Raw genomic sequence first — 286,329 nt, 5'->3', positions numbered from 1 at the left:
TGCTGGAGGAACTCAGCAGGCCAGGCAGCATCTGTGGAGAAAAGCAGACGGTCAACGTTTCGGGTCAGGACCCTTCTTCAGGACTGAAGATCAGAAAAGGGGAAGCCCAATATATAGGTGGGAAAAGCAGAGGAGTGATAGATGGACAAAAGAGGGGAGGCGGGATGGGCACTAGGTGGTAATAGATGCAGGTAAGAGATAGTGATAGGCAGGTGCGGGGGAGGAGGGGAGAGCAGATCCACCGGGGGATGGATCAAAGGTAAGGAGAGAAAGGAAAAAAAAGTCGAAACAAAAGGCTAGGAAAGTGAAGAAGAGAAGAAACATGTTGTGGTGGGGGGGGGGGGGGGGGAGGAGGTTTGTGGGGAACGGGGTGGGGACTACTTAAAGTGGGAGAATTCAATGTTCATGCCATTAGGCTGCAAGGTTCCAAGACGGAAAATGAGGTGCTGTTCCTCCAGTTTGCGCTTGGAATTTTCCTAGCAGTGGAGGAGGTCGAGGACTGAGATGTCTGTGATAGTGTGGCTTGTGAGGGGTTGTTGTCCCAGAAAGCAGTCCGTATGGTGATTATCCATATCGCAAAGCCGCATCATGTGCACATGTGCCAAGAAATGATAGTTGAAAAAAAGTAACTTTTAGAGAAAACTATGAAGATCATACATGAAATCAAGCCTCAGGGACCTAGTTGAAATTCTGGAAGAAATTCAGTGATCACAGCTTAGTGAATATCTTTGAAAACATCTTTATTTGCATTTCCTGCCAACTGCACCAGTCTCATGCAATGTTCACTGGAACACAATCCACCCCCACACCATCTCCATCCCATCACCCCGATTGTCCAACAATGTGAAAACTTGCCCAGGATCTGTTCACATAAAGCAGGACAGATCCAATCCAGCTAACTACCAGTTAATCAGTCTATTCTCAATCATCAGCAAAGTGATAGAAGTAGTTGTTTGATCCCAGTACAGCGCACCCTGCATTACGGAAGGGTGGCATACATATTGCAATTTTCTGCAATGTGAACCCTTGACAAAAATTGAAAAAATTTATTGTTTCTTTCGCATTTTGTGTTTGTTTGTTTTTTTTCTCACAAAAAATCCTTAAGAGTGAATTTTTATTCACTATCCCAGATTTTTTGGTAGCAATTTGTGAATCCCGTAAGGGCAAGTTTCCATTACTTGAACTGCTGTAACACAGGGGTCAATTGTAATAGTACTGATGCAGTACTCAGTTGAGGAATTTGTTTAATTTTTCTATACACATGTTATAGTACATTTCTTTTATAGTCAAGCCCTTTCCCCAACCTTTTGTAAACCTAGCTAAGCACATGATGAATGATACACAATATTTTTTGGTTGACCTATTCTACTTTTGACATAGCAGCTTTTGAACTCCAAGCTGTACTTTCTTGGAAAGGCCATAATGCTTTCAGTTTAAAAGATATCAGTTCTTTGTTTGCACCCTTTGTTCCCATGATCTTTTATAAAAGAGGAAGATGCACTCACAGTTGCAATCAATTCAAAATGCAACTATTCTACAGCCCTTTTTGGCGTCAGTCCCTGGGAATGGATTTGTTGCATCACTGCCAAAAAAACTGCTGAACTCACCTAGTGCTGAGACTTTTGGTAGGATCATAAGAGGGCAATGGCTCTAAATATTCACTCACTCTAGCTTTTCTTTATAATATAACTTCAAATTATTTCCTAACTTTTAACTATGTATGCACTAAGCTGTGATCACTGAATTTCTTCCAGAATTTCAACTAGGTCCCTGAGGCTTGATTTCATGTGTGATCTTCATAGTTTTCTCTAAAAGTTACGTTTTTTCAACTATCATTTCTTGGCACATGTGCACATGATGCAGCTTTGTGATATGGATAATCACCATATGGACTGCTTTCTGGGACAACAACCCCTCTCCCCACCCCTGTAATGTGGGGGTCACTTGTATTTTAACATCATATGGTACTTTATTTAGATGAAAATATAGTATGTTCTAGAATGTTCTGATCAACAGGGAAGCAAAGAAAGCTATAACAAAGGTCTAGTGATTTCCGAAGTTTGGATTTTCCTTTCTCTGACATTATTTGCTCTCTGGCATCTATTCAAGGGATCTCTGATGTCCAGAAGCAGTAATGTCATCTGGCTTGTGAGCAGCCTATCACTCTGAAGATTTCTAATTTACAGGAAACCAGCAAATTAAAAGAATAATTTGTATTAATTACTTAGGCAATTGTTTTAAAATCCATTAAGTTTTGATATATTTATCTAAAAGATTTATAATCCACACACCTATTCTTTGCTAACAAGTAATAATAAATTTGAATGTTTTATATATTGACATAGTTATCATACAGCAAAGCTTAAAATTTCCAGTGCAATGCAGAGAACAATAGTGTATAAACACCATAGGTTCTTGTCAGTTCTGTAAAGTTCACTGAAATAAGCTGAAAATCAGTTAAGAATTACCTAAATTACAGTGCCTGAATTACTAACAGCAACTTAATTATTTCTGTAGTAAATCACACATATGGTAATCCTAAAGTTGCTGTCAGTTTCAGTCTAATGACAACAAACACTGATATTTTTGCTTAACCATGACTGCAAAACTAGGTGAATATTTAAACATGCAATCCCCAAATATCTTACAATTTATAAGGGTACCAATTTGGCTCAGGTCTCAGAGCAACTCCATTAATCCCATTCCCTATTATTTCCCTATAACATACTCCCTCTCACATGCCCATCAACACCCTGCTACACTTAATAACTAACCGACCAACCAGCACTTCTTTGGGAGTACCCAAGTGAAATCCATGCAGTCACAAGGAGAATGTGCAAACTCCACACAGTGCTCTCCGTCCATAACCGCAATTTGCATCTCCCCATTGCCAGTCACTTCAACTCCCCCTCCCACTCCATCACTGATTTGTCTTCCACTGCCAGGAGAAGTCCAAACGCAAGTTGGAGGAACAGCACCTCATTTTCTGTCTTGGGACCTTACAGCCCAATGGGATGAACGTCGAGTTCTCCCACTTTAAGTAAACCAACCCCACCCCCCCCCATCCCACCATGCCTCTTCTTTTCACTTTCCTAGCCTCTTTTTCCTCTTTGCCTATATCTTTTTTCTCTCTCCTCCCCTCCCCCAATGGGGTGCCTGCCTCCATAGCTTCCCCCTGTGGATCTGCTCTCCTTTCCTTCCCCACATCTGCCTATCACCATCTCCTACCTGCATCTACCTATCACCACCCTGTGCCCACCCCGCCTCCTTTCTTTTGTCCATCTATTACTGCTCTGTTTCACCCCCCCCCCCCATATATTGGGCTTCTCCTTTTCCTATCTTCAGTCCTGAAGAAGGGTCCTGATCCGAAACATTGACAGTCTGTTTTTCGCCACGGATGCTGCCTGGCTTGCTGAGTTCCTCCAGCATCTTTTTGTTGTTTCAAGCACAATCAAAGTTTTTTCATTTCTAACCACTAGGTGGCAGTGCCAATCAATGGAAGGAGCACAATAGAATACTTCTCTGCATTTTAAATAAATGCTTCATGGTAATATTTATTAAGAATCTTCAAGAAATTTCCAGCAACTGAATATTAAAAAGAACCCCTATATTTCAAAATAAAATTAGCTACAGGATAATTTAATGCCCAAGGCAGAGTGGACTGAGGATGGATAGGTATTTTGAAATTTTAAGATTATCAGAAACTGCTAGCCTTCATTTCTACTCTATGAATTGAATTAAAATGCTGCCAACACATCTGCATTGCAAAAAATTTAGTGAGATGAGGTTGGACATAATTTAGATAAGATACTTTCTTTTGCAGGGTGGCAGGTATAACACAGAGAGACAGTTACAATCAAAATTTACTTCACTTAACTTTAAAAACCATCAATTGGTTAAGAAAATGCATGTTTTGGGTTACCTTTTCAAGATTGGTGTGTCCTGACAAATTCACTATGGTTTTAGTGCTCAGCACAGACATTGGCTGCCAGGGAAAAATAGTGTTTGAAGATCAAAGTATCAGGCCCAATACAAAACTCATGGTCCACAGGGCGGCAATGATCCCTGCCCTCCAATGTGCTTCTTGCACTACCTACTGCAGCACCCAAAATCATCCAAACCACTGGAAAGATCAGTGAACCACCATCATTGTCCTCGCCAAGGGCAATATCCCCAGCACTGAGGCACCAGTTGGCTCCATTGGGCAGACCTGACACCAGGCTCCCAAAAAAAGACAATCTAATCCAACTTTTGTCACAGGAAGTGAGTACACAGGAAAGGATTCAAGTATATTGTCAAAGCTTCCCTGAAAAACACAACATCCCCACTGACTCCTGGGAATCCCAGGTCCTTGACCACTCAAGGGGTAGAAGGTGCATTTGGGACAGCATGGAAGGTCCAAGATTTGGGAGCACAGAGAAACCTAGTGTCAATAATGGAAGGAGCACACCATGTAACAAACTACCCCTCAATCCTGTCAGGCACATCCTGCTTCATCAGTCATCTCAGAACCCACAGAACCAGAGTGGAAGCAAAATATCCTTGATCCTGAGGGACTTCCTTGATTGGAAACACTTTTTTGCTCCCCCGGAGCACAAATCCTACCCTGTGAATTTCTTGATCTTGAATAAGCATCGTTTGGTCAGGATGACCGTTCCAGCAAAGATCCAGTGATGATCTCACGCTGATCGATAGCACAGCATTTGTCCCCCAATTTTCTGAGCCCTACCAGATACTCCTCTCCTGTGGATCTCTGACCCTTTGTGCCTTGTGCAGATCCAGTCACCAGTCCCATCCAAAATCTCCAGTGATAAAAGCAAATCAGTAACAAGAGCAGGTAATCAAAGGCAGCAACAGTCCAGTGGAGGGAGCATGCTGGAGAGACCACTTCCAATAAATAATCTCATGCTGTATCCAGGAAATCGTAATTCTAGGCTGATGTAAAATCACATTTCAAAATACCCAGGGATCTCTTGCTATATGGAAGGGAAGGGTTAGATAGATCTTAGAGCGGGATAAAATGTTGGCACAACATTGTGGGCCGAAGGGCCTGTACTGTGCTGCAGTGTTCTATGTTCTATATTCTAATTCCTGGAACCTTTATTTAATATCCTTCAAATTTTAGAAGAGTTTGTTCTGGCTAACTAGGGTGTTTGCATGGTGTGCTCTGACTGGTGGGAGGTCTATGAATTACAATATTTAGTATTTTGCAATCTAACTTACTCAATTTAAATCTTTGCTCTATTGTATCCAATAATGTATTTGAAGGAACATACATGCACAAGGACATAATATATATGTTGTCTTTATATACTCTCTTACCATAGTATGCTAAAAGCTGCTTTTTTCTGGACTGGTGCTTACTAATTGTAGCTCCTGGCAGGAATACAGAATGACCACTGGACCGATTGCTCAACAGACGAGTTTCAGTATTTGTGCTTTAAAATTGCCACTGTGACCTATGTACCTCATTTTTTAAATATTACACCCAAATGAAACAGGAGCCTTGGCAGCTTTTCTTGGGTCCAGACACATAATTACTGTGGCTAAATGACCAATGTAATCAGGGTGGTTATTGGCCTGACAATTTAATACACAATTGCCATTTTATGCTGGGAGGATTTTAATGTTTGCCCCTTAATACTTTGCTTATGACTGTCTACAGACTAACTAATCTAGGATTATCTGATTTATCCTTCTATGTCTTCATGTGTCAGGATATTATATCAGCTATCCTTTATTTCCAGAACATATGTTGTTTATTTAAGGAAAGCTGTGGTCACAACCCATGCTGTCCCCTCTATATATTACTGTGCACAGTTTTGGGCCCCATATCTTAGGAAGGATGTGCTGATGTCTGAGAGGGTTCAGAGGAGATTTACGAGGATGATTCCCCGAATGAAAGGGCTTACATATGATGAGCGTTTGTCGGCTCTTGGACTGTACTCACTGGAGTACAGAAGAATGAGAAGGGACCTCATAGAGACATTTAAAATGTTGAAAGGACTGGACAAAGTAGATGTGGCTAGGCTGTTTCCCTTGGTGGGTGAGTCCAGGACCAGAGGGCACAATCTTAGAATTAGAGGGTACATTTTTAAAACAGAGATGAGGAGAAATTTCTTTAGCCAGAGGGTGGTAAATTTGTGGAATTCCTTGCCAGGTACAGCAGTGGAGGCCAGATCACTGGAGACGTTTAAGGAAGAGATAGATAGATATCTAAATAGTCGGGGTATCAAGGGATATGGGGGTAAGGCCGGAAATTGGGATTAGAATAGTTTTTTTTTCCTCCCCCCCATTTCTCATTTCTTTTTCTTTTTTCCCTTTTCCTTGGAGCAGACTCGATGGGCCAAATGGCCTGCTTCTGCTCCCTTGTCTTGTGACCTTGTGATTTTTCTTCAGTAGCCATTGGGTTCAGTTCCATTCAGCAATAATTCCTTCCCTACGTTACCCCAAACATAGGGTCCAATTCCACTCAGCAATAACGTCTTCCTTACAATTACCCCAAACAATGTTCTATGTTGCATTCTTATCATCTGAATTAAATGTTCTTAAAAATTAGGTGTGCTTGAAAGTAAAAACTGAATGAACAGAGAAGGTAATAATGCTATAAAATGATAGTAAATGCCCTAAGATGTGATTTAAGACTTAAAATATCTTTAGTTATCTAAATCAAGTTTTTGGCACAATCAATGGTTTTCTTGATCTAATTCTCAATTCAAAAATGGTTTATCAAAAACTTTCAGCCCAAGCAGACATAAACTCTCTTTCTAGATTACTACCTAGCTATTTGGTTTTATGTTTCGGAAAGGCAGAGAACCATTAATACTAACTTTTCCAGCCTCACCTAGATGTTGATTTGCTAACTTCTCCCTTATCTTAATCTGTTTGGTGGCTCAAATTCCCACCCCTTCTATACCGTTTCATTGTTTAGTGATTGGGCAGGTTGTAATATTGTTATCGTACATGTGTGGTGTATTACTTTAAAGATTACTTTTTGCATTTAATAGACAACATCAAGCAATAATCCATTAACAAAGTGGTCCCAATCTGCATTGTATTGTTATTCAAAATGTTCACTTATACCACACCCAGGCACAACACAAAATAAATCATTACATCGTGCACAGATATGTACAGGAGCCTGGGTTGTAGTGTTAGAGGATGTGGTCTAGAAATTCAATTGTGCAGTACATGTCTATTAAGCTCCATACCACTCTTGCCCTAAATTTCCAAATCATTCCAGGTGACAGCAACTGATAGCTTCCACATATAAGAATATATATTGCATTGCATTCATGATGTCATGATGTTTCTAATTCAAGGAGAGAGAAGTTCATGTCCTCGAGTATCAACCAGCATGGGCACATGAATTTGCCCCTTCTCAAGGATTCAGGGAGTGATAAACAGTACAATTATGCTGTTCTGGTCTATTTGTCAATGCTGAGTTGTTAATCAACCTAATCGGCTATCACTCACAGAACTGGTGTGTTCACTGCCACTGTCAATCCATCTGCATGGATATACCCTCACACTATGCACGTGGGAAGCTCACAGGACTCTTTCAATTTGAGGCAGTCAACCATCATATTTTATCATATTTTGCATACTCTATAGTCATGCTATACTTAGTGCACCTTTGCCTGTTCTGCAGCAGCAACAGAAGGAGCAAGAAGATGGCAGACAGTGACAACAAGAGGCATTTTCTGAATGTGTGCTTATCTCACTGAATTTTGTAATATGGCCTCACTCACCGGATTCAGATGAAGAAGCAGCCATTTGCATGGAATGACGTGTCAAATATGTCCCAATAGGCAATGTTACAGAGGTTGCAGTCTCAAAATAAGCAGTTGGCCATTCAGGACATAGATGAGAGGAAATTTATTCACCCAGTGGGTAGCGAATCTTTGTCATTTGCTACCTAAGAGGGCTGTAGAGACTTAGTTGTTAGTGTATTCGAGAAAGAGATCTATTGATTTTCAGATATTAAAGGAATCGGGGTTATGGGGTCGCTGATTGAAAGTGACACTGAGGTGAAAGACCAGCTATGATCTTATTGTCTGTATTGGTATTGGTGTTGGAGAAGGCTCAAGGGGCTGCTCAGCCTGCACTTGCTTCTGTTTCTTATGATCTCATGGCAATGAACTCCTCCATTAACAGGAAGCCTTGCCATTTTCCCATGACCTTGAATTACCCACTATCGCTCAGCAACATCCTGGGGATCATCATTCACCAGAAACTGAGCTGGACCAGACGCTTAATACTGTGGCTGCTGGAGCACGTCAGAGTCTGTGTATGCTGCAGCAAATGACTCAACTCCTGGCATCACAAAGATTTTCCATCATCTACAAGGCATTAGATGGAATTACGAGAAAGGCTGTCTATAGATTCGAACATGCTGAAGACTGTTTTTTTAATTGCCTCTATGAGTACAGTAAAGGACACTCTAATATGAAAATGTGAAAATACTGGAAATATTCACCAGGTCAGGCAGCATCAGTCAGGAGGCAGAGTTAATGGTGTTGATTGATGACCTTTGTCGAAAATGATTGATTTTCTTGTGAAAGGTTAACAAACTGCAGCCCCCAAAGCTGTAAGGAATGCACTCTTCTTACCTCTGCAAATGCAGCTCCTGAAACACTAAATAAGTTTAATTCATTCAGCATTGCTACTTTCTTTGCCTTTGAAACATTGCCTGCAATGTGCATCAAATAGATGACAGCAACTAGTTAAAACTTCCACCCTGTCACACAGAAAAGTTTTGATCTATACCATTTGAGTGAAAAGGGCAGCTATTTCTTGGACCCTCTTATCCCTGTAAGGTTGGCTCCCAATCAGACACTAGCCTTACATAGAATCACAAGCACTGTGGCAGCTCAGGAAGGCAGTTGCCGCACTCAGTGGCAATTAGGGATGATCAATAAACACTGACTTCCAGTGAATTCCACCAGCCATGAATGGAGAGAAGTCTGCAAGTGATCGACTCAAGGTCATTTGCCATAAATTTTGAAAAGGAAGAACGGAACAAATCAAAATGCTGTAAATACATCCAGTGGTCAAATAAAGAAATATCAACCATCTAAGACTGTGTTGTAAATCATGGCAAAGTGATCTAGGTATATTCCAGAGATGTGAAGATGGCATCAGGAGATGCTGAGGACAAAGATAAGCATAAACAATATGAAAAAAAACAAAGAAACCACCAATGAAATGGCAAAACAAATGGCATCTGGTAGGTTTGCATGGTGAATTTATCCCCCAATGTAAAGCCAGAGACAGAATTGATTGTAGTAATTGAAAATAAGTAAATTAGAGGAAGATTTGAAACTAATAGAGACTAGAAGATATCAAAAAGATAAGAAGTGATAGGATTCAGTGTGAATGATGGCAGCAGATAAGGAAAACAAGGTCAGGTATAACAAGGATATGCATTTAGCAAAATGTCTTAAATTTTTAATGTTTTTGCACATAATATTTTATGATTTTTTTAGCGAAAGTATTAGTTGCTTTGAGAAACTAATATGTTTTATGAAAAATATACCATTTACTTGAGTTCTTTCTTTTAAAAAGATTTAATATTTTGTGCATGTTGTGGACTTGTAAGTAGATTTTCCAAGTTAATTATGTTAGATTACTGGATGTAAATTGAATGAAACGGAATGGAAAATAGGTATTGACTGTAACAGATTTCCATCCATTTAACACCCCATCCAATTTTCTGTTCAGCTTTTCTACCGGCATCAGAAGCAGTCAAAGTTAAGGAGATCAAAAACAATCCCAGATGATAAAATGCAACCTCCCATTGTTTACAACATAATAGCATTCAACCATCTATGTATCCATTTAAAGGACGTTAAGTGTTGCCAATCTGTTTTTGGAAGTGTAATAAAGGAGACCCTATCAAGGTCTGCAGCACCATTCTCAGGTTTGTCTACCACTTCTATCCTTGTTTATCTACAATAACTGTACTTTGGTGTCAAATTTAAAGTGTTCATCAATGACTTGAAATCCTTCTGAGGCTACATCCCATAGCCATGACCCTTACTATTTCTGTAATCTTGTGGCTGAATATCCCTCCACACTCTACCTTCCCTTAAAACGCTAACTAGATAGTTTTGTATTATTTGTTCACAGGCAATGCTAATTGCGATTGCTATAACAGGCAATGCTATTGATGGCAATGCTAACATTCATTGTCCATACCTAATTGCCCATGAACTGACAGCAGTTGAGTCTACACATAAAAGCCAGAAGGATAAAGAAGGCATACTTCATTCCCTGAAGGATATTCGTGAACCAAGTGATGTTACAGCAATCTGGTGGTTTCATGCTATCATGCTAGCATCTTATCACAGATTAATTACTTGATTTCAAATTCCCCTGCTGTTGTGGGACTCAGAATTTTTCTTTGGATTAATTATTCAGGCCTCTAGATGCTGATCCAGCAACCCTTATACTATTGGAAAGCAAAATATTGCAGATGTTGGAAACCTGAAAGTAAGAGAGACAAAGTTGTAAATACTTGGCAAGTCAGGCAATATTTGTGTATACTGTCCAGATGGCATGCAAAGCAAAGCTTTTCACTGTACCTTGGTACCTGTGACAAGAGTAAACCAATCACCTGAATGCAGTCACCCAATCTGCATTTGGTTTCTCTAGTGTAGTGGGGACAACATTTTGAACACCAAATGCAGTACATTAGACTGGAACAAGTGCAAATGAATCGCTGTTTCACCTCAAAATACTGTTTAGGTCTCTGGATGGTGGGACGGGAAGAGGTAACAGGACAAGTGCTGCATTGCCTGCTGTTGCAAGGGAAAGTACTGCAAGAAGTGGGGTGGTTCTTGGCAATGCAAGCGTGGGCCATGGAGTCATGAAAGAAGTGGTCCTTGTGAAATGCTGAAAGGGGAATAGGGTGGAACATTTCTTTGAGCTGAAACATTAGTTCTGTTTCTCTTCCCACATATACAGCCTGACCTACTGAGTATTTCCAGCATTTTCTATTATTATTTTAGATTTCATTGTCTACAGCTTTGTTTCAATTTTCATCCCCCACATTGAGGCCTTAATGACACTCAGTCAGTTATAGTGGGCAGGCCACATTGTTCACATGCCCAAAACCAGACTCCTGCAGCAGATGCTCTGTTTTGAAGCTGTCATGGTAAGAGATTACCAGGCTGACAGAAAAGAAGATTCAAGGATGTACTCAATGCTTCCTTGAAGAAATGCAACATCCCCACTGACTCCTGGGAACCTCTGGCCCAGACCTCTCAAAGTGGAGAAGGAGCATTTGGGATGATTCTGAAAATGTTGATTCCATGCATCAGAGCATACAAAGCCCTATATACGTGGTGGAAGGACCTCATAACCTATCCACCCACTTGCCCCATCAAATACCTTCTGTTCCATCTGTGGAAGAGCCTGTAGTTCCCACTTTGGCCTTATCAGCCATTTCAGAACTCACAAAATCAGAGTAGAAGCAAGTCATTCTTGATCCGAGGGACTGGCTAAGAAGAAATTGACAGTCTCCTGCCGTGAGGCCTTCTTCCTCTTCATCCTTCTGTCAGATTGCCCTGTGCTGCACAGAATGTCTTCATTCCCCCTGTCATGATAAATTCCAAGAGAAATGCCAACCAATCTGCTCTTGTCTGGAAGTCTGGAAACTGCTTATTTCAGCATCTCCTGAACAACCAAAAAGGTCTTTCGCACTCACCAGATCATCTCCATTAAGCTATTGAAATTTAAGGCAAATATAACAGAAGCTCCAAAGATTCATAGAATTTCATCAATGGTAAGAAGAAGTAAAAATAAAGAAAAAAAAACTACTGATGCTGGAAATCTGAAGCTGAAATGTTAACTGTTTTTCTTTCTACAGATGCTGTTTGACCTGCTGAGTGTTTCAAACATTTTATATAAGAATAAATAATCCAGCTATTAATCTGTAAGGAGTAAATGATTCCTTGAAGTCAGGGACATGCACAGGTGGGGGCAGACAGGGGTACTTCAATAATCATCTGAAATATATGTGATGTAATGGACGCAAGTGCATGTTTGTGTGTGCCCTTCCACAAGCTGACAAACCAAAATATGAGCCATAAAACCCTGCTTTAAATAAAGGGGAAAGGATGTCATTCATGCTGTTGGTTGCACATCAAATTGCATGAGGTTAAGGCAGAGCACTGACTAGTTTGTAGTTATGAAAAAGGAAGTGTGGCATCAGAACAGTGCTGCACATTAATAGATGCCATAATCTGGCTACTCTGTCATTTGAATGTGAATGTGGACAAATGCTGCTTGCTGGGGCTCTCCTATTGGAAGTACCTTCAGGGCCTGACTTTATGACAACGATTAATGCTGAAAAAAGGACATTATAGTGCTTCCCTTCCCCCAAGTAGGTGTGAAAATCTTCGTCAGAGATTAGAGGAAGTTTGTCAAGGCAATGTTCACTCTAATTTATTGCAATCACAAAGAAGTCACACCAGCGGCTCTACTTCATTAGGAGTTTGTGGAGATTTGGTGTGTCAGGAAAGACTCTTGCAAATTTCTATAGATGTACAGTGGTGAGTGTTCTGACTGGTTGCATCACAGCCTGCTATGGAGGCCCCAATGCACAGGATTGCAAAAGGCTGCAGAGGGTTGTAGATCACAGGCACAACACTCCCCACCATCAAGGGCATCTTCAAGAGGTGGTGCCTCAAGAAGGCAGCATCCATCACTAAGGACCCTCACCATCTGGGATATGCCCTCTTCTTGTTACTACCATTGGTGAGGAGGTACAAGAGCCTGAAGACCCACACTCATTGACTTAGGAACAGCTTCTTTCCCTCTGCCATCAGATTTCTGAACAGTCCATGAACCCATGAACACTACTTCATTATTCCTTTCTTTTTGCACTATTTATTTATTTTGTAATTTATAGTAATTTCACGTCTCTGATTCTGATTCCCTGCTGCCTCAATTGGTGAATAGATTCACAGCGTGGAACTGAGCCATAAAAATAAAGGATAACTTGATAGTTTGAACTAGCTGATTTCAGTCTGAAAAGCAGCAAGCAAGCTATAATTAGTGCATTAGTTTGCGTATGGGCTCATTTGAAGGCCCAGTTCCAAATCATTATCATCTCATTCACTGAAGCATACTAAAGAATGAGCCTCACACTTAACATCTGCAAAACAAAGGACCTTTACCAACCTGCTCCTCCCCCGCAACCCACCCTGTTGTATAACACTGCCCTCTGACAATAAAGATACATGACTAAGACATCAATAACTAAATGCATCATCACCTCAGTGCAGCAGCACAGCCTTTGGCTATCTGAGGAAAAGAATAGTTGAACATAAAGTTCCCAAAGCTGGCCTGAACTTCATGGTCTACCAGGCAACAGTGAGAGCCTCAAGTTCATCTTCACAGAAACCCATTGTGAACAGCAGAATGTGTACACCACCTCCCGAACCACCCTCCCAACCAATCTGGTGTACCCTGCCTGATCTGCGACAGACTCTATGGATCCCACATTGACTTCATCAGCCACCTCAGAACCCACAGAACTGGAGTGACAGTAAGTCATCCTCGTCCCAGATGGATTGCCTAAGAAGAAAATAATCAATATCAGCAATTCAGGCTCAGAGGGGAAAAACATTCATCCAGTGAAGGCAGAATTGTGCTAAATATTTATGGTGACTTGGGTGCTCTAAAGTAGAAGATCTCTGGTCTAAATTCTTTGATAATTTCACAGATATATTTGGATTATAGATGCCAATCTCTAACAGGGATGTTTTTGAACATCTAACATAACTTTAAAATGTTTTTGTATGTAACACTGCACTTTATACACAGGTATATACTTTATGTCAAAGAATATGCGATAGAAAACAGTCCTTTATTGAATTTACCCAAATATGTGCATCTTGCAGTAAAGTCATACAGCACGGATACAGGCCCTTTGGCCTAATGAGTCCATGCCAACCATGGTCCCAACCATCAAGTTCCAATTTCCTGCATTTGGCCCATATCCCTCTAAGACCCACCCCTGCATGTACCTATCTAAGTGCTTCTTAAATGATACTATTGTACTTGCCTCAACCACTTCCTCTGGCAGCTCTTTCCATATACTCACCACCCTCTGTGTGAAAATGTTGCCTCTCAGGTCCCTTTTAAATCTTTCCCCTCTCACCCTAAATCAATGCCCCTAGTTTGGACTCTACTAACCTGGGGAAAAGACTGTTACCGTCCACCCTATGTATGCCACTCATAATTTTAAATATTTCAATAAGGTTGCCCCTCATTCTCCTATGTTCCCAGGAATAAAGACCTAGCCTGGCCAACCTCTGCCTATAACTCAGGCCCTCTAGTCCTGGCAACATCCTCGTAAATCTTTTCTGCACTCTTTCCAGTTTAACCATGTCCTTCCTATAACAAGGTGACCAGAACTGTACACAGTACTCCAAGTGTGGCCTCACCAATGACTTGTACAACTGCAACATAATGTCCCAACTCCTATACTCAGTGCCTTGACCGATGAAGGCCAGTGTGCTAAATGCCTTTTTCACCACCCTATGTACCTGTGGCACTGCTTTCAACAAACTATGCACTTGTACTCCTAGGTCCCTCTGTTCCTTTACACTCCCTAGTGCCCTACCATTCATAGTATAAGTCCTATGCTGGTGTGACTTTGCAAAATGCATCACCTCACACTTAATTGTATTGAAATCCATTTGCCATTGTACATGGAATCCTTTCAGCAGGATTCCTGAATAAGTAAGCATTCAGATTTTATATGTTTTTGCACTATGGCTGTTCAGGCTGGTTATGTCCTCCTGTGCTGGAGGTTGTGATTGGCCCCACTGAATGAATATCATCTAAGATCAGGATCTTCTGGTAAAGAGGAATGAAATTGGACCCAAAATAATTTCAAAAGCAAATCCTTGCATATGTTGGATTCAACTTTATGTAATTATTTTCTGAAAGCAGTAACAGAAACATGTGTGGTCATATAAGAAAGGCAAGGAAAAAAACCTCAGGCAGACATCTGTGCTTAATGTCAATTTGCATTTATTATAAGAACATTTCTTCTGTGGGTTAACCTGTGCCTACAGGAACAGGAATGAAGCTTTCATAGTTTATTTTAATTAAAATCTGACAGCTAGACAGGAGGGATGGGGGGAGGTTGGTGGGGATAATTTCATCTATCAATCAACAGGCACCTTCTAACAAAAGGGGATTTGAAAGCCACATATAGATTTGAAGACCACATTTAAGAAAATAATAGTTTGCTGTATTAAATGGATTATGTTTGATTAATCTTATAATGCAATAAATTATATTTCAGTAAATGCATATCAAAATGTGTGAAGTCATATCTTAATACCAATAAAGAGCAATTGATTAGATAACCTAGTTAGGAGCCTGTAGGGTATAGTTACCAAAATCATTCATTATCTGTCAAAACTATAGGGATGAAACTTTAGTCATAGAAGGATAGAGAATGTGGAGCTCATGACTGGAGGGAGAGGTTGAACTGAATAGTACAAATACATTTAAGAAGAGGTTGGACAAGCATATCTATCCCTATGAAACAATAAGTCAGTCTTTGACTTCTTCCACTTCCCTCCTTGATTTCTATTTTCTCCATTGTGTGCTGTCTACATGTTGTCCAGTGTGAGACTGATTCCTCAGGTTTCCAATTTTGCAACAAATTTCACATTTTTAATAAGAGATAAACAAATCCACAACAAACCATCCTGAAAATATTCAGCAAGTTAAGCAGCATTTGTGGAAAGGAAAACAGCATCTACAGTATTTTGCTTTATAAATAAAGTCACTAATGCAAAAATGGGGGAAATAAAAATAGGATAAAAATAAACACAATTCTCCCACATAAAACAAACAAAAAAATTGAATGGTCTGATGGTCTGATGGCCTGGTTTCTTTGACATTGTTTTCCAAAAATAATTTCTAATTTCTAATCTTTCACATCCAATTGCATTAATGTTGACTTGTATAAATCTAAAAGGAGATCATGTGCAATGACAACCAAAGCAGCATGCATTTAATGTGGGCGGAAAAAAACAAAAAATACTTAAAGAGACATGTATTTTACATCTGCCAATGATGTAATGGTTCATGCTTTATCTTTTCACTTATCTATACAGAGTTTGGTTCAGATTGCAATCGTCTTTCATAGTGGTATTGAATAAAACTTTACAGATGTCAATGTACATAAAATTTGAAATTACCAAGATTTGATGGCTAACCCTTTATCCTATAATGTAAACCCTGGCATACCAAAGTATTGTGATAAACAATTGTATGAAGATAATTCACAATTTGAACCTTTGACTTCTCTGGCTTCAGGACTATATGGAGACACAAGAGACTTAGATGCTGGAATTTGGAGCAAAGAACAAACTGCTGGAGGAACTCAGTGGGTCGGACAGCATCTATGATCTATGCAGGGTCTCGTCCCAAAATGTCAACAATTCCTTTCTCCCCAAAGATGCTGCTTGACCCACTGAGTTCCAACTGCAGTTTTTTTTCAAGGCTCCGTGCTTTTCTATTGTTTCTGCAAATGTACCTTACTTTAGCTAATTAGTGCAATTGTGATCATAAATTAAATTTATATAAAAAGGATAGTCAAATTTTGAGAATGTTATGTATATTTCCTCTCTTGCAGCATTCTGATTAATAGGATTGCATTGCAAAATCTGTAATTATATTAATATTTTAGGAAAATTATTGCTTTTGATAACAATTCCTCAATTTAAGCCTCGTGAAACAGTATACCATTATCCAATAACCCTGGCATACCAAATGATGATTAACTGTTCTTGAATTTCTGCAGACTTAGCATACTGTGAAGCAAGGATGATAATAAGGTATCCTACAATTTTATGTTGATTTACCATAGTTTGGATAATGATTGCCAAGCACAGAAGAGCATTCCAGCATTAATTATACCAGTTCATATTTTCCAACAGAAATTTGCACAGCTGTAAAGATTTTATATTGGCAGACAAAAACATGAATTGAACTAATTACTGAGTGAGGCAAACCATCCATTTAATTTTAGCATCATTGCATTTTCTGAATAAAAACAGTAAGTGTTGGAAACATTCAGCAGGTCAGGCAGCACGTGTGGAAGTAGAAACAGAATTAATATTTCAGGCTTTATGTCTGCAGATGCTGGACCAGATCTCCTTTTATTTCTGATTTCCAGTGTCTATACTTTTTTGATTTTCTTGATCTGGACTGGCCAATCATATATGGTCTAGACAGTTTTATTGCAGAAATGGAAAGTCACTGTACTATTTTCTGCAACTCTTCTCCCCCTCTTCCCAGAACCAAGATGGGGTCCTCCTCATCCTTCTCCCTAAATAATTTACACCTTCAATGAAGTATCTGGCATTTCTAACACCTCCACTAAATGCTATCAAACATGTGTTCCTCTCCCTTCCTTTCTCAGCCCTCCTCTGGGACCATTCCCTCCACAACATGCCTGGTTCACTCCTCAGTCAACATCCACTCCTTTTCACACAGTGCCTTCCTGTGCAAGTATAGCAACTACAACACATGCCCTTTTATCTCCTTCCTTCATGCAGTCCAAGGACCCAAGCACTGTTTCCAGCTGAAGTAGCATTTATTTACTACTTTCAATTTAGTTTACAGTATTTAATGCTCACAAGGTGATCTTTTCTAAATTGAGGATATCATCTTTTTCATATTTCCTTATGACTTAGAAGGAAACAAGGTCCACTGAGTCTATGCCAACTCTCAGGGCATTCCCATCTATCCCAATCCCTCCACTTATTTCTTTATAACCTATTCTCACATGCCCATTAACACCTGGCTCTCCTGACAGCCAAATACACCAGGGAGAATTTATGGTAGCCATTTAACTTTCCAGCACATGTGGGAGGAAACCAGACTCTTAGGGGAAAACCCATGCAGTCACAAAGAGAACATGCAAACTCCATACAGACAGTACCAGATGTCAGAATCAACTTCAAATTTATTGTCATGGGCATACATACCCAGGGTATAAATGCCATGAAAATTAGCCTTTTGCAGTAGTAGCACAGTGCGTCAGCAGAGTACATTACAAACATCAACCCCTTGTCACTAGAGCTATGTGGAAGCAGCTCTATCAACTACATCACTCTGCCACCCCATCAACTGCACATTGGTTGAGTGTTTGGTGGATCGCTACTGTTAAATTTATAAGCATGACAATGACCTTCAAGTTGCCTGTAATTCTAATAAGCTATCTTAATACTACTCTGACTTGTCTGTCCTTGGATTTTATCACTGTTCTACTGAAGTGCAATGCAAGCTTGAGGAAAAACACCTTCTCTATTGGTAAGACACATTAAGCTTTCCAGACTCAACAATGAATTTCATAATTACAGACAATAATTCTGCCATTTTCAATTACATCTCCTCTAGACCTTATTTTATTTCTTTACTTATCCCAATACTATCACTTTTGCACTGCAACATCCTTTAAGCTAGAGTAATAGACAGAATCATTGCATCTTACTGTGCAAAAACAGGCCTGTCAGCCCACTGAGTCCACAATGACTATCAACCACCCATATATACTCTGCTCATCTTTTAATTTCCCCACATTTCCATCAATCCAGACTCTGATATTCACCTACACACTGGGGGCAAATTACAATGGACAATTAACCTACCATGCTGCACATCTTTGGGATGTGGGAGGAAACCAGAACACCAGGAGAAAACCCATGCAATAACGTAAGAACCACATAGACAGCAGTGGAGGTCAAGATTGAATCTGGGTGATTGGAGATGTGAAGCAGCAGCTCTACAAGCTGCACCACTCTGCTGCTCCAACTCTCCTGTCTCCCATCCTATCACCAACTTTCACGTTTGTTCTTTCCAACCCTCATAGTTCTTCCTGCAACTTAAAACCTTCTAACTTTTACCAATTCTGATGAAAAGTCATTGACTTGAGATATTAACTCTATCCCACCATCCACATTTGCGGACTGGTCTACTGGATATTTATAGCATTGTCTGTTTTATTCTAGATTTCCATAAATTAACAGTGTTTTGTTTTTGTAGTATAACTAATTTAGGTAATTTCTGAAATCTGGTAACTGATAATGTAAGAAATGCAGCAGAAAATCCCATAAATACCAATGTTTCAATAACTAGATGGTGATGTTGACTGAAGGATAAAAATTGGTCAGGATGCCAGGGATAAATCCATTGCTCATTTTCACATTACTGCCATGCCATCTTTTATATCTGTCTGAGGCCATGCTTTAATATCTTATTGAAATATTGGCTAGTAATTGTGGTGTTGTGGATTCTTTTAATATTTTAGTTAGGCAGGTATATAGGGATATTTTAAATCTCACCTCAACACTGCCATTCCATTCCTCCATCCCTATCTTCCAGCCGTGAAAGCAGTTTGGGTATGTTAGGAATTAAAGCAATGAGTTTTCTTGCCACATGCTGGGTTATAAAAGGTCTCCAAGTTAAGAATGTTCACACAGCATACTGTTGTATAATGCTGTCATAAAAAAACATCTTAACAGCTCTTTGCTGCAAGTGTGATGTGGCATCACAACTGGATACCGCACATTCCTTCAGTAGTTATTCAAATTATTTTCCAAGTGCACACGCCCAGGTTTTATGACGCAACTCAGTCTTAATGCCCTCACAAACTATTGGTCCTGTGGTCCATGAAATGGGGAAAATTATAAACACCACATACACTGCTCACACAAGGGAATTGAATACATTTCAAACACTCATGTAAGGTGTTCCATTTGAGTCTTACATATGTTTGCTAACATCATATTCCAATAATTAAGGACAGCTATGGGTGAGATTTGTTGATGGGCCAGGTGTAACAAGAAATTCCAGGAGCAATGGGCCAAACAATCTCCTATAATCTTTGGCGTTGTATGAAATTATATCAAATATTTGGACAAGGTGAAAGAAAATGCAACATAAGATTCGCCAGTTACCTATTCCTAAAAGTGGACCAATAAACTCAAAAGGCAACATTCCAGCCTATTCAGAAAATATATAAGAGGCAGTTTTTTTCTTTCAAAAAGGTAGCTGTTCACATTTTAATCTCCAAACAATTCCCATTTCCCTAAGACAGGAAGCAGGAACCCAATGGGTTTCCTCCAGGTGCTTCAGTTTCATACCACATTCCAAAAACGTACGGGTTAGGAAATTGTGGGCATGCTATGTTGGCGCCGGAATCGTGCCCCCAGAACGTTCTACACAAAGATGCATTTCGCTGAGCATTTCGATGTAAGTGTGACTGTCCACCATCAAAAACGACAATCTTTCAGTGTGTCAATTTTATCTGGTAATCCCTCAAGTTCATGTCCATGTGCCCAACAAGATTAAGGTCTGGGAGAGAGGCTGGGCGAGTGTACTCATGAAGAATCTTATGGCCCATTATGCCTATAGCAGTTCTTTAAAAGAGCTCTTTAAATAGCAATTGGTGCGAGTGAAAGACCAACCCAGACATAGACTTGCTTCTGGTGCTCAGGCCCAGGCTGTTCCCTGGTGCCCAGGCCTATCACTGGGGATGCTTCTAATTTGACGTCATGTGAGGCCTGGGCCCAATATTGGGTGCAAACGAGAATTGACAGACAATGTGGGGTGTTATATTCATGCCTCAAGTCTTTAGCCACAGCTTCCACTGCAGCACACAGCACAGAACTTCAGGGTAAATTGGTGATTGGTCACTGCTTTTAATGAGTTGTGGGTTTCCTGTGGATTTCTGCCCACATTCTCTGTTGGTTTTATGGGAAAATTGGAGTCCCATATCAATGCCATACAAAACAGACAACCTCCCTTTCAGATACAAAATTAATGTAAAAGATGTTATTAAAAACAAGAAATGTTGGAAATATTCAGTGAACCAGATAGCATCTGTGGAGACAGAATCAAAGTCAACATTTCAAATCAATGCCTTTCAGCAAAACTATATGAAATGGGATTGTTATTAACCATAGTTATACACACACACCTTCTCATATTGCTTATGCTGGCAGAGATCAGTTCACTGTCTATTTGCAGGAAAAAATAATGCAGGCTAGGGAGGGTGGAGGATGGGATGGATTGGGGATGGTAACTGGTAATTGCTTTATGACTCTAACATGTATCGAGATATAGTGACACACACAAAATGCTGGAGGAACTCAGCAGGTCAGGCAGCACCTATGGAGAGAAATATACAGTCAACGTTTCAGGTCGAGACCATTCATCAGGACTGGAAAGGAAGAGGGCAGAAGCTGGAAATAAGAAGGGAGGAGGAGGGGTAGGAGCACATGAAGGCATGTGATAGGCGAGTTCAGGTGATAGGTGAGTCCAGGTGAGAGGGGGAAGGTAGGAGGATGGGGGTGGGGGAGGGGGGAGATGTAAGAAGCTGAGAGGTGATAGGTAGAAGAGGCAAAGGGCCGAAGAAGAAGGAATCCGGTAGGAGAGGGCAGTGGACCTTGGAATAAAGGGAAGGAAGTGGGGAATAGATAGGCAGCTGATGAGGGTGGGGGAAGGGATGGGCAGGTCATGAGGGCAGGGGAGGGGGAAGGAGAAGGGGGGAAGGGGCCACAGGACTGAGGGAAGACAATGGAGGAAAAAAAGGGAGGAGAAGAGGGGAGGGGTTACTGGAAGTTAGAAAAATTGATGTTGAGGCCATCAGGTTGGAGAGTACCAGGGAGAAATATGAGGTGTTGCTCCTCCAACCTGCGTCTGGCCTCAACGTGGCAGTAGAGGAGGCCGTGGATAGACATGTCGGTATGGGAGTGGGATGTGGAATTGAAATGGGTGGCCACCGGGAGATCCTTGCTTTTGTGGCAGACAGAACGAAGGTGCTCGATGAAGCAGTCGCCCAATCTGCGTCGAGTCTCACCGATGTAGAGGAGGCCACACCGGGAGCACTGAATGCAACAAATGACATTCTCAGACTCACAGGTGAAGCGCTGCCTCACCTGGAAGGACTGTCTAGGGCCCTGAATAGTGGTGAAGGAGGAGGTGTAGGGACAGGTGTAGCACTTAGTGCGGTTGCAGGGATAAGTGCTGGGAGACCCCAGCTATGCCTGCCTTTTCGTCAGCTGCATGGAACAGTCCATGTAGTTGCAGAGAGAATGATCCCTATGGAAAGCGGAGGAAGAGGGGAAGGGGAGGATGTGCCTGGTGGTGGGATCCCGTTGGAGGTGGCGGAAGTTGCGGAAAATGATGTGTTGGATGCAAAGGCTCGTGGGGTGGTAGGTGAGGACAAGGGGAACCCTGTCCCTATCATGTCAGGGGGGTGGGGAGGATGGGATGAGGGCAGACATGCAGGAAATGGAGGAGATGTGGGTGACAGCAGCATTGATGGTGGTGGAAGGGAAACCCCGTTTACTGAAAAAGGGCATCTCAGATGTCCTGGAGTGGAAAGCCTCATCATGGGTACAGATGCAGCGGAGGTGGCAGAACTGGGAGGAGGGGATGGCATCCTTGCAAGTGACAGGGTGGGAAGAGGGAAAGGGGAAATGGGTCGGAGATGGACCATGTAAATTTGAGGGCAGGGTGGAAGTTGGAGGCAAAGTTGATGAAATAGACGAGCTCAGCATGGGTGCAGGAAGCAGCCCCAATGCAGTCGTCAATGTAGCAGAGAAAGAGTTGTGGACTGTTACTGGTGTAGGCTTGGAACATGGACTGTTCTACATAGCCAACGAAAACACAGGCATAGCTGGGGCCTCCTGGCACTTATCCCTGCAACCGCACCAAGTGCTACATCTGCCCCTAAACCTCTTCCCTCACCACCATTCAGGGCCCTAGCCAGTCCTTCCAGGTGAAGCAGCGCAGATTGGGCGACCGCTTTGTCAAGCACCTTCACTCCATCCGCCGCAAAAGCAATGATCTTCAATTCCACATCCCACTCCCATACTGACATGTCTATCCATGGCCTCCTCTACTGCCATGTTGAGGCCAGATATAGGTTGGGGGAGCAACACCTCATATTTTGCCTTGATAGTCTCCAACCTGATGGCCTCAACATCGATTTCTCTAACTTCCAGTAACCCCTCCCCTCTTGAGGATATCTCCCCTCTTCTGCTTTGTCTTCCCTCATTACTGTGGCCCCTTTCCCCCTTCTCCTTCCCCTTCCTCATGACCTGCCCATCCCTTCCCCCACCCTCATCAGCTGCCTATCTATTCCCCACTTCCTTCCCTTTATTCCATGGTCCACTGCCCTCTCCTACCAGATTTCTTCTTCTTCAGCCCTTTGCCTCTTCAACCTATCATCTCTCAGCTTCTTACATCTCCCCTCTCCCCCACCCCCACCATCCTACGTTCCCCCTTTCACTTGGACTCACCTATCACCTGAACTCACCTATTTTCACCTGAACTCACCTGCTTGCATGTACTCCTCCCCCTCCCCTGACCTTCTTATTCTGGCTTCTGCCCTCTTCCTTTCCAGTCTTGATAAAGGGTCTCGACCTGAAACGTTGACTGTTTATTTCCCTCCATAGATGATGCCTGACCTGCTGAGTTCCTCCAGCATTTTGTGTGTGTGTTGCTCCAGATTCCAGCATCTGCAGAATCTTTTGTGTTGTCAAGATATAGTGAAAAGCTTTGTTTTGCATGCCATCCAGACAGATCATTCCAAACATAAGTATATCAAGGTAGTACCAAAGGATAAACAATACCAGAATGCAGAATATATTGTTACGGTTACAGAGGATGGGACTTATGAATCATGAATAGTAACCTTTGGAGATAAACAACATTATTAACCCTAAATAGGAAATGGGGGTGGGAAGAGGAACATGAGAAATTCCCAGGTTCTGGGTAAAACCAAAATTACTTATGTAGCTTCCTTCAATACCTCAGGATATTCCTGAGGTATTGAAGGATATCTCATAGCCAAGAAAGTACTTTTAAGATGTAATCTCAGTTACAATGTAGGGAAACATAGCAGCCAATTTGTACAGCAGGTTTCCATAAATAACTATGAGATAATCTGCTTTAGTTATCTCAGTTGAGGAATAAATGTTAGCTAGGGCACATGGAGAGTTTCCTGCATTTTCAATAGTGCACACACTATTTATCTTTATGCCCACACATAAGAGCAGAGGGGGTCTTAACTTATATTTTCATTTGAAAGGTAGCTCATCCCTCAGTGGTATCCAAAGTGTCAGCTTGGTTTATACTTTCAAATCTCTGGAGCAAGGCTTGAAACAACAAATTCTGACTCAGAGACAACACTACTGCCAGAGATCCAAGACTGAAATGTGAATATTACTCTTTGCTTTTCATTCTTTATTTAGTCCAAATTTTGTTTACACATCTAAATAAATTCCGCAGATAAATCACAACAGAATATTGCCAGCTGAAGCTGTCCTGAGCACCCCAAAACGTTCCTTCTGCTCTTCTTGATATCTGCAAAATCTGAAACAAGGCATGTCACCTTCTCACAGAACCTGAAAAGATCTGGAATGGTGAGCATCAGCATAGATTGATGAGCTTTGTGGTTGAGCATCAGATATTGGCCTGTAGAAGGCAGCTGTAGAGCCCTGGGAATTAAATCTCACAAGGTTCTCCTGCAAATATATTTGAGTGCAGAACCTCTGAACCTTTTTTTTTACATTACCCTATATAAATCCTAGATATATTTTGCAACCTTAAGAGGATACTCATTGTAGGTCAAAAAAAACAAACTAAAATTACTCTGTCAAGCATCTTTGCAACTCTATTTTTAATCTTTGCAACACTAGTTGGGTTCTGATTAGTATATGCAGGCACTTGAGGATGTACTAAGTAGCCTAGCCCTTGAAAGAGGAATCTGTAACCCATACCTATAAAGGACAGTCTGAGTGCTTGAGTAGATTGCCTTGAGGAATTTGGTTACTCTAGGGTCTTCTGTGGTGGAGCTCCTCTCCTTCCACATGCCACTTCATCCCACCCCTTTGGCTTGTATCCTCTCAGGCACAGTGCCCTTTGGGAAAGCTTTAGGGATTTTGAGACCTTAAGAAGCAATTGGGAAATTTTACTGAGTCATCTATGACATTAGGCTTCAACAACTCACTGCTATCTAGTGGTATGATTTCAAACAGACCTTAAGACTGGCCAGCAAGAAGTTACTGGCAAGAAATGAAACTTTGACTCTCAATTGTGAAGCTGAATTTTCTTCCGCAATTCGATCTGAGCACTGTGGCCTTATTCCTCCTCAGAGCCTCAGAGATATAGAGTGGCAAGTCAGACTGAACATTTCAGAAGCATTCACAGCCTTATCAAAAATAGCAAATAACACCACATACACTATGCACATACAAGCTCCTCAAAGCAAAATTGGAATCTCATCGTCACCCATTGTACACAAATCACAGAGTGGAACTTCCAGTTTTCCTGTATTTACAATTTGTTCATGCAGAAGTTCATTTCCTGAAAATGTCGGGGGAGGGTGGGGGGGGGGGGGGGAGGAAATCAATAGCCCTTTCAATATTTCTGCCCTTCTTCATGTATTTAAAGAAAACTGGGCAGTTGCTTCCACTGTTTAAGTGGCCGTGGTTTAGCTGAGATTATGGATGACCTGCAAGAAATCAAGAGCCTAAAAATGTAATTTTCACCGATTTCTGATGGGTTAAAGTGTGCACAGAAAGATTCACTACAATTTGATTTAAGTCTTCTAGTGGCTATTCTTAACTTGTGAACCTACACAATGAATGTCTTGACTATGGCAGGAGACATTTTATCCTCAACCAACAATCATATTTTTTCCAGCAGAATTTGCTGTGTAATCTTTAGAAGCATGAATATTGGCTGCTTCTTTTCCACAATGTCTTAGAAATAGAAACACTGGATGATCCTTTTTGAACGTCTATTTCCCAAGAGCTCTGAGGTCGCTCTATCAATTGACATATTTCATATTTCACATCTTGCGCTATTGAATTGGGATTTTGAGTTTTATTTAGAACAGAAATGACTGCAGTGGCTGATGAAATCTAATTTGTGGACTTTATAACAGTCCCTTTCTGATTTTGCAGAAGTAGAGATTGTAATGTAATTGAGTGTGCAGTATTGATTTGGTTCTTGCTCTGCCATATTGGAACAACAGTACTGCTAATACTCTGCTCAACACAACTGTGGAGGACCTAGTTACCTAGTTTATAGCCTCTGTTCTCTCCACCTGCTCCTATTACCCCACAATGGCATTTTAATTATTTGGATACATAATCAATTATTTCACTACAGAGTGTTGGTTGGAATGGGTTATGACTTAATCTTTTATCACCCCTTATGGTCTTCAGAAGGCAAGGATAGAAAATGTTGACTTCATGTTTTAACAGAACATTGTGGCTCCCATGTCTCTGTACCTTTGTGACAATTCCAATAGGAGTGCAGTTTAAAAGGAAGAATAAGATGTCATACATCGCCAAGCAAATGGCCAGAGAAGGGATGAGGTAGACAGGGAGAAAAACCATAATCAAGATGCTTGAATTCCAATCGGTAGAGATGATTGACAGGCACATTTCCTTTTGTTCTTTTTTCAGGATGTGGGCATCAATGGCAAGGCCAGCATTTATTGTCAAGATGGAGGTATATTGTTTTCTTGATCCATTGAATGTGCTTCCATGAGTAGGGAGTTGTGTAGGAAGTTCCAGGATTTGGATTGATTAATAGTGAAGAAACAGTGATTTATTTCCAAGTTAGGATAGTGTGTGACTTGGAGGAAAACCTGCAGATGATGCTCTCATACTTGTTGCCCTTGCCTTCTTGTTGGTAGAAGACATTGGTTTGAGGTACTATTAGAGCAGCCTAGTAGTATGTCTGCAGTGCATTTTGTAGATAGTGTGCAATGCGGCTATGGTGCACTGATAGTGGAGGGAATGAATGTTTTGGATGGTCACTTGGGAGCCAATCACATGAACTTCTTCGTCCTGGATGGTCCTGAGCTTCTTGGACATTGTTGAATTTTCACTCATCCAGGCCAATGTATTCTATCTCACACCTGATATGCCTTGAGAGTGGTGGAAAGCTTTGGTAGTGTCAAGAAGTGAGTCCATTGCCTCAGTATACATAGCCTCTGACCTGCTCTTGGAACCACACTATTTAAATGACTGATCCATTTTTTGGTCAGTGATGATGGTAATGTCATTGAATGTCAAGGCTAAATGATTGGACTTTCTTCTATTGGAGATGACCATTGCTTGGCAATGTTATTTGCGACTTCTCATCCCAGCCTGAATATTATCTAGATCTTCCTGCATGCCAACCTGGAGTTCATTTGCCAAGGATTTGCAACTGGAATTGAACATTAGATTGAAAATCTGAGCACCCATTCTCTTCTGTGTTCCGTCATGGCTTGAAGCAGGCTTCTAAGACCTCTTAAATTACTTCCAACAGTGGTTTCAGCTACAAATTTAACAGGTGTAGGCTGGGTTTTGTTACCACAAGCTGTCTTGAACTGCTGTTAGCTATTCAGATAATAGGGGCTGTGATGATGGGCTAAGACAACAAACAAGTGTGATTAATGCTGATTGGTAATTGAAATTATGATAAGGAGATGCCACAAACTTCATGAAAATCCTGCACCAGGTTGAACAGGCATGGATTAATCTCACATTGTAATCCCAGCACCTGTTTTCAAATTCTATCTAATTTAGTTCCTATGAAGTCTGCATCTACTTTACAAGCACAAAGTACATGTACCAATAACTTTACACAATGGATTAAATCCCTGCAAAACAGAAATCTAGTCCATCACGTAAGGCAAAAATAAAACATTGCTTGTCTGTCTGCACCACTGTGCCTTCATGATTTGTAAGGTGTATTAGTACTATACTCGATTGACCATCATAAATCTCAAATGCTTTATCCCCACATCCTGTTGATGCATCAGAATTCCTTTCCTGAATGAAAGGACAATGAAGCTTGTTCACGTGTCTTCCTTATTTTTTTCCCCGTGGCTGCCTGCCTTCAGATTTGGAAAGAGAGGCGAGCAGATGCTTCCTCATCTAACAGTCCAATATCCTCTGAAGCTGGTAGCTGTTGACTTTTTATATAATGTTGTCATTGTGCTTACACTTCTGCACGTTCTTTTTGCCAGTTGTAGGTGCTTGTTCTGTGGTGGACTTTGTGCTTCCACCTACAACCTTGGTTTGGTTCTATGCAAATTGTGTCCTTTGAAACCATTCCAACCTCATCTAAAGAGAGAACATTTAAACTAAACCAAAAATATAACCATGAGTAATCAACATATTTATGCACATTTCTAAAATGTATGTCATGTACAACACCAATGCAAATTGTTATCAAAAATATACCAATGACCTATCATTTTAGTTAAATATTTTACTTTTAGTGGTGTGGATTGATTCATGTAATTTATAAATCACTAGATTAAAACAGTTTTCTTAAAATACATAAGCATATTTTGGATCAAACTCTCACTAAATATACTTCTGAAAAGAATATCGATGCTGGCCAAGAATTTCCATAGCAAAACTCCCCAAATCTGAATGGTACAGAGGCAAGGAAAATGTGATGGTGCAGTCTTGCACTGATATCCCATTTTAAAAGCCAATCAAAATTATTTTCCTGTGATAACCTTGCTGTAATCTGCATCTTTCCAATCTTAGTCTGATTAATTGCTTATAGTACACATGGCCAATCTTGTCTGATTACACTTACTTGAAGTACTTTGGGATCTTTTTAATGTTAAAAGCACTTCATTAATGTACATTATAATAGTATTAGTAGCAGCAAACACTAATACTTCCCCCTCTATTCACCTGGCTCCCTCTCCTCAAGGGTATTGTGAAGATCCGAAGTCTCTGGATGCAACGTTCACGCAGAACTATGAATACTGGAGCAAATTTCAACACTGTCAGGATTTAAATATTGTTGCTAGAATTTGAACTCAGAATAGTATTGTAAATAAATAAATAGATTGAATTGTAATGTTTTGATGTATTAAGGAAAGTCTGGTAATCATAAAAAATAGCAGATCAAGTTTGAAGGACCCTACAGCTGGCACCTGCTTCTGTTTCGTATGTTCTGACACTTCCAGGAATTAAAGCGTAATCTCCTGGATACCACTGTGAGCAATCGAAAGAAAGAAAACAAGGAAATTAAACATCTTCTCACATTTTTTATTAAATTTTCAGTTGGAAAAATAATTTTTTTCAGAAAATTGAGGAAGAGTCAACATGGCAAAATAGAGATACTCCACCAAATCCAAGACCTACAAATATTGCAAGGGGGATGCCATGTAACACTTTATTAAAGTTTATTTGTTCACAGAGTATGGGTGTTGCTGGCAATTCCAGCATTTGTTATCCATCTCTAATTGCCTCTGAACTGAAGAGGCTGTTAAGAGTCAATCAATTTGATGAGCCTGGAGTTACATAAAGGCCAGACGGGGTAAGAACAGTAGGTTTCTTTCTCTGAAGGATACTAGTGAATAACTGGTCAACAACCTAATAAATTCATTGTTATCATTACTAAGATTAGCTTTTTCTTTTAAAGACCAGATTTAATAAAGTATTTGCCAAGCTAATCTCATCTCATTTCTTTGTATTTAGCAAGTTTTAGTTTTACCAAATTATAGGTGACAGAGGTAGTGGTGCTATCTTCTGAAAGCAGTGCCCCACAGTAGATCTGTAGCAAGCTTGATTATTACTTATGGCATCATTTATGCAAAAATAGTTAGCATATCAATAGGATTATGACTCATTTCCATGTAGGCATTGTAAGATCTCTTACATTTGTTTTGAAAATCCTTCAATCTATTTAAAGTAACAGCAACAAAACATGTTACTTCCAATAGAATTGAGAGCTGTCCAGGTGGAAAACAAAGTAGTAGTTTGACTTTATAAGTGGGGGGTGGTGGAAAATGTAGCAGCAATGCTGCATACAACAATAAGCTGGTTAATGCATTAAACCATTCCTGGCTAACAAATAAGTTATATTATAATGACTTCTACCAAGAGTTTGCGTTGGTCACTGAATATAATTATCTCATGAGAAACAGTGTTGTAATCCAATGACTTAGAGCTATAATATGCTGAGTGATAACCAAGGAGAGCGCTTACAGGTGTTACAAATACACTGGGAGCAAAAAGAAAACAAATCACTGCATTACGGCTGCTAAATTTTACTCAGTATGAAATCAGACAAAGGGGTATTGAGCACTGAATTTTTTTCAAGGCCATGTTGTGTGAACTATTGACAGCAATCAAATATTAATACTTGTTTCCTGCCCAATCCACTCAATCATTTGGCTAACCATCCCCATCATCTGCCTCGTGTCCTCGTTCATTTTACAGATCAGCATCTACATCATCTGCCTAAACCCCTCAATTACTTGTCCATTTTCCACCCCATCATCAATCTGATGCCCTTCAACTTCTCCCTGATTCTTCAATCATTAGCTCTTCAAACTTTCACTGCAGGATTCGGCCTCCAACCCTCACTCCACACACTCTATGTCGAACTGCACCACTTCCTATTATCCTTTCCCCCCCTCACTTCTTCCCAGATCTCCACCACGACAGGAGATAGCAGAGGAAAGGCCTATTCTACTGCCTATCGATCCTTCTGCCTTGTGCACAATAGAGTCCCATTAGCAAGTTAATCCAAATACTACTGTGGACCAGATTTAATATACAAGCCATTCCCGTAATAGATCAGAGACAGAGCTAAGCAATCCCATAAGCAATAGATCATAATAACACTTTGTAACCTTGCCAAATCTACTTGAAAATGATAGAGGACAATCAAGCAACTAATTGGAGACAACAATTCCATAAACATCCCCATTCTTAACCATGACAGAGCAAAGTATATGCATACAAAATCAAAGGAAAAATCATCGACTGAACAGCCTCCTCCAAAAGTCACATGTGTCGTAGATTCAACTTGATTTCCTTTTCATAAAGGCATACAGAACAAACAACAATGATGGACAACGTGGGTTTTGCAGGGAGAATAGGAACACAGTAAAAAGTTTTCAGATTCATGTATGTGTCTGGTGTGGCTCCCCAGGGATCTGGATCATCTAGACACCATATATAAGAAAGATATGGGGGAAGAATAGAGATTTGCAGGAGGCACAAAAGATTGTGCAAATGGAGATGCATGTTATAAAGGAGTATATGTTGCCTGGGCAAAACAGTGGCAAATGGCTTCATATTAACAAGGTGTAAGGCCATCTACTTTGGATCGCAGAAAGATAAATAAAAGAATCTGCTGAATGATTAGAAAGTATGAACAGTTGAGGGAAAGAAAGATGTGGGTTTCTGTGTATGCACATCACTAAAATCAAATGGCCATGTACAAGAAGTGATGAAAAAGACACTGAAATGTCTTCTTCATCTCAAGGATGCTTGAATGCAAAAGGGCACTTCTGTTGTGTAGAACTTTGGTTAGATGCCATCTGGGGTTAAAGTTAAGTTCTCACCACAGTCAAAGGAACCACTGGCCTTGGAAATGGCACAACACAGAATTTACCAGAATTATATTGGGGCTTAAAAGGCTTAGATTATGAGGACAGGTTGCATAAATTTGTCTTATATTTTGTTGGATATTATCAGGTAGATTACAGAAATTACTTCTTGTTATGATGAAATTCAGAGCAGTGGGCACGGGCACAGTGTTAAAACTGGAGCAGGGCCTTTAAGGAGCAAAATCAAGAAAAAAAACATTAATAGAAATCTCAAACACTGTGCTCTGAATATTGTGGATTCAAAGACAGATTTTGATCACATTGGCAATCATATCTGAGTGTGATTGTTCCTTTTGGGAAATGTGCCTGGATACCTCCATGCGTAATTCACTTCAGTGCAACTGACGGCCTCCTGGCTTCAGTACCGCACCTAATGATGCCCAAGCTGCACATCCCAAATTTTCCCCACTTGCCAGTATAAACCGCAATCTACAGCCTTCAATAACAGTTACAGGGCAACTAGGAATATATTGTGCTACTTTGTTGGAATTGTGCCTATCTAGAGGGGTATTCTGCAGACATCAGGAATCCTGACTGGCAGCTTCATGACTCACTGAAAGCTGTTCAAGCACCTTCCTAAAATCACAGAATGTGCTCAAACTAACAGTGAATGCTTCTTTCAGCATTTAGCTGCTGACATTGCATGGATGCCTCAGTGGTTACTGCACTGTCAGCACTCCATTACCAAGCTTACTAGCTGAGGTGTGGCAGGGTCTGCAGCAATATCTTGTCCCATCAGCAGGATAAACCCAGAAGGTATTTTGGCAAAGTGGTATACAGAGAGGAACAAGTAGCCCCGTGTGTACGCAACATTGACTCCCGATCCTATGATGTTACATTATGTCAGATCAAACATGGGCAAGGAATCCTCCTCCCAAATACCACCTCCCACCCTCCCCCAGCTGATGAATCAGTGTTCCTCCTTGTTGAACAACACTTGGAAGAAGCACTGAAAGTAGAAAGGGCACAGAATGTACTCTGAGTGGGGAGACTTCAAAGCTCATCGTTAAGGGTGGTTTGGTAGCATCACCACTGCCTGGTTGATTGAGATCCGAAAGATAGAGCTGCCAGACTGGGTCTGGAGCAGGCAATGAGTGAGAATAAACTTCAAAAAGCAAAAAAAAACAGCAGATGCTGGGAACCTGAGTTAAAAAGGAGAAAATATTGGAAATACTCTTCAGGTCAGTCAGCATCTGTGGCGAGAGATACAGAGTTAACATTTCAGGTAAATGAAATGTTAGAAATCAAAGACATTTTATGTGCACAGAAGAGAGGCCTGGAGAGATCAAAGGAAATATGATGACTGGGCAGGAGGAGAGCAGGAGAACAGAAATGTGGGAAATGGATCAGATGTCAACTACGGCAGAGGGGAAACAGCTGTTAAGGAAAAAAAGAAGAAATTTCAGAAGCATTGCTTTCCTTGACCAAATCCTCACCAACTTACTTGTTGTAGGTCCATGATGGCATTAGTAGAAGTGACACACTCCTGGCATCGACAGAGTCTGGTCTTCACAACTTGAACATCCTCCACCTACAACAACAGACAATCTGCTGGAGGAATTCAGTGGGTTGAGTAGCATTTTTGGGGGGAAAGAAATTGTCAGGACCTGATGCAGGGCTTCAACCTGAAACCTCGACAATTCCTTTCTCTCACGGATGCTGCTTGACAGGCAGAATTCCTCCATCAGATTGGTTCCGGCATCTGCAGTCTCTTGTATTTAGATAGGATAGACTCAGAATAGATCTGGCAGCTCAAAAGAGGGTGTCCATGATACATTGTGGAGCATCAGCAGAAGCAGAGACGTACTCCGTCACAATCTGCAATTTCATAGTTCAGCATATCCCTTGCTCGATCCTTACAATCAAGCCAGAGGATCAATTCTGGTTTAATCAAGAGTGTGAGGGGCATGTGGGAGCAGCACTGGGTGTACTTAGAAATGAAGTGCAGAATGGATGAAGCTGGAACACACAGAACTACTTGTGAGCTAGACAGCAAAATCAACTTCCAATAAGTGAAGCACTGCCACATCCAGCTGTGAATGGTGGTAAATAATTAATAAGTTTATGGGAAGAGGATGCTTCAAGAATATCCCAATCCTCAACCAAAGCAGGACTCAGCACTTGAATGCTAGAGACAAGGGTGAAGTATTTACAAACATGTTTTGGCCAGAAGTGCTGAGTGCTGTCTCAGGGCAAGCACAGTAGTGTAGCAGTTAGCGTAACGCTATTACAGTGCCAGCGACTCGGGTTCAATTCCGTCCACTGTCTGTAAGGAGTTTGTACGTTCTCCCCGTGTCTGCGTGGGTTTCCTCCGGGTGCTCCGGTTTCCTCCCACATTCCAAAGACGTACGGGTTAGGAAGTTGTGTGTATGTTATGTTGGCGCCAGAAGTGTGGCAACACTTGCGGGCTGCCCCCAGAACACCCTACATGAAAAAGATGCATTTCACTGTGTGTTTTGATGTACATGTGACTAATAATGATCTTATTTTATTTTCCTGACACTCCCATTATCACAGACATTGGTTTTCAGCCAATTTGATTCGCAAGAACCATACAACACAGAAATAGGCCCTTCAGTCCGTTGAGTCAGCACCATTTGTCAAGCACTCATTTACAGAAATCCTACACAAATCCCATTTTATTCTCCCCACATTCTCAACAATTCCCCTCAGAGTCTACCACTCACGTACAAACTAGGAGCAATTTACAGTGACCAATTAATTTACCAATCTGCATGTTTTTAGGATGTGGGAGGAAACTGGAAACCCATGAGGTCAGAGGGACAAGGTGCAAAGTTCACACAGGCAGTATCAGATGTCAGTGTTGAACTCGGTTGCTGGAGCTCTGAGGCAGCAGCTCTACCAGCTGTTTCACTGTCTTGCTGATTCACTGCAGACAGCAAAGGCTGGATACAGCAAAGGCTATGGGACCAGACAACTTCCCAACTTTAGCACTGAAAACATGAGCTCCAGAACTACCCAAGGCTCAAGCCAAGCTGTCCCAGTGCAGTTATAACACCGACATCGACTCAATAATGTGGAAAATTGCCCAGACATGTCCTGTTCACGAAAGAAACATGATAAATCCAATCTGACTAAACACCATTCTGCGTCACCCCTCTCCCAACCACAGACAAAATAATAGGATGTATCAACAAAAGTTCTGTCAAATGAAGTTGTTTGCTGATGATTGCACAATGTTCAGTTTCATTCACAACTCCTCAGCAAATGAAGCAGCCCATCCCCAAATTGAGCAAGACCAAGACAACATTCAGGCATGGCTTGATATGTGTCAAGAAACATTTGCACCACAAATTGTTGGAATGTAAGAAAAACAGTAGTAGGCCAGTATTATGTACATTACATATTAACCAAGAGAGGAGGGACTACCATTCTGATCTTTTCCAAGGCACATAGTTCTGCTATAACACGTGTTTCCATAACACGAATTAAATATAACACGATTGATGAGTTAGGAACACTATTTGTATTACACGGGCCGAATTGGTTGTAACGCAATTTTGATCAGGAACTAGAAAACCACTTAAGAGTTACTTTGGAAATTAATAAGCAGAAATGTAAAATAAAAGCAGTCTTAGAAAACAACTGTTTTTAGGTAACCTCCTGCCAGCATCAGACACCATTGTCTCTTAAGAACAAAGGCTGCCAGTTTCACTGCCGGAGGCCGTTTAAGAGAGTTACTTTGGAAATTGACAAGGAATCACTTCTATTGATATCATATTAAACAATGTAACATACAGCCTTTAGTATTTTTAGTTTGCAGTAACAAAATAAACATATAGTTATTAAAAAAACCTTTATTTTTGTAATTCCTGCATGAAAAATCTTTGTTATTGTGAGTCTGAAACTCTCTAGCCCCTAATCCCCCTTTTCCCATTGACACAATTGTTTTTATAATGCAATTTTCTATAATGTGAGGTTTCTTAGGAATGCTTCTTGACTGAACATCTCTTTCAAAATCAGTTACTTCAGAAACTGCTCTGGCTGAGACTGCAAGAAACTGCAGAGTGTTATGGACACAGCTCAGCACTTCACAGAAACCAGCCTCCCTTTCATGGAGTTTGTCTACACTTCTCGCTGCCTCGGTAGAGCAGCCAGCACAATCAAAGACCCGTCCCGCCCCGGACATTCTCTCTTTCCCCCCTCCCATCAGGCAGAAGATACAAAAGCCTAATGGCACCAGGTTCAAGGACCGCTTCTATCCTGCTGTTATATTGAACCAACTCTTGTATTTTAAGATGGACTCTTGACCTCACCATCTACCTCATCAGGGCATTGCACTTTATTGTCTACCTGCACTGCACTTTCTCTGTAACTGTAACACTTTATCCTGCATTCTGTTATTGCTTGTCCCTTGTACTACCTCGATGTACTGATGTGATGAAATGATCTGTATGGATGGTCTGCTAAACAAAGTATTTTCACTGTACCTCAGTACATGTGACAATTATAATACAATTTACCACTTTACCAGCACTTTCCCAGTACTGCAACGTGAGCTAGATTTGTGTTAAAGTTCTGGAATGGGACTTGAACTCATAACCTTCTTGCATTTTACAGGAATCTACTGAGCCACAGGTAACACAGTAGTTATAATCCTGAGCCTGGACTAACAATCAAAACCCATCATTGACAGTTCTAAGACAGTTTTGAAATGGAGTATTAGTTTCTGAATGGTATGCTGTTGGGCAAGAAAAGTGGCAAGTCTAGTTTCGACTACAGAAATTCAGCTGCTGCAGAGAAAGGGTTGATGGGATCATTGTGACTATAAAGCGTTGTTCTTTTCTGTGACTGAATGAGTCATGGTACTGGAAGATAGTTTTTAGGGAGAGTAATAAATGTAGAATAAAAATTGGCAAGAAAAGGAAAAGAAGTTATATGTAACATTTTACATTCTTTCATGCTTATCCCTATGATTGTGTGGGTTTCTCCCAGGTGCTCCTCACTTATTACCACATGCCAAAGACCTGCTGATTGATAGGTTAAATGGCTACTGTCAATTCCACCTGGTATAGGTGGGTGACAGGGCAACTGTGGATGGGGGGAGGGAGGAGATGATGAGGATGCCAGAGGAAGAATGGGATTAATGTAGATAGGTACCTGATGATCAGCAAGGATGTGGTGGGCTGAAGGGGCTGTTCCATTCTGTCCGACACAATGATTCCGTACATGGATACTGTTACAGTTTTCAGCTACGAGGTGGTGCAACGCATTATTGCTCCACTGAATTATGATGATTATAGCGATAAAGCCCATTCTTCACATTGAAGTTTGAGAGAACTAACAAATTAAAAACCAGTTTTTACTTTGTTATAGAAATGAGACCATAATTTGTCACTACTGCTGAGCAATTGATCTGATGAGATTCACCTATTCCTGAAGTGTGCCTCTGGCAGTATGACATAAGGAAAGGGTGGAGCATGATCTCTCTGATACTTTGGCTAACCCGAGAGCTGTCACACTTGCCAAGTTAGACAGTAACCCATTGTGAAGCATTGCAACATATTGTCAGGGTGAGGTTGAAACTAAACAATAGTCAGAAGGAAGACGTGTAGAGTTCTAAATGAATACAGAAGTAGGAGATGATACAGATACTGACATTAAGGAGCAAGAATATAAAGGATAGGCAAAAAAATAAAAATAGAGAATAACACAATATTAAGGGATCCAGCATTTTTATGTGGATAAGTCACCAGATCCAGATAACATATAAACCAGGCTCTTAAATGAGCCACCTGAGAAAATGGTGTAGGCTCTGACTCTAACTTTCTATTTTGCTTTAGCTTTTAACATGGTATTAAAAGTTTTCTAACGTGTCACCATTGTCACCATTAATGAATTTACTAATGTAATCAAATAAACAGATGTGATTAAAAATTAATATTTTTTACTTGGTTTTGGTTATTAAAAAGACAATTTATGATTCACTGAAGGAAACTGGGTATTATTTTCTCCTCAGTGGATTGTAAGTTGGAGTAGGTGGAATGAAAATGTGTGTTGAATGGGTTACAGGGAAAATTAGTGGGGGAATGGTATTGCTCTGTGAGCTGGCACACACATGATGGGCCAAATAGAGTCATAAAGTCATAGAGTTATACAGCACAGAAACAGGCCTTCCAGCCCAACTTGTCCATGCCGACCAAGTTGCCTAACTAAGGTAGTCCCACTTGCTTGCATTTGGCCCACATCCCTCTAAACCTTTCCTATCCACGTAACTTCTCAAATGCCTTTTAAATGTCATAATTGTATCTGGCTCAGCCACTTCTTCTGGCAGCTTGTTCCGTATACTCACCACCCTCTGTGTGAAAAAGTTGCCCCTCAGGTCCCTTTTAAAACTTTCCCCTCTCACTTTAAACATATGCCCTTTAGTTTTGGACTTCCCTACCCTGGGGAAAAGCTTTGGCTATTCACCTTATCTATGCCCCTCATAAACTTCTATAAGGTCACCCCTCAGCCTCCTGTGCTCAAGGGAAAAATTGCAAGCCTATTCAGCCTCTCCTTATAACCAGGCCTCCCTTCCCAGTAACTTGTAAATCTTTTTTGCAATCTTTCCAGTTTAATGACATCTTTCCTTAAGCAGGATGAACAGAACCGTATGCAGTACTCCAAATGTGGCCTTATCAACTTCTTGTACAGCTGTAACATGACTCTTTATACATCTTTACAGTTGTAAATGGCCTCCTTCTATGCTGCAAGGATAAATGGATAAAAGGAAATGTATAAACTTTGGCACTGCCTTTTTATTCCTCGCATCTTGAATTCAGTTCTTTTGCCCATACTTGAACCAAGACTGTACTGAGGTCTAATGAGGTTTCATGGCTCTGAGGTTATTGGTAAATGTCAACTCTTAGCACTGTTGACAATGTCTTCTTTCACTTACTGATACTTGAGAATGAGCTGACTTGTAGTGATTGGAAGGATCGGATTTTAATGGTTGTGACACGAAGATGGGTGGAGCTGTGGATAGTGTGGAGAGTAGCCTTAGACTACAAAATGATATCGATGCGATGGTGAAATGGGCTGATAAATGCCACATTGAGTTCTATCCAGATAAATGTGAGGTGATGCATTTTGGGAGCACTAACGAGACTAGGGCATATACCATCAATGGTAGGGTCTTAGGGAACACTGATGAGCAGAGGCAGTACAGGTCCAGTGACCCTTGAAGGTGGCAGCGCAAGTGGATAACGTGGTTAGGAAGGCATATGGGATACTGGCCTTCATTAGTTGCTGCATTAAGTACAAAAGCAAGGAGATTATACTCCAGCTTTATAAAATTTTGGTTAGGCCTCAACTGGAGTTCTGCATGCAGTTCTGAGCTCCACACTGTGGCTAGAATTAACTCCTGCCTGAATAAGGATCTGGGCCCGCTGCAATGTGCCTACCGCCACAACAGGTCTACAGCGGATGCAATTTCTTTGGCTCTCCACTCAGCCATGGAGCATCTAGACAACAGCAAAACACACGTCAGGCTGCAGTCTGTCGATTACAGCTCGGCATTCAATACCATCATCCCCCAGTACTAATCAACAAGCTTCAAAACCTGGGCCTCTGTACCTCCCTCTGCAACTGGATCCTCGACTTCCTTATAGAAAGACCACAGTCAGTTTGAATCGCTAGTAACATCCCCTCCTCACTGACAGTCAACACAGACGCACCTCGAGAATGCATGCTTAGCCTACTGCTCTACTCTCTCTACACTCATAACTGTGTGGCTAGGCACAGCTCAAATGCCATCTATAAATTCGCCGATGACACCACTGTTGTTGGTAGAATTTTAGATGGCGATGAGGAGGTATACAGGAGTGATAGATCGGATGGTTGAGTGGTGTTGCAACAACATCCTCGCACTCAACATCAGCAAGACCAAGGAGTTGATTGTGGACTTCAGGAAGGGGACGTCGGGAAAACACACACTAGTCTTCATTGAAGGGTCAGCGGTGGAAAGGATGAGCAGCTTCAAGTTCCTGGGCATCAACATCTCAGAGAATCTATCTTGGGCACAGTGATGCAATCATGAAGAAGGCACAACAGTGGCTCTACTTCATTAGGAGATTGAGGTGATTTAGTATGTCACCAAAGACGCTAGCAAATTTCTACAGATGTACTGTGGAGAGCATTCTGACTGGTTGCATCACCGCCTGAAATGGAGGCTCCAATGTACAGGATCGAAAGAGGCTGCAGAGGGCTGTAGACTCAGTCAGGTCCATCATGGGCACAACCCTCCCCATCATTGAGGACATCTTCAAGAGGTGGTGCCTCAAGAAGGCGGCATCCCACCATTAAGGACCCTCACCATCTGGGATATGGCCTCTTCATGTTAGTACCATCGAGGAAGAGGTACAGGAGCCTGAAGACCCACACTCAATGATTTAGAAACAGCTTCTTCCCCTCCACCATCAGATTTCTGAATGGTCCGTGAACCCATGAAGACTACCTCGTTATTCCTCTTTTGCACTATTTATGTTTGTAACTTATAGTAATTTTTATATCTTGCACTGTACTGCTGCTGCAAAGCAACAAATTTCACAACATATGTCAGTGATAATAAGCCTGATTCTGATTCACTATAGGAAGCATGTGATTACACTAGAGAGGATGCAGAAGAGATTCACCAGGATGTTGCCTGGGATGGAGCATTTCGGTTACATGGAGAGACTGGAGGAGCTAGATCTGTGCTCCCTGGAGCAGAGGAGGTTAAGAGGGGACATGATTAAAATTATGAGGGTAAAGTAGATAAAACCAGAGGACATAGATTTACAATAAGCAGGAAGAGTTTCAGAGGGGATCTGAAGAGGACTGTGGTGAGTACCTGGAAATCACGGTCCAAGAGAGTTGGGGGAAACAGGGTCACAGACAGCATTTAAGAAGTCTCCAGGTCAACACTTGAATCACCTAGGCATAGCAGGGTATGGGCCAAGTGCAGAAGATGGGTTTAGTGCAGATGGGTGCTCACTGGTTGACATGAATGTGGTGGGCTAAATGGCCTGTTTCCATGCTATGTGTCTCTATGACTATATACCTGGGCAATTTTCCAATTTGTGGGTATGTTCCAATTGTCCAACTGTACTGGGACAGTCTGGCCAGAGATACTGGTTCAGGAGCACTTCTGCACCACAGTCTGAATGTTTCCAAGACCCATAACATTTGCCATATTTTGGACACTTGCACCTTCATGATATTAGGTGGAGTGAATTGAATTGGCTGAAGATGGTGGGTATCCGAGAAAAAGGCTGAAAAGCTTCAACCATTCAGCCTTCTCGTTGACAATAATTGCAAGCACTGTCTTGTTGAGGGAGTTATTATTATTAACACAGGAATGGGGATGTTTATGGAGCTTCCTTTTACTGTTAGTAATTAAATATCTATCATCATTCATGACTGGATGTAACAAGACAGCAGAGCTTTGAACTGGTCTGTTGGTTATGGAATGTTTTACATCCACCCAGAGCATGCTGCTTCCATTGTTTCATGTGCACATAGCCCTATGTTGTAACTTTACTATCGTGGGAGCTCATTTTTAGGAGGGCCTAATGTTTGAGATGTTGACGCCCAGGAACTTGAAGCTGCTCACCCTTTCCACACTGACCCCTCAATGAAAACTGGTGTGTGTTTTTCTGACTTGCCTTTCCTGAAGTCCACAATCAATTTCTTGGTCTTGCTGACATTGAGTGACTGCTGAGAACCAAGTCACACCTCAGGATATGTTATTTAGCACCAAGATCAGGAAAAATTTCTTCACTCCGAATGTGATGAACTTTCTCTACCACAGAAGGCAGAGGAGTTCAAGTCATTAAATACAATCAAGAAGAATAGATTTTTTTATATGCTAAAGGGATATGGGGAGAGTGCAGGAGCAGGATACTGTAATGGATGATCTGTCATTGACCCGGATCTTCCACTTAAAGGCACTTGATTTGTTTGGATCGGTTAACTTTTCAGCACTTAACTGAGCTGACTGCTAGGCTGAAGTGTTGCCTCTGTACATCTTCATTACACCAGTGGACTCTCACTGGAATCCAATGTTGTATGGACAACAGCCACACTAAATAAAAAACAGACATTCACCAAACAGTAGGTAGGTCTTTTTATTTGAGTTAATTCAGTTAGGTAAAATATATTCAATTGTTTATTGGTGTACTAGATGATAAGTATTGGTGTACAAGATACAAAAGGTGTACGGGATGATGGGAGGCACGGGTCGGGTGGATGGTTGGGGACTTTTTTCCAGGGCGACGATGGCTAACACGAGGGGACCTAATTGTAAGCTGTTTGGAGGAAAGTATAAGGGGGATGTCAGGGGTAAGTTTTTTTTTTACACAGAGAGTGGTGGGTGTGTGGAATGCACTGCCTGCAGAGGTTGTGGGGGCAGATACATTAGGGACATTTAAGAGACTCTTAGATAGACAGATGAATGATAGAGAAGTGGGGGCTATGTGGGAGGGAAGGGTTAGATAGATCTTAGAGCAGGATAAAATGTCGGCACAACATTGTGGGCCTAAGGGCCTGTACTGTGCTGTAATGATCTATGTTCTACACCTGGCAATTTGAACAACAAGCCTCACTGAGCCAGAGTCTGTGCCTAAGCTTGCTGTTGATGGAGTGAGGAATATTTTGGGCTATGAAGATATGGATAGTGGTGGAATACAATCCTACAATATGATGGTACAAAACACCTCATGGTTCTCATTTTTGAGCCACTGGTTCACAAACAAATTTATTCCATTTAAAATCCACAGACACATTGGAAGAAGCCTTTGGTATGAAACGCAATTTTGACTCCATAAGAACTGTGCAGTGTTCACTCCTTTCAATAGTGTCATAAACAGATGATTCTTTGATAAGTAGATTGACGAGCACAAGTTCAGGTTTGACTTTTCCTCTTTGTAGTTTACTAGCCTCTGGCCCAGTTTGGCAGCAATAGCTTTAGGATAGCCATCTTGGCCTGCGCTGGAGCTGTCAAATGATCAGAGCTTCTCAAGAATGGAGTAATTTTTTAACCCATTTTTTAATTGAACTGTAAACTACAAGAAAAAATATTCAACATCATAAGCAAAATGTGAAGGCATTTCAACAGTGCATCACCAGACTCACCATGTTTTTAAAGAAATGAGAAAACCAATGAGACTGAGTTGGTGTGTAGCATCTTCATTATTCTGCCTTGCAACCCAGGATTCCAGGAGCAGTGGTTGGAAAGATACATCCAGTTTATATTTGCTTTGTAGAGACTTTGCTTGCAAAGAGATGTAAGTTATTTTTGATAGTAACTTTTACAGTAATTTTACAGTAACTTGTTGGATCATGATGGGTTAGGCACTTCAGTCTGCACAGCTTTCTACTTATAAGCATGAAATCCAATAATCTGAAAGTTATAAAACCAACCAAACTGAAACACATTGATACTATCAAATTATTATCTTCTCTTACGCATGGGATTGAGGATAAGTCTCTCTGGTTTTGTGGATTCAGAAGTGGCTAACGAATACCGTGTGGGATCCTCAGACTGTTCCACAGATGGGGAGGGAGGAGGCCCTGGTAGAGGTGCAAGGACAGTTGTTGAAGTGATGCACTCCTTTCACCACCTATCTCTGTTCTCCTGATACAAGGCCCTGAGGTTCATAACAGCACCCCAAATGCTCCTTACAGTACACAATTTTGTACCCCTCACCTAAAAAGGATATAGTAGTATTGGAGGCAGTTGAGAAAAGATTTGCAAGGCTAATTTCTGGAATGAGAGGATTGTCCTGATCAAGAGAAACTAGACAGGTCTGTATTCTTTGGAATTTGGAAGAATGAGAGTGACCTTATTGAGATGTAGGAGATCCTGAGGGGGCATGACAGAGTAGGTGCTGAGATGTTTTCACTGGAGGGAGAGTCTCAAAGGGGGGTGGGGGCATAGTTACAAGATAAGGGACCGGTCATTTAAAACAGAGATGCATGGAAGTTTTTATTGCAGAGGGCGGTGAATCTCTAGAATTCTCTACCCCAGAATGTTCTGGAGGCTGGATCATCAGAATTATTTAAGGTGGAGGTACATCATTTTTTAAAAGCTCTAGGAGTTGATGGGTATGTGGAACTGGCACAAAAGAGGAGCTGAAGCCAGCAAAGATCAGCCATGATCATCTTGAATGGTGGGACAGGCTTGAGGGGCCGAGTGGCCAACTCCTGCTCCTATTTTCTTGTGTTCCTGTGTTCTCCCATTTAAGTAGTCATGGGCTAGAGATTCACAAGAAAGCAATTCTTCAAGAAAGCTTTGAGCACATCCTTGAACCTATTTCTCTGTCTGCTTGGTAATGTCCTCCCACCTCAGAGCTCGGGGACAGAGTGTTGGGTATGTGAATGACATGCCCAAAGTAACTGATTGAAGTCCATTCTACAGCACAGCCTTAGAAAAACAAACATTTGCAAATTCATCAGGAATACAGCCACATAAGACCAGCTCTCATATGTCTGGCACTGTCTGCAACTTTTGCAGCCAGACTGTGTATGCATAATTCAACAACTTGACTTCAAAACTTGATTAATCATAAGATACAACAACGTGCAAATTTGTTAATAGGCCAAATAACCGACAAAATTACTATTACTAATTTGTGTAGTTTGTGTTAATTTCACAATTAACCATGTACTAGTTTGCACAAGAGTGAGTCTCTTTCTAAATAGAATTAGATTTTTAGAGTTACACCGGTAAATTCAGACCGATTGAAACTAAGTCCACGTTATATTAAAGGACAAGATTGAAAGTGAGTGTCTTTCTAAATGGAATAAGATTTTTAGAGTTATACCAGTAGGTTCAGACCAGGTGAAATTAATTCCAAGTTTTTTTATAGGCACAAGACTGGGGCTTCACTTATTCATGTGTTTGTATCACCAGTGTGTAAGATGGGACTAGCTTAACATCCTATGTAGACTGATTTTGTTTATTTGAAAGGCTATTTTTGCATGGAAAGTAAGTGCGGGGTCAGATCTGGAGATTGTTTCACTACAAATCAGAAGCAGTCAACCTTAAACTTCAAGACAAAACCAGAGAATGTAGTAAATATTTGGCAGGAATGCAGCATTTGTGGAGAGAGATAAAGTCAACTTTAGAAGTTGGAGACGTTTTAGTGAAACTTTTAAATATTTTGCTCATCCTTAAGACTGGAGGAAATGCTGGAAGAGGCTGAAGGTGTGGATGGAGGAAACATTTTGGATGCTTCTCAACTGGGCCAGTTGGCACTGACCCAGTTCTCCCACAAAGAAGTGCCACGCCTCTTCTTGAGGGCTGGATGCAAAGGGCCTATCTCACTGGCTCTCTTCACCATGGAAACCAGCAATAAGCAGGGACCCCTTCTCCAGACACCCTTAACAGATGGAGTTGCAGTTTTATCCATTATGCAAGCTACATTGATTTAAAATGTCTCTGATAGCAAAATACATTTAAGAACCATTAGAAATGAAGTAAATAATTAAAAGTAAAATATATTAACAGTTCATATAAAAATGTAAATAAGTTAATTTAAAACAAATAAGAACACATGAAAGTAACTGAAAGCATTAGATGATAACAAAATAATAAAAAAATTATAACTTTCCTTCCCCCTTGCCTTCTAATTTGGTAACTGACACTCCTTGTCAAATTCAGAGCAGTAAAGTCAGTCAATTTTATTGTCATCTGCACAAGGACATGCATGCACAGTTGCAATGAAAAATTTACCTGCAGCAGCATCACAGGCACATAGCATCATATAAGCAGCATTCACAAGAAAAAAAATAAACTAAACATGAATTATACACAATTTTTACAAGAAATAACACAATTAGAACAAAAAAAGTCTGCTTTTGTGCAAAGTGCAAAGTAATCAAAGTGGTCATAGTCTTCCTAAACTGTAGTGATTAGGGTTGTGCCGATTTGTTCAAGACCAAACAGTTGAATGGAAGTAGCTGTTCTTGAACCTGGTGGTGTGGAACTTCAGACTTCTGTACCTGCTGCCTGATGGTAGGGATCTTTGATGATGGATGTTGCCTTCTTGAGGCAGTGCCTCCTGTAGATACTACTGATGGTAGGGAGGGATGTGCCCGTGATGTATTGGGCAGAGTCCACTACTCTCTGCAGCTTCTTATGTTCCTGAGCATTTGAATTGCCATACCAGACCACGATACAACCAGTCAGGATACTTTCAACGGTACATCTGTATAATTTTTTTAGAGCGTTCGGTGACAAGCCATAATCTCCTTAACCTCCCAAGAAAATAAAGACGCTGGTGTGCCCTCCTTGTTATTGCGTCTATGTTCTGGGCCCAGGACAGGTCATCCAATATGTTAACGCCCAGTTATTTAAAGCTGCTGACTCTCTGAAAGATTTAATGCTGGGGAATCTCAGAAAAACTGGATCCTCTTGCAATATTCCATGGGGAGTGCAATGGCATACTGAACTGTTGGATTTGGCCCTCCCTGTATTGGACTTCAGCACTTCACCACGTCAAAAACTTCCTTCCATTTAAATGGCTGAACCCTAGTGATTCCTTGTGGAACTTCTAACCATAGGTTGGTAGATTAATTGGCCACTGCAAATTGCCCCTAGTGTGTAGATGAGTGGTAATAGGGAGGTGAATTTAGGGAGGTGATGGGAATGTGGGGAGAATAGCATTAGTGGAGAATTAGTATTGACAACCTACATGGACTTGATGTGCTAAACAGCACATAGCAAGCATGATGTGGCCCAATGGTTTTGATTGAACAGACTCACATGAATGAGAAAGACAATAGAACTAATCTAAAGTTGATCCATCCAGAAAGATTATTATGCTGCAATGCAGTATTCATTTTTTCTTAAATGATCTTCCCCTCAATTACTCTATCAGAAAGTCTTCTCATATATTAATCATTCTTTGTGTGAAGAATTTCCTAATATTAGTCACTAATGACTCTACAAATTTGTCCTTCATGTAGTGTATTATTCCGGAATTATTTTTCCACTTCCTCAACTATTCTAAACACTTCTTTAAGATTGCCTCTCAAACATGCTCGCCTGTGGTGAAGCATCTGGATTTCTACAGTCTAAGGAACAGCCTTGTGAATTTTCTCTGGACTGCCTCCAGTGTTGGTACATCTTCCTTGCACTGCAGTGATCAGGACTGGATGTAATTCCCAGAATGCAGAGTGAATAAAACACTTAACAGTTTGACAATAACTTCCAAGAAATCCTTTCGGAAAAGAAAAGCATCTTAAGAAAGTGTGATTGAAATTGAGATGGAGGTTATTGTGGTAGAGATTTTGTCTACTATATTGTGCTTTGAAGGTTAGGACTGGATGCAGAATAGAGATTAGAAATTAAGGGGGTGAAATACTCGGCCTTGGAACCAATGGATTGCTTAACCTCTTCAACATTAAATCCACCAGACCTAAAAACATTATTGCGAGGTCCATTTATTTCCATGGGGTGGACAACCATCCACACCTTTATTGATACATCTTTGTTCCATGTGGATGAAAATTTCATTCCAAGACAATGCCCTCTACCACCACCAACTGCCATCCCTTCTACCACTGGAAGTTATGGTGAGGCTAATTTTAACTACCAAAATTATGTGAGTATGGATTGCATGGAAATTTGAATTATTTTTAGAAATATCAAACATGCCCTGTTCATATTTTAATGGAGATGGGACAGGACCTACTCATTTAAATAGGCAGGACTTTAGGGAAATCAAGTTTCCCAAAGGCTAAATTGCATTCTCTTTTATTCCTGCTCTATGTAAATAACAGAGCCATAAAGACACCCATCAGCCTCTTTGCAAGGGGGCTGAACCAGTTTTCTCCAACGTAAGCAAACTAATCTGTTTCTGCAACAGTTTCCATCGTCCGGACCACCAATTAAACCTACGTCCACCCAACAGGATTCTGGTATGCCTCATTTCTCTTGGTACACAAGGTTCTGATAATCCATTCTAGACTCATTTGAATAAGGAAAGCAAAAAAACATGACGTGCTCTTGACTGATCCAGTGAGGGGCAGGCAGAGGAGCATACAACAATGTTTATTACAAGGCTGACCATAACTCCTGGAATCTACAACGACCAAAGGTACCTGAAGAGTCATGAAGCTGTGTTGCCTCTTCTAAGAATATTTGCATTTCACCAAGTGATAAAGATAACTATTCTGTCAAAGTTCTGTGCTAGCAGCTTCTTGCAGATAAACTAATACTGAAGCCTCACTGTAGCCAACAGATCACAGACTGATAGATTCAAAGGACAAACAGATTTATCTCAAGCAGAAAGGGTTCATTATTTTGATAAGGTGGCATGAATCTAATAGTATCAAGGCTCCATAAGTGGTACTCACACAGTCAAGAGGGCTTCTTAGACTCTCAAGAATCCTTGGAATCAGGAAAAGCTTTTAACTGATAAATACACAAACTGTTCTTCCAACTCTGCCCTGCATTTTTGATAGATGATGCCAGATGTCACAAAAACAGCCATTCAATGATGTTTTCAGAGAAAGCAGGTAGAATTTTGGCACATTATCCAATTAAACATCCAAAACACAAAAATGCCACAGAAGGAAGACTCAGAAAGGGACTTCTTGCCAGTATAGGGCCTCCCCAGGTTATGTAAGGGTTCCATTCCTGAGAACTGTCCATAAACTGAATTTTCTGTAAGTCAGAAATGAACAATTTCCCCCAAAATAGTAACGTGAAATCTTTAGCCTCGACAGCCCTTGGGGACTGATTTGCAAAGAGCAGACTGGGAAAGTCAGTGTAGGTGATAGGAGTTGTTACCAGCAAGTGAATGGTGACAAATGTTTGTCTGAATGCAGCCTGGGTGGAGTGACGGTAGGAGCTGATCTGCTAATCAGTGAGAAAACTACTGGCAGTTTAGTTAAAGAAATTGCTAATGAGAGATGGCTCGGAGTTCACAATGTTGGACTCTACCTGATGGAGAGTTTGGAAAAGGTATTGGCTTTCTCTGTAGGTGATCTCTGCATTGTTTCCTGGTGAAGAGATTCAAGTACAATACCTGAGAGCAGAATCTGGGAGAACTTTCATAAAGTTGGATTTCCGTAAATCAGGTCGTCCATGATGCAGGGACCCCCTGTATAAGCAAATCAATGTACAGCTGAATCAAAGCCTGGATTTGTTGGAGAAAATAATAAGGTTATCAAATTGATCATACTCTTTGCAATTGGACCGTGCAGGGAGGCATCACTTGCTAGGAAATGGCTTTAGTTAAACCAGGCTAGGAGGTACAGCTTGCACATTCCGACCCACCACCTGTAACTCCTAAAAGGGTCAGCAGAGTGACTTCCCACTGGATCCAAACTGAGTTCAAGACATTTGAATGGATCTCTCTCTTCAATCGTAAATCAGTTGTGCATAACAGGTTACTCCCATAACACTGTTTTGACATGGGAAGAATAAGAAGCTGTCCTTTGACTAATATCCCTTTTTCCTGCAGACCCACCGTGGCAATAAGAGGCCAAAGAGAAATGGACTTTGTTCCTCATTGTACAGGTGAGTAATGAATGGAAGGAGGATAATGAAAGAAACTATTATCGAGCCCAGCCATGAGTCCTTGGATTAATATATTATGATCCTGGCAACTACTGTAATTTATATATTTTTTTTCTTTTAACCTGCATATGATTCAATGCAGCAGTAATATTAGGAAATTCAGGGTGAAGAACTTGTGCAAACCTCTTCCACCCAAATTTCCAATTAATAAAATTCTTTTTACTGATTTTGTACTGAAAATGCAGAAATTACTGCAGAATTTTGTATCCACTATTTGGAATTATTTTCCAAGTTCCTCTTTTGAGAAATGAAAATGCTGAATCTTGATGTACATCCTTTCAGCCAGGCAGTGGATAATGCATGATTGTATGTCAGTAATAGTAAACTACTGTCTGTTTAAGTTATAATGGAGCCAGGTCTGCTGCTAGAAAACATTAGCTAGAGTCATATTCTGCTAAGCACAGCATTAGTATCACTCCATTTACTTACTGGTTTAGCAATGAGTTTGTAGTTGTCGTTGTGGTAAAATGGTAAATTACACACACAATTTGTGTTTAATACAATAGTTAGTTGTTAATAAACTTACTTACTAGGAAATCATTAGTGCAATCATTTTTGTTTGTGGTGAATCTATGTTAGGTTGACAAGTCTAGGCATGCAATCAAAAACAATGTTAAAAAGAAAATATAATCTCTATAAATAACACTAGCTATTATTTTAATTAGGTAGTAGTACACATCTATTTTCTCTGAGAATTCAATGGAAAAACAAGAAAAAAAAATCAAGACTAAAGCCAATCTAACTGATTTTAAAAACTTCTATATCCTGTTTAAGGTCAGGAAAATTGTACTGAATACTCCAGTGTGAAGATCTCTTTTTAGGGGTGTATTCATACTGTCTAGTATTTCATTTTACACATGGAGTGACTTGCCCATAGTACACTAGAGTGCTAGGGATAACTTAAGACCAGTTTTACTGAGGCATAGCAGTCATTAGGATCAGACATTAAATGTAGGATATCCTGAATTCGAAAAGGCTCTTAAAATGTTAGTGACGAGTTATTAAGGGAGACAATGCTTTTATTTATTTGTTTATCCTTGAAATTCTCCTGCAGGCACCCTGCACTTGCTTCTAAATATTTCTTACTCTGTAAGACCGTTAAGTAATTTTCAGAATGCAAGCTAAAATCAGGAGTACTGAAAAAGATGTTAAACATTCTCTATGAGTACTTCTCATAATGTTTCTTCAAGGTACCTCTTGAGTACCTGGAATATGAAAATGCTTGTCCCATCATGGAGCATATGGGCCATGAAAATGAGGTAGCCCTTTGGTCTTGACCTGGAGCTCCTTATAACTGATTCTCTGGAATGTGGTTCAGGATAGCTTTGTCTCAATTTCCATATCTCATTTGCTTCATATTATGAGAAGGATGTTTGGAGGATGGACACATGCCAGTGTCCTGAAAAGAAGGTACAAGAAGGGAGGGTCGAAAGGAAGAGTGAGTGAGCACTACCCCATGGGATGAAGGAGAAAGAGAAATGAGTGGAATTTCAATGGTGATATACATGAATGTCAGGAATGACAGGTCAAGTGTTGAGTCAGTGACACCATGTTGCCAAATGCCAATGATTTCAACACCTCCCAGAGATGATAATTCCTATAAATTGCCTGACCACGCGCTCAAGATAAAGAAACTGCCTCAGCTGATCTGTCTCTCATGGGCATTATGCAGGAATAACTCAGGCAAAAATATAAGTAAGTGACGACACAACCAGGAGATATTGACTGTGTGACAAGTGCCTTCAGAGAGATGAGAAATAGTGGTGAGACTGTGAGAATGTTAAAATGGAGGAAGGGATTTTCAGGTGGTGCAACGGGGTATGTGTGTTGGGGAGCAAAGTCACGGGTTACCTACTCTGCACTCCACTTGAAGTATCTCAACCAAAACACAATTACTGCATAATTTTAGAAGTGACAACACTGCTTTGACAGTTTTGCAAAGCAATAAAGTCTGCAACCAGTGACGGCCTCAGGCAGCAGATCTAGATGTCCTGCCCCAGATCTGCCCCTATTGCCTTTTCACAGCCTGTTGCTGTCAAAGGCCTTTGTGCTGCTAGTAAGTATCTTTGATGAACAGGGACATTAAAACACAGTTCAAAAGGAATAAGATAATTAAATGAAATAACAATTATTGAAAGTAAAAAAAAATAGATTTACATAAGAACTGCTTTACATGCTAGAAAGAAACCAAAAACATTAAGGTTGCAAAACAATGAAAGCTGGTGACCTCATTCATTTAAGTTCCGTTTTCCATTGCACTGGCATCTAACCTTCATCTCTTTCCTGAACTCCATGTCGCAATATTCAGACATGGAACTTAAGGAATGAGCTGCTCTGCCCACTGCAACAAGCCAATGAATCTCTATGGAACCAATAGATGGCAAACAGCACAATCTTGCCCATAATTAACATATTATAATGAGGCCATCAATGCCACAACCTGGAGTTTCCTTGTGTCCTTGTCGAGATCAGCTGAGACTAGTGGAAGTAAGGAATTTTTGAGCTTGAAGATTGTTGAAAGATTGAACAATGATTGTTGCAGCTGGGAATGACTTTGATGAGTACTTAGTTTTTGCATTCATCTGCATAGCCTTGGGCTTGTTTCTGGTTGTCTGTGAGAAAAATAATGCACCGAGGGTTTAGGGCCTCACTTTGTGTGCTAAGGCCTCCTCAAGAGCAGACACAACTCTTTCTACGGGCAAACCATCTGCTGTTATGTCACTTAGTAACTTAAGAACAGGAAAATTTCAATCAGCCCCTTGAACCTGTTCTGATCTTCAATTAGATAGTGGTTGATGTATTTGTTGACTGCATTCACCTGCATTAGCTCCAAATCTTTATGTAGCCCTGTGTAGAAAAAAAATCTATTTCAGATTTAACAAGAAATAATTATTCTTATATCTTCTGATTTTGTTACGTGGGTTTAATGCTTTTACCACTTTTTGCATGTTTCCTCGCTGGTGACTCCACTAATAGTGACAAAGTTCTTGTTCTCAATCCAGCAATTCCTTTCAAAATCTTAAAAATCTCAATCAAATTGCCCCTTTTTTTCTTGTGGAATGCAAATCTAATTTATGAACTCTCTTCACAATCCAACCTATAGAGCCCTGGTACATTTTGAAGAATCTGTGCTACACTCGACAAGGGCATTTTTTTCCTAAAATTTAGTGCTTGTAACTATCTTGGGTGTTGTACCAATGTAAAAAAAAACTTTAAAAATATATTCACTGTATAATTATAAAGGCTATCATCTGATTAGGCTTTTTGATTTGTTTGTTCTTATACTTAACCATAGTATTTATGCATAATATACACATATGGTGCTCAAAGTCCCTTTGGAACTTCACTGTTTCTAGCATTTCACCACGTAAATAGTATGCAGATCTACCCATTTAAGGTCCATAGTGGATGAACTGGAATTATGATGCGTGATTAACTTATGCCCATTTAACAAAATGTAGCTTAAACATTAAATTCATACTCCCTCCTTATTACCACACTGAAATCCATTTTTAAGTAATAACAATAATTTCTTCCCCTTTATGTTTTTGTACCTGTAATTACATAAGGCATAAGTAAATCTCAGCTCAGTGACCCTCTCTTCATTTGTCCTGTTGATAAAAACTTAAAAATAAAAAGAACTGTCCATATGAACCAGTAGTATTTTTTAAAACCATGTGACAGGTGCAAATCTAGTTTATTTTCGGACTCAGTGGTCTTCACCTTATGTTTGGTCCCTTAACCTGAAATAGTCTTTGTTTAACATTGAATATTATTTATTTTATATTGCTCAGCTGAATCTGTGGTAGCTATGTTAACATTTCAACTTCCACATATCTTCTGTGTATTTTCCTTTCATATATCCAATTATCATTTATATATCTAACAGTTTATCAGGAGTATCTCCAGATTATTCTTTTACATGTTGGCCTGATTTTCTATTCAAACCTTCCCAGTTTAGAATATATTTCTAATTTCAGTATATCATTACATCCATTTAAAGTTTCATCACATTTTTATTGTTTACATTCTCTGTTATTGTCTAACAGTTATAATTTACTGTCAGTATCCCTTACTTAAAATGAAAAAAAATGGATTAGATATACGGCCATTAAAAGAGAATACACAATTCTGCTGATATGATGCCCCATGAGCTGCATTCAAATCACTATAAATTGAATGGCAAACTTAACTACTGATTTAAATTCACTGTTAAATTTGTTATTCAATATATAATCTCTAACTTACTTAAAATATATGTATATTTTTAAATTTCATGCAGTTCTGCAGTGTGTGCATTATGAAGAGTTGTGATTATGTAAATGATAGGATAATAACAGTAATACGAGTCCTACATGCATAGCTTGTCAGATAAATGACAGTGGAAACAATTGCAGCACTTTCTTCATCTTCTTTCTTTCTTATAATGGATTGAGGGTAAGTGATATGATATATAAAAAATTTTATTGTTAATGGTGAATATATTCTGTTATATATGTAAATGTTGTTGGAAGTGGTAACTTAAAAGACAAAATTGGATGAAAGATAGACAGAAATTGGAGGGGGAGATGCAACGCCTGTCTGTTCACCTCTTTCCTTCCCACCATCTGGAGCCCCAAACAATCATTCCAGGTGAAGCAGCAATTCACTTGCACTTCGTCCAACCTAGTCTACTGCATTTGGTATTCACAATGTGGCATCCTCTGCATTAGAGAAACCAAATGCAGGTTGGGTGATCGCTCTGCAGAGTTCTTGCACTCAGTCTGCAGAGTGACCCTGAGCTTACTGTTGAATGCCACTTTAATTCTTAATCCCACTCCCATTCCGACCTGTCTGTCTGCAGCCTCCCCCCATTGCGACAGTGAGGTTCAGCGTAAACTGGAAGAACAACATGGAGACAAAAGAGACTGCGGTTGCTGGAATCTGGTGCAAAATACAAACTGCTGGAGGAACTCAGTGGGTTGAGCTGCATGTGTGGAGGCAAAGGCATAGACAACATTTCGGGTTGTGACCCTACATCAGGACTTATCTCAACAACACCTTATCTTCTGTCTAGGCAATTTGCAACCCACTAGAATGGACACTGAATTCTCCAACTTCTGGTAAACTGCTCTCTCATTGTTTCCCATTATCATTGGTATTGGTATTGGTTTATTATTGTCACTTGTGCCGAGGTACAGTGGAAAACTTGTCTTGCAAACTGATCATACAGGTCAATTTATTACACAGTGCAGTTGCATTGAGTTAGTACAGAGTGCATTGAGGTAGTACACGTAAAAACAATAATATTACAGGGTAAAGTGTCACAGCTACAAAATGCAGTGCAATAACGTGCAAGGTCACAACAAGGTAGATCGTGAGGTCAGAGTCCATCTCATTGTATAAGGGAACCGTTCAATAGTCTTATCACAGTGGGGTAGAAGCTGTCCTTAAGTCTGGTGGTATGTGCCCTCAGACTCCTGTATCTTCTACCTGATGGAAGAGGAGAGAAGAGAGAATGTCCCGGGTGGGTGGTGTCTTTGATTATGCTGGCTGCTTCACCAAGACAACGAGAGGTAAAGACAGAGTCCAAGGAGGGGAGGCTGGTGTCTGTGATGCACTGGGCTGTGTCCACAACTCTCTGCAGTTTCTTGCAGTCCTGGGCATAGCAGTTACCGTACCAAGCCGTGATCCACCCAGGTAGGATGCTTTCTATGGTGCATCAGTAGAAGTTGGTGAGAGTCAAAGGGGACAAACCAAATTTCTTTAGCCTCCTGAGGAAGTAGAAGCTTATGTCCTGATGAAAGGTCTCGACCCGAAACACTGACTGTTTATTTCCCTCCATAGACGCTGCCTGTCCTGCTGAGTTCCTCCAGCATTTTGTGTGTGTATGTCCCTTTCTCACCCTTTTCTCTAACATGCTTCCTTGATGATCATCACTCATGCTCCTCATCACCTGATCTGTCTTAACCAATCTCCATACCGTCTTTTGTCTTGCATGTCATTCTTTCACTGAGCTCTGCTTTGAAAACTGTAAACCCTCCACTCTCCCCCTAGTTCTGAGGAAGGTTCACTGATATGAAACCTTACCTGGTTTCTCTTCCTATAGATGCAGCTTGACTTGCTAAGTTCTTCCAGAATTTCTGTTTTTGTTTCACATCCCAGCATCTGCAGATTTATTTGCTTTCCAAGTAGAAATTGAACTTGTATTTTATGTTTTTGTTTATTTTGTAGAGGTTTAGAAATAAATAGGTAACTATATTATAGTTATATATCAATGAATGTCAAGGCATTATTCTCAAAAGATTGTCATAATTTTCAGGCTTTTGTCTTAAATATTCTCATATTGCAGGCTGGAACATATATTTGAACTGCTCCATGGCATGATCTGTATTATACAGCTACAGAAATGTAACTAATACAGTACTTGCATTTCCATAACAATTTTCATGTCATCAGGACATACTAGCAGCCAAAACTGTGCTCTCTATGGTGCAGCAAATAGAAATGAAATAAATGACTATGTAATCTACTTTCTGATATTAGTTCAAGGAATAATGTTAGACTGTACATTCAAAGAATTCTGATGCTCTTCATATATTGCCATAGAATGATTTACATTGAACAGAGAGCAGACAAAGCCCCAGTTTAACATTTTACTCCATAGTCGGAACCTCTGACATTGCACAGTACTGAAGCTTCACTCTCAATTGTGCACTCAAGTCTCTGGAGAGTCTGAACTCACAGCATTTCTTTCTGATTTTGAGGGAAGAGTGCTGTCATTGAGTCGAGGCTGACACGTAATATGCCACAATGTGCATTTTCTTCTCCTGAAGGAAGGTAGATTGAAATCCACTCTATTGAACATGCACAGCTTCAAATTAACCACTGGTTCATTTTACATAAGAACATGAATAAAGTGTATACAGCTTTCAAAGGGATTTAGAATCTGCTCCTCCACCTCACTCCTGACCATTCTCTCTTTGTCATTTCCCTCTTTCTTCAACTTTTCTCCTCATCTCTCCCTCTTTCAATTCTTTATTCTCCCCTCTCATTATATTTCTTTCTCTCTTCTGCTCCCTTGAAAAGTGAGTAAATTAGAACAAAAGTAAACTCCTACATGGTAATCCAGAATTATTGTTATGACAGGTGTTTGAACAAGAGATTTGTGTTTTTGTTAGACTTTTTTTGTGGGTGGAAGATGTATGTTTGTGACTATAGAAATACTTTGGGATGAAGTTTTAGGGTGGATGCCTTAACAGTCACCTTTTTGCATGAATAGGAAGCCACTTAAGCAACTCGATGCAGAAGGGAAAATGATTATAAGTAGCAAAGCTTGCATTCTTAAAATCTATGGTTGCTCTTTTGACTTTCCCAATCAGGTAAGATGATTTAACATTCTTGCAGATCCAAGTGACCACACGTCCCGAGCTGGAATTGGGCTGACTGGCCATCTTTCTCTAGTTATCTGCTTTCATTCTCCTTAGGCTTTCCCTTTTATCAGACTTGAAACAGCACCTCAATATTTAAATCCAGTAAGTGGACTTGCATCTGTCCTCTTCAGGTGCAGAAAGAGTTGAGCTGTATTTCATTTTCAAATAGGCTACGTTTTCCAGTGATGTTCATTCAAAGATTGTAAGGACAATGGAACCAAATGCCAGCCAAGCTGTGTTGTATGCACTCAGTTTTTCTCTCTGCACTGACACTGCCTGTACCTTCCCTATAACATTTATAAACCCCTTTGTTTATTTTGTTTCTCTCACTATCCTCATTAATCTATCAGTCAGATGGCTTCATCACAGCTCATTACAATGGTAATCCTGTCCACTCTATGGAAGCTATTTGCTTTGTCCTTTCACCGGGGCCGGACGGGATATATCCAAGGTTATTACGGGAAGCGAGGGAAGAGATTGCTGCGCCTTTGGCGAAGATCTTTGCATCCTTACTGGCCACAGGAGTAGTGCCAGATGATTGGAGGGTGGCAAATGTTGTTCCTTTGTTTAAGAAAAGGAGTAGGGATAACCCTGGGAATTACAGACCAGTGAATCTTACTTCAGTGGTGGGCAAATTACTGGAGAAGATTCTTAGAGACAGGATTTATGGGCATTTAGAGAAGCATAGGCTGATTAGGGACAGTCTGAATGGCTTTGTGAGGGGCAGGTCATGCCTCATGAACCTGACTGAATTCTATGAGGATGTGACAAAGCACATTGATGAAGGTAGAGCAGTGGATGTGATGTACATGGATTTTAGTAGGGTGTTTTATAAGGTTCCTCATGGAAGGCTCATTCAGAAAGTCGGGAGGCATGGGATCCAGGGGAACTTGGCTGTGTGGATTCAGAGCTGGCTCGCTCATAGAAGACAGAGGGTGGTAGTAGATGGAACGTAATCTGCCTGGAGGTCGGTGACAGTGGTTTTCCGCAGTGATCTGTTCTGGGACCTCTGCTCTTTGTGATTTTTATAAATGACTTGGATGAGGATGTGGAAGGGTGGGTTAGTAAGTTTGCTGATGATACAAAGGTTGGTGGTGTTGTGGATAGTGTCGAAGGTTGCTGTAGATTACAACAGGATATTGATAGAATGCAGACCTGGGCTGAGAAGTGGCAGATGGAGTTCAACCCAGAAAAGTATGAAATGATACACTTTGGGAGATCAAATTTAAAGGCAGAATACAAGGTTAATGGCAGAACTCTTAGCAGTGTGGAGGAACAGAGGGATCTTGGGGTCCACGTCCATAGATCCCTCAAGGTTGCCGTGCAGGTCGATAGGATTGTTAAGAAGGTGTATGGTGTGTTGGCCTTCATTAATCGGGGTAATGAGTTCAAGAGCTGCGAGGTAATGTTGCAGCTCTATAGAACTCTGTTTAGACCACACTTGGAGTAGTGTTCAGTTCTGGTCGCTTCATTATAGGAAGGATGTGGAAGCTTTAGAGGGGGTGCAGAGGAGATTTACCAGGATGCTGCCTGGATTGGAGAGCATGTCTTATGAGGATAGGTTGAGTGATCTAGGGCTTTTCTCTTTGGAGAGGAGGAGGATGAGAGGTGACTTGATAGAGGTTTACAAGATGATAAGAGGCATAGATTGAGTGGACAGTCAGAGACTTTTTCCCAGGGTGACAATGGCCAACATGAGGGGACATAATTTTAAGGTGATTGGAGGAAGATATAAGGGGGATGTCAGGGGTAAGTTTTTTACACAGAGAGTGACGGGTGCGTGGAACGTACTCCTGGCAGAGGCTGTGGGGGCAGATACATTAGGGATATTTAAGAGACTTAGATAGACACATGAATGACAGAGAAATGGGGGGCTATCTGGGAGGGAAGGGTTAGATAGATCTCAGAGCAGGACAAAATGTCAGCACAACATTGTGGACTAAAGGGCCTGTACTGTGCTGTAATGTTCTATACCTTACCCACCTCTCTGCAACTGAAAACATTTCTTCTCTTTCCCAATCTCCTGGAGGGTCTTCATCCTGAAATATTACCTCCAGCTCTCTTTCCATAGATACTGCCTGATCTGCTGAATGTTTCCAGCATCTTCCTTTATTATTTCAGATTTCCAACCTCTGTAGTTACTGTCTTGATTGAAATAGGTGTTTTGTTGTTAGATAGTTTGCTCTTTGGTTTTGGTTCTCATACTTTTTTTTGGTTTTGCCAGCTAGAAATTAAGTGTCAAAGTGACAAGTGGAGAAGTCAGCAATTATTACCAGCTTAGGCCTGTGATCAGTGGTGTGCCACAGGGATTTGTGTTGGTCCACTGTTGTTTATCATCTACATTAACGACTTGGATGACACTATTGCTATATACTTAATTTTGTGGGTCACACCAAAGCGGGCTTTGTAGTGGACAGTGAAGAAGGTTGTCTAAGATTACAACAGGATCTAGATAAACTGGGTAATTGGGCCAAGGAATAGCAGATGGAATTTAACTTGGACAAGTGCGAGGTGTTGCATTTTGGTAAGTTAAACCCAGGCAAGACTTACATAGTTAATGGTACGGCCTTGGAGGGTGTTGTAGAATGGAGAGACCTAGGCGTACAGGTACATAGTTCCCTGAAAGTGGTGACACAAGTAGGCAGGGGTAGGCATTTGCCTTCATTGGTCAGGGCATGGAGTACAGGAGTTGGACAATCACATTGCAATTGTACAAATCATTGGTGAGCCCACACTTGGAGTGTTGTGCATGGTTCTGGTCACCCAGCTGGAAAGGGTGCAGAAAAATTCATGAAGGTGTTACCAAGACTGGAGGGCTTGATTCATAAAGAGAGACTGGATAGGGTGGGACATTTTTCCGTTGAGCATAGGAGGCTGAGGGGTGACCTTATAGAGGTATATAAAATTATGAGGGGTGTAGATAAGGTGGATGGTCAGTCTTTTTCCTAGCAAAGGGGTCTAAAACTGGAGGACATAGATTTAAGGTGAGAGGAGAAAGATTTAAAAGGGACCTGAGGGGCAACTTTTTCCCCCACAGAGGGTGGTGGGTATATGGAATGAACTGCCAGAGGAAGCTGTAGTGGCAGGTACAATTACAATGTTTAAAAGACATTTGTACAGGTACATGGATAGAAAAGGTTTAGAGGGATATGGGCCAAATGCAGGCAAATGGAATTAACTCATAGATATTTTGGTTGGCATGGATGAGTTGGGCCAAAGGGCCTGTTTCTGTGCTGTATAACTCTATAACAATGGTATTCTGAGAAATTAGTTTAATAATTGTATAATCACAAGCACCCCAATACTGGCAATAGTGTAGTCTGCCAGGTCAAATCATTATGTACACACAACCTTAAATACTTAGGTATGGTTATTTTGTAGGCTTGGGCTTTTGATCCAGAGATGCAAGTTTGAATTCTCCATTGTAGCTGGACAATCTAAATTCAAGTAATTAAATAAAGTTGGAACAAAAGGTTAGCATGTCATGGTGATCATGAAACGATTGGGCTGGTTTGTTGATACCTGTGTATGTAAATCATACAGACTGTAAGGTACCAGGTTCAATTCCCATTTGATGGTGAACTAGGTGATCTCAGTTAAAAGGCAGTTGGGATGTAAAATTAAGTTAATTTGGGCAGTTCCAATCCAATTTCCAGTGACAGTGGGCCCAGAATTGTTTATTTCCAAAATGGAAACAAATTTCAAATTAATTGTTAATCTCATTCAGGGACACAGCAATATCTCCACTGCAATAAAAGGTTCCTTTCCAGAACAGGTATAAGTCACAGTTTGGATGTAGGTATTGAACTGTTGTATCTAATTTTATTTCAATTTGAAAATGCATCAGATAAATATAGCACATCATTCAATTCCAAAGAATTATAATTATTTTAAGTATCACGGAAATACATAAGACAATATAAACATACTTTCTGCTAGATGCCCCATTGCTGCATCTCACTCCCCAGCTTTACTTGAGAATGTTTCCTTGGAACTGTGACCCAAGGATGTGTCAGCACTGGAGAAGGTACAGAAGAGACTCAGGAGGATGTTACCTGGGATGGAACAGTTATGAGGAAGATGCAAAAGATAGCTCTGTTCTCTCGAGGGAAGAGGGGACATAACTGAGGTATATAAAGTTATGAGGGATAGACTGCAGGAAACTTTTCCCCATATAAGTAGATTAAAACTAGAGGACATAGATTTAGGGTAAGGGGTAAGAGATCACGGGGATAGGAGGGGACCTTCTTCACCCAGAGAGTCGCAAGTATCTGGAATGCACTGCCTGACAGAATGGTTGAAGCTGGGTCGCTGACAGCATTTAAGAAGTGTCTGGATGAGCACTTGAATCGCTTAGGCATACAAGGCTATGGACCAAGTGCTGGAGCTGGGATTAATACGGAGGGTGCCCACTAGTCGGCGTGGACGAGTTGGGCCGAATGACCTATTTCCATGCTGTACCATTCTATGACACAACGTGAAGTTTGCACACTCTGTACTTTGTATGGCGCTCCTGCACTTTTGTATAGCACTGCCCGAAGGGTTTCGCAACTTGGATAAACTTTTAAAAGTATTTCGTTGCCCTTTCACCATCTATCACGAATAGTTCGTAACTGTTAACTGGTGTTTCACTGCAAGTCCTTATAGGTTTGTCTTCGACCGTGGATCTTGTATACAGTGTTTTAAATTCTTTCACAGTAGAGATTTCACCTAACGCGAAATAGAGCTACTTGTGTCATCAATAAATTAAACATTTTTGGCAGGCATATCTTGTAACTGAAAAACACTGCGTTTTAATTATTTTCTCGACGGGCAGTGCCAGAAATGTCACCATCCTTCATGGTTTCATGGAATTATCGCATCTTCCCTTTATATGCTCCCGGTAAATTCAAAAAACCGTGGTATGAAGCAATTCGTTTGTATTATATTGTGATCAACTGCTAGAAAACAAACTTCTTGTAGATGCCCCCACGTTAACGTTTGCTGAAATGCTGGTTTTCACTAAGTATTTCCTTTTTGTCCACTTTGCACGTTGGGATGAATCATTACCACGAATGGCAATTTTATCTTACAAAAAAGCCGTATAGCTGTCGTCTTAATGTAAAAACCAAACAAACATAACACACGACGATGTACTGTAAATACTAGTTACATCTGGAAGGAGCTCTATGCTGAACTTGTGATATACAATGCCCGTATTTGTGGGATGACCAAATAATCTTATTTCAGAATTTCAAAACACCCTTCACATCCTCCTGAACGTGTGTTTGCCTAAAAACTGTTCTGCAAGTCTGATATTGACCTGCAATTTATGCATTGTAATTTCCTATTTAAATTAACAGATGTTCAGTAAAATATAGCGCATGACACTTGTCACGAAAATTGCATTGAATGTCTGCATTGTTTGTTAATGATCTCGCAGTTGCGCCTGTCCCATGATATTTCTTGCAGTTGCTTACAACGTATCAAACCACAATTGCCATTTTCCACAAGTTTTACTGAAAGCTTTACTGTTTTTCTAAAACATCTATAAGGTTTCTTTTGTGCTTCGTTAATTTCCACCCATTGTACCGACTGACTAAAAAGCGTAGTCTTCAGGTTACCACTGTCACAAAACACATTACACTTATTGATACGACCGAGATATTCTCGGAAACGTTATTGTGCGGGTACCTTTAGTCCAACTCCCGCTCTACTTAAATCTCCAAGCACAGCTTTGTGAAGCTCTTGCTAAATTCATAAATACTAATGTTAAATTCGCAATGCTAATATTAAATGTATCAGAAAGTTCGCCAAACTCTTGTTTTTCAGCCGTTTCCACACCCCTCTATGAATATGAATAACCTTTTTTGTCTGGGTTTGCGAAGAGCCTCTCCTCCTCAGCGCTGTTGCAGGGGTGGGGAACAGCTAGAATGATGTTACCCAGAAGCCAAAAGCTTGCGTGTTTTCCGCTGGTGTTTGACGCGTTGCACGAGTTTCTCGGCGCGTGGACGAGCGGCGTGCACGCGCTCGACCCCCGTCTCTTTGTTCGCACGGCAATAGTTTGCAGAAGCCGAAACCGCGTTAAAACCTGGCAGTGAACGGAACAAAATAACAACAGCATCAGCGGACTTGCGCCGAGGGTCCCGGCGGCCGCGCGCCTGCGCGCTCCCTGGCTGGCGGCGCGTCTGGTGCCCAGGTTGCGAAGAGCAGCGCAGCAGGCGGGCCGCGCTGTCGATGCCGCACCCTGACTCAGGGCGCCGGCTCGTCCCGTGCGAGCTCGCCGCTTGGTCGCAGCGCGCGCGCGCACGCGCTCGCTCGCTCCTGCGTCCGGTCGCGTGCCTCCTGGGCCGGGCCGGGGCGGTGCAGAGCGGGGACTCGCTCTCGTCCAAGTCAGTCATTCAGTCAGACACAGCTAGCGGAGCGGTTTCCTGTGTTTGTGTGGCTCAGTGAGCGAGAGCCGGGAGCAGCAGCTGTTGCCACCTGAACATGGTATAAAGAAGAGCGAACTTCCCACAGCTCGTATGCACCCCTAAATGTACGAATCCTACCCGATAGGAGAGTAAAGAAGGAAGAAAATCCACAAATTTAACGAAGATGGCGAACGACTCTCCTGCTAAAAGTCTAGTAGAGATAGATCTCTCCTCTTTGCGGGTGAGTATAGGCTTGGCTTTGAAGGAGGAATAACAGTTTCACAGAAAGACAATGTGAACTCTCTAGACGGAAACAACAAACAAATTTAATCGAGCTTTAAAACTTATTTACACATAGTAGTGAAGATGTTTTGTTAAAATTCAGCCAGTTGTCAGATTATTTTTGCAGTTTGTTGGTCTTTGATAGGAAGAGCAGGAACAGTTCAGAGCTTTCTTTGTTTGTGCATGTATTGGCATGTGCATGGAAATAGGGCGCAACAGCTGCATCTCACCATCATCCGGCTAGATCAGATTTGGGATTTATACCAATAATTACATTTCAAAAATATTTATTTTTTTAGGACCCAGCGGGCATATTTGAATTGGTTGAAGTGGTCGGAAATGGCACATACGGACAAGTCTATAAGGTTTGTTTAATTGTAATTTCAATGCCCCTTTTCATGTGCATCTGCAGATGCACATGTTCCATCTGAGCCATATTCTGTAAAATTTGAAACTTAGATTTTGTATAGTTAAATTGCATTAAGAATTGATATTTTATCTAGTTCATAATTAGTAATAATTATGACTTCAAGAGCAATGTCCAGACAATGAGACAAACATTAAAACTGGAGAAGGCTATAAATGTTGCCAATGTATAATATGTGCTATTTCCTCTTTAGTTCAGTTTGAGCTATTGTTACATGTCAGTTTGCAACAAACTCTTCAGGCTAATATGTGATCAACATATCCACAAGCAATGCACCTCTCAAGCAATGGTTGGTTGTGTATCAGACAAAGTGGTACCAGACTTGGCTGAGTTTAGTGATTTCTCACCCTCTTGCCAACTTTTCCAAAGCTACAGTGGTTCTTGTTACATCCACCCTATATATGTGTTGATCTGGATACGCTGGCTAGCTGGATTGCTAGAAATGAGCAAGTCTTTGTTGATTGTGCTTGCTTTCACCAATTACTTCATTCAATTGGACCACTGCCACTGAAGATGCAGGGAGAATTGGATGGGGGCTTTTTTTCTTAAACGTTTCCCTAACAGTTTATGTAAGTAAGCAAGACTTTAGTTGGATGGTAAGCGTGATAAATAATGTCACAAACTGTAATCTCTTCAGAAAGTGGAAAGCAAGATGAGAGGAAGTGGGGTTGTTAAAGCTTTTTTGTTTTGTGCTAATCAGATTCACCATGTACAAACTTAATGCCAAATCTAATGTGAAAAGATTTATTTGAGTGAAAAGGTGGCTTTGTTTTGAATTTTTTTAATATATTATTATGTAACAAGGTTATTTGTTCAAAACTTAAAGGGCTTTATTTTAGTTGTTTTGGCTGTCAAGGCAACTTTGTATCCAATTCTATTCAAAAGTATTTGTGAAAGATATTCACAATGAATGTTAAGTACTGGTTCTCCAAAACTTTTTTTTTGCAGCTCTAGGAGAGTTTTCAGTTGCTGGATTTGTATAGATTGTTGAAACATTTTGGGAGGACTGGAGCAAAAGGTTTTATAGTAACTCATTGTATTGTATGTTACAATTGTGGCATTTTTCCTTGCTAGATGAAAGAATTTTTGCACATATTTCATTGCTTTGGCCTACACCATGACTGTTATACGAATTTGTGGTGTGTCATGTTTTCTTTTGCAATATTTTAGTACTTAGCCCAAATTACACAGGACCTTTGGAATTTGTAGTGTTCATCATTGTCTTAAATGATGTATGTGACATGCTTCATATCTGTTATAGAAAGTAAATAAATACAGCAGCATGGTTTGGGGGATATTGTGAGTAAAGGGAACCTAATAAATCATTATTAGTTTACTTTCATCCTTTAGCATTCCTACTGTGCAATGTACAGAGGGAATTGCTCAGTAAAAAAATTAATTTGTCATTTGAAATCTTGTGACAAAGACTTCTGTGTCACATTGGATTCCTTATGCTTGTAATGTTTTAACTTGACAACAAAGAATTTTTAATATTGCATTGTTTTGTATTTGCTTACACTGGTGTGTCAAATAACTGAGGATGTTTTCTGTCAGTCTTTTTGAATTAGGTCTTCAGTATCATGGGACCAGTGAAGGTTTTAATGCCTACTTAATGAATAAACTGAGTACTACTGACTACATGGTATAATTGACAATTCTATATTTAGTAGACTAATGAAAAGCACTCAGATTCTAAGTTTTTAGGGAAAAGTACATGTTGAAGAGAAAGTTGTGGAATGAACTATTCCTATGCTGCAAGAGAACGTTTTGTGTGGTTTTTCTGAAGGACAATTTCATAGAACTTTTTTGATGTACATATTTTCTGTTTTACATTTCCTATTTTTAATTCAAATAATATTGGTATTATTTATGGTTGCAGTTATTAAGTGAGTTGCAGCTACAAAAGGGACACAAGACTTGAAAATATGGTGATCTTTGTTAAAGGGTACAGTGGATGATGATTTCACAAAATTCTTTTTGGTGGTTTGAGTCATTACATAATTAAATACTCCAGATTCCAAACTATATTCAGAAGGGTGAAATTGTATCTGTTTTGTGTGATCATTCTCGTTAGAATAGAGTAAGTGGCATACAGGCCTCAAAGCATAATGAGCTACTAGTATCATCAAAATTGTGTTCACTTGCATTTCTGTGAGGCAGTGAGGTTTGTAATGTAACTGCCAGTTGTTTAAGTAAGTTTTGAGTAGTATCAGGGTAAAAGTTATTGTAGAAGGATTAATATAAAAGTAGGACATCTTCTGATTTGGGTGAAGGATTGAGTTAGTGGATCCAAATTTGCTGGTGATACACAGAAAGGTGGGTTACTAAAGAGCCTATAGATTGTTTACGAGTGTACAGGAAGTTGATGGGAGGAGTATAATGCTACTGTTCCTGTTATGCATAGCAATAGTCAAAACCTAGTGCAGTTCTTCAGGGTTTAAAGGGGGATAATTTGATCATATTGGAGACAATGGAGCAGGAACAGATTTGATGAAAAACAAAAACCGTAGATGCTGGAAATACTTAGCAGAGTAGGCAGCAACTGTCAAGTGATAAACAGGGTTAATGTTTCAGTTTGATGACTTTTCATCAGTACAAGGAAATCAAACATGTTTTAAATTGCAGAGATGGTGGAGAGAATAAAGGTAATGCCTGTGATACCCTGGAGACCAAGAGAGTGACCCAAGCTGTGGTGAATACTGGCTGAAAAAGGGTGGTTAGGCTTGTCAATTGCAAATGACATATCTGGAAGAGGTAGATATAAAAGGAAATGATGAGGAGAGGTGACAAAGGGAAAATATGTTTATGTAATTGAGAAAAACTTCAGTAGCTAGAGATCTGAAATTAAAGAATGTTTGAAATGCTCAGCAAATCAAATGGTATCTGGAGAGAGGAAACCAGACCTGGGCAGATCCGAAGCAAATTGCAAATGTTGCTTTTCTGAAATTATTCAGTTCATTGTTGAACCCTGAACATAATGCCATCACAAGATGCATCTTCCCCTCCCAGTATTCCAAAGGGACCATTCCTTCTGCAACTCCCCGGTTCCCTCTTCATTGACATCTTCTCGTGCAGCTGCTGGTGATACAACACTTGCTGTTTTACCTCTTCCCTTCTCACCAACCAGTGCCCTAAACATGCCTACGTGAAGCAGTGATTCACTTGTTCTACTTCCAATCAGGTGTATTGTATTTGATCTTGCAATGTTCTCTCCTCTATTAAAGAAAACAAATGTGGTTTGCATGACCACTTTGCAGAACATCTCCATTTTAGTACACTATGTTGACCCTGAATTTCCAGTTATCTGTCATTTTAATTCTCTATTACACTCTCTCATTTTAACCTCTGCCTTTGCTTACTTAACCTGTTTAAGTGAAACTCAACATAAACTCGAGGAATAACATCTCATCTTCTGACTCTGAACATAGTCCTTGGGACTAGGCATTGAATTCAACCATTCTGATGAAAAGCCAAAAACCTGTTTTTACTCTCTCTACAAATGCAATCTGACCTGAGTATTTCCAACCATGTTTACTTCAGCTTTCTACCTAACTGCAGCATTTTGTATCTCCAATTTGTTTTCATTCTACTCTATGCTTGTTCATATATTTCTGTTTGCATCCCCTCCAGGCAGATTAGCTGCAGTTAACGGGTTTTCAACCTCTTGCTCAGCTGCTATCGCTTTGCATTGTCCAGTCTCTCTTCTGTCCTTGACATTGCCTGTGTTCTCTCTACCCTTTCTTTGCAATTTAAAATGTTTGATTTAAAAAAAATTTTTTTGTAGTTCTAATAAATTCTCATTTAACTCCTCTTTCTCTCTTCATCAATGCTGTCTAACCTGTTGAGTATTTAGAGCATTTTCTGATTTTATTTAGTAACAGAATAGGCTCTCAGCTATTCAGTTAGCTCGAGGTTGCTTCAGACTTTGTTTGTCAGCTTTGTTCCATTTGCCTTGTTTAATCTGTCATTGGCAGAATTATACTTCAATTCACCTATATCCAGTTCCAGATTTTAACTACTTTGTAGAAACTGGTCAGATTTAGTAAAAATCGGATTGTTTTTATGCTAAGCAGGTTGTGACTTTGGTTTTGTAGATTTATGATGTCACTTTCATTTTCACAGTTATCATTATGGAATTTTATTGGTGCATTCAGGATTGAATTTCAAAGCTTTTTTCCCTTTTTCCATTGAAAGTGTACATGTATGTGAATTTCCACTTCTAATGTTTATTGCTTACTCATTTTTATATGTGAGAATGAACAGCAGAATATTGTGTAATTTGTACTAATTTGAGATAGTAAAGAAATGTATTCAGAGATGGAGGTGAGTAGTGTATAATTGCACCTTGATGCAATATAGTGCTTTGTCATTGCTGGAGTTGGTCTCCAGGATGTGGCTGTCCTGGAACTTGATATTTCTATGATACTGCTGGAGTTTATTATTCATTTGACCTATGAGATTTGACACAACTGAGTGTTGATTGAGTTTTAGCTTGCTGGTGAACTAGACTTTCCCATCTCCTCTCCATAAGTAAGACTGTCTACAGCCACCTCTGTATTATCGCCTCCTTTTCTTTAGGACATCTGCTTAAATCCTCATCCGAACTTTTGATGTGTCCAGCCTCCTCTCTTTTGGTGGTGTTCTGCACAACCTCTCTGCATCCACATTTCCTAAACTTGGAGCTATCCAAAACTTTGCTGCCAGTGGTGTGACTTGAACCAAGTTCAAATCACTACAATACATTTCAGAATTTTTAGGTAGAATATACATCTTGGAAATTGGGCATACCATCTTTTATAAGAAACATTCAGTTGTAGGCATTTGAATGGCAGAAGTGGTCCTGGGGGTCCCATGTGCATTTTGATTAAACCTCTATTAAGAGTAGAAACTGAGATAATTGGAGCAGATTAAAGTAACAATATGTTTTGGAGTTATTGAAAGTCTGCCAGAAGTGGTGCTTGAATGTTTGCTGAATGAGTACCAACTTCTTATGAATAGCCATGACTTTACCTGAAGTTATACTGAACACTAAATGATTTTAGACAGTCCAAAATGTAAAGAATTCTTTTCAAGACCAAATAAAATTCTGCAGCAATTTCTGCCTGTCCTTGAGTTAGTTTTGCACTGTCTTTAAGACTGCATTTTTATCTCTGTAAAGCTTAACATCACACTCTTGAAAGCTTTTGTTTTTGCCTTTTTGTTTGTGGAACTGAAGGTTGGGTTGGTAATGTTAAGTGATAAGCTTCAATGGAAGATCATGGAAGTCGAATTATCATTGGTAGACAAACTTGGAGGCAATTTGCTATGAGCTGAGTTTGGAATGTTATTGTGAATTATGTTCATCCTAGAAATATTGATGTTTGAACAAAGTTTTAAATCAAACTCAAATTAATCTACAGAAGGTATGTATACTATTAAATAAGAAATCAACTGAAATCCATTGTTCAGAATTGGTTATGTCAAAACTGTCAATGAGTTTGCTGATGCAGATTGTTAGCATTGTAGTTGACTATATATTGTACAGAGGTGTTGCAGTTTAATGAAAACATAACTGAGCAGTAAGAAGTATATTGTTGTAATGAGAATTTTTCAATAGCATTTCCTCTCTTGGATGCAATATATTTATGTGACACAGATATAGGGTTTTCTTAGGATTAGGAGACTTTGAGATGTTGCACTTTACAAAATTAATCATACCAATGGATAGATGTTGTAACTTTGGAGCAACAAATTGGCCTAAGCATTAACAGAATACTTAGAAGCAAATAGTGCTGATCATAATTTCTATCCTTTGTGTGCTCTTTTAAACTTATTTGTGCACTTAGCCAATGTGATCATGATTACCATTCAGTGTCGTATACTCAGAGTTACACAGCATAGAAACAGTCCATTTGGCAAGTCCATGCCAACTATCAAGTACACATCTAAATAAATCCCATTTACCAGCACTTAATATGTAGCCTTCCATTGCCTTGGTGATTCAAGTGCTGATCCAGATACTGCTTAAATGTTGTGAGAGTACCTAACTCCTCCACCATTTCAGGCCGTGCATTCCAGACTGCAACCACACTCTGGGTGAAAAAAAAATCACCACTGTGGGGCGCTTAAATTGTTGGCAACTATATGTTGATCAAATAGGAATGACAATAAATAGCATGAGAAATGGGTTTCTAACTTTCAGAAATTACTGTGAAGCTAACTCTTTGCCTAAAGCGCCATGCATTTTTTCCCAATATTTTGTTCACTTGTTGAGTTTGCAACATCTTTTATGAAGGATGAAAACCTCAGTGAACTCTTTCTAATAATTGCCGAGTGAGTGTACTCCTGTTGAAAATAGCAATACTGAATTGATGCAAGGCAGTGCAAAGTAGACTTGAAGATTAGAGGGTGTTTATCTTCTGTTCTGGCTGCTAACATATCTGATCTCTGTTTCAGGCTACAATGGGCTTTTGCTGTTGACCTGTGGGGGAGAAAAAAATCAACCAGCCAAATGTTAATTTTGAGTTGAATTCACTTTGTTTATAGATCGATGTGTATTTTCCATTATGAAAGGGAGCTTTTACTCATGAAGTTACCATTGTCATGCTATTTCTTTCGTCATTAAATGGATGATTCCATTGATTCTACTTGATACTGCTTGATCCGAAGAGTCTAAAGCACATGAATGTTAGCAATTTCAAACTTTAATGAATGGCGTATTTGTGCAGGTTCCTAATATGTTGCATTGAGCTCTTTAGCACCATTTGAACCTCTGAGATGCTGTGTTTCTTACATTAATGTATTGGTTGACAGACACAATTTAACAGAATACTGAGTGGGCAGACTACTGTGGTTTACTGGCATTGGTATCCTTCTTGCATTTTTCCAAAAAGTGTGTATTGGAGACATTTGAGAGGATTACTAAGAGCTCTGTTGGCATTAAATCATTGGGTTTGAATACTGAAACCAGTGATGGCAGAAATCCAGTTAAAAAAAAGCTGATATTGGTAGTGTTTGCATTTTGTTCCTGCTGAGGTGGTAATCTTTCCCTTCATTTAGCCATTATGACAAAGTTAATGTTAATTTAACAACTCACCTGTGTGAAAGTGAAATTTTCTATCCAAATATTTATTAGTCTGGAAGACTTGTATTATTCAGAAATTGAAAATCATGTGGAAATGAACATATTTTTAAAACTTCTTTGACTAATTTTGTTAGAAGAGCAGCCCAATGGCTGATAAGTTAAATGGGGGAAAAATATAATGCAACAGTGCAACATTATTTGGAAGAAAAACAGATATACTTTAATGGTTAGACAGTTGAACAAGTCCCTGTTGGCTTGGGGATAATGTCTATGTCTGAGCAATTTAAGCCAGTAAGTCTCAACATTTGACTCCTGAATTATACAAGGCAATCTATTGAGTTTGGTTAAGTGTGTGTATAAATGCATGGTATAGACCCAACTGGGCTCAGCAGCAATATCAGATAACTTGTCTGCCATCCCTATCTAGTCCTGTACAAAATACTATAGCTATTAGTTGTGGAGTCATGTCCTGGTTAGGAGAGTGAAAGGAGAAAATTGGTAATAGGCCAAATGAAAATTGAAGGCATTGAAATTATGGAACAGTAATTAAGAAATGATGGTTGGTTCCTGCTGATTTGTTGGTGCTCCAGTTTTCACGTCATAATCAATTAATGGCCTTAGTCAGTTTTTCTTTCTAACATTTCAGTTTTCGTAACGAAATGCCATTATTGATATCTAGAATAAACAAGGTGATGGAATAGGACATTATCCACAAGTCCATTTGGTGACTGATTTGATGCATTTATACTCTCCCTGCTTGAGCACCAGATGCCACAGATGTTGCTGAGGTCGAATGAGCTGTGTTAGACCTTACATTCTGATCCTAAGCCTTAGTCATTGCCTGTTAAACCATTAAATGTTCCATTGATACTTTTGTAATGTGATGATTTGTTTTGTAAGGAGACTTTTAAGAACAATGAACCATTTTCAATAGTCAGGACTTGTGTAATATGTTCAGGTAATGGGTTCCCTTTCCTGAAGAATTTTGTGAGCATATTCTGATTTTTTTTTCTTCTTCTTCCGTAGCATTTTCTTGTTGCTAATTACAGTGGAATTTAAATATGGGACTCTTTAGCTTTTTGGTACATTGTCATAAGCAAAGGCTACTATACTTTTGATTCTGGATTGACAACTTAATTCTCATATTGGTACACTTTGTGAAAAATGGCTTTAGAATTGCATTATTTGGAATATCTCTAATATATCAATGAACTTGCTAGCATTGTCATTACATGTTCTGGTTTTTAATTAATAGGGATTATCACCTTGCTCAGAAGGAGTGTTGCTTAATTTCATTTTGGATCTTTTTGGCACAGGTCAATATTGTTGGAACAACCTATGGTAGAACAATATCAAGCTGTAGTTAAAGGTTGTTGAGGACATTTGTTGGCAGAGTCAAAATTTAATTCCACTTCTAGGAAGTGGAAATCTATATTTTAAACTTAATATATCTAGAAAACGGTTAAAACTCTGGAATTTTACCATGAGTCTGGAGTCCTTGTACTGTGATTTTTTTTTCCTCTTCATTTGGACATCTGGTTTTACTTAAACTCAAATGCAGTCGTTACTCTACGAGGTTGTCCCTCAGGCTATATCAGTCTTCAATCTGGAACCAGATGGGCTGTATTCTTGTCTGCCATGTGACATTGTTTCATGGGTTGATATGGGTTTAAGGATTAACAGCTGAAATAGGATCGCTGATTTATAGGAGAAGCCAATCTCTTTTTTCTGGTGCTCAAAAAAATGTTTTCTTTTCAATAGCTGCATAATGTTTTATTGACAAAAAATCTTTTGTGCAAAAAGCACATTTATCTGCAATACTATTACCTTGCTAATTTTAATGTATCGGGAGAAGGAATGGGAGATTGAAAATCTAGTCATCTGGGTGTGTTTATTTTTGATTTTACAATAACATACTGGCAGCAGAGCAAAATGGGAAGGAAGCATGTAAAGCTTATTTGTTAAAACTGTAAATGAGTAGAAATGACTCGTGGCAAACAATGATCTTTTTATTGTTTGTGATTTGGTTATCATTGGTTTACAATGCCCATTGTCATAATGAAATGTGAGATGGATCTTTGACTGGAAATCCAATTTCATCCTGAGCCCTCCCTTGTTTCAAGCGCTGTCAAATGGGCAAGTTGGAAAAGGGAAGAAAAGGCTCTTCTGCCTGCTTTGAATGGGTTCAGCATGCTTGGATGTAATATCAGAATCTGGTTTATATTCACTGACTTGTATGTCATGAAATTTGTTATTTTGTGGCAGCAGTACAGTGCAAAGACAAAAATTACTATAAATTACAAAATAAAGAGTGCAAAAGAAAAGGAATAACAAAGTAGTGTTCGTTGGTTCATGGACCATTCAGAAATCTGATGGCGGAGGGGAAGAAGCTATTCCTAAGTCATTGTGTGGGTCTTCAGGCTCCTGTACCTCCTCCCTGATGGTAGTAACAAGAAGAGAGTACGTCCCAGATGGTGAGGGTCCTTAGTGGTGGATGCTGCCTTCTTGAGGCACCACCTCTTGAAGATGACCTCTGGTGGGGAGGGTTATGCCCGTAATGGAGTTGGCTGAGTCTACAACCCCCTGCAGCCTCTTGCAATCCTATGCATTGGAACCTCCATACCAGGCTCTGGTGCAACCAGTCAGAATGCTTTCCATCACAGATGTTTAGAAATTTGCAAGCGTCTTGGTGACATACCAAATCTCCTTAAACTCCTAATGAAGTAGAGCTGCTGGCATGCCTTCTTCATGATGGCATCAATGTGTTCTCCTGACTTTCCCTTCCTGAAGACTACAATCAATTCCTTGGTCTTGTTGACATTGAGTGCAAGGTGTTTGTTGTTGTGACACCACTCAACCAGGTGAGCTACCTCACTCCTGTATGCCTCCTTGTCGCCATCTGATATTTTTGCCAACAACAGGTGTGACATCTGCAAATTTATAGATGGTGTTTGAGCTGTGCTTAGCCACTCAGTCATGAGTATAAAGAGTAGAGCAGTGGGCTAAGCACGCATCCTTGCGGTGCACCTGTGTTGATTGTCAGCAAGGAGGAGATATTATTACCGATCTGCACTGACTGTGGTCTCCTGATAAGGAAATCGAGGATGCAGTTGCAGAGGGAGGTACAGAGGCCCAGGTTTTGAAATGTGTTGATTAATACTGAGGGTGTGATGGTGTTGAACGCAGAGCTGTAATTGATAAACAGCTTGGCGTACGTTTTGCTGTTGTCTAGGTGCTCCAAAGCAGAGTGGAGAGCCAATGAGATTGCACCTGTTGTGGCGGTAGGCAAATTGCAGCAGTTCCAGATTTTTTGCTCAGACAGGAGTTAATTCTAGCCATAACCAACCTTTCAAAGCCCTTCATCACAGTAGATGTAAGTGTTACCAGGCATATTGTTGAGACAGCTCACCCTGCTCTTGGGCACTGGTATGATTTCTGCCCTTTTGAAGCAGGTGGGAACCTTGGACTGCAGCAGTGTCCTTGAACACTCCAGTCAGTTGGTCAGCACAGGTTTTCAGTACCTGACCAAGTACACCAGGGCCTGATGCTTTGCGAGAGTTCACCCTATTGAAGGATGTTCTGACATCGGCCTCGAGACAGAGATCACAGGGTTGCCGGATGCTGTGGGATTTGCACAGGTGTAATGTTGTTCTCTTATTTTTCATAATCTCAAAAGGTTGAGTCCAAGGCTTATCCCACATCTGTGGGATATATTTTACAGATCCCCTAACACTGTCCATTGTTCATTCAACCTTTCCAAAGCCAGTTACCTCAGGTTTATGCTTTTGCAGATTTGATGTTTTTGCCAGGCCTGAATTACCATTCACAAATTGAGCTGAAAGAATTCTATGTTGGCACAGTAGGGTATTGATACCTATCTGGCTATTATTCGGCTATAGGTCAAGAAATTTCAAAAAAAATGCTAAAGAAGGCCAATACTTTGGTAAATAGTCCAAATTTAGTTGTTGCTAGATGCTATATATAATGTAATCTTTGATCATTATTTAAATTTATCACACATACTGGTAAATGCAAAGTACCTGTTTGCCTAAACACTCTGGTTAAATTGTAGACCAGCTAAAGTAAGTTTATGAACTCAACTTTGACTCTTACTTATTTCTGTATTGTTAGAAATGTTTCTTCTCTAACTCCTCCTTCAACCTTGTTGAATGTTTTAATGCATTATTTTTAGCACTTTACAAAGCGATGAAAATACTTGACAAAAATCGTACCTTAGAAAACTTGGGTAAATTCACGGAAAATCAAAACTCAACAAACAACCATTAGAGGTTTAATAACCTTAGAATACGTGACAGCAACAGTTACTTGCACAGTTGACAGACATTAATTTTATGTGGCTCGCCATCATATTCTCTCTTAATCCCAAGATAACATTTTTCAAATTAAAGTTAAAATGGAAGAACCTGTTTTTATTGTTATGCTCTATCTGCTCACCTGCTACCATTGTGGTGTGATATTAAAAACTGTTGGAGATTGTGCACAAGGGAACAGTTGTGATCTTATGATCAATAAACAATGCAATGGTGTGGGATTTGAATCACTTTTGATAATGATCTCTGCCTTCAGGGGACTATCACTGTATTAATGCTATTCTGCTGCCCTTGCTGCATACGTAATTAGGATTGAAAGACTGACACTTGTTGCATTATTTAAGATTAAAGAAGATCCTAGTTCTCACCTCCATTTTAAGATGCACACTTCCTTTTCCCACTGAAAATTGTGTGCCAAGATAGATGTGCATCGGTGTCTACGTACTATGCAGAGTGTGTGAAATGTGCAAGTTTGTGTGCGCATTGCATTTGGCAACTGTGTTGCTGGAAATTGGTTTTTGAAAATAGATGGGAAATCTATGGTTATTTATTAGATTCAAATCACTACCAAAATTTAAAATGGGACAAATTACTCATGGAATTCAATACATTTTTGAATGTTTCTAAATGTATTGTAAGCCTTGATCTTGTGAGGGAAATTTTCTTTCGCCAAAGTATAGTTCAGTTTGAGCGATGAAAAAGCAGGCTGCCATTTTGAAAGTAGTCCCTCAATTTGCCTCTCGGCTGTTTAAAGCCTAGCCATGATATTTGTTAGAATGAGTTGGAAAACATTTTTCTCTACACAATCTTGAATTTAGTTATTGGCTTGTGTTTCAGAAATACATTGGTGGATTCATCATGAAGGTTGCAGAAGTAATCAGTTTACTGCTTGTACTTGTATGAAGATAAATATTTGCAGAGTAGCATATTGAATTTTCAGATGTCAAATCTATAATAGTGTTAGAGTAAATTGTTTGGGAATTTCATATCCTCATCCCAGTTCTAACCTATAATTTTGCTGTGTCAACTTTGAGGCAAAAAATAAACTAGAGGAAAGAACTGTACAGTCATGTAGGGACTTATAGAAAGTCCTGAATTTGTTTATGGCAAGTAAGCAAAACCCTTTATTGATGTCCTGTTGTAGAAATATTAGGTTTGAAAATGATGATAAAGTACATCAGCATTATTTTGGGAACAGATGATTGTTCTTTTAAAACATTGTGGGTAAGATTGGTTGGGTTATTTCTCATTCCGTAGATTTTTTATTAACTTTGTACAAAATATTGTACTTTGAATCATATAAACCTCCTTATTTAAACTGAGTAGCTTGTAGTCTGCTGAGAACATTCATGTTTTAACTTTTTTGATAAATACAGTGTTGATAATATGATTATTCTGCTCATGAATAAAAATTGTGCAATCACACTCTACTGATTTGTAGCCTGGAGTGCGGGAGGGTAGTGGTGGGGTGAGCAGGGAGGGGCTGATGTAGCAGAAGGAGAGAGGCAAAGAGTGGGGAGAAAGAGAAGCTGTAGAGGAAAGAAAAGTTTTACATTTTAGAAACTGCCTTCCTTTAATAAAACCAAAAGGTAGTGGATAGCCAACGTGGTTAATCCTTTGATGCAGTATTGCTTTAAAGGCCTTTAATGACTGAGCTGAATTTCAATTCTCAGATATTCACAAGATGGGTGAAAGTTCTGCACCTGCTCCTAATAATTTTCTGTTCTTCAATCATAGTGAATGGGATTGGATGTGGAATATGTAATTGCACTATGTGTGGGAGCATTATTATTTTTAAGTCCTTTATATTAATGCATCCTGATTATTGTTTTTAATTTGTAAAAATGTACTATTTTATTCTTGGTTAGAGCACATGGGCTTTTATACAGTGTTCAGTATTGAAGTCCTTGCTGTGAATACTTTAGTTTTGATTGTACATCCATTTCAGCCCTCATTTTGAACCTGTTAAGTACTGTAGTTTTCACAGTATGCTATTCTGTACATTTGTAGGATTAAGCATGGGGGTGGGGAAGAGAAAAGAAAACAAATTTCACATTAATGGTTGAAATACATACCTTTATTTACCACTTGCATTAATTCATGCTGTTCACAATCCAGCACTGGATTGTTGTGTGTAAGTGAGCTTTAAAGCATGTCTGTCAACCTTCTCACCTAAAGGGCTGTTTGCTGTTTTGTTTTGCTGTTCAATGATTTAAATTATATTTAAAACATTTTTATCTGCATTTTAATGTCAATAGTTTGACATTTATCTGTATAAGATTTACATACGACTTGTCTCTTCCTTCACTTGGAATACAAATGATTTGTTACCTTACAGGACCTACCTGGCTGGTGCAGCAGTTAGTGCTGCTTCCTCTCAGGTCCAGGGACTTGGGTTTGATCCTGACTGGATGCTGTCTGTGTGGAGTTTGCATGTTGTCCCCATGACCTCGTGTTTCTTTCCACATCCTATAGACGTGCTGGTAGGTTAATTGGCTCCTATGATTTGCCCCTCAGTGTAGATAAATGGAAAAGAATCAAAGAGGAGTTGATCAGCTTGAGAGAGAATAAGTTGCAGGACTATATGGAAATAAGGGGGAAATAGAACTGATAGGAATGCTTTGCTGGGAGAAGGCATGTCCTTGTTGGGCCCAATTGCCTGCTGTATCATAATAACTGAGGAGATCTATACTACTCTGCCAACTGTCTGATGTCATCAGGGATTAATTGGAAAGGAAGAGTATTTTTCCTTCCATTTGTTAATGAATTTCTCCTCTCCATTATCACCCCCTCCACAATGAACAGCATTATAAGCATGAAGTAATGCAGTTGCATTAAAACACACAGCATTTAGGTGCTTCACCAAAAAATTTATCAATAAAATGTCTCTAGGCCTTCTAGTCCTAGTGTGGGCAGGCACGGTAGTGTAGCGGTTAGCATAATGCTTTACAGCACCAGCGACCTGGGTTCAGTTCCGGCCACTGTCTGTAAGGAGTTTGTATGTTCTCCCTGTGTCGGTGTGGGTTTCCTCTGGGTGCTCCGGTTTCCTCCCACATTCCAAAGATGTACAGGTTAGGAAGTTGTGGGTATGCTATGTTGGCGCTGGAAACGTGGCGACACTTGTGGGCTGCCCCCAAAACAGCCTACTCGAAAAAGATGCATTTCACTGTGTGTTTTGATGTACATGTGACTACTAAAGATAATTTATTTAGTCTACCTTAATTCATCAATGAAGATTCTACCTTAATTCATCAATGAAGATTATCTGAATTTTTGTTTCTGTGAATTTGCTAAGATATTTTCAAAATAGTGTGCAAGGAAACTGATGGAACTAGTCATCATCTTCAGGGTCAGTAGCTGGTCTAGACTCTCCTGCATGCTATTGTTTAGAACCTCTGAGATAGAGACACAAGTTCCAGGAGGCTGTGCTGTCTGTGGCCCTTCTGCTGTACAAACCAGCATAGGTTTGCAGATCCTCTGTCGGACTGTGGGAATGTTACTGAGCTGACCTCTTCCTTGAGGCTTTGATCACAGAGCTCCCTCTATATATCTTTTGAAAGAAATAACCCAAGCCAGTCTCATCTGAGTTTTGCTTGCTCTTTACTCTGAATCCCTCTCCTATATCCACCCTCATTGACTGCAGAAGAAGCAGATTCTGCATGCTTTTTTGGAGTTGACACAATTCCCTCTGTCTTGCTATCTGAATGCCTTTTTGAGGATGAAGAACCTCTTGATGTCCTCAATTGCTTCCCACCAGTGCATCACAGGCTTCACAGTTCTCCAAGCTCCATAATCCTTTTTTAGTTTCTTGATGTTTTCTGGGATAGGAGCTGCTTCATTGCTAGAGAAGATTTACCAAAAATGCTAAAACTTGTCTTCCAGTGTGAGGGGCTTTGTTGAACCTTTTATGTAAGTACAGAAGTTACCACAGTAATGTGATGCCAGTGAAATTTTCTTCTCCATTCATAATGGTAATTTTAATGCTACAGTGCATTTCTGAAAAGATTGTCTTTTTTTTCCCCCTTAAGGTCAGTTAACAAACAAAAATCCAACATCACCAGCTGGACTCCAAGTTTAATTACTTTCCAAACTGGCAAATGCTTGCATATGTTAGTGTGTTGCCCTGAGGCAAAACAGACATCAGCTATTTTATGAAACAGTGGTTTTCTATGTTCATAATTTAAAGTTGCATGCTTTTAATCAGTTCTGTGAATAGAGGTTACTGAACTTAATATGACTCACAAATAGCCCATTACTCTTGCTAAGAGTTGATATTGAGATGCAAAGTAGCCTTCATTTTGAGTGCCTGTGAAGTTTCTACTGCAGGGAAGCAAGAAACATTTAAAATTGTTGTTTCCCAACAAAACTCAAAATCAATACAAAATTGAGATCAACAGAGGGATGACAGAAATTGGTGATTTTTGCAGGCAGGAATTTAAATACTACATCTTGTGCATCAATATTGTCCTTATTGCTATAATGATCAAGATAAGGCCATAATTTAAACATGAGTTGCAGAACTTTCAAATACTACTCCAAAACAAAACACAATTATGTACTCTTTTCTAAATATTAAAAATTATTTTGGAGAGTTGCTGCTCTTCCTCAGTCACTTAAAACGTAGGTCAACATTCTAGTTCAGTTCTGTATTGCTGGAAAGACGCTGCCTTTAGAATGAGACTTTAAATCAAGACCTCATTGCATTCTCACTGAGACAAAAATTGTAATGTATATTCTTGAGATATCACAAATTATTGCTGAAGTCCTGGCCAATACTTATTTGTCAATTGACATCACTTTTAAATTGTGTTAATTGGCCATTCTCAAACTGCTCTTTGTGGAAGCATGTTGTGCAGAAATTGCTTGCATGTTTTCAACAATGCAATAGTAACTACAATTATAGTGGTTACTGTGGCTCATTTCCTAGCTCTCTTGTCTCTGAGTTGGAAAGCTTTGGGTGCAGGTCCCACTGGAGGCAAATTTGCAAATATTTAGGCTGGAACTCCAGGAGTTAACGTAGTACTGAAGTAATGTCAAATTTTAGATAGTACATGAAACTGAGAGCTTACATAGATGTAAAAAAAATCCCTTATGTCCTATCCAATGTGGTTCCTTTACTCAACACTATTCACATGAATATTTTGGCCTTTATTACATTGCTAGTTGTGGGAGCCTGTGTGCAGAGATTGGCTGTTGCATTCATTACATTATTGTCAATGATTGTATTTCATAAGTACTTAGCTGGTAGTGAAGCACTTTGGGCGATTTGTTGTTGGTGTTATATAAATGGAAGTGTTTTTCTCTTGTGGTTTGCAAAGAACATAGAACGTAGAACGATTACAGCACAATTCAGGCCCTTCAGCCCACAAAGCTGTGCCAAACATGTCCCTACCCTAGAAATTACTAGGCTTACCCATAGCCCTCTATTTCACTCAGCTCCATATACCTATCTAACAGTCTCTTGAAAGACCCTATGGTATCAGCCTCCACCACAGTTTCTGGCAGCCCATTTCACGCACTCACTACTCTCTGAGTAAAAAAAACTTACCCCTGACATCTCCTTTATATCTACTCCCCAGTACCTTAAACCTATGTCCTCTTGTGGCCACCAATTCAGCCCTGGGGAAAAGCCTCTGACTATCTACCCAATCAATACCTCTCATCATCTTATACATCTCAATCAGGTCCCCCCTCATCCTCCGTCTCTCCAAGGAGAAAAGGCCGAGTTCCCTCAGCCTGCTTTCATAAGGCATGCTCCTCATTCCAGGCAGCATCTTTGTAAATCTCCTCTGTACCCTCTCTATGGCTTCCACATCTTTCCTGTAGTGAGGCGACCAGAACTGAGCACAGTACTCCAAGTGGGGTCTGACCAGGGACCTATATAGCTGCAACAATACCTCACGGCTCCTAAATTCAATTCCCCGATTGATGAAGGACAATACACCATATGCCTTCTTAACCACAGAGTCAACCTGTGCCACCACTTTGTGTGTCCTATGGACTCAGACCCCAAGATCCCTCTGATCCTCCACACTGCCAAGAGTCCTACCATTAAGACTATATTCAGCCAACATATTTGACCTACCAAAATGAACCACTTCACACTTATCTGGGTTGAACTGCATCTGCCACTTCTCAGCCCAACTCTGCATCCTATCTATATCCCTCTGTAACCTCTGACAGCCCTCCAAACTATCCACAACACCCCCAACCTTCGTGTCATCCGCAAACTTACTAACCCACCCTTCCACTTCCTCATCCAGGTCATTTATAAAAATCACAAGTAGTAAGGGTCCCAGTACAGATCCCTGAGGTACACCACTGGTCACTGACCTCCACGCAGAATATGACCCTTTAACAACCATTCTTTGCCTTCTGTGGGCCAGCCAGTTCTGGATCAAAGCTTCAAGTTATGAATTTGGAAGGTGTTTGCAAATAAAATCTTGATCCACAGGGATCATTAGTGAGGTGGGCTTGCCAGGAGTTAACACAGTGCTCTCTGAAGAACAATTTTTCTTTGCTATTTAAATATTCTCATAGTTATGCATTCTCCCAGACCCTACCTGCAATTTAGTGAAATTACTTTATTAACATTACTCTGAAATATGAATATTCTAACATTTTTTGGTTGTTACTAAAGTATATACATTGTGCAGCAATTGCATGTTTGTGTGTGACTTGAATTTTTGGTTTATCCACTAAGTTTTGAGCTTAACTTAAGATGGAAAGAAAATCAACGCTTGTCTGGGGGAAGAATATTTTGGGTTTCCATTATGGAAGCTGAAGTGGTTTTGAAAATAAAAATCAATATTTTCATTGAAGTGCTTCACTGAAGACATTTAACTCCTTTAATAAAAGCAGAAAATGATGGAGATATTCCCCATTAGGTGACACAATATCTGTAGAGAGAGAAACAGTTGACATTTTAAGCTAATGACTTGTGCTTTACAGTAACTTTTTTTTGGGGTACCTTGATGTGTACACTTTGTCACTACTTTTCTGTGGGGAGAGATGGGATATGTGGTATGATGCATTACACACTTGGCTAATTCACCTGATACTAATATGTTAATATTCAGGAATCACTGGATTTTCTCCTCCAAGATCAGTTGCTGGACCTATGCATTTTTTTTTACACTGAGCTGGTAAGAAGCCTGAATGATTTCACAAATACAAGAACACAAGGAAATAGGAGCAGTAGTAGGCCACCAGGCTTTTCAAGCTTGTCCTGCTATGGTTATGATAATGGTTAATCTATTCTGGCCTCAAATCATTTTCGTTGTCAGTTCCTCATAACCCTCAATTCCTTGATCTTTCAAATATTTATCCATCCCCACCTTGAATATATCTAATGATCTGGCCTCCACTCTTGGGACAGAGAATTTCAGAAATTCACTACTTTCGGAGAAAAGAAATTTGTCACACCTCTGTTTTAAATGACTGGCCCCTTATTTTGTAGCTACGTTCCCAGGTTTGTCACTCTCGCACTAGTGAAAACATTCTGTATCAACCCTGGCAAGCCCCCTTAGGATCTTGTATGTTTGAAGAAGGTCACCTCTCATTCATTTACACTCCAAGAAACATGGACCCAAACTGCTTATCTTCTCTTGATAGGACAACCATCTCATCCCAGGAATTAGCATGCTGCATCTCCTTTAGATTGCTTCCACTGCAGTTACATCCTTTTTTGGGTAAGGGGACCAAAAATGTGCACAGTGTTCCAAGTGTGGCTTCACCAACACCCTGTACAACTGTAACAATCTCTCCCTATTCTTAAATTCTGACCCCTTTGCAATAAAGACCAATATGCCATTTGCCTTCATAATTTACATGTTGGATCTAACCTTTTGTGATTCATACTTCAGAACACATCAGTCCTTCTGTACTTATTTGTAATCTCTTCAGATAATTTGCCTTTCCCTCTTACTGAAATGCACGACCTCGCACTTCCCCACATTAAACTCAGTTTGCCAGGTTTTCACCCAATCATTTAATCTATCTATATCCCATTGCAGAATCAGAATCACAATCACATTATGCCTTTCTTCCTATTCTTGTATCATTGGCAAACTTGGAAATCATTACCTCTTCCAAGTCATTAATGTAAATGGTAAATAATTGAGGGTCAAGAACTGATCCCTGGGATGCTCCAGTAGTTAAATCCTTCCAGCCTGAAAAGGACCCATTTATCAAATCTTTCCAGCCTGAAAAGGACCCATTTATCCCAACCCTTTAGTTTTCTATGTGACAGTAAATTTTATATCCATGCTAACAGACTTCCTCCAATAGCTTGAGCTCTTAATTTATGCTCAATCTTTTCTGTGGCATCTTGTTAAATGCCTTTTGGAAATCTAAATACATTTAATCTACATGTTCCCTTCTATCAACTTTCCCTGTCACGTCCTCAAAGCTTTCAAGCAAATTTGTCAAGCACGATTTACCTTTCATAAAACCATGTTGACTAGGTTTGATAGTCAGTTTTCCTATATGATTAGTTGTTTACCCTTTTGATTATTGATTCTAGCATCTTGCCAACCATAGATGTTAAAATAACTGGCCTATGGTTCCCCATCTTAGCAACAGATTGTCCCTCATGGAATCTCTTTTTCTAATTGGGATAAATTTCCGCTGAGTGTTATGGACCAGCTGTTTGAATATCTGCCACAGTATATCTAATGACCTGTCTCTTAGCTTATTTTCACAATCCAAACTGGATAACTCCTTCGTACCATTATAATTTCCTTATTTAAGTTGAAGGCACGATACTGAATATTCTAATGCTTCACACATTGCATGGCAGATATACTATACATCACTCCATATGTTCAACCTTCTGAATTGCATGTCAAACATTCCTCTTTGGGAAAAGTTAGCTTTTCAGAAAATAATCTAATACCTCGTCTTGGTGTTATTTACAGGCATTGAAAATAAATATCAAAAATGATTTTTATTACACTTCAATACATTTTCTGTTTTGAATGATTTGATCTTTGGGAATACCAATAATTGCACATTTTAAATTTAATTGTATTGGTTAAGTACTCTTCAGATTTTAAATCCTGATTATGATTTTGTTGCAGGGATAAGTGGGGATTAGATTGCTTCATGCTTTAAATGCAGCAATTATTTTGATAGCTGTGAGAGTGATTCTTCAAAGATTTTGAATGGTTTTTATTTTATGGTGCATAATAGCATGTTCTGTATGTTCTACGTTGGAACTAGCTGCATTTTAGTACTGTTTTGTGGATGACTATAATTTGAGAAATGCAGTAATCATGTAAGTGTCACTATGAAGACAATGGTGTTTCCTGCAGTTGGCATTGTAGTACAAATTATTGTAGGCCAATAAATTTATTTTCAGATTTTTATATAATTTCCAGTTGTGAACATTTTGCTTACGAGTGCATGTATATTGCACTTATTTTCAATTGAAGAATAGAATCATTGGTGTAATAGTAAGATCTGCTGTATATCATGGTCCTTGTTATTGACTATGTAAATTCTACTGGAAATTCAGAAATCTGTTTAAATGGTGTACATTACTATGTATTCTGAAAATATTCTAACTATTGCAATGTTTATTATTGATAGGGCTCATTTAATATGATTCAAAATAATTCCATTGTTTTTGGAAGCTACTGCTTGTGACATCTCTTTGAAAATCTAAATACAGTTACATTCTCTGAGGCCTTGAAAATAGTTAGAAATTCACTCCCTGAGGAAATTATGATCACTACCCTGCTGTCGGAGCACAGATAAAGAACTTATTGAAGCAATTCCTGTTAAAGATTTCTTCTTTTAGCATTGGTCTGAATGATGACCTGTCATCATTCTTACCATTGATCTACTTTGACAGAGTGCCGTTTGATTTAGTTGTAGTTGATTTGCTTGATAATTATACATCAGTGTAAATAGGTTTACTGTACATTTGTAGAAATGCATTGAACTAACCAGCACACGATGACCAGGATAGAGCTTCCACTTCATGTTTAGTGATTTTTCTTCATTGCAATGATCAGCAGCTTGTCTGGGAATCTAGATGTGACTGCGGGTTGTGGTAACGAGTTGACAAAAGATTCTTTTTCATCAATACTCTTAGAACCAAATGATCATATTCTTATAATTCTTTCAATTACTGTTCCCTGATTTATTGCCATTTTGTTTGCCACCTGTATGTATTAAAAAACATATTAAATTATAATGGCCCTACAAATTTAACTTGAAAATAAATATTTTATGTTGATCTGAATCTGATTTTTAAAATTCACAATTGTATTGTAGGGTTAACAATGCTGTTGAATCGGACTGTTTACATTTAGTTAGGCGAGGTCCCTTGAGGTCATTTGTGAGAAACTGACCAGCAGGATGACTGTACAAGTTGCTTGCTAGCAGCATGAGTGTGTTAGGAGCAGCAGCTGGGCATTATCCATTAAAGTGGTAGCAATGTTGTAATGTAAAGTTGGGGGATTGAGATTGACCATTTATTGAGTTTCTGTGACTAATCTAGATCAGTAGTTAAAGACAGGAGCAGCTCTGATAGAAATGGTGTTTGTTTTAAAACTTTGATGTTGAATAGTATGAGAAATTGGCTGTATATTTGAGGGAGAAACTGGGAGTTATTTTATTTGGTTCTATATTTTCGGATGATTTTCTTGAAACTGAATATGTTCATAGCTGTCATATGAGCTGAATGACCTTTTAACCAGTAGTGAATTATATACCAGTTTGAAATCTGAGAATTCATGAAGTTCATATACCACTTGTGGTAATAGTAGAAAAAATATATGTTCAGTTTTTTATGTGAAAATTAATTCATGACCTCCAATAATATGAGTAGTTGTACTTCCATGAAATTCAGTGGTATCTATTTAGAAATGCTTTTTGTGCCCTTCTGCAGAAATTGATCTTTAACCTTGAATTTAAAAATAGACTTCTAAATAATAAAAAAATCAATATTGTACATTTATAGATTGGGTTTAGGCTGTGAATCACAATGACAAAAGAACATCCTAGGTATCAGAATCAGGCTTATTATCACTGACGTGTTACAAAACTTGTTGTTTTGCAGCAGCAGTAGAGTGCAAAGACATAAAATTACCATAAATTACAAAATAAATAGTGCAAAAGCAAAAGGAATAATGAGGTAGTGTTCATGGACCATTCAGAAATCTGATGATGGGGTGGTGGGGTGATGTGTGGAAGAAGCTGTTCCTAAATCGTTGAGTGTGGGTCTTCAGGCTCCTGTACCACCTTCCTGATGGTAGTAACGAAAAGAGGGCATGTCCCAGATGGTGAGGGTCCTTCGTGATGGATGTTGCTGCCTTAATGTGCCTTGAAGGTGTCCTTGATGGTGGGTAGAGTTATGCCCGTGATGGAGCTGACTGAGTCTATAACCCTCTGTAACTTCTTGCGATCCTGTGCCTTGGAGCCTCCACACCAGGCTCTGATGTAACCAGTTAGAATCTCTTTGTGCTGAATTAGCCGTTTTCTTTATTAGGTCAATGGTGAGAGACAACACAGAAGCAGGTCCTTTGGCCCGCTGAGTTTGCCCTGCCCATTACCACCTATATTTTACACACTTACCCATTTTATTCTCCCCATGTTCCATTCAACTCCCCATTCTACCTCTAACCTACACACTAGGGGCGATTTACAGTGGTGAATTAATGTACCAACCTGCATGTTTTTGAGATGTGGGAGGAAACTAGAGCACCTGGAGGAAATCCATGTTGGATGTTTTTCTTTATTATCTTTATTTATTATCTCCTAATCATTATTCTGTGAATCCTAGTATGCATCTGCAACTTGGGATGATTTGGGTGTGATCGTTGTTGGAAGCTGATGAAAGCATTGTTCAGGTAATGAGGTACTGGAAGACATCTAGGTCTTGTTGAAAGTGCAATGTGTTTTTTTTGTGTATATGGTAAGATTTGATAGAAATAAACAGTTTTGCTGTAATGTTAACCTAATGAACATAAAATAGATTAATTTATATCAGACTTCTTCCTTGAGCAGTGTCAGTTTGGTCTGCCATCAGTGCTTGTTGAAATACATGTGTGAAGGACATACATTGTGTGGATTACAAGGGGATGCTATTGTTCCTAATAAAAGGCATTGTAAAGCAAATAAGAATGAAGTGCTTGGAGTGGATGGTGATATCAGATCTGAAAACATATCTGCAGCATATTTGAGTTAGTAATAGGTACACTGTCAGAATTAAAGCTCTTGCTGCTAACAATTCATAAGCTTAAAAAAAATGCAATATCGCTACATGCAAATTCATATTCATGAGATGGGGCAGGAATGTGTGGGGGGGGAGAATGAATTACTGTGTTGTTTGAAAGCTATTTTTAAAGGATTGTAAATATATTTAATTGGATTTGTCGATCTGAAAATACCATTTTAATATTTAAAACACAAAACGCCTTTCCATTACGATGCAATATAGTGTACTATAGGGTGAAATTAAATAAGACCAGGGTAGTTCTATGCTGTACTATAGGGTGAAATTAAATAAGACCAGGGTAGTTTTATGCTGTGTTTCTGGCTCATTATGTGGTGAATATCACGTGCTGAGTCATTCCTAGGGCCATTAGTTTCATCATTTTCTTAAAATGGGTTCCAGTCTCTTCATTAGGTTGTTTATCTTTTGAAGTGGTGAACATAAAGAGTTCTGTTTAATTATTTTTGCCTTCCCTTCCTCCTTCCTAACACCTCTCCTGCTGTTGATCTAAACTTCCTTGATTTTTATACTGTCACATTGAACAGGAGAAGTTGTGATTGGATTGCTTTTGCATCTGAACATGGTGAACATTCACTCTGGTGGAAGTCTTAAAAAATAATAAGTACTGAAGTTAAAGTAGCCCTTTAAAATTTAAGTGTCTGTGCAAATATTAGTGTTAGTGCTAATGCTGCCTGAAATGTGAAGAGGATGCACTTTTCTATTGGAGGATAATAAAAGGATGATTTTGTAAGTCGACCATAGATATTTCTATGATGGGAGAATGGGTGATTGAAGACTTTTTTTTCAAATGTAAGGTGGCGGGGGGGGGGGGGGGGCTGATGTTTTAGGAAATTCTGAAAGTTTGGGCCTGGGCTGCTGAAGATACAACTGCCAACAATGGAGTGATTTTTAATACAAGAGTGTTGGAACTCCAGGAACTTGGTGGGTTGTAGTGCAGGAGGTGGTCATAGAGGTAGGGAGTAATGAGGCCATGGGGTTTGAAAATGTGGATCTTTCTTGAGCAGTCCTAAGAAAGAATTATTATTGATTACTTAATGGTTAGTTGATATTTATCTACTAATGCAGAGAGTGAGAGTCTTGGTGACAGAGCAAATAAGGGGCTGGTAGCTTATTAATGATATGTTGGCATCCTTAAATAGGATGCCAACATATCATTAATAGTCCATCCTGTTTAGAAAACAATTGCAGTTCCCAATGTTGTATGGTTTAATTTAAATGTACTTAATTTTGGTAACTGTAGACCACTTAAAATTATCACCTCCTCACAGATGTTTTTGAGAGTTACTGCCTTTGAGAAAGGATATACTATAGATAGCTTTGCCTCTTGTTGCTGCTTGGGAAAAGCAAATAACAGAGACTACTGACGCTACACCAAGGACTTCAGATTAGATGCCACTTTAGAAACAAACCTTTTTAACTTGTGTTGTGGAGAACTAAAGCCCAGTTTAAAAGAAGAACCATGCCAAATTATGCTACAGTGGTGATTTCCTGCAAAACAAAATATCTTGTTTGATGCTGAATCAGGATTAGAGGCTTTTCACCTCCCAACTAGACCTCAAGAAATAACATTGGTGTCTATCTCAGAAATGCATGTTATCTTTACTTTCTGTTTGCAGAGCAAATGCTAAGGTATACAGATTAACTTTGGTCTTTCATTTTTCAGAATCATGTCTATTATCACTGACTTTTGGTTATAAAAATAATGCTTGATGCATGACTTAAGTGTGTGGGATGGCAAGAGTGATTTGTATCTATATTGCATATTTCATGTGTATGGGCTGTCTCAAGATAGTTCATAGTCAATTAATTATTATTTCTGTGGTGTAATCATTATTGATTGCTTGGTGGTTAGTGGTTTTGGTACTAACCTAGTAATGCAGAGAGCAAATTCAAATTCTCCCACTGGCAGCGAGAAAATTTGTATTTGCCTTATAAAATAAGTGCTGGATATATTCTGCACATTGAGCAATATGCTTGGAGAGAGAATTGCTTAATGTTTCAAGTCAATGACCTTTAATCAGAACTAATGACAGCTTCCATTTCCAGCACTGTCTTACTAATGTCAAATTGACAATATTTTGCTCAGCATACTTCTCATTAAAGCGTTGTGCTCCAGAACTAGCTGCACCCCAGCTAAGTGTCTAGTGTACACTTAAAACATTGGCTTCAACATGGTAATGTGCACATTTAGTCAAGTATGTCCTGTCAAAAAAAAATTGGGGCAAATCCAGTCATCTTAACTCAGTCTACTCTTAACCCCTTCTGACACTTTGATCATGAATAGTTCTATCAAGTGATATGTATTTGCCAATTACCTGCTCACTTTTGCTCTTTGGATTTTGCCAGGATCACTTTAATACCCATACCTCTCTACAGCTTTAGTTCAAATATTGGCCAAAGGACTGAATTCCAAAGGTGAGAGTGAGTGCCTTTGGTACTGACAAGCTAGTATTGACAGTGTGGCTCTAGCGAGCCCTTATAAAACTGAAGTCATGGATCTAGAGGAAAGTGCTGCTGCATCTTGTCATACTTTATGCAAAGGAAGATGGTTGTGGTTGCTGGAGTCAATCAGCCCAGGCTGAAGACATTGCTGCAAGAGTTCTTCAGGATGGTGTCTTTGACCCAATTATTTTCAACTGATAATGACTTTCCATCGTCCTGAGGACGATTAGGCATGGGTATTGTACTGACTTTGCCAGTGACATGCAAATCATGTAAGTGAATAAAATAGTATCAAATGTCTACTGAACTTGCAATGAGCAGTAGATGCTGCCTGGTGATTCCTCTGATTCTATATCTACATTAAAGTAAATTGGCAAATGGGTTCAGAAAGATGCATTCAAAGTCATTCATAGACGAAGCGTATTTCATGATGTAATTATCCAAATGTACCTGAATGATAATACTGAACATGAAATTATTGAAGATTGTTTTAGATTACAAAAATTTTTTTGTCCTTTTTTTTCACAAAAAAGGTCTCTCTTGTGTTTTATTTTACTTGATTTAATTTTCAGTTCAAAGAAATAGTGCACATTAACTATAATTTTAAAAAAACAAGAGTCCATTTTAACTGCAAGGTACTTATTTTAATGAGGTGGCTGTTACACTTTGAAAAAATTATTAGCATTCAAAGAGGTTATAAGGCTTTTTTATTATTGAAACTAGACCCTCTTCTAAAAGCAGTTCAAAATGTCTTTAAAAATATGTGACTGTATCCTCTCTTTGTTCTGAATATACACTTTGAAATTTAGTAAAACTTTAGATTTTCTCAGGTTGAAATATTAACTTCCAATTTATCTTCATTAGGACAGTGGAGCTTTATACTCTCAAATGTTGTTTCTGCTCTTAACAAACTAAAACTTAAAAATGCATGTGTGAAGCTTGATGCTTTCCAGAGAAATGAATGTGAATGTTGCTCCACCTCAACCACTGGGTTCAAAGGGAGAGGTGTGTGTGTTTCAGGGAGGGGGAAGAGGAGGAAGGAAAGCGAGTGCATTGGATTCAATTGCAATCTCTCAATTTTGTCTGAATATCATATGTTGTTTTTGAATTCATTGTGAACAAAAGGCTATAAGTGTGTGATTAAACTTGATTCAAGCTACTTCAGACACAGTAGAGCATATTTTCCTCACCTCACTGATCATTAGGAAGGTCACCCAACATATTGACAGATGAAAGGAGTTGCACAAAGTTTGTCAATAGTTTTCGGTAGTAACTGCCATCCATTTATAATTTGAAGGGATTGTACTCTTGCTGCCTTTTACTATGGGCTTTCTGATGCCTCTACATAATAAATGAGCTAGCCTGGGCCTTCTCTAGGCTGTGGTTGTGGGTTGAGTTTTCAGTGGGAATGGTGAATCTCTTGACGCTGTGCTTGACCTTGTCCCTAAATTTAGAGAGACAACAGATTCTGCAGGTGCTGGAATCTGCAGCAACACACACACAAAATGCTGGAGGAACTCAGTAGGTCAGGCAGCATCTGTGGAGGGAAATTCTGGCTTCTGCCCTCTTTGCAGTCCTGATGAAGGGTCTCACCCTAAAACGTTGACTGTTTATTTCCCTCCACAGATGCTGCCTGACCCGATGAGTTCCTCCAGCATTTTCGTGTGTTGCCCCTGAATTTAGATCTGCTTTGTGGTCACTTCTTTTGAGATGACTGTAGTAACAATTTTGGCAGACCTGAGGCATGAGATTTGCTTGTCGTAGCCATTAAAACCTATGGTCATTTGAAGTGGACTGCATGGACTGTTAGGCCAGCCTTTGCAAATACTCATTGATAAACGGTTGATCTTAAGTGATTCTAAGGATTATTCTGACATAGTGAAAGTAGAAGCTGCTCAATCTCCATTCCTGCTTGGAGTACATGGGCCATTTGTCACAGCTGACAAGAAAGATACTGTGGACACAAGCCATTATTTTCAAGGTTGGCAGCTTGTTTTGGTTTTTAGCCCAAGGTCGGAGGCTTTGCCAGTTCTCACATCGTTTTTTATCATAACAGTGAATTGAGTCAAGGCACAACTTGTATTATTGATATAGTTTTGGGCAGATTGTTGGTATCCTGTGACATGACATTATTTATTTGAGACTGATTGTCATGCCAAACTTTGTATTCGGTGAGTCGGGGATAAATACAACAACATCTGCAAAGACAGGTCCTGAATCCCAAGCTTGTTAGCATGCCTTTTACTCTGGAAGTACCTGTTCTTTGAAAAAACTGCTGTTCATTTAGTATGCTAGATTGATCAGTTGAAAAGAGTGGAGGAAGCTATTAGACTGTAGGATTGCCATGCATGCAAACTGTTGGAAACACTCAGCTGGTAAGGCAACATCTGTGAAGAGTGAAACGGAATGTTTTAGACTACAGACCATCCATAAGGATTGAAAAGTTAGCTCCCTTTTTCAGAAATGTTTCTGGCATTCTGTTTTTTTTTTGGATTTCTATTATTTGTAATGGTTTGCAATAATGTTAGTGTTGTATTCATTTAAATTGTTTCTTTTCATTCTAAGGTTTAAAACTGACATTAACTTAAAATTGAAGAACTGTTATCTTGAGTAATTGATAGCTGGAGGTATTTTTGGGGGTAGGGCAGTAACATGGAAGGCAGGAATTGAGAATTTGGAGCATCAGGATTAAGGTATTGCAGTTTTTGATAATTAAGGGATTGCTATCATTAGATGTCAGCATTGAAAACATAGTTACATATTTAAATAGGAATTGCTGATAGTGGCATCATTGCCATTCTGTCCATTGTTTGTGCTGCACTGGGTGGAACTTTGGAATCTGATGTTAATGGCACAATGATCGAATAGCAACAGAATTAATACTAATCCTTGCTTATGGAGCTTGCCACATTTATAATTTGCACCCTGCAAAATGATTGTATTCTCAAAGAATACTACTTTTGTAACTTTACAAATGCTCCCATGGCTTAAAGTAGGAGTAACTAAGCCCAAGAGTGTAATGCTTTCCTTCATTTTTTTTTGAGAGGCAAGCATTCTTCAAGTCTCCTGCCATCAAAATGTATCCTTTGACATATTGGTGATTTAGAAACATCAATGTTGAATTAGGTTTTGGTGCTGTTACAAATGGTATCATCTTCTCAGGGAATCTCTTAAATTTGAGGAAGACTTGCTTGTCAACAGTTGTTTGGAGCTCTGCTTCCAAGTATCATCAACATACTAAGGTTAAGGTGACCATAGCCTGATGCCTGGCTGACAATTTTTCGACATTTAGAAGTATCCATGGCCATGGAGTGTACACTGCAGACTTGCTGTTGAGTGAACCTTGTATTGACCTTGTAAAGTGGTTTTACATTACTGCTGAGCTAAGGTCAATTCTGGAAGGCTGCACAAACCTCTGTGCTATTTGTTTTAAGTTATTTATATAACCTCTTGTAGGCTGATAATTTAGAAAGTGGAACATTTGTTGTGTGGTAGATGGGTGCTGAATAATCAAGCTTTGATGTCCTGACTTTAGGTACACTAAATTGGCTTGTCATATTTTGCAGGTGAAAAGGTAACCATGCAGTTACTGAGGGTATGAGAAAAGTTGGCAGCTGATGCCATCAGCCGAAACTAATGATGAAGACAACTTGGAGCACAAGCCTGAAATTTGGCTGCACAATGAAATCACTTATTTTAAAAAAAATACTCAATTACTACTACAGTGAAATTACTGCTTCCAGTCGAGGGCTTGCAATTGATTAATTGATAAGTATTATTTAATTACTGTCACTGTTTTGTCCTTCCCTCTGGATGATTCCAACTCAGTTGAGTATGGGCTTAAGTGCAGAAGTGAACTGAAAATTGGTTTCAGAATTGTGCCACGCAGCTCAACATTCAGTGTTGGTGCAAGCATTGTCCTGTATAGCTGCATATTGTGGTAACATCCTAAATATGGGGATTCATAGGGATTCCCTTACTAAATCTATCACTATTTTAATCCTGACTCCAAACTTTCTAAATAGTGCTAATTCTGAGCTTGTATGACAGGAGTGTGTAAGAATACTCATTTAGTTTATTGAGCCAGGAAAATTTGCTTTTTGCTTTAAAAAGCCTAGTTTGCTTGTTTGGAAGAACATAATCTTTCATATAAGAAGATTGTTGGACGTGCTCTGTAAACTCCCTTTAATTTCCCTTTCCAATTTACATGTAACATGCAAGATAATTGCAACTCTTCAAAAGTCATCAATTTATCAGAAAACATTTCTGACTGAAGTTTGTCCCCAAGTAGCAAGTTCCCAAGAATGTAATGTCTAATAGGTTGCTTCCAACAGCGTTCAATTGCATCATCTCACCAATTTGCTTGATGTAGAGACTTTTCAGTCCAAGTGGGAAAATGTTTTTCTTACAAAAGGCTAAGTCTGAAACATGAATATAAAAAGATGGTTAGCCTATATGAATAACTTCCCAATACTGATATAGTAGAAATGAGTGCAATTATTCTTTTGGAAATTTATGCACTTCATATGTATTGCACTGGGGTTTATTGTGTATATATACATTTCCTCCAAATAACCACAGTTGCATCATTCTGCATTTTTTTGAGTTGTTGCTATTCTGGGCTTAGTACTCTGTTTTTGGCAATGTTTTCATAGTCCTGATTCTACTTGCTACAGTTAACTATTTAGGGCATTGGGTTTATTTTTCTAAAGTTCTTCAATGCATAAAATTATTTGTGAAACCATGGTACAATTAGGGGTTGTATCCTGAGCTCATTGTATGGTTTTTATGCATTCTCCTGCTTATTTAACAGAGTCATTAGGCATCTTGACTGTGTGAATAAAATGCGATGATAACAGACTGGCTGCAATGGAAGGCAGCCTGTTGTACCTGGGTTTAGGATTAGTTAGGTTCTGGGACAACTTAGATCGATTTGGTTGTAGTTGTGGGTCTAAGTGGCTAGTTTGCACTGAGAGATGTACATGCTGAATGGTTTTCAGTAATGGACCCTATACAATTTTATGTATAACCAGTTACAGGTGAATGCTAAATATCAGTTAATTTAGTTTATAGATATCCAGCATATTTATTATCAGTATTTCTTTGCAGTGTGCTGCACTGCACAGAAGAGATTCGGGTTCATGCAGCTGGTAATGAGTTGTGCTTTCTTCATCATTGCAGGTGTTTTTTTTCTCTCTGACTAGGTCTGGAAAATTTTTGCTGCTTGGACAGGGCAGGAAAGCTGCTGCAAGGAAGTCACATATTGGTCTTTTTTAAGGACTATTGTTTGGTTTCAGATCCAGAACTTGTCACCTCTGTAGTCCTGTGAGGTCTACTACTATCCAGTTTGGCCTATTGCAATGCTATTTGATGTGGCCATAGGCTCGATAATAGTTCTTGGGCATCCCCAGCACAGCTAAAAGGAGCAGCCTGTTGATGTCATCAGAGAAAAGTGCATGGGGTCACCAGAGGCTGCAGCTGGAGATACAAGGTAGGACTTGATATTCTCCCCCAACCCCCAGTCACCCCTTCCCTGGAGTCAAACCAATCTGGAACCACTCCTACACTGAGAGTCAGGAGTCTGGTCTGGCCTGGAATAAGCTAACTTGAAGAGCTACTCATGGACCAGAGACTCTCACTGGGCCCATGTCTAGATCCACGTGCATATCAGACTGTGGACATGTGTACTGATGGCCACAGATCTATCGCTGTATAACTCTGGGGTACAGGACAGTTGGTAAATGAGCTCTTACCAGTGCTATCAAGAATATCAAAGAGCTCTTTTAAGAGAATTGTTATAGGTAGAGTAGGCTGTTAATCTTCTTAGTGACAGGCACTTGAACATGAGTGATTCCCAGATAAAGCTGTTGTTTAGAAGTATTGTGGTTATTGAAGGTGAATGGGAAGGAAATGTGTCCCGCTTCCTGACTTTGAGGAGTGAGAAATGTTTGCTCTCCCGAGAGGAAGGTGTGAACAGCTAGGTGCTTTTTTTAAGGGAAAAAGCACTTCGCACTCAAATTCATTCAGAAAAACATATAAAAGCTATTTTCAGAATAACAGAAATTGTAGAGCTTAACTCTGCCCCAAGGGTTCTGCTGGATCCTGGTATCTGATTGAATCATTGAAATAAAAACCTCTTCTCGTCATAAACCATGAGCAATTTTTAAAAAAAAAAGTAAAATACTATAGATGTTAGAAAACTGAATATAATAATACAAATGCTGTCAGAAGGTCAGATGGCATCTGTGGTGAAGGACAGAGTTAACATTTCATGATGCAAGTCATTGAGCTGAAATGTTAACCTTCTGTCTCTCCACAAATACTGTCTGACCTACTGAACACTTCCATAATTTTATCTCTGATGTTGAGCTTGTTGGCAAAGTGGAAGGGAGCACCAGAAATGTGGCAATTGGAACAGGGAAGAGGCAGTGAATGGAGTAGCCGAAACTATGGTATCTATGAACTTAAACATGAAAATATTATTGGCTGTTTATGAACACTTAAATTAAACATGTTTCTTTTGGATTGCTAGAATGGCCCCCTCCACAAAAAAATTATGTAGCATTAATCTACAATTACTAGAACTCTATCCAATTATTAAGTTATTAAAGTAGAGGTTACATGCATTGTTACTTGTAATCTCCAGTAAGGAGATTGTGAGCCTCTGCCCATAGCCCCCACCTGCAGATGTTTATTGTAGGGGGAAGGAATTTGTGTTGTGTGTTGGTTATGATGTTTTTACATGTATGATTCTTGATTTGGTCTTCCTACATTTTTCTTGAGATGGTTCAAGGTCTGATTGCATTCCCTTTTTCCTTAACACTCAACCCGTGTCTTGATCCTCTGTTTCCCTTGGAAATAGGAATGGCACATGTGAATGAGAAGCTGTTGAAGACGTAAGCAAAAATTTCCACTGAGTTTGTCTTGTGCATAAGTCTGCAAAGCATTGCAGCATCCTGAATTGGTGCTTTGTCTAGAAGGGTAATGTTTGGTTCACGTTGGGTGAGATGAAGTTATTTAAATGGAGTGAGGCTACAAAAGGGTTTGACAGTCTTACCACATGAAATGCAGAAAGTTAGTATGCAGATACCTCAAGACATTAGAAGACTAATGGAATGTTGTCCTTTATTCTGAGGAATATAGAACATAAATATAGGGAAGCTTTAATGTAAATTTACAGGGCACTAGACAGAACACATCTGGAGTACTGCATACAGTTTTGGTCTCCATATTTAAGGATGTGCTTGCATTGAAGGCATTGCACAGAAGGTTCACCAGGTTGATTTCTCAGATAAAGAAAGATTGAGCAGATTGAACCTATGGTTGTTGCAATTCAGAAGAATAGGAGATCAATGAAACATGTAAGATCCTGGGGGGCGTTGTCAGGGTGGATCTGAGAGAATGTTTTCTCTAATGAGGTTATCTGGAAGTGGGAAGCATTCTTTCAGAATAAGGGATCATCTATTTAAGAGTGGGATGAGGAATTTTGACTCGGAGGGTTATGAATCTTTGGCATTCTGTACCTCAGAGTTGAAGAGGCAGAATCATTGAATAGAGTGGGGAAAGTAATGTTGAGGCCAAAATTGGAGCAGTCATGAACTTGTTGAGTGGCAGAGGAATGTCAATGGGCACCTGCCTGCCTCTTGTCCAATTTATGTTCTTATGCAATGTTGAAAGACAAGAAATTTGCCTTTGTTGAGAAACCATTGCATTTCAAGCCTGTTTACTTCACCCATCCATTTCATTGCATTGATAACTGCTATTTAAGCTGTGTGCAATTTTTCTGCTATGGTCTTTATATTTACTTCTGGTATTTGAATTTTGTCTTGTTTGTGAGTCGTCATCATAGACCACACTTGGAGTATTGTGTTCAGTTCTGGTTGCCTCATTAGCGGAAGGATGTGGAAGCTTTAGAGAGGGTGCAGAGGAGATTTACCAGGATGTTGCCTGGATTGGTGAGCATGTCTGATGAGGATAGGTTGAGTAAGCTAGGGCTTCTCTCTTTGGAGAGGAAGAGGATGAAAGGTGACTTGATAGAGGTGTACAAGATGATAAGAGGCATAGATTGAGTGGACTGTCAGAGACTTTTTCCCAGGGTGAAAATGGCTCACACGAGGGGATATAATTTTAAGGTGATCGGAGGAAGGTATTGGGGGGGGGGGGGGAATGTCAGAGGTAAGTTTTTTTACACAGTGGTGGGTGTGTGGAGTGCACTGCCAGCAGAGGTGGTGGAGGCAGATGCATTAGGGACATTTAAGTGACTTAGATAGGCACATGAATGATGGAAAAATGGAGGGCAATGTGGGAGGGAAGGGTTAGATAGATATTAGAGCAGGATAAAATGGTGGCCTGTACTGTGCTGTAATGTTCTATCTTCAATATGGGCCTTGTTTTAGCTCTCTAGCTTCGTGGTTCCTTATAAACAATTTATACAAATTTTTGCCTGCACCATGACAAAACCATGAATAAGTGTGCTTATGAAATGTCACATAAAGAGGAGGGACAAAGGAAGGGCTTGTTTTTGAGTATCATGAATATTGGAAATTTTAAACTAGTCTTCAGCCCATAGTTAAGTGTAACATTATACTGTACTATGTATAATGATGAAAATCTTAAGTGAGAAATGCATTACTTGTAGATGTGGTTCAACATGCATCTTGCATTGTAATTGGGTGTGTATACTAGTCTTGCCCTATAAAATATTAACATTTATAACTGGTTACTATTGAGAATTGTGTAGTACATAATCTAAAATGTGGGGTGAACTTCAAAAAATATTGATCCTGCAACTTGGTCAATACAGACAAAATTAAGAAAAAGTAATATTTTATTAATTGTGGCAATTTGCAAAGGTCAGTAAACATCAATTTCTGAAGTGAGAAACAGTTAAATTGCATAAACATTTCTTAAAACATGTTTTTCCATGGGAATTATATTTTTAGTACACATTTCTTGGTGCACTGCAGTTCATTACTCTAAACCAGTGACTTGATTGGTTTGATTAGTAGGGTCTGTTGCAAAACTAGACAAGTCTGGGATTGGGTGGGTACGTGCCAGAGAACCTGGAAGTCCCACTGCTGTAGCAGCCACATCTTGCTGACGTCACCCTTTCCACAGTATCACAATTTAAAAATTAAAAAAAATTATCCCTATCCTTTCTCTAGTTTGTAAGTCTTAAAAAACACACAGCTTTAGCCAATAATATGATATACTTGAATAGTTAAGGGAGATATAGCAAGTACATCATAACCATGCATATATAGCACATGAAACCTGTTTTGAGATGGACTACAATATTTGTGCTGCAGCAAAGGTGCACACAAATGCAATTATTTACAAGTTTATCCATGACAAAGCCAGCATTCTGGTTTGGTAACTTGTTTGCAATGTCATTCTGCTAAAGTATAAGTGGCAATTAAGCAAGTTCTATAAATACCGTTTCTCAACATAAGATATTTTGAGATTTGACTCCATTGTGCATAATCCCTAACCCTAATTCTAAATCACTCATCCATTATACAAATGCTAGAGTTTGCTTCTGATCTGTGAGAACAAACCCAAAAGTTAATTAAACAGAATTTGTAAATATACTTGCAAAAAGTTATCAAACTTTTACAATTTCAGAGACTTCCAGCTTTGAAACAAACAATTTTAAAATGGGATAGTGCAGTTTCAATAGAATTCACATTTTTGATATTGAATGGCTGAAGTTCTAATTAGGATGTGGTGGTTATTAGTCGAACCTTGAACTGTTTAGGCCACTGGGGTACTGGACTCCCGGAATACTTGCATAAAAAACATATACAGAAGCAATCAAAGCTTTCATGGGTTAGTCAATCATGATGATCTCTGAAACCAACAAGTTGCTTACTATCTTGATGCTTCTATGAAAGAGTTGTTGAGGCTGTGGTATATCTTACCTTCACTGATAGATATGCTAGGAACAGATTGGGGAAAATAACATGATTGTGAAATTGATTCCATTTATCAGCACTCAAAATAACACTCAATAATCTTTTAATCTTTCAGAATTAGCTTTATAATTTTTTGGTTTAAATGGTTTGGGAAAGGGCCTCTCTGTGGGGAGGAAATCAATGGTGGCCGTTGTCATCTGTGGCCAAACAAAGAGAAATGCTTCTTGTTGCAAAACTATGGGTGGAGTCCTGCCGGATGTGAAATTGTCATTGATTTTTTAGTTTTCAACTGTTCCGGATGTTTTGCAATATATAAAATCTATCAAAATTGAAATCAAAAAGTGCAGAAAAAAGGAAAGGTTAACTAAAAGTGCAAAAAATTTAAATAACTTAAAAAAAAGTAAAATAAATTTGTTAATTTTGAGTAACATGCTTTTCTGTCTCAATTTTTGGCCAGTAGTTCTCATTGAAATTGCTAGGGCTTTTGATCTAAGTGGCAAATTCCAGAGTAATTTGGAGGGATCTCAGCAAGGCAGGAGGGACTCCATCTGGAATCCAGTGGCAGTTGAATGGGCCAACTTGGTCTGCTGAATCTGCCAGTAAATCCTGGATTTAAGATGTGGCAAAAGCCAGCATGGTTCTTCCCAATAACTGTAAAGAGATGATTGGATAAATTCTTGGTGGTTCAAGTGACTAATGCCTGATGTAATTCTGTGAAATGGACCATTTTGTAGCTTCTTTTGAGAACTTCATGACTCCAGTTTGTCCAAAGTGCCCTCCCACTGAAGCACTTCTGAGTATATAACATATAATGTAAGTGAGAACAAGGCTTGATTACTGAGAGTTCAGAGGGTACACTGGCACATTGCTTCATGCTCACAATGTGTTCCCAGAGTGCTAATGGAATCAGCAGTAAAATAGGTCATTGTAGCCTAATCCATATACAGCAGTGCTTTTGGTAACACAATTCTCCCTAGGGCAGTGATTTCTCTATGGCGACGAGCTCAAAGGTGTTTGCTGGCTTGTGCAGTCAGAGAGGTTGGGGGGAGGGGTGGGGGGATGTGATGAGAAAGAATGTAGGATCTGGGCAGCCTGTCAACAGATGGAGCTGATGCTTTCAGTCCCCAGCAGTAGGCAGCTGGATGCAGCCCTGAGCAGCACATCTCAGGACTGAGCAGCCGCACTACTTGCCCTATTCTATGTGACTTCAGCTGTGTCGTGTTCAAAAGGGATATGCATCAGTATCTGTAAGATTTGCAGTACTGTGGAGAGAGGGTGAGGGAATGGGACTAGCTGGATTGTTATTGCATCGAGACAGTACAGACTTGACTGCCAAATGGTCACTTTCAATGCTGTAACCATTGTGTTTGCCTCAAGTCTAGTCACTCGCTGTATGGTAGGGATATTTGCAGAAATTGATTTTTGCACAGTGAGCTTCCACAAATGACCAGTTTAACTATGTGGATTGAGATATCTGTTGGGCTGGATACTTGGAAGGGACTTTGTTGTAGTTTGATGGGTAATTTGGAATGTTTCACGATTAGTAGATAGAGCAAATGAGAGAAACAAGGGTCTGCAGATGCTGGAATCTGGATGAAAAACACACTGATGCTGGAGGAACTCAGCAGGTCAGGCAGCATCCGTGGAGAAAAGCAGGCAAACAACATTTTGGGTCAGCACCCTTCTTCAGGACTGAATATAGGAAAAGGGGAAGCCCAATATATAGGAGGGAAAAGCAGAGCAGTGACAGGTGGACAAAAGAGGGGAGGTGGGGTGGGCACAGGCATGGAGCAAATGACACTTGGATTTAGCATCTCTTCTGAAATAAATCTTCGAAAATGTAGAAAGGTCTAACATTGTTAGGCAGAGACTTGTATTCAGCCTTTCATCTTCTTGATATATAACGGACAAAATGATAGTTATTGTAATTTGTGAAACTCTTAGCTTCCAATTGACATTTAAGCATACCCTGTTGAGTCTGAGAGTTTTCTTTGAAATTAGTAATTGAGGCAAAGATTATTATCAACCTTTGAGAATAAGTTAGATCAATGTGGGAATGGGTGAATGAAATTGTCCATGTGCTCAATTGAATGGACAAATTTTATTTTGGAGATTCTTGATAAATATTTACAATTTTGTAATTCAATGTTGCAGGCATGTTTGCAGTAATAACTTGAGTAATTCCAAATTGAAACTGTTCTTACTGTTGGTTGAGGCTTGGTTCTGCGAATTATGATTTTCTACCAAAATGAATATGTAGCTTTTAACCGCAATATATTACAGCAAAAAAATCCCCTTTGTTAAATTTTCATTTGTTTGATTAAAAATCTAAATTTTTAGCATTAAATCCCCATTAGAGTTATTTACTTAATTGAAATTATTGTATTCAGTTCCTGCTGTGTAAAAATGACTGAACTGTGTTTTCTTACAAATTCAGTTGAATATGGAAAAAAATTACATATTTAATAAGCAGCAATTTGATCCAGAGACAATTGTAAACTAACTTTTAGAAGGTTTCTTAGTTTAAGCACTACATTGAATGCAAGATTTCCCGTTAACCTATTGGAAAAACGGAGTGGTTATCAAGAAACTAACTGTGATAATGGACTAGATTTGCTGTAAGAAGTGGTAAGCGGAATGGTGGTACCTTAAATATCTCATTGTCCAGGCTCCCACTAACTGCCATGGCAGATAAAGAGTTAATGCAAAAAAAAATTAGACCTCATCTACTTCAGTCCAGATACTATTTTTAATAATGTAATAACTCTTAATTATTGCCAAGCAACCTGCCTGAGCACTGAAAATTAAATCTTAAGTGTGTAGAGTCTTCAAATTTTAATTTTTTTTTGTGAAAAGTGATTCCTTTTCTGGTTTGCCTTTTTTTTCTTCTCTGTGCAATGTCCCATAATTTTGTTCCTGACTGCATATTGAATTCAATATTTTAAACTTGCATTTCCTGGTTTTCACAGCACTCTTTTTAATAACAAACAGCTGATAGGTTAAGGAGGCATAGCAGTTTTCCCCCTTTGTTTTAAATTGGTCCTGGATCCCCTGTGGAAAGCAGCTCTGTCTGGTACAAAAGCTCAAAAATTAAATGTGCAAGGATAAGTCCTACCATTCAGTCATTAGCTGCAAGTCACCCATATTCTTATAATCCTCTATATACACCTGAAATAAGAACAAAAATAGACAGGTCATCTGCAGAGTGAAGGGAAGCAGAATTAGCATTTCAGCTTTATACCTTTGCATCACATTTAGAAAAAAGTGAGATGTAAAAGGTACCAGTGTTTTTGCTTTTATTTCAGAGTTGCAGCATTTACAACAACTTCTCCCAGAGTACTTAAGGAGGTGGCCCTAGGAATAGTGGACGCATTGGTCATTTTCCAACATTTTTTGGACTATGAATCTATTGCTACTGGTTGGAGGATAATTAGTATAACCCTGCTAGTTTTTAAAAAAAAGAGACACGAGACTGCAGATGCTGGAAATCTGGGGCAGCGCACAGTGTTGGAACAACACTGAGTCTTGATGAAGGGTCTTGACCTGAAACGTTGACTGTCCATTTTCCTCCATAGATGCTGCCTGACCTGAGTTCCTTCAGCATTTTGTGTGTTGCTCCTGCTAGTTTTAAAAAAAAGGAAAGAGAAAACAGGGAAATAATAGATCATTTAACCTAATATCGGTAATGGGGAAAATGTTAAGAGTTCATTTTTAAAGTCTTTCATAAGAGATTCAATGTGTGGAATTAAGTGTCTTCATACATGAAGAGTTGTGAATGCTGCAAATCTATTCTCTGACAAACCATTTGTTCTGATTTCTATTATTTGAAGTACTTTGGAGTATATTTGGTTTTGAATTTATTTAAATATAAATAGTTTTAAATAGAATAAATGTTACAGGATGTTTTGGATGAAAAACTGCATATAATTTTTGTTGATTTCACTTTGCTGTCATTAATCTCTTCATAACACCCATCTTTTCAGAGATCATAACAATTGAGACAACATGCTGCAAGGCATTGGAGGTGGATAATAGGCAAGCACATTGTAATAGGAAAAGTTTCTACAGTATTAATTGGTTAATAAGCCTTTTTAGTAATGTTTCAGTAATTGCTGAATACTTACAGTGCATCTTAAAAGCTTCCATCTATTAACACCTTATTAAAGTGTGAGAAGTGCCAAACTCTCCCTTCAGGTGAAAATTACATTAAAACATTGGAGGAAGCTTGCATGTAAATCACAAATCTAATTTTTAAAGAATTTGCATAAATGTTGTAATAGCAAATCCACTAATTTACTAAGAACCCTGCTGTACTTTGCTCGTGCATGCTGCCAGACTTGTTTGCACTATTTCAGAAGTGTTGCTCCATACAAAACTAAAACTGTGGTTAAGACCTGGATGGGGCACATGGACATTCTATGTAGGTTTTGCACTGTGTTGCTGTTAGAGTACCTGTTTATATAGCACTTCTAATGTAGGAAAATACACCAATGTGCCTCGCAGAGACCTGGGCAGAAGACCTTGCCAAGCCTAAGGAGGAAAGATTAAGAAGCATGTCCAGACACTTGACAGAAGTAGATTTTTAGAGAGGGTTGGGGTGGATACTTGTTTTGGAGGAGAGAGGCATGGAGATGGGTTTAGGCTGGTAATTCACAACCCTGATTCCTGAGTGGGTGAATCATGGCTGCAGTAGTTGGGAAAAAAAAGACTATAGACAGATGCTTGGAGATTTATTGGGGAAGGGGAAGATTTGAGAGTGATGGATGGAAGCATGGTTTAACTAAAATTTATTTTAATTTTATATTTTGAGGCATTGGAGGATTGGACACCGATGTAGGTTTGTAAAATGGATGCTGTCAACAGAGTTTTGGATGTGTCTGTAGGTTGGTGAATAGGATGTCAGTCTGGACAGTATTTGAGCAATTGAATCTGGAGATGATTAAAGTATGAATGGATGATACTGGAGAGGACATGCAATACTCAGTTATTTGCCTTTTTCTGCTGCGACCATAATCATGTTTTCACATCCAGACAATTATTTTCTACACTCTTTCATCCTTCATAAATCCTTACAAAAACATTGTTGCTTCCATTGGATGCTGTTTGCACTTTGTCCCCAAGTTGCTGACAGAATGGCTCTGGACTTCAAACTTCAAGACTAACTCCATGTGTGCAAGCATACACGAACACGACTTCTCTGTCCTACCCCAAACAAAACTATACTCTGACTCCAATATCATCTTTACCCTCTCTGTAGTTCACATGTTAAGTCTAGATAACCGATTTAGAACACCTTCAGCTTTCTATTTTGTGCTGTCTAGAATTCTTCAACTTTTGTTTTTCTGTCTCTCAGCTCGTGTTAAATACTCAAAAACTATCTTTTTCAAAACTTGTTTTGTAACCTCTTGCAAACTGTCCTTTGGCTCAGTTTTGACTTTATTCTGACGTGTGTACAAATTCTGTTCTACGTTAGTGGTGCTTTATAGTTGTAGGCTTTAGCAATTTTTTATATGGCTATATAATCATTTAACTTTAAACTGACAAGTTTAAGAATGCTCTCATCTCTTAATGTTACCTGATTATAATCAATGCATGCAAATTTATCATTTGTCAATGTGGTTAGTCATTAGTGGTTCTCCTCTCTTACCCACTCACTCTTCTCACGTAGTATGATACGACACACATTTGGATTCTGGTTTGGAAGGAATGCTTGCAGGATTCCTTGCGGCACTCGAAGGCTTACTGTTCTCAACAGGTTCCGTTCTCCGTCCCTTTTTGAAAGAAGAGGAATATCTGAAAGCTTAACCCTCCCCCAACTAACCTTTTTCCTCCATGGTTCAGCTCAGATGTTTTTTGTCTTGCTCTACTAAACTGAAGACCAGTAGTTTCCCTCCAGTTACCTTTTCACTATTTGCTAACAGTGAAACTGAAGTATCAGCAAAATAAAAAAAATGAAGGTGACTGCCAAGTACAAGTTATATTCAGCATTAAGATGTTTTCCCTTTTCTAAGGTAACTTGTGTCAGCTTCACAGTTGGTTCTATTTTATGAATATTACATGTAATATTCAATCCTAATGAAATTTTGCCAGTAATCTGATTAAATTTCCTGACACATGTTTGGGCATGTTTTCAGTATATTTAAAACTTTTCTTGATATCATTAGCCACAAATCAGCTGCATAGAATAGAAAGTAGTGGTTGTATCTTTGACTTTTAAGCCTTTATGATTTAGCAACTATGAAAATTGCATGAATGTAAATAGTAACTAGTTCTACAACTACCAAGGCATTGCATTTGTTGATTTTCTTGTCTGAATAATGTGATTTTTTTTCCTCCATCTTAAAATTGTGATGGAAATACCTTGTCAGGATCATCTGTGACAAACTACATTTTTGGTTCATGCTTTTTAAAATTAAGCCTAACCTTAGCACGTTTAAATGCTCTACAATTGATCTAGATGTTGATGATTTTGAAAAAACAGTAACAAATATTTGCCAAATTGACATTCCACTGGGACCTATCCAATTAGTTTTGGTTAGCTGCATTTAGCAGGAAACTGCAGTGATTTTTGGATTGATTAGTTTGGATACAGTAACTCTGAGGGTTGCAAATCTTTGGAATTTGCTTCCTCAAAGGGTGGTGAAAACAGAGTCTTTGAATACTTTAAGGATGGAGTAAATGTATAATAAGCAAGGGGTGAAAGGTTACTATGGGAAGACAGGAAATCTGAGTTGATGTCACAATCTGAGCATCACGATCTTATTAAACAGTAATGGAGGCTTGAGGTGGCAGTGGCCTACTCATAATATGTTGACAACTTTATAATAAGAAGACTATTTGAATTTAAAGACGTTTATGAAGCATCCATCGAGTACCTAGGTGCTTCACGGCCTGTGTATTATTTTTGAAGCGCCATCACTTTTTTTTGCTAATTCTGCTCAACAAATTTTTTCGGCTAATAACGAGGCATTGGGAAAACACTATGATCTTTTAAATGCTACCACAGAGTTCTTTAACTTGTCTTTTCAAAAGAATAATGTATTCTTCAAAATATGACACCTCTATCAGTGCAGTACTTGAGAATAGCACTGAAGCAGCAAACTAGTTCATGAATGGGTCCTGGCATGAACAGGGAGCTCAGGATGGCCATTGCGGACAGAACACGAGACCAAGTGTAGATTAGGCAACTGGTTCGCAGATTGCCTGTGCTCTGTCTGCAGTGGCCATCCTGAGCTCCCTGTTGCATGCCATTTCAACTTGCCTTCCCTTTCCCACACCAAACCAGTCAGCCCTCTGCCTTGTCCACTGCCATGGTAAGTGTAGCAGTTAGCATAATGCTATTACAGTGCCAGCAACCCGGGTTCAATTCCGGCTGCTGTCTGTAAGGAGTTTGTACGTTCTCCCTGTGTCTGTGTGGGTTTCCTCTGGGTGCTCCAGTTTCCTCCCACATTCCAAAGACGTACAGGTTAGGAAATTGTGAGCATGCTATGTTGGCGCCAGAAGCGTGGCGACACTTGCGGGCTGCCCCCAGAACATTCTACGCAAAAATGCATTTCATTGTGTGTTTCGATGTACATGTGACTAATAAAGATATCTTATCTCTTAAATGCAAACCTGAAGAACAATACCTCATTCTGCCTGGATAGTCAACAATCCACTGGTATGAACACTGAATTTTCCAATTTAAGGTATTTCCTCGTCCCTATGTTCCTCCTCCACCCCCTCCCCCACCCCACTACTTTTGATCCACAAGCCCTCCCACTCTCTTTTTTTTCCCCATACCTCCCCTACTTGGTTCCATCCACCTATCGCCCACATACTTTTCCCACAGGGTCTCCTCTCCCCTCCATTATCAGAGTCCAGCATTTCTGCCGCCTTGTCTCCACTTATCACCCCCAGGCTCTGTTTTCCAACTCCAACCCCCTCTCTTCCCCATATGGCTCCATCTGTCCATCATCTCTCACTCCATGTAGCTCTACCTATCATCTACCAACCTCTTCAACCCTCTCCCTATTCCGTTTACATTGACTATCCACCCTCTATGCTCTCAGTCTTGATGCACGGTCTCAACCTGAAACGCCAACCATTTCTTTCCCTCCACAGATGCTGCCATATTTCCTCCAGCTGTTAGCTTTTTGCTCTTAATTTCAGTATTCTTTTCTTTATAATCTCTGATGCCAAGGATCACTTTTGTAGTTCTTCCTGAGGAAATGGTCTGCTCGTGACATGTGAATTTGGAAGTATTTCCTAATCCAAACAAAATGTATAACAAAGTTCAACATTTTTTTTAGGTTTTGTTCTCTTAGTGCAATAGAAGTTATTGAAACAAAATTGTAATTTTATTCCGATCAGTTTCATGATGTAACATATTATCATAACATTTTCCACCGATTATTTTAAATAGTTATTGAGATATTATTAATTGAGAATTCTCTTGTCAGATGATGGGTTCTTGGTGAGTCCTTGGGGTTTTTTGGCAGCAAGTATTTTTGTTTAAAAAAAGCCAAAGTTCTTCAAACAGGTGCTTGATCTTTACAGATGTGAATCAGAGATGCATAACTGCTGAGAGCATTGAAAGGAAGAGATAATGATGATAGAGCATTAATGTTTGGGAGGTAACTAAGAAGAGTTTCTGGAAGTGAAAAACTAATTATTTTATCTCTGGTCAAATAGTTTTTAAAATAACATTTTTTGACTAAGATTTTCTCAATGAGTGTTCAATTGCATACCTGTTTGTATTTTGAGATCTATTAGGAAGTTGCATAATCCTAATACTTTTGACATCCTCATAAGAACCTAAAATATATCTGTAATAATTTGGGTAGTTTTCCTCCGTGCCGATTAAGTTTAACAGATTAGTCTTTCCAGACTTGCTTAGAGGCATTTTAGCAAAGAATGGGTTTCACTGCACTCCTGTAGCAACCAACTTTTTCCATCAATTGAAACAAAATGTGAAATGTTTAATGAACAAAATAGAGCAAGGGAGAATATTGCTGTATATTAATTTAACTTTTTTTTTAGAAGAAAAATGATTTGAGGTGTCCAGAAACACATTGCTCGCATTCAAAAAAAATCAAAAGTAACATTTTTAAAAATTAGGTTAAGGAACCTACAAAAATCAGTAGTGTAGCGGTTAGCATAATACTATTACAGCACCAGCGATCTGGGTTCAATTCTGGCCACTGTCTGTAAGGAGTTTGTATGTTCTCCCCGTGTCTGCGTGGGTTTCCTCTGGGTGCTCCGGTTTCCTCCCACATTCCAAAGCTGTATGGATTAGGAAGTTGTGTGCATGCTATGTTGGCGCCAGAAGCATGGCAACACTTGTGGGCTGCCCACAGAACACATTACGCAAAAAGATGCATTTCACTGTGTTTCGATGTACATGTAACTAATAAAGATATCTTAAAGGTTGCAGGATGTTTTCTTTTACAAAGTTTCAGCTGCACAAAACGTCACCTGCAGTAACTAGATAAGGTTCAGTAATGTTTGGAAAGATCAGAGTATGAACGAATGGCAAAACAGTGGTCCAGAATTTAGGCTTGCATTGGAACTGTGTATGACACCTAGTTTTCATACATGCAGAATTAAATAAGAAAAACTAGAAGTTGCTGTTGATAAATCACCGATCATTAACCAGTTGTGCTTTTCTAATCTTTGTAGATTCTGTCAACACAGAATCGGTGATTCTTAGAGTCATACAGCATGGAAATGGGCCCTTTGGTCCAAATTGTCCATGCCGACCGTGTTGCTCAGTGAGCTTGTCTCATCTGCCTGCGTTTGGCCCATAGCCCTCCAAATCTCTTCCATCCATGTACACATCTGGATGGCTTTTAAATGTTGCTAATGTGCCCACCTCAACCACTATTTCTGGCAGCTCATTCCAAATACATACCATCCTTTACATGAAGAAGCTGCCCCTGATGTCTCTTAAATCTCTCACCTCTGATCTTAAACCTATGCCCTCTTGTTTTTAGCACCCATTCCCTGGGAAAAAGACTGTGCTTTCACCCTGTCTATGCCCCCTCATGATCTTGTATGCCTCTGTCACCCCTCAATCTCCTACGTTCCAGAGAATAAAGTCCTAGTCTCTCCTTGTAACTCAGGGCCCCAAGTTCAAGCAACATCCTGGTAAATCTTTTCTGTACTTTTGTCTTATTTAGTAACATCTTTCTTATAACAAGTGACCAAAATTGTACACAATACTCCCAAGTGTGGCCTCACCAATATCTTGTATAACTGCAACATAACTTACCCCAACTTCTATACTCAGTGCCCTGACTGATGAAGGCCATCGTGCCAAACACCGCCTTCATCACCTTATCTACCTGAGACTATGCACTTGCACTGTTAGGTCCCTCTGTTCCATAATGCTTCCCAGGACCCTACCATTCACTGTCCATACCCTATGCTGGTTTGATCCTCTCAAAATGCAATAGTTCACATTTATCTGGATTGAAAGCCATTTGCCATTCCTCAGCCCACATACCAAGCTGATCAAGATCCCCCTGTAATTTTTCTTAATTTTCTGCACTGTCTACAACACCTATTTTAAAATCATCTGCTAACCATGCCTTGCTCATTCCTATCCAAATCATTTATATAAATTACAAACAAGATTCAACATGAACTTCAACTTTTAATATACTGCTCTCATTACAGAAGTTATTGGAGATGTTAAACTGTGTGAATGTGATGCAACTGAATTTTTAATAACAAGCTAAAACAGACATTAATTATAACCGAGTAATCTTTGACCCCAAGCTAATTTCGTGTGGTCATTTCCTTCATCCACGATTAATAATTCCATAGAAGTTCTTCAGTTTGGCTGCTCGGCCACCTTGATGATTTCAGCATTCCTAAATGTCATGAATTCTCCTTTGGTGGTACCAGGCTGAAAATCCTACCCTCTGAATTTGACCTGGAGTCTGGTAATTCATGAAAATTACTAAGGCTCTGAAAATTTGGACAAATACTGGTCAGTGCTGTTGCAAAGGTTGCCCCAGGGAGCCTTTGCTGAAAAGTTTCAGGAAATGCTAGAGCTGAAGTTCCCAGGAAAGAGATTTCACACCACAAAGCCAGCTAAATCTTTGACAGTTTTCTTTTAGGCCAGTGGTGAGTGCTGTGCTTTTGCTGTTGATTGCAAAATGTGGTTCTACATAAAGGCATGAAAGGATTTTTCTCTGCTTAGTTTATGATAATTTCTTTCCCTTGTCTGTCATGTTGCTCCTGGGGGAAAATACAGATCTAGCTGATAGGATTTTATGGAATTTAGTGGAGGATTCTGGAACAAAAATGTTAAGCAGCAGTTTATGATTTAAATTGGGACTTTTTGGCAGCTGTATTTGGAATTTTGTTGGAAAGTGTTTTAGCTGGTCAGTTGCACTAGAAAGTATTGGAGCTATACTTGTGCAGTGGGGAATTTGTCTTTCTGTTTGAGAAATGTTTCTGAATTCATTGAACAATGTTTAATGTTTTATAAAAATATTCATTGGAATAAAGTAATGTACTCTCGTAATGCTACTCTATAGACGTTTTGTTTCCATTCATTTTGTGTATACTTGCACCCTTTATTTAACTTGCTAAGTTTCATTTTGACTTCTGGCTGTGTTCTATACTTGTGCCATTTCAGTGTAATGCTTCAGCAAGTTTTAATTTAATACTGGCGTATCGGTGTTAATTTGTTTTCCACTGCGAGAAAGGTGACCTTTTGTTTTGCCAGATGCTTGAAAATTGAAGTTGTTAGCCCCCACATCATTAAGTTGGAAGATTTCTGGAAACTTTTCATATGCATGGTCAATTGAGAGTCTAATAGGAAGGAGTAGTGAACTTGTCAGATGTTTACAAAGGCTTGTAAAGGCCTATCAGTTAGTACAAGGGATTTCCTGGTGTCCAGATAATGAGTCCATTAACATTGGCACTTCATTTGACATGGGTTCCTTCAGTTCTGTGGAAGATGCATTAATGTATAACTTAAAAACATTCTGCATTTTAGTGCTTCGATAGGGCGATGGGGTTTTAAAATCTAAACTCTGGCTACAGTCCTATAGTAGTATTATTCATACATTTTGTCTGACATCCTAGAGGCAAAATTAAAATGCTTTTAAGGCAGTGATGTATTGTTGATGCTTCTGTCTGGAAGCATACATTAGGGAACAAAAACTAGTCCCTGTTAGCTGAGATTTCTGTGCATGTACTAATGTTTTGAATCTGGGTGCTGGCTTCAAATGGGTGCCTGTCATTGGTTATGAATTACTTGTAGACAAACTCTGGTCAGGCCAGAATTTGTTTAATTAATTGTTAAGTTTACCTCCGCAGGAAAGAGTGAATCCTGATACTTGACAGCTGTTTGTGAGTGTGTTCCTTCCTGGAAACAGAGAAATCGCACAATCAGGGCTCCTTTTGTCTTAATTGGCCTTGCATTTACTGTTCTGAAGTAGGAGAAAATGAGCTTTGAGGTTTGTTTTTCATGTAAGTTTTTTTTAAAATGAAAAAGCAGTAAAAATTGCAGTGAAAAGGACTCCAAGTATCTCCAGAGCCTGAAATTTGTCACCATAATCAACAATAAAGATGTCAGAACAGTAGTTTTGTTATTTTACAATTTAATTTGCTACTTGCTTTCCAATAATTAGGAAATGGTGAGCCTGATGCAATTTGGAATAATGAATGGCTACCTTCCTAGGGGGATGCAATTGTATACTGCTCCAATATGTTCTTTCATCCTGCTTCCATTTCTCTTTATTTTGGTGCTCTGTGCTCCCAATCTAGAAAGCTGATATGGATGCTGCAGATCTGGAATTCTTGTGTTCACTGTAGCATGTCCCTTGATATTCAAGTCTTGCACATCTGGAAAGACCAGATGCAAAATATATTTGTTTAACTTTTCCATGTTTAGTTTATGCTTGCCTACTGTTTCTTAATATTTTGTTGGTGCCAGTCATTTTAACATACAGAAGAATTTAAAACAAACATTGGTAATTCCTGAACTTTGCATGTTTTGGATTCCTCTTGCCATTCTGAAGCGAAATCAGCTCACAACTCAGTCTTTTAAATATCAAACCAAGAGGGGGTTAAATCTAAACAAGGCATTCTAAAGTTGACTGGTAATGGGATTGTTTAAATTGCCTGATTTATTATATGGGCTCCCTTGTGCTTTTATAAAAAGAAGCAATGAATATGACCAATGTAGAATTAGTATGGATTTCTTTGACTTTTTGCTTCACTTCCTGAAAGCATGAATTCTTGTTATTTACTTAGAGTATTTAAAAAAAAAATTGGGGTGAAAACTGAGGGCACCCATTCTTTCATGTGGCCCTCTATACTTCCCAGCATGGCTCCCTTCCTAAAATGGTCTATGGGGTCCAGTTGTAACTCTCCAACTATTGCAGACGTTTGGTTTCCCATCTAGAACATAGAACAGTACAGGCCCTTTGGCCCACAATGTTGTGCTGACATTTTTCCTGCTCTAAGATCTGTCTAACCCTTCCCTACCACAGAGCCCCTTATTTTTCTATCATTCATCTAAGGTCTGTTTTCTCAAAAAAGGCCAGGATACATACAGAAATTTCTGAATTGCACAGTTCAGTAATACAAACTGGATTGTATCTACCCTTCTGTGTAACCTCCTCCAATCCTCGAGTACTGTGCTCCTCAAATTATGCCCGCTCTACATACCTGATTATATTTTTGCCTGGATGTTGGCAACTGTACCTTTTCAGGTGTTGAAGCCTGAGCTCTGGAACTGCTTTTCTAACTCTCCTTAGGTTGTTCCTCACAAACCAACTTCTTGCATAAACTGCTGGTAATGTGCCTTAATATCTCATGAGGCTCAGCGCCAAAATTTGCTTTGGTAATCACTCTTTTGAAGGACCTTTCAAGATATTTTGCAGTTAATAATGTAAGTAGTTGGTATGCTCCTAAGGTAGCTGTGCTTTTCTTCCTAGATTTGAATTAAACCTGAAAATCTTGACTGTTTTCTCACATGATAGCACTTTGCATTCGGGTCTTGAGCCCCATCCCAGAACTAGGCTGATACTTGAGTTGGTGTTGAGGAAGGACCTCATTGTTAGATGAATTTCTGGATTTGGATTCTGATATCAAGATAACTCCACACCATTAATTTAACTATGACCCTAAATGTGAAGTTCCTTGTAACATCCAGATACCAAAATTTAAGTTTAGAATCACCTATTAATAATTGTTATCATCTTTACTTTCCAACTTTGGTGTCCTGCAATATGGATCTTTCCTTGGAAACTTGGTCTGTTCATTTAAAGGGAAGTTTTTTTCGGGGGAAGCCATTGGAATTCACTCACTGATAACAAGAGACATTCCTTTAGAATGAAGCAAATATACTTGTGTGTTGCATTACTAAATTATGCAAATTAAATTGCATATTTGAGTTAATTTCACTTAAAGGCCATTAAAAATAAGCATTTTTACGAATTCTTGATTTTTAGCAATATCGGTGAGTGCATATCAATTAACTTAACTATTTTAATTTAAATTACTGAAAATCTGCAGTTTGCCTTGAAGGAAGCATGACTGAAGTTTTGTTCTTGCATTCTAAATTTTGTACAGTTTTGTGTTTTCTCTGTGCTTTCTTCCTCTGCTTTCCCACACCCCCATCCTCCCCACCACACTACCACCTTGGTGACTTAATAGCTTTTCTATGAACAATGACATGTATAGTGTTTACAATTGGAATAGTTAATAAAAACAGTACAGCCTTTCTTGGTGGAAGAGGCTGGCTTCTTTTTCGGTTTTAAGTCTTGTGCTTTCTTCATTGAAGTGATCATGCATGACTCCATCCTTGTGGCATTTCCTCAGGAAAGTCTGTTGCACTGTGCTCCTTGATATTAACCAGCATATCCTGATGACGCATGTGAAAATGAATGCCAAGACAACATCAAAACAATTTTTATTGTCTTCCTTTTAAATGTATTCATGTTTTCTTACAAATTGGTACCACATGATGTGTTCAAGAGGAATATAGGTTTAAATGGCATGTTTTGAGTGGAAGGGGAGAAGGTTGTAAGTGGGTCTGCTGAAAGTTATCCATCTGCATGGTATAGCTTTTTGGACTTGTCAAGAAATTCCTGGTGTTTGTTCAATCAAAAGACAGGGGAGTTGGTCATCTCCTGTCAATGGAAAAGTTGCTAAAAGACAAGTGAAAGCTAGCCTTTACTGACTAGCCTCACACTTCCTGTCCTTTTTGTGAGCTCCCTTCTCCTTGCATCCTAAGTAAATTTAAGAACTTTTCTGCATAAAAAAAATTGCATCTGAAAATTGCTGTTGATCACTTCCAAAGCTGCTTTCTTTTTGCAGAAGTTTAAATAAACATATTTTTCCCATTCGCTTATTATTTTCCATTCTTTTAATTCTTTTTCCCTCATTTAACTACAACAGGGAGGGGGCTGGGAGAACTTCACTTTCATAAACTTTTTTTCAAGGGGGGTTAATGATGCAACTCTGCTGGCTGACTCCTTGAATGCACTACCAAAATCTCCTTAGTCATGGTGTAGTGTTTTAGGCCTTCATGTTTTCTAAATATATCAGTATTACTGTGACAATTTAAATGGTGATAGTAGGATGCACTGTGGTTAAAGCCAAGGAAAATACTAAAATGACTTATGACAAACTAACAATAATGAAAGTGATATTTGAAACGAGTAGTGTCCAGGAGCTCGGGAGAAGACCCTTTGAAATGTACCTCCTTGTGAGAGGAAGGCAAGGACTCTGTTTTAATGCCTCACCTGAGAAAACAGCAGCTCAGTGGCACAACATTCACTGTGCTTCAAATAAATGTCAACTTAGCTGAGTAGTGCACAATTTTGTTTTGTGTGGAGGGCCATATTTACAATTCAAACTACTTTCAAGGGCCACTCATGAGAAGCTAATTTTTACACACAGAACCAGTTACTGAGATTTTTTGATGGGTTTTACAGATTAAAAATCCCAGTCTCTTGCTGCCTTGCCAAAGACGTCGTCTTCCATGCTTGTTTTAAAAGCATAAACCTCCCTGCAGTTGCTGAGGAAGAAGGGTCTTTATTTGAATGGTTCAATCCAAAATCAGCAGTAAGATCCCATGGGGCCCCTGAGCATGGCTATGTGCCATGCACCACAGCTTCACAGTACTGCAGTCTCCTGATTGGGCCAATCAAATGGTCCTTCAGCCGATCAACACTGACAGATTAATACTATGAGGATTAGGACCTAGTGGGATGCAGGTCGGCAGCAGATCTTGCAGGATGACCAGTGCAGTAAGCTGTGTGTGTGGTGGGCAGCTGAATGGGGCAGGAGTGCATGAGGGCAGTGAGTGCAGGTGGACAGGATGGACCCATCCCATAGACCATATGTTGGGCATCACGTATCCAGAATGTGATCAATTTCTTTGAGTCTACAGTCATTGTGATGTATGTATATTGGTTGGTGGTGCATACTTTTAGCTGTTAAGTACAATAGTTTAAGGTAGGTAGGATCATTGTTATCTTAATGTCAGGTGAATAACTATTGAAGTCTTATGCACCATGCTTCAGTCAGTTTAGACTCGTTACATTGATGCTTCTAGCTTAAGTGAGTTTGGTAATACTTCACAGTGCACGTGAGCACCAGATACACTGCCCTGGCATTGATGATAAGGCACCTCCTATGAGAGCCTTTGTAAACTAGAGTGAAATTGGTGAGTTTGCAAACTTTAAGTACAACCGAGAAAGGCAAATCACTCAGTACTGAAATAATAAGTAAAACTATGCATGTTGTGTTTTGGGTGAGATAGCTGTGAGTTAATGCAGCTAATACTCCAAGAAGACACAATGTCCTATCCCTGTATTATGTTTCAAAATTCCTTAATGTGTGGTACAGCTTAACTGAGAGAAACTCTTGCAGAAAGAGAAAGTAAATTGTAAAATTTGGGTCCTGACAATTTCCTTTGCATTCCTGACTGATGATGAGGAAAAGTAAAATAAACATTGAGCAATTTAACAGTTTTGAAAGATTTTGGGATATTTTAGTTTTTGCAAGGTTACTACATTTGATTATTTGGAAGATAGAATCATGAAATTTCATTTTCTGGAGTTAAATATTGATGCGGCCAAATCTCAGATGGAGCAGTGTGACTTCTACTCAGAAAATCTTGCATTCTCTTTTACTGAAATGACAATTGACTGATCTGTAAACCTAAGTGTTAAATTCTAGGCTTTAATACACTCTGGGGTATTTGCAAGACAAATTTAAAGTGCACATTTTCTGTTCAATATTGTGTACCATTTCCTAACCTTTTTGGACTTGCAAACTTTATTTGTGATTGGCTTAAACGATAACATCATATAAATGACCTGTAAGTGGTTTTCTCTAAGTAAGAATTTTTTGGCTTGTGCATTAGGTTTATATATAATTTGCCTCCATTAGCTGTTGACTTGACCCTCAGAAGGAAATATAACATTGACTTGTTTTATCAAAAATGTATTTGATTGAGAGTTGATGTTGACTTTGTGATCCACTTGACATTTCTGTTGTTGATTCAGATTAAGTCTGTTGAATGAACATTTTTTCCTATTTGAAAATTTTTATTCTGCATATGAAATCCTGGTTTACTTCTGTCATTTGCTATTGAATTGAGCACTTTGTGGAACTGAAAGCTGCAGCCTTTACTTAGCACTAGCACTGGTTGTGCGCCAAGTTTTCCATTCCATCTGGTACATGACAGTGCCTCAGTGGTAAATGCCCATGAATGTCCTCTCTCTGGGCCTTCCAAACACCCTCTCGTACAGCTATCTGACTTTTATTTAGGTGCCTTCATTCAACAGCATGATGCAAGGTTTCAGTGGGAGTGGAAGGAAGAGAAACATATTTAAACAGAATATATCAATTCTTTTTATTATGCTGCTCTACAATGCTCTAGTTTATGTTTGATAGTGTGTTGTTTGCATCTGTAACTTCTTCCTCATGGTTATTTGCATGTAGTTAAATGGTTCTCAGTTTCTTTAAATTTTCGCAGTTGATGGGTTGAATGGTTCGCATGTTTCATTTGTGGTATTGAATGCTGCTTTCTCAATTAGGTTGCTGCAAACCAGGCTCTTTTTTTTCATCAAGAATAAAAACTTTCCTCCAAATGACACACGTCACCCTGTAATTGATATTGGGCGGCACGGCAGCGTAGCGGTTAGCGTGACACTATTACAGTGCCAGCGACTGGGGTTCAGTTCCCGTTGCTGTCTGTAAGGAGCTTGTACGTTCTCCCCATGTCTGCGTGGGTTTCTTCCAGGTGCTCCAGTTCCCTCCCACATTCCTAAAGACGTACGGGTAGGTTAACGTGTTTAAATGGGTGGCGTGGACTCGGGCCGCAAGGGCCTGTTACTGTGCTGTAAATTTTTAAAGTTTTATAATTATGAATTTAAATCGGTTGAAATGGGGGTGGGTGCTGATTTTAAAATACCATTGACTTTCTCTCAGCCAGCAGTCAAACCAGTGTACTACATTACAAGTGGTTTTGGTTAGCATATTTATGAGAGAGGGCTGTTTCTTTCTTGTGGCAACAAGAAAATATTCTGTTGTGAACTGCACAAGATAGCAGAAGATGTGCATTTGATAGATGTCTAGGAACTATTTCAACCAAGAGATAATGCTGCCATAAGTTGAATAATTAGAATCATTGGTTTTATTTATGGAATATTTTGCATAGAATCTGCAACTTACATTGGTGTCCCTTGACATAATATGGACAGTTATTGCCACCCTGGGACCAGGAACCACTTCAGGAAGTTCAGAAATGTAAAATGTACTATAAAACTTGCTCCTGTGTTGGACTGATATTTTGCTTGAGGCTCCCTGGGAGATGGTGTTTTATTTTAGGCAGCAATTTTTCTTTTGGCAAGTTTTGTGCAGAAGGCAGACATTGCTGATGAAATTCACCACTGCTTGCAATGTGCCAGCACAGACTTTGGTTGATTTGAGCAAAAGGATATTTAAACATCAGGACCTCAGTCCTGCCACAAAGCCCTACTCTCCTATATGCTTCTCAGACGTGGGCCATCTATAGCAGGCACCTCAAGGCACGGGAGCAATACCATCAATATTGTTTTTTCAAAATCCTCTGAATTCACTGGATGGATAAGCAAATTACTGTCTGCTGCTTCTCCCTGATCACCATTGAGATCCTTGTGACACACAATCAGGCACGTTGCGTGGGCCATGTTGTTCACATGCCTAACACCAGGCTCCTGAAACAGATGTTCTTTTGAGTTCTGCCGTAAGAAAAGTTTACCAGGCACACAGGAAATGATTTGAGGATGTGCTCAAATCCTTCAAAAATGCAACATCTGCACTAATTTCTGGGAATCTCTGTACCATGACCACTCAAGTGGAGAAGGGCCGTTTGGGATGGTATTGAGAACCTAGAGGCCATGCATTTAGGTGTGCACAAAAGTTCTGCATAAGCAGTAGAATGAGCAGAGCACCTCACACCTTAACTGTTCATCTAGCCCTTTCGTGCATCTCCTTCCCTATCTGTGGAAGAGTCTGCAGATTCCACATTGACTTCATCAGCCACCTCAGAACCCACAGAACCGGAGTGGAAGCAAGTCATTCTCGGTCTTGAGGGACTGACCAAGAAGAAAATTGGGAGATTACTTGTATCCTGACCTGGTATTCATAATCTTTCATTAGCTGAACTTTAAGTATGTTGCGGGTGGAATACTAATAAGATTTCTGAATGCATTTTGTTGTTGTCACTTTTGCCAAAGGAGCAGGAAATTCAATAGTTATTTCTTTTTCTGATCTTCACAATGCTGTCCAGCACAGGATCTGAGGCAACCTGCTTATTTTATTGCTGGGGAATCCAAGCAGGACCAGATTCTACAACTGGATTCCACGTAGAATTGTGTGGCAGAGCGAATTAAAAGATTTGTCATTCTGCATTTGTAAGCAAATTCTTAACTTCGGCATTCCAGGATTTGCTTCACCTCAAAATATTTGTGCTACTTTGACATAGTGATCGGCAAAGTACATATTATATTAAATATTGAGAGAATCTTTGCCTGTTAAACAGTCGTGAAACAGTCTGAAATTTTGATCTTGTCTGCTCTAGGTAGACGTTGTAGAGCAATGGTGTATGGATTAAAAAGAGCAAAGGGGAATGTGGTTTAAATTAAAAGGCACTTCTGTAATTGGGCATTATTATGATGTAATTTTTTTTGTGGTTAACTAGACTTGCATATGGCAGTTTCACTATATCATAAGTATGGGTACATGGTATATTGAAAACTTCGGCAAATTGCCTTTCAGCAATGTAGGCTTTCATTCTTCAGTTCTGAATTTTCAGGTACTCGTATCACTGCTAATACCGTTTTCTACTGACTTCAGTCAGCTTGAGCACATGAGACACATCTGGTTCTAGATGGTGGTATTAGCAGAGATATAAAAGTAGTGCTGAAAATAAAACAGTATACCTAAGAGAAAATGTTGATGGCATTCAAATTATCATGGCATAGCTTCCTAAGATTGGGTTCAAACCTACAGTTATCCTTTTAATTTAAAAAAACTGTTCAGATTATTTCAAATTTACCATTCCAAAATGTTAAGTCGTAGGAGTCATGGTAGAACCACAAACACATGTAATGTTGTTACATTTTATTTCAACTCTATTTTTTCTTTTCGATGCTTACTTATTTCAATTTAGTTGCTATATTTTTTCCTAAAGTCCAATATTGATCCGATATTAATAGATGACTTTTTATGTACTCATTTCCAATGGTATGGATCTGAGTAGAAGGAAAAGCCTGAAGTCTTCTAGGAGTGATGCTTGGATCCTGATGGTGGCAAGACTCTCATTAGATCATCTTTAAACTTAGCTTTAGATCGTATTAATATTGTCTTTGTTTGCTTTGGGACATAAGAATTTGCAGAGGCTGAGTGAAAGAAAAAGCTACAGCTAGTGCATAAATTGGCACATGCAGTCTCAATATTTTAGAACTCTGAAATCATATTTCCGTTATGAGTTGAGTCAGCATACAAAAAATTTAAATGAAGAAATGCAGGTCCTTGGTTGAGTTTTAAATTTATTGATGTAACAGTTTGAATCCAATGGAAAGAGCTGAGAAGAACAATGCATTTCTGCCAAATGATTATTTTTTTGGGAACTAATTGTCCAGCAGGCATCTTGAACTAATGTGTGCAGTGGATGTGGCTTGTTGCTCAAAATCAAAACAAACAATCCTGGAAATATGGAACAGATCTCGGTGCATCTGAAAAGTGATTCAGTTTAAAATTTGTTGTGAATATTTTTGTTGGTTCAAATTTGTGCAATAAGGTATGAGGCATTAAAAATATTACATATTCTGTTGGAAAAGAAAGACAATATATATTTAATAAGGACTGACTGCCTTGTTTTAGTACTGGCATACTGAGCCAGTTACTTGGATTAAAAAGAAATGGTAATGATTACTTAACTCACTGAACCTGTCCAACTTGGTGCTGTGCTGTGTACTTCAAGGTTGATAAGTATTTGCAATATAGTAAGGCTCTTGGTCTGGATTTTGCCTCATTTACTCTGCAGGGCAGCAGTTGATAAATAAATACAAAGACAGGCTTCAGCATGTGTAGTTGCTTATGAGCTACAGGCATGTATCATTTTTGGCTGCAGAGTACCCTGAAGACCCAAGAACATCTGTTTTGGATAGTGTTGCAAAATGACATGTCTAGATAGTGTGAGCAGCCTGCATTCACAAAAATATTGTATTCAATGGCATTGATGCTGACTGTTCATTTTGCATTTGAGACTGGTGGGACTGCTTCAGGATCAATCTTGAGAATCACGGAGATTATTTACTCCCAAGGGCAAGTAGTGGAACTTTTCTATTACAATAAACTTATAGTTGGTAAAATGCTAGCCATAAATGGGGACAAAATGAGCTCATGAAGTAAAACATTTTGCTCATTAGTTGAGTTAGACTGGGATTGACAGCTAGGAGTGGTGTACATATGATAAGGTTATGTGTCTCATTTATATTTAATTTCTGGTATGCTGTCTAAATATTTCCTAGAGAAACGAAATGGCATAAGACTGAACTAACATAGTGGTGTTTTACTGTTTTGTTTCAATGGTACACAATCCAGCTAGAAAATCTTTTGTTAATGCAATACCAGATGTGATCAATTTTAAGAGAATCTGCATTGTAAGATTTCAGAAAAAATAAGATTCTTATTGTTAATCATTTGGTGTATTATGGCATTGATCATTGTAAGTTCAACCAGTGCTGAGAATTGGACATTTCAGACCTAGAATCATTGCTAATGTCTGATCTGAGACGGGGAAGGGAGATTTATGTTGTGTTCCAAAGAAGTGGTCCCTATTGTGATTTTCTGTAATGCAAAGTCACGTGATTTGAACGTGCATCAAGAAATGCAAGTTGGAAAAACAAATTTGTGTTCGTTTACTTTTTTCCCCACAAATTCTGTAAGAGTGAACTTCTGAAACCTGAACAGCCCCAAATGTGGGGGTCATCTGTATATTGTGAGTTGAGAATTTTTTGTAGTTTGGATGGCTTATTTTACTTTTTAAATTCTCATTTGGAAGCATGTGGCCTCTGAGTGAGGTATTGCCATTTGATGTACATTGGGACAAAAATGTGGAAAAATTGAGAATAATAAAATTATTTTTAATAATTGCTGGCCCTGCTTGTCATAGTTGACACCTACACAATTGTACAAAATCTGTTCCTGTTTTGGAGAGTCTAGGGAAAAATAATGACTCGAACCTGATCTCTGTACAATGCTATTTTAACTTAATTGCATATGCATTTCTGAGTTCTGTCTATTGGCTGCTACAACTGGAAGTTTCTCTCACTTAAATATTCAGTCAACAAAGCCCTTTCTCTCCAGGGAGACCCAAGATTTGACCATTGGACCTTATGGCCTCTGCAGTTGAACTTTGTGGTGCCTTTGCCATCTGATCTTTGAGATCATTTTACTCCTTTTGTTCATCTTTGCTTATAATTAAACAGCATACTTTCATCTTGGAAGCCAGCTTCTGTACCTATAAATTCAGGTTTATATGGTGTTGATTTAACAAATGAATCTCATTCTAAGTGCAAGCTTGCCATCTAGATTTTTTTGTTTGCTACTCCATTTAAAACCATGTAATGTCACAATGAGCCAGTTGATTATGTCTGTGTGATCACCCGTGGGGCAATCTAATTGATTTTACTGCCATTAATACAGATTGTTGAATGCAGATGGAGTTCGTGTCCAGTGAGCTCATCTTGCATCACTTTACAGGGTTAGATCATTGTTAAAAGCCCTTGAATAGAAATTAGAGTTTAAACAGCTGTCTGATTCTAGTGTTGTAGCTTGGAGTTGCAACTGGGGTTTTAACTTTGTGTCAGCAAACATAGTAAATATTCAATTGGCATCCCACTTGGAAGATACTGATGAACAATACCTTGTGCCAAATTGATTCTGAAATTTAATTTAATTTTATTTTTACACTTTGTTTTGCGGCTGCAGTCAGGGTTTTGACATTGCAGTACATCAGTACTTCCAGATTAAATTTGGTAAAATAAGTACCCTTTATCAAATTTTATCAAATTTATCAAATGGTTGATAATTTCTATTGTGATTATAGTAATCCAAAATTTACCCGGATTTTAATAGCAGAGAAAGATACTGTGACTTCTCAAGAACTCTTAAACCATAAATATGATGATATGCTAATCATCAACCAACTTCTGTATTTAAATATAAAATGCTGGGGATGCTCACTGCGGAGAGAGAAACAGAGGTTACGTTTCAGGATCAATGATCCTGCTGTTTGTCTATCTACAGATACTGCCTTTGTATTTCCAGAATTTACCCTGTTTATTTCAGATTTCCAACATCTTCAATCTCTTTCCAAAACCTTTTGTTGATTTGCAGCATTGATATTTGCAGGCATCTGAAAAGTAGAGTAATTTTTTTTGTTATGTAGAATGTGGTTCCTGGGAGTTTTTACCTGCCGCTTAGCAGGGCGTATACAGAATACAGGTGGCATACCTTGCAACTTAAAATTTAAATTGTTGCCTCACTTTAGCTATTTATCCAGCAATTAATGAATTCAATCTTAATTTTCACTAAGTGTAATACATTCTGGTTGTTTTTAGCAAGGTCACGTCATTTTCATTATTCCTCTAAAATGCAGTTTCAATAGGTGAGCTCTTGCAACCACATGATGCTTGTGTGTTCAGTGTATGAGAAATAGTACATCATTGTTGTGATTTGGTTCATTGTTTGACCGTGTGGTGAGTTGCTGAACCTGGGCATTCAGCACTGGATGATGGGGGAATGTCAGATTGTTCCTGATAACATTTGTGCACATGAAAGCTTCAAGGTGAGCTGACCAGAATTATGGAGACGCGAGACTGCAGATGCTGGAATTCTGGTGCAACACACAAAATGCTATGGAGGGCATGAGACCCTTCATCAGCACTGGGAAGGGTCTCAACCCAAAATGTCGACTGTCCATTTCCCTCCATAGATGCTCCCTGACCCGCTGAGTTCCTCCTGCACTTTTGTCGGTTGCTTCAGAATTGTGGACCATTATCAGAAACCTGAAAGACCACAGGTTCCAAAGACTACCCTTGACTTCTCAATTCTTGGGTCCGTGATCGTACAAGATTTCACTGGCTGTATCTCAAATCGCTTTTGAGTTATCCAAATAATAAAAAAAATCCAAACCCAATTGAAGATGATCCATATGAATTCTCTGGGAGTACTGAACTCATCAAATCCATGTCTGCATTGGAGTTTTCATAGTGTCATCAGATACAGCACCAAAATAAGCCTTTTGGCCTATCGAGTATGCACCAATCATCAAGCACTGTTTTTGTTACCCTAACTCACTGTTTTCCTCATTATTCCCATTAACTCCCCCCCAAAAAAAATTCTACCACACAACTATGTGTTAGAGACAATTTACTCTAAATTAACCTACTAATCCACGTGTTTTGGGGACATGGGAGGAAAGCAGAGTACCTGGATGAAACCTGTGTGGTAATGGGGAACATGCAAACTCCACACAGCAGGAGAGGTTGAGATTGAACCCAGGTTGTTGGAGCTGTAAGACAACAGCTCTACTATCTGCACTGCTATGCTGCCACTGTGGTTGGTTGGGTCATGCCATTCTGACTTGAAGAACAACTACTAACCAGATTCTCTGCATCCAAGCCAAAATATGAAATTATGATCTACTGCTTTAATATGGATAATGGGCATGAGTCCCACTGACAATACACCCAGTTCACAATGGCATCTTACTGATTTTTGAATTGCTTGCATTGCTAGGTTTTTAATCCTGATTAGGTATCAGTAGTAGTCATGAATTATCTCCACTGCTAGAAAAGAAAGCTAAAGATCCTCCATTTAGACCTTATGGTAAACTCTTGTTTATTTGGTATTTATGCATTCTTAATTCTGAAGCAACTGGCAAAAATTTTTAAGAATACCAAGCAATTTAAGAATCAAAACACTTGAAATTTATTGAAAATAAGTATGCAAAGTCATTTTTAGTTTGTTTATATACAAGGGCAGTGCAGTTGTACTGTTTAGCAGCAATGTACTCTTTGAAGGTTTGGCATTTTATGTAATGTCACACAACCAGCAGCCCCTATTCCCCATAAATACCAGATGGCTGAGGTATACTGTAGTTGTGCGGAACATTCAAAATTGGCCCAAAATGTCTGTATATATGTCTCCCTTTCCCTTTTGTAGCTGCTCCAATTTGAGGTTGGAGTCTTGCTAATTTGTCTGTTGAACAGTAACATATGGGGATGGGAATGATTTCACAATGGAGAGAAGAGAAAGTAATTCAATTTTTATTTGTAAAATATGAGCATTTGTGGAACTATATGTGTTAGTGTGAGAATGGACAGCTTTATGTCAAAACTTGCAACTTTATTTTCCCAAAATAGAATTTCAAATTTCAAACTTCAAACATTTACTTCATTTCCTGTTGTAGTATATAAACATGGCTGATACTCTTTGCCATAGTGTTGACTTTGAAGAGAGGATTCTTTTTGTTAGAATGTGTTTGATATAAAAATTCCAGCTACCTTTGGTGACTGAAGGCATCAACTTCCTGCATTGGATTCTGATTGACTTCCATTTGAAACTTCAGACAATGTGTATGCCCATTTGTCGTCTTGTTCTCAAATCGTAGTTTTGGGGTCTTGCAATCCACCCTGTAAAATGTACAATATAGCTTCTGCAGTGTTGACTTAAATAGATGTTTCCCCACATCAGGAGTAGTTAAAAGTAGGCCACTAAAACTATGAGGATGACTTTGTGAAACTCCATGCACAAAATGCAAAAACAGAAAAGCTATTTGCATTGCAAATGTTGTTTTGCAAATCTGATTCTAATGCTGTCTTTCAAAGACACTTCTAAAGAGATCATTAAAGGATGGGAAGTCCAATCCTGAATATTTATTCTGAATCTAAGCATTGGAATTCAATCTTGTAGATCCTGGATAGGGGTTAATATTTATTTGACATTATCATAATATTTCAGAATATAGATTGAACCACTAAAAACTTGAAAATACTGTTGGCTTATTTGATGATAATTTCACCAGTAGCATTTATAGTTCATAGAATTCCAGAACAGTACTCTGGCACCATGTGAGGCAATACAGGAACTTCAATTATTTCTGATGTTCGGTCAGGGAATTCCAGTGCAGTGTGACCAATGCCATATTGAAGTATTAGTCTCTTGTAATGATGCAAAAATAACCTTTGCTTTTAATTTATTTTTACTTTGACATTCCAGGGTGATTGAAGCTGTTTGTCAACACTTAGTATTTAACAGTAAGAGTTATGTTGATCTGTTCAACAGACTAACCCCTCCCCGCAGAACCGCTCCAGTCCTATATCTCATCTAGAACCTAGAAAGTTTCCGAAGATCTTTCTTGGAGGTGTATTCAAAACCAGCAATGCTAAGCCATGGGAGGTGTTGGGAGGGCTGACTAAAGTTAGAGAAGGGTTTTAAAGATGGTCTTAAAGGAGAGAAATGTTCTTGGAGGAAACTCTGGAGCATAGAATCTGCAAGGCTGAAGGCATTGCTACAATTAAATGGCACAAGGGGTTTTAGATATTTTAAATTAGCAATTAATGTATAAAACTTAATATCTGAAAGCTTAGATGAACCTGATGATTTATTATCCTTTGGGATTTATAGCCATAAGCTTTTATTTATATGGACTTATAATAATTGCTTTATCATCTATTAATGTTGCTCAGCTTGAGAGTTAGCAAATAAGTAAAATGATACACAAATTTAGTTTTCATATAATCAAAGAAATACCATCTACAATTTGATATGATTTATATACACATTTTTCAACATACAAATTCTGACACGCAGGTTGAAATGGTTGAGGTCCAAGAGTATTTGAATTTTAAAGCATCTCCACAGCAGTTGTACAAAATATGGCCTGACAAAAGTTTCTATTTGTCTTTTTGGCTTGGCCTTTTAATATGGATGTCTTTTGATGATATTTATGTAAATTTTGTTTGCCTAACTCTAATTCAAACATTGTTTTTCTAGTACCACACATTTCTAAGGAAACAGTCTTTTTGGCTCATAAATGCAAGTTTTTGTTAAGGCATTATTTAACATTTTTAACATAGAAAAAGAGTCCTAAGCTGGTTTTTTTTGTATGTATGAACAATGGTTGCCAAGTCATGAAGGTAGATATTAGAAGGAATCGCAGTTTATAAGAGATTTGAGATGGCTTTTGAAATTGTAATGTGCAAAGTGGATAGAATTTTATAAAAATAATTTACTCCAGGCAGTTCTAGAAAGTGAGACCAATGTATCTAATGGTTCTATTGCCACTGATGAGGTAGAATGGTTGTGAAATAAACAAATGGCATGAGCCATGGGACTAGAGCAAGGAAGTAAAAACTGATGAGATTGCAGAGAGAGAATGGGTCAAAAGAGCTTCTGACATAATTCTAATATTGGAAACACCACAAAGTCCAGATATTGGAAATCCTGAAATTAAAGTAGAAAATGCTGGAAAAACTTTGTGGGTCAGGCAGCACTGTTGGGAAGAGAAACAATGTTTGAAGTGAAGACCCTTCGTTAGATCTGGGCAAGTGAGAAAACAAGTCAGTTTAAAGTTGCAGAGAGGATAGGAGAGGGGTTGGTAGAACAAAGGAAATATCTCCAGGAGGGTCAAGCCATGGTTGCCCAGGTGATGCTAATACTTACACAACCATCTAGTTAATAGATTTAAAAGAGGAGAATCAGAAATCAAACAGAGATGTATTAAAGCTGTGAAATGCATGTCAGAGAAGTTGCTGAAACCAATAGGAGAATGCCGTAAGTGCCCAGCAGATCAGACAATATCTGTGGGGGAGGGGGGGAAGAAACAAGTTAATATTACAAATGGATAACTTTGCAGCAGAAATGGGCAGCTCTAATACAAACAGGAAAAGTGAATTTTCCGAAAATACAAATGACTTGCTTTCTTAAGTTATATCAGAACTGGCCAATTTGCAACTTAAAACTAATGTTTTCTCACTTCACCAGTTCAGATGAAGGTCTTCGACCTGAAACATTAACTCTGTTTATTTTTGTACAGATCCTCTCTGACCTACAATTTTGTTTTTGATTTTGTATTCAATGCTCAAGTGAACGCAGTGCATGAAGTTCAATGTTCATTAGAGTGAGCAGTATTTATCATGGGGTTGCATATAAAAATGACAAAAAAATTCAGGTTTGCAGTGAATAAATGAAGGTTGGAGCTGGGCCATTAAAAGGTGATGCAAGTGGACATGATTGCTTGTGAACGAGAGGGATAATATCTGAAGTAAAGGAACTATACTTGCTAGTATGGGCTGAGGAGTTGATTTGATCAAAGGTGCAGGAAGTAGGTATATTGGATGAAAGTAGAAAAGAGTTTGAGAAACTAGACTTATCAGTTCACCATCAGGATTGAAAATAAATGCAAAGATAGTTTAAGCAGGGAAGTAATAATTTTAGAGCTAAGAATGATTAGGAATTGCATCAGTGAAATTGGACCTTGATAGCTTGAGGTTTGTCAGGCAAGTTTTATTTTGGATCCAGCCAATAAGTGAGTAGTTCTGGTTCCTTTAGAATCGAGATGACAATAAATGGTTGACTTGGGGGGGGGTTGGGGAAGGCATCTTCCATTAGCAGCCAGGTTCTCAGACAGCCCAGAGAAATTCATTTCCTTCAAATGAATTTGAACATTGAACGATTTACATAGGAGCATAAGAGAATAGGAATAAGAATAGTTCACCTGGCCCCTCAAGCCTGCCCCACCATTTGATATGATCCTGGCTGACCTACCCCAGGCTTTAACTCCTCTGTGCCAGATCCCCAGTGCCCTCAGTTCCCTGACCTTTCAGAATTTGTCTACCTCCACCTTAAATTCTTCCAGTGATCTAGGCTCCACAACTCTATGGGGTAGATAATTCCAGAGATTCATATTTTAAATTATCTTATCTTGAAGTTGTATCCCTTCATTCAAGACTCTCCCACTAGTGAAAACAGCTCAACATCCAACCCATCGTGCCCCCTTAGGATCTTGCATATTTCAATAAGATGGCATAGTAGTGCAAATAGTGGAGCTGCTGCCTCTTTGGTCCAATGGATAGTGTTTAATTCTGACTTCCGGTGCTGTCGGTGTGGCGTTTGCATGTTCTCCCTGTGACCATGTGGATTTCCTCTAGGTTTTCCAGTTTCTTCCTACAGCTGAAAGACAAGTGGGTTAGCAGGCTAATTGGTGACTGTAAATTGCCTGTATTGAACTGATAAATGTTAGAATCTATGGGGAGTTGATGGAAATATGGGGAGAATAAAATTAGGATAGGATGTGTGTAAATGGGTGGTTAATGGTTGACAGACTCCATGGGCCAAAGGGCCTGTTTCAGTGCTATATCGCTTATGATTCTATCAAAGATCACTCTTCATTTTTCTAAACTCCAAAGAATGCAGACACAACCTATTTAGCTTTTAAGGGAAATTTTCTCTCATCCCAGGTATTAGCAAGGCAAATCTCCTTTTAGACTACCTCCAATGCTACAAAGTTCTTGCTTATGTAAGGGGACCAACTTTTTCTCAATACTCCCCTCATCAGCACTCTGTAACAAGACTTTTATATTTTTAACCTACAACTCCTTTGCAAAAAAAAAGGGCTAATATAACATTTGCCACCTTAACTATGTGCTGCACCTGCCTGTTAACTTTTTGTGATTCCTCATTTGTTATCTCTTTGCTTTTAGGTAATGTGCCTTTTTAATTCCCCTCACTAAAGTGCATAAACACATGGGGATATGTTTGTTTAATGGAGGCCAATTTAGTTATTTAATTGTTTGGTGTAATCATACCTTCAGCTTAGCATTCACTTTATTCCCCGTGTCTCTGAAGTGCCATAACTAATGGTACTTGTTATAAATCATTTTTAAATGATTGTGTGCAGGGCAGTAGGCTTAATGGTCCACTCAATAAGCTAGTATAAAGACTAGTATTAAAATGGTTTACAACACTATAATATAAACCAAGTTATAGAGCAGCCAAAGAAAGATCATCTGATTCTGACTGCCACGTTATCTTATTTGGTCTCATCTTATCAGAGATATTCCCTTAATTCTGCCCATCCCTCCTGTGCCACCTCTGATCCTGACAACTAACTCATTTGCTCTCTTTCCCAATTCTGACAAAGGGTCTTGGATCTGAAATATTAACTCTGCTTCTCTTCTGCCTGATCTGCTGGGTGTTTCCAGTGTTTTATGTTCTTATTTCAAGTTGTATTACTCCTTTCAGCCTTGAGTAGTGAGTGCTTGCATGCCAAAGAGTTTATTGAGATAAGTCTTGTGAATATATTCTAGTTAACCTTGGCCGCAATCCTTTCCTGTGAGATCAAAAGAATGGAGGTAAGATTTCCACACATATGAATTCTCCCTCGAATCTGAATATAAGTTACCCCCAGCCCACATGCATCTCTCTTTAGCCCCTAATTAATTTTGTTTCTCATCTACAAAATAAGCTGTAATTTTTTTCATTTTATGTTATACTTTTTCACTGAAATAGGTTAAGTAGTCAAAGTATTTTATTAAGCTATCACATATTTTTGTTATTATCAATAATTTTGTTATTACTTGTTCTGCAAAAGTATACTGTTTGGTTTAGCTGGCCCTTGCTGTGCATGGAAACACTTCTTATCTGCTGTTAAGAGTAGCTACATTCTCGCAGCTTTCACTGAAGTGCCACAACATTTTCAGTTTTAGTCTCAGTCTTTGCCTCTTATCTCAGATTTTTTCACTGGTTCGTTTTGTGTCCACAAAGTTCTGCAAACACTTATCCTTGTGAAGGTGAAATCTTGTTCGTTATTGCAAAATGTAACGTTTGCCATATTCTCATGCTGAATTACTAGCTTTGAAGAGGAGGGTAAATTGTATCTTATAGAATATTCCAAATTAAATTGAACTACCACATAAATTCAACTCCAATTTATGGCCTGTTGAAAAATGCTGTGAGCTTTATCACAGCATGTGATGCCTCGGGAGGTATCAAAGTGTTCTTTGTATTTCAGAGTTGCAATGTGGAAAGTGATATTTGAAGATCTATATTTAAGAAAATGGGATATAAAAGGGAAAACTTTGAATTGGAAACAGTAAATTTGTTTTACTCTGAATTTTACATTATCAGATATAAAGAACATTTGTTTTTAAATTACTTATTGCCACTCTTTGATATGTAGGGGGGTTGTGTTCAGTTTGTTTTAACAGTGTGTCTCTTTGATCTTTTCTGCAATGTAAATATTGTTCAGCATGCAGATATTCATGTGATGCTTAATCTTTCTTCTGAAAATGATGACATTCATGCTGATGCCAAATCAGCTTTGCTGCCAATTTGACATTAGAGGTGTTTCAGTTCTTTGGAATGCTGCCATATTCTCAAGGACAAAAGAATATTTTTAAAACTGACGAGTGAATGTAAATTTAAGAAGGGGGGAGGGTGGGAATATCATCTATCCAGAAGATCAATATGAATGTCATGAAGAAAACAGTTATAAACTTGTATTTTGATCAAGGAAAAATACTATGTAACAAAAAACAGTGTTGTGCTTGCAGTGTGTAAAATTGCAGTATTTGAGTAACTTGGTAGGGTTTACAGTCTAAAACTTTTAACAGTTAAAATATACCTGATGCATTACCTTGGATACATCTTAACTTTAATGTTGATGCAGTTACTTCTTGGCATTATCAAATTGACTGTTTTATTTCAAAAATATACTTTATTCATAATGCTTACAGTAACCACAATCAGTACACGTCATCCCTGAAGATTTGACAGCCCCCAGTCCTTTGGTGTCGAGTGGGGCAGCATCCTGGACTCCTGGACTGTGGTCCTTCCTGACAAAGCCTTCACAGTGACTACACCAAACTTCAGTGTGGCTTGCACCTTGTAATGTACCAGTTATGATCAGACTAGAATATGATCTTTCTTGCACTGGAAAACCAAGTTTTTGACAGACTAAAGTGCATCTTTCACCGAGTTGATGATCTTACAGCAGTAGTTGATGTTTGTCTCAATTTCTGTCCCTGGGAACAGCTCGTGATCTACAGGTTGTTGCTCAGAGTGAACCTCTTTTCCATACGTTCTTGACAAATGCATTCCCAGGGAAGTGGATAAACATCTTAGCCATCTCGAGGACAGCATAGGTTGGAGTGAGAGTCTGGCTGTGCAGGAAGGATTTGACAGGGGAGAGGTGGGAGCCCTCTCAATGCCAGTCAAGCAAGGTATTGGTGCTTGTTTGTGAATTCTGGTGATGAGGCATTCTGGGGGAAAAAAAAGACTTTGACAGTCTGCTCGGGACACAATCCCACAGGATCCACTATCTCCTTCTACTGCAGAGCCTCCAGAACATTGTGGCTGACCACTGATGGACTTGCAGTCAAGCGCGTTTTTCTGTAGAAACTTCTCCATGAAGAATGGGTAGTGCATTGAAGTTGATCAACCTCTTAAAATATTCATAACTTCTCTACTATTGGGAAAGATTTATCAACTGCCTGTGCTACTACAGGGCTCTCTGGATCTTCTGAATAAGATTTTTATGACTGCCAGAAAATCTGAAGCATCAGGATGTTTTATTTATAATTGGTAACAGGAACTAATATGCACATTAATCTTAAATTCTTAGAATTTTTTGCAAGTTTTAGTATTCAGCTTAACACGAGAAAATACAGAGAGAGAAAGAGTCAATGTTTCAGATTGTAGATGGTGCCTGACCTGAGTATTTACAGCATTTTCGCTAGTTATTCCAGAATCAGCAGTATTTTGCTTTTCAAATAACATAAATGGCTATTCTTTATTACATTTGATTTAAAATGAAGAGGAGATGTCAGTATTTAGCTTTGTGCAAAACTGTAACATTATCAATCTCTTGTGTTTTTTTTCTAGCCTGAAATCTGCCCCTCTATTTTGGGATTAGTAAACTAACCTAGAAACCCAGTTAGAATGTTTTGATTCTGTGGAGATGGTCACTGAGACTAAAACGTTGAAAGACCTGTTACAGGTGATCCCTGTATTACGGCCCTTACAGAATTCACAAATCACTACACAAAAATTTGAGAGATGGATTAAAATTCGCTCTTGAAATTTGTTGGGGGGGGGGGAGGAGAAAAAAGTAAATAGCACAATTTCTTCAACCCTCATTTCTTGAAACGTGTGCAGATGATACGACTTCACGTAATGGAAAGTCATGATGTGGACTTTTCTGGGGACATAACCCTCTTGTAATGTAAGGATTGCCTGTATTGAACAGCTGCAAACGTCATCAGAAGAGGATTTTGTATAAATATGCCAGTATAATGACTACTAAGGAATAAATTATTTTTCCTTTTGTAATGGGCATAGCCATGTTAATATTGTTTGTAATTGTTAAAAATATATTGCAAAATATATTGGAAGTAAATTCTACTTGAAGTTGTCTTAAATTATGAATACCTGGAAGAGTGCAGAAAGTATGCTGCAGAGCAGTCATAGTGTTTTTCTGATGGAGATGATTAGTTCACTCTAGTCCATAAATGTCGTCATCTTTTGAAGCCAAACCAATAAAACAAACATTAAAAGTGCTTAAAATTATTAATGTGCTCACAGTTTGTTGAATATGCACATGTATGCAGGTGAGAATTCTGAATTGGGACTACTTTGTAACTTGAAGTCATTTATGAAGGTGCTTTTAAAAAGGATAATTGAAATTGTGATATGATGGAGTTTGGGTTGTTTGTGTGAACATTAGTGAAATGGTTGTGCTCCTTTTCAATTGACATTATGAACAATGATTGAGACACTTAAATGGTTGATGTGATTTGCAGGTTCATTTCACTGGTCTTGGCTCTGCGGACACTGAATAGATACAATTGCCTTCTTAGAAAATTATGCTTTATTTTGGCTGGCCATGAGTAGGAGAAAGAAGATTTCAAAATTGTTATGGAAGCAAGCAAACCTATCTGTGGCAATGTGTTATAGTGTTATCATGTTTTCTAGTGTCTCAGAAGTTGTGCATCTCATTTGGAATTGTTAACGGTAAGAATTTCATTTGGTTACAGTTGGTGCCTCATGCTTGCCTTGTGACCCTGATACTGGATACCCCAGGAAGGTGAAATGTCAACTTTGAATCTATCCCTTAAAATCTTGCAAGAATTTTGCACATTTTAATGAGATCACCTTTGTCATCAGCAAAATGATTTCCTAGGATGACCTTTGGGGGAACTACAGGATATTGGTGTGTTGCTGCTGGATTCCATGAGTCCAGCATTAAAGCTAGCAGGAATGGCAGCAGTAAAGACTTCAGCAGGAAGTATGCAAATTCTAGATTTGTTTGCACTTAACAAGGGAATCTTGAACTTCCTGATAGTCGTATAGGAAATGGAACTATTGGCTATTCTCTGCATAACAATGCGAAACATTCAGGAGTTCTTGTTTCAAAAAAAATCTAGCTGATATTATGGGATGTAATAATTTGAGATTAAGTGCAGTAAAATTTGTGAAATAAGTGATGTTGAACCTATAATTTCCATTCTGGTACTTCATTTAGTAGTCAACCCCATTATTACACCACGTGCTTTTCAGGGAGGTACAACGTGAAAAAGAAAGGCCGTAGTACAGTAATTTCTGCTTTCCTGTCAAAAGTTGCTGATTAGAAGAGTAAGCATCAATTAATTGATTTTTGGCTCCTGAAAAATAAGTAAATGAACAACTAGATTAATACTTCAGTTAAAATGAGTAAATCTCTGCCTTTTGATAAGTCCAGCAGCTTTTTACTTTCGCTTGTCATTTGTTTTGAGGTTGGCGGTTAAATTTTTGCTTTTTGTTAATCAAATAATCTATAAGCAATATTACCAAAATGTCCTACTTTTTAAATAGTCATTTAGAATTTCCTTCCAACCTTTCAAAGTTGCTATATTCGTATGCTTACTTTTCAGGGAACTAAATTTATCTTGTGCTAACTTTAGAACTCATCTGTTGTGCAACTCTTTCAGTTTGGTTAACAGTACTATTGCGAATTTACTCTTCTCAGGCAGTTTATAATTTGCATGGTGTCATTTAGAGTCAAGGAATTTAATTTTTTCTACATGACTCACACCTCTGATAAATGGGATTTGTCCTGATACCCTGGATTTCCCCTCCTTCAAACTGCTTCCAAATCTGCCAATTGGGAGTACTCTCAGTTTGCGCACAGAAAATTCCAGGTTCAAGTCCCACTTCAGGGATGTGCACAAAACTCCAAGTTGATATTCTGTGGAGTACTGACAGTGCTGTATTTTCAGAACGGCTGCCTTTCCTGCAAGAGCATAAAATAGGAGCAGGAGTAGACACTGTTCCTTCAAGCCTGTGCCACCATTCAACGAGATCATGGCTGATCTTCTCCCTCAGTGGCGTTGTCTAGCATTATTGCCAATATCCTTGATTTTCTCATGTCCAGAAATCTTATCAATCTCTGCTTTGAATGAATACAACATGACCTTCCACTGGTGTCTGGGGAAGGGAATTCCATAGGTTCACCATCCTCTATGTAAAGAAATTTCTCCTCATCTAAGTCTTCAGCATTTTATTTTCAAACTATGCCCCTTTTTCCTCAACTTAGTCAGGGGAAACATCTCCTTGCATTTAGCTCATCAAGCCTTTTAAGAATTTAAGTTAGTTTCCATGAAATCTCTTCTCATCATTCTAAATTCTAAGGATACAGACCTCTAAGGATAGAGACCTATTCGATCTCTGCTGGTACAGCAAACTTGCTATCCTTGGAACCAGTCTGAGTTTTCTCTATAAGTACATCCTTTCCTGGGTAAAGAGATGAACACTGTACACAATACTGTATGAGACATTAAAACTGGGCACTACTGTGAAATGGTATGTGTCTAAAAAAAATGTTAACTGGTCTTGATCATGTTGCTGTTTGTGGGGGCTTGTGTGTTAATTGGGTGCTAAGTTTTAATTCACTGAAGTGCCTATGCTTCTTTAGCTGTAATGCAGTTAGGATGTTCTGAAAAGGGCAATGTAAATGCAAGAATCGCTTTCTTCCTCAAACCTACCTTTTTAACTAAGAGCAACGCACACAAAATGCTGTAGGAACTCAGCAGGTCAGGCAGCATCTATGGAGGGAAATAAACAGTCGACGTTTCGTGTCAAGACCCTTCATCATGTCTGGAGGGGAAGAGGGCAGAAGCCAGAATAAAAAGGTAGGGGGAGGAGCACAAGCTAGCAGGTGATAGGTGAGTCCAGGTGGGAGGGGGAAGGGGGGATGAAAAGGAATGATGTGAGAAACTGGGAGGTGATAGGTCGAAGAGGCAAAGGGCTAGAGAAGAAGGAATCCAGTAGGACAGGGTAGTAGACCATGGAATAAAGGGAAGGAGGTTGGAGAATTAGAGGGAGGTGATGGTCAGGTCATGATGGCGGGGGAGGAGAAAGAAGGGGTTGGGGGGGAGGCCACAGGAATGAGGGAAAACAAAGGGTGGTGGGGATAAAAAGGGAAACGGGGAGGCGTTGCCAGAAGAATTTATGTTGATGCTGTCAGGTTGGAGACTACCAAGACAGAATATGAGGTGTTGCTCCTCCAACCTGCATCTGGCCTCAGAGGCAGTAGAGAAGGCCGTGGATAGACATGTCAGTATGGGAAGTGGAAGTGAAGTGGCTCTCCACCGGGAGATCCTCGCTGTCGTGGCGGATGGAGTGAAGGTGCTTTCCCTTTCTATCACCACCTAGTTTCTCACATCATTCCCTTTCATCCCCCCCTCACTAATGGGAGTGAAGGGAGAAAGATGTTGTTTATCTTAGCATCTGAGTTCCAAGTTTATGGAGAGTAGAAGGATTGCATTTGAATAATCCTGTTTTGAGGTATCGAAGGCATGGATGAAGGCTTCAGCGATGGATAGATGAGAACGGTTGCTGTCATCAGGTGATGTTATTGGAAACCTAACACAATGATAAGGACATGTAGCTTGAAGTTTATCATGAATATGATTCCAGGGTTACAAAAAGGATGGCTCAGTTTTAGGCAGAAGGTGGTTTGATTTGGTTGTGAAGGAATGGAGCTTGTGATGGGGGTTGATGACTTTTGGCCTTCCCAATATTCAGTTGGAGAAAATTTCTGCTATGCAGTGTTGGATATCTGGAGGGTATTCTGGCAGGCAGTTGAGGGGTTGAGATGTAATGGCAGGCTAAAGGTGGGTACTGATGTGTAAACTGATAGCATGCAATCCTGTGATGTTGTCAGGGGACAACATGACAGTGAGGAATAGATGGGGCCAAGACCGGCCCTCATGGAACACTAAAGGTAATGAAATGAAAACAGGAAATATTCATTGTGCCAATTATGGAAAGTGATTCTGTTGAATGTGGAGGTAGGTGGGTGGAAAATGAGAATAAGGGGAATCCTCTCCTTGCTGTGGGTGGGAGGAGAACAGAGCAAAGTTGCAGAAGATGGAGCATTTGTAATTCAAAACTCTCTTGTCAGCGATGGAGAAGCAACCATGGTCCAGGAAAACAGGCATCTCAGAAGCACTGTTGTGGAAAGTGTTATCTTCAGAACAGATGTGACATAGCTGGAGAAACTGGAAAATGGAATGGGGTCTTTACAGGGTGAGTGGAGGTGTAGTCAAGATAGCTGTGGGAGTTTAAGCTTGAAGTGGATATAGGTTGCTACCATATCCTCTGAGAAAGAGATGGAGTTGGATATGGGCTTTGAGAAAAAGAAAGTAAGAGTCACAGATGGGCAGTGTGAGAGAAGGGTGGAAATTGACAGCAAAAGAGATGAAAATTTTGAGTTCTGCAGGATCAGGAAGCAGCACCAATACACCTTATTAATGTACTGGAAGAAGGTGAAGGAGAGGCCTGAGTAGGAGTAAAACAAGAGCTGTTCTACATATCCCACAATGACACGGGCTTAACCTGAACTCATGCAGCTTCCCATAGTCGGACTTTTGCTTTGGAGTTGAAGTAAAGGAAAAGTTATTCAAAGAAAGAACAAGTTAAATCAGGAGTTTGGTATCCTTTTGAACCTGAAATTAATGATGTGGCCATAGGGAGTGAAGTTCTGACTATGACATGATGAGAATGGAGCAAGTCGAATATGAATTTCGGCAGCTGGGTGGTGTGGAGAGGTGATGGAGGATGATGTAGGCAATCATCTCAAAGGTTGAGTATGGTAACTAGTAGATTAGTTTTATCACAGTCACTTTGGATATCATTGGGATGTGGATAAGAGTTTGACATTCCTTTACTTATTGATCAGCTGCCCTGCATTGATTGAACAGGTTTCGCATCTTCTCTATTAAACTCGTGGATCTTGTTGACTTTATCCATAATACTTTCAGCAGTGTTCATGGAACACCTATGTTTTATTTCCCTATGCAATTCACTTTACAGCTGTCTATTCAATGTTGCCGCTAGAAAATCTGCTGCCACAAGTAGATACACTTTTTCTCTACACACAGTTAAATGGCACAAAACTGGCTGCTTAGCAGATGTGATAAGTGAATGGAATTCAGAATGCAGATTAAGTGCATTACCATCTTGGATGTGAAGCTAATTAAATTTCAGTATTCATTGCAGAACTGTAGTACAGAATTATTTTCCCTTTCAAAGGCAGCCAAGCAAAGGAGGATTTTTCAAGATTACTTGGTTGAAACTTTGTCACATTTATACCACCACAGAGAACCCTGCTATCTTAAGAGAGATTGTGCCTAACCATAATTTGCTGTAATTTAAAATATTCTCAAAACAGCAAAAATGTGCATTTATTATCAACTGAAAATGCAGTCCCAGCAACACTTAATCAGTACATTTGTCCCATCTAAAACACGGGACTCCTGTTTTTGAGGTATGTTATGTTAAAATATTTTATTCCTCATTGTGCTTCACCGATGTTTAATGGGATCTATGGGCTGTGTGACACTGAACAAAATTTGTCCTTGTTTCATGTATGAATATCAGCAGAGAAAATTTATCCTAGTTATTATGCATAGAAGTATCATTTGTATATTGAGTACCAGTGGAGCAAATAGTGAGTGAATTAGGATTAAATTAGAGATGCATATAACAGTTTAACATATCTATCGTGGCAGGAGCCAGATCCCATTGAGGGGAAGAAAGGAATTTCACTTATTTTCACAAAAATAGTTGTTTGAGTCTTAGGATAAAATCTTCCTATAAAAAGTTGGATACTAAGGATGTTAGCAGCAGTGTTCATTTTGAATAGGAATACATATTTCAGCTATGTCCTACATTTTATAAAATCTTGTTCATTTATATCCCTCTGCTTGTTGATTTACACCTCCCAGTAAAGCAAGGCTTCAAATTTTACAGTGCTTATGCATGTTTTCAAAATTTCCGCCTGGTTCTTGCTTATCCTTATGTCTGTCATGTCTCCCAGCATTATAGCTAGAGCATCACTGACATCAGTTTTCACTGTTGGAAACTGTGCCTTCAGTTGCCAATGTTCCTAAGTTCTGCCATTCACCCCCAAAATATTGCAATCTTTTCACATTTGTCTTTAAGGAGCTCCTTTAAACTTATCATTTTGACCAAGCCTTTTGCCATTTGACCCCAATAGGTTCTTGTGTGTCTTCATCAATATTTTGTTTGGTTACACATCTGTGAAGTGCTCTGGGACATTTTTTTGGTCTATTGAGAGCATTAGGTTAAGTAGTGCTGCATTTTCTTGATTTTGTTTTAACCTTGATCACATTTCTGTTTTTGTGTTAATAGCAAGATTTGGTGTCAGCTTTAGCCAGAGTGATGCAGAGTAATTGCTGAAATAGCAAGTAAGAAAGTTGCTGTGGCATCTCTTTCCTGACAAACAAAGATGTGCTGTGTTCTGACACTGAATGTATGCGGCTGTAGTATTTAAATATCTCGATCGAACACTTGACTACTGTGCTTAAAAGAAATGCCATAATTGAATATACATGTTTAAAAAGAAAATCCAGAAACAGACGTACCTGTGAAAAACGCGATGAAAACTTTATTTTTCAGCTTTATTTCGCAAATGTAGTGGTTAGCTAAGAATGTAGATCAACTAACGGTTTTTTTGCTAAAATCCCAGTTTCGCCAGTCCTCAAGCATTATTAGAAACTTTATCTGTGCTCTGATCCTGATTAAACTTTGCATTGTGCAGTCTGATTCTCATTCTGATCTGTTTGTGTTACATTAATCATCTTCAGTGGAATGTAGTTTTGGAATAATGATGTGAAGGGGCTTAATTACTCCCCTGAACACGTGTTTCCTGATCTGAAATATGCAAATGTATGTGCTTATTTTGATCATTGTTTGAACCCAGTTATGTTAGGTGTTAACGTAATTTGGTTTGTTCAATGGTTTTGTCTTTGGTGTTTGAGCTATACAAGAGAATTTCTGAACAAAATGCAGTTTTAAATCTTTGGATGATTGGTATTCATGTAAACAGTACACTGCAAATATATTCACTTATAGGAAGTAATGTTTTAATCCTTCAAGCTTAAATGTTTAAAATGGTATAGGACTATTTTCTTATGATTTTTGAGAGCATTCTAGCAAGTAGTTGATGCTCTCCAAGGTGGAATACCGTTCAAAAGAGTACCTTGTTTCCTAAAATGAAAGAATGAAACGATTCTCATTTTTGAGAGTCTAGTTTGTACATTGAACCATTGCATTTTGTTGTGGTTGAGTTTGTTTCATTTCTGTTGAAGCCATAATATATCTGGAATATAATTTGCTGAAGTGCCTGGGGAGTGCTATTAAAATGTATTCTCAGAAATGCAAGTCACAGCAAAAATATGCATGAGACAAAAATTAGTTTATTTCATAAAATTTACTTAAAGCATCATGATTGTGTTAAATGTGGTATAAAAGATATTGATGTAGAAATTTGGTCAAATTGGGCATAAATGTTATGCAGTAGATGATTGAACTGTAGGGTGACATCAATGGGGGAACCTTCTAGCACACAGCAGACAATGAAACTTTTGCTTTGCCCACTTCTGCATGAGTTATATGCATTGTGTCCAGTCAATGCATGAAGGACACTGCAAGGTGATTGACAGCAATGATATGCTCCCAGTGCACATTTAGTATTATTGTGGCTGCTGCATTGGACCACAAGTATTCAATATAGAAAAGGTGTTTGCTTTGAGCAGGAAAGCAGGCCAACTTGTGGTGGATCTTAACACAGATCTGGTGAGGCATCAACTCTCTAGCACATGGTTACTCTATGTGTGGGTATTGGGATCATTAACGTTTGTACAGTAGGTGTCCACCTTTGGTTTGGGTTGTCGAGAAAGCTATTTGTCCCAGTAACTTTCCCTGTGGTTTTCAAGGATGATTATAAGCTGTCATCCTTGAATCACCACATCCTGGGATATGGTCAGTTTCCTGGTGATGTTAGTTAGGTAACTCCAGAATTTTGACCCAATAACAATGTAGGAAAGCGGATATATTTTTAAGGTAATTTGGTTTGTGGCTTGGAGGGGAAATTGCAGGCTCCCTTGCAACTGCTAGACTTCCCTTTCGAAGTGGTTGAAGTTGTTGATTTGAGAGTTGCCTTTATAAAGACCTTTATGTTGCGGCAGTGCATCTTGATCTGAAACATGATGTGGTTGTGTTGGAAAGAATGAATATTTAATAGGGGATCAGTATGTAATCAAGTGGACTGCTTTGTCCTTGTTGGTATTGAGCTGCTTGTTTCAATCAACAGCCATGCAGGGATGAGCATTCCATCCCATTGCTTGTAGGTGGTGCAAAGGCCTTGGGGAGTTGGAAGGTGAGTCATTTCACAGATCTGACCAGTTTTTGGAGTCTCACCATTTAGAAGGCTGGTCCAACTAAATTTCTTGTCGATGATGACCGGCTGGGATCTTGTTTGCAGATTTGACGATGGTGTTGCCATGGAATGTCGGGAGCAGATGATCAGCCTCTTTCTGATTTAGTAATGGTTATTTCCTGACATTTTTTTTTGAGGCCTAATTTTTTTGCCATTTATTAGCCCAAGTCTGAATGTTGAAGTTGTGTTGCATCCAGGAACAAACTGCCTCATTAACTGAAGAGCTGTGAATGGATTTGAATGCTGTGCTCAGCAAACGTTATAATTTTTAATCTTCTAATGGAGGGAAATTCATTGATGGAGCAATTGAAGGTGGTTGGACTAAGGTCTTTGGCTTGAGGAGCATTTGCAGTAATGTCCCAGAAATGAGATGACTGACCTCCAACAACCACAGTCTGTGCTGGCGATTACTCAAGTCAGTGGAGAGTTTTCCTTTTGATTTCCTTTACCTCAATTTGAATTAGCTTGCTTGATGCCACATGATTCTTGATGTCGAATGAGCATTCTCATTTTGTCTTATCACAAGAACTGGCCTCTTGTCCTATGTATCACCAAGGTTGCAGTGAAGTCTGGAGCCAACTGATTCAGGCTGATCTCAAACTGAGCATGGGCAAAGAAGTTGTATTAAGCAAGAGCTCTTTGATACTGCTGCAGAGGACACCTTCAATCTATCTGAATATGAACTGATGTGGCGGTAATTAGATTAGACTTGTGCTGATTTTTGTGGGCCACTTTTCCACATTTGACTGTATCCCAGTGTTACAGGCATAGAGGAAGTATTTGGCTAGAGGTTCAGCTAAATTTGGAGTGCAGATACTGCTGAATGTTGGATCCCATAGTCTTAGATATAACCAGTCGCCTGTAGGTGTTATCTGGACTGAATTGAATTAGCTTAAATTCTGTGATATTGGATTAAGTGGGCGGTGTTCAGTCAGAGTAAGTAGAAGAGGATAATAAATGCCAGGCTTGCCCATGATGGCTTCACCCTGAGAATGAATTATAATGAAACACTTTGGGAGGACAAACTCCAAGGTGGAATACAAGGTAAATGGCAGGATTCTGGGCAGTGTAGAGGAGCAGAGGGATCTGGGGTTTCATATCCATAGATCACTGAAAGTTGCCACACAGGTGGATAGGGTAGTTAAAGCTTATGGGATGTTAGCTTTCTTAAGTTGTGGGATAGAGTTTAAGAGCCGTGAAGTAATGATGCAGCTTTACAAAACTCTGGTTAGACCACACTGTGGTCCAGTTCTGTGTCCAGTTCTGGTCACCACATTTATAGGAAGGATGTGGAGGTGTTGGAAAGGGTGCAGAGGAGATTTACCAGGATGCTGCCTGGATTGGAGAGTGTGGATTATGAGGAAAGACTAAAGGAGCTAGGGCTTTACTCATTGGAGAGGAGGAGGATGAAGGGAGACATGATATAGGTATACAAAATATTAAGAGGAATAGATAGAGTGGATAACCAGCACCTCTTTCCCAGGGCACCAATGCTCAATACAAGAGGGCATGGCTTTAAGGTAATGGGGTTGGGGGGGGGGGGGTGGTGGGGAGTTCAAGGGAGATGTCAGAGGGAGGTTTTTCACCCAGAGACTGGTTGGTGCATGGAATGCACTGCCTGGGGTGGTGGTGGAGGCTGATACATTGGTCAAGTTCAAGAGATTGTTAGATAAGCATATGGAGGAATTTAAAATAGGAGGATATGTGGGAGGAAGGGGTTAGATAGTCTTAGGTGTGTTTTGAGGGTCTGCACAACATGGTGGGCTGAAGGGCCTGTATTGTGCTGTATTGTTCTATGGTTCTAATTATAAATAAGATCTTAATTGAAAATATGGAATGGTATGTTTTTGTGCCAGTGTATAATCTTACAACAGAAATTCAAGTGACCTTGATTCTGGAGTGTAAACACCATAAGTTAAATAATTTCCCATCACTTCAGAAGATGGGCTCCACTCCCATGGGAAGTTTGTTGGTGGTAAGATTTAACAGATGATGCATGTTTTCCCTTTTCTCCATCTCTCTGAAAGTTTACATCAAGAATGTAACACCTTAATACAATGTAGCTTCACTGTAATTATTGCTTATAGTTCTCAGTCATATAATTTATTGATTGATGGAAAGTTGGATGTGGTCAGAAAGAAGCAAAAGTGTGGTTAAAGGTGTGAGTTTTGAAAGACTGGAGCGAGGTTCTTATCGGGATTGTGCCAGAGAGTGAACCATAGATGGCTGCCAAAATGGTGCTGCGATTAAGGGAAAACAATGGGTCTATAGTTTATTATCAATTTAAAATTGTCAATGTGTTGCTACTTTATGGCAGTGAAATTTGTAATGGCACAGATAAAGGCTTTTGCTACTATTTACATGAGGAAGAACAATATGTAGAATTTGCATGAGAGGGTGCCTTAAATTGTAATCATTACAAATTGCTGGATAGTTTTCCATAGAATTACTGTTAGCTTTGCGAAAACAGGACTTCACTCTTAGCATCCCATAAATTTCAAGGATTGGGTGGAATTGTGCTGTAAATACAAATGAACAACAAGAACGAGTTGTATTCCTGTAATATCACTCAACAGCTAAAGCCCAGAAAGGGAATGGTTGAAGTTGTGAAATCCTTTTCCTGCAATATCTTTAAATGCTTGCAGCCTTAGTTTTCTTTGTTTGCAATTAGTATGACTTAAGTTAGATAATTTCCTTTTCCATTCTTGCTCTGTACCTCTCGTTGGTTAAAATGATGCATTCCTGGTCCAGGCATTCACTGACATCCTGGAAGCTCTGTTGATGTTGCCGTTACACCATTTGTATTGCAAGATTAATTGGATATGAAGGGTGGGGAAAAAATGTGTTCACCAGAAAATGCTCTGTTCTAGCAAACTCTGGGTTTTGGAGCTTCCTCCTGGGTTGGTGGGGGTTGGAATTGGGGTTGGAGAGTGGTGGGGAGGAGGGGAGATGATAGGGAAAGGAGAGTGGAATCCTGTCTTTTAAAAGCCTCATTGTGGTAAAAATACATGTATATGCTTAGCAGTTTTTCTGAAATCATTAAAAAATCATTTTACAAAGTAAATTTATCCCTTCTGGAAATTCAGAACTTGTATTAACAAACCTAAATAAATACTTACGGTAGCTGAAAGAGTAGAAAGAGTAATTGGTTTAATTGTTTTTAAAAGATTTTCAAATATTTAAGTGTCTGTCTAATCTATCTTGTAGGTTTATGTGTATATAATTTCTTAAATATCTGCAGGTGTATTTTCAAGAGGAAAAAAAGAGTCATTGTATCTGGAACCACTACAATGAGTATATTTCTTTGCAAAATTTTGCTTTGTCCAAACAAGATGATTATTTGAAGAGTGATTACTAATCCTAGCATAAACAAGATGTTGATAAGTGGAAATGTTGCATTATCTGGGGAAAATAAACTGAAAGTGAGGAATGTGCATTTTGTTTTCTTCATGGAAATTTATAACTGTTCTCAATTACTCTTTAATCATGATGAACAGGAAGGGAGAATGTTTGTCATTAGGTGTGGCATTTGTTGGAAATTGAAATTGTGAAGTTTTATTTGTTAAGTGGATAAAAGTGGTACATGGTGTGGCACTTTGGGGAAGAAAGATATGCGGTTGTTAGTCTATGCTAGGTTAACAGATCTCAGCTAGGGCAGTGGGAAAATTAAATTTTAATCCTATTGGTTGCTATTTTTCCCCCACCTCTATTATACATTGGAGCCTTTAAATTTGCATTTTATTCTCTGCAAATAGGACTGGAGTAGCAGAGAGAAATTTTGTACAGGAAAGATAGTTGGACTGAAAACCAGCATGCAGCCTGGTTATCTTTTAAACCAGGACAATGGTGTTAACTTTGCTCTCTCAAATTCCTCCCTTCTAGTCTTAGTATTTTAGGGCTCCTTCATCTGAAGATTATTTTATATAACTGAATTTAATTTTTTACTGGTTTTGGAGAAACTGTATTGGTGAGATTTAATTGCTATGCAGGATTAAGGATGTTGTGTTTTAAACCAAAACACCTTTTTTCCTTCGTGTAGGAGACTGAGGCATGATCTCAGAGGTGTATAAAATCATGAGGGACATAAGGTAAATGCACTCAGTCTTTTCCCCAGTGTTGGGGAATCGAGCACTAGTGGGCATAGGTTTAAGGTGAGAGGGGAAAGGTTTGATAGGAATTTGAGGAGCAACTTTTTATTTTACACAGACGGTAGTACTTGTATGGAATGAGCTACCAGAGGAAGTGGTTGAGGCAGGTACATTAACAACTTTTAAGAGACAGTTGGACAGGTACATAGGAAAGGTTTAGAAGGATATGGACCAAAGGCAGGCAAATGGGGTTAATTTAGATGGGCATCTTGGTCAGCATGGACCAGCTGGGCTGAAGGGCCTGTTTCTGTGCTGTATGACTCTATGGGCTACATTTGGGTTCAGATAAATATTTTGGTCATGTGGTGTGCAGAATGGAGTTTCAGGTGAACTTTTCAATGAATTGAAAATCTTTTTAAAATGCATAGAGATTCATGAGTTTGGCTGCTTCGTAAATTGTGGAAATACAATGAATCGTTCTTTCTAAAGATAAATCTTTGCTGGTGAGTCGCTGAAAACAGAAATATCTATTACCAGAACTTTGGAACTTCTACTAAGAATCATTTGGATTTTCACAGTACAAATATCTAACTTGTGGAATTTCCCTATAGATATTTCTCCTATTTGTAGAATCCCTGCTTTTAGATTGGATTTGGTGTGTATGTGATTATTTCTCAATAACACTATTGATTACATTGATAGACTGCCTGCCCACCATGTTGTGAATTAACCAGAATATTTTCTAGTTTAAATTTTGGAAAAATCCATGTAATGTAACTCTAAACAATTCCATACTTGGCCTCTAACTCCATTCTCCTTTCACAGCCACTAGCTTGGTAAACTAAAAGAGTTTGTTGTATTTGACTTTAAGATTCATTAACATCTGCTTTCAAGCTTGTTGTTCCTCAGTACTATTGAAATATCTACTGTCCATGTCTCCATTATTAACTTTGTCAAAGCAGTTCTCCAGCCCTCTATTTCTTGAACTGCAGAATTCTGTTGCCCTTAGCTTGTCCCATACTTAAATGAAGGAGGAGAGTTTAAATAAATTAGATTTTTCATAGAACTACTAGACTGTACAACAGTTTTCCCCTTCAGGCTGTCAGGCTCCTGAATACCTTGAAAGCAGTTTCAGACAAATGCCACGTCAAAAGCCCTGGTTTGCACAACAGCGTATAAGAACTTTGGCTGCTGCTGAACATGTTTATACATTTAGTGCAACACACTGGGTTCTGTATTTTCTTCGTCCAACTTGGTTTTGCACTAACTCTGCACTAATTTTGTATTCTGTATATACCATTTTTTGCACTATCTGTACTTGCACAATTTTTTTGTCTGCGTTTATTGTATGTCCTCTGTTTTATGTATGTCCTCTGTTGTGTGAGTCTGGGGGAAATGACATTTCATTCCTCCATGTGTTTTTTATAGCATATGGGTGAGTAACAATAAAGTATAACTTGAACTTGATCTTAATACACCAAATTTAAAATAATTTTCCAACCAGTATTTTATTTTCCTTTGCTTTATTCTTACAAAGTTGATCAGATGTATGTTCCACTTGGACTCTTTCATATCCTGACTTGGACCTCCAGCAGCTGGTCCCTAATTATTTTGATATTTACCTGTTTTGGCCTACTTTATGGAATGCTCCCACAATATCCCTCCTGCCTTGCTACTTCTCTTGCACCTATTCCCCACCCCAATGAGATTTAAAAATGTCCTCAAATCATTTAATTTCAACATTGCATTTCATGAGCACAATTTCCTTTCTTTTCCATTTCCTTGTTGCATATTTTTGCATGACCATTCTGCAGGTAGTTGTAATGTGGTCCTGCTCTTCCAGTAATCCAAGAAACCAATGCAATAAACTAAAGGTTTGTATCCACCACTCTAAATTGAATATTAGAGGAAGTACTGCCATTATAAATGGATGACATTTATTTGCTTATAATTTTGAAGAATACAAAGATCTAGTTGTTGTACATTATCGTGATATGAAGTTTGTGCAGCATTCACTGCATTTATGCCATTATGCTATGGAGGTACTTGATTCATGACTAATGCTTTTCTGGATAGTATAAAAGAGAATGTTATCTAAAACTTGCATTGCTAGAATAACTTTTGAAATTCTGATCATTGTAAAATCTGGTAACCTAATGAGCAGTGGAAGAAACTGATTAGGTGTATGAAGTTTTGATGCATACCACTTTTTGTAAATAAGCAATGTTTTTGCTATCTTCCAAAATAAAACACTTCCATTCTCAATTATTTCATTTATGGATAGAGGGTTTAACTGGCTAGGCCAGAATTTACCACTATCCCTAACTGCCTTTGAAGATGTTAATGAACTGGTGACTCAAGCCATTAGCATCCTTTGAACAAAGGTTCTTCCACTGTGCTGTTGGGTAGGGAGTTCACTGAGGAATTATGAAGGAACAGCAATTATATTTTTAAGTGTGGAGAGTGCTGCTTGGAGAGGAATTTGCAGATGATGATCTTCTCTTGCATATATTGCTTTTGTCAAGCTTAGTACTAGTTTTGCTGTGTTTGGTGTTGGACGATATCCAGGGGAGTGAAGAGTAATCCATAATCTGTGCCTTGTAGATGATAAAAAGACAAGATTTGGACTGCCCCCATACCTTCTCCAAACTGGAGTTTGGTAATTTTAGTGGATCTTTTGGTGTTGAAAGTGTATGTTTTCTTCTGCTATTTTGGGCTACACAAATCCCAAGGTAGTTCAAGTATAGATACCCACAGTATAAATGCCATGAAAATTTTTTTTGCAGCAGCACAGTACATTACAAACATAAATTACATAAATTTAACAAATTATACGTAATTTGTACATCAAAGTAAAAAATATAACAACATTAATGCAAGTTGAGGGAAATGTAATCAGAGGTAGAATTAGGGTCTTTCAGTTTTGTTCAAGAACCTGATAACAGTGGGGAAGAAGCTGTTGTTGATCCTTGAGGTGTAGATCTTCAGGCTTCTGTACCTCCTGCCTGATGGCAGCAATGAGAATTCATAGCTAGCTGAATTCAGCTTTTTAATGTAAAAAAACAATTAAATTCATGATGTACTGTTGTTTTGAGGTAGTTGTATGCTTGGAGACTGTTTAATGCTTAATATTTACTGAGTTATAGAGAAAATTTGAAATTAAGTATTTTGGTCACAATATTGTAATAGAATGAATTATTATAATTTATCTCATTAAAATGAGAAAACAGTTCTCATTTTGCTTTGGAAGTTGACTGGAATATATTTATTAAATAGTGCATTGGTGCACTTTAAACATTTTGCTTCTGCCCAATAGATTTTTGTTGAATAGTATTCAACATTGTAGAAATGGCTAAGGCGCTGTGCCATCCATTATATTGTATTGAAACAATGGAGTTTTTTTTACAGGGTTAAGGTAAACCATCATGCAAGTCAAGCTTCTGTTTGCATAATATTACCATAAAACTGTTTTTAATACAGTTCATGATACAAGAATGGATTGAAATAGGATAGTTTTGTACTGTATCAGCACAAGGCATTGGAGGAGATGAAAGTAGTAGTATAGTATATTGAAAACCGCCCGTAAAAACTGGCTTTCACACTGGCAACCTGCTGAGTGCTGATCCATTACATTGTTTTTGCTTCTGGACTCTGAACAATTTCAGGCACATGTCTCCCTGTACTTTCAAAAGACATTTGCTCTGGCTGTTATGTTGGGAAGATAGTGCAAACCTCTGTTGCAATGATATAGTGATGTTACTGCTGCGTGGCTCAGTGTGGAGGTAAACAATGAGGCAGCATGCAGTGGCTACCTGCAAGGTCTGAGGTGAACGGTGTAGCTGCTCACAACTGAAATATGGGACACAGCTGCACTCTTGCTGGCATAATGATGAGTGTGGGCATTATTGGGCAGTGCCAGTAGCCACTGAGCTTGTTGCTGGGGAGAGCTGTACAGCCAATCAAGAAGAGACGGCCACTTTCATCACCTCCTGCCGGATGTGGTGCGGGAAACTATTGGATTCAGGTGATGCGTGAAGCAGTCACTGCCAGTCTCCAGCAATGTCCAGACCTGCCTGGCTAACCAAAGCTCCAGCCCTGAGCCCTGCATCTCTGTGCTTAATTCCTCATCGCGCATTGCAGCCTTTGCAAATTGCCTCGGTAGCTAACTTTGCACCAGGACTTGGAGATGAGAGCCATCTCATTGCCGCGGGAGCACCAGTGGAGGTTCCCAGCATAGCAGTGTGAGGGGCAGGAATTCTCAGTGGCTTCTCTGCATATCAGTGATGTCATTAACACAACTCTATATCTAAAATGCTGCAATGGTCCTTTTTAGTACCTACTCCACTTGCATCGTTGTTCCAGGAAATGCATCCAGTGCACTGAGAAAGGTATCAGTGCAATAATTGCTGCATAAAGCCATCTGGAATCATTGTAGGATAAAGGAGAATGGCCTAATAGAGAACTGGTGATACAAAGCAAAGTTAATTCTGTAGACCCGCTAAAGATTTTGTCACGTAGATTTGTGGATTTGCATCAGGGGATGAACAGGAAAGGGAGATGATGAATGAACAAAGGCCTAACAGTTGTGAAGGAGTGGTCCAACATTCAACAGATTAAGGCAAGGGAATTTCTGAAGGGTCAAAAGCTAAGGAGGCTGTTGGGTATTTTAAAAACATGGTAGTAAATGCTGTGAGGGAGGGTGTTTCTGTCAGAGTGGGAACAGCTGCTGATCAAAATTAATTAAAAAAACTTCAGATGCTGGGAAACTGAAATAAATACATAAGGTATTAGAAATACTTGATAGGACAGGCAGTATTTATGGAGGGAGAAACAAAGTTAATGTTTCAAGTCAGTGATCCTTCATCAGAACTCGTGTTAGGTGGGGTACAAGGTTGTTGATGTTTTTAATAACTGAAGGAAGGCAATCAAGAGGAAATGATGTAAAGATTGCAGTCATTGAGGTCAAGGAGAAAGTTTTACATAAGAGGAGAAACTTGTAATGCACAATTGTTAATTTGCAGTTGTTTAAAAGTTACATTTGTTTGCACAGTGGGAGTATGAGTACATATAAGGTGCTCCTTGGGTTACAGTAGGGTTCCATTCCCATGAACTGTTCGTAACCCAAACAGTTTGCAAGTTGGAAATGCAGCCGTGAACGGAGTTCCCACACGGCAGAAGATGCCTGCAGCCCCGCCATAGGTGGCAAATCTGTCCCACCAGTCTCCCATTCTCTTGTCTGTATGTAATGGCTGTACACAAGTCAGGCACTCGTAACCTGGGGAAGACCTGTAGTGTTTATGATGGCAGGGGAAGGTCAGAATAATTTGTTGGCTTTTGTTTTGTAGAAAGTTAAGTCCAGGTTTCAGGGAAAGAATACTGGATTTCCATATTTAAACAGACCTCATGAAAGAGAATCAAAGTTTAGGAATTTCTGAAGAATTGCGATAAGTTTGATTAGGAATCTTGCCACGGTCCCGTACTTGAAGAAAAATATTGTGTGCAATGCAGTAGTGTTAGTAATAAATTTGCTTTTATTAGTTTTTTTCAAAATAAATATTTAGCTTTCTAAAACTTTTCTCTTGCACGGCATTTTATTTTGGATAAAAACAAAATTTGCCAAACAATCTAATATTTTTAGTATTTCTGTGCTCTGATATCTTGTTTCTTTCTGTAGGGCCGCCATGTCAAAACGGGTCAGCTGGCAGCCATTAAAGTTATGGATGTTACAGAGGTGAGTCAACATGTTATATTTTGATACATTAGTCCTACTACTTGCTGTTTATTGTCCATCATTGTTTTAATAGCACAATGGAAATCTGATTTAAATGTTATATAAAGCACATAGTTTATCCATTGACTGATGGTGGGGTCACACTCCACTAGGCACTGAAGGAAGGGTTCACTAGGCAAATGTATGATACCGTTGCATCTATTCTTGTTGAATCCAAATTGATATTCTCAATGATAGTGTTAAATGCAGTAGGCAAATTGGTAGTGTATTTGATCCAAATGACCTGCATTTATCCAATTTCTTTCATGACATCAGGAGCATGCCAAAATGCTTTACAGGCACCAAGATATTTTAGAGATGGTCACTTTTTATTAAATTTAGAACATGTTGACACCTATTTGCACACAGCAAGGCCCACAGACTAAAAATTTAAGACTTGCCTTGGCTCTTGTATAATTTTAGATTGAAAAGTACGAGTTGTTGACTGTACACTAGTAAAATAGCAGTTCAGTTAAGTTTGTTGCTTTTGGTCTCAATAATATTTTAAAGTGAATTGTATAGTTTGGCCAGATTATTCCACATAGTAATATAGTCATTTTATCATGGTTTGTTTTAGTCTGTGTTTTGACTATCTAATTAAACTAATTTCATTTTTAAATTGTCTCTGACATGAACTTAAATATTCAACAAAATAGACTTCTGCATAATGTACTTTTACAATTTTACTTTAAGTCCCAAACAAAAAAGATTAGCAATGTCAATTGACCAATTTGTAGGCAGTTTGTGTGCTTTGACATCTCAATTGACAGGAAATGTTTCTTGATGATAATAGTCCCCAGAGTTCCTGGCTTGGCTTTTTTTTGATGGTAATTGCTATGATCTACATGACTAGAAAATGTAACTGGCAGAGAAGTTGGTGGATAACAGGAAAACATAACATTCTTATAGTTTGCTTTCTTTTAAGTTTAAAGGATGATATTAAACAACTGGTGTTCTGACCACACCTATGAAGAGAACCATAATTTGCTGTTATTTGGCAGCTTCAATGCAACAAAAGTTCCTGAATATTTCACAGCGATGGAAAAATTAAAAGGATGGGAGAAGAGTTGTGCGTGCTGGTTGAAAGCATCAAAGAATTGCCCTGAGAAGAATGGGAAAAGGTTTTGGGAGAGATTTCCATAGTGTCTGGCCAAAACATTAAATGCTGAATTGTTGGGAGTGTATAGTCAGGGCAGTACAAGGTTAATAGAGACCAAACGAAGTTGCAGGAATAGGGGTGAGGAAAGGCCATGGAGGGATTTACAACTTAAAGAATTTTAATTGGAGGAATAGAGAGCCAATAAAGTGAAGGGGAATGGTAGAGAAAAATTGTTGATTGGAACAAGCTAAGATTGATTTGTTTTAGTGGATGGTGGAACATGGTAGACTTGCAAGATGAGCATTAGGATAATGTGTATAAGTGTGCCATCAGTTTTGATGGATTGAGGTTCAGAATAATATGGGAGTGGAAGTGTGATCTTAATAGTATAAAAGGTTGGACCCTTGGCTGGAGATTAAAAAGAACACCGATATGAATACTTAAGCTGAGACTAATAGTTACTTGCATACCTTGGGATGGCCGAAGGTATACAAGCTTCAGAATGGAAATGGATTGCTTCACCAAAACTCAAGGAAGTTCTGTTCTATGCAGTTCTTGTTGGTTAAGCAGTCAAGCACAGCAGTGATCAAGGGATTGCAACTGGATCTGAGACAAGTTTGCAGCAGGCACATGAAACCTGACTTTGCCTTTGTAGCTCCTTTAGATAAGGAAAAGATGATGAATACCAAGATGATGCTGTTCCCTCCAGTACCCTCTATCATTCCTCATTCATTGTTAACAGCCCCTCCCCTTGCATGGCAACTTTCTGTGCAACCACAGGAGATGCAGCAATCCTCTTTCACCGGCTCTCTCTCAATATCTACAGCCTAAAATATCCATTTCAGTGGGACAGTGATTTACTTGTATTCCTTTCACATTTTTTAATAAATCTATTTGCTGCTAATGATGAGGTCTCAATGTAGGGGAGACTGTATACAGATTTGGCAGACTGCTTTATGGAACATCTTTGTTTAATGCCTAAGAGTTGCCCTGAACTTGTGTTACTTGTCATTTTGATTCTTTGGATCACTATTATCCTGACCGCTCTATTTTCTGTCTCCTATTTTGTTCCAATCAATCTCAACATAAACTGAGAAGCAGCATCTTATATTTTGATTAGGCAAATGTTAACTTTCCAGATTTCACATTGAGATCCACAGTTTCAAATATTCATTCATCTTTTCCAGGCCCATGCTTTTCTTGTCCCATTGCCATTTCCCATTTGCTTTGTCACTTTGTTATTTAATTTGTCCTGCTGTGTGCCTCATCACAGGCTTTCCCCTATTGTTCTTTCCTCTCTCCTTTCTGTGGATCAAAACTCTTTTTTTAATTTCAACTCCCAAGTTTAAAAGTTTATCAACTTTGAAAGTTTAACTCTTGCTTTTCTTTTTCTTTTCAAATGCTATCTGATCTGATGTGAACATTTTGTGTGACAAAGACAAAGTTGAAAGGAAGGGGACTTTGTCGCAGGAATAGTTGATACGGAGCATAACATGTGATCTTAATCCAGGAGAAAGAGATCCAGTAGCTCCTTTCATTTTGTGCCAGAAATGAAGATGAGTGAAGCAGAGTGTGATTGAGCAGTATGGAATTGCCCACTGGGTAAACTTCGGGTAGCTGAAGAGAAGGGTGGGATGCTCAGTTCCTGGAGGGGTATTTTATCAAGCCACTTCCTGTATCATTTTTCTGCTATTGTCGTTTTTAATAGTTCCTCTGCGCAATCGCTTTTGGAGACCTTGGGTTTCTATCCTTGGCGCTTAACAATATGCTGTCCTGTGGTGACATCATCTGTAGATTAACAGAATTTCCAGAGGTCTGCTGATGACTCAGTTCTAGCTTAAGTGACCTTGTTTCCACTTTCTATCAGATAATATGTTGATGAATTTCTTCCAGTGGATCATCAGGATGACTGACCAATATTTTTTCCCTTGTCATAACTTGAGCTTCCTTGCCACAAACTCTCCACAAACTGTGTTTAGTCTGAACCATTGCACCTAAAAAGACTGAGTGTTTAATTTGGATAAGATCTTACAAGCTTGATTGCATTTCTGAAGCATTGTTCTCTCAACTACAGTACCTCTTCCACACTTGTGTATTTACAATTTGATTATGGCAGTGCCTTCCTTTCCATGTTCCATTCTTGCTCCAGTTTATTTAGAACGCAGCTCTTAAATGGTACAAAATTCTATTTGGCCTTTAACTCTGGTCTTACTGGCATGTTGGCTCCCTGACCCTCAGTATAATAAATTATAAATTTGTAATTGCCTTCAAATTTCTCCAGAGCTTGCTTGCTATATATCTGCAACATCCTACATAAGAACGTGCATGAAATAGCAAGAGTAGGTCACATAATTCCATAAGCCTGCTTTTTGCCATTCAGTAAGATATTATGTGCACTTGTACTCTGCTATCTCACGTTATCCTGAATTCTTTGTTAACCTGTGCTCAAAAAATCCATCTCAGTCTAATGAATAATTATTGACCTAGCATCTATTACCCTCTACAGTTGAAATCCAAAGATTTTTGAGTGAATGCATTTCTGCAGATTTTCTTTATGTAATTCACATACAAGGAACAAATTCATTTGATTACCAATATTTACTGGTTTCTCAGAATTTCTCAAGAAACTCAAAGCAAAGTATTCTGCTTTCCCAATCCTTTTAACAAGGTGGATAATTTTGCACTTAATCACATTATATTCCATCTGCCAACATCTTTCCCACTCACTTAACTTGTCTTTATCCCTTAGCACATTTTTACATCATCTTGCAGCCTACATTCCTGCCAAGCTTGGGATTGTTGGCAGACTTAGATATATTATTTTGTTCCTTTATCTAAGTCATTAATATAGATGGCAAATAGTTCACCATCAAGCACTGGATTCTGGTAGTTCTCTTCTGCTGTTCCAAAAATAACACATTTATTCCTACTTTTTTTCCATACTACTCAGTTTGTGATACTACATTAAATAACTTGTGTAATGATTCTTCTGTGACACTTTATTGAATGCTTTTGGAAAATTCAGTTTATGCATTATTTGCTACAGTAATGCTGTACCTATATTTATGAAAAAATAGATTCAAGGAACTGTAATAACTAGCCTAATTTGGCAGAAGGACAAATGGGATCCTTGAGGAGAAAACAAAAATAGAAGCTGAATATATAATAATGAAAACTTATTAATTTCAAAAGGAAAAAGTCTCTTGAACAGCCTTATTGAAGTCTTTATAGAGGTAATAATGAAGAAGACAAAGATAATATGATTCATATAAAGGTGTTCAAAATGTCTGTGATATTATACTAAATAATAGAGGAAAGAATATTAGCACATGATGAGTCAGGGTGGATAGCAAAATGATTATCAGAAGGAGTAAAGAATGGAGTTTCTTCTGCTTCTCATGAAATGGGAGTTGGCCATTCAGCCCATTAAATCTATACAGGCTCTCAGAGCATTCCTATTAGTCCCACTCTCTAACCCCCCCCTCCCCCCCATATAAATAAATTAAGATTAAATGATCAGAGTGGCAGAAGAGGAAAAGTGAGGTCTCACAGGATCAGTTCTGGGACCGTGGTTGCTAACCATTTATATTAAATATTTAGATATTGAAAACCGAGTATAATTTCTCAATTTATGGTGACACTAACTCGTGAGAAATAATCGATGTTAAGGAGGACAGCAATATCAAATTGAGTATCCAGTTGACAAATTTCAAAATGTAAAAGGAGATCAAATGTTGCTGACTTTGTGCATGGGAGATCATATCTTATGAACTTGATTGGGTTTTTTGATGATGTGACCAAAGAAAGTCGATGAGGACAGGGTGGTGGATATGGTCTACGTGGACTTCACTCAGGCCTTTGATAAGGTTCCACGTGGTAGGCCGCTCTGGAAGGTTAGATCACATGGAATCTGAGGAGAGCTGTCTAATTGGATACACAATTAGCTTGATAGTAGGAAGAAGATGATGGTGGAAGGTTGTTTCTCAGACTGGAGGCCTATGACTAGTGGTGTGCCTCAGGTCGGTGCTGGATCCATTGTTGTTTGTCATCTATAGCAACAATTTGGATAAGAAAGTACAAGGCATGGTTAGTAAGTTTGCAGATGACACTAAAACAGGTGATATAGTGGACGGTGAAGGTGGATATCAAAAATTACAGGGGGATCTTGATCAACTGAGGAATGGCAAATGAAGTTTAATTCAGATAAGTGCAAGGTGTTGCATTTTGGAAAGTCAAATCAGGGTAGGACTTTCACAGTGAATGGTAGAGCCCTGGGGAGTGTTGTAGAACAGCGGGACCTTGGAGTTCAAGTACATGGCTCCCTGAAAGTGGAGTCACAGGTAGACAGGGTGGTGAAAAAGGCTTCTGGCATTCTGGCATTCATTAGTCAGGGCATTGAGTATAAACGTTGGAAGGTCATAGTGCGGTTGTACAAGTCACTAGTGAGACTGCACTAGGAGTATTGTGTTCTGTTTTGGTCACCCTGCTATAGGAAAGATATTACTAAACTAGAAAGAGTGCAGAAAGGATCTACAAGGATGCTGCCAGGACTTGAGGGACTGAGTTATAGGGAGAGGTTGGACAGGCTAGGACTTTATTCCTTGGAACATAGGAGACTGAGAGGTAATCTTATTGAGGTGTATAAAATCATGAGGTGCATAGATAGGGCGAATGCATTGTCTTTTTCCCATGGTTGTGGAAACAAGAAGTAGAAGACATGGGCTTAACATGAGAGGAGAAAGATTTAATAGGAACTTGTGGGGCAACTTTTTTTTACACAAAGGGTGGTGTGTATTTGGAATGAGCTGCCAGTGGAAGTGGTTGAGGCAGGTACGTTAACCATTTTCAAAAGACAGATGGACAGGTACATGGATAGTAAAGGTTTATAAAGTTATGGACCAAATGCTGGTAAATGGGACTAGCTTGGATGGGCATCTTGGTCGGCATGAACTAGATGGGCCTAACGGCCTAGTTCTGTTCTGTATGACTTTATGACCTGAGTCTATGATGAGAAAATAGGAATCAAAATAAGGAAGAAAAACAGATTCTGGGAGTGTAAATCTAAAATTAAAGTTGTTAACTAGGATAATCAGACCTTAATGAAACTGATGAGCTATTGCTTTTCATATAAGTAAAGAATTGGAAAAGTTAGAAGTTATGATAACCTTGTTCTGATCCTTGGAGTATTGTGTTCAGTTTTAGTTATCATACCTTTGCTAGGTTATAGAGGTACAGGAGAGGGCCCAAGAAAGACTTGCAAAGAGATACCAGAACTGCAAATTAGCCTCAATAGATTAGCAGGGTGAATCTTGTTTGTCTTGAAGGTTGTGGGGCAAGCTAATAGAATGGCTGCAGATAGCATGCCCCACTTGCGTTAAAGAATTTGTTATGGCAATCAATGCAAGATTAAGAAATTAAGCAGGGAATTCAGAACTGAGGACTTTTTACCCAGAACATTTGAGAATGCGGTTTTCTTTGAAAGAGGAACAGTTGAGACACATTCATTAATCAAGTGTCCTGATGCTTTTGTGGTGAATATGATTCATAATCGAGGGTATTCATGTGAAAGGGATTCTACTTGTTTGGTTATTAATATTTTAGATCATCAGAACTTTGATCTAAAAGTGCCATTATTTTGTTATTGCACATCACAAGCTTTAAATGACAGCTTCATTATTGGAGAAGATATCACACTCCTGGTGGTTTAAAAATATAGAACTTTCTGCAGCATGTATTTTCCTTCATTCTACTTGAACTAGTTGTGGCTTTTGTTAAGCACAAGAGTTAAAGGATTAAATAGATGCTCATGAATTAGCATGAGTAATATTGTGGTCATGAACATGGGGCTGATTCAGCATTAACTGTTTACATCAATAGTTTCCTGTCACTGCTGGCATCAATAATGCTTCCAAGCCAACATTTAAAACAAAATTACTGGCACTCATGTGCCCAAATGCACGTTTCTTTATGTGAACAGTTCAGGAAATGCCTTTGTTCAGATAAGGGAGTAATTTAAATAACTGATTTATATAATTTGTGCAATGCACTTTAAAAATGTTAATTCAGCATGAAAATTTACATAGTGTAATGGAATAGTTCTGCACTTGGCATGATGGGAGGTCTAGTCAGTTCAGTTGATTTAGGATAAAATAGAACTTTTTAAACATCAACACAAGTGACTTTAACAAAGAGAAGTATGGTTGTTTATTGCAAATGTAAAAGAAACCTATCCAGTAATGAAATGCTTTGGAAAGGGGGGGGGGGGGGGGGGGGGGGGTGCATGGGTGGGTTGCAGAAATCCTTTATCTACAAAGAACCTGAAAAAGTATCATACAGTTAATATAAGTTAGCTGTTATAGTGCAAATACATAGGTGTAAAATACAGGTCAACCTAATAACTAGCTGGAACTTGATGTTTCTTAATGTATTTTTTCAAGTGTGTTTCTTTTCAGCTCTGGCATCTTCATTGAACCCTTTTCCCCTCTGTTCAGATTGAGTTTTTTCTTTGTTGCTGGATCCTAAAGCAAGTAAATTCACATGAATATTTTTTCCAACCACATTGTAGTGTGAGTGTACATTTACATTTTTATTTTTGAAGTTTTTCAGGAAGGTTTCATGGATGCATTCAGTTTTCTTGGCATGGTTATGCTTGTCCCAGGATCAAGGCCAATCTGGTGCTTGAAGCAGTTTGGTCCTGGTTTCTGCTGGTTAGTTAAGTCTGGGATTGGAAGCATGAGCCATGAATGCTTGTCCCTGCCGTTAGGGTTGTTGCCCTTCATGGGAAATGGTAGGGAATGGGTAGAATTGCGAAGCTTTGGTTGGCTAGTATTTACCTAGGAACATGAAAAATAGAAGCAGAAGTAGACTATTTTCATATTTTGTTTTATTTCCTTAAGATGTAGAAAGAGGCCATTTGTCACATTTGTCCCATCTCCCCACTAATTTTTTGTGCAACATATTCTTTCACACATGCCCATTATTCCCTCTGATTCTACTGCCACCCATCTACTTGGGAATTTACAGTAGCTGCTTAATCTAACAACCAACTTGTCTTTGACATGAGGAAACCAGAGCACTTGGGGGGGTGTGGGGGGGGGGGGGGGTAGGAGGAGCCCATGCAGTCACAGGGAGAAAACATGCAAGCTCCAAACAATTCCAGAGGTCAAAATTGAACCTGAGTTGGTAGAACTGTGAGACTACCGGCAGCAGCACCACTGTGCTGCCCTCCATTAAGATAATGCCTGATCTACCAGCTCAATGTCATATCCCTGCACTACACTCATATCCCTTGATTCCCTTTATGACCAGAAATTTCTCCACCTGTGCTTTGTACAAATTCAATGATTGAGCTTCCACAGTCCTCTAGGGTAGGTAATTCCAAAGAGTCACCATTTTCTGCATGAAGAAATTTCTCCTCTGTCCTAAGCTTTAAGCATTTTTCCACACGAGAGAGCTTATCAGACTCCTTGTATTTTTCCATTTTGGTTGGAAACTGAATATTACATGCTGTTTTTACCGTTTGCACCAACTCTATTACAGACACTTTTTTGGGTTGTAAAAGTGACATGGGGAGCAGCTCTCTTTCACTGGAGAAAATGCACCTTATTGCAGCTGGTAGTGAAACTTGGCCTGATTTTGGTGGGAGAACACTTTCCTTTTGGGAGACCTGGGAACCATGGAGCTTGGTACTTGGCTTTTTAAGGTCAATCTTGGTACCTTTACTAAATATCTAACATAGCTGAATTGGGAACCTGACTAAGAGTTAATCCTGTTGGTTCCAGTCTCTACAGCTTGCATCTTAAATGGACCATTGAAATTTGTGGTGCTCGGCTAAATAACCCATCAGATGGTTTTACTTATTGTTTTTTGTATTCTGCTAGTAGGAGGACATGTATCTGGTGTTGGCTTTTGAAATGAGATACACACCAAAATATCTATAATTTACCAAATGGTCAGATTCAAGTTCATAGGTACAAATTTATAGTATTAGATTTCAAAAATGAAGAATTGCTAACAACGTAACACTTGGACTGCCGCATAGAATACTTTGTAATATCGAGAAAGCTATTGAGCCATGCATTTGTAGGTATGGCCAACTTCGGAAGGAGGAGGGGAATGAAAGAATACCAGGAAAGTATTGGAAATGGTGGGAAGCATGGGTGAGTCTGTGGGAGTGGGTGATGTCAGGAGTGGTTGTAATTAGTTCTTGCAATGGGCTGGGTTATTAAAAAGTCTAACACTCTGAGCTAACTACCTTGTTACTTTTTGAATTGCAATATTTACAGCAATGCAGGAAATGTAGCAACTCATTCCCACAAATAGCTGCATAATAATGACCAAGTTGTTTTATTTTTCCTCTCCCGTGTGATGTTGAATGAGGAATAGGTACTGACCAGCTGAACTCCTATGCTTCTCATTAAAATGGTGCTCTGAGATCTTTTATGCTCACTTGTTTTAACACCATCTGCAGTGCACCACTCTTGGTGATCTACTACAGCAATAGCTTGGATTTTGTGTTTTTGGACACCCATCTGGGAAAGTGGTGTATACAGAGTTTAGCCATTTTGGTTTCCCATTCACTGGGTAGATACTTGAAACGTAGTAAGGAACACTATTTATCTGTTATCTATTTGTAATTTGTACAGAGTTTAACCATTTTGGTTTCCCATTCACTGGGTAGATACTTGAAACGTAGTAAGGAACACTATTTATCTGTTATCTATTTGTAATTAGTACATTTCTGTTTTTAAAAACACTCAAAGCTGTTCTTTGATATTGAACTGCTTTCAATGTACTGAGGATGTGAAAATTACTAGATGATATAATTGTCAGCTTTTTGAAACAATTCCTTAGTGGGATGGTCTAAAATGGATTCATAGTTGGGTCCAGTTTAGACTATTAACTTGGTTATGAATTTCAAACCTGCTCATAAGTTTTTGTTCATTTTTTGCTTCCACTGTTTCAGTTTTACCTTAATAAATCTTTTAATTTTACTATTTGCTTTCTTCCAGTTGAGACAAAGATCCTTTATTCCTTTTGTGAGATTTAATGATTAATTTTACTTGTTTTTCTTTCACTTGTCATTCTTGTTGCAGTTTATTCTTTTACTCCCTTCTCATTGTGGAGCGCCTGCATTCAGTCTGCTGCTTGCCACTTGAATTCTGCACCCTACTCCAACTTCCAATCTGACCTATCTGTCTTCCTGAAATGTAATAAGGCCCAATTTAAAGCTTGAAGAATAGCATCTCATCTTCTCTTGAGGCATATTACAGCCTTCTGGATTTGATATTGAATTCTACAACTTCAGATAACTTGTATGCTCTACTTCTGTCAGAACTGACCAGCCCATGTGTAATATTAGCTCTGACTTTTTTTCGACATTATCATAGCTTGACTTGCCAGTCACATGCTACAGACCTGCATTTCATAACCTTTACATTTCTTTGTGTTCTCACTCTCTAAGTGTCCTCATTTCTTAGCTCTTGTATTCCTTCGTTCAAACTCTCATTGCACCCATTAACCCATTTACCTTTTTTAAACAACCTGCCACTACAGCAAACCTGGCGTCCCCTTATCAGAAGCATCTCCAACTCTTCCCCACCCTCTCTGCAACTTAAAATCAAATTGTTTTTCCTCTGACAAAGGAATCTCAGTGACCGTCAACTCTGTTTCCCTTTTTCAAAGACGCTGTCTGACTTGATGAATGCTTCCAGTATTTGTTTTATTTCATATTTTCAGCATCTGCAGGTTTATTTTTATCATTTCTTTCCCTAATATCTTTTCTATTTATCTATCTATCTACCCATCACCTCTCAGCTTCTCGCTTCATTCCCACTCTCCCCCTCCCCCACCTACCTATCACACACCCCTTTACCTGGACCCACCTATCGCCTGCCATCTCTCGCTCCATCCCTTCCCCCTCACCCTTTATACTGGCCATCTCCCCTCTTTCTTTCCAGTCCTGATGAGGGGTCCTGACCCGAAATGTCACCTGTCCATTTCCCTCCATAGATGCTGCCTGACCCACTGAGTTCCTCCAGCTGCTTTGTGTGTTGCTCTTTCCTATATCCTGATTGTTTTGCTTCTTTTCCTTTCGCCTTATTTACAGTGATTGACTTGTGTTGCTCTCAGTAGAGAGGTAAATGGGCTATTGGAGACTTACCAATCCAGCCCCTGAGCTTGAGCATTTCTTTAATATTTCTTAGGGGCACATTGCAGTTACTATGGTCAGCAAGGGACCAGAGCTCACTGTAGAAATCTGTTGATAAGCGGAGTGGTCGTAGATAACCTGCAGAGAGAACTTCTCAGAATTTGGTAAAAGACAAATATCAAAATTTTTAATAAAAATGGCTGAGTTTAAAACGGATGGGGATACAAATGCCATTTGGTGTTCACTATAACCACAGCTATAATAAAAAAAATGGGAGCAATTCAAAAATTTGCAAGTGTAAGGTTAAGAGTGACACCAAAAGTATGATCAAAGAATTACGATTATTTTCTTTTCAATGATGCCTTCCTCAATGGGGCTACTTTCAATCCCTTATCTGTTAAATTTGCATGTCTGTTTCCCAGATGGCCATCCAATGTATTAATGGATCAGAGATAGATGTGCCAAGTCTAGAGATGCCAAGTATCTGGTCAATACTGATGAACCAACTTTCCATTTTCTCCTCTCCTTTTGTTCTCTTTCCTCAGAAAATTAGAGTTGAGTCGCATCACAAAATTGTACCAGTCTACTTTTCTGCATTAAGTGGCTATGATTCATAGCTTTTGCAAAAGAATTTACAGCAGTTTCTTCCATGTCCTTTCCCCTGTTTTTTGTGTACTCATTGTATGTTGATTTAATCCAAGCTTTAACTTAAAATTGTATCCATGAAGGATTTAATTTTGCTTTGCAGTTCTACATGCAGGCAATTCACAGGCTGATGAGTTGCAAGTTCTAATTATAATTGCCCTATATTTTAACATAATGGAGACAGTTATATTAATACAAATAAAACAACTAACATTTTGCATTTCCCTCCCAAATCAGCACTTACTTATGTAAGTTAATGTGTTTAGTACTGTTCCAACATTCCAAATTTGAAGACAGATTTTTCTAAGTCTGCTGCTTTGCTTATTTGCATTTCTGGCACATATGAAATATCTCTAAGAGTTCAACTCAACAGTGAGCTGTATCAATAACAAGAGTTGACTGTTATTCATTTGAGCAAGTCATTCTTAACTTGGTTCAATACTTGTAGGTGTTTTGTGTGAGAGCCTGGAGTGGCCAAGCAAATTTCAGAAAATAAGTAGAAATAGTAATACTTTTGTGTTTCTTTCCAAAAACTAAAGTGCTTTCTGGAGTAGGACTACATAATTTGTACATCTGCCTTTAATTACACTCAAAGAATTTAGGTACCAAAAGGTGTGAAACTCAGGGTGAATTTTAAGCTTCATTGCCTGGAGCTGCAGAGTAGCAGAACATATTATTGAACTTGATAACTGTGGTGTAGGAATTGGTTCAGGACTGCAATGGGTCATTGGAACTTGCTTCTGCAAACAGTAGTTGATGCTAGGAGAGTTGTTAATTAGAGTTTTTTTTGTATTATTAATTAATATTGAGTATCTATATGGAATTGGGTCACAGATAAGCCATGATCTTACTGAGAAGTGGAATAGGCTCAAATGTCTAAATTCCTATTCTTTTGTTCTTGCCCCTCACCTACAAATTATCAACAATTTGCCGTGGCCAACCATCATGTCTTTGGGATGTAACAGGAAACTGGAGCATCCAGAGGAAACCTGCTCAGTCACAGGGAGAACGTGCAAACTCCACACAGACAGGACTAGAGGTCAGGATTGAACCTGGATCTCTTGACCTGTGAGGAAGCAGCTCTACTTGCTGTGCTGCCACCAGCCACACAGGTCAACCAAGATTTAAAGTGTGCAAGCAAAGCACTGTTGTTTATTTCAGGAGGAAAAGATCTCAAGTGCAGAGAATTAAGACTAGACTATTTGGAATGAAGGCTAGACTAAAACTAGTTCTTATTTCCACATTACAAAAAATGTGTAGTAGCACTGGAATAATTTACAAGGATAATGCTGAAACCTTTCATTAAAATCTTTAAAGTTCTGAAGAATTTCATAAGGTAGATGTGAAGATGGTCAATAATAAATTCAATAAAAATAATTCAGTCACTAGTAACACTAACTCAGGCGACATTTTATTACAAGCCTGGGAGATTTCCACCATATGGAGTGGTTTCAATAGAGGGGAAGCTAGATCATGGTATGAGACAGAAAAGATTGCGAGAATATACTGATGGGTTGAGATGGAGCAACTATAATGGTCACAATTAGTCAATCTAAGTGTCCTGTTTCTATGCTGTAAATTCTAATACAATAAATATTCATTGAAGGTAATGCAGAAACAATATTTGAAGTCTGTTCCTTAAAATATGCTGTCATTTCCACAATCGTTTCTGGCATGTTGTACAATTTCGCATTATTCTGTCAGTGTTTATTTTCAATAGTAGTGCATGTACTTGTATATTACTTTCACAAAAGAAACTCTTGTGCTTTGTTATAAATTGAAATAGCTTCATCTGTAAAACTGACTTTATGCTATGTTTTAGATTTAATGTGTGAGTGACAGAAAAGTATTCTGTGCCCATAGGTCCAGCTGGCATTTGAGGTGGCACTTTCCAAGTCCTTCATTTTTTCAGTAGCTTTGAGGCATATTTTAAAAAGCTGTTATCAATAAATTTTTTTAAAAAATGTCAGTTATTCAATATACCAAAGGAAAACTGAGCAAATTTGTCTCCAGAAACAGAAAATGTGGGAAATATTTAGCAGATTATGCAGCATCTGTGGAAAGAGAAAGAAATGTTGCAGTTTATGTCGAAAAGCTGATTACTCAGCATAATTCCTTGAATATTTCATGTCACATCCTATCAATCATAGTACATTTCTGTTTTCCTTGTCACCTGCCTTCTGTTTTTCAACAAGTTATCATCCTTTATCTGCAGACACGGTAGTGCAGCGGTTAGCGTAACACTATTTACAGCGCCAGCAACCTGGGTTCAATTCTGGCTGCTGTCTGTAGGAGTTTGTATATTCTCCCCGTGTCTGCATGGGTTTCCTCTGGGTGCTTCGGTTTCCTCCCACATTCCAAAGATGTATGAGTTAGGAAGTTGTGGGCATGCTATGTTGGCACCGGAAGTATGGCGACACTTGTGGGCTGCCCCCAGAACACTCTATGCAAAAAGATGTATTTCACTGTGTATTTTGATGTAAATGTGACTAATAAAGATATCTTAATTCCATTCGTGCTCAGTTTTGCTGATAATATTTAGGTAGACTCATCCAGATATTTTCAAGTCCATATGGAGAACATTGATACATCTTGCGAACCACGCTGCTTTTCTTTTCAAAAATGTTAACTGCATTAGTTAGGACTAATTGTTATTTGGGAAAAACACAGTGACTGTTTGATCAGGTCACACTTTATATCGGATCATATTTATTCAAAATGAAGTCACGCCTGTCTGACAATAGACTGCAGTATCTGTTCCACAACTGATGTATCTGTAGTTTCAGGACTTGCCCTTCATGCCTGCCTTAAATAATACAGTGATATTTGCATAATGGGATGACAGAAGTAGTGGGCTTTCTTTGGGTCAGTTTATCCCAGCATCAATCTGTCCTGACAGGCCTTGGCTACATGGATTTTAAAGATAAATCTTAAGATCCATGACTGCCCTAATGCAGACTGCTTATACCAGCAAAAAAAAAATCAAGTTTTCAATTAATCCACACTTCCTTTCTTACAACAATTGAAACATTTCAGAGGTTTCTCATTCTCAAGCGATGCCATGCTAGAAACTAGTGTCTAATAAGTCCAATAACTTGAAAGCCCAGATGAAAACCAGACTCCAGAACAGCTTCTTCCCCACTGCCATCAGACTTCTGAAACAGTCACCTCTTTCACGTCCCCTTCCTGTTGGTGCTCCCATGTTCTCGAACCCTTAATTCTACCTCTTCCACTATTGTCACTTCAGCATTTCTTTTTGCACTACTGTACTTTGCACATTCTGTTGTTTTTGCACCTGTCACTATATTTATTGTTGTATTTATTATTACTATGTTTACTCTGTGAGCTTCATGTGAGCAAGGAATTTCATTGCACCCCGGTGTATATGGCAATAAACTAATCTGAATCTGGCACCAATTATATTTATAGTTGTTAGACTAGGTTTTTTTTGAAATGACTTGTCCTGTGTTTGAATCACCTCAGAGTCCTCATTGAAGTCTATTCCTGGTTTTGTAGTTTAGAATAGAGAAATTGTCTATATTGTTTTGGGGATGTTTCTCATTCAAGTCTATTGTTTTGTAGTGTAGAATAGAGAAGGTATCTATGTCCTTTTAGGGATGTTTAACTGAACAGAGAGCTCATCTGGAAGGCAGATGGGTGAATGAGATCAGTTTACTTGTAACCTCCTAGCAAGCATTGCATGAGCGTAAACAGCATTTGCACTGATTTTGCAGGATATGCACAAAATATAGTTTTTGAAATTGTTTCCTGTTTGTGAGCTTTGTCTACAGCCATCTTGTTGAAAAGTTTAGACTGATGCAGTGCTTTGCCTGAAATTAAGTATTTTTGATATAAGTATTTCAGTATGCCTATCAGTAAGATTTTGCAATAAATGCATCTTTGCAGAGCATTTGAAAGTGCTTGCTGTTTCTTTTTGGTAAGGAAAGTTTGAAGGCAGTTGGAGAAAGTTAACTTAAATTTTCAATAATTTCGGTATGACTTCATTAGAAAGTAATTTCATGATCACCAGCAGCCGGCCACTATCATCCTAAACACTTTAAAGGAACACAGGGTTTTCTTCACTCTCCCATCTTGCTCCATTTTTCTTGATATCTAAACAAAAGGGATAGCATAGACAAAAATATCACCAAACCTAGCAATTATCTCATCCACTTGTAATTTTATAGATGCTGAGCAATCTCGTATTACAGATTAGAAGGTCAAACATACCTCTGATCAAACTCAGATTTGTTATTTAGCTGCAAATTGGCTGTTGATGTTAAACAAATGAGAACATATGACAGAGGGAAAGCATGATCTTTTGGTCTTCCTGTGCTAATTCCCTGCTCTTATTCTCCAACCCTCAGTATTCCCAGTATGATCCTGTATCCACTTCTGTCTGGGTGCCCTTGGTCTAAAAATGAGATGAAAAATATATTGACAAAATATTACAGCAGGAAGTGCATCAGTAGCTTGCAAAAAAAGAAATGAGTGGAATAAGGAATAACATTTGAATGATCAGGAACGAGTTGACAGAAATAAGAGCACAGTTAGGTTAAGATGCAAGCTTTTCTGCTTATCAACACCCAGTGTCATGAAAGTTCAACTCTATTAAATAGCAAATGTAATTTAATGTTTATTTTCTGTTTTTAAGATGTTTTCCTTTTACAATTTTAATAGTACCTTGGGTTTAACAATGACACCTATTATGAATTTTTAAATGGGCAGCAGTAATGGCTACCATTCATTACTTCTATCCCAGAGGTTGCCCATTGGTATTCATGATTCAGCTTCTTCACCATTTCTGTTTCTCTATGGCCTGAGTGAGTTTACCTTCACTCTTCACCACCGTTTCCTCAGCTTGGCATTCCATTTGGCTCTCTGGCATGCCTCTGCCGTCCTTACTGTGTACTTTTTCTCGTATGTTCATTTTGACACTCTTTTTATATACTATCATTTCCTGCATTTTGTTTCTGCTCTTCTTGGTTAGTTAAATACTTAAAGCTTATTATAATTTTCTTTCTCTTCTCCAGATCTCCTTTCCAGCCTGATATACATCATGCAGCCTATTGCTTATTACCTTTTGTCACTACAAGTTTCAATATATTATCTTAATTAATTGGATTGATATTGCCCATGTACAGTGGCATGAAAAAGTTAGGGCACCCCTGGTCAAAATTTCTGTTACTGTGAATAGTTCAGTGAGTAGAAGATGAACTGATCTCCAAAAATCATAAAATTAAAGATGAAACATTCTTTTCAACATTTTAAGCAAGATTAGCATATTATTTTTGTTTTGTACAATTTTAGAGTGAAAAAAGGAAAGGAGCACCGTGCAAAAATTTGGGCACCCCAAGAGATTTGAGCTCTCATAACTTTTACCAAGGTCTGAGACCTTCATTAGCTTGTTAGGGCTATGGCTTGTTCACAGTCATCGTTAGGAAAGACTAGGTGATGCAAATTTCAAAGCTTTATAAATACCCTGACTCCTCAAACCTTGTCCCAACAATCAGCAACCATGGGCTCCTCTAAGCAGCTGCCTAGCACTCTGAAAATTAAGATAAATGATGCCCATAAAGCAAGAGAAGGCGAGAAGAAGATAGCAAAGCGTTTTCAGATAGCCGTTTCCTCAGTTTGTAACGTAATTAAGAAATGGCAGTTAACAGGAATGGTGGAGGTCAAGTTGAGGTCTGGAAGACCAAGAAAACTTTCCGAGAGAACTGCTTGTAGGATTGCTAGAAAGGCAAATCAAAACCCCCATTTGACTGCAAAAGACCTTCAGGAAGATTTAGCAGACTCTGGAGTGGTGGTGCACTGTTCTACTGTGCAAGGACACCTGCACAAATATGACCTTCATGGAAGAGTCATCAGAAGAAAACCTTTCCTGCATCCTCACCACAAAATTCAGCATCAGAAGTTTGCAAAGGAACATCTAAACAAGCCTGATGCGTTTTGGAAATAAGTCCTGTGGACTAATGAAGTTAAAATAGAACTTTCTGGCTGCAATGAGCAAAGGTATGTTTGGAGAAAAAAGGGTGCAGAATTTCATGAAAAGAACACCTCTCCAACTGTTAAGCATGGGGGCGGATCGATCATGCTTTGGGCTTGTGTTGCAGCCAGCGGCATGGGGAACATTTCACTGGTAGAGGGAAGAATGAATTCAATTAAATACCAGCAAATTCTGGAAGCAAACATCACACTGTCTGTAAAAAAAAAAGCTTAAGATGAAGAGGATGGCTTCTACAACAGGATAACATCCTAAACACCTCAAAATCCACAACGGACTACCTCGAGGCACAAGATGAGGGTTTTGCCATGGCCCTCACAGTCCCCCAACCTAAACATCATCGAAAATCTGTGGATAGACCTCAAAAGAGCAGTGTATGCAAGACGGCCCAAGAATCGCACAGGACTAGAAGCCTTTTGCAAGGAAGAATGGGCGAAAGTCCGCCAAACAAGAATTGAAAGACTCTTAGCTGGCTACAGAAAGCATTTACAAGCTGTGATACTTGCCAAAGGTGGTGTTACTAAGTACTGACCATGCAGGGTGCCCAAACTTTTGCTTTGGGCCCTTTTCCTCTTTTGTTATTTTGAAACTGTAAAAGATGGAAATAAAAAGGTAGTCTTGCTTAAAATATTAAAGAAATGTGTCATCTTTAACTTTATACCTTTTGGAAATCAGGTCATCTTTTACTCGCTTAGCTGTTCACAGTAACAGAAATTTTGACCATGGGTGCCCAAACTTTTGCATGCCACTGTATGTCATTTTTATCTCATCAATATATTTTAAGCAATTTTCTCACTAGGTGCTGCAGACATGAAAAAAATTACAAACATACCATCATACTGCTCCCACATTTCCTGCAAAAATACAGTTTAGAAATAATTTCAAAACTTTGTACAGTTTTTGTTTCATCCCTTGGCTAACACTTTACAACAACGTTAAAACTGCACGTAAGATATAATATCCTCTTTATCCAACTAAATTGCATTATTATATGCACTACAGTAAATAGTGAATTTAATTATGTTTTGATTAGTTTAAACCCATTGATTTAATTATCTTTATATCAATTTATTTCTAAATCAAACTATAATTCCTAACTCCATCAATTAAGGTATATTTTCTATGTGATCAAATTGGATTCCTCTCAAATTTTAAATTTCTGAATGCAATTTAACTTGACATAGGGTGCTCACACCCTGCCCATTTAACCATTGGGATGGTTTTGTGAGGAATATCTGCTTGAAGTACAAATACCAACTGAGGCACCTCTTCCCCCAGTCGTTATCTTCCTTGCAATAATTAAAAGTTATTGGGTACTTAAGCAGATTATACTTCCTCTTCCATCATTAAAGCAGATTCTTCCGCTCTATTTTGTGCCAGCAAGAATGTGCCATGAACAACTCGGGTATTCCAATATTGTCAAAACAAGAACCTCTTCATGTATTGATCAAATTCCTGTTGGCCATTATACCCAATCAATCCTAACAGACTGACTCAAAGTAAGTCCATATTTAAAATAGAATTTCATCCCACCTGGTTTACAAATGTGCCATTATAACATTTATATGTGCTGTGAATGTATTGTCTGACAAACTTAACATCTACATTCATTGGGGGGGGGGGAAGTAATATTTTTATATACTAAAAATATAGGGTGCAACTTACAAACCCTACCGGCTGTGGCGTGCATTTCTGTGCCCCACCCTACTCTGTAGCCATTTTCACAACAAAGAGAAACCTGATCAATGATTAGACTGGAAAAATCCATCGCCCAAGTACACAACCGATGTTGCTGCAATATTCACTACATTGAAAAGTTGCTGAAGAATAATGCATTACAATGATAATATAAATAACAACAAATAAAAGGGCTTTGCTTTTCTGATGGCACATTTTAAATCTAGTTTCAATCTTCATGCTTTCATATAAATGTTACCTGCAAGTATTGATCTTTGTTTCCATTACTTTACCATTAGCTACAGTACCTTTTTCAGCTCATTGGAAGACCTTGACCTTTTTATAGTTTCTCATTTTACAATGCCATGAATAGCAATCCTGAAGATGATCAGGGTAAGCCATTTACCCTCTCAAGTCTATTTTTTCTCCTTAATCGCAGTCCTGCAGTTCTTCGGGTATCCTTTTGCTACTTTTATTTGCAAAATGAATAGGATTTAAAAAAAATTAAAGGCAAAGAGAGTACCCAGTTTCTCGAGTATATCAAACCTCAATGTTCCCTTCTCTCTTTTTGTCTTGCTTGTAGCTATAAATTTGGAGGAATCTGTCCTCAAGGGGAATCGGTATCAATGGAAGTCTTCTTTTGGTATGAATCTATTCTAGTGCATTATCTTGAGACAATAAAATGAAAGGGGGCCTTGATTTGGAATTGGAAAGAACAGAAGTCATGTCAATCCATACAATTCACACTGTGTTGGCAATACAACTGGTGGTCCAAACCTGCAAGGTTGTGTGATTAATATAAATGGATCCTGAGCCAAATACATTTGTGAATTGGAGAACTCATCAAGATATCTGTTGATTTTTCTCATTTTATAGCCAAAGTAGTGCCAGTACACTTACCTTGGCAGTCTTTTGAGTCCTTAACTGCATTCTCTCACCACATATACATTGGTACTTAGCTTGCCACTTGGAATCAATTAGCAGGGACAATTGTGCTAAAGAAATAAGTGCTAAAAGGGGCATTGCAGCATATGTAGAGAGATGCATTGCTGACAGTGCTGCTGTATTCAGAATCTGGCACAAACACATGCCCTTACAGCTGTTGTATGGGAAACCTGGTTGAAGGCTCAGCCCTCTGCTGGCAACAGTGAGACATCGAAATTGATCTCACCTCTGCATGACTGTATCAGCAGTTCCCTTCTCAGCTAATGTGCAGAGGTAGAATTGGAATTGGTTTATTATTGTCACATGTACAGCAGTACAGTGAACAATTTGTCTTGCATACAGTTCATACAGATCAATTCATTACACAGGGCATTGAGGTGGTACAAGGTAAAACGATAACAGAAATAACATGTGGATTGGTGTTGGATGGGTTGAAACGAGCGATGCAGGTTGCTGTGTTGAGATGCAGAGAATGTCAGGTTCCCAACACAGTGACCTGCAGCCAAAGTGGATGTCAACAACATGAGAGTAGGGACAGGAGTAGGCCACCAGGCCTCTCAAGGCATCCCACCATTCAACATTGTCATGGCTGGTCTATGCTGCCCTTTAACTCTTCCATGCCAGTTCTCCACAACTCTCAATTCCTTGATCTTTCAAATACTTAGCCATCTCCACCTCAAATATATGTAATGCTATTGCCTTCACCAGCTTGGGGACAGAGAATTCCAGAGATTCACTAGTCTGAGTGAACAAAGTATGGAAGGTGGGGTGGTGGGGGGCATGGTACACCTGTGAATGTTTGGAATCCAAGACGATGAGTGCTCTAATGAATTAGCACCCTGTGGGCTTGTGCAATGGTTTATGCATCCATTCTGCTGCTTTTCTCACACATCATATATATAGTTCTACAGAGTTGAGGTTTCCCTCATTTCCCATCAGTACCCCCTTCAATGAAAAAAGTGACATATTAAAATCTCCAAAGATGAATCATGAGAAAATGCAACTGTACCTATTGTCCCAAGAGGTTACCAGTAATTTGGAAATCAAAACCTGCAGATGCTAGAAATATGAAATAAAAACAAAACGCTGAAAACACTAGACTCTCCATGTCTGCATTACCAGATGTGCTTTGCAAATTGTTTCAAACATGATTTAAGACTGAAAGGCTGGAAAATTATAAAGTCAGATTGGTTATCTTCAATGCTCCCCATTTCCTCCAGTATCTCTGCTGTTAAATTGCTTGAGCATATGTTTGCCCAATCTTGGAGACAATAAAATGGAAGAAGTAAGACTTAGTAGGACAAAGTTGGCAAAGCAGTTTGCAAATATAAATTGAGTGTTGCTCAAATTCATTTTCTGCCTCTTCCAGCCAATGTTTACTATATAATGTATATAAAGTAGCCAATGTAAACATTAAATATTATGCAATTACTTTGTATTGCCATTGCTTAGAGAAATTGTGCCAGCATGAAGGGAAGATCAAAGTTGCTTGACTCCTGAAATTAATATTATCCTTTTAGTCACTATCCATTGGAATACAAATAATTTCTACTTAATTATTAATGGCCAGTTTACATGGCTTGCATTTTTCATACATTTACAATGTAAAATGAAAAATATTTTGAAGGAATAAGTAATAAATTAGCACCATAAGTGGAGTCTTAACTTGCAGTTGGACAAATGTGCAGAAGCTAGGAGAAAAATCTTGGTTTTGCTCTTTATATTTTGCAAGCCAGCTCAGAGTGCACATTAATATTAAGGTAAATTGCTGAAACAAGCAAAATGTTGATCTGCACCCATTTGTAATACTTTTTGTGAAAATAAAGACAAACTTCAGATACAGGAAATCTGAAATAAAGCCAAGAATCCTCAATGCTCTGAACATCAGAGAGCACTTGTGGAAAGAGAAACGGTTAACATTTAGGTCCAGGAGCTGTATGAATTCTCACTTCATTGCCTCTGCTGCTTAAAACAGAGGAAAGTAGTACTGTTTCCTGTTGTTATCTAAAGCTCTTCACTTGACTTTAGTATCACTTATGGCTCTGAAGTTGCACTGAATTAAGGTTCAAGAGTGATTCCAGAACCGAATACATAATTTGGCATGACATTTAATGCAATACCAAAGCTTTGCCAAACTGTCAGGAATGCAATATGTTGGACAAGCCTGTGATCAGATTTCCCTATCAAAATAATGTTAAGGTTAATGTTTCTCACTGCTTTGTGTGCATTGGTATAGCAATTTAAGGTGTGAGACAATGTGTTGTTAAACTCAAACAACACCATTAGAATTGAGAAAACAGCATCTTGCCAGCTGAAAATTAATTATTTCACGTGTGAAGTTTCATTCAGAGGTTTTGGATTTTAAAGTTGAGTATTTTTTTAGATGGCAACATGGTGGAGTAGCAGTTTAGTGCCGCTGCTTCACAGCTCCAGGGACCTGGATTTAATCCTTATCTCAGCTGCTGCCTCTTTCATGTTTACATTTTCTTCTTGTGACTGTGCATTTTTGGTTGGTGTTCTGATTTCTTCCTTTAGTGTAGGCAAGTGGCAAAAGAATCAAAGGGAAGTTGATGAGCATATAAGAGATAATAAATTGCAGCAGCTTGGGGAATGAAAGACTGGGGGAAATGGGACTCATGAGATCAGTCTGCTGAAAGCTGGCATGAACCTGATGGGCTGAATTGCTGCCTTCTCTGTTTAATAAGCAAGTTTTACTTTTGTCGCTTTTTTGCAATCTAATCCTTCCCGGTCCTGTTTCACTTTTTGTAGTTTGTTTTGGCATTGAAATTGCCTTTACTAACTCTGATTGGATCTCAGTCATTGTACTTCAAATTTCACAATCCTTCTGCTAGATCGATAAAGAAAACAGTTGTTTGACCAGTTTGCTCAGTTTAGAGATCTAATTTTCTTTGCTGTAATGCTGCCCCCCCCCCCCCCCCCCCCCCCCCCCCCCCCCCCCCCCCCCCCCCCGCTTTCAGCCACTTGACATTCAGAACGTTTGAAAACCCAATGATATAAAGCCAACTTTAACTAAGAGCAGGTGCCAAAAATAGTTTTCCCTCCCGGTTAGATAGAATTGACCCTATGGCATATTTCAAGAAAGTGTATTCTCCTGTTTTACCCATTAACCAACATCATTAAAATGGATTTTTGTCATTGACCCTCTATTTGTGAGATGGTGCTGAGTGTAATTTAGCTGCCATGTTTCTCTACATTGGCAGCAATGACAACAGTTCCAATGTGCTATGAAGTCTGTGATGCAGTTTAGAATGTTCAAGCTTTAAAATTGCAAGTTCATTCTGATTTGTGTTGACAGTCACACATGTACACTAAAACTCCTAATTAAGAAAGCACAATTGTTAGAAGTCAGCATCTGGAGTATTTCAGTTTTTGATCTGAGGTCAAATCTCAGAGCAACAGATGAGATTTTACCATTGGCTTTAGTGTCAATAGATCTGAGGATAGTGAACTCTGGTTGCTATTCCTGATTGCAGTACAGTGCTCCACAATGAAAACTAGTTGTGTAGACAGAGCTTGGGTCTGGAAATGTCTGCAGTTGCAGAGTTTCTCAGTAGTTAGCTGTGCTTCCTATGTGCAGGATGTTATTACTGAAATCCTATTCATTCCACAGTTTTATCCATAATTTTCTCTTCAGAAGGAAAGCAATATGAGTGGGTGTGTATGCAGAAGTGTATTGACAATTGATAACTTAAATTGTGTAAAATTTGTAAAATATCTCTAAATTCTGTTGGGACGGAGAATAAAAATTAAGATAAAATATTGAACATAATCGTTGGGATGCAACATGCTTACAATTCACAGGTAAATAGAGAATAAGTTTGTCACGTTGTAGCATAAGAGTTCTTCAAGAGTGATTCCTGACAGCTGTGCAAGTTTCAGAAACTTCACCACTAAATGTATCTCTCTGAACCAGCATGACTTTCAAAATGTGTTGTTACCTATTGATTTAGTTTGTTTTGAATGTTGTATTTGCTTTTGCTTAGCATAGATACCAAGAGATGGTTTTGTACACAATTGTTTACCTTAACCCAAAGGAGAGATTTAAAATGGCCTTTTCAGTTGAAGAGAATCCTTCATTCTCTGTGCATGCATTGCTCAACTGTATTACTGTATGAAAGACATTGGGCTGTGCAGTGGTGTATACACCCTTGAAACCTAGATGCTGGAACATAAATCATTAAGGAGGGGATCTGTTTCAACTTTGCAGATTGTTGCATTTCTAGAGGTGTGCACTTTTGGGGGGGAAAAGCCAAATTCAAAATAATTTTGTGTTCTCATCAACCTATTCAAAGGGAAAACCTTTGGAACTTAACAGTAATGGAAAACAGTAATGGAAAACAATCAGATGTTATTAGTTTATGCTTAGCTCCATAACTCCTCTGGGGGCACATGTTACATAAGAAATTCAAATGTGAACAATTTAGCACACTGCCTGATTTCTTTTTAGGGAAAATTAAATTCTCTCCACATGGTGAGATTCTATAGGCAATTTCTTCAAAGCTGTGTTCAGTTGCTTTTATGCTACCAGCACATCTGGTTTGACTGGGGGCAATAAGGTTAGATATTTTAAGCACCACGGATGACAATTTCAGCTCAGTGGTATAATGTATCATGAATGCTAACCTTTAACTTGTATTTAGGTTTTTCATTGCTACACAGTTTATTTTGGGGTCATTTGTTAGGTTTTCAGTTTTTTTAAAAAACAATGCTTTTCTTCTCTTAATAGATTTACCATAGTTCCTGTGAGTGAATAGACACCTACAGTACAAATGCTGTATTTCAGGGTGCATATGTGATCACATCTCAGATAGGGCTACAAAACAATAAAGGCAGCTGTGTGATGGGATTGTAGCCTTGTAAAATTACCCAGCTTGTGCAATCTACTGTTGCAATGTTCTGTGACCTGAGGGATTGGCAATTATTCTTGTTTGCCACAGACTGTTCTCAGTCTTATGTTGGAATATCAAATTCACTTTGGAATGTTAGATATTTAACACCAATAATCTGCAGAAACTAATATTAAAATGAGAGAGTGCAAAATGCAAACAATGCGGTTAAAAACAACTTATTGTTTTATTTTTAAAACAAGTTTGTAAACTTTTACTCAAGAAATATCTTTATAAAAGCCAAATACTTTATACTTTAAGTTCCTAATTAATGCAGAGTGAGCTCAATCAGTTTATCTTTTTCACACCAACCAAATGAGCCGTAGTCCTTATTTTCAGTTCTTTAGTGTTGCTATATACCAACGGCTACATCAGCATAACGTAACATGAAAATTCTGCTGCAAGAGAGTTAAGTATGAGTAAAGATTAAGAATACTCTTGAGGGAAATCAGGAGGGCAAAGAGAGGGTGTGTCTTGGATTGGGCAGGTAAGGTTAAGAAAAATCCCAAGAGGTTCTATAGCTATATTAAGAGTAAAAGGGTGTCCAGGGAGAGAGTAGGTCCCCCGGAGATCAGCAGGGCCACCTATGTCTTGAGCCGCAGGAGATGGGTGGGATATGCAACGAATATTTCTCCTTGGTGTTTACTGAGGAGAAAATCATGATTGCTCAAGAGATGAGGGAAACTAATGGAGATGTTTTGGAGACATTCACATTACTGGGGAGGAGGTATTTGCAGCCTTGCAATACATTAAGGTGGATAAATCCCCAGGGCCTGACTGTTATCCTAGGACTTTGGGAGGCTAGAGGAGAAATTGCAGAGGCCCTTGTGGAGATTTTTGTTTTATCGTTAGCCATCGGTGAAGTTCTGGAAGGTGGCTAATATTGTTGCGTTGTTTAAGAAGGGCAACCAGGACAAGCCAGGGTACTACAGGCTGGTCAGCCTGACCTCAGTATTGGGGAAGTTACTGGAGGGAATTCTGAGGGACAGAATCTACCAGATTTGGATAGACAGAGTCTGATTAGGAGGAGTCAGCATGGCTTTGTGTATGGAAAGTCATACTTGATGAACCTTTTCAGAGTTCTTTTTTGAAGAGGTAACCAAAAAAGTTACAGTGAGTAGGGCAGTGGATGTTGTCTATTTGGACTTTAGCAAGGCCTTCAAGGTCCTGCATGGTAAGCTGGTCCAGAAGGTTAGGTCCCACAGAATCTGGGGAGAGCTGGTTAGCTGGATTCAAAATTGGCTTGGAGGTAGAAAGCAGAGGGTGGTGATTGAAGGTTGTTTTTCGGAATGGAGGCTGGTGACTAGTGGTGTGCCGCAGGGGTGGTTGTTGTGGCCCTTTCTATTCATTACTTATATAAATGATTTGGATGCAAATGCACAAGGCTTGATCAGTAAGTTTGCGGATGACACGAAATTAGGAAGTGTTGTTGATAGTGAAGAACGTTATCGTAGATTACAGGGGGATCTTGAGCAGTTAAGGACGTGGGCCGAGGAGTGGCAAATGGATTTCAATACAGATAAATGTGAGGTGATGCATTTTGGAAAGTAAAACCAGTGTAGGACTTGTACTACGAATAGTAGGGGACGAGGGAGTGTAATGAAAGAGAAGGACCTAGGAGTACAAGTGCATAGTTTGTTGAAAGCGGAGTCACAGGTAGACAGGATGGTGAAAAGGCGTTTAGCACGCTGGCTTTCATCAGTCAGGGCACTGAGTATAGGAGTTGGGACATTATGTTGCAGTTGTCTAAGTTGGTGCGTCCGCACTTGGAGTACTGTGTACAGTTTTGATCACCCTGTTATAGGAAAGACGTGGTTAAACTGGAAAGAGCGCAGAAAAGATTTAGGAGGATGTTGCCAGGACTGGAGGGCCTGAGTTATAGGGAGAGCTTGGCCAGGCTAGGTCTTTATTCCTTGGAGAGTTGGAGAATGAGGGATGGTCTTAAAGGATTATAAAATCATGAGGGGCATAGATAAGGTGGACTGTAACAGTCTTTTCCCCAGGGCAGGGGAGTCCAAAACTAGGGGGCATAGATTTAGGGTGAGAGGGGAAAAAGTACTTGAGGGGCAACTTTTCACACAGAGGGTGGTGAGTATATGGAATGAGCTGCCAGTGGAAGAGGTTCAGGCAAGTACAATAGTATCATTTGAGAAGCACATGGATAGGTACACGCAGGGACAGGGCTTGGAGGGATATGGGCCGAATGCAGGAAATTGGGACTAGGTGGGTGGGCACCATGGTTGGTATGGACTTGTTGGGCCTAAGGACCTGTCTCCATGCTGTATTGCTCTATGACTCTGACTCCACGTATTCTTTGAAGTGCCAGAAATGTCCTGTTTTTAACCATTTTGGAATTGGTTTCCCAGAAAATTTTGTAATAACACTATTCATTAATATGAAAACATAAACAGTACAATTATGTGTTCTTTGGAAATAATGAAATACACAATCCAATCAGAAGGAAACTGGACTACTTGCTACATGTACTTACTGATGTTCACAATACTTTATTTAGAAGATCTAAAATTTTATTATTTACACTAAGTATGCAATTAATGATTCAGATTGATAACTAATTATGAGCTGTTTTATCTCTGGAATGCACCTACAATTGATTTGATTAATGAGGAACATCTGCACAATGTAACTAAACTTATTATACTTAAGTGCTAAGTCATACTCTTTCCTTGAGCATACCATAATGTTGCCTTCATTGATGAGTGTTTTCTTTATCAATATATAATTTATGATTTCTTTTATAATGGTAAAATTTCAGAACTTTCAGAATCAAATCTTAGTAACTCTTTTGTAGTCAGTTTCATTGGTGATAATCTTTTGAGCAATTCAGCCCATTGATATATTTTTCTTTTTTATGCCTTGCATCATGAGCTCCTTAGCTATACTAGTGGAGTTTTATTGCTTCTTTGTCACATTGGTGTTATGGTATGTGTTGCTTGACTCTTGACCAGCAATAAAAAAGAAATTATAGATTACTATATTTTCTTTTTAAAACAGAAATCAGAAACCTAAACCTACTTTTACACAGATTCTCTGTCAAATGGCATGGTATTCTTATCTTGTGAGTTTGAGTCCCACAGTAGCCGGGCAATTTAAATGAATATTACAGGAAATGAAAAACCATATCAGTGATGACTGTAAATGCCCAGCTGGTTCAGAAAATTTGCTGATCTTAACCTGGTTTGGTCTTTGTGATACCAGACCAACGACAATCTGGCTGACTCTGAAATTCAGCAACAACTGGAAAGGCTGTAATGATGGCTGCATACTATGATCAACATTAAACCAACACCATTTTTAAAAGATCATATATACACCAAGGCAAATGTTGTACAGTAATGATATTTGAATAGAAACAGTAACTTTTATGCAAGTCCTTAATGAAAATCCAAACTTTAAACTTCATATATTATTTTTTTAAATTAACGCATGTCCTTGAACTGCCAATTTTCCTCCTCCTTATCCTTCTCAAAGTTGGATATTGTGCACTAATAAGCCATTGAATGGATTAGAATTACAGGGCTTTCACAGAGTGTTTTGAGATAGCTGGTGAGACTCCCAGCACTAATTTCTCCCTCTAATGGATTTTGCTACTTTTTGGGGCAGGGAAATCCAATACTGCTGCAGCAGTTTAGAGGCAAAATGGTAATGACCTCATATCAACAAAGTGCACCACAGGGAGTGAAGGAAATGTGGCTGAGAGACCTCCAATGGATTTGTCAGACTGCATGTATTCTAACTGTACCATGTATGTTTTATTAGTTGAAGTAACAAGAAGTAATGAGCTCAAAAAGACATGAAAATATTGTTGCAGCATAACTATAATGAATACCTGGACACTAGTGTTAAGAGAAATAATAAAAAATGTAGTCTATTATGCACGTTGAAGAAAGAGTAGAACGTCAAAGAAAATCTGAATCAGTGAATAGTATTTTTGATGGGATTTAGGGACAGGTTTAAACAACAGCATGTGAATTTTAAATGAATGGACTTGGAGGCCAAAGCCCATTAGTCTGCAAGCATTAAGTGTTGCATGAGTGAGGAGAAAAGCCCAGGGGTACAGAGAAGTGGTGAAAAGGGAAATAACTGATGGTGGGTTGGTGGTGGTGGTCTGCAGCAGGGAAGACTGTGGCATGTCTTTATATCCTTGTAACTCGTAAGCCACTGCTGCACAGAAACATTTGCCATCATTCTTTTAATTTGTATTCTTGGATCTGGACATCACCGGCATAGGTGACATTTATTGTCCTTCACTGGTTGCCCTTGAAGGTGGTGATGAGCTGTTTTGAACTGCTGCAGTCCTTCTGGTGAAGGTAATTCCTATGTTGTTGGGCAGCGGGTTTCAGGATTTAGACCCGATGACAATGCAGAACCAACAATTTATTTCCACGTCAGAATTGTGTGCTATTTGGAAGTAGTGTTCCCTTGAGCCTACTTCCCATCTCTGCTCCTTGGTGGTAGGGGTTACAGATTTGGGAGGTGTTGTCAGGGGAGTCTAGGTGAGTAATTGGCACAAAATTTTGTTGATAGTACATACTGCAGCCATTGAGTGTGGAGGGAATGAATAGTTGGGGTAGGACATAGGTTGTAAAAGAAGTGGATTGATTTGTTCAAGATGGTGTAATGCTGCTTGGAGGTTTTGGAGCTGCACTCAGCCAGGAATGTGGAGAGTATTCCATCATGCTCTTGATTTGTGCCTTTTAATTGCTGGAAAGGTTTTGGGGCAGTGTCAGGTATTTATATGGCTGATCTATTTGAGGTTCTGGTCAATGGTGACCGCCTCCCCCCATGTAGGTGGTGAAGGACTCCGACATGGTAATTCCACTGAATGCGAAGGGTTGGTGTTTAGATTCTCTCTCTTGTGAGCGATGGTCATTGCTTGGTACTTTTGTAGCATAAATATTACCTGACAATGCCTGAACATTGTCAGGATCTTGATGCATGCTTCATTTGGCTGAGGTGTTGCAAATGGAATTGAACTGTGTGCAGTTGTAAGTAAATGTTTCCACTTCTAATGTGATGTGAAGTGTGCCTCCATCTGTTGGAGTATGTTCCACTATCATCTTATCTACCTCAGAAAAAACAAGCTGTTGGAGGTACTCAGTGGGTTGAGTACATTTAATTTGGGGGGTGGGGTGGGGGAGAAGGTGGAAGGGAGGAATTGTTGGCATCCTGTATCGAGACTGAGAGTGGAGAGGAAAGAGGAGAGGAGGAGGGGTGAGATAAGGGCAGGTAGGTGATAGGTGGTCTGAGGAGGGGTGAAGAATGAAACTAGGAGCTAGTCTTGGGGGGGGGGTGAAGGGGTAGAGTTGGGAGACACAGGCAGGTGGTGATTGGTGGAAGCAGATGAGGGGAAAGAATACCCAGATGGAGCCAGGGGGGTGGGGACAGAGTGAAGGTAGATACAGAGGTTGGAGGGTGATAAATGGGGACACAAAAGCTCCCAGTTCTGGAATTTGATAAGTAAGGAAGGTGATAATGGGAACCATTAGGGAAGAAATTTAGGGCAGATGGAACCAAATGGGGGAGGGGATATGGTTGATGAAGTGTGTGGGTAGAAGTTGGATGAAACCAGAAGGGTGAAGGGATTAAAATGGGTGATGGGGGTCTGGAGGGCAGTATGGGAAGGGAACAAAAATAGGAGGACTGGAAGTGGATCAGAAGGAGAGAGATTGGGGAACATAGAAGATGAGGGTTACCTGAAATTGGAAAATTCAATGTTCATACCATTGAGCTGTAGAATAGCCAGGCTGAATATGAGATGTTGCTGAGAACAACCACCTGCACCCTGTCTGCAGTGGCTATCCCAAGCTCCTGTTTGCATGCCATTTCAACTCCTCTTCCCATTCCCACATCAATCTGTCTATCATCTGCCTTCTCCCGTGCCAGGGTGTGGCCCAATGCAAACTTGAAGACCAACACCTCATGTTCCAACTGGGTTGTCTTCGCCCCAATAGTATGAACATCTGAATTATCTGAATTTTCTCTTCCATTCCACACCCCCCCTCTTTTTCTCAGTCATTCAGCTGTTTAATAGAAGTAGCCCATGAAATGAATTATTTTATATAAATGAGAAATCTTTCATTGCTCAACTGTTTCCAGTTTTTGCAATTGTACTTTTTAATATAGAACTGGAGGGAATTGAACCCATAGGTGGCACTATCAACGTAAAGTTGCATGACGTGTTCAACTGATGACCTCAATCCAACTCTGCTGTGGCAGAAGCTTCACAATAAAGCTTAAAGAAAACACTATCTGGGGAACTTGAGAGTTGGAATCCAGGATAGTAAAAATATTTGAATCTGATGATAGTGCCAAATCATTATGCAAATTAGTTGAAAGGGAGTGGCTTGCACCAATTTTTAACCTGGAATCTTCTGGTATGTCTGAGTTAGTATTCTTATTGTAAGTGTTAATGGTCATTGGGGCATCCACCTCCAACGTCATCTGGTGATATGCACACAACCTCTCAACTGAGGTCAACACAAAAGGACTGTGTTTGTAATATGCTGCAATACAAAAGCTAATGTGCTCACCTCTTTTCCCCCCCTCCCCATGCAAAATCATTTTGTGCCCCTTTGAACAGCTGAATAATGAGTTGGTAAATAATTTATTAACATCCCTGTTTAACAAATTAGCATTAAGTGTTGGAATTAGGCCCATTATCTTGTAATGTGTGCATTGTTGGCAGTTGCAGCTTCAAAGAAAATAAATCATCTATCCTTTTATGGTAGATTTCTACAGAAAGCACAAAGGAAAAATTGGGCTTGTGACTAGTGGCATGCCATGGGTCGGTGCTGGGACCTTTGTTCGTTATTTATATAAATGATTTGGATGTGAATGTACAAGACATGGTCAGTAAGTTTGTGGATAATGCCAAAATAGGTTGTATTGTTGATGGAGAAGAGGTTATCAAAAATTAGAGGGGGATTTTCATCAGCTAGGTAAGTAGGCTGAGGATTGGCAAATGGCTTTCAGTTCAGATAAGCAGTAGGTTTGCTTTTTGGGAAGTTAAACCAGGGTAAGACTTGTACAGTGAATGGTCGAGCCCTGGGGAGTGTTGAGGAGTACAAGTACATAGTTTGCTCAAAGTGGTGTCACAGGTAGGCAGGATGGTGAAGAAAGAGTTTGGCACACTGGTCTTCATCAATCAGGGCATTGAGTTTAGGAGTTGGGACATTATGTTGCAGTTGTACAAGATGTTGGTGAGACCACACTTAGAATATTGTGTACAGTTTTGGTCGCCCTGTTATAAGAAGGACATCATTAAACTGGAAAGAATGTGAGATTTATGAGGATGCTGCCAAGACTTGAGACTTATAGGGAGAGGTTGGGCAGGCTAGGACTTTATTCCTTGAAATGATGGAAATTGAGGGATAATTTTATAGATGTGTGCATAATCATGAGAGGTTTAGATAGGGTGAATGCACGTAGTGTTTTTCCTGGGGAAGGGGAACGAAAAACTAGAGGGCATAGCTCTTAAAGTGAAAGGTGAAAGATTTAATAGAGACCTGAGGAGTGGCAACTTCACAGTTGGTGCACAAAGTTGGTGCACATGTGGAATGAGCTGCCAGAGAACCTGGTTGAGGTACGTACAATAACAACATTCAAAAGACATTTGGATAAGTAGATGGATAGGAAGAGTTTGGAGAGATATGGGCCAACGTGGGTAAATGGGACCATCCTGGGACTAGCACTAATGTCAACATGGGCGAATTGGGCAGAAGAGCCTGTTTCCATGCTGTATTACTCTATGACTCTATTTGCAACAACAGTTTGGAAGTTTTTCAGTTTTCGAATAAATTCTATTTGAAATTGTCAAAGCATGCAGCAACAAAACAGGTCCTTCAGCTCGCCGTGTCTGTGACCATCAACTACCCATTTGTACTAATCCTACTTTAATCTCACTTTTATTCTCCCTAACGTTCTCATCAACTGCCCCCAGATTCTTCTTCTCATCAATACAGGAGCAATTTACAATGGCCTGTTAATCTACCAACCCTCCTCTGCCTGGAGGAAACCCACACAGTCATAGGAAGAAAAGTTCCATTCCATCAAGACAGCACCACATGCTCCCCAGCTGTGGAAAGAATTCTAAAGTTCTGCAAATGGAAATTGCCTAAAAATTTGATATGATATCATTTAGAAAGATGGCAACATTTAAATACAGCCTCACCTATTTGTATCATTAATACTTATCATGCATATCTGTTGTTTCTGGCAAATGGTTCTCCCCAGTCCCATTATCTTAATGATCAAAAATAGCAAAGCTTTGTATATAACGTGCTGTTTGTTTTGGACTTTTTCTCTGGTATAATGTTTACTATTTTGCATTTTTCATTTTTTTACCCCAACCCTAAGAAGCACTGCTCCTGTCTTGTATCCTTCCCACAGTGTTCCCATTAGTCCTGTTTTCTGTTGACACTTCTTTCGATTGAACAGTACAAGTATTGTGAAAACTGAATTTGTGTCCAATCTAATTTTTAGTGACCAGCAGAGCCTGTAGGGGTCTGTGCAATGGAGCAATTCATCACATACATGAATAAATTGTGATTATGCCCAGATGCCTGCTATAAAGAGAGGGATCTGTGCAATTTATAAAGCAAGATTTCCAGTTGAGCTGGATAAGCTGAAGTTCCTTGATTTACAGATATGAGTCATTGAAGGTGGCAGAGCGAGTAATACAGGAACATTAAATAGGAAATTAATTCTTTATATACTGAATAATAGAATGCAAATGTAAAATGTACAGAATCTTAATCAAGCGTAGGTTATAGTTCTGTTTGTGTTGGCACTTCATTATAAGAATGATAAATGTTAATGAGGATGATGAGTTATAGTTTTGGAGAGTGACTTGAGGCTGGGATTATTTTCAGTAAAGATGTGAAGATTAAATGGTGACAAATCTTTAAAATTAGAGGTTTAAGAGGGATAAATTGCGATGTAGTGTGTACATCTGTTGGGAGATAGTTCCCAGAAGTTGGTGTTAAGATAATTGCAAAAAGAATTGAGGGGCAAATCACAACATAAAGGGTGTTATTTTTTTCCCTGTAATTGAAGCAGAATGTAAATTATTTTGAAAAGAAAATTGGTTGTTATTTGAAAGGGATATTCAAAGAGATTAAACTAAATAACTAATCAGGAAAATTACTGACACAGATTTTGTGGCTTCAGGGTTGTAGTTGTTCATGATCCTTTCTACAAAGATTACAAATATAGAGCACGTACTTATTTGTAAATTTGGTTGTTGCCAATTTTCTCTTTCACACCTGAAAATTCTCACTCCTTGGAGGGCAGAGTGAGGATTCCCCTCTAATAGCTTGTTAGGATTTGTGTGTGTGCTTGTATGTTGGCAGAAAATCAGATGCAATATAATTTTAGCTCCGATATTGTGCACATTATGGGGAACACTCGCAGTTCCTGAATGCCATCTTTTAACCAAAAATTGGCCAATTAGATGTTGAAAATTTGATGCACATTTTGTGCACTCCTTTTGTACAGGTGAGAAATCTTCCAGCAGGCCTTTTACTGGGTGCTTACTATTCACATCTAAAATAAGTGAGGCGGATGAATAAATTCCTAACATGTAATCTTGCATCTTTGGTAACAATTTATATCTTCCAAGGGTAAATGGGCAGAGCTTACATGCCAGCCTCAGTTCTGAAGGCATTGAGTGGTCTGACTGGCAAAATATCTATTGAGGGAGCAAGGGCAGCCAATGTCAGGGTATGAACAGGCCAGCAGTGGGCCTAGAGAATATAACCTCGGGGTGTTTCTTTTAATGCATCGCTAGGTTCTGTTCTCTTGGCCCACTGTTGGCCTGTTCTTATCCTGACATTGGCTGCCCTTAGTCCCTCACCATACAATGTGCCTTTCTTGTTGCCGTAGATGGGAAATCTTTGTTCCTGGCAAAACTCTAGCAGTGATCAGGTTTGTGTGCAGCTCACCAAGAAAATCTGGATGTGGCCCAGCCTCCCAACTGCCACCTCTGGCATGGACTTACCATCCATGTGATGTTCATCCTGTGCCATCAAAAATTCCCAATTTGGCAACAGATCTGTCCAGAGTCAGGAGAGTAAACTTTAGTTACTTTATTTCTTAATCCAATGGTGCTATGCTCAAATCTAGCTTCTTAATTTAACACCACAGCAAGGATTGAACTCTGTCTTTCCCCCATTGTTCAGCTACTTGCTCTAAACCCAATCATTGGGCAAAGTGTTTTGGAATGCTCTGTAGCAGTATTTTCAAAGTACTGTCTTTCAGTGCTGCAGTCCAGCAAAATATTTTGACATGTTTGTTCTGGATTTCCATTGTTAGTAAATCATTCTAACAATTTGCAATACCATGGTTAAGTATTTTTAAAGAAATCTAACAATTGGCATTGCTGTATCACTACAGCTTACAAAGGCATAATCAAAAAGCTTTTGCATATAGACATGTTTAAATTTAATATAGGCTTACTGCAGTGTAAGATGCTTTATGATATTTGAGAAGAAAAGTTGAAGTTCCAAATATACAAGGGCTCTAAGCTGATGTTTTGATCTGAAGTGTGAAGAAGGAAAACACTGGAGCAGTAAAAGCCAAGGCCAGTTTGGCAATTTACTGTTTTCTGGTGAATTGAAATACTTAGCTATTTAAATAAGCTAGACATTTAAAAATCCTGTCAAAATATTTAATTAAATTTCACGTGCTTTGAGATTTATATAACTGTGCATTTTTCTTGTAGGATGAAGAGGAAGAAATCAAACTGGAAATCAATATGTTGAAAAAATATTCTCACCACAGAAATATAGCGACCTACTATGGTGCTTTTATAAAGAAGAGTCCACCTGGACATGATGATCAACTCTGGGTAAGAAAATATATCATACTTGTTATATTGCTTGAAAGGATCTTGGTGATTCATGTAGAATGAATTGCTTTGAAGTGCAGTTGGCTGGTCATTTCTGCAAAAAATAAATGGAATTATCCAATAATTTGTATTATTCTGCAAATAACAAATGGGAATTTTGTAATAACATGGAAGTTTTTAAACATGCTGATATTTACTGTACAAGATTTGCTGTGATTCTTCCATCAAATTGAAGGATAGTTGGATTTTTTTTCTGGTTATTTATCTTGGGGGAGTAATGGAAACTTTAAGGTAATAGATACAGTGAAGTGTTTGGAAGGTAACAATTTAATTTACAACTTAAAAGCAGATGTGGCTTGAAACAGTGCCCCTACTTTACTGACAGAAAATTAAGTTCCTTCAATTTACATGAATTGGGAAATCTTTATCACTGCTCAAGTACATCTGAAAGACTGAGTTCGAGACACTCAGTCACCAATAAGATTAACAACCCTTATAGATGTCTCCTGCATCTACCAATTAATATCTTGTGCTATACAAAATCTTCATACTTTATTCAGTATACCTACCACATTCCCTATTGGTCAAGATAATAATGATGCACAAGAACTGCATCACAATATTTTGTTTAAGAAATCCCAGCTCAGGGTTTTTATGCACATGATGGTTTAATTGCCACTTTATGCTATTAAAGTACCAAGTTATGCTGTGCAACAATGATTATTTTTGCAGTAACATACTATCAGTCAGCATAGATTGGTAATAATAGCTCCTCCTTGCCGACAATCAACACAGGCGCACCTCAAGGAAGCGTGCTTAGCCCACCTCTTTGCTCTACTCTACACTCATGACTGTGCGGCTAAGCACAGTTCAAACACCATCTATAAATTCACAGATGACACCACTGTTGTTGGTGGTGTCACCAACAACAGTGGAATCTCAGATGGCGACGAGGAGGCAAACAGGAGTGAGATCGTTCGGCTGATTGAGTGGTGTTGCAACAACAACCTTGCACTCAATGTCAGTAGGACCAAGGAATTGATTGTGGACATAAGGAAGGGGAAGTCGGGAGAATACACACCAGTCTTCGTTGAGGCGTCAGTGGTGGAAAGGGTGAGCAGCTTTAGGTTCCTGGGCGTCAACATCTTGGAGGATCTATCCTGGGCCCAACACATTGATGTAATCACAAAGAAAGCACGGCAGTGGCTCTACTTCATTAGGAGTTTGAGGAGATTTGGTATGTCACCAAAGACCCTTACAAATTTCTACAGATGTACAGTGGAGAGCATTCTGACTGGTTGCATCACAACATGGTACAGAGGCTCCAATACACAGGATCGCAAGAGGCTGCAGAGGGTTGCAGACTCAGCCAGCTCCATCACGGGCACAACTCTCCCAACCATCGAAGACATCTTCAAGAGGCAGTGCCTAAAGAAGGTGGCATCCATCACTAAGGACCCTCACCATCCAGGACATGTCCTCTTGTTACTACCATCAGGGAGGAGGTACAGGAGTCTGAAGACCCAATGATTTAGGAACAGCTTATTCCCCTCCACCATCAGACTTCTGAACGGTCCATGAACACTGCTTCGTTAATCCTTTTTTTTATTGCACTACTTATTTTGTAACTTATAGTAATTTTTGCCTTTACACTGTATTGCTACCGCAATACAACAAATTTCATGACGTGCAAGTCAGTGAAAGTAAATCGGTTTCTGATATAGATTCCAGCCAATGTTGATCCAGCCATTCACTCAAGCCAAAGGTGTTTTGTTTCCCATTTATGAACTGCTGTAGAGGTAGCTTCAAAATGAACACCTGCAAGAATGATTTATGTTCTCAATTTGCATACACATCTGAAGACAGTTTTTGGCTTTGACACGTTAGCAAATGCACAAAAGTGTGCAGACTCCCATCTGCATAACTACAGGATGGTTTCACGTAGCCAGGAATAGGTAAAGAGGCAACCGAAAGTGGTAAGAAATAACATGCAGATATTATAAAATGAGCAATTATAATTTAGTTACCATATCCTTTTTTTGGAAAATGTGTTGTATGCTACTTTATCAAGGAGAAGAAGCTTTAAATGGCACTAGCAGCTAAATGCAATGAACAGTTCATCTTTATTTCTACCATGCAAATCTTTTGACACCTTTGTCATTTGGGATGGTGTCTTGTTTAAGAGTTGATTTTATTTATCACAGCCTGTGTTAATATTTGAAAAATATGCATCATACAGTGTTGAATTAAATTAGAATTTTCTTTCACTTTGTGTAATGAAAGTAGCATTTGAGGCCCATCAGTATGAATGTTACTAAATGAAATTCTTATTCCTGATCTTATTCCTGGAATTCTTTAAAAGAATACTCCTCAGCAGCATGAATTTGGAATCATCCCTCACTTTCCAGTATACCTTTGTTGGTTTTCAAAGCCATTCAGCTATTTGTAGGTGAATGTACTGAAACAGGTAAGTTATTGATGTACTTTTGAGTGCAATTTCTGTATAACAGGTTCAAAACCAGCTGAAGACTGCAAATATGTAAATGCATGCATCTGAACTGTTTCTAACAGTATCATCTTTTGATCAGCTCTTCAACTGTAAGTCAGTTTTCAGGGAGCCATGGCTTTCATTTTTTTTTAGGTACACATTTGTCTGCGTCTTTGTAGACGCCATCTCCCTGGTCCTACACTCATTTCTGGAGCATCTGGACAGTAAAGATACCTACATTAGACTATCGTTTATTGACTACAGTTCTGCCTTCAATACTGTAATTCCAAGCAAACTCATCTCCAAGCTCCTAGACCTGGGATTCAACACCTCCCTTTGCAACTGGATGCTGGACTTCCTGACCAACAGACTGCAAGTGGAAAGGATAGGCACCAACACCTCCGCCATGATTATCCTCAACACTGGCGCCCCACAAGGCTGTCTTCTCAGCACCCTAATGTACACCCTATACACTCATGACTGTGTGGCCAGATTCTGCTCTAACCCCATCTACAAGTTTGCAGATGACACTGTTGTGGGCTGAATCTCAAATAACTAAGTAAGAATACAGGAAGGCGATAGAGAGCCCAAGTGGAATGGTGTCATGACAACAATCTTTCCCTCAACGTCAACAAAATGAAAGAGCTGGTCATTGACTTCAGGAAGGGGGCTAGTGCACACGCTCTGGTTTATGTCAATGGTGCTGAGGTCAAGAGGGTTGAAAGCTTAAGTTCCTAGGAGTGAACATCATCAATGACCTGTCCTGGTCCAACCACATAGATGCCATGACCAAGAAAGTGCACCGGGGCCTCTATTACCTCAGGAGGCTAAAGAAATTTGGCATGTCCCCTTCGACCCTCATTAATTTTTATAGATGCACCATAGAAAGCATTCTACCTGGATGCATCATGGCTTGGTATGGCAACTGCTCTGCCTAAGACTGCAAGAACTTGCAGAGAGTTGTGGACCCAGCTCAGCACATCACAGAAATGAGCCTCCCCTCCATGGACTCTTGTCTGTACCTCTCACTGCCTCAGTAAAACAGCCAACATAATTGAAGACTCCACCCACCCTGGACATTCTCTCTTCTCCCCTCCCCCCCACCTTCCCATCAAGCAGAAGATGCACAAGCCTGGGGGCACATACCACCAGGCTCAAGTCCACTGTTATAAGACTATTGAACAGTCCCTTAGTACAATAAGATGAACTCTTGACCTTGAAAGCTACCTTTGTTATGACTTTGCACCTTATTGTCAGCCTGCGCTGCACTTTCTCTGTAACTGTAACACTTTATTCTGCACTCTGTTGTTGTTTTCCCTTCTAATACCTCATATAATCTAACGTAGAAATAAGGAGCAAGAATAGGCCACTCAACCCATCATGGCTGATGGGTTGAGTGGCCTATTCTTGCTCCTTATTTCTGCGTTGGATTATATGGGCAAATACCACATCCTTTTGAGTTGAGACGAGTGCCACCAAATGAATCAAACTAACATTTAATTATAAAATGATTACGGGTGTGTCTGTCCTCTGTATTTAGTTAAATTACATAGTACATAACTCAAGAGCTATAATCTTGAAATAGCTGAGGAAGTAAGTAGTATAGGCTAATTCATTATCAATTGATATGTGTGCTGCACTCATTTGAGGCCTTGCCCCATATGCTGTACCATATGGTGTACTATCAAAATAGATCAATTCTTAACGGCATAGACGTAATACTCTTTTCAAAAGATCAATGAGCAGTTTTTATTAAGTTGCTTTCTCTAAAATTATATTTGGTCAGATATAATGTAAATCTGAAATTTTATCTGTGAATTTCATGACCCGTTAAGTAAAATTTTTTATGGTGAGTTTGTATACATTCATTTATATTCAAAGTAAAGTGGTGTATTGATCTTGAAGTAAAATGGAGTTTAGTACTTTTTGAGTTGTGTGGTTAACAACTGTTATGACAGAGGTGCGAGACTGAAATAAGATCTTAATTGACACAACTGAAGTAACTTGCTGTAATTTTTCTAAAACTTTTTTCCAATAGCTTGTAATGGAGTTTTGTGGTGCAGGATCCATTACTGACTTGGTGAAAAACACAAAAGGAAATTCCCTGAAGGAAGACTGGATTGCATACATCTGTAGAGAGATCCTTCGGGTGAGTATAGATTTTTGAACAAAGTCCAAAGGCTGCTTGTTTGCAGGTGTTTATGATCAAAGTGGAAGAGCATAACTTATCCAAGCAAGGAAAAATCCATTACCATTGCATAAATGTGGTGGATTTAGTATCAACAGGTCCTTTAAGATTCTGTTTCAGCACTTTGGTCTGGCCTGTATTCAAACTTTTATGGGAGTTGAATTTGGAGAATTAATAACAGATTAACAATCTAATCTTAAAGACCCAGGATTTATTGATGATAAAGGACTAAAACTAAATTGTACCTTTTAAAAACGATGTTCATATTTTGTATACCACTTTAATTCTGTTGTTTGGTATCTTTCGAATTAGAGTAACCTTCCAAAATTACTTTCCAAACTCTTTTGTTCACAAGAATTTTCTCAGAATAAGCATTAGCAGTCTGGGCTAGCTGCCATTTTTGCTGCCCTTCAGACCTTGAAATGTGTTTAAAATGCAGAAGTATTCCAGACATCACACAAGATCTGATTTGCTTCCTTTCTTGGCTGCTGTGGTCTGTACAGAACTTTATCATTGCTGCTACTTTTGTGAGCAGTGCAAGAAGATGGGTTCAACTGAAAAAATAGTTCAGTGCCTTAGATTAATGTGAAATATACAGTTCCCTACCTCAGTAGTCCCAGATAATATAGTTAATGTGGCAGAATTTTATGCTGTAAATTACATGACTAGGTCTGCACTGTTATAATATTCAGATTTAGGCTGTACTGTTTAGATAGAAACAGAACTTGGCACTTCTAGTGCCTATTTTTAAAGTTATTTTCCTGTTAGTTTATTGTTATTTCAGCTCAATTCTATATATTATTTTACTAAGTAGGTTCTTAAAAATGTTAATATACAAAAATAATGAAACAAGAAATGAATCAGCAAGCAAACACAAGTATGCAGTGGCATGCAAAAGTTTGGGCACCCTGGTCAAAATTTCTGTTACTGTGAATAGTTAAGTGAGTAGAAGATGAACTGATCTCCAAAAGTCATAAAGTTAAAGATGAAACATCCTTTTCAACATTTTAAGCAAGATTAGTGTATTATTTTTGTTTTGTACAATTTTAGAATGAAAAAAGGAAAGGAGCACCATGCAAAAGTTTGGGCACCCCAAGAGCTTTGAGCTCTCAGATAACTTTTACCAAGGTCTGAGACCTTCATTAGCTTGTTAGGGCTATGGCTTGTTCACAGTCATCGTTAGGAAAGGCCAGGTGATGCAAATTTCAAAGCTTTATAAATACCCTGACTCCTCAAACCTTGTCCCAACAATCAGCAGCCATGGGCTCCTCTAAGCAGCTGCCTAGCACTCTGAAAATTAAGATAAATGATGTCCACAAAGCAGGAGAAGGCTCTAAGAAGATAGCAAAGCATTTTCAGATAGCCGTTTCCTCAGTTTGTAATGTAATTAAGAAATGGCAGTTAACAGGAATGGTGGAGGTCAAGTTGAGGTCTGGAAGACCAAGAAAACTTTCCGAGAGAACTGCTTGTAGGATTGCTAGAAAGGCAAATCAAAACCCCCGTTTGACTGCAAAAGACCTTCAGGAAGACTTAGCAAACTCTGGAGTGGTGGTGCACTGTTCTACTGTGCAAGGACACCTGCACAAATATGACCTTCATGGAAGAGTCGTCAGAAGAAAATCTTTCCTGCGTCCACACCACAAAATTCAGCATCAGAATTTTGCAAAGGAACATCTAAACAAGCCTGATGCATTTTGGAAATAAGTCCTGTGGACTGATGAAGTTAAAATAGAACTTTCTGGCCGCAATGAGCAAAGGTATGTTTGGAGAAAAAAGGGTGCAGAATTTCATGAAAAGAACACCTCTCCAACTGTTAAGCATGGGGGCGGATCGATCATGCTTTGGGCTTGTGTTGCAGCAAGTGGCACAGGGAACATTTCACTGGTAGAGGGAAGAATGAATTCAATTAAATACCAGCAAATTCTGGAAGCAAACATCACACCATCTGTATAAAAAAAAGCTTATGGTGAAAAGAGGATGGCTCCTACAACAGGATAACATCCTAAACACACCTCAAAATCCACAATGGACTACCTCAAGAGGCACAAGCTGAAGGTTTTGCCGTGGCCTTCACAGTCCCCCAACCTAAACATCATCGAAAATCTGTGGATAGACCTCAAAAGAGCAGTGCATGCAAGACGGTCCAAGAATCTCACAGAACTAGAAGCCTTTGCAAGGAAGAATGGGCGAAAATCCACCAAACAAGAATCGAAAGACTCTTAGCTAGCTACAGAAAGCGTTTACAAGCTGTGATACTTGCCAATGGGGGTGTTACTAAGTACTGACCATGCAGAGCGCCCAAACTTTACTTTGGGCCCTTTTCCTTTTTTGTTATTTTGAAACTGTAAAAGATGGAAATAAAAAAGTACTCGTGCTTAAAATATTAAAGAAATGTGTCATCTTTAACTTTATGCCTTTTGGAAATCAGGTCATCTTTTACTCACTTAGCTATTCACAGTAACAGAAATTTTGACCATGGGTGCCCAAATTTTTGCATGCCACTGTAGATGTTAGATTTTTTTTTTCCCTTTTGCATTGATCCCATTTAGCGAAAATATAAATCATGCGTACATTTGTTTAATTTTTTTTAGGGATTGTCACATCTTCATGTCCATCATGTCATTCATCGTGATATCAAAGGCCAGAATGTATTGCTGACAGAAAATGCTGAAGTGAAGCTGGGTACGTAATTAATATTGGAAAGCCAGAGTCTGAATTTTAATAGGTGGTTCAACATCTGAGAGAGAGAGAATACAATTAAATTCACTTGCAATAAGCCAAATATTCATGTACACATACTTGCATAGATTCAAGGCAAGTAGACGAACAACTTCACTGCTTGCAGTAATGAGCTTGAGTTTGTAATTAGGTTGGTACAGACTTCAATTCTATAATTATGTAGCTGTGTGTAATGAATGATGTGTAACCCTTAGACTGGTCTTGTGTGTTTTTCTTGTTGACTTTGCAGCCTTGTAATAAATATATAGTATAGCAATATTTTCTTACAAGGTGTACAAATTAGATTTGGTTACTATTTAGACACTTTCTCGATATGCTTTTTGTTAATTTGGTCTGGTTTGCAATTGTACTCCATGTCTAAGTCAGCCTATTTCCAGATTTGACAATAACCCATCATTTGCTTGTTCCAAAATTGAAGAGTATTTTCTGTGAACGCAAGTTATTAAATACCCTTTGAAGAAATTCCACTTTTTTTGATGAAGCAAGATTGCTATTGGGAACACTGGTCTTTACTTTCACTGTCAATCATGCCTATTGAAGTGGATCAACTCTTATAAAATAAAGTCGATCATTTATTAATAACATTACAGGGAACAATATATTTTCATGTATTTAAAAGATGAAGAAAAGGTAACAGATTTCCACTTTAAATTGCCATATCAATTATTTGGCTTTATGAAACTTTTTCTTAATCAGTTAGTCTCGTGTGCAATGTGGTTTGTCAAAGCTGGATTAATCTGAAACCATGTCCACAAAAGAAATATTTCATTGGATTTGAAATTCACCTTCTTTGTGGTCAACTCATTTATTGTGACAAGTGTTTTCCGTGATTTGTAAATGAAGATGAGAATGAAGAAGGAACTAATCCTTTATGACATTTGTTGTGGTTTTGTTAGTCTTATTATAGGTAGGATGAGAGAGCCATCTCAGAAATTGAATCCATTGATTTCACATATTGTTGTAAAATAGAATTTCTCAACACCTTTGTGTACTTATTGAAGAACAACGTTTAAGAGGCATTTAGATAGGCAGGAACTTGAGGGATATAGACCATGTGCAGGCAGATGTGTAGTTTAACTTTGACAGACTGGTCAGCATGGACATTGTGGGCTGAATAGATTGTCCTTGTGCTCTACTGTTCTATGAATGTCCTAGTTTTTTGATGCTCATTGTATTCTACCTAAACGGTCACCATTTGCCCTGAATTTTTCTTTGCAGTTGATTTTGGTGTTAGTGCTCAACTGGACAGAACTGTTGGCAGAAGAAATACCTTCATCGGAACACCGTACTGGATGGCGCCAGAAGTCATTGCTTGTGATGAGAATCCAGATGCAACATATGATTACAGAGTAAGATGTTAGATTTCATCACTTGCTTAAATTCTATTCTCTTGCTTTGACATTGTTAAAATTCATTTTTCTCTTGTTCATTAACCAAATATTTAGAAAAAGACTAAAGCAAGATGATCATTTTGTGCAGCCTATGATCCTTTTATTTGCAGGTAACAGGCGGTAGTATATTTGCTGTCATGGTGGACCATCTGTTGAATGCCAAAAATGATATTAAAAATGGGTCTGTTTTATTTTCTTACTCAAAGTAAACAATGGAGGAACTGAAATTAGAGTAATGCTAGCTACATTTTGAATTTGTTTTGTCCTATAATATCCTAACACCATTAGTTGCCATTTGTCTGTGAATATTGGATATGCTCCAGAGGTTTGACCATTGACCATATTTCACTCGAACCTTGGTAGTGAATGTTGGGGCAGCATCAGGATGAAGCCCAATTCACTTCTGATTTAATCCCTTTTAGGTTTTTGACCCGAAACATTGACAGTTCCTTCCCCACCGCCCCCTTCCCCACCCCCCACCACAGATGCTGCTCAACCTGCTGATTTCCTCCAGCAGATTGTTGCTCCAGATTCCAGCATCTGCAGTCTCTTGTGTCTCTCATTTAATCCTGTTTGCATGCACTCTACTCTGTGGGAAACAAATGTGATTGGGGGCAGATAATCTTTTTTTCACTCCTGCTCCCTCTGCAAACTATCCAGAGAAATTAATTTTATTTATTGTTTTAATCTGCCTAGTTTTTCTCTGGAAAAGTAAAACATCTAAAACTGCAGCCCATGTCCTAACCCACTCCAAATTGTCCCAACATCATTCAGCTTGTGGCTCGTGCTGGCACATGGCTAAAGTAGTACCTTGATTCTGAAATACTCTCCTTTGTTTTCTCTCTCACACTTAATAACCTTTTAATCAATTTGCAATGATTACTTTGCAGAAGCTTTTTTTGTTTTCCATTTATGCTTTTCTACTTTGCTTTCAAATCCAAACTAAATTTTTTTTTTGTTTTTGGAAATGTGTTTTTTTTAATCCTTGTACTAACATCAGAACTCAATACCAAATTAAAATAAAGGAGCATGGTTGCTTATTGGTTTACAAAAATGTTTTGAATTGTGGATATCTTAAATAATATTTTTGCACAATTTTATTGCAACTATCATTTTTAGTTATGAAAATATGATTGTGGTTTAAAATGAGATTTGGCAGGATCATAATTTATTTGGCTCCCACAGCAGAACAATGGTTAAAAGAGAAGAAGCTAGGGGAAAATGGAAAAATTACATCACACTGATGTTTTAATTGATGCAACATGCTGAGGTATATTTACCATAGAAGTCTGTTTCTTGCTGTTTTAAATGTAGAAAGTTGATTTGACCCCTTTTATTAAAGTGGCCTATTTCTGAACTAACCATTATTTTAACTCAATTTTCAAACACAATTTCTACAAATCGAATCTGTCCAATCTTCAAATTAAAAAAAAGTGTGATCTGTTCTAGAAGATGACTACACAGTCCATCAATGCACATGCTCATATAAATGCTTTGGTTGAAGCTATTCACTATTTCTATTTCACTTTTTTCAATGGCATCTTGTAATTTAAAAAAAAATACATAATAACTGCAGCAACACATTCCGTGTTCTAGTAGATCTCTTTATGGAGTACCATTTAATTTCCTCATTCCTCCTGTGATAATTTCATATGTCCTGATGTCAATTTGCCAAACAGAGGCAATAGTCTTTTGCTGTACATGCAGTACCCAGGTTATGACAGAGTTCCATCCTGAGAACTGTTCTTAACCCAAACTGTTTGTAAGTTGAAAACAGTGTGTGGGAGAGTATCACGGAAACACTGATGGGAGAGTGAGCAAATGCGGGAAGAGCGGCCGTCAGCTGGCCTCACTGACTCGGTGAGTGAGTGAGTGAGTCTGCTTAGTGTTCCCAGATCTGCTTGGCTTGGCCCAGCCCCTGATTGTTACAGCTTGTGGTGCGAGGGAGGAGAGGTTTGGGGAGAGAAGGCACACAGAAATGCTGGCATTCCACCCAGCAGAAGATGCCTGCGGCCCCGCAGCAGCCAGAAAATCCATCCCTGTCCATCCTTCTGGCTCCCAAAAGCTTGTTCATGTTTACCTGCTATCCATAGATTGGACATTCATAACCTGGGGAGGACCTGTATACCAAATCTAATACATCTCTGCTAGAGTCCCCTTAACCATTGCTTTGCTTGCTCACTGGAACAATATTTTAATAACTATATCCTTTCATGCTTGTTATAATTCTATTGGATTTATATAGTACCATTTCTTTGACAGTATCTTCCATTTAATATGTGAGTAGAAATGCACGTGGTCAACCATAGCCTATAACCTTTTCTCTTCAAAAGAGAGGAATAAATTGTTGAATTTCTAAATACTTTCACATTTATCTGCACCAAACTGTATCTCCCACCAGTTTGCCTGATCCACAAATATCTTTATCTTTTTTTATTCCTACTCACAATTTGCCATGCTTCAAAATTTGATGATATCTTCAGATCTGAACCTTTTGTGTCTATGACCAAATGATTCAAGCAAAATACCACAGACTGTTGTGATGCACCACTCTTCCCATGGTTTAACCTCTTCCCTCTTTCTCCTTCTGTTGTATTTCATTAGGTTTAGCAATTTTTAGTTAGGATCATGAAGGTTTTTTGTGCTTGATGGTAAATGACCTATGCATTTCTCCAGTTACTAGGGCAATTTAAGGTTCCGTGTATCATGGCAATCACAAGATGTTTAATAATTTCATTGTAGTAGCACCTATATTGGAGGCAACCTTTTGGTTATTACTCATTGTACTCTGTGTATTTCATGAAATTAATGTATACCTTTTGATTTGTATTTGATATTTTACATTAGACGTTAGTTTAATGTACAACAGAATTGTATTATATTGTTATGTAGTCACTTTAGAAGTAAAAGTTGACAGCTAATGTCTTATTTTCATATAGAGTGACTTATGGTCATTAGGGATCACAGCCATCGAAATGGCAGAAGGAGCACCTCGTAAGTAATATTGTGAAATTTGTAACATATGTTTAAATGGGGATCTTTTTGATTAAAATGTTGTTATTTTACTTATGATGCCAAAATTTAAATCCTGCCAGCCTAATGGGATGAAGCTTTATCTACCTGCCTGAATTTTAAATTTTGAGTTATGGAATCTTTTCAAAGCTGTATATCATTTGCCGTGAATTGTACATGGGCAAACAGATGCCAGTGTAGGATAGGATGCTTCTATGAGGTGGGGTTAAGACATGTTTAGATGTGACATTATCATTTTCTCTTTATTTCATCTCTACAATTGAGCTGGGAGTACCAGATGTTGATATGGGGGGGGGGGGGGGGGGGGGAGAGGGGTGTGCAGATGGTGAAAGGATGAAGAAAAAAGTTAATGTGCATTATACCTGCAATGAGAAGTATAGGATAGTCAAACAATAAACATATGTTATGTTGCACTTGGATTTTTGATGATGATAAAACTTGCCACTGAAACTAAGAATACTGGGAAGACTAGTTTTGGCTGAAAGAAATTAAGTAACAAGAGACTAATGTCAAGGTGACAGGCAGGTGGAGTTACTGAGTTGGATTATTTCTGGGATCAGGGGTACCAGTTTGGAATGACATTTATGTTTTAAATTCTATATAAATTTACAATTGATAAACTAAGGATGGCAGGATGGGGAAAACCAGTAGAAATATCTACAAAAGGAGTCGAGTATGGTCTGAATGGGCAAATTATTGCTGGAGAAAATTGAATATGCTCAATATTAAATATTAAGTGACAAAGGAAAAGTGCATGTTACAAGTACAATGTTGATGGAATGGAAATAGCAAATGAAGTGGAAGGGGTTTCATGATTAATTCAGCTCTTGAAATGTCAAATCACATGGAGCAGTGATTAAGCATAGCAAATAGAATGTCTTATTGCTAGGTAAATTGAGTATTAATCAGAAAATGTTATAGTAAAACTGTTTTGACCATATATTGCACTGAATACTGTTCAGTTTTTTTGTTCATTGAACCACAAGAAAAAGATTTAAATTAAAGAGGTGAAGAAGAGAGCCAATAATTAACTTGCTCCATAAAATGAGAATTGATGGTTATCTCTCATTATGGTGATTCAGATGCAACTTTCTAGCAGTATGAGATTTAAATGGGTATTGGTGAGGTAAATCTCTGAAGAATTTTGTTTCAAAGAAAACAATGGTACTCGAGCAAGGATGTATTTGTTAAAACTGGTGAAAGGAACAATTAAGACAAAAGTTTGGAAGAACTTTGCACAAAGTGTGATCAGTAGGTGAAGTTTTTCGAGGGGTTCTGTGGAAGCAAAAAACATTCAAGATGAGGACAGTGTGATAGATGTTGTATTTATGCTTACAATAGCTAAGATGTGTTGAACAACCTCCTTCACTGACCTGCCCCTTAGCAACTGTAATGCTAAAACTGTGCTCTCTGATCTGGGGCTTGATTGTGGTTCATCACATTTTCATTTGAACTCTATTTTCGGTATTTGAAAATTTAAACAAAATAGTAGATGCTGGAAATCTAAAATGAAAACAAAATGCTGGAAACACTCAGCAGGTCAGGCAGCCTCGGTGGAAAGAGAAACAGAGTTAATATTTCTAGCCAAAGACTTCAGTTTTGTCTTTTTTTCAGAGGTTGTCTGACCTGTTGAGTGCTTACAGCATATTGTTTCTCTTCCATAAGTGTTTTTTTAAATGGAAGTATATCTTTTACATGCTAATAGCAGTACTTTATTTTCTATCAGCACAAGTTCAATTGTGAAAGAAAGTAAGCAATCGGTATAATGAATGATTCATTTACTCCACTTGATATGCTAACCTAATCTTATCAAATCACATTACTGGGCCTGTGTAGGACTATAATTTGTTTCCTTCCCTCTGGAAAGTGTGAATAACCTGCAATGCCTAAATTTAGATTTTTTAACACCTTTTTTTGATACAACTGGTAAAAGTTTAAAAAAAATAAGCAGGCCAAATTATGTCTTGCACACAGGCTGTTCTGATGCTTTCTTGAGTGAATATAATTGTCAGTTGAATACCAAATCACTTTTAATCTGGAGAAAAGGGGACCAGAATATATTTCTATTTTCTAATATTTTCTAACACTCAAAGGCATTTTTTTAAAGGAATAAAGTAAATTGAGCACACTAGCTAACACATACTCAAATATAAAATTAGACTTCCTTTTTCCATAAGCTGTAACTCTTTTTTTTCATTTGATAATGGAAGTGCACAACATGCAGTTTAGGGACCTCATTCAGCTCATGAAATAGCCCATCTGGCCTGCATGCACACACCGCTGTCACAGCCCTGAGAGGTCTGCTTCTGTCCAGTTTGGCAGCCTGCCTAGGCTCGCCATGCTTGCTGCCTTGCTACCATGCAGGGTTTTGTTCTGTCCCATCAGATTTGCTGCTGGCCCACAGTCCCCAAGGTCCTTGTGCTCATAGTATTAGTTTTCTAATCTTGAATGGTTGAAGAACTTAATTGGTTGATGGGGTCATTCAAATGAAGAGGCTTGAGGGCTGAAACTGTGGTGCACAGCATGAGTATAAACTCATGGGTTTCAGTGTCCTGGTGATACTTGGTTATAGTCATAGAGTTATACAGCATGGAAACAAGCCCTAAGGCTCAACCTGTCCATGCTGACTAAGGCGCCTACCTGAGCTAGTCCCAGTTACCTGCATTTGGCCCGGATCCCTCTAAACCTTTCCTACCCATGTACCTGTCCAAATGTCTTTTAAATGTTCTAAATATACTTGCCTCTACCACTTCCTCTGGCAGCTTGTTCCATATACTCATCACCCTCTGTAGAGAAACTTGTCCCTTGGGTCCCCTTTTTAAATCTTTCCCCTTTTGCCTTAGACCTATGCACTCTTGTTTTAGACTCCCCTTCCCTGGGGAAAAAGACTGAACTATCCACCTTATCTTTGCCCCTCATGATTCTATAAACCTCTAAGGCCACCCCATCAGTCCCAGCCTATCCTTATAACTTAGTTAAGCCCTTCAGTCCTGGCAACATCCTTGTGGATCTTTTTGGTACCCTATCTAGCTTAGTCACATTCTTAATACAGCTAGGTGAGCAGAACTGCACACAATACTCCGTGTGGTCTCATTATCGTCTTGTACCAATCTATCTTGATGTCACAACTCCTATACTCAGTGCCTTGGCTGATGAAAGCAAGCAACCCATTCACCTCCTTCACCACCAGGTCTAACTGTGTTGCCACTTTCAGGGAGCTATGTATTTATACCCCAAGGTATCTCTGTTCTACTCTGCTCCCCGGGGCCCTGCCATTTGCTTTGTTTGTCTTGTCTGAGTTTAACTTCCCAAAATGCATCACTTTGTACTTGCCTAAGTTAAATTCTATCTGCCATTCTTTTGCCCACTTTCCCAGTCGATCTTTTGTAACCCGAGACTCCTGTTTTTTTAGCAATTGGACCATTCAAAACTGTTTTTCTTAAAAAAAAACTTTTTTTTCTCATTGGTGTTCTTGCATGTCAAGGTCATTAGCAGTGTAGGAAGAAGTGCAGGAGATGTGGTGACTGGGAAGGAAGGAGGCAGGGGACTATTGCTGACAGGACAGTGAAGGGATCAAAAATATCAGTATTTGGTTATGTACTACAGCTGTGGATTATAAATCTGGCCCTCACTCAAAAAAATGTATGCACCACAGGACTAAGAAAATATTTTTGAATTAGGAAAATATTGTCCTTGGAGAAGATATGGCTTCATTGTGATTTTTTTATGCCTTTATTCGATATGAATTGGAAGTTAGATAACAGAAGAAGGTTGGGGAAAATTGACAGATGAACCTCTAAATGATTTAAATTTCATGAATTCTGTGTTTTCATTTTGAGTAGCAGTAGCATACTACTCTTGTCTGTTTCCACTTTTAGCCCTCTGCGACATGCACCCAATGAGAGCACTCTTCCTAATTCCCAGGAATCCACCCCCACGTTTGAAGTCCAAAAAATGGTTAGTACCTTTGAATCATGGGGTAACGTTTGCACATGTTAATTGCTTTATTTGATTCATAGCCTTCTCAGTACATCATTTCCCATTATAGTGGTCAAATTGCAGCTTCAAGGATGAAACTCTGTCCTGAATGAGGGTGAACTCAACACAAGACTAATTCAAAAGGCAATCATTTTTGGTGTCTTGTAAATGTTTCATTTCCTTTGCATTCTTGTTATTTCTTCTTTTATTCTCCCATCCTGTTTTGTATCCCCTGTGCCAATTTCAAATGCCCCTGTTTTGATTTTGAAGTGCAAAATGTTTTTAATTGTATAGTTTTATTTTGGCATTTTACGAGTACCTATATAGAGAAAGCATTTCATGCTGAAAACAAGTGGTTGTAAAATATGAAAAAATTGCATGCTTAATTCTGTTTTCTACAAAGTTGTATATATTCGTTCATGAAAAAGATCATGTTGAATGAAATGCCATGTTGAAATTTAAATATGAATCAAAAAGTTTGGTTTAGATTTGGAAGTTGAAGTTTACAGTGGTAATATTATAGTCCAGGTGAATGCTCATTTTTGGTTATATTTAAACAGTGGACAGAAGTTAAATATCTTTTCCAAGATCATTGCTTTGTCATGGATGAAACCCATTATGAAATGATAAACATGAGAAATGCTTGAGAATTAAACTTGCTCCAAGTTCAAGTAGAATCAGACCTGGGGTGAATTTCCAAAGTTAAATCCTCCTTAATTCTATGTTGGATCTTAACTTAATATCAAAAGATAATTTCTTTCTGCATCAGAACCTGTGGGAGCCATGAATTTGTGATTTTTCAGTTTCCAGAATAGTTCAAGAACACCCATTCCCTATACCAATTCCATTCCTCCTTGGCAACCCTAAATTTAAACTCTTCCATTAGGCTTGGTTTTTACTTGATTTTGTAAGTTTTTTATTACTATTTATTTTCCAATTCAAGTTTTCCTAATAATCCAGTGGTAGAATAAGACCATATCCATGGACTGATATGTTCCATATCCATGATCTTTTTGTACAATAATAGGAGTTGGATAAAGAATTGTGCTGCATACCATTTAGTAGTAAATTGGTGTTTCAAAAATGTGTAAAAGCAGATGTTGAGAAAAAGCTACTCATTCATTCATTTGATCCCATCCTTCCTCTTTAATTTACCTAACCTAACATTCAGTTGGATTTTGAGCTATGTTTATGTTGTTGATCTGAGAATATAATCAGGCAGATTGTTCAAAATGTTCATTATTCTTGCAGTGTACTGGTAATTTTCTTCTGAGTTGTGTCACTGGTTTATCAAAAGAAATACACAGGAAACAACTTAAGTCATAGGGAATTATTTATAATGAAATGCATGTCTTTTGCTGGAAAAGTGTCATTCAGGTTTCACCTTATACATGCCTCTTAATGTTCAATATACTTCAAGGAGGTCCCCTTCAACTTTCACTCTGGCTGTACCTATGCCCCAATGCTAATCTTTTCATAGAATATTCAAGAAACAGTCCATGTCTGTTAGGTGCTGGTTTTTGATCCACAGACCCATAAATTAATCCTGGTCTTTTGCTGTGATCTTCAGTATCATCTTTATATCTCATTTCAGCTTCAAGAAAATTTAATACTTGAGTAGGGATCATCACTTTTACACTTAGAATCTATTTTATCCCCTGGACATACTAGAATCCAATGTTTCATGATGTAACTTCTGGTATTTCCACATTTTTCATTTAAATCGTGTGATGCTCATTCTTTCTTTGAGTATGAATGCATTGAATTTGAGTATTACATTTAGTTTCCCTTTTCCCTATCTAAAAACATGATTTTATTCTAAATTTTACAAACTGAATCCTTTGTCATCACTATTTTCACTACCTGTGTTAATTGCAGATTTGACTGGTTTGTAGTTGGTTTCTGTGTTTATGTACCAAAAAAAATCAAGTATTCCAAGAAAAAAAATCTGCAGTAATTCAGCCCACCCCTTTGTTTCCCCAAGCCACTCTATTCAGAGACTATACCTCTGTCTTGTTAGCTGGTTTTCCAGGGATCGCAGTGTTATTGGACCATGTCAAATAAAATTTCAGAAACTCCAAATAATTTATTCATTAGACAAATGCTTAGTTTTTTTGAAACATTCTAAATCTACCAAAAAGTGTACAGTAAGATAAGATATCTTTATTAGTCACATATATATCAAAACACACAGTGAAATGCATCTTTTGCATAGTGTGTTCTGGGGGCAGCCTGCAATTGTCGCCATGCTTCTGGCGCCAACATAGCATGCCCACAACTTCCTAACCTGTACGTCTTTGGAATGTGGGAGGAAACCAGAGCACCCGGAGGAAACCCGCTACACTAACGTGCACTGCGTTTATTTATAAATGTTCTCAACAGTTGTAACTATACACTGCCTAGACACTTAAATTGTTTTTGCAGTTAAATTTCTAGTACAGGATGTTGATTTTGCCTAACTTTGCATAATATTGGGATTCTTCTTGTTTTCAGAGGTCTCAAATATGTAAATGTTAGAACTTGAATTCATTGGTCATGAAGAAAATTGGTTTCTTTAACAAATTGACACTTTCCTTTATTGACATGTGGGATAGATAAATATGTACATTGCTATTAAATCCTTGTACTACAAGTATCCAAGAGTCCTATTGTGCTGTGTATTTCTCCTCAGAAAATGTACACAGACTTCTTGTGGTCTCCTGCAGATGTAAAATAATAAATTTGATCTGAATGCATGATTCACTGCCAGTATTATACAAACTAAATACTTGCTTTGTATGGAAATAAACTATCATTTAATGTTGAAGTTGAAATGCCAATTTAGAACACTGAATAAGGTCAATTCAACTGAAAAGGATACAATTTGATGCCTCAGCAAGAATTCCACATGAACATATCGTGATCTTTGACTGAAATTAAATTGCAGATCGTTACTTACCCATTTCAGTAAAGCTCACTTTTTTATGTATATATTTGCAGGTCAAAGAAATTTTTTAGTTTTATTGAAAGTTGTTTGGTGAAGAATTACATGCTGCGACCTTCAACTGAACATCTGTTAAAACATCCATTTATCCGTGACCAGCCCAATGAACGGCAAGTTCGAATTCAGCTGAAAGATCATATTGATAGGACAAGGAAGAAGAGAGGAGAAAAAGGTGTGTGGTGCAATGTTGATGTAATTACAAAAGACGTTTACTTAATATAGATGGGTAAGTAATATTATACATTGGAATATTATTATGGTTTGATCAGGACAAGATTTTTAGCTTCCTCACCTACATTCTGAAATTCCTTTCATAAAAGGGTATGAGGGTTTCAAATCATTGAATGTTTATCATTTCGTTATGTTTAAGCATGCAATAGTAGGAACTAAAACAAGATTATTCTCATCACTATTTGGCAAGCCCCTCTAAACCGTGGATGATTTGGTTCTTCCTGTTCACCAAAATGTTCCTTGAATGTACCTTCTGCATTTTCAAGTCTCCATCCTAATTTTTTTCATTTCATGATTTTTCTCAATAATCCATGCTTGAAGATAGGATTGGCTCTTCCCTACATTTAAGTCATCCATACAGTATCTTGAAAGTAAATGGCAGGTTTTATTTGGTGGTAACTTTTTAGTTAAATAATAGACCTTAAGAAACAGCATCTTATAAGGCTTTCATACCTTCGCAGTTTGGCATATCAGAAGTAAAAATGTGCAGTTAAGTTATGTAGCTTTATAATGGGTGCAAGAATGGAGATACAGGAGTTCATAGTTTCAGTTCTTTGAAGGGGCAGGAAAAGTTGATACACTAGTTTTTCTTTATAAACCTTATGGATCATTATTTAAAAATAAAGGAGCAAATGACACTAGACTTTTATAAAAATTATTGATTAGGCCTCAGCTTAAGTGTTGTCCAATCCTGGGACCACAGTTTGCACCTTAAGGAGGGATTTCAGTAAGGTGGAGAGTTGAAAAGCTAGAGTTGTTTACAGTAAAATGATAAAGGGGAGGGTCAAATAAAGTATACTGAGTTTTGATTTGAGTAAATGGGAAGAAAGTTCCCACTGCCTAGAGGTTAATAATCTCGGAAGGTCAACTGTTGATTGTCAAGGATACTCGATTTGAAGTGCACTGCTTGAATGGATGATGGAAGCAGTTTTATATAGACTTGGAACATTGGGTCTGTTTTGATAGTTTTTCTTAAGAATTGGCAAAACTGTGATGGTTCAAATGGCTTGTTTTGCTAGAGTCATGGAGTGATACAGTGTGGAAACAGGCCCTTCAGCCCAACTCATCCATGCCGACTGTGTTGCCCCATGAGCTAGTCCCATCTGCTCGTGTTTGGCCCATAGCCCTCTAAACCTCTCCTATCCATGTACTTATCTAGATGGCTTTTAAACATTGCTAACGTGCCCGCCTCAACCACTATTTCTGGCAGCTAATTCCAAATGCGCACCACCCTTTGAGTGAAGAAGCTGCCCCTGATGTCCCTTTTAAATCCCTTGCCTCTGATCTTAAACCTATGCCGTCTTGTTTTTAGCAGCCCTTCCGTGGGTAAAAGACTATGTGCTTTCACCCTGTCTATGCCACTCATGATCTTGTATACCTCAGGTCACCTCTCAATCTCCTATGTTTCAGGGAATAAATTCCTAGTCTATGCGACCTCTCCTTGTAGCTCAGGCGCCCAAGTCCAGGCAACATCCTGGAGGAACTCAGCAGGCCAGGCAGCATCCGTGGAGAAAAGCAGGCAGTCAACATTTCGGGTCAGGACCCTTCTTCAGGACTGAAGATAGGAAAAGGGGAAGCCCAATATATAGGGGGGAAAAGAAGAGCAGTGAAAGATGGACAAAAGAAGGGAGGCGGGGTGGGCACAAGGTGGTGATAGGTAGATGCAGGTAAGCGATAGCAATAGGCAGGTGCAAAGGAGCTGGGGAGAGCAGATCCACTGGAGGATGGGTAAAAGGTAAGGAGAGAAAGGGGAAAAAAAAGGGTAGAAAAAAAAGAGTCTAGGAAAGGGAATAACAGGGAAGTGGGGGAGGGGTGTGGGGATTACTTAAAGTGGGAGAATTCAATGTTCATGCTCTTAGGCTGCAAGGTTCCAAGACAGAAAATGAGGTGCTGTTCCTCCAGTTTGTGCTTGGAATTCTGGCAGTGGAGGAGACCGAGGACTGACATATCAGTGACGGTGTGGGAGGGGGAGTTGAAGTGACTGGCAATGGGGAGATGCAAGATTGCCGTTACGGACAGAGGACAGGTGTTCTGCGAAATGGTCACAGAGTCTGTGTTTGGTCTCACCAATGTAGAGGAGGCCACACTTGGAGCATCGAATGCAGAAGATGATATTAAGGGAGGTGCAAGTGAATCTCTGTCTCACCTGAAAGGACTGTTTGGGTCCCTGGATGGAGGTGGTGTAGGGACAGGTGTTGCACCTAAGGCGGCGGCAGTGGAAAGTTCCCGGGGTGGGAGCGGGATGGGTAGGAGGGGAGGAGTGAACTAGGGAGTCGCAGAGAGAGTGGTCCCTGTGAAAGGTAGAAAATGATGGGGAGGGGAAGATATGCTTGGTAGTGGGGTCCCATTGGAGGTGGCGGAGAATGATGTGTTGGATACGTAGGCTGGTAGGATGAAATATGAGGACAATGGGGACTCTATCCCTGTTGGGTCTGGGAGGGGTGGGGGTGAGAACAGAGGTGCGGGAAATGGCAGAAATACGGGTTCATCTGCACCTCCCTTAATATCATCTACTGCATTCGGTGCTTCAAGACCTGTATCTCTGCCATTTCCTGCACCTCTGCTCTTGTATAACTGCAATGTAACTTCCCAGCTCCTAAACTCAATTCCCTGATTGATGAAGGCCAGCGTGCCAAACGCTGCCTTCACCATCCTATCTACCTGTGACGCTTCTTTCAGTGAACTATGCACTTGCACTCCTAGGTCCCTCTGTTCTATAACAGTCCCCAGGGCTCTACCATTCGCTATCTGGGTTTGGTCTCTCAAAATGCAACTTGCCAATCCTCAGTCCACATATGTAGCTGATCAAGATCCGCCTGTAATTTTTCATAACCTTCTATACTATCTACACCACCACCTATTTTAGTATCATCTGCAAACTTAATAACCATGCCTTGTGCATTCACATCCAAATCGTTTATATAAATTAGAAACAACAATGGTCCCAGCACTGACCCCTGTGGCACACCACTAGACACAGGCCTCCAGTCTGAGAGAGAACCCTCAAACATCACCCTCTGCTTCCTACCACTGAGGCAATTATGAATCCAATTCACGATCTCCCCCTGGATCCCATGAGATCTAACCTTCCAGACTAGCCTGCCATAAGGGACCTTGTCAAAGGCCTTGCTAAAGTCCATATAGACAACATCCACTGCCCTACCCTCTTGGTTACCTCCTTGAAGAACTCCGAGATTTGTCGACATGACTTCCCACACACTAAGCCGTGTTGACTGTCCCAAATGAGATCCTGCCTCTCCAAATGTTGGTAGATCCTGAACCTCAGAATCCGCTCCAGTAATTTACCCACCACTAATGTCAGACTCACTGGCCTGTAGTTTCCTGGCTTGTTTTTGCTACCCTTTTTAAACAATAGTGCCACATTAGCCACTCTCCAGTCTTCCGGAACCTCAACTGTGACCAGAAATGAAGCAAAAATCTCTGCAAGGGCCTCTGTAATTTCTCCTTTAGTTTCCCACAAGGTCTGAGAATGCACCAGGTCAGGCCCTGGGGATTTATCAACCTTAATGCACTTTAAAGCCTCCAATACCTCCTCCCTGCTAATTTGTATGTGGTCCACTCATTCCACCATTTCCTTAGCTTCCATTGATTTCTCCACAGTTAAAACTGGAAAGAAATAATCATTAAAAAATCTCTCCCATTTCCTTTGGTTCCACACACAGACGGCCATGCTGATCTTTAAGGGGACCTATTCTCTCTGCAGCCACTCTTTTACTCTTAATATACCTATAGAATCTCTTGGGATTTTGCCTCGCCTTGCCTGCCAGATCTTTCTCATATCCTGTTTTTGTCCTCTTGACTTCCGCTACATTACTTGTAGTCATCAAGAGATTCACTAGATCCCAATTGCTTATATGCAGTATATACCTCCCTCTTTTCCTTAACCAAAGACTCAATATCTCTCATCAGCCAGGGTTCCTGAAACCTGCCAGCCTTGTCCTTCACCATAACAGGAACATGCAGGCCCTGAACTCTTGATACCACATTTTTAAAGGCTTCCCACTTGGCAGATGCTCCTTTCTCTGTAAACAATCTTGCCCCATCAACCACTGCAAGCTCCCACCCTAATAGCTCCAAAATTTGCTCTGCCTCAGTTCAGGACCTTAACTTGTGATCTGGTCATATCCTTCTCCATAACTATTTAAAAATTATTAAAATTGTCAGTGGACCCAAAGTGCTCACTGACAGACACTTCCACCACTTGCCCTACCTCATTAACCAGGAGGAGGTCCAGTGTTGCACCCTCTCTAGTAGTTCCTTCTATAGGAAGCTTTCTTGGAGACATTTCACAAATTCGTCTCCATCCAAGCCTTTTACACTATGGTTGGCCCGTCAATATTAGGGAAATTAAAATCTCCCACTAATACTACCCTATTATGTTTACAACTAACTGCAATCTCTCTATGTATCTGCTTCAATTCCCACTGACTATTGGGGGGGCCTATAATACAGTCCCATCAGAATGACCATCCCCTTCTTGTTTCTAAGTTCCACACATATGGCCTCACTGGATGGTCCCCCTAGAATATCCTCTAATAACTTTTGCTATGTCCTCTTTCATGGAGAAGTCCCTCTCACCTGTGCCTCTGTCACACCTGTAGTATCTGTATACTGGTACGTTGAGCTACCAGTCCTGCCCTTCCCTCAGCCACATTTCTGTTATGGCGATGATATCCCAGTTCCCAGAGCCAATCCACACCCTGAGTTCATCCACTTTACCTGTTAAGCCTCCTGAATTGAAATAAATGCAGTTTAAACCAATGGTCTTTCCTCTCCCTTTACTGTGCTCTCGTCTATCCTGATGACTAAATTTGCTCTCATTGGTTACAGTATTATCGTCTGATTTCTCATCAGCCACTCCACTGCTCAGGACCCCCCCCGCCCCCTCTCTAGTTTAAACCCTCCTGAGTAGCACTAACAAATCTCCAGCCAGGATATTGGTCCCCTCCAGTTCAGGTGGAACCTGCCTCTCTTGTACAAGTCGCCATACACAGAAGAGACCCCAATGATTCAAGAACTTGAATCCCTGCCCCCTGCACCAGCTCCTCAGCCACGCACATGGTAGTGTATGATTCTATGAGATTATTGTTGAAGAAGTGAGGCTTTTTCCTTCCATAAGTAATCATATCTCCTTCCCACTGTCTAGAGAAGGCAGATGACTTAAGACTTGAATGTTGTAATGCCTAATGTTTAATTTGATTCAGATGAAACAGAATATGAATACAGCGGGAGTGAAGAAGAAGAAGAAGAATTGCCTGAGCAAGAGGGAGAGCCAAGGTAATGGTATCTTGCTAAATTATCCAGTTTTGATCTGGAGGTTAAAAGGTTAGTAGTTTTTTGGACAGTTATAATCAAAGTCTCAAGAAAGCCCAAAATGAACAATACCTTTTGACCCTCCTTTGCATTTAGTTTTCACTTGCCATTATACTTTTGCCCTTCTTTGTAAAAAGAAAACATCTCAAATTACATGATTCTCCAGTTAAGAGAATGGGCAGGCAGTGTTCTCACAGGCTAGTATAGATAGTTCCAAGCTGTCTGATAGCCAGGTGAATATTTTCTCAAAAGAAACGTGCCTGTTCTCTATTCTGTGCCTCCCTCTGGTGGCACAGAGCAGAAATTTGTGTGAAAATTTGACAAAAAAATGTTATTGGCTAAATGCTAAAAAAAATGATGAAATGTTATTAACTTGGATACAAGTTAGAAAAAGTGGGAAAAAGCCCATATAGGGAATGAATACCAGAATAGAACTCATGAAACAAATAGTCTTTCACTTCTACTGAAAAGTCTGTGTAATTGTATGTAATCAAGTACTTCATCGCAAACTAATGTCACTATCCACAGGGGAGATAAGTGTAACCAACAACATCAAAATTTTGCGCAAGTTTATGAATTTTGAGGGAATTGTAGGAAGTCCTGATGCATAAAGTAATGTCTAAGAAGTATAAATTATTTTCTTATTTTGTATTAGTTTTGAAGTGAGATTGTAAACTTTAAAACATTTGAGCTAATCATGGAAGTAATCAGGTGATTAAAAAAAATTCTTCTGCATTGATTTTGTATTGAAACCTGAATGTTCTTTATTTATGAACAAAAGGGATATGTCAAGAAAAGACCATTTGACAGATTGTCTGTCTGTTCCACACAAATCTGTGGGTGTCAATTCATCTGCAGTCATCCAGTTTTCTGAGTGAGGCGAAAAGAAATGGATTTTGGAAACTCTCTGTGAAATTGCCTTGTATCCATGGCAGATAATTAAACTTAAGGAGACCTAAATCTATGCTCTTATAAATTGTATTTACAAAGCAAAAATAAACCTACAGTTGCTGGAAATCTGAAACAAAAATAGGATATGTTAGAAATACTCAGGAAGTCAGGCAGTATCTGTAGGCAGGGAACAACATTTCAGGTTGATCCTTCAAGATCTCTGAAAGATCATTGACCTGAAATGTTACCTGTTTCTCTTTCCACAGATGTTTCCTGACCTCCTGGGTAATTTGAGAATTTCCTGTTTTACTTTAGTGAGTTGTGTTGCTGTGCCTCGGCTCTCTGCTGCTTAACCATTTCCATTAACTTAGCTAATTCCATACTCAATGTAAATTGTAACTTTTCAAGTATATTGTTCAAGAAAAGATGCATCATGTGAGGAATTAATACTTAGTTGTACAAGGTAATGAACTATTACTGGTTCCATGTTTAATTTTTAAGAAGAACTTTTAAGAATATCTCATGATCTGGAGCTCAACAAACCTGGCCTGAAAGTACGATCTTTGTATATGTATTTGGAATTGCCCCTATCCAATCTCGCAATTTAGCACATCCGTATTAAAGCTGTTTGCCATTCATGAGACTTATTGAACGATATCCATATCCACTTGCACCTTAATTTCCTTATTTAAGGTTCCTAGACTTAGTTATCTCTGTGAGAAAAGCATCTGAATAAAATTATTTTTTGTTTTTTAGTTCGATTGTTAATGTGCCTGGAGAATCAACTCTTCGTCGTGACTTCCTGAGATTGCAACAGGAGAACAAGGAGCGTTCTGAGGCAATGCGCAGGCAGCAACTCCTTCAGGAACAGCAGCTCCGAGAACAGGAAGAGTATAAAAGACAACTCCTTGCAGAGCGCCAAAAACGCATTGAGCAACAGAAGGAACAAAGGCGACGACTTGAAGAGGTATATTTTTTCAAAATTTAATTGGTCAGCTTGTGTTGGCTGAGTACTCCTGCCTGGAATTATTGCTCATGGTCTGGTCCTACCCACACTTAACTGAAAGGACTACTTTGCTGGCCTTCCATAACCCAGAGACTCATTGAGAAGGCTCTACCCCAAAAAGGTCTCTAATAAACTTCAATAGGCAGCAGAGCTGGGTATAGGGCTTTGTGGATGTGGAAACTATCTTTGATTTAAATAGCTTTTTAATGTTTCCGATGTTGAGATATTTAAAAGCTATGAAAGAAAATTATTTATAACAGATAAAACATGAACTCAAATGTAAAAATATTTATTAATAAATATATTTAAGCTGAAGATTATTTTCTTAAGAAAAGCAACTTATCTTCCTCTTTGTCTCTCAATCTCTATTGAAATCTGTGGTGTCTTGGATCCTGTGCTATGTCTGATTGACTAAGATAGGGTGATGCTGTTGTACTCCATATTAGACTAGTGCCAGAACAAATAGAGATGTTTTGCAGCAGATGAGCATAGATGCAAGAGCTATTGCAATTTCAGTAGCAAAACAACAGCGGTTGTGTTTGTAACCATCGCAATGGTCAGCATAGTCCGAGAGAAGGTAGTTTGGATAAAGATTTATTCGAAATACTGGATATTGAAATACCTTTCATATTTCTGTCAAGCACATTGGCAGTGAACAAGTATTTAGTAATAATAGGTTGACTGAAGATTGTAATTTGTAATATTGTTGCTTGTAATGTATGCAAATATATTAATGCTATTTTAAAAATAGCATTTAATATATGTGCAACATTAATCAACACGAAGTGATTTATGTAGATTGTATACACAAATACAGGAAGTTTGCCCAACTGGTCCCTGTTGGTCTTTATGCTCCGTTAAAGGTTACTCTCACCTCTGTTCGGCAAGCACTATCTGCATGACCTAGTCCTTTCTCTGATATGTGCTTATCTAGTTTCTCCTGCAATAGATCAGTTTTTTTCACTTAGACTATTATTGGATAAATGTACAACTAATGAACTAAATTTCAAATCTTTTGATCCTAAATTTTTCTCAACTTAAAAAACCATTAGTCTGCAAGGAGTGGTGAGCACTGAAGACATTGCAGACTTTAGCTAATAGAAATGGACTCTAAAACAAAGTGCTGGAAAGAATGCAGAGGAGATTCACTAGGATCTTGCCAGGATTGGAGGATTTTAGTAGTGGTGAGGGATTGGATAGGCTGGGGCTGTTCTCCCTGGAATAAAGGATGTTGACAAGTAACCTGATAGAGATTAAAATTGAGAGGCATAGGTAGTTATATAGCTTAGAAACATGCCCTTTGCTCCAACTCATCCTTGCCGACCAAGAATCCCATCTTAACTAGTCCCATTTGCACATGTTTGACCCATGTCCCTCTAAACCTTTCCTGTCCATGTACCTGTACAAATGTCTTTTAAATGTTGTTATTGTACCTGCTTCAACCACTTCCTCTGACAGCTTGTTGCATATGTGTACTACCCTCTGTGTGGAAGAAGTTGATCCTCAGGTTCTTATTAAATCTTTCCCCTCTCACTAATCTACGTCATCCAGTTTTTAATTCCCCAGACCTGGGAAAAAGACAGGGTGAATGCACATTATCTATGCTCCTCATGATTTTATACACTTCTATAAGATCACCCGTTGTCTCTATGCTCCAAGGAATAAAGTCCTTGCCTGCCCAATCTCTCCCTGTAATCCAGTTGCTTGAGTCCTGGCAGCATCCTCTAAATATTTTCTGTATTCTTTCCTATAATAAGGCGACCCAAACTCTGCACAATACTCCCAAGTGCAGCCTCAATGTCTTGTACAACTACAGCATAACATCCCAACTTCTATACTCAATGCCCTGACTGATGAAGCTCAGCATGCCAAAAGCTGCCATCACCTGTGACACCATTTACAGAGAACTATGTATTTGTGCTCCTTGGTCACTGCATGTACTTGTGCTCCTAGATTCCTATGGTCAGAATCTTTTTCCCATAATATAGGTATCAAAAACAAGAGGGCATGCGTATAAGGTGAGAGAAAGGAGTTTTAGGTGGGATCTGAGGGGTAAGTACTTTACACACAGAGCGGTTGATATCTGGAATGTGCTGCCAGAGAAGGTGGTGGAATCCGATACAATCAGACTGGCACATGAATAGTCGAGATATAGAAGGTTACAGACCTACTGTGGTCACATGGGATTAGTGTAGATGGGCAAAACAGTCAGCATGGACGTGGTGGGCTTGCTTCTGTGCTGTACAACTCTATGACTCTTAAAAAGAAATGGAAGTAAATTAACTCTGCTGACATTGATGTTCAGTGTTTAGTTTTTCCACATATTTCTCAGCATTAAGATAAACATGTCAACAGAATTTCCATAGTCATATAACTGTAGAAACCTGTGTACTGTAAGAAAATATGGCAGATATAATTATGGTTAGAAATTGAGTGGCATTTTTAAACATGGACTCTGTTGAGATTGTGGATGCAAAATAAAGTTGCAATGAAATGAATGGAACAATATCCCTCAAAGTTTACTAACAGTTGGTCATTAATCTAGGCAGACAAATGCTGGCTGTGAATTAGAATAGATAACATTGTTATCTTTCCATTTAAATGGTAGTGATGCATGGTGCTGTAGTTTTCAATTTATAGATTCTTGTGTACTGGGGAAGGGAGAAACAGAAGTACTAAGCTAATTTAACAATTGCCATTATATTGTCCTTTAATTCACTCTCAACAATGTGCTTATCATCTAAAACAAGGCGATTATTTTTATTTATTTGTCAATATATTGACCCAAATACGTGAGTGCTCACACTAAGATTTATTGCTGAAGGATTATATAGTTGGCCTTTAACTGTTGTTACTTCAGAATTTACTCTCTCCTATGCCTTGATTTCAATATTTTTTATCATTGTTTTAACTGTCAAGGAAGGAATCTGTCGAACCCTTCTAAAATCAATTTAAACTTTAATATTTCCGTAAATTATAGATTCTGTTAGTTTTCTTCTCACAGCAGTTTGAAAGTTTTGATTTGCCTCCAACCCTTGCTAATTCTAAGTGAAGCCTCCCGTTGAATGTGCTGAGTTTAATTTCGACATGATCCACATAGACTTGAATATCCACATAACTTCACGCTGTTAAAGCTTGCACTTGACATCAGTTTGATTTTCAAACTTGGTGTTCTTTTATTTCTCAAAATGGTCCCCAAAGTTATGATTGATTTTTTTAAAAATACAAATGGAATATTAGTAGCATTGTCTGGAATTGGAGACCTGTTGATTGGAAATAACAATGTGGAGCATAATGTTAGGAATGTAAGGGGGTTCAATCTTGAGCTTTTTTCTTTGTGCATGGTTTTAAAAAGATTTTTTAGTATATGCATCTTTGGCAAGGCTGGAATTATTATTGGTCTTAATTCCCTGTAGTCACCTGTGAGCTACCTTGAATTGCTGCAGACTGTGCAGTGAAGCTATTCCCACAGTGCTGTTAAATAGGGAGTTCCAGGTTTTTTAAACTCTGCGTTGATAAAGGAATGGCTCAATGTCTCAATGATATGAGTTTGAGTTGAATTTAGTAGTGGTGGTGTTCTGTGGCCATTGCCTATGGTAGAGGTTGTACAGTAAATTTAGAAGATACTGTCAAAGATGCCTTGGTGTTGTTGCAATGCATCTTGCAAAAGGAAAGTGCATGCTGTAGTTATGTTGTGTGGTGGTGGAAGGAGGTTAAAATGGTGGATGGGTTACTGATAAAACATACTACTGGATGGTGGTAAGCGTGAGTCTATTGGAAGCTATGTTGATTCAGCCAAGTATATTCCATTGCACTCCTGGCTTCCACTTTGTAGGTGTAAAAAGCTTAAGGGAATCAGAAATTGAGTAACTCTGCAGAATACCCAACCTTGCTTTTTAACCATAGTATTTGTGCAGCTGGTGCATTTAGGTTTCTGGTGACCCTCAAGATGTTGATGGCAGAGGTTCTGACTGTGGTAATGCCATTGATGTCAAGAGGACAAGGTTAGACTTTTTGGACAAGCTTGTCATTGCCTGGCATTTGTGTGGCATAAACTTGACACTTAACAACCCAAGCCTGAACGTTGTCCAGATCCTGCATGCAGACTGGACTATTTCGTTATCCGAGTGAAACTCAGCAATCGTTAGTGGGAATCCTTGTGTCTGACTTGTAAGAATAAAACAACATTAAACATTGGGAGCAAGTATGGATGATTTTGCCTTTTGAGCCTTCTGTTCCTTTCAAGAACATAATGGGTGAATTTTTATCTCAACTGCGCCGTTCTGCACTTATCCTACATTCTGTCCAGAAATATTGATTTTAATGCTCTGAATATATTTAACCACTTCTCATCCATAGGCCTCTGCAGTAAATAATTCTAAAGATTCTTCTTATCTCAGTTTAAATGACGGAGCCCATATTCTGAGATTGTGACCCCTTGTTCTAGACTCCCCAGCTAGAAGAAATGTCTTCCAGCGTCTACCCTTTCAAGCTGCTAATAATGGGGGGAAGGTTGTTTATAAAGCACCCAGTAATTTTTATCTGTGTTTGGACCAATCCAGAAAAGAGTTCTGGATCTATTGTTTTTTTCATTGATGTAATACTTACCAAGTTTTGACTGTCGATGGGAACAAAAAATCGCTATTCAAATTTTATAAATGTAAATCTAATTTCACTTTGCTGTTTGCTTGGCATTATTTTCATCTTTTTTTTCCCCATTACTTGATACCAAGTGAATTGACTGCTGAAAAACCTCAGAGTGAACATTGGCAGAACTGATTTATGGTAAATTTATCAAATTAGCAGTTCTTGATGAGTTTTTTTTACTGTGCAGCAACAGAGAAGGGAGAGAGAAGCGCGAAGGCAACAGGAACGTGAACAAAGAAGGCGAGAGCAGGAGGAAAAGCGAAGACTAGATGAATTGGAACGTCGAAAGAAGGAGGAGGAGGAAAGAAGAAGGGCAGAAGAGGAAAAGAGGAGAGTGGAAAGAGAACAGGTGATTTTTTTATTATTGTCACTCTTCATTCACGATGAACCAAGAATTTGTGTATGCTTGATATATTGGTGATTGGATCACGGATCATTTTTAAAGAGTTTTAATTTTTCCCCCCCCCCACTTTATTTTGCTGTCTCAAAAAGGTTTTTGTATCCATAAGATTTTTGCATGCCTGTCACATGATTTGCTAGAAAGTGCAATGCAGAGCAGAGACCATTTGAAATCCTAATGCAGCCTAGCATGTTTGATTTGAATTTTGTGGGTCAATATTTGAGATATAAAGTAGTTTAATCATGAATTCATGTGTTCAAATTTCTGTAGTGAATATCTGTAGCCATCTAAACAATGAAACATTGTACATAGACTAGTTTTAAAGAGTTCATATTTGAAAACTGTGGTACTCTTTTATATGCCAGGCTTTGCACTTTGGTTCGTGAGATGCAGATATAAAAAGCAATCAGAAAGGAAGATGGTATATTACCCATTGCTGCAAGAGGGATGGCATCAAGCAGTAAGGAAGTTGTGCTCAGATTATCAGAGATGTTTTGAGTATTGTATGCAACTCTAGAAGAACTGGAGGATATACTTGCCTTGGATTCAGTGCAGCATAGATTAGATAGATCTGTTCTTGGGTTGAGGAAATCTGTCTTTTGAAGAGGGACTAAAGGACTATACTTGAATTTAGAAGAAGGAGAGGCAATCCCACTGAGATGAACAAGATTCTGAGGGAGATTGACAATGGTTGCCCAAGGTGCTGTTTTCTCTACCAGGAGAACCTAGAACTGGCAGCAAAAACAACTTAAATTTGGGATTGACATGTAAACCTAGATTGAAAATAATGTTAGATGTTGGCCATCCAACCCTTTGAACTTTACCACTCAATATCATGGATGCTTATCCAAATTCAATATTGCTTTCTCCCTATATCCCTTGATCTCTTCAACCATTAGAACTATGAACGTATTCAAGGAGGAATCAGCTAACTTTGTCTTCTGTGGTCAAGAATTCCACAGGTTTGCCATTGTTTGGATGAAGAAATTTCTCCTCATCTCAGTCCTAAATGGCTTGCTCCATATCCTTTGGCTATGACTTCTAGTTCTGTGCTTGCCCATTATTAGGAACATTCTTCCTGCATCTATTCTGTCAGGATTTTATAAGTGAGGTGCCCTGTCATTTTTCTAAATACTAGCAAATATAACATGAATCATCCTAATCTCTCTCCATAAATTAGTCCTGTGTTCCCAAGAATCAGTCTGGTGAATCTTCACTGAACTGTCTCAGTGGCATGAGCATCCTTCTTCAGAGAAAGCAACCAAAACTGCAGACATTACTCCAGGTGTAGTCTCTCCAAGGCTCTGTACAATTGCTGGGTAAGACATCCCTGCTTCCATATGCCTCCTTAACTTCCTGCTGCACCAGCATGCTTACTTTCACTGACTGATGCACAAGGACACCCAGCTCTCATTGTACCTCTCCCTTTCCTAATCTCTTGCCATTCAGGTACTAATCTGCCTTCCTATTTTTGCCACCAAAGCAGACAACTTCATGTTTATCCACATTACTTGTCTGCTAGACTCAGCTTTATGTAATGGGTTGTAAATCTTTGGAACTCTCTACCTCAAGAGGGCAGTGGATCTCATTGCTTGATTAGATTCAAATCTGAGATTGTTAGATTTTTGGATAATGTTAACTAGGACAGGTCACAAAGGGACAGAGCATGCAAACACCAGTATACCTCCAACTACAGTGAGAGTAGGGACAATTGGGATCAAAGGTTATAGGGATTGGGTATGACTTCAACTTGAGGTACACTATCAGCCATGAATGGCAGAGCAAGCTCAATGAGCTACAAGGCCTACTTTTGGTTCTGTTTTTTTTAAATGTCGTTATTGCTAATCCTAATAATGTTTGAATCAAGATCCAAAATTTTCCAATTCCTTGTAATAGTTTCAGAAAAAGAAATATGAACAGTGATTTATAAATGTACAAACTTGAGAAAGAGAAGCAGGAATAGGCCATTTGTCAGCTTGCACCCACCTTCAGTAATATTATGGCTGAACTTTTCATGGGTGCTGCTTTCCTGTAGTAACCCCATCTTCCTTGATTCCCTTAATATCCAAAAATCTATCGATTTGTCTTGACCTTACTTAGTGACCGAACCTCCACAGCCCTCTTAGCTGAAAATTCCAGTGATCTGCTATTGTCTGGTGAAGAAATTTCATCTTCTCGCATCTGTGCTTAATGGCAGCTCTCTTATTTTAAGACTGTGATCCCTGGTTCTAGACATTACAGCCAGGATCCATCATCCCTGCAACTTTCTTATCAAGTAAGATTTTTGTATGTTTCAACAGGATTCTAAATTCTTCGGTTTAAGCCGAGTATGTTTAATCTTTGCTCTTAGGACAATTCCACCTATCCCTCCCCTGCCCTTTCCACTTCCAGGAATCGAGTTGAGAAAGCTTCATTGCACTACCTTCAACAGTATCCTTCCTTGGGTAGGCAGACAAGACTTATTATTCCTGCTGCAGTGTAACCAGGGTCCAATATAATTTACTGTCTACTCTTCTACTCAGATCCCTTTGCAGTAAAGTCAATAAACCTTTTGCCTTTGTAACTTTGGGATGTTGGTCATTTGTTCCTTGGAATTTATCGCATTTTAGCCCCAGTAATTTCTCCAATTTTTTTTTGGTCATGCTAATTTCTCTCAGCTTTTCACTTTGGAGGTCTTATTTTTGATTATTTGTGAGGTTTTCTTTCTTTTTCTATGTACACAGTTAAACAGTCAAAAAAAAAATTATTTCTCTTGTGTTCTCTTTCCTTTCTCCTCCACCCCCCCTGCCTGCCCCAAATCCTTTTCCAATGTACTGACTTTCAGCATTCTGGAATATTTGATTCCTAACCTTGGCATTCCTGGAATATTTGATTCCCAGCCATTACACCTCTGTGATGGCCAGTAGCTTGTGACCATTTTGTTTTGCCATTGACTGATCCATCTTGATTAAAATTCTGCATTAATTTAGATAAAGAGCCTTCCCTATTATCTTTTTAACTATGTTTCTCTACTCTCACTGTAATTGGTGGTATACTCTTGTGTTTGCATGCTCTGTCCTTTTGTGACCTGTCCTGGCTACCATAATCCAAAAACCTTGCACTATTCACTTGTTCTTTCTCTATCTTTCTAACTTTCTCCTCACTGATACCCTCCCTTCTCCTCCACCAGCCCCCCACCCCTTACCCCACCTCACTACTTAGTTTAAATTCTCAGATACATTTCATAATGATTGAATTCATTAGGTGCCAGCCCAGCCTGATTCAAGTAAAGTCCACCCCAATGGAACGGCTCCCTATTTCTCCACTGCTAAAGCAAATGTCCCATTATCTGAATCTCATTTTTCACACACCAATCTGAGCCATACATCTAACACTTGGAGCTTACTGACTCTGTATCAATTTGCTGACTTTCCTTGAGCTGCATGTCAATTATTGAAGCAACAAATCTGAATAATTTCAGTCAGTTCCTGCATCTCACAGCTGCAATGCATCACATCTCCTGCTATGCCTTCTTGGTTCTTTAAATATAAAGCTGTACCTTTGGGCTTGCGTCAGCAAAGTTCTTTCCTCTCGCAAATTCACACTTGGTAGGTACTGGACATAGCAGACCCTGCAGGATATGTTAAAACCTGTTGTGCTTTGATACAACTTGCATTCCTATATTCCCCTGCACCATAAGTTCAGAGCCACTGAATCTTTTAGCTCCGATATTAAAACTAGGTTAAACGTGAGCTTCTGAGTGGTGTCAATATTTGGCAGCATATTTGACTTAAAAAATTTTTGTGATCAAAATGCTTGACTTGATTTCACGCTCTGTTTTATTTGCATTGTTGCAGAACATGGGTATTATTACAATAACTGTGATATTGATTACTTAATGACACTTGTTTTGTGCTTCACTCTGAAATTGCTTGAGCTTCACTGATCTAAAGTGGAATTGGAATAATTTTGTGCTCAAGTTTGTTAATTTCTTGATTGGCAGTTCATGCACATCCCTTTTGAGGGTGCTGAAGGAAGAAAATGGCAATATATTAACCGTGTTCAACAGTAATCAAAAATATACTAATTTGACTGAAGGATATGAAATCTTTATTTCCTAATTTGTTTATTAGTCTCTGGTATTAGGTTTCTGAAACCTAGTTTTACATTTTTATGTAGGTGCATGAGAAATGAAGTGCAACCACTTTCTTTCTGGATAAGATGCAAGATTTCTTTATTAGTCACATGTACATCGAAACACACAGTGAAATGCATCTTTGCATAGAGTGTTCTGGAGGCAGCCCGCAAGTATCGCCACGCTTCCAGCGCCAACATAGCATGCCCACAACTTTCTAACCCATACATCTTTAGAATGTGGGAGGAAACTGGAGCACCCAGAGGAAACCCACGCAGTCATGGGGAGAACATACAAACTCCTTACAGACAGCAGCCGGAATTGAACCTGGGTTGCTGGTGCTGTAATAGCATTACGCTAACAGCTATACTACCTAGCTTAAACCTGGCACATTGCTCATGCATTATTGTGTTATTTTGCAACAGGAGTACATCAGACGTCAGCTGGAAGAGGAGCAACGTCATTTAGAGATTCTTCAGCAGCAATTGCTTCAAGAGCAGGCCATGTTATTGGTAACGTGTTCAGTCAGTTGTATTATTGATATCATTGGCAGCTCCTGTGCTATCTTGGTTTAGTATCTGCATTGTTTGTACATTAACAGCAAGTGGATTAGTACATTGAGTTTAATTTAGCAGTCTGATGAGATGAAAGTTGGTCACAGCACAGATTTGTCCCTGAATGGTATAAAGAAGTTTAGTCATATATTTTTAGCGGATATGCTTTTTACTATAAATATGAGCACTATCTGAATTAAATGGAGTGCTCCCGTAAATAAAATCCTTTCTGTAGAAATTCAAATCATTAAAAATTATAAACTGTTAATTTGATGCAACCTTTCTCCCTTGCCTAGAAACCATGGCAAATTAGCCACAGTAAATTACCTTAATTTATGTGGGTGAATGGTTGAATCTGCAGAGAGCTGATGGGAATGTAGGGAGAATAAAGATCGGATTATTATAATGGGCAGTTGATGATCAGTATAGGCTTGGGTTGAAGGGCCTGTTACTGTATTGTATGATTTTATCATTGTGAGAAGGAGCAAAATATTAAATTTCATTGCTCTCCTGAACCAGCAATAGTGTATTTTACGTTTATATGGTCAGGTTATAATAGTATTAACTTGGACATGGTATAACAATTTCTTTCATTGATATAGCAGAATATCTTGTTCCAATGTGTGCGATACATTTGTCAAAATTGTGTGTGTGTGTAAAATGGAAAAAAATGTGAGTAAATGAAAACAGTGTAATTTTTGAAATTTGTAGCGACTCACTGAGCAAGCAAACCGGCTCGGCGGTCGAGTCGTGCGTCGTCGGAGCGGCGAGGCCCAAGATGGCGTTGGGCCTTTGTCCTCCCCGAGCGATGGGGAGAACCCGCACACGGGAAAAGTTTGATGTAGCGCATACGTCATTTCTGTTTTCGGCGGGCGGGAACCATTCCTCTTAAAAGGCCCGCGCAAGGCGGGAAAATAAATCAGTTTTTGTTCTGTAGCCCACCGACTAGTGTCCTGCTTTCACATCGAGGTAGCAGTCGCTACAAATTGTTATAAAGAGCAATTTTAATGTGAAGATGTAAATATACATTTATGGATATTTTGCACTAATGATATTTATCATCTTGCTTTTGATAATTTTTTTTAAAAAGATGCAACTAATTCCAGACCAAATTGAAATAAACTGAAGTTGAATATTGAATCCCTGATTTGAAAGCCATCTACTCTAGCAGTAGCTAAGCACATCTCCATGGTTGACAATGTGCTAAGTTACTGATGTGTGCCCTGAGTTTCTTCTCAGCAGGTAATTTCCACATATTAGTTGGTTGTGAATTTCCTGATGCACATTTGACTGTTGGTATGATATTTGAAGGTTGAATGCTGGCACCCTTTTCTGTGAATCAGCAGTACATTTACACTGCAGCCTGTGAATTAGCAGTAATTGTAAATTTTGCTTTACATTTTTGACTTTTGAATATATAAGTTGCCTGTGCAGGTGTCTCTGCAACTAGAAATACTTGCATGTCAGTTTTGTAAATTTGTTGATGCTACAACCTGCTTTTATGCTATTTTCTTAAAGGAGTACAAATGGCGTGAGATGGAGGAGCAGCGACAGGCTGAGAGATTGCAGCGCCAGTTACAGCAAGAGCAAGCTTACCTTCTGTCCCTCCAACATGACCACAGACAGCAGGAAAGGAATAAATCTTACCATGCACCAGAATCTAAGCCTCATTTTGAAGCAACAGATAGAAGTAGGGAGGTAAAAGAGAATTTTTTACGACATATATTTAAAAAAAATAGTCTGCAGTAAAGGAATTCATAACTATCAACCTTATTTATTTTAGACTCTGAAATGGATATGAGATTTTTAGCCAAAATCATTATTTTATATCTGAAATCAATATGGTACAGGTCAGGGACAATGCTGAGTAGTTTGATGCCATAAATGTTTTTTTTTCTTATCACCTTTTTCCTCTCCTTTTCTTGAATTTGGTGGGATTTCACAGTCACTCACTTCAATTTAAAAATATTGGTTCTCAATATGTGGCCAACTCAGCCACAGGTACATGTACAGAACATGGCATTTCCATGACTGTGTTCAGTAGGAAATTCTCAGATAGGAGTCAGTGACAATGAGAACAGCTTTGTACGCCCCACCTTGGTGGTGAATGGAGTGTCTATATGTGAACGTACAAATTAGAAGTTGGAGTTGGTGAATTGGCCCTCAAGACTGCGGTAACCTTAAACCTCACTTATCAAATATCTATTAACTTCCTTAAAAAAAAATTATTCAAAGACTTGGCTTTCATTGCCCTTTGAGGAACAGAGATTTGAAGACTAACATCCCTCTGAAAGAAAGAGTGTTTGCCTCATCTCTGACTTAAATAGGCAACCCCTGTCATGCTCCCTTCGGATGTTATGGTTCAATAAGATCTTAGCTCCAAAGAATACAGATCTAATTTTCTTGGCCACCAGTGATAAGACAATGCTCTAATTGTCGACACCCAGTACAATTGTAACAATACTTACCTAATTTTAAACTCCAGCCTCCTTGCAATAAAGGCCAATATGCTAAACAAGGGAGAAAACAACAGGATGAGGGAGGAGTTGGCTAGTGTAGAATGGGAACGCAGACTGTATGGTGGGACAGTTGAGGAACAGTGGAAGACTTTCAAAGAGATTTTTCATGGTGTTCAACAAAAGTATATTCCAGTCAAAAGCGAGGACAGTAAGGGTGGGGAGAGTCAGCCTTGGATAAATAAGGAAATAAAAGAAGGCATCAGGCTAAAAGCTCATGCATACAAAGTCACCACGAGTAGTGGGAAACTGGAAGAGTGGGGAAAACTTTAAGAAGCAACAAAGAACCTAAACAAGCAATAGGGAAAGGGAAGATAGTCTATGAAAGTAAACTAGCACGAAATACAAGAACAGATAGTAAAAATTTTTATAATTATATAAAGTGGAAAAGGGTGGCTAAAGTGAACATGGGTCCCTTGGAAGATGAGATGGGCGAATTAATGTTGGGTAATGCGAAAATGGCTGAGGCCATGAACGATTATTTTGTGTCATTCTTCACGGTGGAGGACATGTCTAATGTGCCAAATAGAAATGTTATGGATGCAGTGGGAGGTGAGGACTTGTATTCAATTGCTGTCACTAAAGGGGTAGTGATGAGCAAACTATTGGGCCTAAAGGTAGACAAGTCCCCTGGTCCTGATGGGATGCATCCCAGGGTACTGAAAGAAATGGTGGAAGTTATACTAGCGGCGTTTGTGATGGTTTACCAAAATTCTCTGGACTCTGGGCAGGTCCCGGCAGATTGGAAGACAACAAATGTCATGCCACGGTTTGAAAAAGGATGTAGGCAAAAGGTGGGCGACTATAGGGCAGTTAGCTTAGTTGGGAGTTTGGAAAATGCTTGAAGCTATCATTAAGGAAGAAATAGCAAGGCATCTGGATAGAAGTTGTTCCATCTGGCAGACACAGCATGGATTCAGGGAGGGCAGGTCGTGTTTGACAAACTTATTGGAGTTCTTTCAGGATATAATGAGCACAGTGGATGGAGGGGAACAGGTGAATGTTGTTTACTTGGATTTCCAGAAGGCGTTTGATAAGGTGCTACATAAAAGACTTATCCATAAGATAAGCGTGCATGGAGTTGGGATTAATGTATTAGCATGGATAGAGGATTAGTTAACCAATAGAAGGCAGAGAGTTGGGATAAATGGGTGTTTCTTTGGTTGGCAATCAGTGGTGAGCGGGGTGCCGCAGGGGTCGATGTTCATGATGTACATTACTGATTTGGAAGAGGGAACCGAATGTAGCGTATCTGCATTTGCTGATGACACTAAATTGAGTGGAAAAGCAAGTTGTGCAGAGGATGTGGAGAGTCTGCAGAGAGATATAGATAGGTTAAGTGAGTGGGCAAGGGTCTGGCAGATGGAGTACAATGTTGGTAAATGTGAGGTCATCCACTTTGGAAGGAAAAATAGAAGATCAGATTATTACTTGGTGAAAGATTGTAGCATGCTTTTGTGTAGAGGGACTTGGGAGTGCTTGTGCATGAATCGCAAAAGTTTGGTTTACAGGCGCAACAGGTTATCAAGAAGGCAAATGGAATGTTGACCTTCATTGCTAGAGGGATTGAATTTAAGAGCAGGGAGGTTGTGCTGCAACTGTACAGGATACTGGTGAGGCCATACCTAGAGTACTGCACGCAGTTCTGTTCTCCTTACTTGAGGAAAGATGTACGGGCTTTGGAGACAGTGCAAAGGTGGTTCACTGGGTTGATTCCGGAGATGAGGGGGTTAACCTCTAAAGAGAGATCAAGTCGCCTGGAACTATACTTGCTGGAATTCGGAAGAATGAAAGGGGATCTCATAGAAACACAAATTTATGAAAGGGATAGATAAAACAGTCAGGAAGGTTGTTTCCACTGGGGGTGAGACTAAAACTAGGGGACATATCCTCAAGTTTCGGGGGAATAGATTTAGGACAGAGATGAGGAGAAACTGCTTTTCCCAGAGAATAGTAAATCTGTGGAATTCTCTGCCCAGGAAAGCAGTGGAGGCTACCTCATTAAATATATTTAAGACACAGATAGATTTTTGCATCTTAGGGGAATTAAGGGTTATGGAGAAAAGGCAGGTAGGTGGATCTGAGTCCACAGACAGATCAGCCATGATCTTATTGAATGGCGGAGCAGGCTTGACGGGCCAGATGGCCTCCTCCTGCTCCTGTTTCTTATGTTCTTATGCAATTTGCCTTGCTAACTGCTTGAAGCACCTGTCTGCTAACTTTTTGTGACTCATGCACAAGAGCATCTTGATTCCTCCGTACTTAATTCATTTGCAATTTTTCTGAAGTCCTCTCAGGATCTTATCAACTTCAAACAAGACACCCCATCAGTCTTCTAAATTCGAGCAGATACAAGCCCACCCTGCCCAACCTTTCGTCATAAGTCAATCTGCCCAGTCCAGGTACTAATCTAGTAAACCTCACTGGAGTGCTTTCATTGCATTTACATTTGTCCTTAAGTAAGGAGACCAGTACTGTACCCAGTACTCCACATAGTCTGAACACATTCATTTTGCTTTCCTAATTATTTCCTGTACCTGCATTCTATCCTTTCACAAATCATACACAGAGGCACTCAGATTCACTTGAATGTGAGTGCTGCAATCTCTCACTATTTAGATTTTTTAAAAAACAATTTTCTTGTGGATATGGAAATTTTTGCATTTTCCCACATTTATTCATGTTGCTTCTTGTGTCTTCTTTACAACTTAATTTCCTGCCTTTTAACCTATCTAATTTGGATATAACTGTTTAACCCCATGTTTCCTCCAATCACTTCAAAAGTAAGAGTGAAAGAACAGTAACTGAGTTAAATTTATCAATTTTTTATCGTCTGTGTCCACTCAAGTAATATTCTTCTTTGTCACTTAATATTAATAACAATATTAAGCAGCTATGGCAAGGTTAATGGATAATTTTTGGGTGGAGTCCTTTTAATATCACATCTGGAGCATTGTGGTCTGTAGTCTTTGGCCATGTCCAGTGCATTTAGCCATATCTTAGTATGATGTGGAGGAGACTGAATTTAACCAGGCACTGTTTGTAATGAAGACGTAGAGGTATTTCAACCTCCTCTGTTGAACTGGGCATCGCCATAAGGATAGGATGTTTTAGGAGCCTCATTATTCTTCATCCACTGTTGATCTCCTAGTAGGTGACAGGATTATAGATCTTTGTTGTAACCTGTTCTTAGAATCGTAGAATAGTACAGCCTGGAATCAGGCCATTTGGCCCAATGTCCTCGCCAACCAGTGGATACCTTACCACATTAATCCTATCGTCTAGCATTTTGTCCATAGCCCTCTATGCCTAAGCAATTCAAGTATTCATCTAGGTGCTACTTCAATGCAGTGGGTGACCCAGGTTCAACCACTCTTTCAGGCATTGCATCTGTTGTGTAGTGTCATTCTGTTTTTAGCCTGCAGCTTTTCACAGATATACAGTACTGTGCAGCAGCTTCCTGCTTTGTTAGTGCACTCTTAAGGTTTCTGTGAACTTGTTATTGGCATAATCTTCCACATTTTCCTTAATACATTACCAGGCTTGATTGACTGCATTTGGTGATGAAGGAGTAACTGATGCTGCAAGCAATGAAGTAACACTTAGTGAAGCTGTACACTGTCCATATTCCATATTTCCATACTAACTAGAAGGAGGCTGTTTGGCCCATTGCACACATGCTGGCTCGCAGAATACCTCCATTCTCCAACTAACTTTCCTCATAATGTATTCTACTTGCTTTCCCATCAATTACTTACATGCCCACCCGCCCCACACACGCCTTTCTATTACTTGTCTACGCACTAGGGGCACATATAGTGGCCAGTTAACCTAACAGCTAGCACCAGAAGGAAACCCACACGGTCACTGGAAGAATGTGCAAACTCCACACAGATAGCACTCAATGTCAGGATCGAACTCAGATCACAAGTATTGTGAGGCAGTGACCCACCTAACTGTGCAGCTCTGCTGGTACACCTTCTACAGCTGCTGGTTCTTAATCCCTCATCATACTCAAATTGTGCTGCTAGATCTGTCCTCAGTCATCATATTATTTGGTGGCCGTGTCATTTTGCTTACCTTCTGGAGATGAGACTATTGGTGGTTCACTTTTATTGATGCTCATAGGCAGCTAGAGTGTAACTTTCAGTTGCTAGTTTACCACTATACTGCAACCTCTAGTGGTCTGTCCTGCTAATTACACCAGACCTATCCAGAGATTGCAGAGTCAGAGTTATTGGTTGAAAGGTATAATTCTTCACCCATGGATCTAGTAGCAAGTACAAAAGTTAGCAACTGAGTTAATGAATTGTTATAAAAATACAATTGACTGATTGTTACTTTTCAGGATGTTATGTACCAGCAACAAAAGAAACACCCCAAGTCATGTATAAGTATTAGAAACTATTTTATTAATAACTACTTACGATAATAATAAAAATAAAAATGTTAGAATGTTAGAAGTAAAAATGTTAGATCTTAAACATTAACCCCAAAAACTAAACCCAAAGTATGTGTGTGGCAAATTCCCAAACTCCAAGTCCAGGAATAGTTCTCAAAGTTCAGTTCAGCAAGGCATAAGGTGAAATGTGAGCAAAGGCTTTTGCAAAACCACCGTTGACTGAAGAGAAGATGTAGAGAGAAAACAGAAAAATTACGAAATCCAAATGTTCCACGACGGAACCCATACGTCACCTCAATCACTGATGATCTCCATTCCTTTGTTACGAAGTACCTGCCACCTGAAAGGCATTTGAGACGTGGCCGTCCACAGAAATACCTGTTTCCTTCTACAGGTTAACGACAAAGTGGACTCCACTGGATTATTCCAAAAATCCATACGTGGATTGTAGTGACAGGCACAGTTATTGTTTTTCATCCATCGATACAGAGACCAGCAGGCAGGGTGTCCCTCTCCCTCTCTCTTCTCTGACTTTCTGCTCCAAAATTTCAGCATTTCCTGTTGTCGTAATCACGCCACGTGCACACACGCACACACTACTGCGCTATGTCTTAAAGGGACATTCACCAAATAGTAACCTAATCCGTAACAAGGAAAGTGAATCTGTCGCTCTACTTGATCTACCTTGTGTGTGAATACAGCTTCTGCCAGATTATTGGAAATTTCTCCTAATCATGATATTAGTTGCTGAATGTTAGTGGGGTAACATCATGGGATCTACAAGATTGAGATTATGCAAGTCTTCTGGTGATGCAATGTCTAATTTGCTTTTCTTAAGCATTCTTTTCTCCTTATCCTCCTGCACACTGCTTCAGAGGGCATAAGAAATCAACTATATTCTGAGAGACTTAAGTCATAGCTGTGCATTTGTGAGCAGTGGTGGGTTTTTCCACATGTGGAGGGCATCATTGTCAAGCTCATTCTTGTATAACGTCCACACTCAAACTTCTAGCAGAGGTGACTGAACATAATTTTCCCTTCTGTAATACATCATTACTGAATAATTATGGTGGTCCCATCACTTCCTTGATTAAGGTCACTAAACTCAAATTATGCTAGGAATTTTACAGATCTATGTGACTCAAGAACTTAGTCGATATACATGCTGAACTATCACTGAACTTCTGTTTATACTCAATTGTTTTAATGGTGCCATTCCTATTTAGTAGAATTATGTGGCAATTCATGAAGCTAACTTTAATCTTGTATCTAGGTTGATGAAAGATTCAAGAAGAATAACCAGGGCTCACCTCAAGCACAATCAAAACAGAATAGCAAAATTTTGGAACCTCCAGTGCCTTCAAGATCAGAATCGTTTTCAAATGGAAGTTCTGAATCTAATCCCGTTGCATCACACAGGCCCATGGAGTCACAGGTAGAGATTTAAAGTGTCCCAGTTTTTATATTGATGTCTCCTACCAATTAAAATTTCATCCTCTGCACTGGACAGTGGATAGAATCTATAATTTTTTTTGAAATTTTCTGAAAATTACCCTGGCCTTTGGGAACTCTTATAATTTATTAAGTAGATCGAATTGATTTTCAAAGAATCGCCCTGAAAAAAATCTGTGTTACTGTTACTATACTTGTAGAGATGTACAAAGTTATAATTGGCAAATAAATCTCACTTATTTCATGTATAATATGGAATTTGAAGACTTTTACTTATTGTCTATGCAGAATGTTTTGGGTCAAGAATATTGTACAATTTTGTATTTAAAATCTCAATTTTCAAGCTTTTTTGTTTAGTGTACTTTCCAAGTTCATTAACAACTCCCAAATGCTTTTGGTATTTATAGTCAAGTTTAAGTACAGAAAAGCACAGTATATTATGAAGTATTTTCCCCCTTTGCCCCACCCACTGTATATGATTAAGTTGATTTGTATAGTCTAGCTTGCTGGGCATGGCTCACAGCCTCACCATTCACATCATAAAGGCAAAGTTAATTTTACTGTTTATCTTCCACTAAATCAAAACCAGCATTAGAACATAGAACAGTACAGGCCCTTCGGCCCACGATGTCGTGCCGACCTATATAAACGCCTACTCCCTGATCAGTCTAACCCTTCCCTTCTACACAGCCTATAATCCTCCATTTTTCTTTCTTCTATGTGGCTACCTAAGAGCCTTTTAAATGTCCCTATAGTATCAGCCTCCACCACCACCACCACCACCACCCCTGGCAGTACATTCCAGGCACCCACCTGTGTTTCTTTAAAAAAAACCTACCTCTGACATCTCCTCCACTAACCTTAAACTGATGTCCTCTGGTATTGGCTATTGCCAACCTGGGGAAACGGTGCTGGCTGCCCACTCTTGTCTATTCCCCTCGTAATCTTATACACCTCCATCAAGTCACCTCTCATCCTGCGTCATTCCAAAGAGAAAAGCCCTAGCTTGCTCAAGCTTTCCTCATAAGACACGCTCTCTAATCTGGCAGTGTCCTAGTAAGTCTCCTCTGCACCCTCTCTAAAGCTTCCACGTCCTTCCTTTAATGAAGGTGACCAGAACTGAACACAGTACTCCAAGTTTTAACCAGAGTTTTATTGAGCTGCAACATTACCTCATGGCTGGAACTCTATACCCCGATTAATGAAGGCCAGCACACCATACGCTGTTTTAACCACCCTATTGATTTTTGCGTGAACTTTGAGAGATCTATGTACTTGGACCTTAAGATCCTTCTGTTCCTCCACATTGCTAAGAATCCTGCCATTAACCTAGTACTCTGCCTTTCAAGTTCATTCTTCCAAAGTATATCACTTCACACTTTTCTGGATTGAACTCCATCTGCCACTTCTCTGTCCAACTCTACATTCTGTCTATATCCTGTTGTAACCTATGACAGCCTTCTACACTATCCACAGCACCTCCAAGCCGTGTCATCTGCAAACTTACTAACCCATCCCTCCGCTTCCTCACCCAAGTCATTTATAAAAATCACAGAGCAGGGGTCCCAGAACATATCCCTGCGGAACACCACTAATCACCGACCTCTAGGCAGGATACTCTCCATCTACTACCACCCTCTGCCTTCTGTGGTCAAGCCAATTCTGAATCCACGCAGCCAAGTCTCCATGGATCCCATGCCTCATGAGTTTCTGGATGAGCTTACCATGGGGAACCTTGTCAAATGCCTTACTAAAGTCCATATACACCACATCCACTGCTCTACCTTCATCAATTTATTTTGTCACCACCTTGAGAAACTCAATTAGGCTCATGAGGCACGACCTGCCCCTCACAAAGCCATGCTGACTATCTCTAATAAGACTCTGCTTCTCCAAATATTCATAAATCCTGTCCCTAACAATGCTCTCCAATAGCTTGCCACCACTGATGTAAAACTCACTGGTCTATAATTCCCAGGATTATCCCTATTACTTGAACAAGGGAACAACATTTGTCATCCTCCAATCCTCTGGTACCACTCCTGTGGCTAAGGAGCACGCAAATATCATTGTCACGCCCCAGCAATCTCTTCCCTCGCCTCCCATATTAACCTGGGGTATATCCTGTCCAGTCTGTTCTACGCTGACCTCACATTTGTCAAAGTCCCTCTTCCGAGTGAACACTGAAGCAAAGTATTCATTCAGGACTTCCCCTACCTCCCTCCACCTCCAGGTACATGTTTCCCTCTTTATCCCTGAGCGGTCCTACCCTCACTCTAGTCATCCTCTTGTTCTTCCCGTACATGTAGAACACCTTGGGGTTTTCCTTAATTCTACTTGCCAAGGCCTTCTCATGTTCCCTTCTAGCTCTCCTAAGTCCCTTCTTAAGCTCCTTCCTGGCTACCTTATAATTCTCAAGATCCCTACATGATATTTGCTTCCTAAACCTTAAGTATGCTTCCTCCTTCCTCTTGACTAAGTGTTTCACCTCTCTCATCAACAATGGTTCCTTTACCCTACCATCCTTTTCCTGTCTCAGTGGAACAAACCCATCCAGAGCTCCATGCAAATGTTCCCCAAACAGCCTCCACACTTCTTCTGTGCATTTCCCTGAGACATTGGTTCCTAAGTTCCTGCCTAATACTGTCATAATTCACACTGCCCCATTTTAAAAACTTTCCCACATTGTCTGCTCCTATCCCTGTCCACGGCTGTGCTGAAGGGAGCTGTGGTCACTATCTCCAAAATGCTCATCCACCAAGAGGTCTGTTACCTGAGCAGGTTCATTGCCTAGTACTAGATCCATTATGGCCTCTCCTCTTGTCAGCCTGTCCACATACTGTGTCAGGAATCCTTCCTGGATACACCTAACAAATTTTGCCCCATTGAAACCTTCTGCACTAAGGAGGTGCGGATCAATATTAGGGATGCTGAATTCTCCCATGACCACAACCCTGTTATTTTTGCACCTTTCCAATTTCTGCCTACTTATCTGCTCCTCAGTGTCCTGGTGGCTACTGGGGGACCTATAGAATACTCCCAATAGAGTGATCACTTCCTTCCTATTTCTGACTTCCACCCACACTGACTCAGTAGACGATCACTCCATGACGTCCTCCCTTTCTGCAGCTGTGATACTATTCCGGATTTGTAATGCCACCCCCACCCCCCCCCCCCCCCCCCCCCACCACCGCCGCCCCCGTCCCTTTTACCTCCCTCCCTATCCTTTTTTGAAACGTCTAAACCCCAGAACATCAAACAGTCAATCCTGCCCTTATGACAGTCTCTGTAATGGCCACAACATTGTAATTCCATGTACTGATCCATGCTCTGAGTTCATCACCCTTATTCTTAATACTTCTCACATTAAGGTAAACACACTTCAACCCATCTAACTGACTGTGTCTATCCATTGTCTATCCTTCCTCTCAGTCTCTCTGCACATTGCATCTACCTTTACACCAACTGCTCCATCATCTGACCTAACACTCTGGTTCCCATCCCCCTGCCAACCTAGTTTAAACCCTCCCCAACAGCTCGAGCAAACCTGCCTGTAAGGACATTTGTCCCTCTCGAGTTCAGGTGCAACTTGTCCCTTTTGTACAGGTCATACCTTCCCCAGAAGAGATCCCAGTGATCCACAAATCTGAAACCCTGCCCCCTGCACCAACTCTTCAGCCACACACTAGTCTGCCATATCTTTCTATTCTTACCCTCACTGGTGTGTGGCACAGGCAGGAATCCAGAGATTACCACTCTTGAGATCCTGCTTTATAGCTTCCTAACTCCCTATATTTCCTCTTCAGGACCTCATCCCTTTTCCTATCTATGCTGTTGGTATCAATGTATACTACTGGCTGCTCACCCTCCCCCCTAAGAATGCTGTGGACTCAACCCAAGACGTCTCTGACCCTGGCACCAGGGAGGCAATGTACCATCTGGGAGTCTCATTTTCATCCACAGAATCTCCTATCTGTTCCCCTAACCAGTGAATCCCCTATCACTACCACACTTCTCTTCTCCCCACTTCTCTGCTGAGTCACAGAGTCAGACTTGGTGCCAGAGACCTGGCTGTTGTGGGATTCCCATGCCCCCCCACCCCACAACAGTATCCAACTGGTTATTGAGGGGAACAGCCACAAGGGTACCCTGCACTGACTGCCTGTTCCCTTTCCCTCTCCTGACTGTCACCCAGCTATTTGCAATGTGCAACCTAGGTGTAACTGCCTTCTGGTAACGCCTGTCTGTCATCTCCTCAGTTTTCCGAATGATCCGGAGTTCATCCAGCTCCAGTTCCCTAACGTGATCTGTAAGAAGCTGCAGCCGGATGTATTTCTTGCAGATGTAGTCATCAAGGACACTGGAGGTCTCCTTGACTTCCCACATCTTGCAAGAGGAGCATAGTACTGCCCTGACTGCCATTCCCACTGCTCTAATTGTGCAATAACAAAGAAGGAGAAAGAACTTGCTAGAACCTCACCTTAGCTTTTGCTCACTTACTCTGCCTCTTCATGCCGAAGCCTCTTGAGCCAAAGCATCAGGTGCCACTCTTACACTGAGCCACTCCTACAATGGCTGCTCCGCTTGATATAAAATTACTTAAAATAAAATGCTGCGAAAACTGGTTAAAGATCTCGATAGGAATTCCTGGACTGTTGCTGACATGCATAGTTCAGAAGAGTTTAGTGTCCAGTAAAGCAAGGATAATAAACAATATAAAATTGTGTTTTAATTTTAGTATCAAAAGAATTAAGGCATAAGCAGTCATTTACATAGTTTAAAAAGTCTTTTGTTGCTGATGAATAATGAAGCACATCTGTGCACTTTCTTGTATCCCTTTGGCTGTTTGGGCTGCAGGGTCTGAAGGTCCATTTAGGTATCTATATTTTCAACTAATTCCCTTTTCTAAATTTGCCATCTCACTCCTTCCAATATGCCATCTTCCCTAATTTTGACAGCCGTATTAAAATTTTAATCTCTGTCATTTTATTTTTTTTAACTGGATGCCCTTTATAACTTATATGGGAAGTTATTTATTTTTATTTAGCAGTGTTATTTTACCAGCAAAAGTAACAAAAAAGTTTCCTTTGAATTTTAAGGTTACAGTGAGACCAACACCGAGATCCCCTGTGTTGTCTCGTCGGGATTCTCCATTGCAAGCCAGTAGTCAGCCGAGTGCCCAGAGTGGTCCAAAAACTTCCACAAGGTTTGAATGTTGATAATATATACAATGACTAAACGTGATCTTATTTGTGAACTGCAGACAATGCATGTAGGCAATCCTCAGTGCTGCGATCTACTTCCACTTCATTTTTCAAAACAAAATGTTTTGCACTAAGTTAACTGCCTTAGTTATAAATCTGTACATTTTATCAGTGACAGCTGGGCGAGGAAGGGATTTTGTTAATCTGGCAATAAGTCACAGGATGCTCACTTCAAGGTATGTAGACACCCAAGGAGAGGCAAAATGTGCATAAAATTAGCATACTGAAACATAAGTATGCTGTTCAAATAGGTAGGATTGCATTAATACCTCTCATTTCCTTTACAGTAAATTGACAATATCCTGTTGTCATTCATTTGAGATATTTGTTTGGACCACAAACTTAAGAAGAGTGAACACAAAATTATTGCATAACTTCTGTCTTTTCCGCATCGCATTTTGTCTGCCAAGTCTCTCTGCCCTCTGCTGGGAAATAGTGCATAACACAAAATTATACTTGTTGTTAGGCACTGGTTTAAAACTACATACGTCATTCACACAAGGAGGAAAGATTGACAATGTTAGAAAAATAAGAGAAGAGAATATTTAATCAATATTAATAACCATGCCTTTTGAAACTATTTGTCAGGAGACCTACATAGGAAGGAATGTTTGGCAGACATTTTGCATTTCAGAACTGTAAGGGACTTCTGTTACTTCCTAACTAGAGAATATGCTACACTGGATATTCACAAAGAACCTGATTCATTTATAGATGGGATTGGTGCAGCAAGTTAGCTTATGTGTGTTATCTGAAACATCTAGCTATTGCCAAAATGAAAGTTGTGTAAATATTTCAGCTAAACATGCAGCTTTTTGTTCATTATCTATACACTCTAACATGCCTAATAAGATTATATTCTACAACTACAAATTCTGTGTTTTATTAATTATGTACATTAATTTTGCACATGAGCTGTAAAGGGCAATATTTCCATATTTAACTACTTTCCCGTTCTGCAGCAATATAGAGCCCAGACTGTTATGGGAGAGGGTAGAGAAACTCGTACCAAGACCAGGCAGTGGCAGCTCCTCAGGCTCCAGCAACTCTGGCTCGCAGCCAGGATCTCATCCCGGCTCTCAAACTGGATCTGGTGAACGTTATAGGCTACGATGTGAGATTTTACTTTTTCACTTGCTTTATTCACTGCATTGCTCATTACCTTGTTGACAAGCAGCTTTCCGTAGAGACCATTTTGATTTGAAAGAAGAGGAAGCAAAAATATATGAAACAGGCACACATTTCAGCTCGTTGGTTTTGGTCACGGAAATATAAAATCTTTATTTTAACCTTTAAAAATATTTATTGGCCTTTTACCATTGAAATGTGTTGGTGCAAAGAAACAGCTTAGAAAAATAATTTCTCTAAAACATCAAGTGTGTTGTGCAGGGCAATTGTCATTGCAGTATGTTGTATTAAATTAATGGTTACCTGTAAAATAGTTGGATACAATCAAAAATCAAATGAAGCTGAAATGTACATTGGTACAAATTTGGCTGAAATGAAGACAAAACTTTTGGAGTTTGCTTTTGTTATGTTGAACAACTGGCAGCAACTTTTCAAGTACAAGTTTGGGCTTAAACTTGTAAATCCAGAGATTGCCATCAATTATTCCCTGCTGCTCTGTAGAGTGTGCAGTTTTACAACCTTCTGCATAGACTTCAGAAATCAATGATCCAACAAAATCTGGAGGAATTCATAAACTTAATTGCACTGTAAATACCTATAGATGTTATAGTTTGTTGTATGAGCTGCAAATTTCCAGTTGGTTGCTAAACCATCATTATTTCTTGAAAATAAATTGTTTGTGGATAGTATTTCCTCAATATAAATATTTCAAAATAAAATTAAAAATTATTTTTAAATTATCTGTTTGCTCTTTCAGGTATTACCTTCATTTAACATATATCTCTAATCTTCATTTTATGTTCTTTAACACATAAGTTAAAAATTGTACTTTTTTTTTCCCCTGCTGGTTTATCATCTATGAGAGTCCTTCAGTGTGAGTCCATTGCCCAACTTGAGGATAATATTACGGGACACTAGGGTTCCCCTTGAACTTGTACCCGAAGGCAACCAGTGTTGGAAAAGGGTCAGCCATGTTTTTCTATTCAATAAGTTTGTGATTGACTTAATTTTAGTCTCATCTTTATTTTGCTGTCTGATTCACAAAGATCTTGATTCATGTTTAGACCAAAAATTTATGAACCTGGCATCCATAGTCCACCAGGTCTGGAGAATTCCAAAGATCTGTAAGCTTCTTGGAGGAAAAATATCCTCCACCACCACCTCCCCTTCCTACTGTGGAATCTTTCATCAGTACACTATCTCTTAAATGTTTCAGTGAGTTCATCTCTCATGCTTCCAAACTCCAGAAACTATAAACCATTCTGAACAGTTCTTCACAAGACAACCCCATCATTCTCAAGAATCTTACAACTGAACCTTTCCTGTACTACCTCAAAGGGAAATGTTTTCTTAAATGGAGAGAACAAGGTTCTGTTCTGGTCTTTCTCAAGTCCAGCACAGTTGCAATGAGACTTTTTACTATTTCATCATTCTCTTGCAATAAAGTACAACATTACATTTTCTGCCTTAATTACTTCAACTTGAACGCCTACATTATGTTTCCTATATGAGGACACTCAAATCTCTCTCTGCCAGCATTTAATGGTCTTGCACATCTTAAATCATACTCTGCTTTTCTAATCTTCCTATCAAAGTGTATAACCTTCCTTTTCCAGTCATTATTTGCATCATCTGCTGATTTTGTGCCCACTCAACGTGCCTGGAACCATTTGCAGACATGTTGTACTCCTCTGAAGTTACTTTCTCATCCATTTATCACCAGCAAACTCGGAAACATGAACTTCATTCTGAAGTTTGCACGTTCTCCCTATGACCACGTGCGTTTCCTTTGGATGCTCTTGTTTCGTCCATATCTGAAGGATGTGCTGGTAGATAAATTAAGCACTGTGTGGTATTAGAACCAAAAAAAGGAAGGGTAATGGGCATGAGGAAGAATAAATTGTAGAGCTACAAGGGAAGTAGAAAAGGTCATGGGACTGATTAGATTGCTGCATTAGGAACTGCATAGACTTGAGGGGCTGAATGACCACCTCTTCTGCAGTAAGAAGTTTAAGTTGCGAATAACTGAGACCCAGGCACTGATCCTTGGGCCACATTACATTGTAGCTTAACAATTTAAATGTAATCTTTTCAATCCTACCCTTTTCTGTTCATTATTTGATCCTCTATACATATTAACTGCTACCCGATCCCTCAGACCTTTATCTTGTGCAGTAGTCTTTTATATGGCACCCTACCAAGTGCCTTTTGGAAATCCAAATACAGTCTATCTATTCTGCTATTGCATCTTCAAAGAACTCAAATTTGTAAAACACTGTTTCCCTTTGTAAAAATCATATTGACACCATCTAATCAGGTTCTGCTTTTCTAAAAACATTTATTATCACTTCCTTAATGGGTTTTAGCACTCTACTGGTAAATTTTGGCTATTCTCTTTCTTGAATAGTGTTATTAGATATTTGCTGTTTTTGAATATGCTGGAACCCTGTCAGAATCTAAAGAATTCTGAAAGATGCCAACCAATGTATCCTTTATCTACACACATACTTCTTTTAGAGCCCTAACATTTATACCACGATTAGAAGATTTATCAGGTTATAATCCCATTAGTGTGCTTAGTAATTTTTCTTTACAGATATTAATTGTTTAAAGTTATTCACTCTGCTCTTTATTTTTAATGAGTTCTATTGTGAGGATAGATGCAACATAGTTGTTTAACAGCTGTTATCTGCTTATTTCCTATTATTAATTCTCCTGCCTCACCTTCTAAGGAATGAAAATTTGTCTGTGTACTTGTAGGACCACTTACCTACTTTTGTTTCTTGCTAGATTATGATAATCATCCATTTTCTCTTTAGAAATGTTGTAGTCATCCACTGCTGCTTTCTAAAATACTCCAAATCTTCAAGCCCATTTAGCAACATTATTAGCCTTTCCTATCAAACTAATACCATCCTTGATTACTGTAGTTAGCCATAGATAGATCACTTTTCTCATTAATTCTTCATTTTTCAATAACAAGTATATTCATTGGGAACTCAGAAGTATTTCTTTAAGTGTCTGCTGAACTCGATACTCATTTACTGCTGTACCTTTTAATCTAATTCAACAACTAATTATGCCCAACTTCTTCCTCATACCAATGTAATTCCCTTTATTTGAGTTAATTGCTCAAATGAAACATGCAATTAATCATATTATGATTGACCTTCCCCAGAAAATACTTTATTGTGGGATTACTCATTTTTCATGTTTCACTACACGTAACCAGATCTAAAATATTGTCTTCCCTGTTTGGGTCCACAAGGTATTTTTCTAGGAATCTTAACTCTGAATTCCATGCAGTTGTCCTTCAATCTACCTTTCCTAATTTGATTTGTCCACACTTTATGATGTATAAAGTCACCTATAATTATTTCATTACCTTTGTTGCAAGCTTTCATTATTTCTTGATTGATAGTCTCTCCTACAGTATAGCTACAGGTGGGTGGCATATAAACTTATTTCCAACAATATTTTTTGACTATTGTTATTCTGTATCTCCACCAGAATTGATGTTCTGAGCCAAGTTCTTTTTTGCACAATTGTTCTGATATCTTCCTTTATCAGAGTCGCATCCTCTCTTTTGCCACTCCGCTTTTAACATCCTTTTTCCACTACATAATTTTTCCATTACATCAGGTACCCTAGAATATTGGGCTTCCATCCTTGGTCACCTTGCAGCCTGTCCTCTAATGGCTATTATGTCAAATCCATTCGTCTCTACGTATGCAAATAATTTAAGTATCTTTGTGTGAATGCTTTCTGTAATTGGATGATGAGCCTTTAATTTTGTCTGTTTATACTTTTTCCTTAACTTGTCTTTATTTCCCGCTGCAGAATTATTGTTATAAGCTCCTGTCTATTCATTTCAGATTTCCCAATCATAATCCACGCTTCCACACTACTTTGTCCTTTCTTTCTCCTTAATTGAGCCCTATCATTTACTAATTAGTTAATAGCCTTATTTTCTTCAAAAAGGGGGTTAGCTGCATTTTGTGCATTTGCCACTGAGAATTTACAGATGATGTAATTCTTGGGTATGTATGGATTTGATATCAGATGTTTGGCATTTCAATACTTAGGCTTTTGATTTAATGATTTTATTCACAGCCTCATCAAAATCTGAGGGTTCACCATCTCAACGTCATGAAAATGTTAACAGAAAGCAAGAAGATAAAAAGGAGTTAAGGCCAAGCCGACCAGCTGTAAGTTCCTTGAAGCTTGCTTGCTCTTTTGTTTATGTTTTTAAAAGTGCATTTTATTATGTGTTTGCTTTCTGATGCACATTTTCTATGGAGTATAAATATAATTTATGAGATGAACATTTAAAATGCAACTGGTCTTTGAACACCTATTTATATTCCAAATTGATATTCAAAGACAGAGTTAATGAAACTAAATGTATCTTTGTTTTCATGACCTCTAAAACCATATCTCAAGCAGAATTCATGATGGTTGTGTGCGCACATGTATACATACATGCGGTGACTATATTAGCAAATGTATATGACATTAATACAATGAAAGTATTTATTTGTTTATGTTGGCATTTTCTTTTTTCTCTTTGTACCCTATTGATATGACCAATGGCTCATGATTCTATCACATGATCATACATTTGGGCTGCTGCATATTGTAGGGTGAAGTGGTAAGCTATGCTATTTTAACAGTCTCCTTCTGGCCTGCTTATGCTTTTAATTGCATGCTTTTGTTTCTCTTTTTAAATGCTGTGGTTTGACTTTTTAAAGTATTGTTTGTGTCCATATTTTTGTTGAACAATGTATCTTGAGTTCTGAGTAATTTTACTGTAACATGGGTTGGTTTCATAAATATAACTATATTGTAATACTAACAACTTTCTGTATAAAAAAAAATTGTGATCTCTCTGTACTCTATATCCAGAAATCTAACTTTTTAAAAAGGAAAAATCTGTTTGAATTTGTCAGATGTTATTTTCTTCCTGTCCATATCAGTTTTATAAAATCAGTGAAGTAGTAAAGGTACAGATTCATTATTTTGTAATTTCAAAATAATAAAATGGATTTTTTTCCTTTTTATCTTTGTAGTTTGGAATATTTTTTGTATAGACTAACATGTTGTCAGCTGTATTTGTATGATTTGGAATTGGAGAAAGGGGACATAAAGGACAGCAGGTGTTGAAGCATAGTATGATTAGTGACGTGCTTTGTGAATTTGAAGCTGCATCAAACTTGAAATCTTCAGGTTAGGTGAATTGTGGTAGGAAATTAATGAAGTTCACAATGTAGTTCAATAAGTCACTTTTTAAAAGATGTGGCCAAAAAGATAGCCTGAAGTTGATTGATAAATGCCTTAATTTCCTCTGCCCTAATAATATTGGTTACAATGGAATTGTTTTTTTGAATAACATAAATAGCATTTGACTATTTTCCAAAATAACTTTGATCTTTTGTTCAAATCTAACTTTGAATTTGGATTTGATTTTCTTTAGTTAGTCACTTTACCTAATGCTGTTTAGAATATTTTAATTTGCCATCAGTGGTGTCTCATTTGATCTTTCTTTTATACATTTGACTGAATTAATCTCTTACCTCTTTTGCCCAGATCTCATTTTCCTTTTTTTCTTTGAAGCATTCCCTGTATATCTTGATTTCCTTGCCAGTTTATTCCTTGTTTAATAATTTATCAGTTCAGGAGAACTATTTTTATTTTGATATCCTACCACACCAAGTGTATATACATCCCTTTATTATTATTTAAGGTATTAAAATATAATTATGGCAAGTGAGATCTTTTGCAGCTTGGTATTTGATAGGCTGTTGTTTGATGTGCAATTGTTTTGCTTCAGGTTAAACACTAAACCCAAGTACTTGACCAGTGACCTGGTTTCTTAGTTTCAGGATCTTGCTGCCTTGGCTAAAGAACTTCGAGCTGTAGATGATGCCCGACCTCCTCAGAAAGTTACTGATTATTCTTCATCGAGTGATGAATCAGGAACTACAGATGAAGAAGATGACGACCTGGAACAAGAGGGAACTGATGAAACCGAACCCATGTCAGATGATGCTAGGGCAGTGTATGTAATCCTAGTTAAAAGTAATGAAAAGGCTAATGTAATATTTTTTCAGCATTATCTGTCTCCATCATTATTGTTAATAGAATAACACCAGCACAGGATAAAGCCATTAAGTCCATCCTTTTAGTGATGGCTGTTTATCAGAACCATCCAACCAACACCACTCGTCCTACTCTACCTGTAGATCTGCAGATCTTTTTTTCCAGTCAGCTCTCTTTTGAAAGTTAATATTGAATCTCCACACCATCCTTTCAAGTACTGCATCCAGATCTCAGTGTCACTATTATTATTTCAAAAGTTTCTTCATGCTGTTTCTAATTCTTCTGTAAATCACATTAAATTTTATGTCCTTTTGATTGCCAATCCTTCTGGCACTGGAAGCATTTACCAAATCAAAATCATTCATCACTTTGAACACTCCCATCAAATCTCTTCATCATCTCTGCTCTGAGGAGAACAAACCTAGTTATTTTAATTTCTGCACAGAATTGAAGGTCCTTATTCCAGCTACATTTTCCATGAGATTGTTCTACACCCTCTCAAGACTTGTACCACACGTTAGAAAGAATGTCTGCTGAATTGACTACTATTCTCCAGCTGAGGCCTAACCAGTGTTTTATCAAAGCTTAGCATAATTACTTCATACTCTTGGCCTCCGTTTAAAAGAACCAGGGATCCCGAGTGTTTTCTCAGCAGCCTTTTCAACAACTACCTGCCTTGAAAGATTTGTATCCAGTCATCTCAACTACCCCCAGACCCTAGACCCTGTTTAAAATATATCATTGAAATAGCTGAAAGTGGTTTGCAGCATAACATATCTTTGGAAGTATGATTAGTTATAAACCAACCAAGGCTCAATCTTGTATTTTATGCCTTCTCCATAATTTAAGTGGATTTCCAATTCTTGCCCACTATTACATACGGTATACATGTGGACTTTTATTTATCAGGTCGTCAAAGCTGAGCAATGGAGAAACTGAATCAGTGAATACAATGATAGTTCGTGATGATCTGGAGCTGTTGACTGAAACTTCTGTTACTCCCTCTAAAGATGGCACTTTAATTGTTCGACAGGTAATGTATCTGACAGAAAGTTCTGTCTCTTGCCCATAAGCTCTCATTTACCCATTTGTGTTTTTTTTGTTTTTTTAAACATTAATAGCTAGTAATCAAAACAATTTTATCAGTTCTTCAGGCAGTTTTTTTTAAGCCAAAGCATAGGGCACTTTGATCTCTTTGCTGCAGTTTTCTTGCATGCATTGCAGATGTCCATCATAACAGTAAATACCCTGAGTTTAGATGGACAGGAAGTGACTGCAGTTGAAAATCTTAGAAATGCATATATTTATTCCCTAGTCTGACATAAGCTTAAAATGTTTCTAAATGAAACTAACACGTCTGTAAGCCTCCATTAATGTGTTTCCATTCTAACTTCAAATTTTTTTAACTAAAAGCTCACATTTGCAGCTGTCGGCAGTTAACTACCTTTTTACCTTCATTGAACTTCTTGTTGGCCTTTCATGAAAATGGCAACATTTAGTGAGAGGCATGTTGACACTCCATATTACAAGTTTTATTACAGTAATTGTTACAAGCAGTTTATGTTAGCATTTGAGTACCCTACAGAACTTGAAATCAAGCTTACAAAATTTGTCACTTTTACTGTGCATATTATAACACCGATCTAATCGACATCCAAAAATTGCATCCAAAGTAAAAAGATTGGGAATCTATTCAATGTACTTTTTTTTAATTGATGCCACTGATGAAATTGTAGTTAGTGTTTGTTCTGCCTGGAGTAAAGTGAAGTATTCATCTACTGAAATGGTTTCATCAAATTTTACCATATTTGTTTGCTTGTTAGTAATAGTTGTGCTGAGATAAAACCTGCACAATCCAACTTTGCTACATTAACTCTTCTGCCAATTAACTGCTAGGGTGATAGGTGTTCAAGCAACTCTTCAGCAAGACAAGTATGCCTGTTTTTTCTACAGAGCGCAGGTGACTTAAAGCGTGCCAGCCACCATGAGAGTAATGGCTTTGCAACCCGCATTCACCTCTTGCCAGATCTCATACAGCAAAGCCATTCCTCCACCTCCCCAACCAGCCAGCAGTCTCCTATCATGTCCCCTCAGCTGCCCCAGGACGAGCTTACTACTAATGAGGTATGTTTGACACCATAGTTGGCTGCTGTTCCGTACCACTCCTGTAAATTAGTTAGCCACAACAGCATTCCAGTCAATCTCCAGTGTTTTTCATCTTTAACTTAAGCTGTGTAACAGTTCTACACCACTATTGTAGAGAATACTAAATTCTATTACTAAGTAGAATTTTTGGATTCCCAAACTTGCCAGTTAATGAATATTATAAAGTTTGATCTACTAAAACAAATTGCAATGGAATAGTATGTCACTATTCCATAAACAAATATTTTACTTCTGAGTTAAGAATGTAGATTGACTTTATGGTCAAAGTTCTGTATTGGACTTGAAAAGACTCGTGTGCTTTTTTTTAAAAGGACTCGAGCAGGAAAATGACCATGTACCTCTTCTGCAATCCTATTACCTCAGTGGGTTGCAAGTATTTGCACAGAGCTATTTTAAAAAAAATCCAGTTGCAGATTATTAAGTAACCAATGGGAACAGAGGTCACAAATGATCTATTGCTTAGAAATTGAAGTAATATAATGACACAAGATATTGCTTGTGCACAAATCTAGATATTAGTAGGGGGGAAATGCTAGCTCTTGGAGCAGCAAAGTGACAGATTGGATACAGATCATTTAACTGTATCTGACATTGTTCTGCCTTTGAAATCCTTCCTATTTCGCTAAATTCAATACCAGCTCTCAATATTAGTTGCAGTATTTAAAAATATCACAATCAGAGGTGGTGAGCCAGTCATGACCAAGTTGACTAAAGGGAAGAGTACCAAACTCTTCTCTTGGAACATGCAAGCATTAAAGCATTTCTAAAAGAAATGAAGTCCCAGGTCAGGGGCTAAAGCCATCTCATGCATATTATCCATTGCCACAGGATAGCACTGATTGACTCCCTTCCCCTCCTTCCCTCCTCTTGCTCTCTGCTGCGATCCAAGGGGCAAATTGATTGCCTCTTTTTCTCTCCTCTTCCTTCCATTCCACAGATCCACTGTCAGCATCCCAAACTCCACCCATTTCCTTCCCTACATCATCTCTCATGGTCCTGGATCCCTCTCAAAGTGTGAACATCCATAGCAATGAGTGAATTCTTTGCAAAATTCAGTGGAACGTTCTGCATGTAGTGTGAAACCTTTGTGTGGGAATCACCTGCTAAAGAGAGTTTAAATTATTATTAGTAATTTATGGAAAATTAAATTTCTAACATTCTGCATTATGTTGCTAAAACACTCTAATTTACAACTTGTTCCTTGTGTCTTTCCCAATTTCTGTAACACCTACATGCAGTAATGTGAACAATTATTGTTGCTTCTGGTTACTAGCTTTTACGTTTGTGCCCAGTCACCTGAAATCCTTTGCTCCTTTACAGTTCATTATATATTGTCATCAAGAAAATATTTCACATTTGTCTTTCTTGGTTGCAATGTGAATGATATCACAATTTATCAAATGCAATTCATCTCCCTTTCATTTAGTCCATATATGTCCCTTCGTAACATTGTGTTTCTATTTAGACAACTCGCTGTTCCACCTGTGTCTTTTGACATAACAATATATTACCCTACTTTTTATCCCTGTTACTGGTATATCTGGTGAAAAGCTGAGGCCCTAGTGCAGATGCAAGGAGAAAACTTAAAGCACTTTGCTGTTCATAGTTCATTCTGTTTATCCATATTCTCTGTCTGCAACGCCCAACCATTTCACAAGGTTACCTCCAATTTATGTTCTCAGATTTTCTGTTCACACAATTTTTGCTTCATCATTATGTAAAGGTTATCCTGATTTGACTTGGCTTTCAAAAGTAGATTTAAAGTTTGAACTTGTGGTTAGGCCTTATCTTAGAGTGCCAAGATGATTGAGAAGAACTAATTATTCTAAAGTAAAAAGCTGCAGATGCTGCAAATCTGGTATTCTACATTAATTTCCATTTTGCCAGGGCTGGTCAAAAACTCTTATGTAATAAGATTAAAATTTGTTTACAGCTCTTGCTTTTAATGCCACCTGCCTTTCCCACCCCCAACTTTTTCCAAAAATTTAAATTATAACATTTGGTGCTGGTGGGGGAAAAGAAATAATCTTCGTCCCACTCTGTGTTAAACAATTGTTGTTGACCACCAGATGAGTTTTGCATTAATATAAGGGTGTAGGCAAGTTGAATACCTATTTGGTTTATGTTTTAAAAAAATAGAAATCATTCCCTTTTGGCTCAGAAAATGTAATTTGGCAAATGTGATCAGCTATTCCATACTCCATTTTAATCATGTTGGTGTAACCATCCTAACATTTATAAACATTGAACTGGCAAGTTTTATTTTTTTTTCTCAAAGTATCACTGTCATTTCCTTTAATTTTACTAACATTCCATTTCATTTTTAACCAGCTTTCTTACTTTGTGCTTTTGCAATTAGTTGTGTGTTTGGGTGAAACAGGCAATATTAACCCTTTGATCACTGCAGTCACATTTCTCCATTACAATCAAGTAGTGCACAGATTTTAATCCCCCCAGAAATTTTTGTGAATTATTTGGCATGGTAGACTTAACCAAAATTCTACTCCAAATGATGCATTCAAGGATAAGCTGAAATATGGTGCAAACAGGCTCATGTGGAGCATGAATACTGGCAGACCTGTTGGACTGAATGGTCTGTTTCTATGCTGCACAATCTAATTCGCCATTGACTAAGTTTTTAATGTTTTTAAAAATGTGTTATACTTTTCATTTTGTGTATTGGAAATGTAAATATTTCCAAAGAGGGACTTACAGTATTCAGAGGGTTAAGTGGAAAAAAGACATGTTCTGGAATTTCACTAAAATAATCTTGTGCATAAAATGGAATTGTAGCCTGTTGTTGATTGATATCTGTTGCAATCGTATAATGGTTCATGCAAACATTATTATTTCAATGTATATTTTTTCTGTCTTCAGTACATCATTGCACAACTACTGTCAGTTTCATTCTGGCATTATACATACCCCCAGCCCATCCCTGGATTCCTTCCCCCACCAGCACAAACTCCCTCTCATGAGCCGCCTCCTACATGTGCTTTTTCTTGGGCAATTACTAGTACTGGTTTAACCTGTTTTTGCTCCTGCTCTTACTCAGCATGGCTTCCTTCCTCCCTGGATTCTTCCCATTCTTCATCTGACTGGCTCTTTCCAGCTCCAGCCTCCTGCCCGACTGCTCCCACACACTATTTCTCCTGTATTATTGCCTTGCTCTGTAGGCTCCATTGCTCGGCTCCCTTCCTTGGCTCACCTTTCTTCAAGGCCTTCTCCTCCTCCCCCCACCCACTGTCTCTTTTATTAGTTTAATTTCCCCCTTTTTTTGTGAAAGCCATTTGGTGAAATCTTATACATCAAGGTTTCGATGTTACAGGGAATGATTACATTGTACAGTTTTGGAAAAAAATTAAAGTTAGTATAAAACGTCATTATTTGAGAGAGTTTGCATTTTGATCCAACGATATAATCACGTCCCCCTTAACTGAAAGATTGCAATATTCTGTCCAATGCCAGTTTGATGTACAGTAAGTTAATTTAATTTTTGTGACATTCCTTTAAGCACGAACTCTGAACGACATTGGGCTGTTTTAATTATGTTCATACTAAATAGCTTATTAATGGCCAAGCAAATGAGAATGGCTGCTGTAATGACTTCTCTGAGCGATCACAGTATTGATTATTACTGATAATAATGATATTAACCTGGAGCAGTTGCTAGCATTGAGAAGGGTTTGAACATTTCCTGCTGTATGATCCCAGGATATTTCAGTGATCGCACTACTTCAAGTACATATGTCATTTGAATTCCAGCAGGATGCTCTCTGCCAAGTAGAGTCAGCACTTTTCAATACTGAAATACATTGAAAAATCAGCTGTTTAAATAGAATGGATTTAATCATATTTTGCATTCTCTTTCAAGGCAGTTTTTCAAATGTTTAACTGCATTGCAATGTGTTGATGTTGTTAAAGATACCATTGCAAAGTCAGTGTTTAACAGTAGTACCTTTAAAAGGAGGAATTTAGAACATTTTGAACTAATGTTTATGCTGTTCAGTTCACTGTACTATAATCAATTATAGTGTAAATTCTGCAGAAAAACAAAACATTCAAATGCAGAATAGTTACCACTGGTAACATTGGGTACATCATTGTAAAATATATAATTTTTCTCATTGCTTTTTCTGGTACGTCATATACCCCTAATACATTTTTCCAGGAAAAGTGATTTAAGCTATATTTTAATCTTTTAAAGTAATCTACAAAAATTAATTGACTATCATATTTATAATGGCACATGTAAAACTGTAATGCGAATTGTCTTGTACACATTTCTGATCATGTCTAATTATGCTTACAAATGTAATTGTACCAAACCACATAATTTACATGGAAGTGTAGCAGTAACCTTATTAGTCAACCAGGAGCCCTCATTTTAATACCATCTAGTGAACAACTGAATTTTAGAAATTGATCACTATAATTGATCACCTGATCAGATTAATACAAGATAAATTTAAACTAATGAATATAAAATTGTATGTCACCTTTTATTGAACTGAAAGGCAGTACTTCTGTAAAACCTCTGATGTAAAGTGTAACCTAACTTTCAAGACCTTTAGAAGCCAACTCTAAACTGCATTAGGATTTTTAAATTACTTCTGTACAAAACAGCTTATTAGTAACCAGCGATGCAAATTAAAAGCTGATTAATTTGACTATATTTGCTTGACATAATATAAAAATCTATAGTACAGTCCACCCAAAAATGCCTGTATTTACAGTTAAGTGCTCTATCAGCATTTTATTATATAATGTTAAATCTTTTTAAGAACATCTCATATCCATGGAACTTCTATTCTGCTTGAAAGGAATATCTATAAGCAAATGCAGTATTGTTTCATACAATAATCAGAAATCTATACATTTTTGTCCAACTTTTTTAGACAAACTGAACATCTTGACCCAGATCTTCCATAGATTAGTGAGCAGTCCAATTTCACCAGTTGTTTGTCCTCAAAGCCTGCCCTTGGTGAGTTCCAAAGCTGCACTCTTCCTCCAGGTTGACAGTGATGTCCTGTGCAATGCAGGGCCTTTTCAAGCATTACAGACTTGCGCCACACCCAGAATTACTTTGAGAGACTGGTAAACCACAGTCCCAGGATTAATGTGGCTGTCAAAGCTTTTAATGAGATTGAATGTTTGTGAATTTCTCTGTCATTCATAAACATCCAAAAACATTTTAAAAAAAGGTTTGTACTAATACAATTAAATTTAAAAAATATTGAAACATTTAAAAGCAGGGAGTAATTGTGTATTTAAATCAACTTATTTACATTAAATAGAAAGGAAATCAACCTGTACTTGTGTTTCAGTTTGCAGCTGTTTCTTTCGCTGCAAGTTCAATAGGGCCCCATGGACTTGTACATTCAGCAAGCTGATTTCTGAGCCCAAGTGGTGGGAAATTGGTGCTCCTGTGGCGCCCAGCAGAACAGACAGTTTTTAAAAAGGGGATTCAGCTTCTCATTAAACATATGCATCATTAAAATGTCCAATCACTGAATGTAATAAAATAGATAACCAGGAAATCAATTTAAGGATAAACACCTTTACCTAGTCTGTTAAATTTAACTTGCATTAACGTGGATCTATCAGAAGATTTCATTTTATTATTAAATATTTTGGATGGGGTTATTTGACAATTTTTTCTAACTTTTTCAGTAGTTTTATTACATTCTTGGTAACAACATCAACAACTAGATCCCTTTTTAAATGCAGTAAAGCTGTGTGCTTTATCAATATTCTTCTCAAGCGCAGTGGATGTTCTGTGGATGAGTTTTTTTAAGGTATTGTATTCTACACTATAAAAGAAAACTCTCAACAAACTCAAACAGCACCAGAAGATATTTTTTGAACTAAGATAACTGATCAATAGAAACTATTTTCTTAACATGTATTTTGACTATTGTATTTTATGTTCAAATAATATTGAGTAGATGTACCTTCCTGGATGCATTCTGTATTATGTTTTTGATTTTAGTTGCTTAAAATTTTAATTGCTTATAATTGATTGTTCCTATTCTAGACCCAGTCAGCAGGAAACACACTTCAGAAACACAAGTCTTCCTCATCATTTACACCATTTATAGATCCCAGGTTATTGCAAATATCCCCATCTAGTGGGACCACTATATCTTCTATGGGTAAGTAGGAAATCATAGTACCATTGCCATAATGGAAATATTATTGGATGGACATGATTTTGTTTTAAAGGAGAATGGTATTGTAGTAGTCTGTCTTGATAACCAAACTTTGTGATGCATTTTGCCTTGGAAATAAGTGACTGGACATGTTAATAAGGATGATAAGGAGTGGAATTATAAGTGGAATATCTTTTATACTGCCCTAGCAGAGTTGGGATGTTAATGGGTAGGAGTAATCAGCTGATGCCTTTTATGCTGTTAATGGTTCAACAACATTTTCAGTGGCCAATGTATCCACACATTATTTAGGTGAATTTTGACCCCTGTACGCATGATACACTACTTGGCATATTACGAAATCAAACTACACGTAATTTATTTGGTTTACTGATTTTTCTATTGAAAAGTAATTGACTTGAAAAATTAACTCTTCTCCTTTGCTTTTTTTTGAAAGAAATCATTGCTGAATTGATGAACTTGTATGTCTGTCAAATGCTAAATGGTTTAATCCTATTTTACAAATTTTATAGTTTATCAATCCAAGAAAGCATAACCTGATTATAATTTCCTGTTTCTCTGTTTCATGAAAAGGCAAGTAAATTTAGTGCAGCCTCTTGCAGTCCTGTGCATTGGAGCCTCCATTCCAGGCTGTGATGCAACCAGTCAGAATGCTCTCCACTATACATCTATAGAAATTTGTAAGATTTTTTGGTGATGTACTAAGTCTCTTCAAATCCCTAACAAAGTAGAGCTGCTGGCATGCCTTCTTCATGATTAGATCGATGAGTTGGGCCCAGAATCGATCCTCTGAAATGTTGACGCCCAGGAGCTTGAAGCTGCTCACCCTTTCCAATGCTGATCCCTCAATGAGGACTGGCGTGTGTTATCCTGACTTCCCCTTCCTGAAGTCCACAATCAATTCCTTGGTCTTGCTGACATTGAATGCAAGGTTGTTGCTGAGACACCACTCGACCAGATGAACTATCTCACTCCTGTACGCCTCCTTGTCGCCGTCTGAGATTTTACCAACGACAGTAATTTTTTTGTCCTGTCAATGATGGGGTTGTTGGTTGTATGCTCGCCTGCCTGGCATAAAGCTGAATGACCAGATGTAAAGTGCATCTGGACATGTCTTACTGCACAGCAGTGATCTGCTTCAGGGTTTAGTTACGAGTCCAGTGATGGAGCAGGTGCCCAGGCAGGGTAGTTTCTGACTTGGAACTCAGACATTTTGAACATCGAGCAACTGCTAGTCCATGACTCCCTTTAGAACAGCCAGTAGGCATGATTCAGCCTGTTATTCAACCTTGTAAAAACAAAACTTCCATTAGCCAAGAGTCTGGTCACTTAACATTCCATGATGCCACATCGAAATCTGGTTGATGAGATGGTTTTTAAGAGGAGATGCAATTACAGGCTTTAAACTGGGATCTCCTCTACTTTAAGACGTGCTGTATGGCCATTGGCCTGAGAACTGCTTCAAACCAATGCAAAAAAAAATGTTTGCAAGTTCTGAGATAGTTCCTTGACCAAAGCTACTTTATAGTGTAATTTGAATGCTCATCTGCTTGGGGCTGTTGGTTGGGTGACATACAAGATATGTGAAAGGGCTGTCTACAAAATAGGATCGTGCTTAGTTTTGGATCTGGATTTGCCAGAGTTATGTAAAAATTTGGGTGGGGGGAAGGGAAAAAATGTGATTTGAATCTGTAGCAAACTGATTTTTTATTTGTTTTTCTAGTTGTTTTTTCAAATGACCAGATTAGACCAGAGTCGATGAGACAGGATCCAAGTAGAAAAGGCTCAGTTGTCAATGTAAATCCAACCAATATAAGGCCACAGAGTGATACGCCAGAAATCCGCAAGTACAAAAAGAGATTCAACTCGGAGATTCTTTGTGCTGCCTTATGGGGCAAGTTCTTTTCATTTTTCTATCCACTTGTTTTTGTAATTTAAATGTCAGAAATTTGTGTGTGCATATTAAAGCTTTCATTACTATTTCTCAAATAGTAATTTAAACAGTATATGACAACAATATCATCACAGCATAGTTTAATTATGCACCAAAGTGAAGATGTTGTAGAATAAATCTGAAATTGCAAGATTTGATTCCAGGGAAATTGTATGGGAGAATGGGATTGCTGAGAGCTGGCATAGACTTGATCGGCCAGTTGGCTGCCTTAAATGCCAGAAGCATATCAGAAGTATGAGAAATTGGGGCAGTCTCACTCTGAAATGGAATAACATGAGATTCATGTTAGTAAGGCATTGAATTTGAATATATTACCAGGTTTAGTTTTAATGTAGATAAACCTTGGTACTGTGAAATAAACAATATTTACTTTTTTTGGTCCATTTTTTCAGGTGTGAATTTATAGTGGGTACCGAGAGTGGGCTGATGCTGCTGGACAGAAGTGGTCAAGGGAAGGTGTATCCTCTAATCAATCGTCGGCGGTTTCAACAGATGGATGTGCTTGAGGGCCTGAATGTGCTGGTAACAATATCAGGTAAATGTGGAAAAACATCTAGAAATATCAAACACTTACTGTGTTTTGTGATAAACTTTGAACGTACGCTAACATCTCATGCAAAAATGTAGCCCCTTCAGGGTTTTATTTAACAGTATTACTAGTTTTTAACTGCCTGATGTTCTTGACAGTCCATTAATTTCTGAAATTATGCTGATAAGGTTTCATAAGAACAAATCCCATGGAAGAACAGGGAGTCACTGATAGAATCAGCTGGGTTTCTTTCTTTAGTTTTGTGTGTGTGTGTGTGTGTACACTCCAGAGTTGCTGTAACATTCCTCAACACAAATTCCAGGCCTCAGTGTGCTAGAATATACAACATTATTGTAACTTTATTTTATTGAAGCAACAATACAGGCACTCCCTATGTCCATGGAGGGGGTTGTATTCCTGGGAACTGTCTATATCGTGATTTTTTCCATAACACAAAAACCCCTTTTCCCATTGAATGCCATGTTAAAAGTGGAGATGTGTTCTTACAGGATGGTTTTCTTTGAACAGTGGTAGTAGTGCCACAGCTGCTGGATCATGGGGGAGGGGAGGAAGGGGCATTGAGAGATTTGCTTTGGAAACTGACAAGCACAATCTCAAGTAGCTAGCAGCTGTATTTGGAGACTCCAACAACTGCGGATACTTATCACCTTCCAGCCTTCAGCTTGAACAGAGATGTACACTTTTAAACGCATATCAAATATAGGGAAGGTAGTCTAATGATATAACTGACAACAGATAACAGTGGATGTTTCGGTTTGCAACTTGTCCTTAAACTTGCTGGCCCTGTTTCAGACATCTTGAGGGTAAATAATATGGAAAACTCTTCGGAAGGAGGAGGGTGGGTAGATACTGCTGGACAGCAAAATGATCCTACTGTGCTAGAAAAATGCTACATAATTTGCCCATGTGTCAAGAAATGCAAGTTGAAAAAAATAAAAATAGACAGAATTTTGTTGTTTCTTCTTATTTTATTTTTTCCCCAAATAAATTCTGTTGGTGAATTTCATTTTGTATCACAGATTTTTGGGTAGTGATTTGTGAATTCCATAAGGGTGACTTTCTGTAACCTGCAAGGCCGTAACGCAGGGGTTCCCTGTACTATTTTGACCACAATGGCATTGATTACACTGGCCTACCTCATTCAGTTCAGGCATGGCTTCAAGTTTGTGTTTCATGCTGAATGCTGTGGAAAACTTGCAATGAATTGCTATGCCTTTGTCAATATAAAACTTAAATTTGAAATTTGCTTCAGAACTTTGGAACTCTTGTGATCTTGTATGTAGATATTCAAGTTTCAGGCAAGGTAGCTATGAAGTCTCTGAAACAATAGCTTTGCAAAATAAAATTGTTGAGGCTATGGGTTGGTATAATAGTAGTACTTTGATATAGTCAGTGCCATGTTCTGCTCAACATCTTGCAGAGTTGGAGGAATATCTTCTACACATTCACTTCTGGAATTATGCACTAGTGTCATATGATTTAATTTGGGTAACTATCCGAGAATTCTACATGCTCTGGTCAAACCAGATGTACTTGCATCCATGGAAGCTGCTTCCAGAGATCAACACGGGAATGTTACTGAACGTTAATTGTAAATTCTCACAATTCTGCCATACCTTCCAACTCTACATTGTTTAAGAACCATGAAGAGCTCTGGTTTTTTTTAAATGCTTTTTTTTTCAATCATTAAGTCACGTGCATTTTCAAGATTTCCAATGTTCATTGAAAAAAAATTAGATAATTGTTAACATTAAATAATGTATCTTGCATGTTTGTCATTATGATGTTACTGGTAATCTCAAATACCCCTGCAAAACTAACTTTGCAAATGCCATTATAACTTGACATCAAATTGGATTTAGTGAAGTAATTCCCAATAAAATGTTGTGAAGGATTCATCTGCCTTAATTATTGGAATTGCTTTCAACATATGGTTAGTTTAAAAATCCATTAGTGCTGTCTTGTTCATTTGCCATAGTCAGCTCTATTTGCCTACTTCAGCTCAGTGCTGTTCCCTCACTCCACCCACAATCTGCACCTCCATCCTGAATACTACTTTTCCAGTTTTGCATTACTTTTTGTTCAATGGCCAACTAACTTAACTCCATCATTCACTCTTGGTGTTTGTAACTACTTTTTAGTGCTCCTGTTGCTTCTAAATTTGAACTCTGTTCTGAGAGTGATATACTAACTCACCTGTTGCCACCCACAGTTATATTTTGTATGAGGTAGGAGGAATTTACATGCTCCATCTATTTTAGATTTTGCATCATTGAAAATCCAATGGTGAGACTTTTTTGGCAAGATATCTCGACAAAGTTATAGTTTTTGCAAAATCAGAATAACCAGTTTGCTGTTTTTTTTTCATTGTTGTCTTAACTGATGTTTCTTGTATTCAGGTATGCCAGAGTAATATAATACTAGGATGTATTATATTACTACCAAACTACCAAGTAAATCTATTCAAATGGCAAACAATAGTTAAAATAACAGTAGTGATTCAATAAAAGCAGTGTGCCCAGATAATTGCTCATAAGATTTCAGATGATTGCCAAATTTAGGCCAAGTAAACACATGCAAACAGAAATATTATGTTTTTAATGGACGGCTGCACTCTTGTTCTAATATTCTAAACAATAACTATGTTTTATCTGTTTAAAGGAAGAAAAACAAATTACGAGTATATTACCTGTCCTGGTTAAGAAACAAAATATTGCATAATGATCCTGAAGTAGAAAAAAGCAAGGCTGGACGACAGTTGGTGACTTAGAAGGATGTGTGCATTATAAAGTTGGTGAGAAAATTATTTTAAAACTATAAACTAGACAAAGTATCAAAAATATTAGAACATTTGATTTGCATCTGTGGCTTTACAAATGTCTGTTTTGCATTATGATATTCATTTTCATTCATGTTTTAGTACATGTGTGAAACGTTTAGTTTTAAACTAATACTTGACATTGTATATCAATGAAGATATATTGTACAGACACTGCAACAGATGGTTATTATTCAGTGGTTTTGGATATAAATAACTGCATTGCTTTTTAATTATTTGCAGCAGATAAATTGTGACAAAGGATATCTGGTATCGAGAACAAACCATTTTCATACTATAACTTTGACTTATATTCTTCAGAATTGTTTTACTGAGAAATTGTATAATTATTGCACTTGCGTCCCTCGAGATAGCAAAAGAAAAGGAAATCCACTCCCAGCAGATTGGTGTCCAAAGCAAATTATCTTTTGCCAAACCAAACTCGCTGTGTGCATACTTTTCAAAAAAAAACTGCCTTCAACACTTTGTGACTATATTTGAGCTTACGCCTTGTAACGCTACCAATGTATTCTGCAGGTTCATGCTGTCCTTAACAGACACACCAGAAGTTATCTGTTAGCAAATCACATTTGATAATGAGAGATTCTTGGGGGTTTTCCACGATGACTTCAGATTTCATGAATTTTCTTGCCATCAGCTCAAACGTAGGCAAAGAAGCTTCATAGTGATTGCTACCTCCTGTTTCTCCCTTGGAAGAAGCACTGACAGTAGGCCTGGACACACAGTGGTCAATCACCCAGAGTGGTTCAGTGGCATCATCAGTGACCCAAGCTCTTTTCATGGGTTGCACACTGAAATTGAGAACTTGAAATAACCACTTCCTAGTGCACAAACCATAAATTCCAACTTCGAAATTGCACATTTCTAAGGCATGTGATGACAACAGTGACGTAAATGGAATACGATGTGCTTTCCACCTTGCAGTGGTGACACTGTCAGATTTGCAACTTAGAAAACTCTGAGCCTTCACCAGGAAACAGTACCAGGTGCGGCACGGTAGCGTAGTGGTTAGCATAATGCTATTACAGCACCAGCGATTGGGGTTCAATTCCTGCCGTTGTCTGTAAGGAGTTTGTACGTTCTCCCCGTGACTGCGGGGTTTCCTCTGGGTACTCCGGTTTCCTACCACATTCCAAAGACGTATTGGGTTAGTAGGTTAATATGGGTGTAATTGGGTTGGCAGGGGCTCATTGGAGAGGTCCATTACCATGCTATATAAATAAAGTTTTTAAGTTTTCAAAGAAAGCAGCACTAGTGGAAGCAAGCAGGCCTAGTGTGTGCTCATCAAAAGAACGGCCTGACCTGGGCCATGACTTGAATTGGGTTGGGGTGGGGTTAGGGTCCTGCTGCAAACAATAACAATGAATTCAGCTTGAACACTGTGCATTTTGTAAGCTGAGAAATCTAAGCCTTTGTTACATTGAAGCTGAATTAGTCCCTTTCAGTCCTCACTTCCAATATCCTCCTCAGCCATGAGTGCAGCCAGTGCAGTGCAGGACCAGCGACGTTTCTGAAATTGCCTCACCACTGCTTTAAGAGCTCCATTCACAACAGGATGTTTGTGCTCTGTGCACTTCCCCTGAAATTGTGTGGAAGATTAATATATGCAAATATGCTGAAGGCCTGTGAATTGCTTTACGTGTGCTCATAAAGCCTTCCACGATGTGCATGGACAAGAATCACTATTCCACAACTGCTGATGAAACTTGCTGATCCACTGTTCAGAACCATTTTAACAAAAGTGCAATTTCCAGGCTAGTGTCTGTTCAAGAGCAAATACTGAAGAAAATGAAATTGTGTTGGAATAAGATCAAGTGAGTGTCTTTGACAATTGTCCAGGAATTTTCAATGGAAGAAGAGTTATAGGGAGGGCAACTTAATTCAGACGAGTAGCAATGAATTCAGCTTCAATGCAATGAAGGCCTAGCTTTTTTCAATATTTTGCTGATAAGGTCTTTTTGGCAAATTTGCGATGTGGTGGGGTGCACGTCCTCCTCAGTCTACACACCCAATGTCGTCCTCGATCATGAATAGGGAGCTGAGATGGAAATATTGAGAACTACTTGAGAGGAAAGTAAGAAAATTGGGTTTTGAATGTAGATTTAATTAAACAGTCATATTGCACTCTAACCTTTGTTGCACTTTGACTTTTCTACAATTTTGTTTACTGTAGTTCAAAATACTCAATTACTTGAAATTTATGCTCCCTTAGTAGTTTCTGTTACTATTTTTAAACTTCTAAATTGTGCCAAGAATTTGCCAGTAAATTGTGTTCCGTCTGATGAAGGCTGAAGGTTACAAGAAATATTTAAAATCTCAGCAGTGTTTCTGTATTACTTCCATCTCATCTCTTGCACGTCATCAGTTCATTTTTATCTTAAAACAGATTTCAGAATGAGAATTTGGGGGAAAAGAAACTCTTTGTAACAGGAGTCAAGGCATGGCACAGTTTTATTTGTAATGTTAACACTGACAGAACTTAGCAACTTGTAAATGTTCAACCATCTCCCTTCTGAAAGTAAATTGATGAAGTATATTTTCTGCGTTTGGCAGCTTTCAGGTACAAGCACCCAAAGAGGACTTCATTTTTCATATTTTAAATTTATTATTAAACATTTTTTGCACAGCTAATTAGTCTACCACATAGTGTACCTTCTAGCCAGTGGCTATAGCGGCAATGCAGATTGTATGCCTTTGAGGTGGGGAACAGAAATGAAAAAATAGAGAACTGAAAATGGTTTTTAATTTTTTTTGAATAACAATGCAATACTTCCTTATTGAAAATGCAATGTGATCTCCGTTGGCCTTCCCCTTATATTTGGCCAAATATTGGAAACCTACAAAAAGCAGAACAGCTACTGTTGGCATACTGCAGTCCTTCAGCATTAGAAAAGGAGAAAGACAGTGAGATAGAAATTTGTTCTTGGGCATTTGCACAAAATCCAGAGTTGTAGCTGTGCGTAGTACTCTGCTTCTGCAATTGGCTTCCATTCAAGTAAATAGAACTGAATTTTGGAGACAGTGTACAATGCACACTGAATACTTGTGTACGTTTAACATGAGCAACCAATGTGCTTCAGGATTACATCCTAATGACTTGCAGGATTCTTGCTTTGATTTCGGCATTGCAAATATAATCACCTTAATCAAAAAGAAATGCTACAGAGATGGGGAATGGGGATGGTTGTCATCTTCCAAAAATCCATAGGTTCGAAGAGAGCTCTCAAGATTGGAGAATAGCAAATGGAAGGAGGAAAAGTAGGGAACTGATTTCTATAGTAAGGAAAAGACTAGAATCTGCTATGAGGGAGTTGGTAACAGGGCATTTATTGTAACTAGCAGAACAGATAATGGGAACCAGTGGAAATGATTCATTTAGACTTTTAGAATGTATTGATAAGATACCACACAAGGTTAGTAAACAAAAGGAAACCATGCGGGCTTGGAGATAATAAACTGGTGTGGGTGGATGAACATTTAACTGATAAAAGGCAATAGGAATGGCTGGATCATGTTTGGGTTGAGAGTCTGATTCATGCGGTGCCATAGGGATTAATGCTAGAGCCCCAGTCATTCTCAATCTATGTTGATCAGAATCAGGTTTATTATCACCGACTTACTTGACATGAAATTTGTTGTTGTGTGGCAGCATTACAGTGCAAAGGCATAATACAAAAAAAATAAATAAAATAAGTAGTGCAAAAAAAAGGAATAACAAGACAGTGTTCATGGACCATTCAGGAATCTGATGGTGAAGGGGAAGAAGCTGTTCCTCAATTGTTGAGTGTGGGTCTTCTGGCTCCTGTACCACCTCCCCGATGGTAGTAATGGGAAGAGGGCATGTCCCGGATAGTGAGGGTCCTTGGTGATGGATGCCACCTTCTTGAGGCACCACCTCTTGAAGATGTCCTTGATGGTGGGGAGGGTTGTGCCCATGATGGAGCTGGCTGAGTCTACAACCTTCTGCAGTCTCTTGTGATCTGTACATTGGAGCTTTCATACCAGGCAGTGATGTAACCAGTTAGAATGCTCTCCATGGAACATCGATAGAAATTTGCAAGAGTAAATATACAAATCTTCTCAAACTCCTAATAAAGTAGAGCAACTGGTGTGCCTTCTTCGTGATTGCATCAATGTGTTGGGCCCAGGATAGATCCTCAGTTGATTAATGATTTGGATGAGGAGACCAAGTATAGTACATCCAAGTTTGCTGCTGATACTAATCTGGAGAGCAGTGTGAATTGTGAGGATGATGTACTGAAGTTTCAAGGGGAAATAGACAGGGTCAGTGAATGGATGAGGACATGGCAGATGGAATATAATGTGGGACAATGCAAGGTCACCCACTATATTAGCAAAAAAAGGCAGTACAAATAGTATAAGATAAGATATAAGATCTTCATTAGTCACGTGTACATTGAAACACACAGTGAAAAACATCTTTTGTGTAGAGTGTTCTGGGGGCAGCCCGAAGTGTCTCCACACTTCCGGCGCCAACATAGCATGCCCACAACTTCCTAACCCATATGTCTTTGGAATGTGGGAGGAAACTGGAGCACCCAGAGGAAACCCACGCAGACAGCGGTGGGAATTGAACCCGTGTCTCTGGTGCTGTAATAGTGTTACGCTAACCGCTACACAAATGCAAGGATGATGTTTCCCATTGCCCTGAGTCAGGATTCATTGTCTCCAAATAAGTGGTCCACGCCGATGGTAAAACAAGGAAAGAGGTTTTGCTGAGGGAATTTGAGCAGTTAGGGACTAAATTAAAAAGCAGAACCAAAAAGGAAATGTACCCGAGCCACATGCAAGTTAGCACAGGGTCAATAAGATCAGAGAGGTAAATGCGTGGCTGAAAGATTGGTGTGGGAGAAGGGGGTTTAAATTCGTGGGATATTGGGACCAGTAATGGGGAAGGAGGGAGCTGTTCCGATGGGACGGGCTCCACCTGAACCATGCTGGACCAGGTTCCTGGCAAATCACATAACTAGGGCTGTGGCTAGGGCTTTAAACGAAATAGTATGGGGTTGGGTTCAACAGGTTGGAAAAGTATAGATAAAGTAAAAGGGAAGGAGAGTGCAGGAGGGGTTACTGAAGTCTCCACAATAAAGAATAAGAAGAAAGTTTCAAAAGAGAGAAGAATTTAAGTTCAGAAAAGAGAAGAGTGATGAATACACAACTGAAGGTGTTATATTTGAATGTATGCAGTATTCAAAATAAGGTAGATGAGCTCATAGCGTGGTTAGAAGTTGGCAGGTATGACGTTGTGGGCATCACAGAGTCGTGTTTGAAAGAAGATCACAGCCGGAGCTAAACATCCAAAAATACCTATCATATCGAAAAGAGAGGCAGGTGGGCAGAGGGGGTGGGGTGGCTTTGTTGGTTAAAAATGAAATCAAATCCTTAGCAAGAAGGGACATTGGATCGGAAGATGTAGAACCCTTGTGGGTAGACCTAAGAAAATGCAAGGGTAAAAGACCCTGATGGGAATTTTATACAGGCCTCTGAATAATAGCCAGCATGTGGAGTACAAATTGCAACAGGTAATAGAAAAGACATGTAAAAAGGGCAATGTTACAGTGGTCATGGGGGATTTCAATATGCAGGTAGATTGGGAAAATCAGGTTGGTACCAGATCCCAAGAGAAGGAATTTGTAGGATGCCTATGAGATGGCTTTTTAGAGCAGCTTGTGGTTGAGCCCACTAGGGAAAAGGCAATTCTGGATTTGGTGTTGTGCAATGAACCAGATTTGATTAGGGAGCTTAAGGTAAAGGAACCCTTAGGAGGCAGTGATCATAATATGATAGAATTCACCCTGCAGTTTCAGAGAGAGAAGCTAAAATTGGATGTATTAGTGTTACAGTTGAGTAAAGGTAACTAGAGGCATGAGAGAGGAGCTGGCCAAAGTTGATTGGAAGGGGACTCTAGCAGGGATGAAGGTAGAGCAGCAATGGCAGGAGTTTCTGGGATTCGGAAGATGCAGGATCAGTTCATCCCAAGAAAGAAGAAGCATTCTAAAGGGAGGATGAGGCAACTGTGGCTGACAAGGGAAGTCAAAGACAGCATAAAAGCAAAAGAGAGGGCATGCAATATTGCAAAAATTAGTGGGATGCTAGGGGATTGGGAAGCTTTTTAAAAACCAACAGAAAGTAACTAAAAAAGCAATAAGGGGAGAAAAGATGAAATATGAAGGTAAGCTAGCCAATAATAGGATACCAGAAGTTTTTTCAGATGTATAAAGAGAGGCAAGAGTGGACACCGGACTGCTGAAAAATGACGCTGGAGAGATAGTAATGGGGGAACAAAGAAACGGTGGACAAACTGAATTAAGTATTTTGCGTCAGTCTTCACTGTAGAAGACACTAGCAACGTGCCAGAAATTTGAGAGAGTCAGGGGCAGAAGTGGGTGCAATCGCTATTACTAAAGAGAAGGTGCTTGGGAAGCTGAAAGGTCTGAAGGTGGATAAGTCACCTGGACTGGATGGCCTACAACCCAGAGTTCTGAAAGAGGTAGCTGAAGAGATTGTGGAGGCATTAGTTGTGATCTTTCAAGAATCACTAGAGTCAGGGATGGTTCTGGAGGACTGAAAAATCGCAAATGACACTCCACTCTTTAAGGAGGGAGGGAGGCAAAAGACAGGAAATTATAGGCCAGTTAGCCTGACTTCAGTGGTTGGTAAGATGTTAAGAGTCCATTATTAAGGATGAGGTTTCGGACTATTCAGAAGCACATAATAGGCCGAAATCAACAAGGTTTCTTCAAGGGGAGATCTTGCCTGACAAACCTGTTGGAATCTTTGAGGAGGTAACAGGCAGGATAGACAAAGGAGAGTCAGTGGATGTTGTTTACTTGAATTTTCAGAAGGCATTTGACAAGGTGCCACACATGAGGTTGCTAAACAAGATAGGAACCCATGGTATTATAGGAAAGGTACTAGTACGGATAGAAGATTGGTTGACTGGCAGAAGGCAAAGAATGGAATAAAGGGGCCTTTTCTGGTTGGCTGCCGGTGACCAGTGGTGTTCCGCAGGGGTTGGTGTTGGGTTCGCTACTTTTCACATTATATCTTTATGATCTGGATGACGGAATCGATGGCTTTGTGGCCAGGTTTGCAGATGATACAAAAGTAGGTAGAGAGGCAGGTAGTGTTGAGGAAGCAGGAAGTCTGCAGAAGGACTTGGGCAGTTTGGAAGAATGGGCAAAGAAGTGGCAGATGGAATACAGTGTTGGGAAATGTACGGTCATGCACTTTGGTAGAAGGAATAAAGGTATAGACTGTTTCTCTAAATGGGAAGTGAATTCAGAAATCGGAGGCGCAAAGGGACTTGGGAGTCCTAGTACAGGATTCCCTAAAGGTTAACTTGCAGGTTGAGTCCAGTAGTAAGGAAGGCAAATGCAATGTTAGCATTCATTTTGAGAGGACTAGCATATAAAAGCAAGGATGTAATGCTGAGGCTTTATAAGGCTTTGGTTAGACCACAAAGGGTTAACATATGAGGAGCACTTGATGGCTCTGGGCCTGTACTCGCTGGAGTTTAGGACGAGGGGGGATCTCATTGAAACCTACCGAATATTGAAAGGCCTGGATAGAGTGGATGTGGAGAAGATGTTTCTGGTGGTGGGAGAGTCTAGGATCAGAGGGCAGAGCCTCAGAATAGGATATCACTTTAGAATAGAGATGAGGAGGAATTTCTTCAGCCAGAGAGTGGAATTCATTGCCACAGATGGCTGTGGAGGCCAAGTCAGTGGGTATATTTAAAGCAGAGGTTGATAGGTTCTTGATTAGTAAGGGCATCAAAGCTTACAGGGAGAAGGCAGAAGAATGGGTTGGGAGGGAAAAATAAATCAGCCATGATCGAATGACAGAGCAGACTCGAAGGGCTGAATGGTCTAATTCTGCTCCTGTGTCTTATGGTCTTATCGGTTCTATCAGATTTTTGTCCTCTTCTTAAACTCATGCAGTTACCTTATTTATCTTAATATTAGCTGTGGCTGTTTTGCTTTTGTTGATATGATGCTAAAATTCATTTCCTTTTCCAGTAAAGTATGAAAGGATCAAGTTTTTAGTGATTGCTTTGAAGAATTCTGTTGAAGTCTATGCATGGGCTCCAAAGCCATACCACAAATTTATGGCCTTTAAGGTAAATGATAAACCCCGAAAGTGTTTGAGGTTTCTCAAAGTTATTGCATACCAACACTTTTAATTTTGTGCATGTATTACTATTGCTCTTTCATGCCAAAGAATAGTAAGCCATAACAGTGTAAAACCAGAAATATACATTTATTGCGAGTTATATATGCTGTTTATACAAGTCATTACTTGCCTAAATGGCTGCAATTCCAACAACATTCTACTTGATCAGTACCACATCCATCTCATTAACCATTGACTAACTTCATCACTCCCCACTGTGGCTGAAATGTGTCTCATCTATAAGGTTCATTGCTGCAGTTTGCCAATACTACAGATTGCAGCTTCTCCCAAGCTCACAATCCACACTGAAGGACAATGGCAGGTGGGTGCCAGGGAATGAAACACCATCTGCCCATTCTGCTTCGAGTCACAAGCCACCCCGATGGGAATATGTTTAGCATTCCTTCATTGTTGCTGGGTTAAAATACTGAAGTTTCCTAATGTGGACTGCATTGTTCAATTAGGTGGCTCACCATCACCTTCTCAGAGAAACTTGTGATGGAAAATAAGTGACTTGTGCCAGCAAGGTTCACATTTCAAAAGCGAAAACAAGGAGGGTCATTTGAGACAAGGTTAAATTATCCCTGAAAGTAATGCATCATTGCTGTCAGAACCCTACTTTTGTCCTTCTATCGTGAAGCTGTCTATTGAAATCCTATGTGTGGCTTATTTTCACAGTGCATCTCTTGATAGTCTCTCCCATTCATAGTGCATCCCATTGTGTGCTTCTGTTTGTTGGAAGAATTAATAAATAAAAGCTACTGCATTTACCTGTAGTAAGGAAAAAACTTGTACTGAGATTTTCACCAACATTCAAATATCATCTCTGTTGGATATACATTTGCCTTGAATAGAAAGCCTTACATGTCTAAAAATTGACTCTTGGGTTAAATGTAATGTGCAGGAGTCGTACGGTGACTTTTATAGTGTGCACTTTATGCAAGGTAAGTCGGTTATTAGTTTAGGTTGTTCCTTCATTGAGAGAATCATTTATAATTTTTCTTTACATCACATGTGCCTCATGGCAATTGTAATGACCATATCAGCAATATAGAATGATTTTTTGATCATGGTCTTACATTCAAAGTGTGTTTTTCTGTCAAATTGTTACTGCAGTCTGAAAAGACCCTCCCACTGCTTCTGTTCCAATGAGTTTTCAGATCCCGCTCATGTTCCTTGAGCATCATGAAGCTCTCCAATGAAGCCTGGTTTATCATTCATGTTCAAAGTCTTCCTTTTACACTCATGCCTAACTTCTCTTGTAAGTGTGCATCTGATTGTTCTTTCCCTGTTTTGTCCGCACTCATTCCTTCCATGCTAGCCTTGGCTTCAATGGACATTGGATATCACACCAATGCTCACATTATTGATCTCACAGAGGGACTGAAGATCTAGCTGATCCTCAATCTTACTGCAGTAACAGACTTCAAGGTGGAGAGTTATGGCCCCAGGGTGCTCATTCGCTTAATCCTTTAAGAACAGGTCGATGGATGAAATGCAGGACAAAATAATGGTTTTCATGCAAAGCAAACCACTTCCTAATGCCATATTGGATTCCCAGTTGTCATTTTGGTTTCTGAGTTCTACTCTTAATGGACTGCTGGAGTAAATGTTGATGTGCATTTTAGAATTTTTTTGATCTTTGAGTATATTCAATAATTCACACTTAAACAGTATTGGTAATGTGAAGTATATTGTATTATAGGCTCAAATGGTTTTAGAATTACTTACATGAAGCTATAGACTTTCACAGACTATGATTATGATGGCTGCCCTTCATCCATATAAATCCCAATGTACAATTGTTTTGATTGTCCATCCAAAAAGTGAACCTGCCAGTTCCAGCCTACATGTTGATACTTAATCAAGGCAGTAAATGCTGCTTTATCATTGACGCATGTTCCAAGGACAAACATTTTTAAGGAAGGCATTTCCAAGGCGGAAATGTATTAGTCTTCTATTCGTTCCATCATAATACAGTTAATACATGCTAAATAAATGTTTCATGGTCCGGTAATGACAACTTGAAAAGTAAACTCCTAGCTTAATATTTTTTCGTGGGACAACAAAATTTCAACAAGCAGCTTAGCACTCATTGCTGCAAATCAGCATTTCCATATTGATCTGTCATAGAGTAATTGAGCACAGAAACAGGCCTTTCGGCCCAACTGGTCCATGCTGACCATCGCATCCTCCCTGCTAGTCCCAGTTGCCCGCGTTCGACCCATAACCCTCCAAGCTACTCCCCTCCATGTACCTATCCAAATGCCTTTTTAAATGTTGCAATTGTATCCCCCTTGACCACTTCTTCTGGCAGCTCATTCCAGGTATTCACTACCCCCTGTGTAAAGAAGTTACCTCTCAGGTCTCTTTTAAATCTCTCCCCTCTTGTATCTGTGCCCTCTAGTTTTGGACTCTCCAACCCTGGGGAAAAGACTATGACAGTCCACTTTATCCATACCCCACGTGATTTTATAAACTTCTATGAGGTCACCCCTCATTCTCCTACGCTGCAAGGAATAAAAATCCAGCATGGCCAATCTCTCCCTATAACTCATGCCCTTTAGTCCAGGTAGCATCCTTGTAAATCTCTTCTGCACCTTCTTTAGCTTGATGATGACTTTCCTATAAGAGGGTGACCAAAACTGTACACAGTACTCCAAGTGCAGCCTCACCAATGACTTGTATAACTGCAACATAATGGTCCAACTCCTAAACTTGATGCCCTGACTGATGAAGGCCAGCATGCTAAACGCTGCCTTCACCACCCTGTCTACTTGTGTGGCTGCTTTCAGCGAACTGTGCACTTGTACTCCCAGGTCCCTCTGTTCCACAACACTTGTCAGTGCCCTGCCATTCACTGTGCAAGTCCTACCCTGGTTTGAATGTCCAAAATGCATCACGTCATACTTATCTAGGTTGAAATCCATTTGCCATTCCTTAGCCAATCACCCTAACTGATTGATATCTTTTTGCAATTCATCGTAACCTGCTTCACTATCAACAAGACCCCCTAATTTAATATAATCAGCAAACTTGCTAACCGTGCCTTGTACACTTACATCCAAATCACTTACATACACAGTGAATAACAGAGGTCCCAGCACTGACCCCTGGGCCACCCCAGTAGTCACAGGCCTTCAGTTGGGGAGAATCAACCTTGAACCATCACCCTCTGCTTCCTATCATTGAGCCAATTCTGAATCCACCTCGCTGGCTCCCCCTGAATCCTACATGACCTAACCTGGACCTTGCCAAAGGCCTTACTAAAGTCCATGTAGACAGCATCCACTGCCCTACCCTCATCTATCCCCTTAGCTACCTCTTCGAAAAACTCAGATTTGTCAGACATGACCTCCCACACACAAAACCATGCTAACTATTCCTGATCAGACCTTGACTATCCAAGTGTTGGTAGATTTTGTCCCAGAATTCCCTTCAGTAACTTCGTACAACTGAAGTCAGGCTCACCGGCCTGTCATTCCCTGGCCTGTCCCTGCTACCCTTTTTTTTGAACAATTGAACAACATTAGCCACCCTCCAGTCTTCTGGAACTTTGCCAGTGGCTAACAATGAGGCAAATATCTCTGCAAGGGCCTCCTCGATTTCTTCCCTGGCCTCGCATAAGGTCTAGTGATACACTTGGTCAGGCCCTGGGGATTTGCCCACCCTAATGCACTTCAAGGCTGCAAATAGCTCCTTCCTCGTAATATCCATATGATCCAAGACGTCAGTACTTATTACCCTCATTTCTTTGGCATCCATGATATTCTCCTTAGTAAGCACTAAGGAGAAATAGACATTAAAAATCTCAACCATCTCCTGCGACTCCACACATAGGCAGCCCTGATCCTCTTTAAGAGGACCTAGTCTCTCCCAAGTCACCTTTTTACTGTTAATATAACTGAAGAACCTCTTGGGAATATCTTTAACCCTGCCTGCAATATTCATCTCATAAGAGCACAAACAGTTCAGCTGTTAAATTATGAATGATTTTCATTTGTTCCCAGAACATTTTCCTTATGTATTTTCTTGAAAAAAGTAGTTGAGCTTTTCTGCACAAAACAAATAATTCTAAAATAACTCAGATTCTCTCAGTGAAGGAACTGTACAAGTGTTTGAGCCCAAGAAACATTACAGAAGTTGCTATAAATTGTCTTTGAATTATTAGATAAAATACACAAAGTTGCCATATTTGAATTTCACTTTTTTTTCTTGCAGTCTTTCACAGACCTGCTGCACAGGCCATTACTGGTAGATCTCACAGTGGAAGAAGGGCAGAGGCTAAAGGTGATCTATGGCTCTAGCGCTGGCTTCCACGCAGTTGATGTGGACTCTGGGACAGTCTATGATATTTATCTGCCAACACATGTAAGATTGTGTTTATTCACATTTTATAGATAAAATAATATCTAAAGACTTTGGGATACATATAGGATTCAAATACTTGTTTGTTCTAACAACTGCTAACTTGCATAGTAATAAGAACATAATTTCAATTAAAAGGAATCTATTTGATCAAGATGGAATTTGTTTCATTCCACTGTAGTTGTGGACTAGTTAAAGCTATCGAAAAGTTAAAGTACTCTATATTTCAAAACATTCAATATTCTGTAAATGAACTAATTGTTGTAAATAGAATTTGAATCTTATTATTCCAAATGTCAATCACAAATCTCATTTGGAATATTAACAATCTCGCTTATATTCTCGTGATGTTCATCAATTGTCATTTGTGATGGAATTGCAGTATGCTGCTTGATTATACCCTCTCTCAAATAAAAAAAATTCTGGATTGAAGTTTGCTTCTTGAATGTAATTGAATGAATTGAAAGTATTTTTCCGACAGATCCAAAGCAGCATCCAACCACACGCAATTATTATACTTCCAAATACAGACGGAATGGAATTGTTGGTATGTTATGAAGATGAAGGAGTATACGTTAACACCTATGGGAGAATTACTAAAGATGTGGTTTTACAGTGGGGAGAGATGCCTACATCTGTCGGTATGTAAATGTGATGGCATTATTCCAAAATGATATCTGTTAAAATAAGTTGGGAGCACGTGATGGTTGCCTTTGAAAAGGCCTTTCAGAAAATTCATCAAGTTCATTCTCATTGTATCCTTTTGTGTTATTAAACATGGTAGCAGCCAACAAGCCAAGTAATGTTACTTGATCTTAGTACCTTTTTAACTCACTTTCTTAATTTCTAGAAATTGAGAAATTTGTATTTCATTGTACAGGTCAAAAACTGTCCTTCACTATTACAACCTTCTATCATTGCTGTTTTGCATTGTGTGTTAGGGGGTGGTGAATGAAATTGACCTTAGATGAAATTGTGGAACTTGGCTCTTTTAATGGTTTAGCGCAGTTTAAGAAAATCAATTGAGGGAAATTTGAAGGAATGTAGCACTGATGCATCAAGTTAATTATTTAGTTTGTAAATTTAATTGCTTTTTAAAAGCCAAATTGGTGCTCTCATTGAAAGTCACTTAAAAGATGCATTTATGTAAATTAGTGATCACATTCCCAGTATTTACATTTGCCGATGGTATGTTAAATTTTCCTGATACTAATAATAGTAACAATCTAAAAAAATCTTTTTTATAACATAAATGCCTATTTTTAAGCCCTTGAACACTTAAACAGCACCTTTGCAATATTTTCTATATACAGCTTAACTTGTTCATCTAAGGATTCTGTCATGTAATTATTAGACTGTCTATTGCAATCAGACCCAAAACCTGCATGAGCTGTCTGTTTTTAGAATGAAAAGTAAAATTCCATGCATCACAGAAGACATTTACAATATCCACACCGCAGGGTTATAATTAATGAAGACATTTGGAAAAACAGCTTTGAACATTTGTATTACATCTATAGCCAGACAACATATCAATGGCTGTATCTTGTTCCTGTAAGTTTTGTTACCACTGTCTGGAGAGTCATTGTTTTATGTATAAACAAACTATTTGACCTCTGGGGCCATCACAAATGGAGTATAAATCTTGACTTCCCTGGTATGTACATCTCAACTATTGAGCTAATCAGGGAAGTCCGTCCATTTTATTTAAAATTTTTACAGCTCAAGTGCAGTTTATTTTGACAAATTTTTCATTGATTTTATTTTCAGACCTGAAGCTATAAATTGTAGCAGGGGATACACAACTACTGCCATAATATATTTTGATGGAATTTATGAGGTTATTGACTAGAATTCATAATGGTCAAAAAGAGCATGTTAGAAATTAATATTTTTACAGAGAGAAATTTCACTCTTCTTTTAAAAAGTTTCTTCGGTCTAAGACTTGGCTTGCTCCAGCAAGCAGCATAGGATGACCTGGGCCACAATATTGACTTGGATAAAACATGAAACACTAGAAAATGAACACAGGGCCTAGCAGGTTCTAGTTGACCCCTTTCCAACATTTCCATATTAGCACATCCCGCTGCTTGTCTTCCTTGTATGTCTATCTGGACTTTCCATTAAATCTAATTGTTCTATTCACCTCAACCACTTTCTGTTACACTGAATTCTACATTTTCACCAATCTCTGGATAAAAGTTTCTTATTTTCTCTATTTACTTGGTGACTATCTTACATGGGTGATTCATTTACTGGCTGCTCCACAAGTGGAAACTCTCTCTGTACCTATTCTATCAAAATAATTTGTCATTCTTAATGCACAACTATCTCTTCAAGCAAAAAGCCCATTCTATTGATCCTTCCTTGTTGGAAATAACCTTGCAGTTCTGCTACTTTCCTTGTAAGTCATCTTTGCACCCTCTCCTCTACTTCTATACCCTTTTTACAATATGGTACCACTGCACATAGTATGATTAAAAATCTACCCTAAAATCTCTAAAGATCATTCATGGAAGGGCACCATTTAAACACATCAGGTATCAAAAATAAAGAAATTACATCAGATTATCACTAATAACTTAAACAAAATAGTTATATTGGCACAAAACAAAAGGAGTCACTTGAAAAAAATACAGTTATTGGGAAGTAATTCTAATATGGGTGAATCGCTCATTTCTTGCTAATCCTATATTTTTACTTAAAGATTACCCTAAATCTTTTACTGTTTGATGCTTCTCAATATCACAGCATCCGGTTCCATTTATGTATCTGTCATTGGTGATTGCAGAGGCTGGATCTTAATTTTTGAAATTCTGATATTTTTTATTTTTTTTATATCAGCTTATATCCGATCCAATCAGATTATGGGTTGGGGAGAAAAGGCCATTGAAATCCGTTCAGTGGAAACTGGACATTTGGATGGTGTGTTTATGCACAAAAGAGCACAGCGACTAAAATTCCTTTGTGAGCGTAACGACAAGGTATGTGAGTCTTTGAGTGCAGGTGGAAAGGCATTTAATTTATGAATACACGTGAGTGTGTGCAATCTCGGCTTATGTGTCTCATCTTCTATTTTCCTTTAAGGTCTTTTTTGCTTCAGTTCGTTCTGGTGGAAGCAGCCAGGTTTACTTCATGACTCTTGGTAGGAGTTCACTTCTCAGCTGGTAGAAAAGCAAGTCATGGTTTGAGAGAAACCAGTGTCTACTCAAGATCTTTAAAGCCTTGAATGAACTAACAACTGGAGAACAAACTGCACTGATGTAATGCATTGCCCAAACCTATCACTGAAATTAAGTGAACTGAAATGAGGATGCAATGCCACTGGTGCTGTGATAATTTTACTGTCAGGTGACTGCCAGTCTAGAATAGAAAAAAACACCTCATCTCAATTACAACATCCCGTGGCTTAAGATGTCTGCTTTTTACTTGAGAAAAGAGCCCAATGAATGCAGGAGGTTGGTTCTAATGTAGTCACGCAAAGGGGAAGAGGAAGCAGTGGTAGGCAGACAATAAAGAATTGTGCATCATGGATAAGGGGAATCTGATTTTTTTTAAATGTATATCATTCTAAGTGACTTTTTTTTGTAAGGTGACAGATGTTTTAGAAAGAAAGAAAATGCAAGTTTGGAATTTTAATTGAAATGTGAATGACAGATTGGGAGAAGGCCTTTGCAAGGGGAAGGTGTTTTTGCTCTTTTTCTGTATATCAGGTTTTGCTTGTGTTCTCAATCTTTTTTTTTAAAAAGTAAATCGAAATTTGTGCAGAGGACGAGGTTTTCAGATTTGTATGGATTTATGAGGCAGACCAGAAACTTGATGTTTGGTTACAGTATTAAAGCTGCCTCTCCTTGGTTAGACTATTTGTAGCAGTGCAAAAGCAGTTTAACAAATCTTGCACTCGTAAATTGCCCAAACTACTTTTAAAAAAATTTATTTTGCCTACCTCATTTGTTTAAGAAAGGAAAAAGAGGTGGATTAGTCATTTTAATGTTATTTGTATCTGAAACTTGCATCTTTGTCTAATTTAAAGTTTATTAATACCAAATTTAGGATGAAATGTTTGTCGACTGTTGGTTAAATTGTAGCTCGTTTTAGTAGGCAAACAGTGTGATTTTTTTGTAATTGGAAGATACCAGCTGTGAGCAGAAACAGGCAAATTTGTGGTCAGCTGTTGTGCTTATAAGTCGAATGTGGAGGCAGGTAATCAGCTGTTCTAAATGTGGTTGAAGCAATAGCCACAATTGTGATCCTCCGTTTCTGTGCGCAGCAACAACTGACATTCTTGTTACTCAGCAGAATGGGATTTAAGTAGCAGTTTGAAAATAGTTTTACTAAGCTGTTCTATTGCATTAGAATAAACTGTATATGTAGTTGGGATCAGGTGGTTGATTTAAGATGCAATGCACTAAAAACACTTAATTTCAAGAATGTAGTAAAACTGCTTATCAATACAGTATATCTTCCCATATTTAGATCCAAAATTCCAGCTGTGGAATAATTTTTTTAATATCGCTGTAAACAGAATTTTATTTTACAAATGTTAGACATTTACAAATGTGTCTACAGTAATAATCTGTTGAATTGTCACTCAATTACTTGAGATACCTATTGTGTATAATATACTATACTGTCGTAATAATGCACAGTAGCATTATATTGATCCAATGATATGTTAAACTTTTTTTTGGTACTTTTGTAAACAGCTGCCTTATGCTGTTATGTGCACAGGTTCTCAACACTTTACAGGGCTTAGTTCTCTTAGAGGAGACTATTCTTTCTGCAGTGAAATTTTCTCAGTATGGTACAAGGAGATTGAAGGTGTACCATGGGAATTTTTCATTCACTTATGTCACTGTGATCTTTTTCTCTAGCAGCTCCTGTTCACTGAATAATTTGCAATTGTCTCTCCTATGTCATCCATTTGGAACTGTAAAAGTAATTGTAGGAACTTCCTGACATAAGTAGGTTTACTGTGAGCAGAATATTTTTGGATTTAAAATAAAACACTGTTAAAGGTCTTGATGTTAGAGGTATTTCCTCTCAGCAGAGTCTGTGATTGGCAACTCCCACCTACGAGAAGTGCCACAGTGGTGTAACAGTATTAAAATACCACTATGTTTGTTTTAAAAATAATTTCATCAGATTGTTTCAATGCTTTCTGAGTAGGTGAAAATGCCTATAATTTTAAATTCTAATACTTCCTTTAAAGTAAAATAACATTTGTTGTATGACTGCAGTGTCTCTATCTTATGCACGTTATGTTCAAGAAAATGTTTACAAAATTGTTTTGTTACACTAATGTGCATCATATATATTTATGTTTTTTTTCTGAAATGATCTGTTTTAGTTTTAGTTTTGTATTGCGAGTACACTTGATGTTTATAACCCTGAACTCTGCTGATAACCAAGAAACTGATATAAAAATAAAATGAGGTGTACTGTATCTAACTGCGAAGCAGATTGGGAAATACAGTTACAAGTAAACCTCGTCAAACAGTTTTCTGCAATGTGGTCTAACTTATGTCTTTGTGTATTATGAGAATTCCTGTATTTTCCCTGAAGTTCATTTTTTCTTGAATAAAATCAACTTAATGCACATTGTGCATAACCCAACACAGTGGTTGTATGAAGCTTGTCCAGTCAGTATTCCTTTCTTCTGACATCTAAATGTCCTGCACCTAAGAAGAAAGCATCTGCTCCCAAGCTGCTCTAAGCTAACTTAAGGATATGCAAGAATAGCTTGGGTAAAAATATTCCTAAAGTCTATCCTTCCAAGAGTGAATATGCCTTCCTTTTTGTGTCTTCCTACCACAGTGCAAGTATAATCAGAGGATAAAAGTTCTGCCTAGCATATGCATCTTTATGGTAGGAAAGGAGTTAGTAGAATCTGAGAAATAAAAGCAAAAAAAAAAATGCTGGAAATGCACAGCTAGTCAGGCAGCATTTGTGGAGAGAGAAACATTTAATATTTTGGGTCAACAAACTTTCATTAGAACTCGGAAATCAAACTTTCTAAAGTTTCAGAGGTGGTGGAGGGATGAGGTGAACAAAGGAAGTGTCGTGTGGTAGGAAGAAGACCAAAAGGGATTAAATGACCCCTTTTGGTGCTGACTGATAGAGGGTGGCCTTCGCATCTGGCCATTTTTGCATTAATGTTTATGGGAGCTTGCTATGCAAACATGGAGATGTGCAATTAGCCTTGATATCCTGGGAAAGAGGGATGAAAGTTGGCTTCTTTGTATGCTGTTTTTCTTTTGGCTGAAATGAGCTTTTCAGTTGATATAGGAAGGCCACTGGCCCTGAATTTAATATTTTCTATAGTCAAATTGTTAGAAACATAGAAAAACTACAGCACAATTCAGGCCCTTCAGCCCACAAAGCTGTGCCGAACATGTCCCTACCCTAGAAATTACTAGGCTTACCCATAGCCCTTTATTTTATTCAGCTCCATATACCTCTCCAATAGTCTCTTAAAAGACCCTATCGTATCCGCCTCCACCACCATTGCCGGCAGCCCATTCCACGCACTCACCACTCTCTGAGTAAAAAAAACTTACTCCTGACATCTCCTCTATACCTACCCCCCAGCACCTTAAACCAATGTCCTCTTGTGGCCACCATTTCTGCCCTGGGGAAAAGCCTCTGACTATCTACCCGATCAATACCTCTCATCATCTTATATACCTCTATCAGATCCCCCCTCATCCTCCATTGCTCCAAGGAAAAAAGGCCAAGTTCCCTCAGCCTGCTTTCATAAGGCATGCTCCGCATTCCAGGCAGCATCCTTGTAAATCTCCTCTGCACCTTTTCTATGGCTCCCACATCCTTCCTGTAGTGAGGTGACCAGAACTGAGCACAGTACTCCAAGTGGGTTCTGACCAGGGACCTGTATAGCTGCAACAATACCTCCCGGCTCCTAAATTCAAATCCCCGATCGATGAAGGGACAATACACCATATGCCTTCTTAACCACAGAGTCAACCTGTGCAGCTGCTTTGAGCGTCCTATGGACTCGGACCCCAAGATCCCTCTGATCCTCCACACTGCCAAGAGTTCTACCATTCATACTATATTCTGCCATCATATTTGACCTATCAAAATGAACCAGTTCACACTTATCTGCGTTGAACTGCATCTGCCACTTCTCAGCCCAACTTTGCATCCTATCTATGTCCCTCTGTAACCTCTGACAGCCCTCCAAACTATCCACAACACCCCCAACCTTCGTGTCATCCGCAAACTTACTAACCCACCCCTCCTCTTCCTCATGCAGGTCGTTTATAAAAATCACAAAGAGCAAGGGTCCCAGTACAGATCCCTGAGGTACACCACTGGTCACTGACCTCCATGCAGAATATGACCCGTCAACAACCACTCTTTGCCTTCTGTGGGCCAGCCCGTTCTGGATCTACTTGCAATGTCCCCTTGGATCCCATGCCTCCTTACTTTCTCAATAAGCCTCGCATGGGGTACCTTATCAAATGCCTTGCTGAAATCCATATACACTACATCTACTGCTCTCCCTTCATCGATGTGTTTATTCACATTCTCAAAAAATTCAATCAGGCTCGTAAGGCAGGACCTAACCTTGACAAAGCCATGCTGACTATTCCTAATCATATTATACCCCTCCAAATGTTCATAAATCCTGCCCCTCAGGATCTTCTCCATCAGCTTTCCAACCACTGAGGTAAGACTCACTGGTCTATAATTCCCTGGGCTTATCCCTACTCCCTTTCTTGAATAAGGGAACAACATCCGCAACCCTCCAACCTTGCGGTCTCCATTGATGATGCAAAGATCATCGTCAGAGGCTCCACAATCTCTTCCCTCGCCTCCCACAGTAGCCTGGGGTACATCTCATCCAGTCCTGGCAACTTATCCAACTTAATGCTTTCCAAAAGTTTCAGCACCTCTTTCCTAATATCTACATGCTCAAGCTTTTCAGCCCACTGCAAGTCCCCACTACAAGTCCCCACTACAATCCCCCAGATCTTTTTCCGTAGTGAATACTGACATAAAGTATTCATTAAGTACCTCCGCTATTTCTTACGGTCCATACATGCTTTTCCACTGGCTGCACTTGATAGGCCTATTCTTTTGCATCTTATCCTCACATACTTGTAGAATGCCTTGGGGTTTTTCTTAATCCTGCCCGCCAAGGCCTTCTCATGCCCCCTTCTGGCTCTCCTAATCTCCTTCCTAAGGTCCTTCCTATTAGCCTTATACTCTTCCAGATCTCTAACATTGCCTAGCTCTCTGTACCTTTTGTAAGCTTTTCTTTTCCTTTTGACTAGATTTATTATAGCCTTTGTACACCACGGTTCCTGTATCCTCTCATGACTCCTGTCTCATTGGAACATGCCTATGCAGAACTTCACACAAATATCCCCTGAATATTTGCTACATTTCTTCAAAGTTCTTTGAAATTGCCCATTTTAAGTCCCCACATGAACCACACTGAACCATCCTCCAGAACCATTGGAACAAAGAGAAAATGGAGAACATTTTCAGGTTAATAGTCTGTCTATCTAAGAGTGAGTTGCTGAGCTTTTAAATTCAATGAAAGGGGGGGGGGGAGAAGAGAGAATGACTGGGATGGGAGGGGTCTTTGATAATGTTGGCTGCTTTCCTGAAGCAGTGGGAAGTGCAGGCAGTCAATGGAGAGGAGGCTGGTTGTTGTAAAGGACTGGGTTGTGTTCACAACTTTGCAATTCCTTGTGGTCTTGGGCAGAGCGATTGCCAAACCAATATGTGATGCATCTGGATAGGGTGCATCTGTAGAAAATTGGTAAGGGTCATCGGCAACATTCTGAATTTCCTTAGCCTGCTGAGGAAGTAGAGGTACTGGTGTGTTTTCTTGGCCATAGTATCGACATTGTTGGACCAGGGCAAATTGTTGGTGATATTTACACCTAGAACTTTGAAGTTTCTCAACCATCTCCACCTCAGCACCACTGATACAGAGAGGGGCATGTATTTTACCCTGCATCCTGAAGTCAATGACCAGGTCTTTTGTTTTGCTGACATTGGGGGAAAAGTTGTCTTGACACTATGTTACAAGGCTCTCTATCTTCGTTTCCTTGTTGTTTGAGATGTGGCCCACTACAGTGGTGTCATCTGCAAACTTGTTAGATGCAGTGGAGGATCCATTTGCAGAGGGAGGTGCTGAGTCCTAGGTTTAGGAGTTTGGACAGGAGTTAGTTTGTAATTATGGTACTGAAGGTGGTGCTATAGTCAATAAATGGGAGTCTGACATAGGTGTCTTTGTTACCAAATGTTCCACAGATGAGTGTAGGGTTAGGGAGATGGTGTCTGCCTTGGATCTGTTTCGACCGTAGGCTGATTGCAGTGGGTCGGGTTTGCCTGGGAGGCTGAAGTTGATGTGTGCTATGACCAGCTTGTCAAAACACTTCATAATAATGGATGTCAGAGCAGTCGGGTGGTAGTCATTAAGGCATGTTACTTTATTTTTCCTCGGCACCAGGATGATAGCGGTCTTAAAGCAGGTGGAACCTCTGGTTGGAGTAGGGAGAGGTTAAAGGTGTCTGCAAGTTCTCCTGCTGGCTGATCCATGTAGGATCTGAGGACATGGCTAGGGATTTCATCCAGGCCAGTGCCACACTGTTGGCTATTCCCCATTAGAAACTGGATTTTGTTTTGAAAACCAATTGGCGGTGGGGGGAGGGGAGGGGGTGTGGAATTAAAGAATATCACAAGAATTAGTTAAAAAATTAAAGCGGGCTTGAGTAATTAAAAATTCTAAGCAATCTTTATTCTTCTTCCTTCCACTAACTGCTGGGTGTTCAGTGAGTTCCTGCTCCACCCACTGGACTCTATTGTGACATTCATATTCAGAGCACACCTGACAGAACTTGGACAGCAAGTTCAGCATTCATATGAGTCACTTACTTTATGCCGGCAGTTCAGTGCCGAATTGCCATAATTCAGTGCTGAAGGCACTGAAGATTTATTATACTGAACATAAAATAAGATTGTAATATTTTAAATTGCCTTTTGATTTAACCAGATTGCAATCTCACCCAGACTGCATTGATACAATAAACTCTATACTACTATTTATGCTGATATGCGGTGAGCTTGAGATCCACTTACAGATGCTGCCAATAGCCTGCATTTATACATTTGAATTAGCCAAAACTTAAATTTCACTTTATCATTTTAGGGTCTGTTGTGGTTTTGAACAATTCTAGAACACAGAAAGGAGATATTAACTTAAAAAAAGTAGTTTATCATCACAACTGTTTCTTATTCCAAGGTAATACCTGCATATCCACATTTGTTACCAATTCCATGATGGATTTAGTCACTTTATCAATGCAATAGACTATATTATCTGATAATGTATTTCAACAGGCATTGGTTATAATGTAAAGTCAAAGCTGAGTTTATTGTCATATGTACAAGTATGCACGTGGAATAAAAAAAACTTACTTGCAGCAGCATCACAGGCACATAGCATCGTATAAGCAGCATTTGCAAGAAAAACATAAACATAAATGATACAAAATTAGAACAAAAAAAAGTCCATTTAGCATGATAGATTGAGTCCTGTTTTATAAATTTCTCACAGCTTTAAATTATTATGATGTGAGGCAGACAGTATGAAATTATTTTTTGATGGAAATGGTTATCAGTAAAACAGTATTGCCCTGATACACTCAATGTTCAGAGCAGGGAGCAAACTTGGAATTTGAAATCAGATTCTGGGTTCAAAAAAGATTCTTTCCCCTTTTCTCTAAATTCCGTACTCCAGCATATCGAGATGATGTCTGTTTACCTCACTGTAAGTATTACCCAGATTACTCATCTGGGGAGACATTCTCAATTAGTCCAATCACTTCTGGGGAACTTTTTCTCTCATTCCTCTTTCCCTCAATTATAACTTCTTTGAGCGCATTACGCCTTATGGAGAAATTTTTGTTAAGTATACTGTTTTTTCACTTTATTTTCTAAAAAAGGGTTAATTTTTAAATGTTTTAAATGTTTCTGAATCTCGAAGATTTAAAGTAATTTTTTATAAAAAATCTAACGGTGGTGAAAGCTGGAGTGGATCTTTGCTTCCAAAAAGGAGTTTTGTGGATGGGACTTGTTCTTGGCACACTACATCAGTCCAGGCCATTTTGTTTGACCCCGCATCCATATGACCAAACAATTTTGTTTGAGGTAAGCCTGGTTAAGTGGTGAGTGTGGGTGGCGAGACCAGGGCAGTAAAATTTAGGCAATTTGGAGCTACTCAAAGTATTTGGCAGTTAGCAAAGCCTGAGGGTGTGGCTTTGCCGACTGTTAAAATCTTTTCAGTAGATTTGTGGGTGACTCTTGTTCTTGCCCACCCATGTTGTAGCTTGTTGCACCAGACCCTGGCACTTATCAGAATTCAGTATCAGGAAACCTGCTAAAGGTAAGTCTGTCCTTTCTCCCTGTCGGTAGTGGGCAGGGACAGGCTGCACTTACCACTAGCTGCAAATTCTGGCCTATTTGACCACCAGTATTCCTGATAAGGAGGTTCGTGTTTCTGTCGCATGGAGCTTTCACCCACACTGAAGGAAAAAGGCAGGGATACTTAATGAAAAAAAGAAGGGCAATTGTGGTTTTTGATTTGTTTGCACATTACACAATAACTGAAAGCTTGCAACACAAGTGGTTATTTTTCCTGGACTTGCATGTCATCCACATAAGCCACTGAAAATGAACACGCAGATGCAGCAACAATTTGAAAATTGTAATCAGTTGTATTTGTCCCTTTATATTTGTACGTATTTGCCTTGATTTGTGTAAATATTAATGTTGAGGACCCCATGAAAGAAAAATTAATGATGACATCCTCATGAAAGAATGGTACATATGCTTTTCTTGGTTTGTGGGTAACCTACTGGGTAGTTTCATTCACAAGTAACTGCAATGCAAGAACCAAAGGAATAAGCTACTCAACTGGCTTGAAATTGAGTGTTGTGAAATTTGCAGAAAAACATCAGAATTGTCATACTGAGAGTTTGGGTAGGTCTCTCCATCTTTCTGGGCGGCATTCTTCATTCCTCTCTCAGACAAAAGACAATAAGTAGAAAATGCCTAGAGAGAAGTGGGCAAATAAAAGAATAGCCTGCTTATGGCCAGATGTTGAAAATCTTGTGTGTGACCAGGTTGAACAATAGCAAAGATACCTGATTCCAGTATCCAAGGTGATAATGTGAATGAAAGAATTACAAGTAGACCACAAACCTGGTCATCCGAGTAGCTTTGGCTGGTTCATGAGAAGATGGATGGATTCTCAAAAAAAATTATTAAAATAGAATTCTAACAGTTGATAGAAAAAATGCAAGAAACAAATGCGAGCTTGGCTAGATTGAAAGCATTGAGGTCCCAATATATAGCTTGCATGTTTAACAATGCTGAAAAGAAGACTATCACGGTAAAAAGCTTAGATCATTTCATTGTAGTACTTGACTGTTGCACAGATGAATAAAAATTAAAAGGAATTTGCAAAAGAAAGAAAATGCCTCACTTGGTTGTGATACAGCAAAGAATGGATGGAGAAACCACAAAAGGAAGTATGGGTGCAGGAGCCAAACCCCTACTTTCTTGTCCTTACTCCCAAACAAACACCCATATTAGTTAATGTTAATGGTTCCCTCTCATCAAGTACTGTCACCTCCTCTTCAGTTCTGCTCTTCAATTCCTTCTGTGAACAACACCAGCCTTCAACCCCTTTTTTCCCTGCCCCAACATTAAATTTTTTAAAAATTTTATTTACAGTGCGGTAACAGGCCCTTCTGGCCCAATGAGTCCGCGCCACCCATTTTAAACCCAAATTAACCTACCCGTACGTCTTTGCAATGTGGGAGGAAACCGGAGCACCCGGAGGAAACCCACGCAGACACGGGAGAAAGTACAAACTCCTTACAGACAGTGACGGGAATCGAACCCCGATCGCTGGTGCTGTAATAGCGTCACGCTAACTGCTACACTACCGTATTTTTTACCAATACAGACCCAGGTTAGGAATTCATGGACAACCTATGCTAATTTTTCTCCTTTTTAACTCCTCTTTTGGACTTGCTTAGTAGAATGTGTTGTGTGGGGCATCCAAGGCACTTGTTTGGATTCCTCCTAATTCTATTATAAGTAATACAAAGTAGTTAAGTTTATAAATAATACCTGGGTCAGAGGGATGAGAAAGCAAGAGGAGGCAGTGAAGACTTTGTATAGATGACAGAATTTGGATTTGTGCTATCCTAGAAACAATTCAGATTGAATCTGGGCAAATCCATGATTTTGAATATTGAAATCAAAGCTAGATACGGATGCTCCATGATTGGAGAAAGAATGAGGGAGAAGCTGAAAGGGCTCAAGGTCTGTTAGTTGAATCATCTTTTACTCATTCTTAGGCTGTCCTTTGGGATCCAGGATGACTTGTTTCCACTCTAGTTTCAGGGGTTCTGGGGTGGCTAGTTAGGCCAATGTGGGAACCACATTCTTCCCCAGATAGGGCAGGCAAATGAGGGGTTTGTGAGGTGGCGCACTCCTTCCACCACTTACACAAGGCCCCTGTGTGATCCCAATGGATGGCCTTGAGGTTCTGAATACCACTGAAAGCTCTTCCACCACTTTGATCGGTCATGGGCCAGAGATTCCCAGAAATTAATGGGGATGTTCCTGCTTCTTCAAAGAATTTTTGAGAACATCCTTGTATCTTTTTCTCAATCCACCTGGTAATCTCAAAGCACAACAGAGCTCCTAACAGGGTGTCTGTTTTAGGAGTCTGGTGTCAGGCATGCAACACTGCCTCTCAAGACACTGGGAAAAATATAACCTATGTTATCTCCACAAAAATCATCCAAATCTGCTGGAAGGATAAGCAAACTATCATTTATGATGCCATGTGCCATTAACTGGATGTAGAATGGTGAGGACAGCTCATGTGAAGTAGAAAGCAGAAGTTGCAAGTTATCTGATTCGTGTTGATGAGACTGCTGCCAGATGCGTTAAGGGAAACCATGAACACTTGACACTTTTCAACTTTTGATTCCAAATAGGTAGCCTTGTACTCCATGAATTATGTCCAATGGTTTGGCTTCAGGTTTTCCTTCAGTAAATTGCCTCTTTTAAAAAGAGTTGAGAGTTTTTGAATTCCACTAGAATAGCAAAGAGATGTATTTTTCAAATCTGGACATGGTGTTGGATAAATTAGAACTATATATTTTTTTCCCAAAAATCTTATGTAATCACAATAGCACAATACCTCAAGGATACGTGCTTAGCCCACTGCTCTACTGCTCTGGCTAGGCACAGCTCAAACACCATCTATAAGTTCGCCAATGACATCACTTGTTGGCAGAATCTCAGATGGCAATGAGGAGGCATACAGAAGTGAGATAGATCGGCTGGTTGAGTGGTGTTGTGACAAATTTCTGAATGATCCATTAATACTACCTTGTTATTCCTCTTGAACTATTTATTTATTTTTGTAAAATATAGTAATTTTTATGTCTTTATGCCTTGCACTGTACTGCTGCTGCAAAATGACAAATTTCATGACATACGTCAGCGACAATAAACCTGATTCTGATAGAACAGTTGAAAACTTGGTGTGGTTTCTATATTGCACAATTGTATCATGTGTTTGTGCCAAATGAAATGTTTAATCCAATCTGTACTTCCTCTGACTTATGCAGAAGATTCTGTTTAGCCCTATTCACAGCAGGGGCTGCTGTCTAAAATTGGATAGAATCCACTGAATATCCTTTGCTACAGCTGCAGTATGATTGTGTTATTGGTCGCATTTATCTCCCTGTGTTCATCTATCAGCGGCAGCAAGATATGTGCTTCATCACCGCAGTACATAAATACTTCAGGTAAGAAATAAAAGCAGATATGAATAGTGCTTTTAACACCTTCTATCGGCTAAGTTAATACTGAGGAAGAGAAGGTGCCGATTTCATATAACAGTTTCACAATATTATAACAGTTTGAAGCTTTTGCTATAATCTGTGGAAATAGAAGTTCTATCATGATCATTGTAACAAATGACAATGAAAAATACCTATTTTATTTTGAAATATTTCTCAAGCAAATTTAACTGAAATGAGAGAAGTCAATTCTTTGCAACTCTGACCTCACAATCTACCTTGTTGTGACCTTGCACCTTA

At 39.0% G+C, this 286,329-nt stretch overlaps 1 protein-coding gene across 1 annotated transcript; it reads left to right on the top strand.

Annotated features, from left to right (window-relative positions):
• The first annotated feature begins 62,948 nt into the window (after positions 1-62,948).
• On the top strand, positions 62,949-276,760 carry LOC127576183 (mitogen-activated protein kinase kinase kinase kinase 4-like). Its single transcript, XM_052026586.1, is given in 33 exon segments — positions 62,949-63,097; positions 63,438-63,503; positions 151,680-151,736; positions 187,950-188,075; positions 192,602-192,712; positions 195,343-195,433; positions 196,709-196,839; positions 199,821-199,875; positions 203,793-203,871; positions 206,872-207,047; positions 212,332-212,404; positions 214,088-214,298; positions 219,172-219,333; positions 223,924-224,010; positions 225,571-225,750; positions 232,244-232,405; positions 237,522-237,628; positions 238,649-238,800; positions 242,928-243,022; positions 244,691-244,872; positions 245,823-245,946; positions 246,867-247,037; positions 253,117-253,234; positions 254,976-255,150; positions 255,599-255,741; positions 256,460-256,464; positions 258,422-258,488; positions 258,491-258,550; positions 266,638-266,738; positions 271,013-271,162; positions 271,641-271,800; positions 274,004-274,143; positions 274,247-276,760. Coding segments are annotated over 33 exon segments (3,858 nt in total). The 5' UTR covers positions 62,949-63,040; the 3' UTR covers positions 274,331-276,760.
• The last annotated feature ends 9,569 nt before the right edge of the window (positions 276,761-286,329 follow it).

This window comes from Pristis pectinata, chromosome 11, assembly GCF_009764475.1.
Source record: "Pristis pectinata isolate sPriPec2 chromosome 11, sPriPec2.1.pri, whole genome shotgun sequence".
NCBI lineage: Eukaryota > Metazoa > Chordata > Chondrichthyes > Rhinopristiformes > Pristidae > Pristis > Pristis pectinata.
The sequence above is the reverse complement of the archived record's forward strand: the minus strand, read 5'-3'. Positions and strand labels throughout refer to the sequence as shown.